At 46.8% G+C, this 236446-nt stretch overlaps 5 protein-coding genes across 15 annotated transcripts; 3 read left to right on the top strand and 2 right to left on the bottom strand.

Moving 5' to 3' along the window:
- The first annotated feature begins 44008 nt into the window (after positions 1-44008).
- ARID3B (AT-rich interaction domain 3B) lies at positions 44009-98397 on the top strand. Of its 5 annotated transcripts, XM_084782272.1 has the most exons (10): positions 44009-44236; positions 48323-48403; positions 52158-52784; positions 73758-73829; positions 74021-74093; positions 86399-86582; positions 87838-88157; positions 88263-88517; positions 89654-89752; positions 92018-94362. In XM_084782272.1, the coding sequence occupies exons 3-10, from the start codon at positions 52248-52250 to the stop codon at positions 92182-92184; spliced, it is 1707 nt and encodes a 568-aa protein (XP_084638398.1). In that variant the 5' UTR covers positions 44009-44236; positions 48323-48403; positions 52158-52247; the 3' UTR covers positions 92185-94362. The 5 variants fall into 5 exon arrangements, with proteins under 5 accessions (XP_084638398.1, XP_084638400.1, XP_084638396.1 ...); XM_084782274.1 differs by lacking the exons at positions 44009-44236; positions 48323-48403; positions 92018-94362 and adding exons at positions 49563-49688; positions 96702-98397; XM_084782270.1 differs by lacking the exons at positions 44009-44236; positions 48323-48403 and adding an exon at positions 49563-49688.
- A 19405-nt stretch (positions 98398-117802) lies between these two features.
- CLK3 (CDC like kinase 3) lies at positions 117803-134368 on the top strand. 3 transcript variants are annotated; one of them, XM_084782265.1, is made up of 13 exons: positions 117803-119302; positions 123498-123649; positions 124307-124523; positions 126716-126812; positions 127089-127155; positions 129717-129833; positions 130314-130480; positions 131596-131690; positions 131786-131915; positions 132264-132346; positions 132800-132879; positions 133153-133243; positions 133876-134368. In XM_084782265.1, the coding sequence occupies exons 2-13, from the start codon at positions 123498-123500 to the stop codon at positions 134050-134052; spliced, it is 1473 nt and encodes a 490-aa protein (XP_084638391.1). In that variant the 5' UTR covers positions 117803-119302; the 3' UTR covers positions 134053-134368. The 3 variants fall into 3 exon arrangements, with proteins under 3 accessions (XP_084638391.1, XP_084638389.1, XP_084638390.1); XM_084782263.1 differs by having other exon boundaries at positions 117804-119669; XM_084782264.1 differs by lacking the exon at positions 117803-119302 and adding an exon at positions 119611-119706.
- A 431-nt stretch (positions 134369-134799) lies between these two features.
- EDC3 (enhancer of mRNA decapping 3) lies at positions 134800-176250 on the bottom strand. Of its 4 annotated transcripts, none has more exons than XM_084782276.1 (7): positions 176187-176250; positions 171419-171600; positions 167284-167603; positions 157799-158134; positions 144835-144988; positions 140147-140364; positions 134800-136902 (listed from the first exon to the last, which is right to left on the bottom strand). In XM_084782276.1, exons 2-7 carry the CDS (start codon positions 171580-171582, stop codon positions 136568-136570), a joined length of 1527 nt encoding a protein of 508 aa, XP_084638402.1. In that variant the 5' UTR covers positions 171583-171600; positions 176187-176250; the 3' UTR covers positions 134800-136567. The 4 variants fall into 4 exon arrangements, with proteins under 4 accessions (XP_084638402.1, XP_084638401.1, XP_084638403.1 ...); XM_084782275.1 differs by having other exon boundaries at positions 176100-176245; XM_084782277.1 differs by lacking the exon at positions 176187-176250 and adding an exon at positions 175166-175870.
- Positions 176251-181362: 5112 nt separating this feature from the next.
- Positions 181363-188249, bottom strand: LOC311598109 (cytochrome P450 1A1). Of its 2 annotated transcripts, none has more exons than XM_084782982.1 (7): positions 188091-188249; positions 184355-185205; positions 183588-183714; positions 183411-183500; positions 183193-183316; positions 182961-183047; positions 181363-182818 (listed from the first exon to the last, which is right to left on the bottom strand). In XM_084782982.1, exons 2-7 carry the CDS (start codon positions 185189-185191, stop codon positions 182515-182517), a joined length of 1569 nt encoding a protein of 522 aa, XP_084639108.1. In that variant the 5' UTR covers positions 185192-185205; positions 188091-188249; the 3' UTR covers positions 181363-182514. The 2 variants fall into 2 exon arrangements, with proteins under 2 accessions (XP_084639108.1, XP_084639109.1); XM_084782983.1 differs by having other exon boundaries at positions 184355-185202; positions 188091-188230.
- A 16020-nt stretch (positions 188250-204269) lies between these two features.
- Positions 204270-210417, top strand: LOC311598606 (cytochrome P450 1A2). Its single transcript, XM_084783813.1, has 7 exons — positions 204270-204406; positions 205661-206491; positions 207033-207150; positions 207662-207751; positions 208025-208148; positions 208934-209020; positions 210056-210417. The coding sequence occupies exons 2-7, from the start codon at positions 205670-205672 to the stop codon at positions 210348-210350; spliced, it is 1536 nt and encodes a 511-aa protein (XP_084639939.1). The 5' UTR covers positions 204270-204406; positions 205661-205669; the 3' UTR covers positions 210351-210417.
- The last annotated feature ends 26029 nt before the right edge of the window (positions 210418-236446 follow it).

The raw sequence follows: 236446 nt of genomic DNA, 5'->3' as shown, positions 1-236446 counted from the left end.
GGGGGTGGGGGTGGAGAAAAGATGCATTTTTCTGCTTTTTTTTTAAAAACAGTCTGTTCTTTCTATGAATATTTTCATGTGTGACACTTCTTGAATGGTATGGATGTTGCTAGTGCTGTCCCAGTGGATTGTACTTGGTTTGTCAAGATCCATGGGACAATGTGTGGATATCCCTGGACAATCGTAGAAAGTTTGGCCTCAAACTCACGGGAAGTGAATGCTTGAGCTTTGCCAATCTAAGGGAAAAGCTCATCTCACACAGGGCCCTTCCCAGAGCCCTCTCCTCAAAGCCCAGCAGAGAGAATTGTTCTTGTTTTCTTGTAGTACATAATTATTTTTTAGAAACTGGCCTTCCAGTTTATTAAATATTAGCAGATATTTTAAGGGTTTCCACTTCATGCTCAGATGATCAGTTTCAACCTCTGAAAGGCTCCAGGGCCCCCAAGCCAAAAACTCCCAAGCAAGATGTCCAGAACCACAGACCTTTATGGGGAGATTCGCACCAGCGCTTAGCTTCGCTGATCTTTTCGGTTCCTCTATTTTTTTTTTATTTTATTTATTTATTTATTTATTTTTGGTTTTTTGGTTTTTTGAGACAGGCTTTCTCTGTGTAGCCTTGGCTGTCGTGGATTCCCTTTGTAGACCAGGCTGGCCTGGAACTCACAGCAATCCGCTTGCCTGTGCTTCCTGAGGGCTGGGATTAAAGGCGTGTGCCACCACACCACCTGGCTTTCAGTATCTCCTTTATCTTTGGCATCTGAGGATTTCTTGATTTTCCTGTAATTACAGCCATGTGACTTTCAATAAATCATTTGTGGCTTTTAAAGAATTTGTTATGTGTATTGGTGTTTCATCTGCCTTTATGTCTTTGCACACATGCATGCCTGGTGCCCTTGGAGGGCAGAAGACATAGATATCTTGGGATTGGAGTTATACAGGGGTTTAAGCCACCATGTGGGTGCTGGGAATTAAACCTGGGTCCACTGGAAGACCAGACAATGCTCTGAGCTACTGAGCCATCTCTCCAGCCCAAATCTCGGACTTCCTCCTCCTCCTCCTTCCTCTTTGAATTTATTTTCTTAAATTGTGTGTGTGTGTGTGTGTGTGTGTGTGTGTGTGTGTGTGTAAATGTCTGTGTACCACATGCATGCAGTGCTAGAGGAGGCCAAAAGAAGACATCTGATCCTCAGGGATTTGAGTTACAATTGCCTCTTTGGTGCTGGGAGTTGAACCTGAGTCCCGCAGACAAGTGTTCTTAATTACTCTCCAATCCCCAATCCCTGTACCTTTAAACTAGGTCTTGATATCTGGTAACATAAATTTTTGCCAACTTTCTTTTGTTCTAAGTTGGGAATGGCTATTTCTTACCAACAGATGACAACTGTTACTTTTTTTATGCTCCCAAAATATATGTGAACTATATTTTTGAACTAACCATGCATGAGCAATATATCCAGCTAAATATATGCAGTCAACAAAATTTATACTGCGCATTTGTTTAGCAATCTACATATTTCACTTAAGTTGAATATTTTCACACATGCTGAAACTGTCTTTTGAAAAAGTGATGCTTTCAGTATTTCCAAGTTATTTCAAGTTGATAGTAAAGTTAACAAAAATTATACAAAATGGGGTCTGCGGAGATGGCTCAGTGGTTAAGAGCATTTGCTGTTTCGGAAGAGGACTAGAGTTCAGTTCCTAGCAATGATATGATGCCTTATAACAATCCAAACTCCAATTCCAGAGGATCTGACTCTCTCCTGATCTCTGCAGGCACAGGTCTCACATGATACGAAGTACACAAGCAAACACTCATACACATAAAAAGAAAATCTTTTAAAAATTGAACAAAATAACTCATGCCTACCTTTCACCCACAGTCAATTGTTAACATTTTAAACATTTTACATTTGTCTGATCAGCCTCTCTTTATGTGTGTTAGGCAAGAGCTCTACCACTAAACTACATCCCTGGCCTCAGACAGCAGGGTCAGGTCTACTGTGCTGCCCAGGGGAGGTACAGAGCTTGCTCTCCCAAATGCTGCAGCTGGTAAGGGGCAGGGTCAGTTCTTCCTCTCTCATGATCTGAGGGCCAGCTCTCCCATCTGCCGCAGGTGGCAAGGGGCAGCCAGGGGAGGGCAATGATCCATAGCTTTTTTTATTTTTTATTTTTGGTTGTTCAAGACAGAGTATCTCTGTGTAACAGCTCTAGCTGTCCTGGAACTTGCTCTGTAGACCAGGATAGCCTCAAACTCACAGCGATCCGCCCGCCTCTGCTTCCAGAGTGCTGGGATTAAAGGCGTGCACCACCAAGCCTGGCCCGATCCATAACTTTTAACACTGTAGTTTATTCTGTTTATTCTTGAATGTATTCTAGTTGGATAGTATCATATACACATAGACTTTTGTGTCTGGCTTTCTCTTTTTATTATTTGGTTTGGTTTGGTTTGGTTTTTCAAGACAGGGTTTCTCTGTGTCGCCCCTGGCTGTCCTATACTAGCTTTTAGACCAGGCTGGCCTCGAACTCATAGAGATCCGCCTGCCTCTGCCTCCCAAGTGCTGGCCTTAAGGGCGTGTGCCACACCACCCAGCCAATATATTTTTTATTGTACTGCTAGAGATCAAATGTAGGGTCTTGCACATGCTAGCAAGCACTCTGTCACCACGCTGCCCTCATTCAACACAATGTCAGTGAGATGCTTCCAGATTGTTGTGAATGGCTACACTTTCTTTTTCACGCTTCACAGTATACAGTTTGGTATGTTTTGTGTAAAAATGTAATAAACATACTACTTCTCATGTTGGTATATTTCCTGCTTAAAGCTATTTATGAGTAATGAAACCTCTCATACATGTGTCTTGATTAGCATAGTCATGCATTACTCTTGTACACTACAGTAGTACTGTACTGTTTGGTTTTGTTAAAATGACACAAGCTAGAGTCATTTGGGAAGAGGAACCTGAATGACTGATCTGTAGGCAAGCCTATGGGGCATTGTTTTGAGTTAATGTTTAATGTGGAAGGGCCCCGCCCGTTGTTGCCAGTGCTCCCCCCCCCCCCCACTAGTTAGTCCCGGTTTGTTTAAGGCAGCTGAGCTAGCCATGGGCGAAGCAAGCCAGGAAGTAGTGTTCCTCCACAGCCTGTTTCCATTTTGCCTGGAGTTCTTGTCCTGACTTCCATCTGTGATGGCCTGTGACAGGAGTGTGTCGGCCAAATAAAACCTTCCTTCCCAAGTTGCTTTTGTTTATAGTCTTTACCCCAGTGGTTGAAACCAAACCAAGATAAGGACTTAGGGAATTAATTGCTCGGTTATTGAATAAAGGGCGTTGGTCATCCTTAGTACATACCGCTAAACCTACTTTCCAAGTTTTTTGTTTTGCTTTTTTGTTGTTGTTGTTGTTTGTTTTTGTTTTTGTCTGGTTTGGTTTGGTTTGGTTTGGTTTTTCAAAACAGGTTTTATCTGCATAGCCTTGGCTGTCCTGCACTCGCTTTGTAGACCGTTATGCCAATTTGTACTCCCAGCAGCATTACATGAGGTTCCCATTCCTCTAGAGCCCACCAACACTTGGCATTATTAAATTTTTTGATTTGGCTGTGGCTGGGGAGATGGCTCAGTGGTTAAGAGCACTGACTGCTCTTCCAGAGGACCTGAGTTTAATTCCCAGCAACCACATGGTGGCTCACAACCATCTATGATGTGATATGATGCCCTCTTCTGGACGCACATGCAGGCAGAGCATTGTATACATAATAATAAACAAATAAATAAATCTTTTTTAAAATATTTTTTTTTATTTGGCTTGGTTTTTTAACATGATCTTGCTATGTAGCCCAAATCTGGTCTGAAACTTGCTATGGAGCCTCAGCCGACATTAAAGTAGCAATAGTGCCTCAGCCCCTAAAGTGCTGGAATTTCAGGCATTTGCCACCAGGCCCAGCTGAACTTTAAAGTTTAATGATCCCAATAGATATGAAATGCCTGTTGTTTCATTTACATATTCGTTATGATTAATCAGCATAAATAAAGTTTCTTACAAACACTTGGCTGTCCCTTTTAGCAGATGAAACACCTGTTCATCTAAGATCAGAAGAGCAGCTAGGCAGATCATGAGGCAGACAGCAAGAGATGCTGAATCCAAAAAAAGAATATTGTGTCAGCTCTGACCCAGCCTTATCAGTACCAGGAGTGAACGCAGTGTGCAGTGCTCTTCTGGCGTAAGATTCTGAGGCATCAAACTAATGCCCAAGAATTAGGTGATGGGTTGTGTGCATGGCCATGTGTTTGCTCACAGATTCTCAGGTTGCTAGATACCACAAAAACACCAGAACTTCTGCCCTCCTCACACACGCAAGCTTAGAAAAGAGCCTTTACAGATGCAATGAGTCAAAAATTCCTGTAAACCCAAGAATGCTGATGGGTTAATTCACACTGTAAACCAGGGATGCTAAGCATTCCAGTGTCTGACTAAAACACTCTTCCCTACAAGAAAACAGCCCAGGAAAGCGATCCGATCAGTGGGTTTCAGAGAACTCCATTCAGAGCATCAGCACAGAAAAGAAGAGGAGCATGTGCCTACATATTTAACAATACAGATGGAGCAGTCACAGGATGCGAGCAAATATGACCTTGGACCAGGGCTTTCTCTCTCTCTCAGCAGTGCTCAGATGAGCATTGCCAATGTCACCTCATAGACAGTTCTATTTTCAGTGTTTCCAGGTCTGATTATAAGCGGCACTATCCATAGACTGAGTGGGGAAGGGGGGCTGCTTGGAATAGAAAGAGGAAATGGAGGAAGCCAAGCAGCACTGACATTCCCTCTTCTCTCTCTGATTGGCTCTTTAGCCATCCTGGAACCATTTGTTGGTTATCGTTTCCTCATCCTGCTCCCTATCTCACTACGGAGGTCCCTGGTTTCTTTTAAATAAACTATGTTTTCCTTGTGGGAATCAGATTGGCTCCTGGGATGGCTTGTGTGGCACTCACCATACAGGTGTGTCTGGACCACATGAGACCCTGTCTTAAGGACAACAACCAAAAGAAAGATAAGATACCTATATGATTCGATGCAGCATTGAGCTACTATACAGGGGTTAATTGAACACAAGCAATGGGGTAACAGGACAGTTTACCTGACAGTTAAGATGGCTACTAAGTGACTGTTGGGTTGGTAGCATACCGCATGAGTGTTCTGGTTAAAAGATGATCCAAATGCAGGGCAGGAAGGAACAGGACAATGCCAGATCTCCTCTCTCTTTACGAACTGCTTATTGTTGAAATTTTCCATCTAATGTTTGTGACCAAAGATGACTGTGGGAAACAAACTGTGGAGAACAACACATGGCAAGGGTTACTTTAAAATGCCCATAGTTTAGTCTTTAGGCTGAGGATCAGAACCAGAGCCTTGCTCGTGGCAAGCTGTGCTCTTCCACTGAATCTCTAGTCCCCACATGACTTAAAATAACAAGGGGCTTTTTTCCTTTACTCTCTGGAATAGTTTAAGCAGTTTAGAAGATTTTCTTGTGAATCTATGTGGCCTTGGGATTTTTTTTAAGAGATAGTTATTTTAGTCTTTTATGTTTATTGTGGTCAACTTTGGCAAACAGTGCTTTCCTAGGAAGTTATTTATGTTTTTCTGATATGCTTCTCTAGACTTAATAAAAGAAGCAGACTAATCTTTATTTCTTTCACAAGTTCATACATAAATAATGCATTTGATTATATTACCTTCACTGTTCTCTCTTAGCAGCCAACCTCTCCAAGTCTCCTTCCTAGTTCCCTGTCAGTGTGTGGCACCCTGGTGCATTTAATTAGGGTTGCTTGCATAAGCATGGGTAGGAGTTTATTTACTTTATCAAGGGCAACTTGCCATTAGGACACTACTGAGAAATACAACTCCCTTCTTCTGAGCCTCTGTCCTCAGGGAGGGAAGGGGCTTCATGAATTTCTCCCTGCTATCCTTAATTTTTAAATTTTTTTTTCCTGCCAGGCATGGTGGTGCACGCCTTTAATCTCAGTACCCTGGAGGCAGAGGTAGGTAGATCTCTGTGAGTTCGAGGCCAACCTGGTCTACAAAGAGAGTCCAGACCAACCAAGGCTACACAGAGAAACCCTGTACCAGAAAAAAAAAATTTTTTTCTGTTTCAGTGATTTTTTAAAAAAGATATATTTATTTATTATGTACACAGTGCTCTGCCTGTGTGTACACCTGCACGCCAGAAGAGGGCACCAGATCTCATTATAGGTGGTTGTGAGCCACCATGTGGTTGCTGGGAATTGAACTCAGAACCATTTGGAAGAGCAGCCAGTGCTCTTAACCTCTGAGCCATCTCTCCAGCCCCCTGTTTCAGTGATTGTGCCCTTACTCTTTCTTCCTTTCTCTTTCTTTCTTTTTAAAATTTGCTAGGTAGTGAGTTTGAAGCCAGCCTGGGCTACATGCAATTAAAAAAAAAAAAAGACACTATGGCTGCAGAAATGTATCTAAGACTTGTAGATTCTAAACACAGAATCTTCTATCTAAAGCCCTTGCCCCTCCTCTCTGAGCAGAGTTTCTCTGTGTAGCCCTGGCTGTCCTGTAACTCTCTCTGTAACTAGGCAGGCCCAAACTCAGAACTATCTGACTGCCTCTGCCTCCCAAGTGTATAATTAAAGGTGTGTACCACCCTGCCCATTATTTATTTTATTTTCTGAGACAGGGTTTCTCTGTGTAGCCTTGGCTGTCCTAGACTTACTTTGTAGACCAGGCTGGTCTCAAACTCACGGAAATCTACCTGCCTCTACCTCTCTGAGTGCCGGGATTACAGGCATGTACCACCATGCCTAGCTTGTGAATATTTCTTTCTTTCTTTTCTTTTCTTTTTATTTTATTTTTTGGTTTTTCGAGACAGGGTTTCTCTGTGTAGCCGTGGCTGTCCCTAGACTTGCTTTGTAGACCAGCCTGGCCTCAAACTCACAGCACTCTGCCTGCCTCTGCCTCTGGAGTGCTGGGATTAAAGGCGTGCGCCACCACACCTGGCTTGTGAACATTTCTTTCTTTCTTTTTTTTTTTTTTATTTAGTTATTATTATGCATACAGTGCTCTGCCAGAAGAGGGCATCAGATCTCATTATAGATGGTTTGAGCCACCGTGTGGTTGCTGGGAATGGAACTCATGACCTCTAGAAGAACAGTCGGTGCTCTTAACTGCTGAGCCATCTCTCCAGGCCCTTGTGAACATTTCTTAAAGGAAAGAAAATAAAGCCATTTCATTTACTTTTTTTATTCCTTCCTATCTTCCTCTTCATTTTTGTATATGTGCGTTATATGTGTATATGTGCAGTATATTTGTGTATGTACAGTATATGTGTGTATGTTCAAGTACATGCCCCATGTGTGCATATATGAAGGTCATAGTTCAATATCTTTCATGGTCCACCTTTTTGAAGCAGGCTCTCTCACTGAACTGAAGGTTCACTGACTGGCTAGTGAGGCCTTAGGATCTTCCCAACTTCTCCAAGCAGGAGATTGCAGTGCTCAAGCAGTCTCGCTGCAGCCTCTCAGTAGCTGGGACACAGGTTAAGTTATGCCACCCTTTTCTTTCTTTCTTTCTTGTTTGTTTTTTTGAGACAGGGTCTCTCTCTGTAGTTCTGGCCTCACTTTGTAGACCAGGCTGGCCTCGAACTCACAGCGATCCAGCTGCCTCTGCCTCCTTAGTGCTGGGATTAAAGGTGTGTACCACCATGCCCAGCTCTACACCATCAATTTCATGTCTTTTATTTAGGACAACTTTCCTGTACTTGTTGACCCCACCTCCCACCCCATGAATATACTAACTTTATTTTTAAAAATAAATGAGGGGCAGCAAGATGGTTCAGTTGGTAATAAGAAAACCTTGCCGTGCCAACCTGACAGCCTGAGTTCAGTCTCTAAAATCTGTGGTAACAGGAGAAAATCAGCTCCACCAGCACAAGCACACACCACTGCGGGCATAGTTATTGTGTACTTCAAACGCTGATTTCTGTAACCCTCATATCTGGTTGCAGTCCTTGTTCTGAGAATCTCCTGTATCAATGTTGTATAAACTCTGCTCCCCAGTTGTCCCCTTGTATGCCAATAAAGCAGCTGACCCCCAATCACTGAGCAGAGGAGAGAATAGGGCTGGACTTCCTGCCCCCCAGGGGAGGAGGAGTTAGAGGAGGAAGTAGGGGGATTCAGAAGGGGACTCAGCCACAAACAGGGGTGCAGGAGAGATGAAGAAGATTCAGCTGGAGCAAAGAAAGAACTAAAAAGCAAGTAATTTGGGAATTTCAGCAAAGATGGAGTCAGGATAGCATAGAGGGTTAAGAACAGACTTACATTGCTCAAGCTTGGGTTGTAAAGCCTCATTAAAAAACATAAAAAAGTCTCAATTGTTTGTGTGATAGTTGGGTTAAGAAATAAACTAAGGCTGGGCGTGGTAGCAATATAATAAAAGTATGATTATACAATCAACAGCAAAAGACCCTTCTACCTAGAAATTTCAAAAAATTCTGTTAAGCGAATCTTAAATCAGAAGTGAATAGAAAGCAGAACTTCATGAAATAGCAGTAAGGAAAACACAGCTTATTGGCACCTATGAGCTTCTGTAGAAGCAGTTGTCAAAAGGAATATGAGGCTAAAGAAATAGCTCAGTGGTTAAGGATGCTTGCCTGGGGACTCTGCCTCTCAGGACAGACCCTTCCTAGCTCTCCCCACAACCCTCACGGCACTGTCTTCCATCCAATCTCCATTCTTTTGTCCCACCGTTTCTCAGAAATACTTTCTGCTAGGGACCCCCAAAGACTACACTGTTGGGGATTGGTCTGGTGCTGTGTATTCTAATGCTAATTACTACACCCCCCCCCCCAAGATCTGGTTGACGCCCAGAAGAGGACATTTTCACTTACACCTGTCCTTGTGCAAACTTTGCTCTACCTAATTTAAAGTTGATTGGTTAAAGAAAAAATGCTGAAGCCTGGGACTCGGCAGAAGAGAGGGAGGTGGAGCTGAGGTTCCTGGACTTGGGGTCGAGAGACAGACAGCAGGGGGAAGATGTGGCAGGAAGAGTGGAAGATGGAGAAAGAGGACGTGGCCTGACAGAGCAGATCCAGTCCAGAAAGGATGGCTTAACGGCAAGCAACTTGAGCTGTGTAGCCAAGAGCTAGCTAAATAGCTTAGAGGGCTGATATCTGCCCAGCTCCGGTGCTTTAAGCTTGTAAAATAGATCATAGTTTCTCTGTTTCCATTATTTTGGAAGCTAGCGGGGGCTAAAGAGAACTGATGCTGTATTAGTTAGTGTTCTGTGCCACCCTGCGCTGGGGCTCAGGTAGGCAGTTTTCATTATCCTTCCTGCCCTGGTTATGAGCCTCTCAGACTTACTATTAGTGCTGTAGTAGGAGCCCCTTTTCCCAGCCTACCTCCAGTTCCTGGGACTCCTGCCCTGACCCCCTGGCTCTTTCCCCTCTCAGCCTTTTTTTCCTCCTAGCCTATCTTCATTCCTTTCTGTCACTGAAGGACCTGCTGAAGCTGCTCCAGCGGGGACCCCACAGTCATCCCACCCAAGAAATGGAACACCTACCTAACAAAGACAAGGCCAGATGTCAATACCAACAAACACCTCAAACATGACTCCAGATGCCTAGATCCCAGTGCAAAAACGACAGCACAAACAGCCAAGACAGTATGCCTCTCTCAGCAGTGTGTAACCCTACTGCAGTGAGGCCTGAAAAATGCAATATAGCAGAAGCATAAGACAAAGACCTCCAAACAGCAATTATGAATATGCTCAAGTACCTTGAGCAAGATATAAATAAATCCCTTGATGTCTGTGAAAACACAATTGAATGAAGTAATGAAAACAAATCAAGACATAAAAGTAGGATTTAACAAAGAAATCAAATTGCCAAAGAAAACCTAAACTGAAATAAAACAGGAAATGAAAAATTCAGGATGTCAAATAAAAACTGCAGAGATAAGCTTCACCAACAAATTACAAGACTTGGATGAGAGAATCTCAGGTGCTGAATACAAAGTAGAAAAAATGGCTACTAGATTAAAGAAAAATGTAAATCTAAATGTGTGGTGTGTCAGTGATGCTGGTGGTACATACCCTGTAATCCCAGGACTCATCAGTCAGAGGCAAGTGGATCTCTGTGAGTTCAAGGCCAGCTTGGTCTACATTGAGAGTTCCTGACCAGACAGAGGAGGAGTTATAGGAGACATGAAAGGCCACTCTAGAAAGAATTGGGAGCAGAGAATGGTGGTGCATGCTTTTAATGGAAACACTTAGTAGATGGAAGTAGGAGTTCAAGGCTAGCCTGGGCTATTAAGAGAATTGGAGAACAACCTGAGCTATCTGGTGAGTTCGAGGCCAACCTGGGCTATATGAAGGCCTGTCTGAAAAGCAAAACAGACAGAAAGGAAGGAAGGACAAGAAAGAAATATTAATTTAGAATTTAGGCCTAAAGGAAGTGAAAGCCCTAGTTATGCTGTCTTGAGGAAGAACATTTTAAGCAAAACAAAAACAAAATAAAACAACCGCCCCCCCCCCAAAAAAAAAGCAGGAGAAAGAATTCCTAAAGAACTTTGTAGTGTGTTTAAACAACTGGAACCCTGCCCAGGGGGATCCCATAAAAGGATTCGAGTATTATGATCGAATAAAAAGCCGCTGAGCTAATGAGGAAACCATACAGAACCTTGTTTTTCATAGTAAATGTTTTGGCTTTTCTCATCTTTTTTTCTGTACCCAGTGCTAGCTACAGAACCCAGGAACCATGCCTAAGAGTCTAGTGCTATACAAGCTATATATCCTGTCCCTAAGAATTTGGTTTTTCTTTCATTCTTTCTTTTTTTTCGTTGTTGTTGTTATCTGATTGGTTTTTGATATCGAGTCTCAGCACATAGCTCTGGCAGGCCCGGAGTTCACAAAGTAGACCAGGCTACCTCAAATTCGCAGAAACCCACCTGCCTCTGCCTCTCAAGTCCTGGGATTAAAGGCGTGTGCCGCCATGGAGGCACATGTGTAATTTTAAATTCAAAGTTATATATCTGGCTCACGTTATTGTTTCTTTGAAGTGCTGCTGTGACGTGTTTGGAGTGGTTTCAACTTTTTTTCCTTTCAGCTCTGTGAGCTGAAAAGGCTGCCTTCCCCTAGGGAAGAATGGCAGGTAAGAGGTCCCGGTCGTGTTCCGGAAACCTGCTTTCTCAGACTACACAGCACAGCTAGTGCATCGAAGCATAAAGAAGGAAAGATCAGTGGAGAGCCGCAAAGGAAGGCAATGACACAGGATGGTTACTGATTGATTCTTTGAGGCTGGCCCAGCAGGGTCCCACAGTATCTAAGGACAAGCCGGGAGAGAGGACTCTTTATTCTGTAGGTAGGAATCAAACCTGTCCCTGGGAGGGAAGAGCCTGCCACTACTGCTCAGCCCAAATAGGACATATGCAGCACCCTCTGGTGGACTATGAGCCAGGCTAATTATTACTATTTGTGTGTGCTCGTGGTGTGGGGTGTGTCTCCATCTTGTTTGCTTGAGACAGGCTCTCTCATTGAGCCTGGCAGTAAGTTGGTGGCCAGGAAGCTCCAACAACCATCCTGTCTCTGTCCACCTCCCCACCCCACCTCCATACAGGTGCTGCCATTTGTGGTCACCAGCTCTATCTATCTATCTATCTATCTATCTATCTATCTATCTATCTATCTTTATGTGTGTGAGCTAAAGGTTTTAATTCAGATCCACAAGTTTGTGCAGCAAGTACTCTTACCTGCTGAGCCATCTCTCCAGCTCTCTTCTGTCTGCTCCTCCACCTCCTCCACATGCCCCCCCCCCCACTCCCGCCTTGGTCTATTGCTCTGATTAGGCTAGACTGGCTGGCCCAGGGATCTACCTGTGTGTCTGTACCTTCCCAGCACTGGGATCATGCAAGCGAGCACCATCACACCACCTAACCCTACACTGGCTCTGGGAGTTGAACTCATGCCTGTGCAGTAAGCATCTTGCCAACTGAGCCAGATCCCCAGCTCCATAGGCCCCCTCCCTCTGTTACTCCAGCTGCACCTGGCTGCTTCCCCTTCCTCTGCCATTTCCGCACACTGAGCCTCTGTATTTGGCATTTCTCACCTGGAATGCGTGGATTACCTCTTTATTCCCTTCACAGCTGTGCTCAGATGTAACCACATCACTTTATCACCATGTTAAACAACTACCCTGTATCCAGCACACGACATCCCCATCAGCCAGATTCATTGTGTACTCTGTTATTTGACGTCTAACATTATCTGTATTTATCTACTTGGTACAGACAGTCATCCCTCAGCGCCCAAAGGTGATTGGCTTCCAGACTCTTCCCCGGAATAGCCTCTGTACATTGATATAATATTTGTAAATATTTTATAAACATCTTCTTCTGAAGTTACTTAAAATACCTGACACACACAAAGGCTGTGTGAGTAGTTCTTATGCTGTGTCATCTAGGAAGTAATGAGGAATTCAGGACAATGAACTTTTTTTTCTGAGTGTTTGTGATCTGTGGTTGCTTGAATCTTCAGATATGGAACTTGTGTGTATGTATGTATGTGTATGTGTGTGTGTATTATATGCATAAATATTTGCATGTGTCATTGCTTATTACCTGTTTCTCTAAGAGGAAAATCTTTAACATATATAGCATGTATTTTATGGTTTTTTTTAACCTTTTTAGTGTGTGTGTGTGTGTGTGTGTGTGTGTGTGTGTGTGTGTGTGCGTGCACATGCACGCATGGGGTGTGTGTGCATGGGCTGTATTACAGGCATGTGTGTGCATGGTGTGTTGTGCATGGTATGTGTGTGCATGGTATGTGTGCAGGCATGTGTGTACCTGATGTGTGTGCATGGTATATGTGTGCATGGCAGGTGTGTGCATGGTGTGTGTGTGTGTGTGTAGGAATGTATGTGCATGGTGTGTGTATGTGTGTGTGTGTGCAGGAATGTGTGTGCATGGTGTGTGTGTGCAGGCATGCACAAACCATGGTGTGTATGAGAAGGTCAGAGGGCAAGTCTGTGGAGTTCTCCTTTCCCTGGGTTCTAGGGCTTGAACTCACCTCAGATTTGTATAACAGATGCTTGTACCCACTGAGGCATCTAACCAGCCCCTATTTTACAGAGTTAGTCATAACTCGTCTCCCCTAAACTAGAATGTGGACAGAAGAAGAAGAAGAAGAAGAAGAAGAAGAAGAAGAAGAAGAAGAAGAAGAAGAAGAAGAAGAAGAAGCAGCAGCTTTATATGTTTCATTCACCGCTGTAGCCCCTGCATCTAGACTAGTGCCCGATGTGCAGTAAGTAGGTGTCCAAATGATAGCGGGAGCTGGAGTCACAGGCAATGTGAGTAGTCTGCTGGGAATGCTGGGAACAAAACTCCAGCCATCCGCAACAGCAGGGCTCAGTCTATCTCCCCAGTCCTGATTGAAATGCTAGTCCTAATCCCAACAGAATTTTTTTGTTATTTTGAGACATGGTCTCATGTAGCCCAGACTAGTCTCAAATTCAATATGTAGCCAAAGATAGCCTTGAACTTGTGTGTGTGTGTGTGTGTGTGTGTGTGTGTGTGTGTGTGTGTGTGTGTGTGTGTGTAATTCACTTAGGCTGTTCTGGAACCCAATATGTGACTATGTAGCCCAGGTTGACCTTGAATTCATGGCAATCCTCCTGCCTTAGCCTCCCAAATGCTGGCATTACAGATGTGTGCCACAATTTTCTATTTCAGATTTCTTTACCATTAGATAAAATTATCTTGAATTTTTGTTTTGTGTTGTATTTTGCTTTTCAAGACAGGGTTTCTCTGTGTAGTCTTGGCTGTCCTGGACTCACTTTGTAGACCAGGCTGGCCTTGAACTCACAGTGATATGCCTGCCTCTGCCTCCCTGAGTGCTGAGATTACAGGTGTGTGCAACCACACTTGGCTGTCTTGAATTTTTTTTTTTTTAATTTCACTTCTAAGAGACTGATAAATATAAGAAGTATATTATTAACTAGATATAAAAGGCATTATAAAGCTACCATAATGGCATCAATATTATAATGGTGTAGGAGCAGACGAATCAGCCAGTAGAACAGAAGACAACATATGAGGACTGTTGGCGTGGCTCAGTTGGTAGTGCTTGCCCTAGGCTCAGTCCTCCCGACCCTGGCATAGTGGCACCATGGCAGCTTCAGCTTCATAGTGAGGTCGAGGCAGCTTAGGCTAAATAAGGCTCTGTTGCAAAAAAAAGGGGGGAGGCAATGAAAATTTTAATTCAGTGAGATTATATAATAAATGATACTGGTATAATTTATCAAGGAAAATGCTTCTATTTTGTAACCATGTACAAACATAACTTTTGCATAGATTAAATGATGGAAGAGCTGGTACTTTTAGAATGCTACCATAAGCCGAGAATATCATTAATTTGTTCCCCACACCTATCAAAATGACCAAAGACCAATTTCATTATGGTTGTAACTTGTAGTGCACAGTCTTAATCCTGAGACTTTCAAATGCCCATTTCACAGCTGGGCTCAGAACATCAAACTCAGTCTGGAGAGGAGAGGGGGGAGGGAGAGAGAGGGAGGGAGGGAGGGAGAGGGAGGGAGGGAGGGAGGGAGAGAGAGAGAGAGAGAGAGAGAGAGAGAGAGAGAGAGAGAGAGAGAGAGAGAGAGAGAGAGACTTGTAGTAGTCAAGACTGAGGTATTGGATCCTCAGTACAAGGAGGGCTTTCACAGGAAGGTGGGGATGGCAGCAGTAGCCGCCCCACTACAAATGCCAGAACCCTAAAAGGAGAGTGGAGAAGGCTTTGGAGGACCAGACGCAGAATTTGATCAAAGAAGTAAGTTTATTGATAGCAGTGGGAGCCAAGATTTTATTAGAAATGAAGGGACAAATGCAGTAATGGCAAAACGAGAATGAACCCTGTGACATTAGATTGAAATGGGAGATATCACAGACGGAGTCACTGTGCTGGGTAGTTTTATGTCAACTTGACACAAACTATACTCATCTGAGAGGAGGAAATATCAATTGAGAAAATGACTCCATAAGCTAGGGCTGTGGGGCTTTTGTTTTGTTTTGATTTGGTTTTGGTTTTGGTTTTTGGTTTTTGGAGACAGGGTTTCTCTGTGTCGCCTTGGCTGTCCTGGACTCACATTGTAGACCAGGCTGGCCTCGAACTCACAGGTATCCACCTGCCTCTGTCTCCTGAGTGCTGGGATTAAAGGCGTGAACTACCACTGCCCAGCAGTTGTTTTGCGTTTTGAGACAGGGCTTTCTCAGTGTAGCCATGGCTATCCTGGAATTCACTCTGTAGACCAGGCTGGCCCCAAACTCAGAGATCCACCTGCCTCTACCTTCCAAGTGCTTGGATAAAAGGCATGTGCCGTCACCACCCAGCTCATTTTTTTACATTAGTGATGGATGGGGAGCAAGCCAGTAAGCAGCACTCCTTCATGGCCTCTGCATCAGCTTCTGCCTCCAGCCAGGTTCCTGTCCTGCTTGACCTCCTTCAGTGATGAACAGTGATGTGGAAGTGTAAGCCAAACAAACCCTTTCCTTTCCGACTGTTTCATCAGCAATAGTCACCTTGACTAAGACATAATGAGAAAAAAAAACATGTGTGTATATGTTATTACAGGATATGTATCTCCTGGATAGGCCCTAAAGAGACCATGAACAGTAAAATCCTAAAGTCTGGAGCCCACTTAGCATCCACATATTTCAATCTGACTTCTAAGAAACCTGGGCGATAACATCTTCAATGCGCCAACTAATCAAAGGCAGCACCTATAACGCAGATGCTGACATTGTGCGCTGTCAGAAAGGGTGCAATAAAGCAAAGGGAATCAGTCCTGTGGATATTTCTGTCAAAGATGCATAACTTGATCTGGGCAGGACGCTACATCAGACAAACGCACATCAAGGGATGGTGTATGAAATAACAGGGCTGCCATCTTCAAAAGTGGTCATCGAGGTCAAGAAAAGACTGAGAAAGTGTCCCAGACCAAAGAAGACTAAAGAGGGATGAAAACCAAAAGCAGTGAGTGATCCTGGGCTAGATACTTTTTCGAGGACATTCTCGTAACAATTATCACAAGGTCTGTGAGTTAGGCTGAAGTAAAGTGTCATTGTCAGTGACCTATTTTTGATGCTTATATTGATGTGTGAGAATGTTGTTTGTAGGAAATACAATAGTTTATCCTCATATGTGACAGAACATGTTGCTGGTCATGCATTCTTAAATAACTCAGGGCAAAACTATTTTGCACTGGTATTGCAAGTATGGAATTGTTTCATAATAAAAACAAAAATGGAAAAAAAAATCTGTCTTCACCATCAATCTAGTGGAGGGAAAAAGGAATCTAAAGTAAACTTGTATGGCTACGGGTATCTGTGTGCATACTTCAACACACACAAAAAAAAATCAATTTTCAGAAGTTTTTTGATATACTGCTAGGGAAAAAAGTGAACTCATCTGTTTTTCACCCATATTAATAGTTCATATTACCCACCAATACTCTGTATTATCCATCCTAGTATAACTCCACACACTTGTGGCAAAGAGGTCCATAAGTGAAGACCTCAGCCCACACAGGTGTACCTGCGTACCACTATGCTCTACATATTCTGTATCTGTGGAGGGCATATGTTTACACAGTGGTACCATGAGACGGAAGTAGCCTGGATCCTTAAGTCACCAGGTAGAGAACAGCTGCCCTGAAGACTTGCCCATCTTGCTTGATCTCATGCATTGACAAGAAATACACATCTTTGTGTGCTCAGGAACTGAGATGCTAAGCTCCATATGTTAGCAGAAGATAGTTCAGCCCATCCTAATGCAATCTTTCCAGAAATGGGCTTTACAGATTCCAACGTATCAAAGCACATGTTTACTATCTATAAATAGGCACATTGTGGAATATTCTGGAACCCCCCTTTGTTACATAACAAAGTATTTTTGAGATCTTCTACATCAATATATAGCTCACTCTTTTTTACAATTTACAAAGTAAGGCATGAATGCACCTCAATATAGTTAGGAGACAATTTTGTTAATCTTTTTCAATAGATATTATATGCATATGGTATAAAATTAAAAGACATCTAAAGACTATATGTGAGGGGGAAAAACTTCCTCCCACTGCTGTTCTGCGCCAACAATTCTCTTCCAAAGGTAACCAAAATTTTCTGTTCCCTGTATATTTTCAGAGATATGCACAGGATGTTTAAATAAACTCCCCTTGCTGGAAAGCTCAAAATGATAAGATCACATTTCAAAGTTAAGCACGGGTCCACCAACACAACATTTGCAAAGGAGATTGCAGGAAGCCAGTTTTCACTCTTAGATCACCACCCACCCACAGCCTACAAAAGATGAAGGAAATACCGGCAGTTCAACATTTTTAGAGAACTGAGTCATTGCCACCAAGCCTAGCCTCACCCTTAGGGTGTATGTCACTTACCTCATGCAAATATAAAGAATTTTACTGGGATAACCTAGTAAAACATGTGTTTCTTCCAAAACAATAAACATAGTGAGCTAACATCTGAGTTGTGCCTAGGAGATTCAGAGGGGAAAACAAAACTCTAATGCAGATGACCTAAGTATAGAGATGACGATCGTTTAGGATACAGTAGGACTCATAACAAATGGTCAATGAACATTTTTTTTTCTCTAGGCAAAAGGAGTGAAAAACCATGCCAGGCTGGTTGGGGACGCACTCGGTTGGTAGACTGCTTTCTTGGGATACACAAAGCCCAAGACTTACCCCCCACCACTATATATAGTGGGTGTGATGGTGCCTGCCTGTGATCTCAGCACTCAGAAGGTAGAGGCAGGAGGCTCATAAGTTCAAGGTCGTCCTTAGACATGTTGTAAATTGTGCCACTGTATACCCGTTAAGCTGGAATTTAGAAATTAAGAAAAGAAAATTTAGAAATTAAAGTCAGCTCAGGCTACACTGCAAGTACCATGTGAGGCACAGCTACACGCCAGGATCCTGTTTAAAAACAAACACCGACACACAAAGGGAGCTGCAGAAACGGCTTGAAGAGCTGCTGGGTTTGGTTTCCAGCACTCACACGAAGTGGCACACAACCAGTCACAATTCCAATGCCAGGGGAAATCCCATGCTCTCTTCTGGCTTCTAATGGTACTACATTCATACCGTACACATACAGACAAGGAGGCACACATAAATAAATATGAATATACATACACATAGGTAAATTTTTGTTTTGTTTTGCTTTTTGAGACAGGGTTTCTCTGTGTAGCCTTGGCTGTCCTGGACTCTCTCTGTAGGCCAGGCTGGCCTCGAACTCACAGCAATCCACCTGCCTCTGCCTCCCGAGTGCTGGGATTAAAGACGTGCACCACCACCACCCAGCAATAAAAAAAAAAAATAGGGGGAGGGAGGGAAGAATGGGAGGATACAAGGGATGGGATAACCATTGAGATGTAACAAGAATAAATTAATAAATAAATTTTAAAAAAAAGAAAAAAACTTTTTTAACATGCAAAGTTTCTTGAAAAGTTGTTTTGGGTCCTGTTCAAGAAAGTTGCCTACAGAAGTGAGATGCCTAGAGAGGCGGCCTCACCAGAAGCCTAGAGTCTCAAGAAAGAATGGGAAGGCACTGCACTCAGCTATAAAAATGATGCTGTGGACATGAGACCTCTCCCTAATAACACCAGGAGGGATCTCCAGGGCAACAGAATAACTTAGAAATGGAGATGCTTTCTGATTCTACCCCATAGTGGAGAAGCCTAATGGACATTCCCTCCTTTAAACACAATGGCTTGCTCCTCACCACCCTTTGCAGCTGATCCAACCTTCTGACTAACTTCACTACCACCTGGGGGTGGATTCAGCTTAACACGATGGGTGCCTAGCCTATCAGCACCCTGTGAAACTCTCTGTCCTTCTTTTCTTTATTGTCACCTTGATGCAAATGGTGGAAAGAATTAAAACAGTGACAGAGAGAAGGAACCTGAATCCAAGAGGGGAAAGCTACCCCACCAAGTCACATGCCTGTCCAATACTACCCTGTGGGCAGGAATTGCATTGCACCCCCGTGATGCGGAGCCATTGTATTGTAGATTTCTCCCTATTAAAGAGGTCAAATTGTAAAATCTTGTTGCAGGGGAGAAATGCAGAAACACAGAAGCTCTATAAACAACATAAAGGATAGTGTCAGGGGCACACTTCTGATTAGTCTGAGTTTCTGACTGGGAAGAATAAAATCATAAGATAATACAACCACACACTGCAGACAATATTACTGTCAACAACAGACCACAGTGACCCCATAAAGTTATATAATGTTGCCGAGGCATCAGGCATGGTGGCACTCACCTATAATCCCAGCACTCAAGAGGTAGAGGCAAGAGGATGGCAATTTTAAGGCCGGTTTGAGCTGCATAAAAAGACTTCCTTTCCAAAACCAAGGGCTAGAATGTGGTTCAGTGGTAAATATTTGCCTACATGCATAAGACCTTGAATTCAGTCTTCTTTGTGTGTGTGTGTGTGTGTGTGTGTGTGTGTGTGTGTGTGTGTAGCCTTGGCTGTCTAGGACTCACTTTGTAGACCAGGCTGGCCTCAAACTCACAGCAATCCACCTGCCTCTGCCTCCCGAGTCCTGGAGTGCTGGGATTAAAGGCTTGCGCCACCACACCCAGCTGTAAAATTCAGTTATGTTATATGAATATATTTTTGTCTTAATCCCAGGTGTGGGATATGCGGCTGCTTCAGTTTGCCCACAGCTGTTAGCTACGATTGCCTCATGCTCTAGCAGGGGTGTGATTTGTGCCGGCTGCAGATAGTTTAGTTCTGAGAACTCGTGAGAGGGTGTAAATGCCAGAACTCTGAGAGGGCCTGTGGCAGCTGCTACTCTCCCTGCTGCTGCCCACTGCTGCTGCCGCGTCATCCTGCTGCTGTCTTTGCTATTACTGGACTGCTGGATATCCTGGCTTTGAAGATTGGACTTGCCCCAAGGAGCTACGTCCCTAAACAGCAGCAAGTAGTCTAAAGAGACATATCTTCCCCTTTCCCCTCTAACCCTCCTTCTCTCCTACCTAATGTTAGGGGGTTGGAAGGGATGTAGAGGTATAAGACCTCCAATAAAACAGATTTAAAAACACACACCTACATATAATATTCAAATGATGGAAAACCTAAATATACATTTCTCAGAGCAATACCAAATGTTAAGTGATGTGTGGGAAGTCACGTGTGTCTCGTAATTTGGCTCATTTAATTTTTTTGTTTTGTATTTTTCAAGCCAGGGTTTCTCTGTGTAGCCTGTTTTTCTCTGGAACTCATTCTGTAGACCAGGCTGGCCACAAACTTCTCGGGATCCACCTGCCTCTGCCTCTGTCTCCCGAGTGCTGTGAGTAAAGGCGCGCACCACCACTGCTTGACCAGCTCATTTGATTTTTAAATATCCTTTTTGGTTTTGATTTTCATTTTTTTTCTGATGGCTGAAAGGGATAAAAATGGAAACAGCTAAGGCTATATTGTATATATTTCAAAAGTTATTATCCTATTAAAATGTGTTTCTCTATCATTAGACAACTATACTGTAACAACTTCTGTGGGAACATGAAATCCAGCACTGTGAGGGCCGTGATTATTTGACCATCACTTCAATTCATTGAGAAAAGAAATACACTATCATACTATTCCCAGTGCCTATCTGTATTATTCAGGGCTTGCTAGAGGAATAGAACTGAGTGTGTATGTGTGTGTGTGTGTGTGTGTGTGTGTGTGAGAGAGAGAGAGAGAGAGAGAGAGAGAGAGAGAGAGAGAGAGAGAGAGAGATTTATTAGAATGGCTTACCGGGTGTGGCCCAACTAGCCCAACAATGGCTATCTCCCAACAAGAGTCCAAGAATCCAACAGTTGTTCAATCCCTGAGACTGGATGTCTGAGCTGGCCTTCAGTATAGGTTGGCATCCACAAGTGGCTCTGACGTCGTTGAAGGAATGCCCCAGCAGCGGGGTACATAAACTTGCCAGTGAGGATGAGCACAAGAAGGCAAAGAAGCAAACCCTTCCTTTTTCCACGTCGTTTACAGGCTTCTGTAAGGTGTGGTCAGGATTTACGGTGGATCTTCCAACTTCAAACAACCCAAACAAGAAAAATCCCTTTCAGATGTGTCCAGCTGCTTGGGATTTTAGTTAACTCCAGATGGTCAACATGACACCCAAGAACAGCCATCACAATATCTACTACTCACACAGGGAAGTCACCGCATGAAGTCCCTCGGAGGTGTCCCAAGGGTCTCTTAAGATAAGGTCCAGTCTATGCTTCATTCTTTTTTTTTTTAATTAATTTATTCTTATTACATCTCAATGGCTATCCCATCCCTTGTATCCTCCCATTCCTCCTCCCTCCCTTTTTCCCCTTACTCCCCTCCCCTATGACTGTGACTAAGGGGGACTTCCTGCCCCTTTATATGCTTATAGGGTATCAAGTCTCTTCTTGGTAACCTGCTATCCTTCCTCTGAGTGCCACCAGGTCTCCCCATTCAGGGACATGGTCAAATATGAGGCACCAGAGTATGTGTGAAAGTCAGTCCCCACTCTCCACTCAACTGTGAAGAATGTCCTGTCCATTGGCTAGATCTGGTAGGGGTTTGAAGTTTACAGCCTGTATTGTCCTTGGCTGGTGCCATAGTTTGAGCGGGACCCCTGGGCCCAAATCTGCCTATCATAATGTTCTTCTTGTAGGTTTCTAGGACCCTCTGGATCCTTCTACTTTGCTATTCTCCCATGTTTCTCTCATCTAGAGTCCCAATAAGATGTCCACCCCTCTGTCCCAGTTTCCTGGTAAGTTCTATGCTTCATTCTTAGAAGCACAGTTTCTGGTGGCACTTTGTTCACAGATGAGCATGGAGTAGCCAATCATCTGCTTAGAGAAGGTTTTCACCAGTTCCACCAGTTCATGTGGAGAACCACAGTAGGCCCCATTTAAAGCTGGATGAGCGAGGCTCACCTCTCCCTAGAGCATTGGGGCAGCAGGAGTTAAGCACTTTTAAGCACTGTTAATTACCATCAATGAATGTGAGCTATTAGAAGTGTTAGTTCTGTGTTGAGCTTTTGTTAAGTCTTTACTGTAAACGCCCCTTTAATGCTTTCTGTGAATGGTTAAAACTGTCAAGAGCAAGCGTTTGACAGGCCCTTCCTTTATGCTTGGTACCCTTGAATGGGGAGCTGTCAGCCATGCTACCCCTTTATTGGCAGCCTGGTGAGTCTGGACACTTTACAATTTCTCTAAGGTTATTTTGCCAGCTGCAGAGGATTGTTATAATGACAACTGAAAGCCTCCGCTCGGAACCGCTCCAGACAGCCTTGGAGAGCAGAACTCCAAGCTAGGCAAGGCTTGGTGAATCCTAAGCAACCATGCAGCCATTCCCCACCCCCACCCCACCCCCAGCCAGAAGAGAAGCACTTCCTCTGAACTGAAGCTGATGCTGAAGGACCGTGCCAGGCTTGATACAAATGTCACCCTTCATTTGGTACATGGGTCTTCTGTGATGGGTGCCAACACCCTTGCCACACTCCACTTGTGACTTTTTTGTGTTTTTTTTTTTGTTTGTTTCTTTGTTTTGTTTTTTCGAAAAAGAGTTTCTCTGTGTAACAGAGCCCTGGCTGTCCTGGACTGTCTTTGTAGACCAGGCTGGCCTCGAACACACAGAGATGCGCCTGCCTCTGCCTCCCAAATGCTGGGATTAAAGGTGTTCGCCACCACTGCCTGGCCACTTGTGACTTTATATGCAGGCTGTGTGGCTCCTTTAGTCCTTCAGTTGGGAAACACTCTCCTGTGCTGCCCTCTGCTGTTACAGCACCAGAATAGTCTCTCCTTGCCAACGGGCTGATAGCAGTAGCGCAAGCAGCAGTGGTGGTGGCAGCAGCAAGGGCAGCAGGAACAACAAGCGCTCAGGGATCAGACACGGTGGAGGCAGAAAGAAGGCCAAGAAGAGATGGAGAGCAAACAAGAAACATAGACAGGAATATTATATGAAAAACCAAAGAAGAGGAACCATAGGTCCTGGTCGCAGGAGGAGGTCTAGGGAGCTACTGTGCACTCAGGGTGAAAAGACACCCTAGAACTGAGAGATTTAGCACTAGTCACTGTCTGGGATTAAGAGTCTTGACACTCTAGCTCCAAGACCTTTAATGCTAGCCACCCAATGTTGGATTCCATGTCACTGTAAGGCAGCACTGTGGGTTGTGACCACTTTGGGGCTCAAATAACACTTTCACAGTGGTAGCCCAAGACCATTAAAACACACACACACACACACACACACAGAGAGAGAGAAAGAGAGATTTGCATTATGACTCATAATAGTAGCAAATTTGTAGCTATGAAATAAAATAATTTTGTGGTTGGTGGGTCACCACAGCATGAGAACTCTATTAAAAGGTCACAGTGTTAGGCAGGCTGAGAACCACTACTCTAGGGCAAAGTCCCACCCTGCTCAAGGCTGTCAGGCCAGCAGCTATCACCTGCAGCTGCTGGGTGCAGACTGCTGCTGCTGCTCACCTCTCCAGGAAGCCAAGGTTCACAGTAGCAATCAAATGCTGGGGCTTTCCGGGGGGTCCCATCTTTAGTGCCTAGAACTACCAATCTACCTCCAAAACCCTGAAACAGTAGGCCTCTGGCTCTGAGGCTTATAAGAGCCTGTCTGGTTCTGCCCATCCACACCCCTCACCCTTGGGCAAACACGGGCCTGGGAGCTCCAGCACCAGAAGGGCTCCTAGCCACAATTCCTATCTAAGTGGAGCAGAGGTACTCTAGCCCTCACTGCCTGGAGGCTATCTGCCAGCATCTTACCTGACTTATTCATATGTGATGGAATTCTTGAGCCTCCTCATGACTCATCATTCAGTTTTTAAAAGAAGCCAGTGTTTCAAAGGCTTCAGGCAAAACATAAGTATAATAATAACATAATAATAATATAATAAGTACATAATATAATATAATAATATAATAAGTACATAAGTATAATAATAAGTACGATCTGGTAAAGCATTTATTTATTTATTTATTTATTTTTCTTTCATTTTCAGTGTGGGCCTCTTAGTGACTATGGCTCCTAAGGTATCAAGAGACTTACTCATTTGGTGAGCAGGTGGCTTAGTGAGTAAAAGCACTTGCCTCAAAAGTCCACCTATCTAAATTCAATCCCCAGACCCTGCCTTGCAAAGGTGGAAGGAGAAAACCAAGTCCTCCAAGTCATTCCCTGACCTTCACATGCCCACCGTTTGTTTGCCTTCGGGGACTGGAGAGATGGCTCAGTGGTTAAGAGCACTTGACTGGTCCTCCAGAGGTCCTGAGTTCAACTCCCAGCAACTACATGGTGGCTCACAACCATCTGTAATCTGATGCCCTCTTCTGGTGTGCATGAAGACAAAGAACTCACATACATAAAATATGTGAATTAAAAAAAAAAAAAAGAAAGAAACCCTTGGGGGGGGGGGAAATGCCTTCACAAGCACCTTGTGCACATGCTGACACGCATGTGTGCACACACAAATAGACTTAAAGAATTTAAAAGAAACTCACTACTTTGGTGTCTAACCATAGCAACACAGCATTGTTTTCCCCCGTAGAGCTCTGGGGTTGTAGCTCATGTGTCAGAATGTGAGTTGTACTGATTACTGTCTGTGCTATGTTTAACAAGAGACTTGAGGCAAGTTCCCAAGTGAAATGAGCCAGAGTAAACAGAGTCCAGAGATGGGAGGGGAGGGGGCTGCGGGGATGGAACAGTTACGAAACACCAACAGCAAACTGAAAAGGGTTTGAGAGGCAAAGGTCTGCTAAGATACAGCAACTAATCGGAGGAAGTTTGCATTATTGCAAAGCACAGCTGAAGTTCAGTTGTCCTAAACCTGATGTTCTCGGTACAGTTTCACAATAAGTGTCGTGAATATAAGAGAGAGTCTTGGAGCAGAGAGAGACAAGTAAACACTGTATTTGTAGCTTTAAAATGACAACTTAGCCGGGCATGGTGGCGCACGCCTTTAATCCCAGCACTCGGGAGGCAGAGGCAGGCGGATCGCTGTGAGTTCGAGGCCAGCCTGGTCTACAAAATGAGTCTAGGACAGCCAAGACTACACAGACAAAACTTGTCTCGGAAAACCAAAATAATAATAATAATAATAATAATAATAATAATAATAATAATAATAATAATAATAATATGACTACTTAGCCAGGCGTGGTGGTGTACACTTTTAATACCAGCACTTGGGAGGCAGAAGCAGGAAGATCTTTGTGAGTTAGAGGCCAGCCTGGCCTACAAAGCTAGTCTAGGACAGCCAGGGCTACACAGAGAAACCCTGTCTTGAAAAACCAAAACAAACAAAAGCAAAAACCCAAGACAACTTTAGGAATCATTTCTAGCCCAAGAAAAATATTGAAACAATTAGGTACAAAAGTTTCTGAGGGAATTAGGTAAAAATAACCATAAGTACACCTGAATGCACAGGTAAAGCCGTAAAACAGCAGTTAGCTATACAGATTCCACCCTCAGGAAGCATGCAGCCAAAGCCACCTTCTCCTTGAGAAGAGCAGCGGGTGGGGATGGGGGCAGAATCGGAGATAACAATGACAAGAGAATTTTCCTGAAAGAACAAAACCTAACCTAGGAGCTTCCTCCACGGCCAGCAACAGCATCTTGGTAACCTGTGTCTAGTAGTAGCTCACATGCAGTTTGGGAACCATGGCTGTGGCTGTCCCTTGTTTATCCTTCTCTAGAGAGGTATTTTTATTGCTATTTTCCTGGCCTTGTTGTATCACTTAGATGAGTGGGTTTACTGGAGGTGGTGGTGGTAAGAAAATGGCTGCAATCTGGTGCTGAAGAGATGGCTCAGCAGTTAAGAGCACCATCTGCTCTTCCAGAGGTCCTGAGTTCAATTCCCAGCAACCACTTGGTGGCTCACAACCATCTATAATGTGATCTGATGCCTTCTTCTGGCCTGCAGGCTTATATACAGGCAGAACACTGTGTATGTAATAAATAAATAAATCTTAAAAAAAAAAAAAAAAGAAAAAGAAAAGAAAAGAAAATGGCTGCAATCTGGCCCTTAGTAAATAAGGAAACTCATTCAGATCAATTAGGGCAAATCAGGGTTTTGTTGTTGTTTGTTTTGTTTGAGGGGGATTTTGTGTTGAACTTAAGGCCTCACACATGTATGGCAAGAATTTTACCAGTAAGCTCCTTTTCTGGCTCTGCTTTCCAGGTTTTGATCCAAATGCTATAATTGAATGGAATTTTCTGCATTTCCTTTAAAGAAGCGTGAGTCTATTTGGTGGACAGGCTGACTAGCAGAGACTCCTTGCCATCTATCAAAGCCACTGTCGTCTTCAGGCACACAGAATGCTACCCTTCCATCTGAGGTCTCAGTGCAGCCAGCCTCCAGTGTAATGAAGCTATGCATGCGCCTTCTGGAGACGAGTGGAGTGGAACCTGGAACTGTGGTGGCTAATTTGTTTGTCTGTTTTTTGTCTTTCCAACATGTTGTTGTTTTCTGAGACAGGGTTTTCTCTGTGTAGCCCTGGCTGTCCTGGAGCTATCTCTGTAGATCATGCTGGCCTCGAACTCACAGAGATCCACCCTCAACACCCCCCCCCACCTCTCCCTCCCACCCCGTCCTGCTGGGATTAAAGGCTTGTGTGCTACCACCCACCTTTAAAGGTTTTTAAATTAGCAAACATTAGTGTGCTTTCCTCCCTGTCCCTCCTGCTGCTGCTACCCCTGACTCTCCCTTGTATCCTCCCTCCCCCCCCAAAGTCTCTTCTGAGCTTTCACGTGTCTCCCCAAGTGTCTTTAGCCCTCCACCCCCCCAACCCCCATCCCATGATAGTCAATCTTGACTGTCAACTTGATGAGATCTGGAATCACCTAAGAGACACAGCTCTGGGCATGCCTGTGAGGGTGTCTTCAGAGAGGATTAGCTGAGTGGTGAAGCCCCTCTGCGTGAGCAGCATCTCCCAGTGGTGACCTACATAGAAAGAGGTTGCCACCTGCCTTCCTTCCTGGCTAAGCAAGTGTGACTATCCCTCCTCCTGCTAATGCTGTCAGTACTGCTGCCGCCATCAGACTCTACCTTTGGCCTCCCAACATGAACTGAGGCTCTTGTAGCATCCAGCCCCACTGACTGAAGTTCCTAGCCTCTCCAGTATGCAGATGGCCACTGTTGGACAGCCCAGCTTCTAGCGTGGAAACCAATCTAATAAATTATCCCTTACTATAACACACACCTTCTATTGGTTCTGTTTCTCTAGAGGACCCTGCCTAATGTTGGCTCCAAATGGAAGCTATGGACAAGAGACTTGGTACCTGCCCAAAATGACTACCTTAAAAAGAACCTAAGTAGCTTGGATCTGGAGAGATTTTTTTTTTAAAAAGAAATTACTTTGTTGAGTCATGTTTTGAAGACATTTGTTGCAGCTTAGAAAATGTTAACTGGGGGGCTGTGACTGAAAAGATGACTGGATTGGGATGGAGAAAGAGGTTAAGAGCACTAGCTACTCTACCAGAGGTCCTGATTTCAATTCCTAGCAACCATATGGTGGCTGATAACCATCTATAACAGCATCCAGTTCTCCCTTCTGATGTGCGTGAGGACAGAATGCTCATATACATAAAAAAATACACAAATAAAAATTAAAAGAAAAAGAAAACATACCCTGAGTCATACTTCTTCAACATAATTATAGACATATGTATGCTTACAAGTAATTATTATTGATAATTATTAATACTAAATTTTTCTTTCAGTTGTTGTTTTGTGGGGTTGAATCTCAAGGTAGCCTAGACTGGCCTTGAACTTACTATGCAGCCAATGACGGCGACTACCTTCTGACCTACCTGTCTGTGCTGCTGTCTCTATTCCTCAGTATTTGGCTTACAGGGATGTGCCACCAAACCAGAGTTTTTGTTTTGCTTTCAGAGGGAGTATTTTTGTTACTTTTTATGAGATAAGCTGGCCTCACACTCACAGTGATCCATCTGTCTCTGCCTTCTAAGTCCTAAGATCATATGTGTGTCCCAAGAATGGTGGCACACATCAGGAACATACCTGACATTTGTAAAGTGTTATAGAGAATCAAACCGGGGCCTTGTGCATCCTGGATAAGCATCCTACCAATTGGGCTGCACTTGTTTTCTTGCTTTTGGAGCTGGAGAACGAATCTAGAGCCTGTCATGAAGTTTTGGTTTCTTTGTAAACTCAGTTATGTTATGTAAATATGTTTATGTTTTCATCCCAAGTGTGAGATTTTAGTTTGGGCTTTAGTTCGTCCACAGCTGATGATTGTCTCATGTCTTTGCCAGCTGGTAACGGCCTGCCTCCAGTGGCACAGAGAGGGCCGTGGTCTAGGACTCTGAGGAAGATAAACAAGAGAGCATGGAGAGAGAAGGTGGCATGCGGCCTGTACCAGTTTGGAGAGCCCAGAGCCCAGTGTGGCAGATGGAGAGAAACACTTCCCTCAGCAGTTCAGAGGAGACTGCTTGCTGCGCTTGCTGTTCACGGAGGTTGGTATCGCCCCAAAAGAACCCAATCTACCCTAAGCAGCCAGGAGAAGTAAAGGGGTCTGCACCCCCTCTCCCCACTAACATTCTTTCTCATACCCAGCATTAAGGGGTTGGTGGAAAGGAGGTAGAGGTGTCAATATCCCAAATAAAATAGAGTTTAAAAAATAAGCGTCAACACGGGCCTTACTTATGCTAAGCACATACCCATTGAGCTACACCTCTGGTCTCTGTATTTACTTTATTTACCAGTTTCCTATGGATAGACACTTAGGTTGGCACTAATTTCTTGTTACTGTCCTGTGTTCAAGTTCTTTCTACTGGGATTCTGCAAATTCAAAGGCCTGGCCAGCTTCATGCCCAGTACTATGCAGTTCCACCCACTAGCTTACACTTTCTTTTAGTTTTTAGCTAATGTGCTCCTATTATTGTTCATCGTCCATGCAAAGTGTTTATTGGAGAAGATAACTGAGTGATTTCAAGGCAGATTTCCACACTGGCAGGCAGGCTGTAGAACGGTGGCCTCATAGCATGAACCCAGCGAAATGCCCCTGGTACAAACCCCGGCGTATGAGCGTACAACACGAAACTTCCCTGGGTACAAACCCCAGCATAGGCGTACAACCCAGAACCTCTCTCTGAGTCTCAAGGAACTCACTGAACTTTCCAGCATTAGCTTTCTTGAGGAGCCAAGTTGCTGTGAGAAGTAAATGATAACGAAGTGCTCAGTACATGACAATTTTCAGTTAATAAGTGTACTGGAGGTTTTTCGTAAACATATCATTTCCTCAGTCACCAAAGAAAGTGATATTTTACCTTTATTTTAAAAATAGAGCCTGTGCCATAACTGTCTTTATTAAGATAGAAAATTGTTTTTCAAAAGACTGAACCAGCATGAAACATTTTTCCCTTTTCAAATGATTTATTTTACATACTTATATGTATATATTATTTGTTACATCTTATTATTTCTTGAACTAAAAAAGTATTATTATTTGTGTCTGAGTGTGTGGGTTCATGCTGTTAAAAACAGTGATATCCTGCAATTTGCAGGTAAATGAATGGAACTAGAAAACAATCATTGTGAGTGAGGTAACCTAGAGCCAGAAAGACAAACATGAGTGGTGCCTAGGCCATTTGTCATCGGAGAGGCTTCCTCCAGCAGCTGATGGAAACAGATGCAGACACCCACAGCCAAACATTAGGCAGAGCTCAGGGAATCCTATAGAAGAGGGGTAGGTAGGACTATAAGAGCCAGAGGGGCCAAGGACACCACAAGAAAACCTACAGAATCAACTAACCTGGACTCATAGGGGCTCACAGAATTCTGAACCAACAACTAGGGCCCCTGCATGGGTCTAACCTAGGCCTTCTGAATATAGCTTGGTCTTCTTGTGGATCTCCTAACAGTGGGAGCAAGAGCTGTCTCTGATTTTTTTTTTAAAAAGATTTTATTTATTTATTTTGTATACAATGTTTTGTCTGCATGTACATCTGCAAACCAGAAGAGGGCACAAGATGTCATTATAGATGGTTGTGAGCCACCATGCAGTTGCTGGGAATTGAACTCAGGGCCTTTGGAACACCAGGCAGTGCTCTTAATCTCTGAGCCATCTCTCCAGCCCCCATGTCTCTGATTTTTTTTTTTTTTGCCAGCTTTTAAGGATCCTTTTCCTCCTACTGGGTTACCTTATCCAGCTTTAATATGAGCAGAGGTGTCTAGTCTTACTGTAACATGCTATGCCATGCTTGGTTGATAGCTATAGGAGGCCCGCTCTTTTCTGAAGAGAGCAGAGGAGGAGTGGATCAAGGATAGACTAGGAGGGGAAACTACTCTTGGGTTGTAATATATGATATACAGACACACACACCATTTAGTGTTGGTTCTTGAAAATAAATACTTCTCTTTGCTTTAAAGTGTGTGTGTGTGTGTGTGTGTGTGTGTGTGTGTGTGTGTGTGCGTGCGCGCGCGCACATGAGTGCAGGTGCCCATGGCTCTGGCGTTGGATCCCCTGGAGGTGAATTTACAGACAGTTGTGAGACACTATGTAGGTGCTGAGAATTGAATTTCTGGTCCTCTGGGAGATCAGCAAGTCCTCTTAATGTAGGTTTTGATCTTTTTTAAACCTACATTATTTGGGGTTCTTTAATGTCTCTACCTCCCTTCCAATCCACCTACCACAGCGACAGTGGGTGTAGATTATTTTAGACTCAGTTCCTTAGGGCTATACCACTCTTCATTGTCAGGATTTCAACAGCAAACACAGCAGCAGAAACAAGCATCAGTGGGAGCAACAGCAGGGACCAAAAGCAGCCTCTTTGAAGTTTTCTCCAGAGCATTTCTCTCTAGGAGTGTCTCTCTCTAGGAGCTTCTCAAGAGTGAAGCAATGAGCAGCCAAGCGAAGAAAAGTGATGCAAAGTATGCAAACCGATGTCTCTCTGCTTCTTGGGCTCCTATTTATCTCCTCTCAGAGTCTGTTTCAGGATGTTTTCCATCTGACAAAGATCATATGTCCATATGAGTCAGTTCCCAGCTGACAAAAATCATGTGCCCTCTCATGAGTCTGTTTCCAGCAAATAAACAACGTCCTCACATAAGGCACTTTCACATCCCACATTTGAGATAAAAAAAAAAGTTTACATCTACTACATGTCCCCTTACTTTTTTTTTGTTTGGTTGGTTTGGTTTTTCGATACAGAGTTCTCTGTATAGTCTTCTTGGCTGTCCTAGACTCACTTTGTAGACCAGGCTGGCCTCAAACTCACAGAGCTCCACCTGCCTCTGCCTCTCGAGTGCTGGGATTAAAGGCGTGCGCCACTCTTTCTGTTAAAAAAGCATTTTTTCTAACATTAATTAACTATATACAATAAGAATAGTTATGAGAATTATCAGGTAAAAAACTAAAATTACAATGTCCAGTTCATTTGTATTTGATATTCTTGGAAAAAGTATTCCACTATCTATCCTATGTTAGTGCCCAAAGTTCTCCCAAATCACTTTCCTATCATAACTTACATTTATCAACATAAAAAATATGTTTTTGGATCCTAGGCAACTTAAGCTTAATTGTCATAAGACTATGACTACTCCTCAACCGCATCAGAGAATTGAGAAGGAAATATTACCTAATATGTAGGAAGTGCAGGCAAGAAGCTCCAAAAAGTATAAAAATGACAGAGACATTTGACTGCCTGGACAGTCACCAAAGGTTTCTCTTTGTTGTAGGGGCATCTAAACTTCAGCATACTGGTCCAGAATATCTGACAGAGTTTTCTATGAATCAGGAATTTTGAAGGACTGGCCTATTTTGCCTCTGTAAAATTGGGCAGTCAGTTTCCCGGTGTCATGCTTGTTCCCAGTTTGGACAGTCAGCCTGCTATCAGCAGTCAAGATAAAAACAGTTTGTTTGTTTTTTTTGTCCTGTGGCTGTTTTGTCACATTTGTTTCTTTGATGCCATCATCTTCATTGAAGTAGAACGGAAGTGCTGCCAGGAGCAGATGTCAGAAAATCTCTTTATTATTAAAACATCTTTAAATGCCACATCCTGTAGATCTCCAAAGTATTTGAAGACTGTCTATTTAACATTATACAGCACATAACTATATCTATCTGTCTGTCTATCTATCTATCTATCTATCTATCTATGTATATCTAAATAGACAAACATTGCTTGTTTCTAGCTATGTACTATCTGCTGAACCTTGAAAACATATACAAGAGACTAAATAAAGCTTATTTCTGTAATGATCTAAAATAGTATTTAACAAGACTACAGTTAAGATTATTTATTGGGTGACTAACTACTAACTTGCATCTCCAATCACCCTGAAGAGTTTGCAACGACTAGAACTTTACATCACATTTTCAAATGAGTTTCATATGTATAATACATTAAGCAAAAGTTGAACAAGATCTTAAGTTTCTACCAATATACAATACTAATGTAAAATATTTGAGGCTAATATGTTCAATAACCTACCTTTTGTCCTATACTCCTATATTCCCCTTTTTCTTTTTATCATTCTCCTTTTCTCTGCTTTCCCCTAACACTAGATAGGATAGAAAAATAAGAGGGGAAAAAAAAAGATAAAGGGGAGAGAGAAGAGATTCTTGAATCTAACCTTTACTAATTTATAAACAACCCCCCTAGACAATAGCAGACATCCATAACCCACCAAAAGCAACCACTCCACCTATTGGATATGGGGATGGTCAGTCCTTAGTATTACTTTTTGCTGTCTGAGAGTAAAAACGTTTTTGGGTATCCTTCAAAATTTAAGACATTGGCCATTCACTGGAAGAGCAAGATGTGTCCTTTTCTGTCCAGTCTCTGTGGTATCAATCATTTGGGCTAGCCCTTTTGAAGTTAATCTGCACGCAAGTTCTTGAGGCAACAGTAGTTGAGGCAGTCTGTGAGGCTGAATCACCTGGGCTGCTTGCTTTGTCTTCATTGTTTTTTGTTTCGGTTTGTTTTTTTTTGTTTTTCGAGACAGGGTTTCTCTGTGTAGTCTTGGCTGTCCTGGACTCACATTGTAGACCAGGCTGGCCTCAAATTCAAAGCGATTCACCAGCCTCTGCCTCCCAAGTGCTGGGATTAAAGGCGTGCGCCACCAGGCCTGGCTGTCTTCATTGTTATCTAATCTTTTGCTCTGAAAATAAACAAACTTTTAAAAGTATTAGTATATATGTTTATTATGCAAAGTGCACAAATCAGCTAAAGATACTTCTCTGCTCTGTGTTTGAGCAGGTGAAAGGCATCTATCAACTATATAAACCTGTTTAAGTGTAATCTAAATCTCTATCCATGCTATGTGAAAGAATGTAGCCAATAAGATTCAGTTGCCATCTGAAGACACTCGTGTCTCAGATAGTAGGAGGTCTTCCCTGGTCACATCTAATCTTTGTAAGTTTTGTTGGTAATTATAAATTTTTTCATTCCCTGTAGATACATAACCACATTCCCATCTCAAAACTATTGCAGGTTCTCATTCTAATACCAACACATCTTTATATTGGTTGACCTTGTTCTTCAGTTTTTTTCTATAACCCAGTGTCTCTCTGATGTTATTGTTCCTTTTTCACTAAGATTAAGAAAATTTAGAGTTAACAAAGCATTATTCAGTCTGTCTGTGGGGGGTGTTCCTTTTTGTTTAATAAGCATCTCTTTAAAGGTACAATTAGCTCTTTCTACAACTGCTTCTCCTGTAGGATTTTGTGGTATACCACTAATGTGCTTCATATTATAATATGCAAATAATTGCTTCATCTTACTGGATACATATGTGGAAACATTGTCAGTTTTAATTTGTGCAGGTATCCCCTTAATTGCCATCATTTCCAATAAATGTGTAATTACACAATCAGTCTTTTCAGACCTTAAAACAGTTGCCCATTGAAACCTGAATATGTATCAATGGTACAGTATACATACCTTTGTTTTCCAAATTCTGCAAAATGAAACATATCCATCTACCAGATTTCATTTTGGGGGGGTACCCCTAGAATTACTTCCTCCAGGTAATGATATTTGGTTATACGGAAAACATGTAGGACATTGTTTTATTATTTGGCTTGTTTCCAAGTAATAGAGAATGTTTTCTTTAAACCTTACTGTTAATATGGTGTTTTTCATAAAATGTAGAGACTTCTAACACATTTTCTATTAGTAATTGGTCGTTTTCCTCATTTCCTTGTGTCAATGGACCTAGCAACCCTGTATGCTGCCGAATATGAGTAATGTAAAATGGATAGTTTCTATTTATGGTGGCCTGTTGCAATTGCATAAATAACAAAGTAAATTCTGAGTTATCAAGAGTAAATTCAGGGGCTGGCGAGGTTAAGAGCACTGACTGTTCTTCCAGAGGTTCTGAGTTCAATTCCCAGCAACCACAACCATCTAAATTGTGATCTGGTGACCTGGCATGCAGGTCTACATGCAGGCAGAGCATTGTATACATAATAATAAATAAATAATAATAAATAACTAAATCTTTTTTTAAAGAGTAAATTCAGCCATTTCTATATGCAAAACAACTCTTCTGTATATTGAGAGTCAGCAATTATACTAAGAGATTCAGGAATATCTAATAATATCATAAGGAATGCACACAATTCTGATTTTTGAATTTTTGATGACCTTGCTTATTTTGTCTGACTTATAAACTGCCATTCCCATCTTGTTTGCATCAGAATGGAAGGTTGGTGCCTCTGGAATTGGTGTTCTCTTTACAATACATGGAAGAATCCAGTTAGTTCTTTTTATAAACTGTATACAATTTCTTTTTAGATATTTATTATTAATTTCTCCCAAGAAGTTACTACAAGTTCTTTTGCCAGTCTTCATTGATTACCCACAATGATATAATCTTAGCATTAGTAAGGGGCACTACGATTTCAGCCAGGTTTGTTCCTGAGAATTGGTGCAATTTTATTCTATCTTTTATAATTAATTCAGAAATCTTTTCTATGTATGTCTTCAATTTTTTACTTTGTTTATGCACTAAGAAAATCCACTCCATAAAACTATCTTTACTTTGCCCAGTAGGAGAATGAGTTGAAGACAAAATAACCAAAATATAATCAAGTTTAAGGTCCATTCAATCCGCATATGCATCTTGTAGTCTTTGTTCTACAAGAGTTAACTCTTTCTCTGCTTCAGCTGTTAGACATCTTAGAATGTTTAAATCTGAATCTCCTTGTAATGTTTGAAACAAGTTACTTAACTCATAAGTAGCTAATCCAATTGTAGGCCTCAGCCACTTAATATCTCCCATTAAGTTTTGAAAATCATTACAAGTTTGCAACTGGGTCTCTACAGATCTGCACCTTTTCTGGTCAAATTTTTTGTTGACTTGTTTTATAGCCCAAATAGCTAATTGAATCTCCACTTTGAATTTTTTTTTCTGAAGCAATCTTTAACCCCCAGCATGGCAGAATTCTTTGTGTTTCCTTAAACATTTTCTCTGTGGCATCTGTGTCAGAATCAGCCAACAAGATATCATCCATGTAATGGTAAATGATAGATTGAGGAAATCGCCTCGGAATTATTTTTAATGGTGGCCACACAAAATATTGACATAAAGTTGGACTATTTAACATTCCCTGTGGAAATACTTCCCACTGGTATCTGTTTATTGGACCACTGTTGTTCTTTACCTTTTCCTAGCCTGCTCATGAAAGGGAATTGCGAAAAAACAATCTTTTAAGTCAACTATTTTTAATAAGCTGTAACCTAGGTAATAAGGTAAAGAAGGAACAGAATTCCAGGGTTTAAAGGATCCATTGTTTGAATTTGAATTATTCTATTCATCGTTCTTAAATAAGTTACCATCCTCCATTTCCCTGATTTCTTTTTTAGAACAAACACAGGAGAATTCTATGGGCTGGTAGACTCTTCTGTATGTTGAGCCTCTAGCTGTGCTTGCACCAGTGGCTCAAGTGCTTGCATTTTTTCCTTTGTTATGGGCCACTGTTCCTGCCACAGAGGTCTGTTTGATATCCATTTTAGTGGTTGGTATTTCAGCCATTACTCCTCTTATCAATTTGGAAACTCAATCCCAAGACAATGAGCACAGCTTGTGATTATTCTGTTTGTTTGTTTGTTTGTTTGTTTGTTGAGACAGAGTTTCTCTGTGTAATATCCCTGGCTGTCCTGGACTCCTTGTAGACCAGGATGGCCTCAAACTCAAAGACATCCGCCTGCCTCTGCCTCCTGAGTGCTGGGCTCAAAGGCGTATTCCACCATGCTGGGCCATGATTGTTCTTGATTACATGTATCAATACTTTCCCGAGGAGCGTCTATCATTTCGCCCCGAATTTCATCATTGGCTGGCTCTGGGATTGCAGGAATATTAATTTGATTGCCCCATTGTTATAAAAGTTCCCTTCCCCATACATTTTTGGGTATGTCAGCTACATAGTGTCTCAACTTCCCTGTTTGCCCTTCTGGTCCCACGCATTTAATCCATCGTACACTTTTACCAATTCCTATAAGCTGTGTATAAGCCTTCTAAAGTTGCCAATTTCAAGACTTTTGGGAAAGTATAGTGACATTGGCTCTTGTATCTACCAAACCTGCTGTTCCAACACCATTCATTTGTACCAGTAATTTGGATCTATAATTGTTAACCATTGTTTTCTGGAACACACGTTTTTCAGTATTATGAAATGCACCTGTCCTTTCTACTCTGGAGCAGCTTTGCCCTTGATGTAAGAAAACAGTAAACCGCTGAGCAATTCTATCCCCTGCATTAATTTGCATCTCCTTTTTTTTTTATATATGCCATAATTTTAATTTCTTCCTTACAACCCCATCTATGATACCTGGGTGCACAATAATCCCTGAGAAGTTAGTCCGCTTCTTCCCAAGATTATTCCTACCGTTTTTGAAGGTAAAGGACCATAAACACCAGTGGTTATCTTGTGACGTTTAGCTTTTAGTGATAGTAATAAGAGATCCATCTGTAAGCCAGATCCAAAGCTGCACGGCCTTCAGTAGCATGCATAGTATCAGTAATACCTAGTTTTGGTCTTCCTGCCTGTTTTTTGTTTGTTTGTTTGTTTTGAGACAGGGTTTCTCTGTGTAGCCTTGGCTGTCCTGGACTCACTTTGTAGACCAGGCTGGCCTTGAACTCACATCGATCCACCTGCCTCTGCCTCCTGAGTGCTGGGATTAAAGGCGTGTGCCACCACCACCCGGCATCTTTGATTTTTAAAAAAAATCTACTTTATTCGTGGTTCTTTAATGCCTCTACCTCCCTTCCAAGCCACTTACTGTAGATAGCAGAGAGAGAAGGTTAGTAGCAACAGTGGGTGTAGTAGACTATTTTAGACTCAGTTCCTTGGGGCTATGCCACTCTTCATTGTCAGGACACTGACAACAGCAAACACAGCAGCAGGGACAAACATCAGTGGGAGCAACAGCAGGGACCAAAAGCAGCCTCTTTGAAGTTTTCTCCAGAGCATTTCTCTCTAGGAGTGTCTCTCTCTCTAGGAGCTTCTCAAAGCGAAGCAATGAGCAGCCAAGCAATGTGAAGCGAAGCAAAGTATGTGAACTGACGTTTCTCTGTTTCTTGGGTTCCTATTTATCTCCTCTCAGAGTCTGTACCAGGACGTTTTCCAACTGGCAAAGACCATGACGCCGCAAGAGGCAGTTCCCAACTGACAGAGGTCATGTTCTTCTCATGAGTCTTGTTTCCAGCCAACAAACATCACACACCCTCATACAAGGTGGTTTCACATCCCACACTTGGGATCAAAACAAAAAAACATGGTTACATCCACTACACTTAATCTCTGAGACCTCTTTCTGGCCCTGAAAATAAAAGTTGAGGTGAATGGAAAGCTTAAGCCCGTGTAGGTATTTGTGGACACATTTATACAAATTGGTTAAACCTGCGCTTCTCCCAGCCAGCCTCACAGACAGGCTCGCCTCAGCTCGAGCACCTTTTCCTCTTAGACTCACCAACACTTCAACGGCCTCTGTTTATCAGGGCTCTGTTGGATTGGGGCAGAGTTATGAGACCAGTTATTTTGTTCTAGGACAGATGGCTTGAGCTGCTTTCTAGCTCCTTTTGGCTCTGTCAGTCTGTGGGACCACCATGCTCCAGGCATGGAAATCTAGATGAATGTTGCAAAAACAGCTTTCAATTAAAGATCAAGGATAGCGAAGCAACACAAAGTTGTTGGTGTAAAGTTTTTACTACATTTTATTTACTTATTTGCAAGTGAAGCTGTTGGGATAATCTTTTTGTGAACTGTGTAAAGGTTGTTTTTTTTATTATTCAAATGTCGATTTCTGTACCAGAGGCGAGCTGAGTACTATCTGCAAATCAGTGTTGTTATTATTTTTATGAAGCGTTGCCTGTCTTGGGTTTTGTAAACACACTTCCCTAACCCTCTGATTGTTTAATAAAGAGCTGGTGCTCTATAGGTGAGGCAGAAGAGAAAAGGTAAGATATCTGGGCCGAGATAGGAATTCTCAGAAAAAATCAGGTGCAGGAGTTTGCCCATCCTGACACAGAGGAAGTCAGACTTACCGGGACTGAGGAAAGGAAATAGTCCACTAGCAAACGTGGCTACAATAAATGGGTTAATTAAATTATAATAATTAAGCTATAATAAATTATAATAGTCTGTGTCATTACTGGGAACTGGCAGGTTGAGACAGTCCAGTGATGTGAAGCTGTATTCCACTTTTCACTTGTGGAGTTCAGGAGACAACTTGTAGGAGTTGGTTCTCTTCTAAAATATGGGTTCCAGAGATCAAACTCAGGCCACTGGGCTTGGCAGCAAAAGCCCTTAAGGCTGAGCCATCTCTCCAGCCCCGACACACTACAATGGCTCACAGGAAGATTGTGCAATATCACGGTCCGGGGCTTTGTTTTTGACCATTAACTATTCTTCTCCCTGAGGTCTGCTTGCTGTCTTTTATGAGCAGACACTCACGTACCCCAAATACTGCTGTGTAATCTTGCCTCCCTGATTGGCTGAATCAGGGAGGCACCTGGGCAAGGCAGAAGTGAGGGGCAGAGCTAAGGTTAGCAAGATCATGAGAGGAGACAGGGAGGAGGAAGAAGGAAGAATGCTGCCATAGGTTAACACAGAGAGAGGCGCATGGCTGGATTGGTGTGAGTGGGGGAAAGCAGCCCAGATGGAAAGCATAAGCAAGTATTTATGAAATTATGGACAGGACGTAGCCCAGATAGAAATTATTAGAGCAATTGGCATGGGTTATGGGGTCTGGGAGGTAAGGGCAGTTTAGGAGGGTTAATGTCTGTCCAGCCTCAGGTAAAATAAGGCTTATCTAAAATCTATCAGGTATCTGTGTCTTTTATTGATATGAATGCAGGTTAATAATAACCACTATAATAATTATAGGCATTTAATAATAAAATTAATAGCCTATGACTTTATGTAACAAGATTGATTCCTGTTAGGATTTGTCTTTGCTTGTCATACAGGTCTGACTTCTTCTATTCCCAGATAGAAGATAATAAGGTTGAGTTACTTTATCAGAACGTTGGCAAGCCTCAGAGGAAAGCTTGGAAAGGACTTTGGCAGGAAAGAGTGTGCATAAAGGGAAAAAAAAAAAGCAGGGGAATGTTGGTTTGCTCATGGTCAGGGCTCATCACTGACCAGTACCACCACTAACACACACACACACACACACACACACACACACACACACACACACACACACACTTTTTTTTAAAGATTTTATTTATTTTAGGTATATGAGTGCTCTGTCTTCATTCGCACATCTGAAGGATTCAGATTCCATTAGAAATGGTTGTGAGCCACCTTGTGGCTGCTGGGAATTGAACTTGGGACCTCTGGAAGAGCAGCCAGTGCTCTTAACCACTGAGCCATCTCTCCAGTGCCCTCCCCCTGCCCCCCCCCACCGCCGCCCTTTTGAAATGAGGTCTCATTCTGTACCCCAGCCAAGCTGGCCTGGAGTTTACTATGTAGCACATGCTAGCCTCACACTCACACTCACAGCAATCCCTTTGCCTTAGCCTCCCTCTAGTACTGCAATTACAGGCATAGGCTCCTAAGCCTGACAGGAGTTGTCACTTGGAAAAGGTTTTCAAAGGCTAGCTTTGGCTCTCAGTGAGTAGGCACTGGTATTTTCCCCAAATTGAGTGGCTGGTGCCTGCTTTATCACACAGGCAGGTCACCAAACACCAAATATCAAATGTCTAATGTAAAATCTAAACAGTTCTTTGAAGGAGACGACTGCAGAGGCCGGATGGGACATCCCCTTCCTGTAGGATGGCATTTAGAAGCCCAATCAAGTGCAGATAATATTATTGAGAATCCACCCCACACACATGGGGCCCAGGCTGAATGTGTTAACTAGATACAATACCTTTTAGAAACCCCTTCTAGCACATTCTTTCTCCACACTGGCTACTATTAATACTACTTTCTCAGCAGAGGCTTAACACACACCATCAAAGGCTCCTGGGGGCATCCCTTGATCTCATAACCAGAAGAAACCTTTATCCTAGCCGGATGTGGTGGCGCATGCCTTTAATCCCAGCACTTGGGAGGCAGAGGCAGGTGGATTGCTGTGAGTTCGAGGTCAGACTGGTCTACAAAGCGAGTCCAGGACAGCCAAAGCTACACAGAGAAACCCTGTCTTGAAAAACAAAACAAAAAAAAAACAACCTTTATCCTTTATTTACATTTTAAATTTCCGTGATGGTTAGAGGTACAGTAACTTCACAACAGTCTTTTCCAGTCTCATCAGGGCAATTAATACCAGAAATATCCCTTGAGGACCAAGTCAAGCTGAAGATGCAGTAACTATTAATTGCAAAGGCAATGCATTGTATATGTCTTCTGGGTCCTCAAACTGACACCAACTCATATTGTACTTTTGTCTTTCAGTTAAAGCACTTTATGCTCATTGACCTATCCAATCCACTATCATTGTTATTCTTGTGCTTTGGAGCTATTACTAAGTTATTGTATTTTTGTCTTTCGGTTAAAGGAAGTACTTTAAGGGCTGGAGAGATGATGGCTCAGAGGTTAAGAGCACCGTCTGCTCTTCCAAAGGTCCTAAGTTCAACTCCCAGCAACCATATGATGGCTCACAAACATCTGTAATGAGATCTGGTGCCTTCTTGTGCCAGACAGGAACACATGCAGGCAAAACACTGTATAAATAATAAATAAGTCTAAAAAAACATTAAAATAAATAAATACATAAATCTTTTAAAAAGGAAGTACTTGGGCCTGGGGAGATGGCTCAGGGGATAAGAGCACTGTTTGCCCTTCCAGAGGTCCTGAGTTCAATTCCCAGTAACCACATGGTGGCTCACAACCATCTATACTGTGATCTGGTGCCCTCTTCTGGCCTGCAGGTGTATGTGCAGGCAGAACACTGTATAATAATAAATTTTAAAATCTTTAAAAAAAAAAAAAAAAGGAAGTACTTTATTCTCATCGGCATATGCAAACCACCATCATCACTATTCTTATGCTTTGGAACAATTACAAAGTAAAATTATGGTTCTTTGAACACAACACTATGACCCTATGACGGTAAATCTGGGATAGCTACTGGGTAGTACATGCAGCATGGATGCACTTGACAAAAAGGATGAGTCATATACTAGACGGAGAGGGGCAAGATCCTGTAAGATTTCATCATGCTATTCAAAAGAGGAATGAAAAACTCTCCTGTGATGTTTATTTCTAAAATTTCCCCTTTATAATGTTGGGTCCAGACTAATCATTAACAACTAAAGCACGAATATGAAAGTCGCAGATAAAGAGGACAGCTGTGATAAAATCAAGAGTTATTCAAGTGATATGTGAGATATATGATGTGTCAGATTATTCTTCGTATGTAGTCCCTATGCAATTTTTGCTGTTGTTGCAAGTAGACAGAAAGGTAAGAAATTTGATTGGACGGTATCAGACCACAGTCCAACAACAGAGTTGTGTGAGAGGAGTTCTGAGTTCTTGTGAGAAAACTCCAAGAAAATAAGACAAGAGTCTTGTGACCTCAATGTCTTCAAAAACATGAAATTGTTCTTGAGATGTGTTTTAGTGACCCTCCCAGATGTCGCTGATAAGAGCGAGTCTACTTCAGATTATTCATTAAAATTAAATATTGTTATTTGTTGATACGCCTCTATGAAAAACATGGTCTTGCCTTGTGCAGCCTGTCCTTGTGATTATATACTCAGGTGAGTTTCTTTATCTTCAGGGTATAAATTGTCTGATGTGCTGAATAAAGTTGAGTTTTGCATGATACTTTAATCTGCCTTGTTTTTTAGACTCCATTCTCCTCCTTGAGAGTACTAAACAGGAGGAGAAAAAAAATAATGGGAGAACTTAATGTAACTGGGCCAAATACATGAGGATAAGGGGACGCCTGCTGCTCTGTTCCTCCAGTGCTTAGCAGTTCCAAGAAGAGGATCAACCAAATCCATCCTGACCGATGCAAAAAAATACTTCCTTTATCATTTTGTTGTTGCTGCTGCTGCTGAATAACCCATCTAAAAATTTCCTGGGTTAACCATGAGACAATAAATGATTTTTATTTTTTCATTAGTCTGGGAGATCGGTGGGGAATTCTGGTCTCAGTTCAATTGGTCCTGGATGGTCTAGAATGACGTGATTCTCGTGCCTAGTGGTCCACAAGCTATTGGCTCTAAGGAACCACACTTGAATGTGGAGCAATTGACTAACATCAGACGGAGTGACGTCCTTGTACTGTTGGCCATCAGGTCAGTTGGGAGTTATTTATGTGACAGTGGAGGAGTGCCCAGTAACAAGAGAAGGGTGTCCACCTTTATCATGGTTCATGCATCTCTTCACATCACATTTGCCAAGACCTCATTTCTAGGATGGGGAAAAGAGCAGTTTTCTGTCTCAGCTACTGACACCATCAGGGTTGCTGTCCTGGGCTCACTACTATGACCTGAAGAGGAGCTAAAACCAAAGAGCTTGGCAAGAAGTTCTGTCTTCCTAGGGCCCTGCAGGCTGTGTGACAGAATCTAGGCCTTGATCTCAAGGGCAATGGGAAGCCATAAAAAGGGGGGGGGAAAAGATCAATTGCTTAGGTTTTGAAGAGAACAGCAGTACTTTAAGTTGGTTGTTGTTTTAACTTTTAATTGGTGTGTGTGTGTGTGTGTGTGTGTGTGTGTGTGTGTGTGTGTGTGTTTCACATCATGGACCCCAGTCCTGCTCATCTTCCTGTTCCCTCATATTCACCCTTCATTCACCTTTGCAACACTCCCCCAATAAAAAACACAGAAACACCCCCCCAAAAAACCCCAAAAATCATAGAAAAGATCCCATTGTGGAAGCTGTAGTCTGTCACAATATGGCCCACAGTATATCCCTCTGTCCACACATCTTCAGTTGCAAAGGTTCATAGAGATCTCTGGCTTCTGTGACACCATCAATATTGGATCCTCACCAGGCCTCCTCCTGGTTATCCTCTTGTTTCTCTACATCATGGAGATGTTGCAGTTTTGGATCAGCAGGACTGGCCCTATCACGCCTCCCAGTCATTTGCAGAGGCCTGGGTCTGGGCCAGGATGGTAGCTGAGCTGACCACCAGGTTGAGCTCTCCAGTACGGCTCCAGCTAGGCCACCCAGTGCAGTCACCAGGCAGGAGGCAGGGTCAGCTCTCTTGCTCTGATGCCCTCGGGGTGGGGCTGGTTCACTCGTGGCTTTGCCACCAGGACTAGCTCCACTGTGTTGCCTAGGTGAGGTATAGGATCCAATCTTCTGAGTGCTACAGCCAGTGAGGGGGGAGGCAGAGCTATTTCTCTTGCTCCCGTGCTCTCTGGAGTCAGCTCTCTGGACTACCAAAGGTATTGGGGGAAGAGGGCATCACTCCAACACCCACGCCACCTCACAATGGACGAGTGACAGAGTCAACTCTCTCATTCTTGCCATCAGGGCTGACTCACCTGCATCCCCTCAACCAGGGCAGCACTGCTGTGCTGCGGCCAGCAAAGGACAAGGCCAGATCACCCACTCTCATGACCCCAGGGCCAGCTCTCCCGATTGTCTCAGGTGGTGAGGGGAGACAGGGTGGAGGACATCACCCCCTCATCCACTCCACCTCATGGCAGATGAGTGGCGGGGCCAGCTTTCCTATACTCTCGCCCTCTGGACTGGTTCACCTGCACCCCTACCACCAGGGTCAGCTCTGTTGTGCTGTCCAGGTGATGTGCAGGGCTGGCTCTCCCGACTGCTGCAGCTGATGAGGGGAAGGACCACTCTCTCCCACTCATGACCCTGTGGGCAGGTTTCCCAACTGCCAGAGGTAAAGAGGGGCAGGAGTGGGGGAGCACCTCCACATCCATGCCACCCCACTGCAGACATGTGATGGGGTTAGCGCTCCCATACTCTGCCCTAGCACCAGCTCACCCACACCCAGGGCCAGCTCCACTGCTTCCTGCTCAGGGCCTGCTCAGGAGTACTGCTACCAGCTGTTGAGAGGTGGGACCATGTCTCCAAAGCACTGAAGCCAGTGAGGGGCAGGCCAGTTCCGCACATCTCCTGGACATCCATGTGATCTGGTGGCTGTCCCTACAAGGGATGTTGTTGGGGATAGTCTGATGTATTTTGATGCTAATTAATAAAAAGCCATCTCACCTGGGCAGGGCAAAGAAAAGATAGGTGTGGCTAAGGTTCCCGGGTTTAGAAGAAGAAGACACCCAAGGACATGGTCCCAAGAAAGAAAGAGGCAGGCCTCGCCATCATGGGCTAGATGGAAGAGAAACACATAGCTGGCGTGGCTGGAGATTTGGCCCAGATGAAGAACGTTAGAAAATACTTGGGATTATGGATGGGAGATAGCTTGATAGAAGTTATTAGAGCAGATGGCATGGGACTAGGACAGGTATGGGATGCCTGCCCCACTGTGGGAAGTAGTTTAGAGAATTAACATCTGCCCTGCCCCAGGTTAACTAAGGCCATTTTAAACTATAACAAGTGTCTGTGTCTTAATTGACTGCTAGCCAGGCATACTGAAAATACTAATAAAACAGATAATTTAAAAAGAACAGGATGTCTTTATGTTCTCTAGCGGCAATATGAGCCATGGACACTGACACTGACCCCTGCAGCTGCATAGCCATGGACTCAGACATGGTCCTCAATGACAACTCCGGCTAGGACTTCATCATGGCCCTAGGTGGCAGGGCTGGCCTCTCCACCCTTGAGTCTCCAGTTGCAACTCTCTTTATAATGCTCAAGCTGTTTCATTTCTCTTTCTCTCCCATCTGAGAACCACTGACTCTCACATTGTGGTGGCTCCTGCAGCAAACTGGCCGTGAGGCTGGTGGGCCCCTGGGTGACATCCTCCGTCTGGCAGCAATGTGTGGCATGGTGGCAAATGGGTGTCTAGGGTCCACCTGTGTCTAAGGCTGCATGGTGGTAGGTGGGGCTCTGGGTACCTATGGCTGCCTGTGCTGTGGGGCAGAGGGCAGGTCTGTGAGTGTATTTCCCTGCCTGCACCACATGGAAAGGCAGACCGCAGGTCTCTCTATCTTCCTGCGTTGAGTGGATTTGATTTTATTTTTATGAGTGCTAGGCATAAAATAGCTTTGGCCACCAAGCTAGAATGAACAAAGGACTGCTGTTTGCTTTGCCCCTGATATAAGAAGACTACCACCAACAAGGTGTCTCTTTGCCTATTGCCAGGGTGGAATAATTCTAAGTTTTGACAGGAAGAATAATGAAATATAATGCTTTAGTCAGAATGTTGGGTTAAGGGAAAGGTGGGGGGGGGGCAGGGCGGGGGAGGCTGGATAGATGGCTCAGAGGTTAAGAGCACTGTCTGTTCTTCCAAAGGTCCCGAGTTCCATTCCCAGAACTATATGGTGGCTCACAACCATCTACCCTGAGATCTGGTGCCCTCTTCTGGCATACAGGCAGAATACTGTATAAATAATTAGTAAATACATCTTAAAAGGAAAAAGAAAAAAAAAATGGGTATATGGGGTAACGAGGGCTCTGCCTTCTTGAGCAGATCAATGTTATTGCGTGGAGAGGATAGGTAGGTTCCTATAGAACCAAGTTCATCCTTTCTTCCTCTCTTGCTCTTCTTTCTTCCATGGGATGAGGAAGCATGAGGGCCCCAGATAGGGCCTGTCAATCTTAGACTTCTTCACATGTGTGTACACACGAATATGTGTAGCGGTCAAAGGACAACCTCAGTTATCTTTTTTTTCCCTAGGCCCTATCCATCTTGTTTTTTGGATCTAGGGTCTCTCACTGGCCTGGGACCAGCTAGGATTAAGCTAGGCTGGCTGCCCCACAGCCACCAGGATATACCTATCTCTGCCTCTCCACCACTGTGCCTTGGTGTTTTTGTTTTGTTTTATGTTTTAACATGGTTTCTGGATTAGAACCGAGACTCTCATGCTTGTGGACCAAGCACTTTAAAGACTTAGCTACTTTTCCCAGCCCCCTGGGTATTTTGTTTGTTGTTGGTTGTGGGGTTTTTGTGGGGGAGCATTCAAGACAGAGTTTCTCTGTAGCCCTGGCTGTCCTGGAACTCACTCTGTAGACCAGGCTGCTCTCAAACTCACAGAGATCCTGTTTCTTCTTCCCAAGTGCTGGCATTAAAGGCATGCACCACGACTAACTGGTAGGTTGTTGTTGTTGTTGTTGTTGTTGTTGTTGTTGTTGTTGTTGTTTTAAATGAAGTACCTAACCTCTGGTATTCTGTTGCAGTAATCAAAACAGAGTAAGGTGTTAGAAATATAGTTTAGTAAGCAAAGTGTGTGCTTAGCAAGTTTGAGGTCTTAGGTTCAATCCCAAGACAAAACAAAACAAAACAGTACACTAAAAGAGTAGGTGAAATTTGAATTTGCTTGAATACTGAAAGATTCAATAAGGCAAGATGCTAAAGGGAGATTTCTGGGAACTAAAAAGGAGAACTTAAGAATATATATACAAAGGAGGAAGAGGGAGAGGAGGAGGGGAAGGAAGAGGGGGAGGAGAAGGAGGAGGAGGAGAAGAAGACTTCAGAGTGGGGAGACGGCACAATGGGATGTGCAAGCATAAGGACCAGTGTTCAGTCCATAAACCTCAGTGTTATGGTGGGGCAGAGGCAGGAGGATCTCTGGAGATTCAGTGGAAGACCCTGTCTCAAGGCATTAAGGTAGAGAAGGATGAAACAGGACACCCAAGGTCCTCTTTCAGACCTCCATGGATATATACCCACACACACACATACAAATTAAAACAAGACAAAACAAAACAAAACAAAAAAAACCCAACAACTAAAAAGCTTTGCTTTTTGCTACCCTTTTGTATTCACCCCTCCATATTTTTCTAGTTTTAAGAGTGTCATTTTGTGATTGCCTTGTTTTACTTAACAAAATGTCTTTCTTATGTTCTAATATCTAATGCCAAGTTGTTATGTACATCAATTCTGCATTCTTCTTTCTTTCCAATCATATATGCCAGGTACATGGTACTGCTATATGACTAGTTAGTTAGTTGGGCTCCAAACCTGATACCAGAAAAATCTTGGCAGTTTACTTTCAAAATAGACCTTGAGTCTGACCACTTCTCACCACCTCTAATGACGTCATCTACTTCAGGACACCATCATTTTCTTCATAGTCTATGCCATAACTAAGATGGTTCTTTTTAAAATATATTTTATTTAATCTTTAATGTATGTGCATTGCTGTGAGGATGTCAGATCTTAGAGTTACAGACAGTTGTGAGCTGCCATGTGGGTGCTGGGAATTGAACCCAGGTCCTTTGGAAGAGCAGGCATTGCTCTTAACCACTGAGCCATCTCTCTAACCCCCACTAAGATGGTTCTTTTACAGCTTTAAATGTGTTCAAGACACCTTTCGGCTCAAATTTTCAATTGGCTCTAGTAGCGACTGGCAACATTGTTTTTTTATAGTCTACAGTGTTCTGCATGGTTGAGCACCTGGCTACTTCCTGTGGAGTCTCTACCACTTGCCTCTCAGCCATGAACGTCTGCCGCAAGTTTTGTTTCCTTGGTATTGTTGGTATCCCTCTTCCTATTGGCCTGTCAAACATGTTCTTACTTCAAAACATTTAAATATGTTGTCTCCTCTGCTCAAACGTCTGCCTTTAGAAATATACCAGATACAGCATGCCCCTATCAAGTCAGCCTCGTTTCAGTGTAAGAACTCCTTATCAATGAGTTCTTCTCCAGAGTCTAAAAATAGAAGTTGCCAGACACCACTGTTTAATCTTTACCTTGCTTTGTTCTGTATAGCACTTATCTATGTGTTTTTGCTTGCTTCTTCCAGAACCAGTAAAGAACACTGAAAGCAGGAAATGAGTTTTGTCTACTACTCAATAAACACTTGAGAGCCTGTACAAGGAATTTGGTACGTTTGGTTGCATAATTTATAAAAGGGAAAGAGAGGATGGGAACACGTGCAAGTAGATGTCTAGATTTCAGGGCATTCTACATTTTCTGTTACTTATATGGGAAGGTAATCAGGAGGAACAGAGTCAGAGAGTCACAGAGTTAATGAGGATCAAGTGGAGTAGAAGAATAAAATGAACTTCGAAGCCACTGTCCAGAATTCATTTTAAATTAATGGATGATTCAGTGATTTCAGTCTGTTTAAGCAGATCGTTTTCTATGACAAGATACGGGTATGATAATTATATAAGACTACACTGAATCTAGGAGAAGGAAGGAAGTGGAGGAGGTTAATGTGTAAGAGACAAAGTAGAGGCTTTCAGCAGATTGGAGTTGTTGATAAAGTTGAAGAAGAGTTCTGTTACAATTCTTGAGCAATGACAAAAGTCAAATAAGAGTTATGTTACAATTCTTGAGCAAGACAGGAGAAAATGGCACAGTGCTCTCACACACATACTAAAAAAAATTTAATTTTTTTGGGGGGGGGTTGTTTTCGAGACAGGGTTTCTCTGTGTAGCATTGCCTGTTCTGGACTCGCTTTGTAGACCAGGCTGGCCTCGAACTCACAGTGATCCACTTGCCTCTGCCTCCTTCGTGCTGGGATTAAAGGCGTGCGCCACAACGCCCGGCCCAAAAATTTTAAAAAGTCTTCATCAGGAACTGAGGAAATGGATTAGTTAGTTAAGTGCTTGGCACCAAAGAATAGGAGCCTAAAGTTGGATCCCCAACACCCAAGTTAAAAGCCTGGCGTGGTGCACTCTTGCAGTCCTAGCGCAGGGGAGGAAGAGACAGGATTCCTGGAACTTGCTGGTCAACTCCTCTTGCTAAATAGATACTTAGCCCTGTGTTTTCCAACTGCCCGCGAAAGCTATCCCACCGGAACTCCTCTGTGTTTTCGTTTTTTCCATTGGCTGAAGCTCCGCCCGCCTTAAGTATCTTCCGCCCACGGTTCTAACCGGAGGGCGGGCTCTAGGAGTCATTTCCGCTTTGTCCCACCCATCCTCCCCCACCTCGTTCCCTTTTTAGCTGCTTCCGGCCTCCGGCCCCGCCCCCATAAACAGGCCACGCCCCAGCATGCCCCTCCCCCCGCCCCGGGCTGACGGCCGGGCCCCGCGGCACGGCTTCCGGTGCGGGCCCCGCCCCGGCTGTGGCCCCCAGCCGCGGAGGAGTCCGAGGCTCAGCTGCTGCGCCAGGGCCTGAGCGGCCGCCTCTTCCTACCCGCGAGCCACGAACGCTGCGCTTAGGTGAGCGGCGCGGGTCTGGGTTCTTTCAGACGCGGCGGGAGCGGGGCTGTGGCAGGTGGAGGGGACCGAAATGGGAGCCGAGGCAGGTGTGTAGGGGAGACGCGGGGCCAGCGAAGAGGTGGGGACCGCTGAGAAAAAGTGAGAGAGCCCCGGGAGGAGCCCTGTCCTCCCGGTGCCCAGAGGAGTGGCTTGAGATAAAGAGATGGGAAAGGTAAGGGACCCCCGGGGAACCGCAGGGCCAGCTTAGGTGGGCTTGGGCTGATTGGAGAAGAGCCTGGAGACAGGCAGAGAAGACTTGGTGGAAGTAAAAGTGATAGGGCTCCTTTGGATGGGATGGAAAGAGTGGAAAGAATGGCTCGAAGGGAGTCGGGGAAACGAAGGTAAGGGAAATAAATGGTCAGCAAGGTCGGGCTCAAGCGGCAGGCAGTCCGTTGCGCCCTATTTGGAGGTCCGGGAAGTTTAGAGGACATGAGCGAGGGATGAAGTGGTTTAGGTTTCTGCGATGTAAATTCTCTAAATGTTGGTAGTATTGTTTGGATCATTGGCTGCCTAGGGATTGGGGTGAGATGGGCTCTGTGCGGGGCAATATGCCAACTGAGTTGTAGAACGGAGTCTTCTCTGTCTCACTAAATAAAGAGGCTATCGGACAGCCCCCCACCCCACCCCACCCCACCCCACCCGGCTCTTGCTGAGGACAGCCTACCGAGAAGATGGTGCCAACCCAGACAAGAAACAATCGTACAGTGACGGGCAGGAGTTGGTTGACTTTAATGACTATACGAATATTTTTAAATGACCAGTAAATTACTTGTTACTGTTTTGTGTGCGTTTTTATATTTTTGTCCCAAAAGTTTTTTTTTTTTTAATGAACACTCTTGCCAACTGGGTGTAAATCCTCTCAGACTTCGTTACATTATAAGAACTAAAGCAGAGTGAAGGAAAGTATTGCTGCAGGCATAACTTATACTTTTCAAACTGCTAACAGGCAGAAAGAGGCGAATTGGAATTTGAGTCTTTTAACAGCTTCTGAAAGCTACAACCAAAGGAAAAAAATGAGAATTGTCTAGATGGCTCTTGTTGTCTTAGTGTGTGTGTGTGTGTGTGTGTGTGTGTGTGTGTGTGTGTGTTTTAAACAAACCTTTTTTGCCTAGCTTTAAAATGTACCCCCTGTAAGCATGTAAAAATCTCCAAGTCAAAGCCATTTTTCTTGTTAGAGAATGCTTCCCCCATGAATTTTTGAAGGTGGGAAAGATTTCGCTTTCTTATCTTTCAGCTCAATCCTAAAATACTGGGACAGTATCAAGTCCCAACCTGCACCGTTTCCCCTTTCATGTGGCAACAAAATTGCACACTCTGTTGCTAGTCCTCTTCACCCTAAAATTTGCTCTGGCAAGGTAATCCGTTCACTGAGGAAGACTTGTGAGAAAATACAACTTAGGTGAGGTTTGCTGAAGGAGGGAGCCTGGGAAGGGTTAGAGGCGGGTGGGTGTGAAAGGGGTTGTGTTTGCAGTCAGACTGGTAAGAATGCAGATAAACCTGCCCCCAGAATACTTTGGGCCTGGAAGCTTTTTCTTACTGTATTCATAGAATAAATATAGTAGAAGTGAATCAGAAAGAAAGAGGATGTGAGGAGATTTATTTGCAGTTTATAAAAAAAGAAACATTAACTTGTTTAGACAATATTGGTACCTGTTTCAAATTAATTAACTTTAAAATCTCCAGAGGAATTCCCCCCCCCCCCGTTTGTTTTTGAGGGGAGCTTGCAATTTGAGACCCTTGCCTCCTTGCATGTTTCTTTCTTTCATGTTGTTGAAACCGGATTCTTTCAGAGGCTATAATGTCCACTTAGCCTGGTTCAGTCCACTCATCAAGCTAGCTGGCAATTTGATCTGGGAAATTTGTGAAGTTTAAACCAAGAGCACTTTGCTTGGTCTTGCTTTTTCCATCAGAAAAGTCATTCTGTCTGCCCGCTATAACTCTGTCTACCTTGAATAGTAATCTTCTCCAGAGGGCCTAGGAATATTAGCCATATTCTTTCTTTTGTAGTCAGGCCTTTGTTAACTCTAATTTTTATAATTATTACAGATTTCATAGTTCAAACTCCAGTATGGTGCAAGCCAAGTAGATAAGTGATTGATAATGTAGAGAGTAAAAGATGAGAACTCAGTTATTAGCAGACCTAAATATATTCTGAATTTTCTTTTTAAAAAAAAAAAAAAAGGCTTAACTCTGCGGATACTAAGATTTGCCCCCTCCCCCATGCCCCCTCCTCCATCCCTCCTCCCACCCCCACCCCCATTTCCCTCTTTAGATCCTGTTCTCTTCTTTATAACTTTCCCTCCCCACCCTCCAAACTTACTCATCTTGAAAGTCGGGGTTAGGAACATTTAGTGTTCAGAATATTACTGGAGAAAAGAAGATCTTTTATACCTGTTTTACATAGTTCCCCCCCCCCCCTTGTGGTTTTAGTTACTCACTTAAAATACAGACGCAGAGTGCCTGCTGGGCTGTGCCCAGGTCGAGAGCCATGCCAGTCTGTGGGTGAAGCCTGGGACAGCGATGGAGCCTCTGCAGCAGCAGCAGCAGCAAAAGCAGCCACACCAGGGTCCTCTACAGATGGATGCCAGAGAGAAGCAGGGACCACAGACGAGAGAAGCACAGTTCCTTTATGCCTCCAAACTAGCCACCCAGCCTAGTGTCCTTTCCCTGACACCCGGGAGACCTTCTGGTAGCCCCGTTCTGGGTCCCTTAGCCAGAGTTCCACCAGCCACACCAGTGACTAGAGTATTTGAGCAGAGCAACGTGAACTCCGAGCCTGAAGAGGAGGAAGGAGGTCTGGAAGACGAAGATGGAGATGAGGATGTTGCAGAGGTGGCTGAAAAAGAGGCCCAGGCTGCTTCCAAATATTTCCATGTGCAAAAAGCAACTCACCAAGACCCCAGAACAGCACCCATGTCCAGCCTGCTTCCAGCACCTGGACTCCCGCCACAGGGACAACAAAGTAAAGAAGACCATACCAAAGATGCTTCCAAAGCCCCGCCTTCTGTCCCCACAGCTGGGCAGCCGAGCTGGACCCTGGATGAGCAGCTGAAGCAGGTCAGTCTTTCTGCCGCAGGAGGCCATTTGTTCTGTCTCCAGGCCAGCTACAGAGGGTGCTGGGTGGGCGGGAGCTGGGACTATGCCTCCTCACTCCACCACCACTGACTTAGACATGAATAAACTGAAGATTTTCTCAGCACTGGTTTGCTTGAATGGAGGTTGTTGCTCTTTGATAGTGTAAGGCCCTAGATTCAAGCTCCAGGACCAGAAAAAAATTAAGGGATGGTTCTTTTTTTTTAAATTAAAAGTACTAGAGTGTTTAAGTTACTCTTAATGTGGTTTGTTCCAAGTTTCTGTTAAAGACGCTCTCCTTTATTATTTATTTATTTTGGTTTGTTGTTTTTTTTCCGAGACAGGGTTTCTCTGTGTAGCCCTGGCTCCCTGGACTAGCCTTGTAGAGCAGCCTTGAACTCACAGAGATCCGCCTGCCTCTGCCTCCCTGAGTGCTGGGATTACAGGCATGCACTACCGTACCCAGCTTCTCCTTTTTTTTTTTTTAAAAGGATGAATGAGGTAACAGCTATGTTTCATTAGAACTGTCTAAAATTTCGGCACTCAGGAGGTGGAGGTAGAAGGGGCTTCACCATGAGTTCTAGAGTGAACCCTGTCTCAAAAACCACAAGATAACAACAACAACAATAATAGAATAAAAAAATAAGAGTTGGGTGTGGTGGTATACACTTTTAATCTCAGTACTCAGTAAGCAGAGGCAAACAGTTCTTGGTGAGTTGGAGGCCAGCCTGGTCTGCATACTACATTCCAGGTCAGCTAGGACTACATAGTCAGACTTCGTCTAAAAGAACTTAAAACAGTGAAATTCAAGGCTCTAATTAGTTTTCCTACTAGGAATATAGACCCATTTCCTGTAAGAGTTTCTTAGCTCCAAGCAAACCCAAAATGGTGTTCTTGCATTGTTTTGAAGTTGCGCATAGCTGCTAAAAAGCACTTCCGTGTATTTCTCAACTGAGAGCCTAATAGACGTGATTGTTTTGTCTTTACATTATCTGGTTATGAAGAGGGAAGGGAGACCTCAGACTTCCCTTTTTACCCAAAGAAAGTTGAAATTAGCTCCAAACATGATTCCATATCAGAGTCAACTGTGGGAATGGGTCTAGAGATTGGTGGTGCCAGGGACCTGGGCCTCCAGCATGCTCGGACTGTGGAGTCCTAATAATGAATTATTTTGGAGGGTGGCGCCTAGGAGATCTCGTCTCAACTAAGTCTTTGTCTTCATAATTTCTTCGTAACCTACACTGCAGTTTTTCATTATTTAAAGTGTGAGAGTAATGGTAAGTTGTTCCCAGGTGGCTTGTTGGCACTATAAACAGGGCATTCATGATAAGACTATTAATACCTAGATATTCTGAGATTACACATACACTGTGTAGTTCAGTGGTGCTACTTAGATGTCATTTGTGAAGAGTTATGGCTTACAAAAGGGCGCCTGGGAACAAAAAAGGTCCTCTGGAAGCTAAAACAGGCATCCTTGACTCAAGGAGCCCTGTGCAGTTTCCCTGAGTTTTATAACAGCAGCATCAACAATAGGTTCTAATCTCAGCCCTTCCATGTCTATCCAGTGATCTTTTGGTAGCATTCTTTCTAAATTGTTCTGAGCCTGTCTTTTCTCAACTGAAGATTGAAAATAATGAAGCTAAGTATGGCTTGTACTCATAACCTCCAAATTTGTAAGGGAGACAGAGTTATCATGAGTTTGAGGCTATCCTGGGGTACAAAGTAAAAATCAGTACTAGTACTAAAACTAGTTGTACTAAGAGGGTGTTTCGCAAGGGTGTTGTAAAGAGAGCAACTGAGCCGTGTGAGCAGAATGCCTCTCCGGTGTCAGGCACATGCAGATGTACTGCTAGAGTTGTCATGTAACTCTTTGCGTCTTCCTTATCCTCATCGTTATGGGCATAAACTCTGAGGTAGACACGGTCCTGGGAGACACATCACTCAAAGAGGTAGCAGCACAGCAGAGCTAGGACAAGAGTCAGCATCCCAGCTTCCACGACAGCAGCACCCTGGCCACCAGCCCAGATCTGCCTCCTGGCTGATTTCTTTGGTTTAGTAAAACATCTGTGAGCTGCCGGCAGCCCCTGCGCTGCTGTGTGGTTGGCACAGTTCCATGCTGGCCGCTGAGTCAGCTCATAGCGGGAACCGCCCTGACAGCGCTGGGAAAGTTCAGGCCCGAGGCGGCGGCTGCCCCCGCCTTGGCAGCTGGCCAGCCTCTGTGTGTGTGCGGTCATTCCTAGAAAGTGCAGCCGTGTGTGAGGAACAAGTGGAGCTCCAGAGCTTGTCTGTCTTCAGGAAGTGCAGCAGGTGTTGAGGTCAAGCCATTAGAGCTTTGAAAAAAGAGACTCTTCAGGACCGGCGTGTGTGTGCACACGTGTATGCTGTGGCAGGGCGCCCGGCTCTGTGTTCTGTATGGCAGCTGCCCTGTGGCTCCACAACTCAGTGCTCTGGAGGCTGGCTGTTGGCAACTCAAATGCTTTGAGTTCATTTAAGTTTCTGAGGCACACATACTAAATATAGACTGTTAGGCAGAACACTTGCCAAAAATGTTTTCGTAAGTGCCAGAGTAGCTTCATTCTAAAGTTACCTTCCTTCTAAACGCAGAGAAGAACTCTGTCAGGGAGATGGTGGGTAATGTCTTACAACCTGTGGTGGCCATTTCTTGTTCCTTTCATAGACTAAGTTTTTCAGTTTGGTCTGTGGGTTTCTCCTTTGCTTTTTTGTTGTTGTTCTTTTGTGTGAGTGTTAAGTTTTTACTACATTTTATTTATTTGTGTACATATACATGTCATAAGTATATGGCAGTCAGAGGACAACTTGTAAGAGTCAGTCTTCCTTAAACCATGTGGGAGTCAGGGATAGAATCCAGGCTGACTTAGTGGCAAGTGCCTTTACCAGATGAGCCATCCCCCCCCATCCTCCTCCTTTGTTTTAACTTTGCTTTAATTAATTAACTTTAAAGTGTGTGTGTATGTGCACATGCGTGCTCATGTAGAGGTGAGAGAACAGAGGAGTTGGTTCTCTCCATCTGCCATGTGGATCCTAAGGATCAAGCTCAGGTGGGCAGGCTTGGTGGCAGGTGCCTTTATCTGCTGAGCCATCTCACCAGCCCTTAAATATGTTTTTAAAGGACTAAGTAATGTGCTTGAAGATTTTTTTAAAGAGATGTTTTTAGTTATGCTTTGGTCAGAAGACTTAAAAAAAAATAGCTTTGAGAGAGAGCCTTTAAAAGCCTTCAGACCATGAGACTGGCTGGTTTTGTTCTTCAGTCTTTTGTCCTGTAAGTAATTAACATTTGGAGGTGGGAAGTTAAGTAGCACTTGCTCCAGCTATGATTCAAAGGCCTTTTACAGTTGACACAGATCTTAACTGTTAATGAGTTATAGTATCCTTTATTCTAAACAATATATCTGGGCAGGGTCTTTGTGCCAGGGCTGTTTGCTCCAGGCATGTCTCTCCCTCAGGGAGCCAGCTGTCTAGCAGTGAGGCTGCAGCAACCTCAAGGAAGGGAAGCGGGAAGCAGCAACTTAACTCTTAACTCCGCCCTAAGTCAGCTGAAACCTTGCCCACTCTACTCTGTGATGCAAGTCTCTAAAACAATTACTTTTCAAACATTCATATACATACTAAAGTAGAAGAAGTCACACACACACCCCACCCCCACCTCACCCCGTACAGTGAAATGTAGAATTCTCAGAAGGTGTTTTACAGGAGTTGGTGAGGGGCTGGGCAGGCATTTGCAAACTGAAAAGCTTAAGAGCAGCATAGTTATCTATTGTTTGATAATCCTTTCCTTACAGCACACAGAGTCAAAATTACCTCATGGATTGATTCTCTGCTCAAAAAAAAGCCTTGCAAAATATTTACTTCTTAAGGCCTGGCTCATTCTCTGACACCAGGGTGATGAGGCGATGGGTAACACCGTGGAGCCCAGCATTCTAAAACCCTCAGATTTCTATGGGCAGAGTAAATAATTGTAAAACAAGACAACAAAGAACCGAGTGTCCCCTTTCTCAAAGGAGATCAGACAGTCAACTTGGGGGGCGGGGAGCAGGGGTTTGCTGGCCCTTTAGGGGTGGTCTTCTACTGCCTGGATAGTGGGTGTTTCAGCAATACAGGCTTTGTCTTGAGCCCATTAGTGAAGCTAGGCTTCCCACCACAGAACAGGAAGATGGGTAGCTTGGCAGGCATGTGGGGCCTGGAGTGTATGTCTGGTTTTCTGCATACTTTGCCAGGCCCTTTGGTTACTGTGTGTGGCTTTGCATTGCTGGCTCAGTGCAAAGACTGAAATTTACTAGGGTTCGTTGCTCAGTAAGGATTGGCTCTCCTCAGTCCCTTGTGTTGTGCAAGGCTTTGTTCAGAATTGCCTTCTAGACTGGGAGAGCCTTATTTCAGAAAACTTGCAACTGAAGAACTCGTAACCCTTCTTAACACTTGCTGATCACTGAGAACAGGGGATTGCCAGTTCTGAATACCTGGGAGCTGTTTGCTGCACTTTCTGCCTGTAAGGGCACCTCTGCAGGATAGATGCAAGGACGCTCCAAGGCAGATGCGAAGGACTGTTTAGTTTTGTGTGCACTGGCAGACAGAAAGGAGCATGACTTGAGAAGCACAACTTGGTTTAGAGTTTGTTTTGTTTTTATAAATCATTGCATTTGCGGGCAGTTAATAAAGTGCCTATTAATGGCATATGGAAATGAAAATTGGGCTTGAGTGTGATCCAGTTGGCAGAGTGCTCACCAGCACACACAGACCTTGAGCTTGGACCCCAGCACTCCATAAATGATGTGACACACTTCTGCAGTCCAGCATTTGGGAAGTAAGGGCAGGAAGATCAGCAGTTCAAAAGAATCCTCAGCTGCACATTTGAGCTTGAGAACAGGCTGTGCTACACGAGACGGTCTCAAAAATAAGTAAATAAATGGAAAAACAAAAATCAAAATTAAGCTTGTTTTACTCTGAGAGATTAATTCCTGCTGGGTCACTAGCGTGCAGTAAGACATCTGCCTTTTTCTTCTGATACTCTGACAAACTGGTCTCCAGGATCTGCCCCTCTGGCGTAAGCCTACTTCTACTGATACACACTTGGCAAGTACTTCCTGCCAAACATTTGAGAGGTTTTGCAAAACTTTAAACTGTTGCCTGGAACAGTAGGCTCCTTCCTCTGTGGTGAGTCTTCATGCCAGAGTCTGGAATCACGTTCTGTCCACCAGTGACTCTCAGTTGGAGCCAGCCCTTCTCTACTGTTCCACAGCACACTTAGCCGTGTCCAGGAATGTGTGGTACCTGTGGGGAAGCAGGTGTGCTCCTAGTAGCATCTAAAGAGAAGAGGCACGAATGCTGCTAGACATCCCAAGAGCATGGGACAAGCCATGCTCACTCCCAACAAACAGTTGTCTAGCTAAGTGCTGAGGTTGAGAAACTTGCTGTGGATCATTTCATGAGGCAGAACATAGACCGTGCTTACAAGGACTGTCACTTGTGCCTCCGACTTAGTAACTGAGGAGTTGGACAGCCTTGAGTTTTCTGTGCTTCTTTCTACTATTGTTTGCTTATTTAGTTACTTATCTATTTATTTATTTTTGCTTTGTTTGATTTTTGAAACAAAGTCTTTCTGTGCATTACTTCTCATTTACTTGTTTCAAGACAGTTTCTCTGTGTAGTCCTGGCTATCTTGGAAGTCTCTCTCTGTAGACCAGGTTGGCCTTAAACTCAGGGATCGGCCTGCTTCTGTCACCATGCCCAGCTTCCTTCCTTCTTTTTTTTTTTTTTCTTTCTTTCTTTTTTTTTTTTTTTTTTTAATATTTTTATTTAATTTTAATTTATGTGCATTGGTATGAGGGTGTCAGATCTTGGAGTTACAGACAGTTGTGAGCTGCCATGTGGGTGCTGGGAATTGAACCCGGGACCTTTGGAAGAGCAGACAGTGCTCTTAACCACTGAGCCAACTCTCCAGCCCCTCTTTCTTTCTTTCTAATTGTATTTGTTTATCTATTTGGAGACAGGGTTTCAATGTGTGGCTCCCATTGGCCTGGAATGTGCTGTATAGACAATGCTGGCCTCCAACTATAGAGCCCACCTGCCTCTGCCTCCTGAGTACTAGGGTTAAAGCGTGCACTGCCACCCCTGGTATTATTCTAGTTCTAATGTCTATTTTGAGCTTTTGGCCTTTGTAGCCATCACAGTGAATACACTATGCCTGGGAGCGGATTGGGATCTAGAACCTGAGGTCTCTTGGCTCTTCAGCCCAGCCCTGTGTACTGCCATGATATTTATGACAGTTTAGTCAGAGCTTGGTTGCCCTTCCAGACATGAACCCACAAAGACTAAGGCAGATACTTTACAGCGGTTACTAGCAGATTTGAATAGCAGATCGGTCTTTGTTTGAGAGGCAGGAGGTGTGGCTCTAGATTGAGTGTTTGTGATAGTACTTTGAACAAGCACTTTAACCAGCTGCACTCAGCCCATGCACACATCTGTTCCAGAGGGTTGGCATTGCTCTCCCACCATCCTTGGGGTTGTTTTATAGATGCTACAAAGGTAGAAGAAAGATAGAAATGTGAGCAGTCTTTGTAAAATGTGTGTAATACCCAAAGTTAGGTTGATTGTCGTTAATACTTCTTAAGGCTCTAGTTTTCAGTCTTTCCTGCCTTGGTAGGTAAGATGCTCAGTAAATCCCAGACACCACCTAAGGAGGCTTCCTTTAGGTTTCCTTGAGCTGTGGCCAAGCACAGGTATTCTAGAGTCCCTGAAACCTTTCAGCTTGTGGATGGATCATGAGCCATGGTACTTTGCTGTGCCTTTCATATTAGCATAGGGACACGCAAGTGATCGAGGCCTAGTTTGGTCCTTATCCCTCAAGACCAATCCCTCTACTTGTGTTCTAGGTTTCACTCTCTCCAAGAGGTACAGGGACTTGCTCCATCAGCAAAGCCCTCTATCTCCTGAGTCTTTGTTTTGTTTTTTAAGATGGTTTCTCTATGTTATCTTGGCTGTCCTGGACTCTGTAGACCAGGCTGGCCTCGAACTCATAGTGATCCACCTGCCTCTAGTTCCTCATGTTGTGGTAACCCCCAGCCGTAAAATTATTTTGCTGCTACCTCATAACTGTAGTTTTGGTGCTGTTATGAATCATAATATAAATACCTGATCTACCCCTGGGAAAGGGTCACTTGACCCCAACAAAGGGGTCACGACCCACAGGTTGAGAACCACTGACTAGATGGTCAGCTCTAAGAGCCCAGGAACACATTTCTTTTGTATCCCAGCAGACAATATAGTAATGACAATAGGCACTGGATATTTTGCTGCTTTTTCTTTCTTTTAATTTACTCTGCTTTTTATGTCACTAGTTCCATTTTATGTGTGGTGAAGGGTGGTGATGTTAGGTATCTACCTCATTTGCACTGAACCTTCTTAAAAACTATTATTACATTATTTTCTGTATTGGGGGAGGGGGAATGTGGGGAGATCATTGGACAACCTGTGGGAATTGGTTCTCACCTTCCATCATGTGTGTTTCAAATATCAAACTCAGGTCATCAAGCTCAGAGGCAATCCTGCCAATGCATATTTTTTAAATAGAGTATTCAGAAGAGTTTTTATAGCAAAACCAAGCAGAAGATACAGTGATAATCCCTCCTCCCTGTCCTTCATCACTGTCTTTCACCAGAAAGCACTTACTTTAATCAAGGAAACGACATTGATACATTATTATCACTGAGCCTGAGTTTACATTAGGGTGAATTCTTTTTAAAGAAATTATTACAATTGATTTCATGACATAATTTTTTTGTGCATGGGGGAGCGGGGCCCTGAGCGTGCACATCTGTGGTGACTGTGTGGAGGTCAGAGGGGATAGCTTGCTGGAGCCCTCTCACTGTATGAGTCCCAGTGATGTCATTAGGCTTGGTGGTGATCACCTTTACTCTGAGCCATCTTACTGGCCTTTGGGATGTATTCTTATTGTACATCCTGTGGGTCTAACAAATGTACAATGACATGTGTCCACAATGATACAGAGTAACTTTGCTGCCCTAGAAATCCTGTTTACTGCCGTTCATCCTGCCTTCTCTGCTGGCCCCTGACAACCACTGGCCAGCCCTTTTCTTGAGGTTGATATGACCTACTGATCTTACTTAGATTTGTTTTCTTTTAAGCCATTGTAATTGGCTTTTGCTATATTCTACAAATTTTTATTTTGTGGCACGGAGGATTGATCCCGGACCATTGATTATCTCAGCCCTCACTAGAAATTATTACATATTATAATTTCAGTTGTAATTGCTTCTTTAACCGATATTATATAAAGTGTTTTTTTATTTTCATATCTGAGGATTTTATCTTTTTGGAATGTTAATTATAGCTTACATTGAGGTTGTTGAACTGCAGTGGTTGGGTGGGTGGTTGTTAGGTAGTGACAGCATCTCATGAATCACAGGCTAGCCTGCAAGTTGCCTGCAACTAAGGGTGACTTTGAACTTTTGATCTTTCTGCCTTAGCCTTGTATGTGGTTAGTTTCTATAAATGTCCTTGAAAATCATGTGTGTTCTCTACTTGATAGCTACTGTGTTATCTGTGTCTATTGGGATGAATTTGTTCATTTGAGTTACTTACCTATTGCGTATAGTCCAAGTTTTTCCTATGATCAGGTTCGGAGAGAGCTTAATTAAGATATTCTAATACAAAATTAGCTTCTTCTCATAAAATCCGGGGTGTTAGGGCTGGAGAGATAGCTTAGAGGTTAAGAACACTGACTGCTCTTCCAGAGGTCCTGAGTTCAATTCCCAGCAATCACATGGTGGCTCACAACTATCTATAATGTGATCTAATGTGCACTGTGTACATAATAAATAAATAAATCTAAAAAAAAAAAAAAAGTCCTCTATCTTTAAAAAAAAATCCAGGGTATTGTGCGTGCCCCGCAAGTGCTGTACCTATGGACTACATCCCAAGTCTCACATGCGGATCTGTCTCCATCCTCTTGTTTTGATTTTGATTTATGCATGCTCCTCTTTTGTTTTTTTCCAGTCCTGTCTTTATTTATTTAATTGCTGTCTTTATTCATTGTTTATCTCTTACATGGTTTTAGAACATATACTTTCTATTTCTGTTCTTTTGTTGGTTACCTTTTACTCTTTGAGACGTGGGCCTCTCTCTGTTGCCTGGATTGGTCTCCAATTCCTAGACTTGAGTCATGTTCCTGCCTTAGCCACCTGAGAGACCCCCCTGCCTCTACCTCCCAGAGTGCTGGGATTATAGGTATATGCCTAGCCTACCACTATTTTTTCCCCTTGGTCATTTTTCTAAAGTATTTGTGTTCACATGCATGCTCAGGTGTGTGTGTCATCCACAGGAACATTGGCCAGTGAATTCCAGGAATTCTCCTATCTTTCCCTCCCCAGTGCTGGGAACACATGGCATTTATATGTGGTTTCTGGGGATCAAACTCAGGTCCCCATGCTTTCATCATAAGTGCTTGAAAAAGTGTATAGACTTGTCTATTTGTTTTCTAAGACAGGATCTCTCTACATAGCTTTGGCTGTGTAGAACTCAGGTTTATAGGCCAGGCTGGCTTCGAACTCACAGATGTCTGCCTGCCTCTGCCTCCTGAGTACTGGGATTAAAGGTCTGTGCCACTAAGCCTGGCTCTTGGTCAAAATGTTAAGAGGTGTATTTGTACCTTATTCAGTCTTCTAGTATCTTTTACAGCCTTTATGTTTCTGCATTCAGTTTTCTAATTTTAAATTCTCTCTTCAGCCCTTTTTATTCCACTTTTTAAAAAATTGTCTACTTTAGGGGTAGAGAGTTGGCACCATGGTTAAGAGCACTGTCTGCTCTTCCAAAGGTCCTGAGTTCAATTCCCAGCACCCACATGGCAGCTCACAACTGTCTGTAACTCCAAGATCTGACACCCTCACACCAATGCACATAAATTTAAAATTTAAATAAAAATATTTTTTAAAAATTGTCTACTTTAATCATTGTATTTATAATTTTTTGGCATTTAGAAATTTGCTTTTTTAAACTATTATTTGTATTCTTCCTTTTACATCTTAAGATACCTTTAATTTGGGGGCTGGAGAGATGGTTCAGCGACTAAGAGCTCTCCCCGAGGACTCAGGTTTAATTCCCAGCACGCACATGGCAGCTTATAACTGCCTATAACTCCAGTTCCAGGATATTTTATACCCTCATAGAGACACACGTGTAGGCAATACACCTACAAAAAACATCAATGCATATAAAATAAAATAAAAATAAATGTAAGTATTTGCTGGGTGGTAGTGGCATACACCTTTAATCCTAGCACTCAGGAGACAGAGGCAGCAAGATCTCTGTGAGTTCAAGGCCAGCCTCATCTATATAGTTAGTACCAGGACAGCCAGGGCTACACAGAGAAACTCTATCTTGGGGGAAAAAAAAAAAAGGCAGGGCGGGGTGCTGGAGAGATAGATGGTCGGTGGTTAAGAGCACTTACTGTTCTTCCAGAGTACCAAGTTCAGTTCCCAGCAACCACATCAGACAGTTCACAAACACCTGTAGCTCCGAGAATCACCTGTATACATGTGACACGCACCCAAATAAAAATAAATTAATTGAAAACAAATACATGAGACACCTTTAATATTTAAAACGATGATCATAGAGTTTGAGAAAACTTTTTGTTATGGAAGCTTTGAACACACAAAAGAAGCAGAAAGCCTTTCCTCGGCTTCCTTCCTGGTATCTGTAGTTGGCCATTCTTTTGATGCATGCTTTCAAATCCAGGTGTGTGTTTTTCCTTTGTCCTGTCCTCTCCTGTATAATGGTTCTTTTCCTATTGTGGTGATTTGCTCTGTTTTCTTTTGTAAGCTCATTTTGTATGGATTTCTTTCTTTCTAAAAGACTGTCTACTTAAGAGTGTTTGGTTTTTGCCTCTGCTGGGCTGGTTTGGGTGTTGTGGATTTGAAGTGTACGTTGGTGCCTAGTAAGAGCCTGACTTGCAGTGGGCACTCTGTGGTGCTAGCAGAGTCCTGTGCTGCCGCTGACCTGGTGAGCAGTTTTATGTAGTTATTTCAGTTCTGGTTCTTGACATACCTGAGACCTGCAACCTGAATTCTAGGGGTGGGGGAAATGACTAAATCCTCAGTCCTCACCCCTGTTAAGAACTGTAGCTGGAGGCCCCAGGCATGGTAGCACATACCTTTAATTTCAACACTCAAAAGGCAGAGGCAGGCAGATGTCTGAGTTCAAGGCTAGTCTCTTCTACATAGTGAGTTCCAAGCCAACCGAGGCTACCTGGTGAGATACTGTCTCAAAAAACAAAAATAAAAAAATATATAGCTTGGGAATGGGGAAATGCTCAACAGGTAAAGGTGCTAGTTGCCTGGTAATAACCTAAGTTCGCCCCTAGGACCCACAGAGTAGAAGGGAGACATGAGTCAGAGTTCACATGCCCCCCATAGATACATAAAATGTAGTAAATAATTGAAATAAATTTTAAAAAACTAGTTGAGTAACATTAGAAATAGGAGCAAATATCAAAGATAGAGGCTAAAATGAGAAGTAAAAATGACAAATAGTTTAAAATGTGTGAAATAAAAGTCAGCAAGACTTTAAGGGAAACACTTGGTAAGTGTTTAACTTTTCAGATTTTTTTTTTTAAATCACATTTTGTTTATATTTTTGACAAAAACAGGAAGCCTATGTATTGTACTTCAACTTGCTTTTTTCTTGTTTCTTTTGTAGTACTGGAAATTAAACTTAGGTTCTAAAAAAAGTACATGTTAGGCAAGGTTTTTAACCACAAAGCTACATTTTACCCCTTACTTGTATTTTTTTATGGTCACTTACCTCAGAATGAAGAAAAGCACAAAAATGCTTATGAGTAGGCACTTACGAAAAACAACTGTAGAAAAATTCAGGGTACAAACTCTGAGTTTAAAAAATGAAACTGAAGCTGGGCGTGGTGCAATCCCAGCACTTGGGAGACAGAGGCAGGCAGGTTGCTATGAGTTCAAGGCCAGCCTGATCTACAAAGTTAGTCCAGGACACTGGACAGCCAAAACTACACAGAGGAACCCTGTCTCAAAAAAACCAAAAAAAAAAATAAATAAAAAAGGAGGGGGGCTAGAGAGATGGCTCAATGGTTAGGAGCACTTTCTGCTCTTGAAGGGGCTATGCACCATGTTGGGTGGTTCACAGGCCCCTTAACTCCAGCTTCTAGATCTCACCCTTTCTGTGGGTGCCCACATATGCCACACATATCTACAAAGACACATACACATAAATAAATAGTAAAGTAAAACATTAACCCAGGCCTGGTAGCTCACATCTGCCCTCCCAGCATTTGGGAGGATGAAACAGGAAGGTCAACAGTTCCAGCCCATTTCGCTATACAAGAATCCTGGGCCCGGCATGGTGGTACATGCCTTTAATCCCAGCACTCGGGAGGCAGAGGCGGGTGGATCGCTGTGAGTTCAAGGCCAGCCTGGTCAATAGAGAGAGTCCAGACCAACCAAGGCTACACAGAGAAAGAAACCCTGTCTGGGCATGGGAGGTAGGGTAATTCTGACCAAATAAGTAAATGAATACACGAAAGAGAGTAGTTTTTTTTTAATGTTTATAAACTGACACATGATAGGTTTTTTTCTTAAATGATTGCTTTGCATACATTTAAATTGTTTTACGAGACTTGCAGAGCAGTGACTGGCCAGTCGTTTCCCCTGTTAACCATAGTAGTTCTCACAGGCTCTGCCACGGTGGCTGCAGCTCTCAGTCAGCTCTGGTGGCCATGTCAGCAGTCTTGTTGGAAGCACAAGGAGCAGCTCAGAGCTTGAAAAGGGCCGCAGTGCTGGGTTCCACAGAGAGGAGGAGCTGAGCCTTCCTTCTACCAGACCTGCCTTGCTTTTCACTCCTTGGCATCAGGTCCTCTCACCAACAGCTTTGTATTTTCCCGTTCTCCCTCATTTCATAGGAACACCTCAACTCTGGCCAGCCTTCTTGATTGCCTGATGTGATTTTGTGCCTAGATGAAAATGTAGGATCGTGTCTTCTTCTTTCCTCACCCTGCCCCCTTTCTGCTGCTTAATCAGAAAAAGTGTCACTTGGCTCTTTTTCCAAGCCACTGAGTTTGAATGCTCTCTGTTGCTAGGGGGTGGGCGAGCTCTTTCTGGTTCCTGCTAAAGTTACCTGACAGCGGAAGGTAAGCATCTGATAATTACAATTCCAGTGCTTCCAAGGCTGAAGTGATTTAGTTAAGAGCACTAATCCCTGATCTTATCAGGAGGGTTTTGTAGTCCAACAGTGTAGCTTCTAACAGTATCTGTTTTACTTCCTGGGGCTCCTCTCGCCCCTTAGGATTCTCCTGTAACCCCGTCCCTTACCTTCTGTGTGCATCTCCTTGCCTCCTGCATCCAGTTAAAACTGGGACAAGAGCGGCAGTGGTTTTCTTCTCTCCATACTAAGATCTAGGAAATAGAGCCAGGTCATCAGGAAAGCTCTCACATACATGGCACATACAATACTGGGTCGTGAATCTGGACAAAGATAGGTAGTTATGTGTTGCTTATTATGGAAAAGGGGGAAAAAAGCCATATTCAGCCTCAATACTTTAGATAGAGAATATATTTCAGAACTATTAATGACATCCAGGAACTTGAGATCTGTGCCTTGGAAGCCTGCAGGTTTTGCTGATGACTACTTTGAGCCTCAGTCCCAGGAGTTTACCTAGAATCTTGTCCTTGGGGCTCATATCTGTTAGATTTTAGAGAGTAGACAGGGAATATAATAGCATTTTGATGTTTTAGAGAATGCTGAAGAATCTCTGTGAGAATAACCAGTTTGCACAGGGTGTTAAGGAAAGAAGTTTTTCTTCCTACTTTTTTCTTTCTTAAAGGACAATTTCTTACAGGTGTCAGAATTCGGAGACCTCAAGTGAAGGAAGGTTGACCTAGGGAAAGGGTTAATTTTTGCCTTGAGGAGAAGTGAGGAATGGGAACTAAAATTGCTTTGGACATCTGAGCTGTGCGTTAATAAGATATTCCAGGTGGTCAAGGAGTAATCCTAAAATAGCCTAGATACTTAATTGCTTTTAAAGTCAGGCCCCTGTCTCTGGGGAGGTAGGGCTCTGAGGAATGCAGCACTGGCTCCTGAGGTCTTAGAGGTGTGGTCTGGTGGGGTTATTCCTGCCACCCCAATCTAAATGAAAACAAAAACCGAGCCTTCTTGAGTCTGGAGGCATTTGCTAATATTTCACCTTTTTTCCACGCTTGGCAATAATAAGCCTTTGGCTTCTGCTTCTGTCCCCCTGCTCTTCCTAGCTGTGGGATTGACACTGTCATGGCATCCCCTAGACCGTGGTCTGTTTTCATTAGTGCTCAAAGGCTTCCTACTTGATCCCCTGCCTGGCTTCTCTCTGTTTGCACAGGAGCATACTTCTCTCCTTAAGACTGCAGTCATCCTCCCTCCCGGCCCAGTGTGGCTGCACCCTGGGGGAGCCTTTTCCCATGGTTCTCCTGCTCAGGACAGCCCAGGCTCTCAGAGCTGGCAAAGCCACCCACCCATCATGATTATGCAAACAGTATTTGGGTGTTAAAAATCACCACTGGGGTGTTATAAGGATATTTCATAAGTGAAGAGTCAGACTGTTCTTTTGCCTGAAAGACTAGCTGCAGTGGAAGAGTTCCTTCCGTGATAGGTTCCTCTGTCCTTTGAGTGCTAAGTACTTCTCTTCATTTCTGGGTTAAGGGACAGGGAGCACACAGTAGCTCTTGATACACAAGCCAGCAGTTAATGTAGGGGCCAAAGAGATGGCTCAGTGGTTAAAAGCACTGGCTGCTCTTGCAGAGGACCTTGGTTTAGTTCCCAGCACCCACATAATACACATATAAGCACTCGTACACACATACATATAAAATAAAATAAATATTTTTTTAAAGTTAATGTAGTGCTAGGCATGGTGGTGCATGCCTTTAATCCCAGCCCTTGGGAGGCAGAGACAGACAGATCCTTATGAGTTCGAGGCCAGACTGGTCTATAGCAAATTCCAGGCTAATCTGTAACTGTTGAGATCATAAAAAAAAAAAAAAAAAAAAAATTGAAGAAGTCATAGACAAGAGGCTGGAGCAATGACTGGGCAGTTAATAACACTGGCTGCTCTTCCATAGATGAGGGTTTGGTTCCCAGCACCCACGTGGTGGCTAACATCTGTAACTCCAGTTCCATGGGAAATGACACTCTTTTCTGGCCTGCAGAGATACCAGGCAGGCATGTTGTACACAGACAGACATATAGGCAAAATACCAGTACACATAAAGTAAAAAAAAAATTTTTTTAAAGCTCATAGACATACAGCACTTGGGAGGCAGAAGCAGGTGGATCTCTGTGAGTTTGAGGCCAGCCTGGTCTACAAAGTGAGTCCAAGACAGCCAAGGCTACACAGAGAAACCCTGTCTCGAAAAACAAAACAAAAAAAACAAAACCAAAAAAAAGGCTCAGACATAAATAGGATTTGTTTTGTTTTGTTTGCCCTACAGTGTTGGGAATTGAACCCAGGAACTAGCATGAGCTACTACCACTAAGTTACATCCTCAGCACTGATGTTTTAAATTGTCCATCTCTACGTAAGACTCTAAGCTCCACTAATACGGAGGCTTTAATCTGCTTTTTGGTTTTTGTCTCAGAACCTCTTAGAAATTCTAGTATATCTAGGAGATCAGAAGTTTGCATATGAATGAATAGAAGGGGGAGTGAAAACCCACAACCCCAACTCCATTAGGTGGCTGTACATGCATATGTGAAGATTATATTTTCCCAATAAAAAAATAGATTGTTAAAACTGTTGAGAATATTGATTTTACTTCTTCTTCTTTTTTTTTTTTTTTTAGTTCAGAAATTGTCTACTGCCTCCCCACTGCTCACAGTTCAGAGTTTAAGTTCCCTCCTGGCATTCAAGTTATTCTGCGGCCTGTTTCCACTTTACCGGTTAGACTTGATGGTCTTAGATCCTCCTGCCAAAGCACGCTTGTTTATCCCCGACCCCTCGCTCCTTTGAACTATAATCTCCCCTCAGCCCACACTCCTCAAAGCCGGTCTAACTTCCAGTTCCGAGCCTCAGCCATCTATTTTGCGTTTTTGGTATTTTCAGCCTTACCATATGTATGTTCAACTTGTGTATTGGAAAGCAGGGAAGGCATTCCCTCAGTGGCTTGCTCTACCTGGGTGGGTTCTCAGGGAAATCCGAACTGATTGAATTTATCATCACATTTTTGCTTCACAAAAGAGAAAGAGCAAAGGCCACATGGTGCAGCCCCACCTGGTGTGGATTCCAAGCCCTGACATTCCAGATAGAGAGTTGTCAGGGCCAAGCAGCTGCTCACATCCTAGCACAGCTTTCTCCATGGCCACACCTGCAGTCCCAGCACTCGGGAGGCAGAGGCAGGTGGAGCTCCGAGTCCCAGGCCAGCCTGGTCTACAAAGTAAGTCAGGGCTATGCAGAAAAATCCTGTCTCAAAAAACAAAACAAAACAAAAAGGCCTTCACCTGGAGGCCGGGGTCTCGCTGGCCTGGTCTGCCAGCCCCTCTAGTTTTGCTCTGGTTCTGCCAGCTGGGACTGAGAACCTGGCTCCTCCAGATATGGCTAAGAGGGAGGAGAGGTCTTTTTTTTTTTTTTTTTTTTTTTTTTTAAAAGAGCCTGGCTCCTCTACCACAGGCAGCTTTTTAGATTTTCAAAAAATGAATCTGTTCACATTCCTCTGCTTTGTTGATCTTCTAGGACTGAGAAATTTAGAGGTCCAGTGTTTTAATTCTGAATAGCAGTCAGGTAGTTTAAGACTGACTTATTTTATTTTGAAACCGTTATGTGTTCATGGCACAATGCCAGGTGCCACATTCCTTTGGTCCCTCAAGAAGTGTAATTTCCTCTCTTTCCCGCCACTTCCCTTCCTCCTGATCTCCTGTCTCCCTTGGGAGAAGAGGGTCATCCTAGAATAGGTGGTCTGTTTTGGCAGTAGAGGTAAAGGTTTCCTCTTTGGTGTCCCCAGGGCAAGTGAAGGCAAGTTTTGTTCTGCTAAAATACCCAGATGAGGCCAGTGAGAGGAGTAAAAGCTTCTCCCATTAGTGAGCCACTCAGGCCGTGAGTTAGCCGTTTCTCTGTGCTGCTTTCTCACCTTTCCGTTCTTTGTTTCCCTGCGCAGAACACACTATGTTGTTCTTTGCAACCCAGGAGGTAGCATGATGTCACCAAGCAAGCCGGGCAACCCCAGCGCTGGTGCTGCCAGTTATGAGCTGGGAGACCTTGGGCAAGTGGCTTTTCGGTTTCTTTATGTAGGATTAAGTGAGGAAAGCCATCTGCAGTGCTGAGTACACTGTAGCAACACAAATGCTAGCTAGCTTCCTGTCCCCTTTCTTTATTCTCAATCTTCTTTCATTACCTTTTTGAAAGAATTTAAAGGCAAAAAGTCTGGTTTCCCTGGGGGCAATGAGTTGAATGTGGGTATGGCAGCTAAAACAGGTCTTAGGTGGGTATTTGGAGACAAACTGCCAGTTTCCTGTGAGCTCCTGGTGAGATCAAAGATGTTAAAAGGGATTTCTGAAGTAAGAGGAGGCCGAGGAGGCTGTAAATGGCAATAAGTAACCACTGGCTACTGTTGACATCCACCCTGATTTCCCCTTCACCCCAGTTCTGGCTGTTTAATACTGCTGCCTGTGCCTGTGGGTTCCTGGAAGGGTAGACCTACCTGCAGTGACTCTTGAGTTTACAGACCCCTCTTGATCAAAGAGGGTGAGCTGTCTCTTGGCATGTGTTTTACCCATTCTTCCTCTGTCTCTAACTTTCCCCTATGTTTTCCCACTACTGCAGTCTGTCAGCCACACTTGATATCTAAGAAAAATTATTTGGGGGCTGATAACTTTTTAGTTAGTCATGTCCACATCCTGGTAATGGAACAAGAAAACTTGAACTGCATAAGTAAGCCATATACAACATTTGATCGGCGTTGTAAACAGCAGAGAAAAGAACTGTAATCACCCCTTCTATTGCAGGCAAGAGGGTGGCAGGGGTCAGTGCTGTCTCTGTGCTGGGGGTTAGGGACATCCTCAAGATGCTTTAGATTAGAGATGAAGGGGTCCAGGGCTCCAGAGCGTGAGGTGACAGCCCAGAGGGGAAACCAGCAGGCTTTATGAAGAAACTGGCATCCCAGCTGTGATAGGCAGGCAGGCTGCAGGATCAGTCTCATCGTAACCAGAAAAACCTGCAAAGCTGAGTAAAGTTTAACTGCCTCAAGATGAAATAATATGAGAAACTTCTGCCTAAGCCCCTACCAAATACTGGGCAGTTGTAGTACACTGTGGTACACTTCTTTAATCCTAGCACAGAACAGCCAGGGCTACACAGAGAAATCCTGTGTCCAAAAAACACAAAAAGAAAAAAAAGAACGAAATTGAGTATCCTTGGCTTGGAACAGGAGAAGGAAGACTCACACATTCAGACAACTTTCTTTCATTTGAAAATAAGTAAAGTTCAGTGTCTTATTTCTGTCCTGTGGCCAGTGTCCTTCTCTGTGGTCACTGAGTTAGAGATGTTTCTGGCTCAGATCCTGTCCCTGTAGCCTCCGTTGACATCCACTTTATGATGTAGTCCTTAATTCTTTGTCCTCCTCCCTCCACACCACCCTTTATAGCTGACTCCTCTCTGGACTGAGCACATTTTAAGCTATTTCCTGCTTCGTGGCTATAGCTAGTGTTTAGAATCCCTTACAGCTGGGGTAGAGCTGGGAAAAGTAGAGGAGACCTAGTGGGTACCAAGCTCTTCCCCCACCGCGCCCCACCCCCAGCATTCTTCTCTTTCAGTCTGCAGAGCTGTGCTGGCACTTGGGTGTTTATTTTCACACATAGCCCTAAGGTGGTCACACTGGCATGCTTGTTCTCACACCCCTCCCCCACTGCTGAAAGCCCCACTCAGTCAAGGTTGTGGATTAGATCTTCTCCCTCCAACTGAGTGTGACACAGTTCCTGAGCCTTTGGAATGCCTGCAAGTTACTGTAATTAGCAAAAAATCTAGTGTTTTCATCTTGGGGACTGGTAAGAATCCTCCTGTGAGCATCAGCCTCCGATCTCTAGCTGCAGAGTTGGAAATTGAGCTGCCACAGTAAACAGCTGACATAACAGAAGCACAGTGATCCCCCATTAAATGTCTTTCAGCCAATGGGAGCTCCCAGGATAATTGACTTTCCAGCAGGAATTACTGGCTCAAACAAAATCATTGGGCATTAGGGCAACCTACTGCACCCTTTGAAAGGGGTTCAAATGTAACTGTCTGGTTTTGCTGACCTGACAGGTATAATTCATCTTGATTATTCATTGTGCTAGTTGCCACCAGATGATACTAGATTTCTGGTAACTATAATAATTACAGTGCGGGGTTGAATTTAACACAGAAAAGAAGAAACCTGCAATGCTCCTCCTGTTTGGTCACTGGTTCCAAAGAACACTAGTAACAGTGTCTGCCTCCAGCCCCAGTGTGTGCATGGCCCAGTCCCTGACCAAACACTTCCTTACACAATCTTTGACTAGATAAGTAGGAAAACAATTTGGTGTAGCCTGTTTCATTTCAGCTGACAAGGTGTCGCTTTTCTGTCAGATTTAACTCACTCTGTGCTGTTGCTGCTGTGAGGAAGAAGTGCATCTGTATCTCAGAATCGGCCTTGAGTACAGAAAGCAAAGTGTGGCCTCAAAATAGAGGCGAATAGTGCCTCTCGCTTCCAGGCACAGAGGGGTGTGCGGTGTGCATGTGTGTACAGAGTAGGATTCGCCCAGGCTGTCATGGTTTCAGAACAAGAGTCCTGTGCAGTCGAAAGGATGTTCTCCCAAGAGGTCCCTGCTTCTAAGCCCTCATGCCTTCCTCAAGCACTTACCCACTCCTGCTAGCAGGGTGGTGTGCCTGCATGTGCCTGTGCTCCAGGAGAGAACAAAGGAAGGATGTCATAGGCTCAAGGTATAGTTAAGTCCACCAGGACAGGGTGAATGGAGATTTCATACTTGCCACTGGCAGAAGTGGCTGGGCCATCTCTAGGGTATATGTATTTGTGTATTTGTTGAAGAGATTGTTAGTTCAAATAGTAAATTGATTATGTAGCAGGCAGTGTGATATTGTGCTGGGATACAAAGAAGTAGGATTGATTTTCTATCAAGGAACATTCCTTCTGATGGAGATGACATAATTTCAAAAGACTGAAAATCTGAACTGCCAGCAGAGAAAGACTGCTATTGGGGGTCTTGATGCAGCTGGGGTGAAGGGTGGGTCTCTACAGAAGAGGTAAATTGGTGTCTGTCTAGGGAGTGAGTCATCCAGCTGAATAAAGAACATTAACAAAGGCGTACTTCCCTTTTCCCCTACTCAGCCGAATCATTGCTTTGATCTAACCAAAGCTTGGTTGTTTGTTTGCTTTGTTTTTTAATTTCCTAATGAAAATTAGCTTTTGCCTTGAGCATAGTGCCAGGCTGTGGCGGCCTGCAGTCCCTCGGGCATTCTCATTGCTAGGCTTCAGGTTTCTGATGGGAGGTAGGCAACTTGTGGATCTTTGCCCCGTTCACTTGCCCTTTGACCACTCAGTGCGGTGTTGGGAAGCAAGCTGAGCATCTTTGCACCCACTGCTCAGTGAATGTGTCTCAGAATGGTAGTTTCTAGAAAGTCAGCTGGGATGGGGGTTCTCGGGACTGTGGGCTTTTGTGTCCTTCTCAGCATTGTCAAGCATGAGCAGCATCCATCTTTGCCAACAAAGATGATTTGTTTGAAACCCAGCCACAAACCATAGTTTGAAATCATCATCAAAAGCAAAACAGGAGGTCCTAAAAAAGTTAGTAGAGGGTCCTGAATAGAGCAAACTTGCTGAGGGTGGTCATCTTTCCCTCATGGAGATCTTGCTCCCTCTCTTATGACTCCCACTCCCTCTCAATGTTATGCTTTGTCCCCTTCAGAATGGTGCTTTAGCCTGGAGTGATGATGCTGATGGAGGCCGGGGAAGAGAGATCTCTCGAGATTTTGCCAAGGTCTGTAGTATCTTGTGATAAAGACAAGCAGCTCTGCAGTGGGCTGTATGTCACCCCTATACATTCAGATGTGAGTGGCTGGCAAGTCACACTTGTAAGTTACTCAGATACCAGTAGTAGCTCTGGGATGACAACACCTGCAGCGAGATGGGATGTTTCATTTTTGTTTTCTCTTGGGGTCTGGCCTGCAGCTGTATGAACTGGATGGTGATCCTGAAAGGAAAGAATTTTTGGATGACCTCTTCATCTTCATGCAGAAGAGGGGTAAGTGTGTTGCCTCCTCATTGCTTATTGAGTGACTACTGTGTTACTGTTACCCATCCTCCTCCAAGCCTCCTTGTGCAAGTGCTATTTAAGTAATTGGCAACCAGATTGAAGGGAGCAGAGAGGACCTTAGCAAAAGATGGATTTGCCCTGCCTTATTTTTGTCTCTCTTCTAATTAAATGGTCTCTGGAGACAATTTATATCCAAATACGTTTTTATTGTGGCCTTATAGCTGCCTCGGGTTTCATTTAAATCAGCATGTGGCATGCACTGTTGGTGTGGTTAGTCCTGAGTAGACTGAGAAAAATAAGTGAAAACATAGGGACCCCTGGGGTTGTTCTGGAAAATATGAAATGTTCCACGAAAAGGAAGGGTCGTCGTTACCTACTGGATCTCTTTCACATAGTTGGGATGTCCCTGCAGGTTAACTGCCCAGTAGTAGGCATCCAGGTATACTCCACCTCTCAGCTCTTTGTCCTCCTCTCCCTGTACCCTACCCCCTATAGCTGGCTCCACTCTAGACCCTGTCCTGACTGAGTTTTGAGCCCAGTGACTCAACTTCCGGGCTTTGTATCCAGTCATAGCAATGGGTTCACCAGCTTAGGTCAGGCCTCAGGAAGCGTGTCCAGGACTTCAGCCCCTCTATGAGAAGACCCTTAACAATTTTTGTAGCTCCACGTTTATCACCCTCAGGATGTAGCCCTGAAGAGGACTGCTCCCACCAGCCCCTTCCCTAGGACACTGCCATTACCTGATCACATATCCTTTGCAGGCTGTCTGAGAATGGTTTTTTAGGTTTTGTTCTAGGCTGAGCTATAATGGCAGATACATATTCTAGAAACACAGCTCCTGTTCTCTCCCTCTGCTTTCTTTACTCCCTCTACACCTCCTCTCTCTCTCTCTCTCTCTCTCTCTCTCTCTGCCTCTCCACCCTATCTCCCTTTTTCCTCTTCTTTTTCCCCCAAAGCCCATGCCCTCACGGTAGTGAGCTATCAGTGCTGGATCACTTTAAAAGGCAATAGGAAGATTGGAGGCTTTGTTCGTAGGTCTCGAAGCCTATCAGAGCAGTGTAAGAGCCCTAATTAGTTTACTCTTCCAACAGTTATCTGGAGCTGGTGTGTGTGTGAGTGAAAAACAAAAATACAGTCCTCAAAGATAATGTGACTGGCAGCAGGGAAACTCTTTATACCCTAAGAGAGAGAAATCCACTTAATACTTAGGTCTCGCCTTCCAATTACCTTTTAATTATTTACAAGCTCCACAAGCCCAGCTGGTGCAAAGCCAGGCGCTGATCCTGTCTCAGAGGGGCTGCCACAGCAGTATAGATTTTAATCAGCGGTGGAATGCCCCTGCTTTATTTTTCTACTTTATTGTTTTTCTCTCTGCCCAGAAGGATTTTTTTTTTAAGTAAGCTAGATCAGCCTAGTCACGAGTGGAGCCTGGTAATGTTTACTCCTTCCTGTTTCCTGGAGGACAGTTGCTTTGTCATGCCTCCATCGCTGGAGCCAGCCAGGTTGGTGCTCAGGGTGTTTGCCTACTGAGCACCTGGTTGGTTTTCCTGACTCAGCTCGCCATGCAGGCGGCTAAGCTGCCTCGAGCCTGGCCTAGATCTGCTTCATTTCCACAGCAGTTCTGTAGTTTAGGTCAGTGGTAGAGAGCAGTCTTCATGGCCCTGCCATCCTGGGGCTGGCAGCTGTTGGTGATGTTGGTCTATAGCTCTTTGGGCCTGTCTTCAGGACTTTTGCCAAATATTTCACCATTTTCTAGCATCACCAAGAGAGTAAAAATAACTAAATCTCTTGCCTGTTAGTTACTCTGATGCAGATTTTCCTGGCATTAGCAGCTGTTGACTTTAGGGACTGCGTTACCCCTTTGTGGAGGCAGACTTGTGCACTATAGAGTAGGAGCAGTGGGATGGCCTCTCCCACCCAGTAAGGGGCAATAGCAATGCTCAGTCATGATAACCAAAAATGTCTGTAGAAGCCAGGTGTGGGGCATATTCCTATAATCTTTCCACGTGGGAGGTAGGAGCAGGAGGATCAGAGTTCAAGGCCTCAACAAGGTGTGTTGGAAGCCAGCCTTTACTACAGGAATCCTGTCTCAAAGACATGCCTCCAGCAGTCTGGTGTGGTGGCGCATGCCTGTAATCCCAGCACTCAGGGAGGTAGAGGCAGGTGGATCTCTGTGAATTCCAGGCCAGCCTGACCTACGAAGCATATCCAGGACAGCCAAGGCTACACAGAGAAACCCTGTCTCAAAAAAACCAAAAAGAGCCGGGCATGGTGGCACACGCCTTTAATCCCAGGACTCGGGAGGCAGAGGCAGGTAGATTGCTGTGAGTTTGAGGCCAGCCTGGTCTCCAAAGAGAGTCCAGGACGGCCAGGATAACATAGAGAAACCCTGTCTTGAAAAACCAAAAAAAAAAAAAAAAAGAAAGAAAAAAAAAAAGAAAGAAAGAAAGAAAGGGTTCTAGAATTTGTAAATGGCCTTTGGGAACAAATTGCTGTCTAGAAAGAGCCAATGTCACATCATGGGAAAAAGTTAAGTAGAAAGCTTTTGAAACAGGAAAAAACAAAACAAACAAATAAAAAGCAACCTCCATGGAAATCATTTTATCATATTTTAAGGTTGGCTTTTGTCAGATAGTGTCTCAAGCTCCCCACCCACCTCCTGCTTTAGAGAGTGGAGCCCACCCTGCCCTGGAACACAGTGGCAGCCGAGGGGCCTCTCCTAGGTCACTGTTAGCTACTAGTCTAGGTTAGCGCGGTTCCCGTGAGCTAGCAAGCAGGTTATGCTTTTAATTGTGTGAAGCATGCAGTGTTTGCTGCTCTTCAGAGTGGAGTATGTAGGGCATTCGAGGCGTAGGTCTCCTTAGTTGGGATCTCTGTAGCAAGTCAGGCACTGCTCATTCAAAGGTTAAGCGGTTCCAAAGGGTCTTTTTAACTATACAAACCTGACTTTAAAAGTCCTAGTGATGCCCACCTGCGCTGGGAGCTGGGCTCAGTGGCTTCCATATAGCAGGCACCTCAGAGGAAGTGGACAGGGCTCTGAGGGAGGCAGCACACAGCAGGCTGCCCCAAACAACTGCAGCTGCAGGTGATAAAAACAGCATCATGTGGGAACGGGCACAGGCTGTAACTGCTGCTTTGTGCTGGCTCCCGCCTGTTAACACATTTGGGTGAATTGACTGCAACAGATGGGCCTTTCAGCCTTTGGCCTTTAGTTTCTAGGCCCAGCTCAGTTGCTTGCACTCTGGTGGCCCCTCCCCTCCCTATAGGTCAGTCTGTCAGTAGAGCCTAAGACCACAGTGGGCTGAGCTCCTGCTGGCCTGAGGAAATGAGGCCCTCGGAGGCGGAAAAGGCTGCGGATTGTGCAAAGCCAGGCAAACATCCACCCTTCTCTAGATCGATGGGCTCCTTGGCCACACCTTCCTTAAGATGTTGAAGGTTCACTTAGTCAGTGTGGAAGCTTCTGCGATCTACTTCCATGACTGCTCTAAGCTCCCTACAGATGATGCTACCTACCCATGTGGAGAAACAACAAGAGGAAAAGCCCTGTTAGCAGTTTTCTATCAAAATAATTCTATGAAAATGCCCCGAGGTTCTCTAAGACCAAATGTTTCTTCTCTTTTCTTGCTATATAACACAGTCGTCTTTTTCCAACTGAAGCCAAGCTGAATCACACACATTGTGTTGTACTGAGGTCTCTTTTCCTGGGAGAACATTGTTCTCAGAAAGATACTTAGATTTCAGAGCTCTGATAGCCTTTTTTGCTGCACATATATGCAGGGGTATATGTGTATGTGTGTTGCCAAAAGTAAAGCCAGATAAACATTGTAAATGAAATTGTCCACCAGTTTAACTCACTGTGGGTTGTTTCTGAGCTTTCGTTCCCTTATACAATTAGTTTTCCAATGCTCAAGGGGAGGGGCTAATTTGTAAGTCTGATAAGCAAAGGCCATGTATATAGTTGCATTTTCACATAATCAGTAAGAAAGAAGAGCTTTTCCCCTGAGAGGAAAAGCAGAAGTGTGAGCTCATTAAAAACGATGATCTGATGGTGGTGGTAGTGGTGGTGCACTTTTATAGTCAAAATGTAACTGTGAATCAGGCCCAAGGTGAGGAGACTACCTAAAGCTGGAGAGCAGAGTTAGCATTTGGTCTCTCCTAAGTCCTAGGCAGGGCTCCCTCCTTCTTTTTGCACAGCCCTTGAGAGACTCGTCCCTAACACCAACAACCTCATGGATTCCTTTTAGAGGTGCAGGCATGCCTGCTCCTGTAGCATAGGGTACCCACCACTCCACTGGCCACTGTCTAGCAGAGGATTTGCAGAACACAGTGTAGAACTTTGCGTACAAGGGGAAGGAACCCTCATCTCTGGGACTCTTGGAAGGACAAAAGTGACAGCTCAGCAATAGGAAGAAGGCTGCTATTTGCTGAGGCAAGATGAGGCAGGGGAGAAACCCAGGAGCACCCTCTATCCAGTCACCCTTTCTCTATGCCCCACCCCCACCCTTCAATACAGGCTGGGGTAAGCAACTGCATAGTCACAGGGAAGACAGATTTTTTTTTTTTTTTTTTTTTTTTTGTCAAGACCTTGTTCAAAGATTTGCCTTCCCACCAGTTCTGTCAGGGCCACAAACTGCCCCTGCTTCTCCCCAGTGGATAGTTAGATCGTTTCTGATGTGCATATACAAAGAATTTACTGTGGGAAAAGGGCTGGGTTTGCTTCAAAGTGCAGTTTGAGTGTTTTTCCTTCTGTTGTGTGCTTATCTATCCATCTCAGGCAAGGAAGTGTTTCTGACATATATTGCTTTGCCTTTTGGTGGAGGTAGTTTCTCCTGTGCTCTGTGCCCAGGACACCCTTTCTAATACACGAAGTCGTCGTTTGTCAGATGGCATGGGTTTAGGAACTTTATCCACAAGTGAGAGCTTGAAGTGCAAATTTGCCCCTGAGGGTGAGTCTTTGTCTGAGTCTTACTTTTCTCTCCCCCAGGTGACCCAGCTGCCCCTACCAAGTACACTGTCTTTCTTCTTTCCATCTCTGTCATTTAATGCCCTGTGACTACTCAGCTATCCACAATAATGAGAAAGGGAGTCTGGGCTTTAAATGTACAATTATTTTGAATTCCCCACTCTTATTAAATTCACCCTCTTTCTGCTCCAAAATCTTGTATAGGTGAGCTCGGGTATTATAAAATTAATTTATTTGTAGTATTCTGTCCCCTCTGTTGCAGTGTGAGTCAGCATTTTAACGGCTGGCCTAAGAAAAGACGGAGCTGAGGTTTTTGGCCCACTCACACATGGTGAGGATCTAGGAGGTTGTTGCCACAGATAGCAGAAGAAGCAGAAAGCCACGAGTGTCCGGCCTGGCTGCTATCCCTCTTCTCTGAACTTTCCCAAGATGTGACCCACTAACAAGTAAACAGAAGGAGGACCACAGCCTACCTCCTTCAAACTCTGTTAACCTTTGAACTCAGGGATTGCACATGCTGAGCTGGCACTCTGCTGTAAAGGAAGAGATGGTATAATTAGAGCCCTGACTCTGTTATTAGCCACAGCAGAATGTAACCTCACCTACAGCAAATCCTAGTTGGAGTATGAGAAAAGGCTCATTTTAAATCAGCTTCCTGGTTGTAGAGCACCCAGAATGTTACTCATTGCTGATGGAAGAGTAAATGGGAGTGATAAATCTTGTCTCAATCAGATACTGTGATACCACACAACCATGAGAATGAAGTGTGCTGCTGGCACACTCAGGACAATTCTAATATACCTTGTGTGGAGCAAAAGCCAGACACAAAAGATGACACTGCGTATGACTCCATTTATACAAAGTCCAAGAAAGCATAGTCAAAACGGTAGACACCTCCAGCACTGTTTAGGTTGGGAGGACGCGTTTACCGGGATGGAAAGGCTTTGAGGGACTTTCCTGACACTGGAAATGTTTCATATTCTAACATAAGGGTTAATTCTACTAGTACTTGTAGAAAAGTCTTCCCAGATTAGTTAGTGTAAGGTACAGCAGATCTGGGCTATGGACTCACATATACTTGGTATGTCCTTGCTTTTGCCTTGCTTTGTGGAACGTCATGGCATAAACTGCTGCTGTCTGCTGGACACTGCTAGCCAGGCTCCCACTAGAAGGGAGATATGTTCTACATAAACAAGTCAGGGGAAGAAATCCCCAGCTATTTCCCTTCTTTATCCTGAGGAGCAGGCCAGGGATTAATACAGAGGAATGGCGAGGATGGCAGCCTGCCTGCCTGCCTGCCTGCCTGCCTGCCTGCCTGTGCACATTCCCAGCCTAACATGACTTTAATTCCTCTAGACTCCATGGTTGGTTGTCTCAGTCAGGCTGTGGGTGTGATTAATGACCTTTTCAAAGCCAGGAAAAAAAGCAGCAAGGGTCCCTGGCAGGGCCCCGCCCTAGGTCCTAGGCCTTTACCCCTGACCAGTAGACAGGAAAGCACCCTTGGAGTCTTTTGCCCAGATTGCTGCTGATCTTCATGGCACAGACCATTCTCTGTGATGGACAGGTGGGGCTTCCCCTCACCGTTCTCATAGGCCCCCATCTTTGTGTCCAGAGTCAGGGCAACTGTCTCTTTTGCTTCTTCTACTCTAACTACATCTGTATCACCTGAGTGATGTAGAAGCCACTAGGCCAGGGAGCAGCTTCTGCCCAGCCATATCTGCCCTAGAAGCTCCTGGGTGACCCTCTAGCCTGTTAGTCTAGTAACATTCCCACCACCAAGGGTTAAAGCCCCAGGAGTCTCAAAGGCTTTGCTTGGGTCCCCAGCCCTCATAAAAAAGCCTTCTTACATCCGTCCCTGGGGCTGCCTCAGGCTCCCTGGCTGAAATCTGATAAGGGCCCTCTTTGTTGCAACTGTCAGTCTCCTTTATTGAGGAGGGAACTAGAGACCAGTGGCATTTCTTGGGGTACAGATAAGGCCCTGGATTCCTGTCAGAGTTAGCATGATTAATTACCCTCAATCCTAGCTCTTGCTTTGATAGCAGTGACTGACAGTCTGCAGGCTTCCCTGTCAGGTGCCCCCCACCCACCCACCAGACACTCTCTTCCCTGTTGGAGCAGAGATGCTCTCCTGCAGGGCCTGCACAGCCACCCAGAGTTCTTTCCCATAGGTGTTGGCCTCCTTGCTGCTGCTCTTTGGTCGCTGTCACATACCCCTCTCAAGCAAAGAGCCTGTTCGAATAGAGGAGGATCCAACAAAGCCTAGAGAGCAGCCAGAGACCTTTCCCCTCCTCCAGAGTGTGGCGAAGTAGCCATTGCTGTGACCTTGAACTTCACACCGCATCTTAAGTCTCATTAGTCCTTTAAAAGAAGAAATTCTCAATTATCAATTTCAAGATCATTTGGCAACTTTAGTTCCTGATTCAGAAAGGGTACTAAAGCCAAGCCCCTCGCCCCTTTTGTGATAATTTGCTATTTCTCATATGTACATACACACTGATATTGTCACAGGCCCCTAACAGACTTCCCTCTGTCTTCATAGTAACATCTCCTTTGGACCTCCAGGTCCACTCAGTGCAAAGCAAACTGCCAAGAGACCTGCCTGAGGATTCCAGTTGGTTCTTCTATTTGTCAGGAAAATCAAAGGCAAGGCAGGTTTTCGTGTCTGGTTTATCTAGATAATGCTAGAAAAATACAGTGTGTTTCTGACTATGCTCAGGGGCCAGCAGGCTCTGGGAACCGTGTTAATCCTCTACCAGGGCCAACCTCAAACCAAACAGACAGTACCAGTCCTCCTGTGGTACCAGAAGCCTCCTCTGGCGCCCAGGGTGCCTGAGCAGTGGGAGGCCGTGGAGCGAAGGGAAGCCGAATGCCTGCTTTTCCAGGCACAGAGCTGCAGGCTCTGGTGTGAGAAGACATTGTCAGGGGCTTCTGTTCTGTAGGGGGCTGGTAAAGTTCCCGGGAAGGTATAGCCTTGACTTCAAACATTGCTCTGGCCTTTCTTACCGTCTCAGGTCTGATTTTCTTCCCTAAGTAGTTCCCAAACCTGAGCGTTCCCTGACTATAGAGTCTAACTTTGATCACGGTTGCTACATCCGCATCGTGTTTCCCTTTATAGACCTCCAGTGGCCACAGCCTAGCCTAGTGACTACTTCAGGGGAGAATGGAAATCCTTGCGGAGGCATTCATGGACCACAATACAGTCGGCCGTGGCTGTGTCCACACGTTTTCAGTCAGAAAGTAGCATAAGCTGGGCGGTGGTGGCTCACGCCTTTAATCCCAGCACTCAGGAGGCAGGAGCAGGCAGAGCTTTAAGTCTGGGAGAACAGTCAGAGCTAAACCGAGAAACCCTGTCTCGAAAAACTAACATCAACAATGAAAGAAAGAAAACAGGATAAAGCCAGACATGGTGGCTCACGCCTTTAGTCCCAGCACTCGGGAGGCAGAGGCAGTCAGATCACTGTGAGTTCGATGCCAGCCTGGTCTACAAAGCGAGTCCAGGGCAGCCAAGGCTACACAGAGAGACCCTGTCTCAAAAAACAAACAAAATAAAACAAAACAAAAACCAAAAAACAGGATAAACAGTCTGGTCCCTTCATCTTGCACACCTTGCTTGTCTCCAGATGATTTATGACCATTTCAAAAAGTAGAATACATTATTCTTTGGAATTTGTATTGCTGTTGAAGTAATCCAGAAGAAAATAGTGCTGTTTTGACATGGTGGTCTGACACCGTGGTTCTCCACAGACCTTCCTAGGAACAGTGCGCCTCTGGCTGGTAAGCCCTGCTGTGCTGATTAAATGCTCGGCTCCAGATGACCCATGTGTTCCACACCCACCTACCTTCTCTCTGACTGCACTTTGCTTCCCAGTCCCCCCACTGATGGAGTGATGGAGTAACTGTTGCTTTGCCTTACAAAGACCCTACCTCTGCATCCATTCTTCTCCCGCTAGCCTTGTAATGGGAGCCAGAGCTTTGCTCATTCTAAGCTTCTACTCCCCAAGTTCTTTGCTAGTGGCTATGAGCTGAATGGTCCATGACAGGACCTGAGAGAGGACCGTCACCATTAGACAGTGAGCGCCAGTGATGGCTCTAATTGAGTGGTTCTCATGTTGCCCCAGGCTGGCTATGTTGTAGATAATGAACTCCAGATCCTCCTGCTTCCACCTCCCAAGTGCTGGGATTACAGCAATTTAGCCACAATAATATTAGAGCATAAAGGAAAATAGTCCCTGCTTTTACTCAACTAACAGTTCTGGGAAACCATTTGGACAGATGTCAAGCAATGAGAGTAGTTTGCTGACTTTGGGAGGCTATCACAGAAATCCTGCGAGGGAAGCAATCTGTGCGCACTGTTAGAAAGTTCTCCCTGTGACCAGTGGATACTGAAGAACTTGAATGTGGAGGCTTGAATGGAGACAAATATTTCAGACCTGAGGAGCAAAAATGAGCTTGGCTTGAGGGTGACGTTGAGGAGGCTCAGCTGACTAGCATGAGAGCAGTTGCTGGGACCTACTGGAAATAGGCCAGTTTTCATGGAACATTAGTGCATGTGGGTCACATGACCTAGTCATGTGCAGGGGAGTAAGCAATGAGGCTTTGTAGGCTTTTGAATAAGCAAGTGAAATACCTAGTAAAAGCAGGAGATGATCTGGTTGTAGTGTGCAGATCAGAGGCATGAATCCAGGCTGCTACAGGTAAGTCAGGGCCTGACCCAGGTTAGTGGCCCAGGCCAAAAAGGAAAGAGGTCTGTGAGAGGCACCTCAGGGAAAGAGGCAGTGCAACCGCCTAACATCCTGAATGTGGGTGATGAGAACAGCCAGGCTTGATCCGGAAGTTCCTGCCTAACCTGTAAGAACTGTGGTATTCCTGGGAGAAGAAAGGAAGAGAGGGGACAAGGATGGGGTTAAGGAGATGAAGGGGAGCTTGACGTGCACATTTCTGACTTGGAAGTGGACAAGTCACCCATGTGAAGTTGCCTTGGAAGCTTCTGGAGAAGATGGTACTAGCCCTGACCACAGTGCTACCATCTTGGACATGTCATGGTAGGAATGGGTTCACCATTCGGAGCCGCACAGAAAAACAATGGTCAGCCTAGAGCAGTGAGTCTTTTTTTTTTTTTTTTAAGATTTATTTATTATGTACACAATATTCTGCCTGCATGTACACCTGCAGGCCAGAAGAGGGCACCAAATCTCATTATAGATGGTTGTGAGCCACCTTGTGGTTGGTTGTTGGGAATTGAACTCAGGACCTCTGGATGAGCAGTCACTGCTCTTAACCTCTGAGCCATCTCTCTCCAGCCTGAGCAGTAAGTCTTAGGGTAGGTCAGATTAGTAGCAATCTGGTATGTTCTATATTAACTTGAGTTTCCTTTATCTTTTTATTTATATATTTAGAGACAGTGATCAGTGGTCTATGCAACAGAAATTAGCCTTGAATTTGAACTTGAGATTCTCTTGTCACAGGTTTCTCAGTACCTGAAGTTAGAAACATATATCATTGTCCTTGGGTTCCCTATGCATTTTAAACCTAATGCCATGACCCTTTGCCAAAGGGGTCAGGTAACGGATGGTCAAGACAGAGGTCTTGAAGCTCAGTAGCCTCCTCCCATTCACGTGAAAGAGCTCTGGTCCTACCAGGTGAATCCACAGTAGCTGTGTTCACACTGCTTTCTCTTCAGAGATGGGGGCCTGGTAGAGGCTGCCGGGGATGACATACAAGATTGTCCTCTGGCCTCCACATGCACTTACACAAAAACTTGACATACACAAATACAGATTTTTCAGCCAGAGCTGTTACACAGAGAAACCCTTTCTCCAAACAAAAACAAAAACAAATAGTTGTGTTGTTTGTTTTTTTTTTCCGAGACAGGGTCTTACCATGTAACCCTGAGTGGACTGGAACTCTCTGTGTAGACTGTTCTGGTCTTGAACTCACAGATCATAGAGGTCTTACCTGCTTCTCCCGCCCAGGTGCTAGGATTACAGGCATGTGCAACCATGCCCATGGATTTTATTATTTTATGAGTGCTGTGTGCATGTAGTTCTCACAGAAGCCAAAAAGGGCATCAGATCCTCTGGGACTAGAGTTAGAGCTGGCTGTGACCCTCTGTGTGGTGCTGGGAATCAAACCCAGCCCCTCTGGAAGAACAATCAATGCTCTTAACTGCTGAGCCACCTTTTCAGTCCCTGCATTAGATTTTTTTTCTAAAGGGAGGGAGCCCTTCACTCCATTCTTCTGCTTGGATTATCCTGTGAAACAGCTGAGGAGCTGGCTGTGTGGCAGGAGGGTTGTGGGTTGGCGCCAGCCTGGTCAACCTCGTTAGATCCTGCCTCCAAAAAAATGTTTAGATGAGGCTGACTTTCAGCTGAGGGATAATGGAGTAACACTGGAAAGAAACAGCCTCTGGTCAGGCTGGCTTGCCATTATGAGGCAACTCAGTAAGATGGGGGCAGGGAACGGGCGGGGCAGGAGCAGCAGCCTACGTACAGTAAGGAGTTTGCCATCAAAGGCAACAAGTCTCATTCGCTGCCCCGGATGCTGACCCTTCCCTGTGGAATTCTCCCCTCTGACCTACAGATCATTAATCCCGAGCTGCCAAATGACAGTCATCCATCACGCCTCCTGACGAGCATCCCAGCCTCCTGAAAGGACCTGGGCCCCTCCCTCACTCCCGTCCCTCGGTGCTCATTAGTAGCCCTTCCTGCCTAGTGCCAGGTTTCCTAATCAAGTCCCTGGCTCCTCTCACTTCCCCTCTGGGCCAGTGGGCGGAAGCTGCTCTGACCCTCCCTCTTTCAGAGGCCAGGGAGGGGGTGGAGTGATTAGTGAGTGGAGGAGGAATTGCTGAGTGGCTTTTTATTCCCTGGGAGACCTTTGTGTCCAGTAGCTACTTTGACTTGGCTAGTTGTAAGAGAAAAGGAAAACATGCCTCTCCGCCTGGAGAGAAGGCAGGCAGGCAGAGGAACGTGTTCAACTGCTCACAGCACCAGCAGGGACCACGCAGACATTGCTGCCAAGCTATTAGAAATTACCTGAGCTTATATCTATGACAACAGACAAAACTCCCTCTCAGTTCATCTGGATCAGAAAGGCTAAGGGGATTGCTTCAGGCCACAGACACCACCCCACACCCCACACCCGAGTTGGGCCTGTCCTGCTTATTCCAGAGAGAGCTGACACTAAGTCTAATTGCTGTCTAATTGTAGCGTTTGAGTCAGACCACACTTCTGAGTCTCACAAGCACTGTGTGCAGCCGCTCATGGTGGGTGTGCACACATTTGCTGTCTTCCTGCTCGGCGTGACTGACCCCTCTCCTGTTGGACGATCACAGGCACCCCTATCAACCGGATTCCCATCATGGCCAAGCAGACCCTGGACCTGTACATGCTGTATAAGCTGGTCACAGAGAAGGGGGGCTTGGTGGAGATCATCAACAAGAAAATCTGGAGGGAGATCACCAAAGGCCTGAACCTGCCCACGTCCATCACCAGTGCTGCCTTCACCCTCAGGACCCAGTGAGTGGCCAGGGCCAAGAAGGAAGCCAAGCACATGAGCACACATCAGGGTCAAATTCCTGCAACAGTGAGGTCCTGAAAGGCTGCCCTCACCATGGCTGCTGAATGCCAGTATTTTACTATTCTGTGTGATTTAAATGTCACACTCTGTCCTGGCAAGTTGATACCTTCCATTTTGCAGATTATAAAACTAAGCCCTGGGCTAATTAATGTAGTCATGCCATACTGAGCCAGAATTGGGCTTCCTACCTGTGTCCTACGTTCTTTCCAGACTACCCAGGTGCCCCCCATCCCTTACCCTATAGTCAGCCTCATTGATGGCTGACCTGTTCTGCCATTAACTGACTAGTTATAAGGGTTGATGGAAACAGTATATCAGAGAATAGCCATGTAGAACAAACCTGGCTAGTATTCTGGAATGTTCTAGTTGCTCTGTGAATAAATAGTTGGCCTATCTATCAGGTAGCATACCCATGGGGTCAAAAAGATGGCTCGGTGGGTACATGCTTACCACCAAGCCTGACTACCTGTGTTCAATCCCTAGGACTTCATGGGCATGGTAGAGGACTCCTGACCTCCATACCAGCACCATGGCATGCATGTGTTTATTCGAATAACACATACACACAAAATAAGTAAATGTAAAAAGAAAGAAAGGTCTTATCCGTTAGGGATATTCTAGTAGAAATAGAGATAGCTATAACCAGAACGTCAGTGGAAAGAATGGCTCCTTGGGACAGATGGCACACAAAGAGCTGCCCTCAGTCGGGCGTGGTGGCGCATGCCTTTAATCTCAGCACTTGGGAGGCAGAGGCAGGTGGATTGCTGTGCCTTCGATGACAGCCTGGTCTACAAAGTGAGTCCAGGACAGTCAAGGCTACACAGAGAAACCCTATCTCTGGGGGAGGGGGGAGAAGCCTTACCCTTCTGGGGCCAAGACAGTGGGGAGAGTTGCTGCTGTTTGACCAGCTTGACGGAATCAGGAGCAGCAAAGGTGGCACTATGAAACAGGCTTCCTTTCCCTAAGGGCATTCCAAGGGTCTGAGAGCAGACAGAAGGTAGCTAAGGCCCCAAGGCATGTGTACATGCCTGAGAAGCGTGGAGGAATGTGTCCAATGAGCCCAGACTCTTTACTTTTGCTGTATGTACCATACCCTGGCTCTTGCCTGACCAAGGCTGCTTCCAAAGACATGTGAACTTAAACTGGACAGGCTCTGGTACTGAGTTTAGGTTATTCTTCCCTTCTTCCCTGCAGGTACATGAAGTATCTGTATGCCTATGAGTGTGAGAAGAAAGCCTTGAGCTCCCCAGCTGAACTACAGGCGGCCATTGATGGCAACCGTAGGGAAGGTCGGAGGCCCAGCTACAGTTCCTCCCTCTTTGGCTATTCTCCTGCCACTGCTGCCGCTGCTGCTGCCGCTGCTGCCGCCGCCGCCGCTGCTAGTGCTGCTTCTGCTGGGACCCCTGCCCTTCTCTCACCTCCCAAGATCCGCTTCTCCATCCTTGGGCTTGGCTCCAGCAGTGGCACCAATGCCAGCAGTCCTCGGATACCCCCAGCATCTACTCTCAGGAAAGGTGAGCAGGGCCTTTGGAGGAGGGAAGCCCAGGTCCTCTTGCCCAGGATGCGCACTGTGGAGAAGGTGTAAATCATGCATTCATCTAGCTCTGGTTCCTTCACAGGTGATGGAGTCCCAGTGACGACAGTGCCCGTGCCAAATCGCCTGGCTGTGCCTGGGACTTTGGCAGGCCAGCAGACTGGCAGCCGGACTGGCACACTAGAGCAGCTACGGGAGCGTCTGGAATCAGGGGAACCCCCTGAGAAGAAGGCATCAAGATTGTCAGAGGAGGAGCAGCGCCTGGTGCAGCAAGCCTTCCAGCGCAACCTCTTGAGCATGGCGCGGCAGCTCCCCATGAAGATCAGAATCAACGGCAGGGGTAAGCATCAGTGTCTGACTCCTCTTCCCCTCATAATACCTGTCACACCCGGGCTCCACTCAGGCCCTGAGGTTGGGTAGCCCTAGGTCCATCCTGACCTCCTGGCCCGGAAACACCCTTCCTGTTGCCTCCAGTGCCCTACCAGAGCGGAGAGCCAGAGGAGAGCCACTGCAGGTGTCTGCTGGCTGAGAGCTCACCATCTCACTGTTCTCTAGGTCAGAAGCTGCTTTGGGCAGTGAAGTCCTTGTTCTATAACAAGAAGGAAAGTAGTTTTTCAAGGAGGAGACGGATGCTGTGCTGCCCTAACCCTGCCTAGCCTTTGATCTATCTAAATTACAGGGTTTGCAGCCACTCCAGTACCTTACCAGATGTGGCCAGGTCTGTCATTCCTGAGAAATAGTGGAGCCACCAGCGGCCTCAGGAATAAGAAGTAGGCGATACGAGTTTAGCAGCGCATTTGACATTTTTTCACATTCCCTGTCCTCATTTTTCTAGTTTCCCACCTTCTCTTCTCAAAACATGCATTCCACTTCCCTCGCCCTTCTCCCTGCACGCCCCTTCAAGCCCCTTTTCTGTGCCGTTGTCGCTGTGTCAAGCAAACGTGGGCAGTTGTGTCCTGGGAAGGGAGGCAGTGTGAGAGGAGCTCCTCAGCCCCCCAGGCAGCCCTCCCTTGCATGATGGGCAGAAGGAACCATTTAGTGGCCAGTAGAAAGGGCAGCTCACGTGGAAAAATGTGTGGCTCTGTGGCGGGAGAGGGCGGGAGTCAGTGAGCCCAGCAGAAGCCCCATGTGCCAGCCTTCCCATGGGGCATGGAGGGCGAGGTCCCAGAAGCAGAAGATCTTCTCCTGGAGATCCCTACAGTTCAGCTGTTCCAGGGCAGTTTGAGACTAGGGCTGATTGACTGGGGTGGTGTATCATGGAGACTCAGGTAGGACTGGTCTGCTGTCCCTTCACTCTGAGAGTCAGGGAAATGAATTGGCAGGAAGTTGGTTAGCCTGGCTCTACTGCCAGACCTGACCAGAGGTAGTAGAGACTGAGATGGCAGAGACACCATTAGACCACAGGTCAGCTTGACTCAGCAGCACCAGACAATAGCAGGAGGCTTGAGCAGGCCTGCTTTCTCTCTGATTCCACAGAAGACAGAGCAGAGACTTCAGCTGCAGCACTGAACCTGACCACAAGCAACATTGGCAGCATCAATATGTCTGTGGATATTGATGGCACCACCTATACAGGTAGGCCCCCGGAGCTGTGGGAGGCCTGTGCTGGCTGCCAGCCCACTGTGCAGCTTCCTAGCTGGCTCTGCCTGACTCCCTCAGATACTATGGGGTGGGATGGTGGAGATGGGGTGGGGTGTCCTTTTGCATTGACTCAGCACTCCTAAGGTAAAGAGGCCCTGGACTATAGTTGCACAGATTGACAGAATGACCAGTCTTCTTCAGAGACAGGAAGGAACCCTTCCCTTCAGTGCTGGTTAGCTGAAGATGTCTCTAGTATGAAGATGTTTGCCTTACACACACATTTCAGCATACATTATGAGCTAGGTCATCATCTACCATGCACAGTCCTCCAGAGAACAAGACTCCTTTTCCTGACTGCAAAAGACTCATTAAATGGTTTGTTATTCCATGTCTTTTGGGGAGGGAGGTGGTGTTCAAGACAGGATCTCTCTGGTTAGCCCTGGCTATCCTAAAACTCACCCTGTAGACCAGGCTGGCCTCAAATTCAGACCCACTTACCTCTGCCTCCTGAGTGCTGGGATTAAAGGCGTGCGCCACCACTGCCAGGCTCTAAAAAGTATTTTATTATTTGTGTGCATGAGTATTTTATCTGTGTGTTTATCTGTGCACTGTGTGGGTGCTGAGAACCCAACCGAAGTCCTTTGAGAGAGTAGCCACTGCTTTTATCTGCTGATCCATCCCTCCAACCCCATCCTCTGTCTTTTTTTTTAAATGAACCAAGAATATGACACCAGTATAGCTAGGTGTAGTAGCACATATCTGCAGTTCCAGCACCGAAGAGGCTAAGGCAATCATGTCATGGGTTCAAGGCCAGACTGTACTACAGAGTGAGACCCTGTCAAAATTAAACAAAATACACCAGCAATGAATCTGAGTGCTGCAAAGCGGCCTTGACCCCCGAGGGCATTGCAATTTTTCAGTTGGATCTCCCTAATGTAACTGCCTGCAGTATTTTGGTGGGTAGTTGGGTTTGCATCTGTAATGAAGAGATCTTTAAAAGGAGATCAACATAGAGTTTACAGAGGCAACAGACCCCAACCCTGAAGCCCTGGCTATTCCATGTGTTTAGGGGCAGGCTTGGGTACAAGTTCAGGCTGGTAACATCTGCCTGTTTTACCAAGGCGTAAGTTAAGTCAGCTGCCTAGTGAGCATCCACATGCAGGCTGGTAAAACCTTGCATTTAGACCAGAGTATTTCCCTAGGGGTAGCTCCTGGTCCCCTGCAGGGACACCGGCCACCAACATCACAGTTCAGCCAGGGGAGGAATGGGTTTCTAGAAGCAGCTATGGCAGTGTGGCTTGCAAGTCTCTTGTGTCCTCCTGCTGCCACTCATGATGTGGCTTGGAATATTTGAGGCTGAGTTAAGTCCTGAAGAGCACAGGAGCTAGGAGTCATGGCTAGATCTTGGCAGTTTCTTGTCCTCTTCCTAGGAGGAAGAAGTGGGTAACTTTTTCCTTTGCTCTCAGTATAGGGCAGGTCAGGAGTTGAGGCTCCCAGCACTCCGAAAATGGGCCACTCACTTCTCATGCCCTTGTCTGCCCCAGGCTTTCTCTGTTGGGCTTTGGTGCCCAGGAACCTAAGTAGTTCTGAGATTCGAGGCCACCATCCTTCTCTAGCTCCCTTCTGCCTGCTGCTTCCCACACCCGTGCTTGCTGCCATGGCTAGGCCTGCCTCCTCTGCAGGCCTCCTGGGACTTGAGCATCCTCATCCTCTGACCTCCCAGAGATTTCCAATGTCTTAGTGTCCTCCTGCTCAAAACTTTCAGGACCTCCAAATGGGTTCCTATAGCTATACAAGGCCCCACCCGCCTCCTCAGCCCCTCTACTATTCCCTAAACCATTTACACCTCCACCATCCCCAGTAGGCTAGGCCCATTTTGCTGCTGTCTCAGGTTCCCTGGGCACCATCTCTTCAGTTTGCTGCTTTTCCTCTTTTGAGCAATCTAGACACACACTTTCCACCCAAGCCTTTCCTGGGCTACCCTTCTGCTCCTCTCTCCAGAAGCTGAGGATGGTCCCAGCAGTAGAGCTACACACGTCCCAGAACAGTTATGTTATTCTGGCGAAGATGCTGGTTGCATGCATGTCCTTCAGTAGCTTGTGAGCCTTTGATGGCAGAACAGTTGTCTGGGCTTCCCCTGACATCTGGCATCATAGAAGAGTGAAGCACACAAGGTTAAGCCAGCAGTTACGCCTTGTTTAATTGAACTGAGCTACAGTCTCTCCCCCTCAGCCCATACTGCTTCTCCTCCCACCCCAGGTGTGCTGTTTGCCCAGAAACCAGTGGTCCATCTCATTGCAGGCTCTGCTCCCCAGAGCATTGCCAGCAGCACCAGCAGCAGCAGCAGCAGCTCTCACTGCTCACCAAGTCCTACCTCATCCCGGGGCACTCCCAGCGCAGAGCCTTCCACCAGCTGGTCCCTCTGATGAGCACCCACTCCCTACTCTCCTGCTGAGAGTAAAGGAGATCGATGCACAGAACTTACCTCATCTCATGGAGCCCACATCAGACACCATCTGGCCAGATGTTGACTTTGGATATACCCATCTGTCCAGGCTCCATTCAAATTCTGCTGTACTCTGGGGGAGAGCCTGGGGGGAGGGAGGGAAGGACAGGACAGAGTAGCGTTGTCCAATCAGGGATCGTCCTGGAGAACTGGGTGGGACACCTGGGCATCCGGCTTCCCCAGGGTTCCCCAACCACCTCCCATCCCGGAGCAGTATATCGACAATCTGTAAGGCGCCATGGGGCTGGAGGCTTCCCACTTCCCTTCCCCCTTAATTTATTTCCCTTCTGCTGCCTTCTGCCTTCACCCCAGGATCACCAGACTCTTAGACTGCCCAGTCCCCCAGTGTTTCGATCCCACTTCGGGCTCTAGGAGTCAGGAACTTGTCTTCCTTGCTCTTGTCTGTTGAGCATGGGATGGGGATGGGCCTTCCCAGGCCTCCTTGCTTTACTGCTTAATTCTCTGGGCATTCCCAAGTCCACGTCTTGAATTCAGTCCTCAGGGCCCTGGAATACCCCTTTTGTTGTTCCTAAGAAAAAAGGCATGTTATTAGGGCAGGCTTGAGGTTCAGGACCCCTCTGCACATGAAAAGGAGGAAGAACTCATGGTGCCTGGGCCCTGGTACCTACCTGACAAGACTCCGTTCTGATCCCCAAACCTCAGCTTCCTGCCTGCCCATGTTGGCCAGCTTTCCCAAGATACTACTTGTCCCTGGACCCTACCATCATCTCCTGGGGCCATTTCGGCCCCCCTCCCCCCCAGCCCAAGACGTGCTAATGTCCGGCTCACTGAAATACCTCAGATTTGTAATTGTTAATATTTTGATTCTTCAGGAAGTATTTTCATTCTCTGTACTCTTTTTTTGTATGTGTTTTGCTGACTTTAATTTTTTTTATTTTTATTGTTGCTGTTGTAGCACCAAAGAAAGGAAAGCAGATCACCCCAGTCAGGTGCAGTTTGCAGCCAGCCTCCCTCCAACCTGCCCATGCCTTGGCCAAGGAGGTGTAGCAGGTGGGGTGACTCAGGGATCAACACAGCAGGAGGATGGGCTGGAGGGGCCCATGCTTGCTGCTGGATCCTGAAACCACACTGGTTCTTTGTGCCCCTACCCTAGCTGACAGAGTAGGGCACAGTATCTTTCTGCCCTTAGAATCCTCACCTTGGGACACAGGCAAGTGGCTGTGGGCCCTGCCTGAGGCTGAGCCCCAGGGACAAGAGGATGCGAAAAGAGCCCTGTCTCTTCTCGGCATGCTGCTGCGACAGGCCACTGTGGTTGAGAAAGGGTGCTCCTAACACAAGGCTCCATTCTCCCAGTATGCCCTACTCTGTTACATAAAGCATCACCCATACCCACTGGGACCGCTTGGGTTGTGGCAGTGAAGACCACAGCATGGCCCAGTAGTCCTGTCTAGGACGAGAAAGGGAAATCAAAAGCTCATGCACAAACATACCTCAGCCTAGTAAACACAACCCTGCTGACTTTTCTTCTCCCTGCGCCAGAACACACACACACACACACACACACACACCTCTCACATACTGGGGTCTGACCTTTTCCTGGCCTCAGAAGCCTTATTCACCAGGCACATGCAGGGTTGAGCAAAGGACATCTAGGGTCTGGTGCTGTGAGAATCCCATTTGGCCATTGTGTCTCAGGATTTCGTCATGATGGATAGACCCTTCCTACCCAGGGGAGACAAGGAAGGTACAGATCTTTCAGGTCATCGGATCCTCTTTCTCCAGGCAGCTTGTCCACCTGTTCCTCTCAATACCCCTCACTGCCCTCAAGCCAGCAGCAGGCTCCTAGCCAGAAAATGCAAAAGCTGGGTGCCCAGCATTAGGGCTCTGGCCCAGCTGGCACCTCCCCTGCAGGTGTCGTCCTGAAGGTCATGTGACAGGCAGTTGGCCAGGACAGCATCCTCCCCTTCCATGTCTTGTATTCTAACCAGAAAAAAAAATGTGATAGCACATGGTAGCCTAGGCCGTGAATAAATACCTCAGACGTCCTCTCGCAGCAAGTGTCTGTATATGTCGTGGTTATTTGTCTTACATGTTCGCGAATGTTTATATTTCAATAAAGCTCTACCTCTTCACATGAGCAGGTGTGGGGTTCTTTCACTGACTTGAACTTGACAACGTCCTTCAGAGTGAAAAGGGACTCCATGGACTGTGCCTCAGGTCCCCAGCTCCTCCTGAACCTTCTCTGCTTTACTGTCTGCTTCTGCAAAGGGCTAGACCTCCATTTCTCAGCTGTAGTGTCAGAGTCTCCTAACACAACCACTGACCAAAACTGAGAGCAGTGCTGTGCTAGTAGCTGACAGGCAGGGCCACCTCTGTGAGTTACAGACCCTTGCTGAGTTCTCACCGGGTCTGGGTCTGATTCTGAAGAGATGTGTGTGCCCTGGAAGGGCCTCGGGCTTGTGTCACCCTTTGTGTCTCAGAGAATGAGTTCTAACAGGGCGTGGACTTAGAAGATGACCTAGAACCAGACGCCAGGCTAGGTATAGGTCTTCCCTTCAGGCTGCTCACTTAGAGCACAGTGGGAGGGATGCGCAGGGCAAGGCCTGCCTGGGCAGATAATGCCGTCTCCACCTAGGATGACAAACAGCTCGCCTGTCTGCGGGTGCCCCTTCACACCACTCAGAGGTGCTGGGACTTCAGGAACAGACTGCATTTCTCTCTAGCCAGTGTGCTACACCCTTGTACTATGCTGCAAAGGGTTTCAAGCCTCATGAAATACATAGCCAGGTCCTGTCCTCCCAAAAGGAAAAAAGTACCAGCAAGATGGCTCAGCAGATAAAGCTGCTTGCTGCCCAGCTTGATCTCTGGGGAAAACTGACTCCCGCTTCTTGTCCTCTGACCTCCACACAAAATAAAATGACTTAAGAGGATTAAGGGAGCCTGATGTAGTGGTACACACCTGCACACCTGTACTACCAGCGCCTGGTAGGTAGAAGCAAGATGGCACAGCAGGTCCCACGAGCTGACACCCAGAGGAGTTCTCTAGCCTTCATACATGTGCTGTGGTGCATACACAAACACATCGTATAAAAACATTTCCCCCCAGACAGAGTTTCTCTGTGTAACCCTTGCTGTGTGGCTCTTCTAGACCAGCCTGGGTATAGGTCTTCCCTTCAGGCTGCTCACTTACAGCACAATGGGAGGGATGTGCAAGGCAAGGCCTGCCTGGGCAGATAACTCAGGTCCACCTGCCTCTGCCTCCCTGAGTGCTGGGATTAAAGGCATACTGCACCACTGCCCAACCAATTTTTTTTTAAGATTTATTTTATTTTATTTATTGCATATGAGTGCTTTATCTGCAGAAGAGGGTATCAGATTACATTATAGATGGTTGTGAGCCACCATGTGGTTGCTGGGAATTGAACTCAGGACCTCTGGAAGAGCAGGCGGCTCTCTTAACCACTGATCCATCTCTCCAGCCCACCAATTTTGTAACTTTTTTTTTTTTTTAAGATGAATCAGTCTGGCCAGAGTGGCACACTTTTAATCCCAGTACTCAGGAAACAGAGGCCTAGCTGGGCGGTGGTGGCTCACACCTTTATCCCAGTATTTGGGAGGCAGAGACAGGTGAATCTCCATGAGTTCGAGGCCAGCCTAGACTACAGAGCGAGTTCCAGGACAGCCAGAGCTGTTACACAGAGAAACCCTGTCTTGTAAAACCAAAATAAGTAAATAAAAGCAGAGGCCTGGCTGGTCCAGAGATAGTAAGTTGTAGACTTGCTAGGGCTATAATGGTGAGGTCATATCTGAGAACAGCAACAGTAACGAAAAGGACAACATGAGGGCTCAGAGGTTAAGAGCACTGTCTGTTCTTCCAAAGATCATGAGTTCAGTTCCCAGTAACCACATGGTGGCTCACACCATCTATATTCTTCTGGCCTGCAGGTGTACATGCAGGCAGAACACTGTATAATAATAAGTAAACATCTTTTTTCAAAAAAGGATGGATCGCCGGGCGTGGTGGCGCATGCCTTTAATCCCAGCACTCGGGAGGCAGAGGCGGGTGGATCGCTGTGAGTTTGAGGCCAGCCTGGTCTACAAAGTGAGTCCAAGACAGCCAAGGCTACACAGAGAAACTCTGACTTGAAAAACAAAACAAAACAAAAAGGATGGATCAAAGTCACCCTTTGCTACTGTATTAGTGTGATGATGGCTCTTCTTGGCTGTCAGCTGGACTCTATCTGGAATAAATTACAATCCAGAAATGGAGGGCACACCTGTGAGAGGTTCTGCTTGCCTTGAGGTGGGTGAAATCGCTTCTAGTCCAGACCTTTGAGGGAGGGGAACACACGTGATCTGGATCAGTTTTGTTTGGTTGGTTCAGCTTTTTGTTGTTTGGTTTTGTTTTTTGGTATTTTTTGTTTTGAGACATGGTTTCTCGGTGTTAGCCTTGACTGTCCTGGACTCGCTTTGTAGACCAGGCTGGCCTCGAACCCACAGCGATCCTCCTGCCTCTGACTCCCGAGTGCTGAGATTAAAGGCATGCACCACCATACCTGGCCTGATCTGGATCTTGAGGCAGCAAGCTACACCTTCAATCTGGGCCACACCTTCTGCTGGGAACCTGTGTCAGGACTTGGAAGAAGGAAGGTGCTGTTCCTTGCCGGCTTGCCCTCACCTTGCTAGCACATCCATTCCCTCCTGGCGCTGGAGCCTGCTTCTTCCGGATTCCAGCATCTACGGAAGAGCAGCTGAGACACAGCCTTGTGGGACTGAGCAACTACTAGACTCTTGGCCTTTCCATTCACAGCTGGCCATCGTTGGATTAGCTGGACTGCAGCCTGTAAGTCATCCCAATAAATCCCCTTTATATACAGAGAAAGAGATCCATTCCATAAGTTCTGTGACTGTACAGAGAACCCTGACTAATACAATTAGGTTCTCTAAAGGAACAAAACTGATAGAATGCGTGTGTGTACGTATATATGTATATATAGCTCTCAACCTGTGGGTTGCAACCCCTTTTGGGGGATCAAACAACCCTTTCACAGGGGCCACATAGCAGATGTCCTGCATATCGGATATTTACGATTCATAACTAGCGAAGTTACAGTTATGAAGTAGCAACCATAAAATAATTTCATGGTTGGGGGTCACCACAGTGTGAACTGTATTAATAGGGTCCCCGCATTGGGAAGGTTGAGGACCACTGGAGTAGTCCAGCAGTGGCCAAGTATTTAGTAGTTCAGTCCACACCACCAGGCCCAGGGAAGTCATAAAAGAGCTACCAGTTTTCAGTCTATGTTGTCAATCCCCCCTCCCCTGCAAAAAAAATAGGTTCTAGCACCTGGGACAGGGTGGCTCAGAAACAGGACCCATGAACTTGCCAGTGAGAGTGATGGCAAAAGCTTCCTTCTTCCTGTCCTATCTGTGCTGCCACCAGAAAGTGTGGCCCTGATTCAGGGTGACTCTCCCACCTCAAACAGTCCAACAAGAAAAATCCTTCGTAGGTTGTACCCAGCTGCTTGGGCTTTAGTTCTGATGGAGTCGAGTTGGCACCAAGCTCAACCATCACAGCTGCCTAGGGAGCTCCAGGCCTACCTGGGCAACATGAGAGCCTATTGAAAAAGAAAAAAAAAGACCAGCACTTTAGCACTGGTCACTGGTCATGTGTGTGTCATACCTAGAGCTTTCTGTGGCACATGAAAAATGAGCCAGCCTCTGGCTAGGAGCTGAGAGGCAGAGTGACACTGGGTCAGGGGTGTTGGAGAGCATCTTATTTACAGTTCTGTTGCTGCGAAGAGACACCATAACCAAGACAATTTATAAGAGAAAGCAAATGGGCTTGCTTACAGCTGCAGAGGGTTAGTTATGGTGGGAAGCTGACTGATGTGGAACACAGCTGAGATCCTTGCATCCTGATCCACAGGCAGCAGGAAGAGAAAGACTGGCTCTGCTGTGGGTTTTTTTTTTTTTAATTTGTTAATGTATTATTTATACAGTGTTCTGCCTGCATGTACACCTGCATACCAGAAGAGGGCACCAGATCACAGTATAGATGGTTGGGAGCCACCATGTGGTTGAATGGAATTGAACTCAGGACCTCTGGAAGAGCAGTCAGTAACCTCTGAGCCATCTCTCCAGCCCCTGCTCTGGGCTTTTGATTTTTTTTTTTTTTTTTTTTTTTTTTTTTGGTTTTTCGAGACAGGGTCTCTCTGTGTAGCCTTGGCTGTCCTGGACTCACTTTGTAGACCAGGCTGGCCTCAAACTCACAGCGATCCGCCTGCCTCTGCCTCCCGAGTGCTGGGATTAAAGGTGTGTGCCACCACGCCCGGCTCGCTGTGGGCTTTTGAAACCACCGAGCCCTCCCCCAGTGGTACACCTCCTCCAACAAGGCCACACCTACTCTAAGACTACACCTCCCAATCCTTCCCAAATAGTTCACCAACTGAGGAGTAGGCATGCACATATATAATAATAAGCCTGTGGGGCCCATTTTACTCAGACCACCACAGAGATGGAGATAGGCGCGTGGAGAGCCAGGAGAGGCTTCTTTTCATTTAGGGTGTAGAGTCCTAAGGGCCATGTCAGGCCACTGCAGCTCCTTCTGTTTCAGGACACCAGAGAAAACAAGATGAAATAGAAACTTTTTTTTAAAAATGCAGAAAATTTCAAACAACACACCACCAATTGTGACATACCAACAGTTCATCACACCATGAAATCAAAAGACAACAAAAGGTCAGGAGAGACAGTTTACCTATCAGGAGCACTTTCTGTTCTGAGGACCCTGGGTTTGATTCCTAACCCCTGCATAGTAACTCCCACCATCTGTAATTCCAGTTGTAGGGAATCTGGAGCCCTCTTCTGGCCCCCAAGAGCACGTGGCACACATGTATTTATGCAAGCAAAATACTCATACACAGAAAATAAGTATAAAGCCAGACATGGAGCCACTTTCAATCCTAGTACTCAGAAAGCCACATATATCTATGAAAATAGAGTCGAGCCTGGTCTACGTAGCAAGTTCCAGGCAAGCCAAGGCTACATAATGTGACCCTGTTTCCAAAAAAACAAAAAAGCACAAACTGGGGCCAGGTGTGGTGGTGCATGCCTGTCATCTCAGCACACTGGGAACAAGAGGCAGGCAGATGGCTGTCAGTTCGAGGCCACCATGGTCTACAAAGTGAGTCCAGGCCAGCCAGGGCTATACAGAGAAACCCTGTCTCCAAAAAAACAACAACAACAAAAAACCCTCCACCACCACCGACCTGGGAAAAGCACTTGAAAGAGTAGTAGTGAGGTGGACTGTTGAATGCTTATTCATTACTAAGACGAAAGACAACAGCGAGGCAGGAGAGCTGGGTGTAGAGACTCAGTTTCCCCAGCACTTGAGAGGCAGAAGCAAGACTAGTAGAAGTTAAAGGTCAGCGTTGGCTACATAAGGAGTTGGCGGCTCTCTGGGCTACATGGGACCCAGTTCAAGAAAAAGGAGGCAGGAGCCACCGACAACTGTATGTCAGAAGATGAAGATGATAGAGCTGGGAATGCAATTCAGTGGTGCAGCTTGTGCCTGGCACTGGAGTAGCTCAGAAGACAAAATACAGCCAACCCCACTAAGAATCAGAGTGAATGTACACGGGCGTAGCTCTGAGGTTGCACGGCGATGCCGGGACCTGGAAAAAGTATGAGTGACAGGGGCTCCCTGCTGTGGGGAACATGGTCTGACAGATTGAGAAGCCAGTTTCTGAGTAAATGGAATATGTGAAAATTCACCCCCAGATGTTTCCCATGGAGGTGAGCACCAGTGGCTGTAGTGGGCAGCCATTGAGCCTGGTTGGGCCAGGGTCTCTTTGGGCTTTTTCGTGGGTTGACTCCTTTCATTTTTGCAGGGGTTTGAATGAGGATGGCCACCGTTAGCCCATGTATTTGAACACTCGGTCTCCAGTTGGGAGTGTTTGGGGAGGATGCGGGGTCTAGCTTTGTTAGAGGAGGTGTGACCCTGGGGAAGGGCTTTAGGTTTCAAAAAGCCCACACGGTTCCCAGTTAGCTCGCTTTTCTCTGGCTCCTCTTTGTGCATCAGGGTGAGCTCTCAGCTTCTGCTCCAGCGGCATGCCTGCTGCCTGCAGCCTGCCGCAAGCTCCCAGCCCTCTGGAACCCTGAGCCCCAATAAACATTTCCTTTTGTAAGTTGCCTTTGCCATGGAGTTTCTACCCAGCAATAGAAAAGTAAGTAATACAGTCCTATCCCGTTTTTATCAAGTAGGACTGATCATATTTTACCCACTTTACAGATGGGGAGCGAGGCAGAGAGGTTGAACAACTAGGCCACAGTGTGAGCAGGGTGTGGCTTACCCATAAGCACCACGCCAAGCGCTCTATGCACATTGCTCAGGTTGGCTGTGCAGTCCATCCGGCACTCGCTGCTCATTGTACACATGGAAATACTGGGTGGAAACGTGCCCGAGGAGCCAAAGGGCTAGCATGTGCCTCCAAAATGGTTGCCCCTTTGAGAAGGAAAGAAGGGAGACAAAGGACTAGGGGGTGTTTGTCTGCAGGTCTTGGCTATACCCTGATGTGCCCATCCTGGGGCCACCTAGAGGCCCTAGCACCCTGAGGGAAAGCCTGTGCTGCTGTCCGGGTGTCTTAGGGTTTCTATTGCTGCAGTGAAAAACCATGGCCACAAAGTAAGTTGGGGAAGACAAGGGTTGCTTTGGCCTACGCTTCCATGTTGTTCATTACTGAAGGGAGGAGTCAGGACAGGAACTCAAACAGCCCGGATCCTCAAGGCAGGAGCTAATGCAGAGGGGGGGGGGGGCGGCGCTGCTTACTGGCTGGCTTCCCATGGCTTGCTCTGCCTGCTTTCTTACCACTAGTTGAGAAAATGCCCTACAGCTGGATCTCATGGAGGCCGTTCCTCAGCTGAGGCTCCTCCCTCTCTGATGACTCTAGCTTGTGTCAAATCGACACAAAAGCAGCCAGTACACTGTGGCTGGCCTCCTCTCCTCTCCTGGACTTCCCCAGAGCCTGTGGAAACAAAGCATGGATGGGTGCCTAACCACCCTGCACAGAGACCCAACGCAACTGTATCCCTCCTCCAGAGGAGGCCCACAGCACTGCGAAGGAATGGCGCTCACCTTTAGAAGGGAAGAGGAGCTGGAGGCCGAGGGGCTTGGCAGAGGTTTGGAATCACGCCAGGAGAGGAGGAATTGGTAAAGAATGACATGCAGTTCTACCCGGATCCAGCCAATGGGCAGCGCGTTCTCCACAGCTGTGTGCAGAGCGGGGACTGACTCCGACATGAACTCTGGTGCCCCATATCTGACCACTTCCCCTCGGTGGGGAGGCCTGGTGGCACTCAGAGAAAGGATAAGCAGGCTACCAGGATGAGACTTGATAGGCTGTGACCATATGGTGGGTGAAGAGGGCCCCTTCTGTCACAGACCTAAGGGAGGGGAATAAGGTGAGAGAGGGAGGGAGGAATGGGAAGATACAAGTGAGGGGATAACAGTTGAGATGTAATCTGAATCAATTTATTTTTAAAAAGTGACATGCAGGTGAAACACCAATGCACATAAAATAAAATTTAAATTAACTAGGCATGGTGGCACATGCCTTTAATCCCAGCACTTGGGAGGCAGAGGCAAGCAGATCGCTGTGAGTTCAAGGCCAGCCTGGTCTACAGAGCGAGTCCAGGACAGCCAAGGCTACACAGAGAAACCCTGTCTCAAAAAACCAAAAATAAATAAATAAATAAATAAATGGGGGTGGGGAGTCTGGAGGGGGAGATCACATGGCAGCATAGGGAAGGGTGTTCAGGAAAGGAATGGCCAGTGCCTTAGAGTTTCTACTGCTGTGATGAAACGCCATGACCGAAGCTAATTGAAGAGGAAAGGGTTTATTTGACTTACACTTCCACATCACTGTTCATCATCAAAGGAAGTCAGAGCAGGAACTCACACAGGGCAGGAAGGAGGCAGGAGCTCATGTAGATGCCAGTGCTCATTGGCTTACTCTTCATGGCTTGCTCAGCTTGCTTGCTTATAGAACCCAGGACCACCAAACCAGGGACTTACAGGCCAAGCATGGTGGCACACGTCTTTAATCCCAGCACTCAGGAGGCAGAGGCAGGCGGATCGCTGTGAGTTCGAGGCCAGCCTAGTCTACAAAGCGAGTCTAGGACAACCAAGGCTACACAGAGAAACCCTGTCTCAAAGAAGGAGGAAGAGGAAGAGGAGGAAGAGGAGGAGAAGGAGAAGAAGAAAATACTTACAGCTTGTCTACAGCCTGATTTTATGAAGGCATCTTCAACCAGGGCTCCCTCCTTCCTGGTGACTATACTCTGTGTCAAGGTGACATAAAGCTAGCTGACCCCTTGTCATCTTGACACACAAACACATCATTGTTAAGCCACAACTTTTCCTTTCCTGTTCATCCCCAAGAGCACACATTAACATGAACATCCTGATATAAAATATTCCAAGTCTTGGCCGGACGGTGGTGGCACACAACTTTAATCCCAGCACTCAGGAGGCAGAGGCAGGCAGATTGCTGTGAGTTCGAGGCCAGCTTGGTCTACAAAGTGAGTCCAAGACAGCCAAGGTCACACAGAAAATCCCTGCCTCAAAAAACAAAACAAAACAAAAAAACAAAAAACAAAACAAAAATTCCAAGTCTTAAAAGTCCTCACAAATTGGGCTGGAGAGCTGGCTCAGCAGTTGAGAGCACTGACTGCTCTTCCAGAGGACCCGGGTTCAGTTTGCAGTACTCACATGGCAGCTTACAACTGTCTGTAACTCCAAGATCTGGCACCCTCACACAGGCATACATGCAGGCAAAACACCAATGCATATGTTTTCTTTCTTTCTTTTTTTTTTTAAGTCTTCATAAACTCAAACATTTTAAAATTCACTCTATTTAAAGATCCAAAGTCTCTTTTGAAAAATCCAAAATCACAGCCGGGCATGTGGTGCACACCTGTAATCCCAGCACTCAGGGAGGCAGAGGCAGGTGGATCTCTGAGTTTGAGACCAGTCTGTTCTACAAAGTGAGTCCAGGACAGCCAAGGCTACACAGAAACCCTGTCTCCAAAAGCAAAAATGAAAACAAGAAAAAAAAAATCTAAGATTGCTTTCAAAATTCAGTCTCTCTTAGGGCTGGAGAGATAGCTCAGAGGTTATGAGCACTGGCTGTTCTTTCAGAAGGCCTGGGTTCAGTTCCCAGCACCCATGTGGCAGCTTACAACTGTTTGTAACTCCAGTCCCAGGGGATCTGACACCCCCACATATGCCATACATACAGGCAAAACACCAATACATATAAAATAAAAATAAATAAATCACTAAAAAGGTCCGTCTCACCAGACACAGTTGTGCATGCCTTTAATCCCAGCACTTGGGAGGCAGAGGCAGCCAGATCCATGAGCCAGATCCATGAGCCAGATCCAAACCGGCTGGCCTAGTTTACAGCCAGGCTTTTTACACAGAGAAACACCGTCTCAATAAACAAAACACAAAAATCAGTCTTGGAGCTGGAGAGATGGCTCAGAGGTTAAGAGCACTGTCTATTTTTCCAAAGATCATGAGTTCAATTCTTAGGAACCACATGGTAGCTCACAATCATCTATAATGAGGGCAGGTGCCCTCTTCTGGCCTGCAGGCATACATGGGGCAGAGGCAGGCAGATCACTGTGAGTTTGAGGCCAGCCTGGTCTACAAAGCAAGTCTAGGGCAGCCAAGGCTACACAGAGAAACCCTGTCTCGAAAACCAACCAACCACACAAACAAACAAACAAACAAAAAACCCTCAATCTCTCAGGGCTGAAGAGATGGCTCAGTGGTTAAAGAGCACTGTCTGTGCTTCCAGAGGTCCTGAGTTCAATTCCCAGCAACCACATGGTGACTCACAACCATCTATAATGTGATCTGGTGCCCCCTTCTGGCATGCAGGTGTACATGCAGACACAGCATTCATATACATTAAACAAATTAATTAAAAATTCAGTCTCTCAACTGTGGGCTCCTATAAAATAAAAAATAAATATTTTCTTACTTTGAGAGGGAAGAACCAGAGCACAGTCACAATCAGAGCAAAGCAAAACTGAGCTCCAACTGTTTAAATGACTCCGTGTCTAATGTCTGGGAGCCACTCTCGATCTTCTGGACTTTCCAAAGGGCTTGGGGGCACTTCTCTGGCTCCACCCTCTACAGCACACATGGCTGGTCCTCTAGGCTTCTGTTGGCTCCACTCCCTGCTGCTGCTGTCCTTGGTGGTCACCCCATGGTATGGTACTGGCTTCTCCAGAAAGCTGAGGTGTGCTGCAACTGGGCTGCGCTTCCACACATAGCCTCTCCTGGGCTCTCTTCATGGTGCCAAGCCTCAACTTCTCTACATGACTCCTCAACTGCTACTGAGGCTTCACCCTCACCAGTGGCCTCTCCTGGTGACTCTTCCATCACGAGGTGCAGCCTTGGCAACCTGGGAGCGCAGCTTCTGAGTGCTGGCTCTCAGGAAGCACTTCCCAGAAGGCTTCTCATCAGTCCCAGTTAATTTCTCTACTCCAGTTGACCTGCATCAATTGTCTCAGTAAAGCAACGGTTTCATTTCAGTGATGCTGCTCTCTTGTTAATCAGTCTCAGCCCCAGCCGACAGGACACCACAGACTCGTCACACAGTGGCCGAGTGGAGTCTTTGCTTCCCCCAGAAACCTCACAAGCCAGGCCTCTATCGTCTGTAATGCTCAGCATTCTTTTTTGTTTTGTTTTGTTTTGTTTTGTTTTGTTTTGTTTTGAGACAGAGTCTCGGTTGTAGCCTTGGTTGTCCTGGACTACTTTGTAGACCAGGTTGGCCTCGAACTCACAGCAATCCACCTGCCTCTGCCTCCCGAGTGCTGGGATTAAAGGTGTACACCACTACGCCCAGTAGCATTCTTTTTTTTATCTTTTAAAAGTATTTTTTCTTTTAAAAAAAACAACAACAAAAAAAACAAAAAGAGGTATTACATATGCAGTATTCTGCCTGCATGTACACCTGCCCACCAGAAGAGGGCACCAGATCTCATTATAGAATGGTTGTAAGCCATCATGTGGTTGCTGGGAAATTAATTCAGGACCTTTGGAAGAACAACAAGTGCTCTTAACCTCTAAGCCATCTCTCCAGCCCCCGCCCCCTTTTGAGACAGGGTTTCTCCATGTATCCCTGGCTGGCCTGGGCTCTCTTTGTAGACCAGGCTGGCCTGGAACTCAAAGCAATCCCCCTGCCTCTGCCTCCTGGGTGCTGGGATGACAGGTGTGCACCACCACGCCCTGCTAATGCTCAACATACTTATCTTCCAAGGTCTTAAAGAACATCCCACTGAGCACTCAATGGCTTTCCTAGCTCAAACATTCCAAGGTCCTTCCACAGTTCTCCCAAAACTTACTGAGGTCTGTGGCAGCCATTTCCACGATCCTGGTACAGTCATAGCCGGGTTACTGTTGTTGATGAAACACCACAACCAAAAACAACTTGGAAGGAAAAGGTTTATTTGGCCTACACTTTCACACTGAAAGAAGTAACGACAGGGCAGGAACCTGGAGACAGGAGCCAAGGCAGAGGCCGTGGAGGAGTGCTGCTCACTGGCTTGTTCGTCACGGCTTGTGCAGCCTGCCTTCTTACAGAGCCTACGACCAGCAGCCCAGGGTTGGCACTGCCCACAATGGACATCCCACTGTCCCATCAGTCACGATTTAAGAAACCATCCTACACACTTGCCTGCAGCCCAATCTTAGGGAGACGTTTTCTCATTTGAGCTCCCTTCCTTTCTGACGACTATACATTGTGTCATGTTGACGTAACTCTACCCAGCACAGCCAGATAGGCTGAGAGAGATACAAATTGCAAACTGGCCTTGCCTGTGGCTGTTGGGGATGCTCGGCTGAGAGCAAACAGTTTTCTGAGATAGGTTAGGAGACCCAGGGCTTAGCTGCTGCTGGGTCTCGGATTGTTCTTCCTTCCTGTAAAGGGGGATTTGCAGCGGTATGAGGCATCTGTAAATAGTAACTCACTGAGTTTCGAAAGCTGGTACTCAAGGGCTTCCCGAGCAGGACACACAGGGTCACTGGTAGCATTCTTATGGCAGTAGGCACATGAAACCCTGTGAGAATCTTGGCACCCCCCCCCCCCAAATCAGTCAGCCTATTCCTAGCTCTCCTAGCCATAAGACCCACCAGGAGAGCGTCATGCACATAGCCTCATCCACCAAGAGGCAGGGACCTTAGCAGTTACGTCAATGTAGGCATTCTAGACCCCGTAGCAGACAGGGGACAAGGAGAGGGTTTTACCAGGGAAGCTTCTGACTGTAGCTCCTACCACACCATGGCCATAGAGCTTGTTCCCCTAAGGAGTCCTTGCTTCTCTGTCGGCTCTGTTACTTAACAATTAAACTTTATTATACAACCCAACTAGCTTACACAAGAGGGAAAAAAAAGGTTAAAGGGAAAAAAGAGTGAACCTTCTGGTATCCGTTCCACGGGACGGGTCCCTTGGTGTCTCTGGTATGCGCGCTGGTCCAGCCTGTTCGCTGACCCTCTTCCAGACCCACGTGCGCTCAAGCCTGGTCTGAACCTGCCACTCCTTTCTCCTCTCTACCTGCCTGTCTCTCACGTGCAAAGGGCGGTCTCCACCTCCCATTGAGGGTCGATTAGAAACACAATAGTCCAGGTGGAGTCCCTTGGTCCCCTTCCTGAATTCCAGGCCCGGGATGGCTCCACCCAGTCTATCTCAAGGTTAATCTCAGGGAGTATCTGTGGTGTGTCCAAGGGTAAAGCCCGCCAAGATTGCTTTCACCTGTGACAAAGCTTACACTCCTTCCCACACATCTGTCAGTCTAGCTCCCTGTGTCAGGTCCACCCACCCCCTAAAAGTGAACAGGGCTAACCTGGGCCCCTGGAGCTGCAAGAGCACAGCTGTGACAGTCGCCAGTGCTCAGGGCCAGTTTCATGGTGCCTGGGCCTGCCGCCTGGCTCTCAGTTGTCTTCAGGTGCTCTCCTGGCCTCCTGAGAATAGATCGGCAGAGGCCAACACCAAGAGACTAAGAAACAGTCACCTAGGCAGGAGGCACGTCCCTGTCCTTGGCTGTGAGCTCAGGCTACACTGACCACGGGACCAATTCTCAGTCTTAACAGCTGACACTAGGTTCTGGCACCAGCAGCAACCAAATCCTGGTCCTGCCCTCACACGCCTACTCACCATGCATGTGCCCATGCCTGGAGTCCACTCATGGGATAGAATAGCTACTGCAGCCCCCGAAGTCCTATACACCTCTGGCTCTGGGTGCCCAGGAACTACAAGTGCCCGGACATGGAGTTTGGGACTCCATTATACAGAAAGAGGAGCTGAGGCCCCATGAGGAGAGGGGTGCTAGTGACTGGCAGCGCCTCTACCTCCCACAGTTTTGCAAGAGCTCTGAGGTCCTCTGGAAGGGTTTGTTGAGGGTCTTGATCTCATGTGGGGCCATCCATCTGCTGCTTGAAGCTCCTCTAAGGCTCAGGACCCATCAGATTGTTTTCTCCCTCAGATCCTGTGTCCAAACCTGTTGCCCGCCAGGGAAGACCTGGGAGGGGCAAGCTGCATCCTCATCCCTGGGACACATAGCCCGCTTGGGGTTAGGCAGGGCCCCACTGCAAACAGCTCAACTCTGTAGCCTAGCCTTGCCTGCCCTCATGGCTCAGCCTGTGGAGGACATGGGCACCCCACACAGAGCCCACAACTGACCGACCGTCCTCCTCTGAATACTGGGGCATCTTGCAGCTGTGATCCTCCTGGGGTCATATAAGGAGACAAATGAAACTGCTTCTTGAGATCCTAAGTCATACCCACCCACCCAACAAGAAAGTAGCAGGAAGCAAGGTGGGGGTGTTGTGTGAGCTATGTCCCCTAAAAAAAGAATTTTTGCAGTCTCCTGCACCTCAAAATATGACCATATTTGGAGATGAGAACCAGGTTAAACCAGGCTGAACTAGGTCCTATTTCCACGTGACTGTGATCTGTACAGAAGGGGAAAGGTAAGCAGATGCAGGGATGGTCTGAGAGCACATGGATGTGACGGCGGGGACCCAGATGACAGGAATGGCAAAGCCTGTAGGAGCCCACAGCAGCGACCCTGCACCAGAGTCTACCACTGAAATTCCAGCCTGACAAACTGTTTTAGCCTGAGGCTGCGGTCCTCAGCTGTGGCCATCTAGCAAACTTGAACAGAGGGAGCAAGTATCGGACCCTCATGTGGCAGCTCTCAGGACCCCAGATAATCCTGACTTTAAAGGGAACTTTCTCTTCTTGTGTGGCCAGTCTTACGGCCCCAGGAAGCATCTAATAATTAGCTACACATGTAAACGTGTGATGAGGAGGAGGATGGTTGTGCTAATTTTTAATATGTGAGGCCCAGAGAAGTAGGTACCAGGGACTCAGCCAAGGTCACACAGATTATATGGAGCTGAGATTTCAGATCAGCATTTACCTTCTTCATCTCTACCTTAAACACAGTAAGGACCTAGGATTAAAGACAGCCTGAGGTAGAGACCAGAGAGGGCTTGGGTAGAAGGAGCTTGAAGCCAGGAATAGAGTTAGAAGGCAGAACTTGTTGGAGGATTTGGGGCCCTAAGTGTTGCTGCCAAGCAGATGGTATAGCGTAGGCAGCAGCCAGCCCCTGTCCAACTGTTGTTCTACCTGGCCAATCCTCTGCCTGGAAAGCTTGGTCTATGCTCCATGGACCGCATGCCACAGGCCTCTGTGAACTTGGGGCCGCATTCCGTGGCACTCTCTTGACACCCTCAGAGCCGGGATAGGCCCCTGTTCAGAGGTGAGTCCCTAGTCAGCCGCCTCCTAATCCCTTCCAGCCACATCAACAGGTCAGCCTAAGCAGAGGCCGCTCTGTGTGGCCCCACCCCTGCCCTTCAGTGTTGTGTCACCGGGGCTTCCTTGTGATATCTGTGTCTTGCTGTGTGTGCACACTGCCGGGAGAATGCTCACAGGCGATGTGTCTGCGGGAGCATGCGCACACCTGAATTTGCCCCAAGAGACCAAAGGGGAAAGGCTGCCAGGAGGAGGCAGCTACTGAGCCAGGACTGGAGTCCAGGGGATGCCAGGGCCTTAGGCATCTGGTCCTTGCCCCGCCTTCCACAGTAAGCCCCTCACCAACTCCATTTCTCCTTAGGGACAAGTATTGTCATTTTGAATTTGTGTGCGCATGTGCACACATGGAGGCCACAGGACAACTTCACGAAGTCCATTCTCCTCCCACCTTTCAGTTGGTTCCAGGGATGGAACTCAGGTCACCAGGCTCATTCAAATGCTGCTCCCTCCTGAGCCATCTCTCCAGTTGTGCAGCGGTTTCCCTGGAGATAAGACAATCCATTTTGGAGAGACCTTTATTAAGACCCGGGAAGTTCTAAAGGGTTTTTGTTTGTTTGTTTGTTGGTTTTATGAATTTTTGTCTTGTTTTTGTTTGTTTGCTTGTTTGTTTTTGGTTGTTCAAGACAGGGTTTCTCTGTGTATCCTTGGCTGTCCTGGAACTCACTTTGTAGACCAGGCTGGCCTTGAACTCACAGCGATCTGCCTGCCTCTGTTTCCTGAGTGCTAGGATTACAGGGATGTGCCACCACGCCTGGTCTCTGTTTTTTTGTTGTTGTTGGTGGTGGTGGTGGTGGTTTTGTTTTTTTTTCAAGACTCAGAAAGCAAACAACTCAAAAAGCCTCAGAAGCCAAAAAAAAAAAAAAAAAAAAAAAAAAAAAGCCTCAAGTCCCTGAAACAGATGTGCTTATATAAGCTTACAGAAGCAGTAAGGACTGTTGCATCACCCTCAGATGGGCAACACTGCTTGAAGGAGACATTCTCCAAACTGTCAGTTGAGCTGCCTGTTGAGCTCCAGGTTTCCAGCTTTCGAGAGCTGTCATCAGGGCTGGGATAGGCATCCATCGACACAGATGCCCTTGAGTCTTTCCTGCTCCTGAGACGCACCCTTCATTCATATACCTATAAGAAATCCCAGTAAACTCAATGCCTTCACCAGATTGGACTTGATGGTATCCTCACTTTGTCCTCAACTCCCTAGGTTGAGCGATCAGATATTTGTTCATGCCCCTGGCCTAGGTCAGGGATCAGGGATCAGGGATCAGGATCATTTACAAACTTCCACTCAACCTCGCCCCCTTTTCTGGGCTTTTGTAGGTGTTGCTCATTCTTCCTGAAGTGCCCTGTCTTTCAGTTTTCCCCTGGGAAATGCCTGCTCAACTTTCAGGGAGGGGTCAGAGGCTCAGAACCTCCTTCTCTGGAGAGTCCCCCTTTTATTTTATTTTATCTTATTTTATTTTGGTTTTTCCAGACAGGGTTTCTTTCTCTGTGCAGCTAGCCTTGGCTGTCCTAGACTCGCTTTGTAGACCAGGCTGGCCTCGAACTCACAGCGATCCACCTGCCTCTGCCTCCCGAGTGCTGGGATTAAAGGCGTGCGCCACCACGCCTGGCTGAGAGTCCCTTTCTATCAGCCCCTGGTTGAACTCACTGAATTGTAATCACTTGTTTCTTGACCTCTTTGCCTTCAAGACTTATGCTTTGGGGGACAATAGAGCAGGCTGCACTGGCATGGTTCCTGCATCCTGCACAGTGGGAGGGGCCAGGCACGTAGTAGCCACTCACCAAATGCATGCTGAAATGGATGGGTAAAGGGCAGGCAAAGAGAGGGCAGGAGGCATAGGATAAAGCTGGCAGGAAGAGCCTTGCAGAGCAGAGAGAGGTGGAGAGGGCACCCATGTGGGAAGGCCAGAGCCCACTCTGCCTCTGGAGTCTCTATAATAAAGTTAGAGCCATTTATGTATCACAGCAACTGCCACCTGGTGCCAGCGTGCCTGCCAGCGCTGAGCATCATGAGGACATGACGCACCCTGGGAGGTGACTCCTGCTTCTCTAGCCCCCTCCTGAGGGAAACTGAGGTGTGCTGATAAAGGAGACGCTCTGGACCCTGTGTGGGCCTTTACTGTTGCAAAGATAGATGTAGTCACTGTCTTGTTAGCTTGACAGTAAAGCCTCCTCCCTGTCTTCCTGCACACCCAGAAGCCCTCTGTCCTGGGGCTTTAGTTCGCACACACCTTGAGTTGAGCAGCCGTCTTCATATTACCCAGCCCTCCCCCCCAAGTCCCTCCCCCCTCCCCTCCCCACCTCTAGGTGTGGCCATGAGTAGTGGAGACAGAACCCCGGGACTCCTCAGTTCTTTGATAGAAGGCCTCCTGTAGTCCGGGCTGGCCTCAAACTCATGGTTTAGTTCAGGATAACCTTGAATTCCTGACCCTTCTGCCTCCACTTTCTAAGTGCTAGGATTTCAGGAGTATACCAACATGCCAAACAGAGCTAAGGCTTCTTAAAGCTAAAAACTTCCCCAAGTGCCCCATAAAAAAGCCAGGATGTGACCAACAGGAACACAGATACACAGGAAAGGGAGCTGGACCCTGGCCATGTGACTCAGGGTTGGATTTCTGACTATACTAACTAACCAGTGACAGAGCTGTGATAGAAGCTGGCCAAGCTCTTGCCAGTGAGGTATCTCACCCTGTGAAAACAGGGAACCCATCCCAGCCTAGCTCGCATGCTCTAGTGGTGTTCTAAGCAGCCGTCTACTAGGCTTCCTGGCCAAAGACCATCCCGAGAGCGGCCAGCAGCACGGACTTCTCCCCAAGCATTTGGGTACAGTCTACCTCCAGGGCCTGAGCATGGTGCTCTACCATGGTCAGCTCTCCCTGCAGCTGCTGCAGCTGCTCCAAAAAGGCCCGTCTTGGCTTGTGGTTCTGTCCCAGCTCTTCTGAATCCCTTGTTTACCTAGGAAGAAGGCAGCACACCCAGAATGTGCTCAGTCGCTGCTGGGGTTGTGGGGTCCAGGCTAGCCCTAAAGGGCTTACCGATGCAGTCCACTCCTCCCTGAGCCCTTTAGCTATTCTTTCTTGGAAACCTAACTATCTTAGTCACTGTGCTATTGCTGAAAGAGACACCATGACCAAGGTAACTCTTTTTTTTTTTTTTTTTTTTTTTTTGGACCAAGGTAACTCTTAAGAAAGCAAGCATTTAATTGGGGCTGGCTTACAGTTACAGAGGCTTATTTAGTCCATTGTCATCATGGCAAGAGCATCAGGCAGGCAAGATGCTGGAAAAGTAGCCTGGAGCTACAACCTGATCTGTAAGGAGAGAGAGGGGAGAGAGATGGGGGCTGGGAGATGCTTAGGCGAGCCATGAGCTTTGGAAACCTCAAAGCCCACCCACAGTGACACACTTCCTTTAAGAAGGCCACACCTCCTAACCCTTCTAATCTTTTCAAACCATGCCATTCTATGGTGACTAAGCATTCAAATACATGAGTTTTTGGGGGCCGTTATTTTGAGACAGGGTTTCTCTGTGTAGCCTTGGCTGTCCTAGACTCGCTTTGTAGACCAGGCTGGCCTCGAACTCACAGTGATTCACCTGCCTCTGCCTCCCGAGTGCTGGGATTAAAGGCGTGCGCCACCGCTGCCTGGCTTTGGGGGCCATTGTTATTCACACCACCACACCAACCCTTCCAGGTAGCGTGTTCCCACCACTCCAGCTGTAGAGACATTTCCGTGGACCATCCTCCACTCTAGACCTGCACTGGACTACCAACCAGGAGAGTGGACCAGCTATGCATCTCCTCACGTCACACTGTGTGAAGACCTGTTTCAATTGGTCTCTCCTGGTCACTCTTTTTCCTACCTATTCTTTTATTTTTTCCCCCGAGACAGGATTTTTCTGTGTTTTCTTGGGTGTCCTGGACTCACTCTGTAGACCAGGCTGACCTTGAACTCAGAGATCCACCTGCCTCTGTCTCCCGAGTGCTGGGATTACAGGTGTGCACTACCGCACCCAGCTCCCGCCTATTCTTAGTAGCTCTTGCCCAGCCTCAGAAGCCCCAGGAATAGGGCGAGGCCCTCTTCTCTCTGCCCCCAGGCATATATGTACTAGGGCCCACTGTGTACCTAGATTTCTCTTGCACACTCTAGTGGTGTTGCAAGCATCTGGTTAACCCACCAGATGATGCTTCTGCACAGAGGCCATTCCAGAGTCAGGGCAGAGATCTCAGAATCCCCCAGGGAGTCCCTGCCTGGTCCCCGAGGCATCTGGGCCCATCATATTGTCATCATTACAGCTCTGTTCCTGGATTTGCTGGCCAGGCCTCATTATTTGTTATGAATATACAGTGCAGGATCCTGGGGCCTTCTCCCATACAAGGGACATGTCATGGCGGGGTCCTCCCCACAACTTGAATTGTGCACCTGTGTAATTGCTTCCCTACAATCAATCTGGTCTGTTTCTCCATCTGACCTGGGGCAACTGAACTGAATGGTGAAAGGCTGAGAAGGGGTTCCTCTATCTGGGTAAAAGTCTGCTTATTGTATTACTGCTTTGGGTCCTGCTTCAGGAAGGAGGACCAGCTGGGCAGTGGTTGGCGCATGCCTTTAATCCCAGCACTCAGGAGGCAGAGGCAGGCGGAACGCTGTGAGTTCAAGGCCAGCCTGGTCTACAAAGCAAGTCCAGGACAGCCAAGGCTACACGGAGAAACCCTGTTGTCTTGAAAAAACAAAACAAAAAACAACCAAACAACACAGTATAGGGCAAGATTGAAGCCGTAACAGATCTGGGGGGCAGAGCTTTGCCATAAATCCACCTGGAAGGAGGGCTCTGGTGTCATCCCTACTCTAGGGATCTCTAGGCTAGGTTCTTGGCCAAGGGGCTGTCAACACATCTGGTCCAAATGCTGCTGGGCCTTTCCCACCACTGTCTGCAGGAGAAAGTCAAAAGTGGGCTGTCTGCCTGTCTTCTACCACTCCTGTCTCCTCAGTCTCCACCCTCACTTGTTTTCTGGCCTGATCTCTTCCACTCCTGTTGTCCCCAGGGAGTCCCCACAGCAGGTGCCTGTACTATTCCCAGTGAGCAAGGTAACATTCCACCTGTTGGGAATAACGCTGAAGGCAGCAGAGCAGATGCTGGCTCAGATGGAGTCCGCAGCATCAGATAAAGCAGATCCTAGCCGGGGGCTCAGCTGATGGCCACACAGGAGTCTTGAGTCATGGCTTGTACACCAGGGAGTGTAGCTCATATCTCAGGGAGGCGGGAGGAGAAAGGTGCTGTTATCTCTTACTCCAGAGCTCCAGATGTGCACGCTCCACCAGCTGCTCGGAGACACATCACCTCTCCCTTGTAGCTGCAGATGGCCCCAGAGTTCAGGACAGCAGTACTGGGGACTCCGTTGTGGAATGCTAGAGAGCAGGAAGGCTAGGGAGATGGGTTGTCAATTGCATCCTGAGGGATTACCCAGCCCAGGTTGGACCCATGAGGGATGTCAATGGGCTGAGACACTGAGTCATTAAATGCTCAGACATCTTGGCAATCAAAGTGGCTCTACCCAGCCAGGCATGGTGGCGCACACCTTTAATCTCGGCACCGAGGAGGAGAGGCAGGTGGATCACTGTGAGTTTGAGGCCAGTCTGGTCTACAAAGCGAGTCCAGGACAGCCAAGACAACATAGAGAAACCTTATCTCAAAAAACAAACAAATAAATAACAACAAAATAGTGGCTCTTCCCTTGCAAAGAGCAGGGATGGTGGTGCCTTACTAGGAAGCCTCAGCCTACACAGTCATCTCCCTATCTCTGGGAGGGATTAGCCACTTTATCTGGAAACTCTAGCCTGGCCCTTCCTCTGTCTCCAGCCAGTGAGCGTCCCTAGTCTCCCTCAGCACATGCCTCCCAAATATAAGCGCAGCTCCATGGACGACCATGAGAGAGGGCTGTTCAACAGGGCCTCCCTGCTGGGTGTTCCATTCCTCTTTGTCCTTCAGACTCCCCAACTCTTAGAACATAAATCCAGGGGCTGGAGAGATGGCTCAGAGGTTAAGAGCACCTCTTCCAACGGTCCTGAGTTCAATTCCCAGCAACCACATGGTGGCTCACAACTATCTATAATGAGATATGGTACCCTCTTCAGGTGTACAGGAGTACATGCAAAAACACTTATACATAATAAATCTTTAAAAACAAAACAAACAAACGAAAACATGAATCCAGATGTGGGCAGGAGCTCTGAGCACCCTGGAGCTTTCATCCTTGTCAGTTTAGAAGACTTCCTTGGGGCTGCAGGTGGGCAAAAAGGAGCTCGGGGAGAGGATGGAAGACTCATTTTCTCTTTGAGTGTTGGCTCACAGCAAGCCCTGCTTCACCCCGGCTTGTGCTCACGCTTCTGCAGAACTTGGACTTGCTATAACAGGGCCTCTGGCACCACTCACGGGTGGCTGGCCAGTTTGATCTACTGCCACCTCTTCTCTGCCAGCCTGACCCAAAGCTCCTTTGACTGCTTCCTGTCCCATTGTGGGACTCTGAGAAGGGAGGAGCCATGCTGTGAGCTGGATTCCAGGAGGCTGTTGTACTTGAGTCCCTCACTTACCTTAGTTGTTTAGTGGGTGGACACAGACCAGTGGCCACAGGTGGCAGGAGTGCCAGGGACAGCTGACAGGACTGGGTGTGTGTCCATAGACACTGTGCAATAAGCCCTGCAGTTTTTAGATATGGGCCTGTCCCTGTTCCTAATATGGAGAGATGGAGAACTGGGGCCCATCCCACCCTTCATCCCTGGTCCAGGGTCCCTCAATGATTTGGTCCAGACTTCACATAGACATCAACTTCAACCCATCTAGTGCTCAGCTTCTAGGCTGCCCTGAGCTATGCCTGCTGACTGCTGACTGCAGGCAACCTTCCCCAATCAACAAGACCTTGTCTGGTCTCACAAGAGCTAGTTTGGGATGGGAACTGAAGCCGAAAACAGGACGATAGTTTCTCAGGTCATGCTGGCTGTTTCAGAAAGACTGGAATTTGTACCCAGTGTTGTCTGGCTCAAGGGCCCACTTTTCCCAACCCTGGCAACTGCCCCGTGATCTTCCTCCACAGTACAGAATCTGAAAACTGCAGGGCTCAGGTGGACATTTGCAAGCTACCGCCTTATGACCTGGGTAGCCAGAAGCCCTCCTCTCTGCTCTGGTACTCCTTTGGTTTCAGCCCCCGCTCTTCATGCCCACCATCTTGGTGAGGGGACTCATGGGCTAGCAGTTCAGCTGGGACCAACTTTTCTCACCACTGGCCTCCTCACCTACAAGGGCTGGATCAAGTCCTCCTAGGATTTTATCCCCACACAGGCTGTGAGAGGACTCTATGGCTTTTCCATTCCTAGACTCCAGGTCTCCTGTTTCAGGAAGAGCCTAGAAGATGCCTCCATTTGAGCCCATCTGTTACCCCACCCTTCAGGGCTCCGGCACATCTTACATTTCCCAGAAGTGTGTCCATTTTAGGTTGGCACCACCTTCCAGCAAGCCCCCTCCCACTCTCTGCAGGTTGACTCCCTCCACTCCAGGCCCATTCTCGAAGCCCCTCCTGGTTCTCTTCCTACATTGGTACCACCCAAGGTCACTCTAAAACAGACCCACGAGGGCTGATCCCACACCGTGGCACAGCACCCACAACTCCACCCTAACTGGGCCCAAATAGAAGTGAGGCTTCTACAGTTAGACTGCCTTTTGTTCTCTGAGAAGCAGAGCTGTGCTGAACTTGTTCTAAGAGGTTTGCAGGAGAAAGCTGGGTATGGCAGAGGAGACTGCCAAGGGCAGCCAGATGAGAGAGCACTAGGGCCCAGGAATCTGGGAGGTTAAAAAAAAAAAAAACCAAATAAAAAAGCCAGGCGGAGCCAGATGGTGGTGGCGCATGCCTTTAATCCCAGCACTCGGGAGGCAGAGACAGGTGGATCGCTGTGAGTTCGAGGCCAGCCTGGTCTACAAAGCGAGTCCAGGACAGCCAAAGCTACACAGAGAAACCTTGTCTCGAGAGAAAAAAAAAAAAAAAAAAAAGGAAAAAAAGCCAGGCGGTGGTGGCACACACCTTTAATCCCAGCACTCAGGAGGCAGAGGCAGGTGGATCGCTGTGAGTTCGAGGCCAGCCTGATCTACAAAGCAGGTCCAGGACAGCCAAGGCTACACAGAGAAACCCTGTCTCAGGAAAAAAAAAAAAAAAAAAGAGGAAAAAAAACCAGGCGGTGGTGGCTCACGCCTTTAATCCCAGCACTCGGGAGGCAGAGGCAGGCGGATCACTGTAAGTTCGAGGCTAGCCTGGTCTACAAAATTAGTCCAGGACAGCCAAGGCTGCACAGAGAAACCTTGTCTTGAAAAACCAAAAATAAATAAATAAATAAATAAATAAATAAATAAAATAAAAAAGTAGGGAGAAATAGGAGGAGCTGTGAGGCTTGAGGAAAAGCAGAACCACAACATCTCAACATCTCCTTGGTGGCCTGGAGTCATGCTGCAGACCAGTCACACAGAAAAGGCCTGATGGGCACAGGGCACCAGCAGAGAAAAGTGTGGAACAACGAGTGAGCCCCAAACCTCCTCTTGGGGGCCAGGGGTTGGGGGTCGGGGAGCCGAGTTGCCTCTCAGCAGAGTAATGGAGAGATGAGGTGTGTAAGGAGAAGTGAGTCAACTCAACTTTACTTCAGGACCAATTCTTTCTTTCTGGTAGGTTTGAGTTCTTTTATGAAGAGAGACACAAGAGCAAAGCTCTAAAGGGAGACCCTAAAGAAGGAAGGCCAAGCTGCAGGTCTGAAGAGAACTTGCTAGAAGATAGCTCCTGCTTATATCAACGTCAGTGTCAGCGAGAGGTGCTTTCTGGAGAGGCGGTGAGGGTGGGGTCTGCGCGTACATCACGTGGAATTTTCCATGTTAGAGGGCAAGCAGGAAGACTGCCTAAATTACCCAATTCTTGACGCTTAGGGTGGGGCAGGAGACATGAGTTTTTGGGGGGATATCAGCCTTAAACTGGAGAATACTGTTTTCCCGCAGCCATGGAAACACGGGTGGGCAACATTGGCGGGAGGTGAGGACACCACGGAAACCTATGGATGAATGCAATTCTGTCATTGTGGGCATGGACCTCAGGTGGGAGCTGCACTTCCCGACGCCGGGATTTTTCCATCTTTGGCTTCCAGGCTGGAAATAAATGAGGCGGAATCAAGGGCAGAAGAAGCCGAAGCGGCTGTTGAACGCCTGCGTGCTTGGAAGGCGGCCAGTTTGAGGTTGCGTTAGCAAACGTAATCACCCAGCTTTTTAACTCAGCCACTGTTGTTTACTTGGGTGGTGATGAAGATGCCGAGCTACTACCGCAGAGCGAAAGGCAGAGGTCTCTAGAGACAGTGTCAGCACTGGTGGGGGCTCCGGAGCCGCAACACCTGATGGAGGCGCGCATCCTGCCTCGGAAGGGGGCACCTGGGAAACCCTGGTTATCCCGCTGAGTCAGCAAGATCCTAAAGGGATGCCCCGCCCCGGCCCGCCGCTCCAGCCTCGCGTGGCGTGGGGCAATTAGGCGCCGCACCCGGCCGCTTGGCTGCGCGACGCGCGGGGGCGGGGACGCCGTCAAAGCGAGGCCTTCCCAAAGCATCGCGACTTGTTTTCCCTTCTGGAAAAATAGGACTTAATGATCCTGCCACCACCGAGCGTGGGGACAGTAAGTGGGAGGGGTCTAGTCCGGGTGGCCTCATGCCCGAAAGCCGCGGCAAAAAGGCTCGCCGAGTGACTCGTGTGGCAGAGTGGGAGCGCGGCACGGCGGGGGCTTTTTTGTGCTGCGCGGGTTTCTTTAGCCCAGCAACCGTGCTGATTGACAGCAAGACGCTCTGAGGTGTTCAAGGAAAGGGGGCGTCCTCTCCGTCAGACCCCTCCGCCAAGGCCTCGCGGGAATCTTTCCCCGGAGACAGCTCGGCAAGCTCGGGCGAGCTGGGGCGTGGCGCCAAGACTTTCAAAAAACCCGCACAAGCCGAGAGCAGAATGTGTCGTTTGCTTCTTGCGCGCAAGCGGAGTCGCGCCCGCTTTCATCTGCCCGGGCGCACCGACCGCTTTCGTCTCTAGCGCCCTCCCGGGCCCCGGGAGAACAATGCCGGTCCTCTCCGCGCGTAGGAAGAGGCTGGCGAGCACAGCCGGGCCGCGGCGGCGGAGCGGACCCAGCCTGGCACCAGTCCGGTGGGTTCCTCCTTTCGGCCCGGAGCCGGCCTCAGACCGCGGTCGCGGCCGAGCACCGATGCGGCCTCGGGGGCCTACGTGCAGCACAGCACGGAGAGGGCTGGGCCGCGGGCCGAGGCTGCTCCCGGGACCTCCCGGAAGAGACTTCCACCGCTGCGGCCCCGACCCTGGCCGGGTAGGCAGGTCCCCCAGAGCCTGCGAGTTGGGGGCTAGAGCGGCCAGGCCTCTGGGTCGGGTCGAGCCCGGGCCGCCGCCGGCTGCGTCACGCGAGGGGGCGGTGCTGCCGCGGGCGGAGGCCGGAGCCGGAAGCGGAAGAGGCGCTCGGAGTGGGGAGTGGGGCCTAGCCGCAGCCGGAGCCTGGGAGACGGTGAGTGTGGGCCCGAGCCCGCGGCCGGGCAGCTGGGGTGAGTCGGTGGGGATGGGCAAGCTGGCACAAGGCGCTTGCTTGCCGGTCGGGTCTCGGCGTGTACCTATTTCCCTCTTCGGCCCACGTCTGGCTGCGGTCCCGACCTCTCACCCCTGACCCGCCGCCTCTCTCCCGGAGGGCGGTCACTGCAGACCCCTTTTCTGGTTCCCGCGGTGTTGGAGGCGGAGCCCCAGCGGCCTCGGAGTCGGCTGCGAGGATCCACTTCGGGCTCCGCGCCGGCTTCCAGGCTGGGGTCCTGTCCGACCTAGGCTCTCCTGGAAAGGCTTTCCCTGCCCCGGGCTCGAGGCTTAGCCCGCAGACCTCCTCCACGCGCCGCCTGGAGTTTGATTCTGGCTCAGGCTGGCCCGTCCTTCCAGTCACCGGGTCTTCCCTTGGCGGTTACGGGGAACGGGGCTCTAAGATCACTGGGATCCGGGCGGAAGGAAGGGACTCGAGTGCGGGCCGCCGGCCCCCTCGGTGTTTTGTTATAATGGAACCGCTCCATCCCGGAGAATGGGTCAGACCAAGCCGGGAGTACAAATGTCCAGGCTGCTCCTCGGTCCGGTCGGGAGCCTCTATGCTTTAGTTCCGGGTGCGGGTGCCCTGATGCTTGGGTGGGAACTGCCCGAGTCTGGCCCCCGTCAAGGCGGAGTTGGCAGCCTTCCAGCTTCCCTCCTCCGTGCCCTTGAAAAGGAGGACCGTTTTGCCCGGTGGCAGCCGCAGCTTGCGAGGTGGCAGGTTTGAGGTTGCAGTGGTGGGGCACTGCCAGCCAAAAATAACCATGGGTCGCTTGGGTGGCAGGAATCCGGGAGGGCAGCCGCTGACCTGGCTGGCTGCTCTTCTTGTCAGCCCGGTTCTCTAGCCAGGAACAGCAAATGAGAAGCCAGGCAGGCCTGTGCTTAGAGAAAAGCTGGCATCCTTAGCTTGGTTTCATTGGTCACATTGCCGTTTTTTCCTTCATTGTGTAAAGCAGAGCCTCCCAAAGCATAATTGTGGCCCTTAAGTTTCAGGGAATCGGAGGGAATTTGTGAAAAATAGGCTCAAAAGCCCTGGCTGGGAGGATGACCCAGACACCTGGTATTTACCATTTTTTACCTGCCTGGGATGTGTTGCAAGGGAAGATAGTCTCCATTACCGCCTATACGTGGTACTTGATGGTCATCATCATACTTGGCCATCTTTGTCAGTCTCGGAGGTGTTATCTTCATTTTCCAGGCATGGCAAGTGAGGTCTAGAGTGACTTGTGTAAGGCCACAGGGCCAGTAAGTGGCAGCACTGGGATTCAGTTCAAGATTTTCTGCCAAAACTTCCTACCCAGTCCCTTAGAAGGAATTATTTTGCTTTTGTTTTTTAAGACAGGGTTTCTCTGTAGCTCTGGCTGTCCTGGAACTCTCTTGGTAAACCAGGCTGGCCTCAAACTCATATCAATCCACCTGCCTCTGCCTCCAGAATGCTGGGATTAAAGGCGTGTGCCACCACGCCCCGGCTCCTTGGAAGAATTATAAATTAAGGCATTCAGTATAGTCCTGAGTATTACCCGGAACTTTCTCAGTGCTTATGAAAGGCTGTCTTTAGTACTTATTTGTCCTAGGCTTTTGACTTTATAGGGTAGACATATTTCATTCTTACAGATCCTGTAAGAGGTTACTGTTCCCTTGTTTCAAGAGGAGTCTGAAGCTCAGAGTGGTTCAGTAACTTGCCCAAAGACAAACAGTGAGGTGCCAGTGCCATAGATCAGGTTGGCATTTGACTCTGAAGCTGTGACTTTCCACTCAAGTAGACATAAGTGGTCATAGAAATCTTGTAGGTCTCAGGAAGGAAATGTTGGCCCTCTGTGGATTAGACCACATCACCACTTCCTCCAGATAGGAAGCTTAGGATGCTCTGTCTGCCTTCTGGGGATGGGCAGGACCACACTTGCATTATAGGAAGATGTGTGCCCTGGCCAGTAGGATGTCTTTTGAGTCAGTTGGGGAGACATGAGATACTGTTTTCTGGCCATAGCTTGAGCATCTGCCATAAGATAATGGTGGTGGGGAAACAGATGATTGTGAAAACAACAAATTACTGATTTTATGTAGTATGTATTGCGAAGGATTTCTGGGTGCCCATGCTTTTCAGATGGAGGGTTGCTAGTGGGAAGATAGATGGCAATGCCTTTCTTGGGGCCCCTGGGGGTTTAGATGAATTGGCCTTCTCATTCTGCTCACACACAAGTAGCTATTTCATTTTTGGACTGTGCTGGTGAGATGGGGCAGCCTTGATGGATTGTTTAAAAGTGCTTGGCCAGGCAAGCCCAGGACTGTGCTAGACCTGAGGATGGGTGTGAGCAATTGAAGGCTTGTTTTCTTGCCTGGCCATCTGGTGGAGAATATGTAAAGGAGTTGGATGAGTGAAAATAGGGTGCCAGCCTCATGGTGCCATCTTTCTCAACTGGTTGCTAGTCCAGCTTTGGAGTCTCCTGTGTTGCATTGAAGTCCTCAATGGCTAAGGAATACATGTCCTACATCCCAGTGTAAACTTGCAGCCACCTCTTGGCTCCTCCAGAGTTAGGGCATAGGGGAGAGTGCTGGAGCAGGGGAGCTAGAAGGTTGGCAGTGATGCTTTTGGTGGAAGGTGAAACACCTGGTACAGGACTGTAGTTGGTCTGGGGCCACTAAAATGTGCCTCAGGTAAGAAGCTTAGATTCTCTGAGGATTGCGGCACCTTCCTAGGCTGAGACTGTGGATGGGTCACTAAGGGCTAGGCCAGGCCTTCTGGGCCCATGCCCACTTGGCTGGAACCTGGTAGAGGTAGGGAATATTGGTAAGACATTACATCTCACTTTGCTCAAAGTATCAGTGGTTTCATTTTGGGACGGTGGGTATTGTTTTGTTTTTGTTTTTTCCTTTTTGTTTCTTGTTGTTATTGTGAGACAGGGTTTCTCTGTGTATCTCTGGCTGTCCTGGACTCACTTTGTAGACCAGACAGAGCTCCCTCTGCCTCTGCCTGCCTGAGTGCTGGGATTATAGGCATGTGCCACCTCACCCAACTCAGGGTTCTCATTTCTACTGTGGCTCCTCACTGACTTGGGAGTTTTGTGGGGTTTTTTGTTTGTTTGTTTGTTTTTTTGGTTTTTTTGTTTTGCCTTTTTTCGAGACAGGGTCTCTCTGTGTTAACCTTGGCTGTCCTGGACTTGCTTTGTAGACCAGGCTGGCCTCAAACTCACATCTATCCACCTGCATCTGCCTCCCGAGTGCTGGGATTAAAGGCGTGCATCACCACACCTGGCTGTGACTTGGGAGTTTTGAACTTCTCTGAGTTGAGTCCAATTCATTGCTGTAGCCAAGCAAGTTTCAGTTTAGTACATTGGCTCTGTGCCATCAGTTCATTAGCTTTGGGCTTCTAGAACATTTAGGCTATGGGATCCCATAGGCAGGAAGAAATTGAGCAAAAAAGCTCTCCTTTCCTCCTGCCCTCCGCATCTCTGTGGAAATGCTCAGCATCCCCCTGTATCTACTTCTGTATCCAGATCCTGACTTACACTGTTCAAGTGTTTAGGGCCCTAGGCCATACTAGAGAGGCACCTGTTTGTTTATTCACACTGGCAAAGAAGGGAGTCACCCATTGTCCGCTGTTCTGTCACTGTGACCTCAGAGTTCTGTTTTACTTCATAAAGCCCTGGGAGGGGCTGCCCCCAAACAGAACAATGGGCCTCTTCTTCAGAAGCACCTGGCTGTACCAGGCAGCCCTGTGGCTGGAAGCAGTGAGCTGTGTGTTGAGCAGGGCTTTCTCTTTCTTCTGGCCTAGATGCATCATTGTAAGCGATACCGTTCCCCAGAGCCAGACCCATACCTGAGCTACCGCTGGAAGAGGAGGCGGTCTTATAGTCGGGAGCATGAAGGTCGGCTACGATACCCCTCCCGAAGGGAGCCTCCCCCACGGAGATCACGGTCTAGAAGGTGAGTGGGATCCAGGTTAAAAGGAAACACTTCTTTCCTCAGCTAGATGAGCAAAATGGCCCAGAGGCTCAGGTGGGGTGTCAGGTTCCTTTAGATGACTGCTTCTGCCCAGCTGCCCAGAGATTCTTGCCCTGACCTCTTTGGGATCCTTACTTATCCTTACTTCCATTTCCCAGTCTCAGCGAAACTACCTTCTTTGTCACCTTCCTTTCTTGTCACAGAGTGATCCTTCTCCCTTTGTATTTTCTAGGCCAGTACCCTCCCCCTGAGCCTTCCCCAGTGGGAAGTAGGAACATCAGCCTTGCCTTGGAAAGACTGGTCCCAAGTCCTATCTGAGTCCCCCCAGACCAGAGTTACAGTTGTACCAGGCTGGTCAGCTCTGGCACTGTTGGAGGCCTTGCCCTGTGCTCACTTGCCTCTTCTCCCTCCCTGTTTGTGGCCCTGGAGGTACACTGCCATTACCCAAGGCTCTGGGGAGTAAGCTTGGTCCCTTTGCCCCTTCTCCTCTACTGTTCATTTCTCCTCAGCCTGGATGCTTCAGCTCTAACAGGCTTCCCTTGAGAGCCTTTGCAGGGGCCCTGCCAAAGGTCTCTGCCTGCTGACAGGAACCTGGCTGGTAGGGCCCTTCTTGACTCATGTCTCTACCCCTCTTGGCAGCCATGATCGCATACCCTACCAGCGGAGATACCGGGAGCACCGAGACAGCGACACATATCGGTGTGAAGAGCGGAGCCCATCCTTTGGAGAGGACTGCTATGGATCTTCACGGTCTCGACATCGGAGACGGTCACGAGAGAGGGGGCCATACCGTACCCGCAAGCATGCCCACCATTGTCACAAACGCAGAACCAGGTCTTGTAGCAGCGCCTCCTCGGTGAGTGGTGGCCAGAGTGTGCTAACAGGGGCCTAAAGGCCTCATCTCTTTCTCGTCTTCTCTCAGGCTGGCTGGTCTGGGTGAGTACTGGTAGCCCTGTGCACATACACCATTGTGCGTGCACAGCGTGTGTGCATGTGTGTGCATGGGCTCGTGTGTGTGTGTGTGTGTGTGTGTGTGTGTGTGTGTGTGTGTACACGTGTGTGTGTGTGTGTACACGTGTGTGCGCACATGAGCGCACATATGTATCCTCTGGTACAGGACTAAGCAAGAATGTTACGCCCTCTATCTTCTGGCTCCTTGCCATTGGCAACTACAGGGGCTCTGGCTCCGGCGTTGGCTGGTTTCCAGCCTGTCTGTGTCTACACACTGTTCTAGATACAGGCTACATGGTACACATGACTGGGACACGCTTCTCAGGGATCATATTAAGATTGTTGGTTTGTGGTTTGGGGCTATATGACCTGGTCTTTTTCATATCAGGTCTTGTCCCCTTCATCCCCAACACATAGCTAAGTGCGTTGATAAATGTGAACTTGACTACCTCTGCAGCCTCATTCCATATCCCTCCGCTCCCAGACGACCAGAGTCTGCACTACCCAATAAAAAAGAGACACTTCACCAGTCAGTTTTGTTTTTCTTTTTTAAACGCTGGGAGTCCAACCCAGGACTCATGCATACTAGGCAAGTGCTCTACTACTGAACTGGATCACACCCCAGTCCCCACGCCTCCTCTTTGTTTTTGAGAGTCTTGTTATGTATTCCAGGCTGGCCTAAAACTCATGATCCTTTTGCCTCTGCTTCCTCAGTGCTGGGCACCACGGCCTGGCTTCCTAGCCCTTTCTTTTTTTGATATGGGTCTTGAATTTCTGTGTTCAGCCTTCCAAGTTGCTGGTCTGTAGGAGCACATCACTTTGCCCTGTCAGCTCAGATTGGGAGCTTCCAATCTGACCTTTAGCCAGGCTCTCTTCTACTTTGTTTCTTTATAGGTGGGGTGCTTGTGGTGAGGAGAGGCAGCTATCTGTGTGATGGGGCCCCAGGCCTCACCTTGTTGCAGGCCACTTAAAGAACAGAGGTTGGCCAGCATTCTAGAGTGGTGTATTGAACAGACCAAGAGCCCACACTACCCAGTCCCATGGAAAGAGAAAGTCACTTGTGTGTTTCTGAAGTTATGTGCTGTCTTCTCTTCTCCCCATTGGTTCTCCCCATGTTGTCCTCCTGCTGGCCAAGAGGCCTCTGAGTAGTAGTGGAGGTATCTTCTCTGCCCAGTGCTCTGTGACTTGAGTGGTGTGGGTTGAAGGTTGGCTCTTGCAGGTGAATCCAGCATGGCCTGTGGCCTCACACAGTGCCACATGCTGCCACTGGGTGGCAGTGCAAGTCTGGTGCTCTGCTTATTTTTTTGTGCCCTCTGTGGTTGTGGGACAGGTCTGGTTATGAGTGGCACAAGTCTTACGGCCAGGTCAGGAGCTGGCTTGGGGCCTGAAGGTCGGCTAGCCCAAAGAATCTCAGCCAGGCTCATTGCCTTCTGGAGTCTGCTGGCAGAAGGCTGTTTCTGGTAGTTGGTTAAGTCTGGCCAAGGATGTCATGTGGGGGCAGGTAGTAGCTTGGTTCTATGTGGCAGCTGTTGAATATGTTGTAAGGCTGTGTGGGCAAGCAGCGGCAGGCAAGGACAGGCTGAGCATACTGTTGCTACTGAAGCCAGGATAGCCCTCCGCCCAGTCCAGAAGGTTGGACCCAGGCTGGGCCAGTGGCCTTTTCTGTGCCGGTCACTCTAGAGTGTCTTCAGCTCTAGCCAAAGTTATGGGCGGGTCAGGGTGGGGGAGACCCAACAGGAGGGAGTCAGGGATGTGGCTGTACTTGGGGCCTGGCCCCTCTGTGTCAGAGGCAGGACATCTTTCTGAGCATTTGTGGCACTCTTCTTAGAGATAATGTCCGAGTTTTCTTACATACCTGTAGCTGTTTTTGCTTTTCTGTTTTGAAGTCAGTTTGTGTCTTGACGTGTCCCTTGCAATATCCCTATCGTTATATATGCTGTGTGCCTTATGAAATGCTGGGATCTGGAAAATCCAACCAACCAACCCACCGGCTCCTCACCGTCTCCACCTCTGCCTTTGACTGACACCTCAATCTGTCAATCGGAACCGCCTACCATGCGATTGGTCGGATGGCGTTTCGGGGGGCGGTGCATGCAGAGAAGCCAACAGAGCAGTAAGCGCAGCAGCCGGAGTGTGGAAGATGACAAGGAGGGCCACCTGGTGTGCCGGATCGGCGATTGGCTCCAAGAGCGATGTACAGCCACCTTTCGTAAAACTTTACCTCTCTACTTTCTACCCCCCTTGTTAGATGAGACCTCTCTTGCGTGGAGGGGCCTCTAGTGCGCGTGGCGCCTTAGTGGGGCCACCAGTAATTGCCTGAATGACACAGACACTAGCAACTTCTGTTTTAAAGAGTGTAGCAGTGAGCAAGAACCTTTGTTGTTTTTGAGGATTTGAATGCTGTGAACTTGCAGGAGCTGCCAGCCTCCCACCCTCCAGACTCTCATGCCCAGCTTCTTCTCTCTCGCAGATGAAATCGTGGGGAACCTGGGTGAAGGCACCTTTGGCAAGGTGGTGGAGTGCTTGGACCATGCCAGGTGAGCATGCTGGGGCAGCACAGCCCGCTCTGCATGGGAGCATCCTTGGAAGAGCTACTGTAGCTTTTTTTGGAGGGTAGTACCAATGCTGGATGTAGGTGTTGGGTTTTGCTGATCTCATGAAATAAGGGAAACGTTCTTGGGATTTGACAGGCATGTGACATCCCTGCCCAAGAACTACTTCTGGTTAGTGTGTGCCTCTGCCCTAGTTCCCTACCTCTGCGCTATGGCATTGGATATTAGGGTAGGGCCAAAGGCCTGGCTTCTCTGTGGCCTGGAGCCGTACCCTATGAGCTTTTGGAGATTTTTGGCCAGGCCTCATTCATTTTTCTGGTTACTTGGGCAGAGAAAAAGACAGATAAAAGGTCCTGGGAACCTTTAAGGATTTTTAAAGAGAGTCCATGCAGGGCCAGTGGGGTGGAATTCAGCTTCCCTAGCAGCCCTAACAGGGCTTCTTTTAGAATAAGTTACACCTGTGTTAAAGACACGATCAGGCCAGGCGTGGTATCGCACTCCTTTAATCCCAGTACTCGGGAGGCAGAGGCAGGCGTATCGCTGTGAGTTCGAGGCCAGCCTGAACTACAAAACAAGTCTAGGACAGCCAAGGCTACACAGAGAAACCCTGTCTCCTTCCCCTCCCCCCCCAAAAAAAGATAAGACTAATAGTGGTGCACTCAGGAGATAGATTTCTGTGAGTTCAAGGCCAGCCTGGTCTACAAAGAGAGTTCTAGGACAGCCAAGGCATTACAGGGAGAAACAAAAGAAAACAAACAAAAGATAAGACTGCTGTGGGGAGGGACTTTGTATCAGAAGTCTGAAGAAGTGGCCTCTCCTCTTGGCCAGAAGATTGAGAATGCTTTTGACCTGGCCTGATACTGCCTTTCCCCCTCCCCTATCTGCCTAAGAGATCCCAGCTGAGGGAAATGAGACTCTGGCCTTTCTTACCCAGCAGCTACTGCCTATCCCAGTGTGGTAGATGTAGATGTCCTACCCCAGAGTAGCCTATGCTGAGTGTCTCCAGACTGGGGAAGGCAGTACCTGTATATGCCATTCTGCTGGGGCCCAGTCACTCTTTTCAACACACCCTTATCACCTGCCAGATTAGAGTCCTTGCTTCCTTCTGTAGCTGTGTGTTAAGAGGCAATCCTCGGGGGGAGGGGGGGGCCCACTTGTGTTCCTGCCTTAATAACTTATAATTGCTCTAGTGCATTAGCTACAGAGTGCTGATGTTCTCATTTAAGCCATGCCAGTCACTGCTTCAGAGATGAAAAATGGACATTTTCTGGTGTTGCCCAAGTCACACCTCAGCTATTGATGATAGAGCTGGGCCTGCTGTTAGTGAGCTGCTCAGAAAGAGCCAAAGTCAGCCATGAGATGAAGTGCTAGTGTGACTGAGAGACTTCCTCCTGCTCCCATTTTCCAGCCAAATACCCCTTCTTCCATCATGACCCTAGAATGAATATCAGGGCACATATACACTGTCCAGTGACCAGATGTAGACAGGACAGATCCAAGAATTCTGCCACAGGAAGAAAGCTAGTGTGTGGGCAGTCCCTCTTTGAGTAGCTAGGGGTGTGAAATGAGCCTCTGAAGTCATAAGGTCTTGGGAACCTTTAAAGAATTCAAAAGGAGTCAGTGGAGGTAGACATAAGCTTTGCTAGCAGCCCTACTTTTGAAATGAGTTATACTTGTCTTAAAGACCAGATTGCTTAGGAAATCGGGGGTGGGGGTAGGAGGGAGGGAGGAGATGAGGGCATTCCGAAGAAGTTGTCTTTGCCCATGGGTGGGCCTATGAGCTTGTTCACAGCATCAAGGCCAACCCTTGAGGTGTACCAGAGGATACATCCTGGTGGGCCAGGACCACTTCATTTCAGGCCTCTACTGGCACCTCAATACTAACCTTTCCATGTCTTGGCAACCTGGCCTGCCATGTTTACTTGTCTGCTCACGTCCTGCAAATGGCCTACTAAAGTGGGAGTAGTGTCTGAAGGGCAGAGCAGAAACTGTGCGAACACTCATGGGACACTGAGGATATGTTCTTGGCCCTCTGTAGCTGGTGGCAAAGGCTAAGGCAGTTAGCTAGTTGGGGAAAGGGACCTGGATTAGGGTACAGTATAGGGAATGACCCAAGCCTCCAGCAAAGATTCCACTGCTGGCACCCTAACTGCTTGCTAAGCCTCATTACTCTCTAGGTCAAGAAAGTGTGTGGTTGAGCTCTGGGTACAGAGTAGGTTGTCAGATAAGCTTCCAGGGACTAGGGTTAGTCAGGATGGGCCTCAACTCCTCTGCCTGGATTCTCCCTGGGGAGCTGGAAGGTTCTGAGATCCTAAGGCACATGACAGCATGAAAGCCAAGACCATTCATACAGATGCCAGGGGAGTGTTATGGTAAGCAGAGGTGTGGTGTTGCTTTCAACAGGCTGGATCTCAAGTATGAACACTGTTTCAAGACCTGTGGCTTATATAGTGGGGTTTGTTTTGAGTTGCTGGGAGGATTTCAGGGAAGGGGAGAGAGCTAGGCACTTGGCTGATGAGAGCCTTTGCTTCTTTCCTGGTCTACAGAGGGAAGTCACAGGTGGCTCTGAAGATCATCCGTAATGTGGGCAAATACCGGGAGGCTGCCCGTCTAGAAATTAATGTTCTCAAGAAAATCAAGGAAAAAGACAAAGAGAATAAGTTGTGAGTATCTGCAAGGAGTGGGAGGGCGTCACTCAATGGGGTAGCATCCTCTAATCCATCTGCCTGGACTCCTTGGGACTTCTGTCCTTCACACATTTGGTACTACTTTCTCACAATCCTCAGTTTGACAGGTGTTTCTTCTGTAAAGAGCCCTTGTACTAAGGCTCTAACCTACTTGGCTTTGTGTTCTACATTCAGCAGAGGGGGGATGTGCCGGCCCAGGTCCTTAAGAAGCTCAGCAGTTCCTGGAGTCCTGTGTTGTGTGGTGCAATTCTATCTGCCCCTCAGTGACTGTGTGGCAGGGTTGCTCACCATCCCAGCCATGTATGAGCTAGATCAAAATGTAGCCCCTCCACACAGCAGGAGCACAGTTCTTGTTCAGAGGCCATCTGTGTGATAATTGCTTGGTGTGCAAAACAGTGGCCTTATCTGGGATCAGGTGAGGCAGAGTTTGAACCCCCATCTGTCCTTTTCCTCTAGCTTGTGCGTCCTGATGTCTGACTGGTTCAACTTCCATGGTCATATGTGCATCGCCTTTGAGCTCCTGGGCAAGAACACCTTTGAGTTCCTGAAGGAGAACAACTTCCAGCCTTACCCCCTACCACATGTCCGGCACATGGCCTACCAGCTCTGCCATGCCCTTAGATGTAAGTGTCCACTGGAGCATGGGGTACGTTACCCTCAAAACAAAGTCACCTGGTGGTCTTGCTGTCCTCTCGTACACTGTTGATCACTCTGCAAGGTTTCATAGGCTTATAGTGCCTGAGAGGTCCTTTTGTCTTCCAATAAGAAATCTCAGTACAAGGATGGGAAAAGTTGAGTCCCCTGGAGGGACTTCATGGGCCAGGCTCTTCCCTAGGTGCTTAGGAAGAAAACAGCAAAGTACTCTAGCAGTGGCCCTAGCTACTGACCCTGCCTTCACCTTTATGGAAAAGAGGAAAAAGGTGAACCTGGCAGATTTCTCAGGTTCTGCTACCCAGAGACCTCTGCCACTCATCTCTCCACCAATCTTGAACAGCTCTGATGAAGTAGAAAGGGAACTTGGAAAGTGACAAGTGGAAGGCACAGAACTAAGATGTGCAGGGCCTGAGTAGGGGACAGGAAAAGGGGCACAGCTCTGTAAAGGTCCAGAATGTGTTGACTCCTCCAGTGGAGAGGAACGTGCTGGAGAGTGTTCTGGCTCAGGTAGAGCCCTGGAGTTGTGAGGATATTATAGGGCCAAATGGGACCTTGAAGTTGAAAAAGATGGAGTGGTACAATGTGCCAGTGAGACACACTGGAGGCAGGGAGTTTCCTTGCTCAGAGACCGCTTTATAGGTCAGCTGTGGTGCAGCAAGGCCTGTTAGTTATATAGCTAGTCCTGGGGGTGAAGGGTTTACCAACGCTGCAGCTTCCGGAGATGGCGAGGCTCTGTCTCTGAAGAGAGTGGTGGAACAGTTTTCTGATGAAAGCATCCCTTCGGTGCCTTCTAAAGGCTTATGAGCCAGCCTCACAGAGCTCTTAAGAAGAAAGCTGGGGGCTGGAGAGATGGCTCAGTGGTTAAGAACACAGTCTGCTCTTTCAGAGGAGCAGAGCTCAATTCCCAGCACCCATGTGGCAGCTCACAACTGTCTGTAACTCTAATTCCAAGGGATCTGACGCTCTCACACCAATGCACATAAAATAAAATTATTAAAAAAGAATAAGAAAGCTGGGAAGTGCTACTAGGGCCTAGAACTGGTGGGCAATCGAGGACCTCAATATGTGCTTCTCCTTTCCCTAGTTCTACATGAGAACCAGCTGACCCACACAGACTTGAAGCCAGAGAACATCTTGTTTGTGAATTCGGAGTTTGAAACCCTCTACAATGAGCATAAGGTAGAGCACTGACTGGGTAGACAAGAGTGTGGCCCTGCTCCAAGGTAGGCCACCCACCTGGGCACACTGACCTAGCTGGCATGCCTTCCCTTCAGAGCTGCGAGGAAAAGTCAGTGAAGAACACCAGCATCCGAGTGGCAGACTTCGGCAGTGCCACATTTGACCATGAACATCATACCACCATTGTGGCTACCCGTCACTATCGCCCACCTGAGGTGATCCTTGGTGAGTAGCGGCCTCATAGCCTCCAATATTTACATTGGGTGGTTATCAAAATGCATAGCTGGATGTAGTGGTGCAGACCTGTAATTAAGTCCTTAGAAGGTAGAGGCAGAAAAGATCAAGGCCAGTCTTGGACTAACTATACAAGACCCTGTCTCAGTGAGGCCAGTGGTGGTAAGCAGTACCTGTCAGTCTGCCACCCACGATTGGACATTCCCAAGATGCTGAGGTAGTCTTGGTCTTAGAAACAGCCTTGTTAGTGGGGCTTGGGCAAGAGTTCTGCCAGATAGAGTGGCAGCTTCCTGGGAATTTGGGGTGCTGGGCTTCATCTCTTACCATCTTTGCTTACAGAGCTGGGCTGGGCACAGCCATGTGATGTCTGGAGTATTGGCTGCATTCTCTTCGAGTACTACCGTGGCTTTACACTCTTCCAGGTAAAGTACTGAGTTGGTGGGTTGCAGGGCACATGAGCAGGAAGCTCTGCATGGTTGAGGAGTTGAGTTCTTCCGTCCTTGTCCCTACAGTGTGAATCTAGATTCTTAAGGGCTATAGTTGCTCAAGGGAAGGAATCAGATGGAGAGTCTAAAGCACATAGGGAGGATTTCACCAAGGACAAGACTGGGTACAAATTCTGTCTGGACAAGGGTCTATCATTGGCATCCTATGGCATGAAGAACCAACTTGATGTGCAGTTAACCAACCAGGTCTGACTGAGGCTGAAGAGCATGAGCCTGGTCCTGGTTCTAGGCCTATGGCCTGCCACTAGCTTGGGTTTTCCTCTCCTGGAACAACAGAGCTCTTGGCCTGTCTTTCCTCACCCTCTATTCTCTCAAAGTAGGAAGAGATTGGGCCTAATTCCTACTTGCTCTGTCCCTGGTCTTCTGCAGACCCATGAAAACAGAGAACACTTGGTTATGATGGAGAAGATCCTGGGGCCCATCCCATCACACATGATCCACCGCACCAGGTAAGAAGTCTCCAAGGCTCTGGGTCAGCAGGGTATAGCCTTTGCTAAGTACTCTGTGGTTCTGCCAGCTCTTAAGAGGCCTTTACTATATGGCCCTTGAACCAACCGGGTAAAAGCTATTGCCCCCACTTGCTGGTCAGGCCCATACCTCTTCTCTGGCCCTGTTGCTACCTGAAGACTGTCAGGAGCCACCTTTTCCAACTTCCCACAGAAGCCCAGACCCTAAGGGCTTCTACTCCTTGACTCCCTTTCCCTTCCCCATTAACTTTCTAGGAAGCAGAAATATTTCTACAAAGGGGGCCTGGTTTGGGATGAGAACAGCTCTGATGGGCGCTATGTGAAGGAGAACTGCAAACCTCTGAAGGTCAGTTTCTGGCTCCCCCAGCTCAGCTCATGCCAAGGAGACCCCAGGCATTGGGCAAACAAGCAGCAGAGACAGGATGAGCAGCCAGCAGCTGCCTGATCATCCCAGTTCTGTGTGAGGCAGCACCCAAGACTACTGGGTACTGGCAGTGAGGCTTTCTGAAGCTGCCCTTACTGGGCCCTTAGCCCTGTCCCTGTTCACAGGGTGAATGAGAATGTAATGGGGAAATACCCAGAAGAGCCAGCTGTCAGACTGCTGCTGCTTCCTGTCCCCCTCTCTTCTCTGAATTTTGGGAAGAACTAGGCAGGACTGAGGCAAGGGGGAGGGAAGACCTAGGTGTGGCCAGAAAGGTCTGTCAACTGTAATTCGGTACCTGGACAAGTGCTTTTTGCAGAGGTGATTTCTACCCACCCATCAGAACTTTGCATGTGGGGTAGAGGCACCAACCCTTCAAGATCTCACCCGGTAGCCTAAATTCTGAGCATGAAAGGAAAGGAGCGGCTCTTCTGTCCTGGAGGGCAGAAGTAGTCCTCCTCCTCAACCCATCCCAGCAAGGCACCCAGAGGCAAGGGGACTGCGGTGGCTTCCCACAACCCTGCCATCAAACTGAGGCACCTTGTGTCCTTGAGCAGAGTTACATGCTCCAGGATTCCCTGGAGCATGTGCAGCTGTTTGACCTGATGAGGAGGATGTTAGAGTTCGACCCTGCTCAGCGCATCACATTGGCAGAAGCCTTGCTGCACCCCTTCTTTGCTGGCCTGACCCCTGAGGAGCGGTCCTTCCACAGCAGCCGTAACCCCAGCAGATGACAGGTGCAGGCCAGCACAGCAAGAGTTGGAGAGCTGGACTGGGCTGCTGGCCCCTTTCTCCAGCCTCTCCTAGTGGCCTTAGCCAGAGCCACCAATGAACAGTGCAATGTGAAGGAAGGCAGGAACCTGCAAGGGATGGGGGATGTGGTGCCCAGCTGCCAGAAAGCACAGATTGGACCCAAGCTATTTATATGTTGTAAAGTTATAATAAAGTGTTTCTTACTGTTTGTACTCCCCTGGTACCAGTGTGTCCATCTCCAGGCTTCTTGCCTTCTCCCTTCTCTGACTGACTTGTTTAATAAAGTCTTTCTCAGCAGCCCAGCTTGTGGAAAGCTAAGTGTGGAATTGGGCCAGATGTAAGCCAGAAGCTGAAACATCACTCTAGGACAGTGGTTCTCAATCTGGGATATAACCCCTTTGGGGTTGAATCACTTTTCACAGGGGTGGTCATCTAAGACCATCAGAAAGCAGGTATTTGCAATATAGTAGTAGTAAACTGTTGTGACGTAGCAATGAAAACAATCTTCAGGTCACAGCATTTGGAAAGGCTGAGAACCACTGCTCTAGGGTTATGTAGAGCTTTAGCCCCAGGATAGGGATGAGGCAGAAGACTTGCCAGACCTACAAGGCTCTTAGACTTTTTTTTATAGCACACTGTAGTTAACCAAGCAGACTCTGGTTTTGCCTTGGCCATTGTGTCACTATGCACATACCCAACAGGCAGGCTCCTAGGGATTAGGGAAGCAGTTCAGATAGCAAAGAACTGTCACTTTATTGTGGTGCTGGCTTTGGGTTCCCCAAGAGCTGCATGCATTAGTGACAGATGTGACCACTTGACTGAAACCAGCCACGGGCCGGAACTTGCAAAAAGAGCTGCAGGTAGGAGTAATAATACACTTTCAGTAACGCTGGGGAAGTCCAGCCAAGGGCAGGGAGGGGTGAGGCTTCTTCAAAGTCTATCACCTCCAGGGTCACCAGAACTTCCAAATGTTAGCCATCTTCAGGACCAGTGGTCTCCCTCAGTGTCTAGTAACCTGTAGTAGCTGCCTGCTGTCCCAGTTGAACCTTGCCTTTAGAAAAGAGACCTAGCTTGAAAGCAACAAAGTCCCTTCAAAGAACTGGTCTCTTTCCTGCAGCTGGAGATAACTTTAGAGAAAAGATGGAAAGAAAGGAAAGGCTATCAACATCTGTTCCTGGCCTCCCTCCTACAAGAAACTAGCCTGAAAGCCATGGTCCCAGGGTTTACCCTTGTACCCAAACATCTTAGTGAGCCCCATCTGCCTGTCCACCTTGTACCCCTCAACCAGAGATAGGCACAACAGAAAGCCTGTGTAGAAGAGCTTCAAAGTACAAGTCCTTTGCAAAGGTCCCTGTTAAGGCTCCAGGCATGGTCCTATTCTACTAATCTGTAGGACCCACGCCCAGGAAGATCCTGAGGATAATGCTAGGATCTGAGCAGTGTGATGCTCCTGTGGCTAAACCCCACCAGTAAGGTCATCCAGAACTGGGCTTATTTTTAGACAGGCCACCAGTCCCAAGTCTACACACCTGGGGAAGGCAACTATAAAGGATTAAAACCCAGACATCAGGACTGGAGTGAAGCCATGGCAGGAGGGGGGACATAAACTTGTCCTGGGATAGCTGTAGAGGACCATTTCCAGAGACAGCAGATGGGGCAGACAAGGAATATTATGGGTAAGGAGGTAGGAAGTGATGGCCTAGGACAGAAGCACCAGGGAGCCTCCTCTGGCTCAGCACCAAGCTCCCTTAGGGTCTCCCCAATACTGAAAAGCTGTATCCTGAGTCTAGCTCCCAACTGGGAGGTGAGCACTGTAGCTTTACAGGGACAAAACTGCTAAAGGTGACAGCAGTCAGTCCAAAATCTCACCACAGTCATCACCCCATACACTCCAGGAAAAGTCCCAACATAAAGTTGAAACATCTCAGGAGGGTCCAAAGCTTCCAAACAAACTTAGTGGCCCTGGGTTTCGGAAAGCACAGACTCAGCTCTCAGGATCTAAGGAGAACACAGGTCTGTCTCCTGGATAGCTGCCATGCAGCCTGATCTACATGATTAGAGAAGAGCAGGCTGGCTAGCTGCAGGGCCAGAGGAAGCATGGGAGACCTAAAGCCTTCTGAAATAAGAGTAGGTGGAGGTCCCAATGAGCCTGGCCCACCCAACAAGGTACCAGCCCATGCCCAGTAGCTGTAAACCTGAAACAATCTTAGAGCTGCCTATGTCTGTAAACAAAGCCCCACTTGAATGGAGGCAGCGTAGGATAGAAAGATGCCTGGAGCCACTGGTCTAGCTCTTGACAGGCATGCCAGTGAGAAAGCCTTCCCTGGTTAAGGGATGGTGGCAGGCGAGTTTTAAGTATGTCTTGTTCTCTCACAGAAAAAACAAACCCAAAAGATACTCCACAAAGTCCACAAAGCTTCACATCCTTAAGGCGTCCGTGGTCAGGTTTGGTGGCAGGAGTGCAGGGGAATGCAGGGTCCAGCTGCAGGAGCCCCTCTAAGCAGAGTGCAGGGGAATGACAAACTTGCAGCCGAAGGGTGAGTGGTAGTTGATGCCAACCTCTTGGAAGACCTGCTGGGGAATGCCAATGTCACACAAATAGACCCGGCCTGCATGCTCCCCCAGTGGCAGAGGCAGGCCCAGGGCCAGGGACCATTTGGCATCAATGCCCTGTTCAACTTCATGCACAGGAGGATCTATGCTGAGCACTGGTGCCCGGTTCTGGTTGGCCCAGGCCACAGCTGCCTTGTACCAGGGCTGATCCCGCAGGAAGGCGTTCTCAGGACAATCCAGGCAGTTGATGACCAGGTCCACAGGGCTAGTAGGGAGATCTGCAGATGGAAAGAATGCATCTGAAAATTCCTAGAGCAAACAGCAGGCCAGACTAGGGGTGGGTGGGTGGGTGTGTGGGTGTGGGTGTGTGGGTGTGGTGTGTTTTCAAGACAGGGTTTCTCTGTGTAACCTTGGCTGTCCTCGGGTGGGTGGTGTGTGTGTGTGTGTTTTCGAGACAGGGTTTCTCTGTGTAACCTTGGCTGTCCTGAACTCTTTGTAGACCAAGCTGGCCTCAAACTCACAGAGATCCACATGCCTCTGACTCCCAAGCGCATGCGCCACTGCGCCCAGCTGGTTTTCTAGATAGTACCACTCTAATGCCTCTCCACAGACCAGTCATCTCAAGGGCACAAAGCCCTTACCTCTTCTGCCTTGCAGATAGAGCTTTCTTGACTAACCCTGATGATGCCTTAGGGATGCTCTCAGGGTCCAGCAGAAACACCAGCTGGCGTTAGGCTTTTCCAGCCAGAGGCTGGCCTGTACATCCTACTCTAGCCACCCAGCTCTTCTCTAGGAATTCCTCATGCAAATAGGTCTTCCATTCAGCCCAACCTTAGGAACAGGGAAAAACAATTCCCGTTCTCCCAGAACTTAAAGGGCTTCTCAGACAGACAGTGAGATGGTTCAATGCTGCCAAGACAAGTGACCACATGGTGGAAGGAAAAAACTGACTTCTCCAAGTTAGCCTTTAGAGCTCCACACACATGCCATAACATGTGATTACCCATGCAAACTTAAGTAAAATGTAATAGCAGAAGTCTTTTTTTTTTTAAAGGAAACAAAACAAAACAAAACAAAACATTGCAAAGCTAGGATTAGGCCAGGGGTGGCAGCACATGCCTTTAGTCCCAGCAGAGGCAAAGGGATACTGTGAGTTCAAGGCCAGCCTGGTCTACAAAGTGAGTCCAGGACAGTTAGGCCTACACAGAGAAACCCTGTCTCAAAAACAAACAAACAAACAAACAAACAAACAAACAAACAAAAAAAGCTAGGATTAACCTGACAGGAACAACAATGAGACTGAACTGCAGGGTCATTATCCCCAGGCCAGCTTCCTGAAGCAGCTGCCATGGGGAGTTTTTTTAAATAGCTATAAGGAGGACTGGCTGGATCATGGCGCTGCATTGGAGACTGCAGTCCACTGCCATTCCCAGCATTCATCCTAGCTCTCAGCCTACCGTTACCGGCATTATTCCATTGGAGACTCACAGCTTCCCTACTGAACACCTGAGTATAAAGTTCCTCTGGGCCACAAATCGCTCAAGAGATTAAGAGTGGAATCCTTTGTGTGCATGCAGGTGCCTGTGGGACTGGCTGGTCTGGGATCCTCTTGACTTGCCATGCAGCCTCTGGCAAGGTCTTTCCCTCTTAGACCATCTTTGCCCTCTTACCCCATTCTAATTTAAATCCCACTACAGACAGATGGCTATTCCTGCACCAAAACTGTGCTTCCCAGGTATCCCAGGCCTCCACAGTGCTAATCTAATTCTCCGTCTTCCTGGGAATGAATTCGGGGCTTTCCTCCCCCTGCTTCCGCTGCACAGGCCACTGCACCTCCTCTTTCCCTGACCCACATTCCTTGACGTCAGAAACCAAAGAACTCAGTCCTCTGCCTTTCATTTTCCATGCTTCTGTACCCACTCAAAACACCTGAGACTCCAGCCTGGATCCTTCCTTTTACTCTAGAGTCATAAAATTTTCCTGTTTGAGCAGCACTGATCCCAATTCTTGAACACCCAACAAACATCTAATCTGAGGTGTTCTTTCTCTGCCAAGTCTTATTTCAGAGGCACCTACTCAGGCCAAAATTAGCTCCCCCCTTTCAGATCTATTTTTATTTTACGTATATATATGAATGTACACCACATGTGCAGAGGCCAGAAGACAGTGTCAGATACCCTGAACTAGAGATACATATAGTTTTAAGCTGCCATGAAGGTGCTAGGAATTGAGTCCAGGCTCTCAGCAAGTAGAGAACTTGTTTTAAACTATAGAGCTACCTCCCTAGCCCCTTGTTCTTTCAGTTTTATTGAGTTGCCCAGGCTGGCCTTTAAACTGAGAATCTCTCTGCCTAGGTCTCCTTAGCTGCTCACTGTGACCATTCCTATTTCTTTTCTTGCTTCTCTCCAGTAAGCTGACTCTAACCTCACAAATGGCTCATTTGAGCTACCATTTCCACCACCTCCTCTAGATAGCTACTGTCTCAGCTATCTGCTACCCCTAAGTCTCATAAAAGCATCTCAGAACCGTTCTGTACCCCAACCACCCACTCAAAGCTCAGAGTGCTTGTCTAAAAGCTGACCTAGGTCAGAAGCAGGTTTGAGTTTATGAATTAGTGGTTAGCCTGGTCTACAGAGTGAGGTCCAGGCCAACCATGGATACACAGTGAGATGCTGTCTACAAACAAGAAACATCTCTCTGCTGGTGCCACCACCTGACTCCATGCCACCAGGAGTCAAAGCTCAAACCTCTGGTTCCCTCCAACTCAGGAAGCCTCTCCCCCATCTCTCTCAGCACACTGTCCTGCTGCTGCATTTTACTCTGGAACATTTAATACTCTCTGACCTAATGTTATTTACTTGTATGTGCATCGCTTCTAACCACAGTGTGACTCAGATCATGGGAAAATGATTTTATTTCTTTGAGACAGGGTCTCATTATGTAGCCCTGGAACTTCATATGTAGACCAGGATAGCCTTGAGCTCACAGAGATCAGCCTGTCCCTGTCTCCGAAGTACTGTGATAAAAGCCATACACCACCACAACTAGCTTGGGAAAATAGATTTAAAAAAAAAAATCACTGCCATGTTTATTCCTAGAACTGTGAACAGTACCTGTGCCGTAAACAGTTATGAAGTGAGGTGGTGGGTATCTGGTACTCTCTGAGTGGCAGAAAAGGGGTGGGGCCTTAGAGATCACATGGAAGCAGAACACTGTGTGTGCACACATACATACACATGTATTTCCCCACATGGATTCTCACTGTGTAGTCCCAGCTGGCCTCAAACTCAAGAACCTCCAGTCCCCATCTCCTAAGCGCTGAGATTTTAGGTTTGGGTCACCACTCTATTTCTGCTAATGCAGAAAACTCTACCCATTTGATGCATTCCCACTTGACACCACCAGGTGGCACCACCAGACTGTCCTGAGCAGGACCCATACTGAGAGGCACTTTTTTTGTGAACCTCAGTCCTTACACATAAAGTAAGAACCTTGGGGTTACACTCGGGTGCTGGTGCTCACCTCTTAGGCTAGACACCTGCTGACCTTGAGTCTTGCTGAAGAGAGACAGTTCATTGGTGATAGACTCCAGCATCTTGACAAAGTTGGGCAGGAAGAGGATGACTTGCACATCATGGTTGGCTAGGTGCCTCCCACAACTGATACCCTGAGCACCCTTCACATGGGGCCCACACAGCAGGGCTACTGTAGGCCTCTGGTGAACATTCTTAGGGTTCAACCTAGAACACAAAAGGGAAGAAGCAATTACTGGACAGACCGGGCCAATCCCTTGAGTCCCCATCACAGAAAGAGGTGCCTATTATCATAGGTACCTTGTTCTCCAATGGTGACCAAGTCTGCCAGGCTTGTAGTGTGGCCTCACTGCTTCTTCTTCCCACTAGTTCACCCACAACAAGTAACATACAACCCTGACTGTCAAAACTGTGTTGTGGCCAGAGAACATCTTCATGTGAAGTTAGTGGTGGGACAGCTCCACTTCTGACCCCCAGCCCCCTAAGGCTGCTTGGCTCCAGCAAGGTCAGGCTCCTCATTCTCTCCTGCAGTTTTAAGGCTCTACCTACCCACACTCTATGTCTTCTGACCAAACAGCCCTTTACCCCCCTTTTTTTTCAATATTTTTATTACTTTGGAATTTCACATCATGCATTCCTACCACACTCACTTCCCAGTCCTCCAAGGTCTGTTCCCCACCACTGTCACCTCCTCATCCTACCCTCACCCCACCCCCTGAAAAAAAAAAAAAAGAGAGAAAAAGAAACCTACAAATCCAATAGTCCACTTTGTGTTGCCCATATACTCACTGAGGCATGGTCAAATTCCCAGTAGCCAGCCCCTTAAAGAAAACTGAGTCCTCCCCACCCCACCCCATGCCCCTGCCCTGCATTCAGCAGTGGAGAGCTACACTTCAGTATCCATGTCACAATGTTTGAGAGTTCTCTTTGATGGTTTCCTGTCTAGGCTGTTATTTTTGGGGGGAGTGGGGTGGGAGTGGGGATAGGAGTTGACACTGAAGCCTTCCATGTCCCTCTTTCTCAACCATGAGTGTGCAGTCATCAGTGCCACTGTACTAGTAGCTTCCTTGCCCTTTACAGTCAGTGAGAACGTGGATCATGGACTTGCACATGGTTTCTGGCAACAGCACGGACATGGACCTCTGGTGGTCTCTGGTGGCAGCAGAGACCACAGACTTGATCAACATGCCCCTTTGCAGCAGCACAGGCCATGAACATCACATGGCCTTTGGTGGTAACACACAGCCTTCTCACATACCTGTTATGCTGCTGAGTCTCTAACTCAGCCCCTCTCCATCCCCCATCTTTCCTACCTCTCCATTTCCTGTTCATTTGTCATAGTAGCACTGGAAACTGCAGTGTGTCACATAGTATTATTGTTTTTGCCCAAATAGGTTTACATGCAAATATTCATTGCAATGAGCCATTGGTTTGGTACAAGGTCTCTTGTCTCTAATGTACAATAAATGCTGAATTCTAGAATGTCCTGCTGCTGCTCAGAGTCAGTGTAATCCTGCAGCTAGGCAGGAGGCCTAGGGGTAGGCTCTGTGTGACGTGTAGGCTACTGCACACTTCTCTGTCCTCCATGTTAGCTGCCCAGAGACTTACCAGGTCCTCCCTTCACTCTCATATCCCTCAGGCAGCACCCATGCCCCCACCTCCTGTCTAAGAGCAGGGCAAGCAGTGGCTCCAAGCTAGGGGCCAGCTGGCAGACTCAGGACAATTCCACTTGGCAACGACACCTGGGTCTGCAGGACTGGCTCCTCCACATGCCCCAGCAGCCCACAGACAGTAGAGGCCGGGTAGACCGACCCAAAGTGCTGCATCTGGGCCCGGACAGCAGCAGAGCTGGTCAGCCCCACGGGGCTTCCCATGCAAGCCCTTTACTTTTCAAACTCTGAGCTACCTTTTCTTTGAGCTCCAGATAAAGGCTCTTACCTCTGACTCATGCTAATTTTTCTCCTTTTCTCAACTCCCATTGTCCTTGAGTATTTGCCAATCCAAGTCTGTTCCTGAGGTACCAAAAATCTGATGAGAGCAATGCTGTAGATGACTCCTAGTTACTTCTGAAGGGACTTGTGTAAACAAATGAATGAGAATTTTAGTTATCAGGGCAGGGCCTACCTTGGAGAAAAGTCACTTGTCAGCCAAAGCTGACCAGCCTAAGTTTTATGAGAACCAATGTTACGGAGGTTTAGATCAGCCCTGGAGGAGGCCCACAACACAGGCAGCAAGGTAGAGAAGAGGTGGATTCCAAGACTTAGAGCGGAACAGTATCCGCCAATCACCATCACCCACAGGTGGGAGATTAAAAGTATCATCAAGACAAAGAGGAATTCCAAGACTTCACTGCTCAAAGTTACTTGGTAGAACTTAGCACCATTCTCCACACAGACACCACACTAGTCACTACACCATTATCCCTGCCTCTAGAACAGCAGTTCTCAACCTGTAGGTCATGACCCCTTTGGGGGAGGGGGGTCAAACAACCCTTTAATAGGGGTCACATATCAGATGCTTACATTATGATTCATAACAAAATTACAGTTATGAAGTAGCAATGAAAATAATTTTATGAGCCAGGCATGGTGGTGCACACCTTTAATCCTAGCACTCAGGAGGCAGAGGCAGGTGGATCTCTGTGAGTATGAGGCCAGCCTGGTCTACAAGAGGAGTCCAGGACAGCCAGGGATACACAGAGAAACCCTGTCTCAAAAAACGAAACAAAAATTTATGGGCGGGGGTCACCACAACACGAGGGACTGTATTAAAGGGCTTCAGGATTAGGAAGGTTGAGAACCACTGAGCTAGAGGAAACATAATACTTCTCACTTCAGACACATGCTACAGAGTGCTGGAATCTGACTCATGGGCCCAGTCCTAATGGGCCCTTCCTAACCCCATCACAAGCCCTCACTAGCACGAAAGCAGATTGGGTAGCACACACAGCACCTCTGCAGCATGGAGATCTAGCTCCACTACACCAAGTGTTTTTCCTTCAAGCTCTAAGCCATAGTTTGTTCCTTTGAAATCATGGAGCTGTAATATTTCCCTTCAATGTGAAGCTCTGAAGAACACATAAAATTCTGTTGTGAAAAATGGCACTTGAAACCAAGTGTGGTGGCACACATCTGTAATCCCAGCACTGGGGAGGCAGAGGCAGGCAAATCTATGTGAGTTCAAGGCCAGCCTGGTCTACAAAGTGAGTACAGAACAGCGGCTACACAGAGAAACTGTGTCTCAAAAAACTGAAAGAAAAATGACACTACACACACACACACTGAACAGGGACAGAAAACTGTTTTTGGCTCTCTAAATACTATTACCTGCTACAAAGGACAGAGATGGGTCTTCTTAGCTCAAATTAAGAAAAATAGGAAAGGCTGGGTAGTGGTGGCGCACGCCTTTAGTCCCAGCACTCAGGAGGCAGAGACAGGTGGATCTCTGTGAGTTCAAAGCCAGCCTGGTCTATAAAGCATGTTTAGGACAGCCAAGGCTACACAGAGAAACCCTGTCTGTTACAACAACAACAACAACAACAACAACACACACACACACTCCAAACACAAAAGACTGTTTTAGAACTACTGTCTAGCCAAACACAGTCAGAGCGTTCCTAGAACTTTTCACTATGGAGACTCACTGTGTTTTCTGAAGACTTCCCCCAGATTACTGGAGGGCATGAGCGGTGTGGCTTGTTATCACTGGTATGCTCAGTGTCAAGCAGAAGGCCTAGGACCAAGCTCTGCCACTAACACTGGCCCTCGGGCAGGCAGAAGCACCTCGTCCACTAGGCTGCCAGGTGTCTCTAAAAGTTCTGAGCTATAGTGCTCAAGGCTGATCAGCAGCTACTATGTATTCAAATGTTAACTGCTTGCTCCTCAAGTTCCTGAGGAGGGAATCCTCAGGTATCCAAAATGATGGATGTAAACTTTGCCTCCCAAACTGTCTCTGATTGGCAAATAAAGTGCCTATACCTGGGCTGAGCAGGCAAGAGGTAGGCAGAGCCTAGGTTCACAGGCCTTTGGGGGTTGCAGAAAGGACCATGAAAGGGAGCAAGGAGGAAGGAGCAGGTTGTCATGGGTTAGCATGAACCAGGAGCAAATGGCCAAAAGCAGTTTACTCTGAGGACTGGCCTGATGGAGCAGAACAGCCCCAGTGGAACATGTGCAAGTATTTTATGAGATTTCTGGATGGGAAATAGACAAGAGAGCTTAGAGGGTTAATATCTGGCCAGCCCCAGGTGTATTAAAGCCTATTAGAAATCTAACTGGTTTCTGAGTCCACTTATTTCTAAAATAGCAAGGCTAAGGGATAACTGCCACCTTAGTAATTATATGAATCTATATTAAATATTAGTAATTTCACAATAAAGACTGATGCACTTGCTACTGAAAGGCTGAGTGTCAAAGGCTAAGTGTCAAAGGCTGGACCTCTGCAAGGCTCTTCAAACTCAGGCCTGACAAGCATCAGGGATCTCAAAGGACCAGACACTACTGCCAGCAAAGAAGGAGAATAAGGACTTACACGGCAAACAAAGAAACCTGCAGCAAAAGAGGCTCGGATGGGACATGGTGACTGACTGGCAGCAGCTCCTATGTGCATGTGAGGTGTGTGGGCTGACCAGGCAGGGCATTGCCACCACACATGCAGCACTGCCAGTCTAGGGCCACTCACCTGTTAGGTCCTCCGAGGAGAGTCAGTGCCATCTGACTGGCGCACACACCAGTCATCTCAAGTCTCCGCTCTAAGGTCAGACCATGCTTCTCAGCCACAGACAGGAGCTTTTTATGTAGCTCATAGGAAACACTTGGGACCACCAGGCCAGAGTCTGTGGTAAAAGAAAGGCGAGGAGCAAGAAAAATTAGTATAAGAAATCAGGTAAAGCCAGGCGGTGGTGGTGCATGCCTTTAATTCCAGCACTCGGGAGGCAGAGGCAGGAGGATCTCTGTGAGTTCGAGGCCAGCCTGGTCTACAAAGTGAGTCCGGGACAACCAAGGCTACACAGAGAAACCCTGTCTCGAAAAACAAAAACAAAAATAAACAAACAAACAAACAAAAAGAAATCAGGTAAAAAATTATATATATATGGGCATTCTATACAGATTCTGCAAATGCCAACTTTTTTTTTTTTTTTAAAGACAAGGTCTCTCAGCTGAGCATGGTGGCACACGCCTTTAATCCCAGCACTCGGGAGGCAAAGGCAGGTGGATCTCTGTGAGTTCTAGGCCAGCTTGGTCTACAAAGAGAGTTCTAGGACAGCCAGGGCTTCACAGAGAAACCCTGTCTTGAAACCACCCGTACCCTAAAAAAAAGACAGGGTCTCTCATTTAGCCCAGGCTTAAAGTTCTTATGTAGTCAAGGATGACCTTGAACTCAAATCCTCCTGTTTCCACCTCTTCAGTGGGATTACAAGTAAGCACAGCCACACCTAGTTTACTCAGTAGTGAGAATTGAACCCAGAACTTTGTGCAAGTTAGGAAAAAAACTAACAAATGAGCTTTATTCTAGGCCAAATGCCAACTTTTAAAAATCAAACTTTGCCAGTCATATTGGAGTATGCGTTGAATCTCAGCATTCTGAAGACAGAGGGAGTCCAAGCTCTGTGAGTTTGAGGAAAGCCTGGTCTACATGGTAAGTTCCAGGACAGCCAGGGCCGGGTAGAGAACAGGGCCTAACCTGCTCAGGCCTCCTCTGAGGCTAAGGCATACTTGAGGAGTAAATGACAACCTATATAACTTGTTCTAGAGCAGCACAGAAGAGGGAGAAACTTGCCCTCCCTCCTTAGCAATTCAGCTTTAGGCCATTGGGCAAAGATGCCATAGCATCCCGTCACAATACAACAATGCACTTTCCCAAAGTGGGAAGAGACCCCTGGCCTGTGGAGATTTCCTCACGAACAGGCTGCGCTTCTTTCCCAAGGACTGAAACAGATACTAACTAGCCCTCTGATCTCTCTAAGCACTGCTATTCTCATCAATTTCTTGGCACGAAGTTCTTCCCATCTGCTCTCCGCTTCCTCTTACTTCTTTCTTCCACTTAGCTCTTCCTCTTGGCTTAAGAAATTCAGCCAGCAAGTCTGGAGAGACGGCTCAGCAATTAAAAGTCTTCAAAAGACCCGGGTTCAATTCCCAGCACTGACATGGCAGCTCACAACTGTCTGTAACCCCAAGATCAGACACCCTCTCACATGTATGCAGCCAAAACATCAATGCACCCCAAAAAAAATTTTTTTTAATTTTAAAAATTCAACCAGCAACTTCTTTTCTCAAATAATTTGTCATTGTCTCCCTATTTGCATACTACTCAATCTTCTGGCCATCAGGAAGGAATACATTGAAACACTGTCAAGGTACTTAAAAGAACATTTTTTCATTCACCAGAAACAAAATTCTAAGAATTCTGTTCAGCACCTAGTACACTTCGGTAAGTTTATGTGGTGTACCCCACATATCAGCATCCTGTTAGAAAAACCTGCTTGCCCCAGTGGTCATTTCTAAAGAAATGTATTTTATTTCTCTCAGGTATCCAGTCCTGGCTATGTAGATTACCCAAATCAGACCCACGGAGGCCAAGAAACCAAGCAGAAAGCCCAATTCTATGGTATTCAGGCCTGTCTCTTCTCAGAGCAGAACAATACAGATTAATGTAAGGAAGACAATGAAAAATATCGAATATTCATCAAAATAAATGTCAGCTGAGTGCTTCTGTCTACCCAACTCTCATTTCTGTTATGGGCAGAGGAGACAAACAGTGCCACTAAAACCAGAGTTGCCCCCCTTTTCAAAAACTAAGTCACTGGTGTCCCAGAAATCAAGGCTGAAGGTGCAGCCTGACTTTACATGTTAAGAGCTGATTAGAACAGCCACTTTTTATTTTACAGCCTACTATATACAGACGCATATTATCAGAACTAATTTAGGAAGCCCTGATAGCAGTGAAAAGGCTGGCTGAATTTCTCCTAAGCTATCTTGTCTGAGACTGGTCACATACCTATCTACCTCAAAAATACCTCTTTACCTACAAAATCATGCAGAGGAGAGCGTTCACTCAGTCTGTACTCCTTTACTTCTCTACCTGAGCCAGTAGTGTTGGGTTTAAAGTGGGATGGCCTACTACACTATAAATCAAGCTTTTCAAGCCTAGCTCTTGTGCTGTACACAGACAGGAAGCTCTCTGTGCATAAGGAGATTCATTTTCAGCTAGTTGTCCCCTCACAATCCTGAAAAAAATGAATGAAACTCCAGGTTTCCTGCCATCTCCCCCTGGTCTGTGCTGAGGAGAAGCGGTACCCACTGATGGGCTGGCATATTTCTATAACCTAGTAAGACAGGCTAGACTCTTCTGCCTGCAGTCACATGCTGAGAGCCTTACTGGAGCTGCTCTGTTTGCTTCTCCAAAAGGAACACACAAGAATCACAAAATGTTCCTTTTAAACACAAATAAAGTTCAAGAAGCTGGGCTGGCTTATCAGAAACAGGCAGGAGAAATAAAATAAGTCCCAAAGGAAAGGAAGCAAGAACACAGCGTGTATACTGCAAACAACAACTCTGGCAGTCTGAACACAGGCCAAGCCTAGTATGTTTGGGTAGAAGGTGATCTTTATTGTTTGAGAATCCAGGCAGTCAAATCAGTTGCCGGGTTTCTCTGAAACATTAGTATGTATTTTACAGCTGTGCTGAAGAAAGAAAGGGAGCTATATCAGCATCCAGTTCGTGACAAGCGAGCGTTAATAAGGCACCCATTAACTTCTAGGTATCAAGGAAAACAACTCAAGCACACATTGCATGGGCCAGGAAAGGCGACTCCTCCCTGCATTGCTCATTTCCACAGCGTGGGGCGGGGCTGTGTCTTGGGTCATAGGGCCCAGCAGCCTAGCATTGCATATGTCTGCCACTTCCCATGCCATTCCAGTCTACAGCACTTTTGGCCTTTCTCTCCTTATAGACATGTATGTTCTGATCTTCTCCATACCCCAATCTGGCAGCACCACACCAAGCTTTCTCAGGTCTAGCCTTTCTCCTGCCTAACTAGACTCTTATAATAACAAAGTCTCTCTCAAGCAATGCAATCTTCACACAAATGTGGCTCTTTAGTAGGAAAGGTTCTGTGCCCTCTATCTCAGGAAGAAGGAACCCGGCTCCGCTGATTCATCTGGACCAGTGAAGATTCAAAACCACCTATAAATTACACCTTGAGACTAGCAATGTATAGGCAGGCCCTACACATATATATTAAAGCCACCACAAAACGAACATAGCATTATCCGGGCACACAAAGCCGTCTTTTCTGGCTGCATCTAGCTCACAAGCTTTACCTTACATACCACTTCTATCAGGCCCCAGATACGTCGGCTACTTCTAGGCTCTGTTCCAACAGTTCCTAAATAGTTTAGACTCTTGGCTTCCCTCTCCTAGCATGAGTTTCTTCTCAATTTTTACTTTAAAATATTTTATTTATTTACTTATTTGTGCACATATGCCATAGTATATAAAGTCGGAAGAAAACTTGTGGGAGTCAGTTCTTTCTTACCATTATGTGGGTTCTGGTCAGACCAGTAAGTGTTAGTTTCTGTGACAGGATTTCCCTGGCTGTCCAGTAGCATACTTTGTAGACCAGACTGGCATCAAACTCACAGAAATCTATCTGCCTCTGACTCTCAAGGCTTGTGATTAAGGTGGGTACCACAGCTGCCAAGCTCAGACCAGTAGATTTTACTTTTAACTAATACACTAAACATTAAAAGTTGTACATCCTAAGGTAGTACCATGTAATGTTCAACAACCATGAAGGGTGTGTAATGTTTAAATCAAGTCAAACCCGGTGTTGGACCCAGAATACTACAATTACCATCTTGTTAGGCAAGATGTACCCACTAATTTAATAGTCACATGGAGGTGATGAGGTAACCTTTCTGATGGGATGTGAGGCCTGCTCCACAAGAGGAAAATCATGCCTAGTAATATAAACCCGGTTTAAAGTCCAGGGTTCTAGAGGCCCTAAGCCCTAGCGGGAACCTACTACTGATAATTTACTAAATGGACATGTTGTTAAATTGCCTTCTATATATTTATGTTTATTCCCATATATTAGTTCTGCTCTCTACCATGGCCAGAGAACCTCCCTGCCCTACAGTGAGCAGTGGTTAATGCAGAGACTCATAACTGGTCAAAGTGCTAAGAATAAGTGACTGTTGTGTGCTGAGTCCTAAATGAGACACCTGCATCAAACTCACAAAGCTCAGGGAAGAAAAGGCACAGAGACCATAAGAGGCAGAGGATGGGCCGGGCGTGGTGGCGCACACCTTTAATCTCAGCACTCGGGAGGCAGAGGCAGGCGGATCGCTGTGAGTTTGAGGCCAGCCTGGTCCACAAAGCAAGTCTAGGACAGCCAAGGCTACACAGAGAGACCATGTCTCAAAAACAAACAAACAAACAAACAAACAAACCACACACCAAAAACCAAACAAACAAAAAGAGCCAGAGGATGGGGAAGGGTGCTATGAAATGCTCTCTTCTATATATGACATGGATTTTGCACGTATAAAGAAAGCCACAACCATCAGACCCTATTTCCAGAGTTTTAGAATTCGAATGGGAAAAACTAGATACATATACAGAAATAAAAGAGAACACATAATGTCCTAAACTTTCATCTGAGCCCAGTGCCAGGTATGGATTTCAAACTAGGAGATACACAGAAGGTGTCCATTACTCAATGTCAACTATGCCTTAGGAGGCAGGCAGGACTGTAGTCTCAAGAGAGAAGGCCTCCAAACGGAGAGGAGTCAGACAGAACTCCAGAGACCAGAACGAGCAATACACATGTAGTTAAGGCATCCCTGTCTCTGACAACACCTGCCTTACTGTACAGGCCAAGAAACTCTGAAGGTTCCCAGGTTTAGTAGCTTTTTGTGCCCTGGTAATGAAGGATCTGCTAGAGCCTGAGCTCCCCAAGTCAATCAACTGGCCGCCAAGGCAGTCTGCTTGCAGAGGCATGACCCAGAGACTAGGCTCATTGCACAGGGTGCAATAGCACAGGGTGACCAGGTCACATGTTCTAGTCAAAACACACTGAATTCAACTCCCGTTGTCTCCTGGAAGAGTGTCCCTTGGAATGAGTTCTCTAAAGCACCTGTTCTAGCTTGTGATGGGAAGGTGATTGAGGCTCATGGGGAGACTAGGGTAAAAATTCACCTAGAGGGTTGTTGGGTCCATGGTCTAAGGGGTCATGAGATGTGCACTGTGCCCACCGCAACAGACATTCAATTCTAAGAGAGAAGCAGTTTCCTCAAGAGCACAACAGCTGTGGAGGGAGTCCTCGCAGTTGTAAGGGTAAAAATATTCAGCAGCCTCTTCAAAAATACAAATTTCTTCTGGAAGAAGAACTCAAGAATTCAAGCTTAACAGATTTCCTCGCTACTTGGTTTGTTTGAGACAAGGCTTCCCTCTGTAGCTCAGGCTCTCCTGGAATCCACTGTGAGCTGAAGCTGGCCTGGAGCTTAAGGCAGCTTCCTTTAAGAGATAAATACACTGTTAGTCTCAGAAATGCTAGAGGTTCTTGAAAGGCTCTTGGTGACAAGAAACAGAGGAAAGTGGTCAGAGCTCAGAGTAGAATGGAATGCCACCTATGGAAGACAACTGAGGAACCAAACCTGTCCCAAGTTTACCAGAGTCGAAAGAAACACAAGACAGCAGAACCAACCAACTCTGGCCAGGGGTCAAAGTAGAGCCTTGAGGTCAGGAGAAATGCGTCTGAGGGGATAGAACAGGAGCTAAAACCAGAGAGCCTGGCTCAAACTTGGGACTGGATCCTTTGCAAAACAAACATTTCAGTGTGGTTTCTGCTGCTTCCTTAATCTCAGCAGACACAGAGGAGAGAATAATTCTTCAGTAAAGCTGACAGGATAGTTGCAAAGACTCAAAAGGCCCATCCTTTTAGAAGACGGTTATATAGCAGGAAAATAAATGGTGGAGGTTAGTAAAGTCTCACCGAAATGGAGAGATGGCTTAGCACTGATCTTAACAGTGGACTAGAGCTCAGTTTCCAGCAACCATGTCAGACGGCTCACAACTGTCTGCAACTAACTCCAGGGGATCCAATTCACTCTTCTGAGGACATCTGCACTCACTCACATACAGATACACACATACACACACACACACAAATACACACACACACAGAGAGAGAGAGAGAGAGAGAGAGAGAGAGAGAGAGAGAGAGAGAGAGAGAGAGAGAGAGAACTTGGAGTACGTTGAATGGTATTTGGATATACTTAGGACCTAGTGTCTGGCACTTGGTAAATGTTGGTGCTTTGAAATAATCTTACCAAGGCAGCCTTTGCAACTACATTTAAACTCAAGTATTTACTGAGTATCCAACAGGAACTCAGAATTGTACACTCTACTTTATTTGACAACAACCACCCCACTGTACAGAGATGGACATGGGCTTAGCAGCTTCCTACTGGCCTTAGAACTCAAGATCTTTCTCACTGAAACTCACAACTGCCCTCTCACCTCTCTGTCCTTCAGAGTGACACCTCTACCTTCTTTCTCTGGGCTCAACCACAAGGCACTGAAGAAGAAAAGAGGTGTTTGGGAATCAAATCACAAAAACCAAACACAGCTCTATGTGAAGTCGGGTAACCTAACCACAGCAAGACCCCTATGCTCTTCTTCCCACACTACACATCCAATGCCTCTTGATTCCCTGCCTTGTTCAACACTTTCCCTGTCTTCCATCAGCACACCATATCAAATTCTCCTGTCATGTCTTTTTCGTCTTTGTATTTACACTTGATGATCCAAATCCTGGTACATTAGTTTCATTATGAGTGTCGAACTGATCCTCTTCAGTATCCTCTGACCCTCTCATTCTGTGCTAAATGTTACCATAAGACCAGGACGAGAGACAGGGGTCATATGCTCTGATCTAAAATCTTTGAGTTATGCTGGTGAGATGGCATAAAGGGTAAAGGCATTTGCTCCCAAGACTGACATATCAGGGACCTATGCAGTGGAAAAGAACTGCCATCTCCAAGTTCTCCTCTGACCCCACACGTGCACTGCAGCATGCATGCAACACAACACACATCTGTGCACACATATGCATAACACCATAACAAAAAAATTGTTTTAATTAAAATGAAACCCTTCAGTTGTTCCCCAGGTATAGAATAAGATATACAGGCTAGCAAAAATATTCAAGGCCCTCTGTGCTCTGGTCCAAAGCTATTTTTGCTGCCTTCTAGTTACCACTACAAATTGTGCACTCAATGAGATCAGCTAGTGAACCACCTCCCAAACCTTTTACTCACACTAGTCATCAATACCTGCCCAGTTTACCAATAAATATCTTCTCTTCAACCTAGAAATCCTGCCCAAGAGCTTCTGTTCTGCTCCTTACTATAAAGCTCATCCTCATGCTAAGCTTGCCGCCTTAGCGGCCAACACTCTGACTGTACCCTGGGCATACAGGGCATCTGTCTGTTTCCTGTTACTCCCCACTCATACCCCACGCTGAAGACTGAGCCCAGGGCTTTAAGCATGCAAGTCAAGCCCCCAACAGCTAAGCTATACTCCCAGCTCTTCCTATGAAATCTCTTTTGTTGTTTGTTTTTTCAAGACAAGGTTTCTCTATGTAGCCCTGGCTGTCCTAGAACTCGCTCTGTAGACCAGGCTGGACTCAAATTCAGGGATACGCCTGCCTCTGTCTCCTGAGTGCTAGGATTAAAAGTGTGGGCCACCATGCCCAGCTCCTAGTACATTTGTAAGAACAGGTTAAACAATACGCACAGCAGCAGTTTCTTCTGGTGCCGGTGTGCTTTTGGGGGTGCATATCAAGGCCAGATATGCCTTGTCATCTATGGTATCACCCTCATTCACTATCTTACTTTTTTTTTTTTTGGTTGGGGGGGGGGAGGTTCAAGATAGGTTTATGTGTATAGTCTTGGTTGTCCTGGAACTTGCTCTGTAGACCAGACTGGCCTTGAACTCAGAGATGTGTTTGCCTCTCAAGTGCTAGGATTAAAGGCATTCACCACTGCCACCACCACCACATTACTTTTTAAGACCAGGTCTAAAATAGAGCCCAATACACTGGCTGGCCAGAAAGCTCTAGGAATCAGTCCTCCTGTCTTCACTCCCCAGAACTGGGATTACAGGCACGGAGTTTTTTTTAGGTGGGTACGGAATAACTAAACTCAGATTAGATTCCCATGTTTGCACAGTAAGCCCTCTGTTGATGAGCAATCTTTCCAGCCCAAGCACAGAGTTTGGCCAGACCCAACTGGTCCTAAGTATGCATTTCAGAATATTATAAACATTTAGCACAAACTCTCCTCTGGCACCTACCACTTCTCTGGGGACCTCTTCACTGTATGTTGTATACTCACATGTACATATACAAACAATTTATTTCCACAGATTTTCAACTTGTAAGTCTGGATCCAGAAATATCCTAAGCCATTTGGAAGTAGCTTCTGAACATTATTATCTTACAGGGCAGGCCTGAGTTGACTGCCTTACAACCTGTCATGGTAGAAACAGCAGCCATGCCAAAGCACCAAAAAGGGCTTTCTAGAAATAAGCATGTGTACTTGGATATGCACACTTGGGTATGCTCACACTTGCTCTCTAGGCTGGCAAAGAATATTGTTAAGGGGAGTATGTCAAATTACCAAACACCTGCTTATATGCTGTTGACACCATTTAGCATGAATATGCAGGAGAGCAGTAGCAAGCTATGAGAATTCTAAAACTAAGCTACCATGAAACAGGTCACGAACATGCTGCTCTTGTTTCTCCACTCTAGGTATTAGCAAAAAAGAAAGCATCTAGTATTCAAAACATGACTGCCACAAGTGTTATATATAAAAATTAAAGATTAAGACGGATGATAGAGGGGGCTGGAGAGATGGCTCAGTGGTTAAGAGCACTGCCTGCTCTTCCAAAGGACCCGGGTTCAATTCCCAGCAACCACATGGCAGCTCACAACTGTCTGTAACTCCAAGATCTGACACCCTCACACCAGCACACATAAATTAAATAAAATAGTTAAAAAAAAAAAAAAGACGGATGATAGAATATAAAGTACCAGGCAGATATTATGTTATGTTATACAGAGTTTATTAGATGAGCATGGGGGAGAAGGAAAGGGGAGAAGGTACCCCAGAGAGAGAGGAGAGAGGAGAGGTAGAGAGGAGAGGGAAGTAGAGAGGTAGAAAGAGAGCAGAGAGCGTGCCACACGGAGGGTGTCTTTTGTATGGCCCAGGGCAGGGCCACATCACAGGCAGGCAGACTGAAGCAGAATCCTAACAACAAGGCCTCACCGGAGAGCTCTCCAGGCCACTTCTGTAAATTACTGACTAGACTGGTCCATTTCAGAGACAGCACTTTTTAGAGACTGCAGTCTGTTTGCCATTAATCAGATTTCTCTTCTTATACTAGACTCTTCCTTTAACTTGTCTACATTCACAAGAAAAAAAGTTTTATCAAGTAGATTGTTTCTCTAAGTATCCTGGACAAATTGCTTTACTCTGATGCTAACATTTGGAACTAAAGAGTGTCCAAATACTATTTGAATACTACTCAGTAAAAATTGGAAGACTGTGCTTTGAAGCTGGAGCAGGAATGAAAATCACCTGTAGAAGTCGCTCCATGAGACAACTGCTGCTCTCTTTCTAGCATGACAAAGGGGACTTTTTTTTTTTCCCTACTAACCACTGCCAGGGCAAACAAGAAAAACCAGGTGGCAAGAGGCTGCTGGGCTTCTTGTCCCCCTCCCACCCCACCCCACCCCCGCCATGTACTAGTAGAATGCCACTTACCACCACACAGCTCAAGCTGCTGGCCTCGGCTTCAAGAAGAGCACGTGTGGCGTGTGGTATGTTTGCTGATGGAAAGTAACTTCATGAGGACAGAACTTTCTATTCCTGTCTAATGAGACATTTCTCTTCAGGAAATGTTTTCCTCATTCCCACTGTGGACTCTCTTACCTTTGTAGTCACGTAACTACAAGGCAGACCATAACCTTCCCCAGCTCAGGAATCCCTGTGGTCTAAATAATTCCAGGAAACCACCCACTTCATAATCCAACCACCTCTGCAGAGAGGCACAGCAGAAGCCACAGCTGATAGATCAGGGACTATGCCTAATGAGTAACAGCCTTTGAAAGGCCTGAAATCAGGCCGGGCGTCAGTGGCGCACACCTTTAATCCCAGCACTGGAAGGCAGAGGCAGGGGATCTCTGAGCTGGAAGCCAGCCTGGTCTACAGAGTGAGTTCCAGGACAGCCAGTGCTACACAGAGAAACCCTGACTCTAAAACCAAACTAAACCAAACAAACAAAAAAACAAAAAGAAAAGAAAGAAAAGCCTGAAATCTGATCAAGGCAACCTGTCCTTACACGAGTAGTTTAGAAACCCAAGGGATCCAGCAGTCACACTATGACTTAAGGGAGTGTGCTCAGTAATAAGGCATGCCAACCAGGTCTACCAGAGAGAAACTGAACGGACGGCCGTCTTGGCCTGGTAGTCTGCCTAGTCTTCATAGGTGCACAAGATATGATCAAAAAGCCATGTCAGCGATCCCCCTAAGTGCAATTCAGCTGTCTACACATTTCTTCCTCTAAGTAAAGTTTCCACACTCTTCAAACCAAGACGGAAACATTATGCTCAATTCCTTTTGTATTTAGGAAAAAAGTTGTGATTTCCCCTTTGGTTCTTAGGATCACTCAACTGCAATGACTTGTACACTGTATTAAGAAGTCTGGTTACTAGGTGGTTTGGGGGACAAGGAAGGGCACTGATGAGACAGATTACATCTCCTACAGCTACTTGCATCTGTGCTTCAAGGCCATAGATTTGAAGACAAGTTTGTGGTGATCTGAATAAGAATGGTCCCCACAGGCTCCTGTATTGGAAAGTTAGAAAGATTAGCAATTGCAGCCTTGATGGAGCGGGTGTGCCTTTGAGATTTCAGGAGCCCATACCAGGCCCAGGTGCTCAGTTCTCTCTCTCCTCCCTTCCCACCCCCTCCTGCTTGTGGATCAGGCTGTAGCTCTGAGCTACTTCTCCAGCACCATGCATGTCAGCCACCATGCCCTCTGCCACAATGACAATGGATCAAGCCTCTGAAATGATAAACAAAGCCCCAATTAAATGCTTTCTTTCATAGTGTTGCCTTGGTCATGGTGTCTCTTCATAATAAAAGAGTGACTAAAACAAAGTTTCTGACTTAAAAAAAAGTCAGAAACTGGAAAAATGGCTTCCCAGTTAAGAGCACTGCTGCTTTTCAGAGGTCCTGAGTTCAATTCCCAGCACTCACATGATATCTATAACTGAGGTCTCATGTGATCAGATAAACTCTTCTGGTGTGCAGATAGATGTACATGCAAATAAAATATCCATCTACATAAAATAAATCTTTTAAAATTAAAATAAAAAAGAAGTCATCCAAATGTGGTACATACCCCTTCAGTCTCAGTGCTTGGGAGGCAGAGGCAGGTGGATCTTTGGGAGTTCCAGGCCAGTCAGGGCTATAGAGTAAGACCCTGTCTAAAACAAAACAAACCCTTAAAACTAACTCAGGTAGAGGCTGCTCTTCAAGAAGACGGGGGTTGTATTCCCAGCACCTACACGGCTGCTCAAAGCTGACTATAACCGCAAGTCCAGGGGAATACAACGCCCTCTTATGGGCTCCAAGGGCATGTATAGACATGCAAGCCAAACACGCATACACATAAAATTAAACCACATTAAAAAATAAAACCAGCTGGGCGTGGTGGCGCACGCCTTTAATCCCAGTACTCGGGAGGCAGAGGCAGGCGGATCACTGTGAGTTCGAGGCCAGCCTGGACTACAAAGCGAGTCTATGACAGCCAAGACTACACAGAGAAACCCTGTCTCGGAAACAAACAAACAAACAAACAAAAAGAAAACCACTAAGGCAAAAGCACTACACTATAATACAGTGACTTTTGTAACTACAAAGGGACTATTTTGTTAGGTGAGACTCTTAACCAGCCAAACTCTCAATAACCAAGGAAATAAAGGCAGTAGGATAAAAAAACTGTAATTAATTTCTTCTCCCTCTTTCTTCTCTCTTTTGGTTTTGGTTTTCGAGACAGGGTTTTTCCGTGTAGCCCTGGCTGTCCTGGACTCACTTTGTAGACCAGGCTGGCCTCGAACTCACAGCGATCCACCTGCCTCTGCCTCCTGAGTGCTGGGATTAAAGGCGTGCACCACCATACTCATACCAATGTAATTTCTTGAAACTCCAATTTTAGCACATGGATTTTATCCATCTTCAATTCTTTCTTGTATCAGCCAATAGCTAGAAAACAGAGATATATTTCTGATAAAATATACAGACAGTTATCAGGGAGACCAGAATGAAGAAAAGGTCAAATTAACACTCTTAAGTGCCAGACACAGGACATAAATGGACCAGTATTTAAATTACCCCTCCATCATAGCTCAGTGCTAAGTTAGCCACAGTTCCCAACAGACAACAACACTGCACCAACCACTTAGTCACTAATTTCTGATGCAAGATGCTGACTTTCAAACAACTTGGTTTTTCTGTTTTAAGCAAATTCAACAGTAAGAGCAGTCCATGGTGGGACTCAATGAAACTCACCAGTGCAGAATTCCTTGCTCACACTGTGTGGTACTGTGATCCTACGGTAGACAATAGGCTCCGATTCCAGGATGTTTTCATCATGGCGGTACCTAGTGGGACGTTCATTTGGGACACCACGAGAACGGGTCCCACTTCTCCTCTCATAGGTATCAATCTCCTCAAACACAGCTGCTTTGTCAAAGAGGGCCAGGTTCCCCTCAAAGTCAAAATCTGTGTCTGGGATCTCCTCAATATCATCTCCAAAGCACTCATCGTCTTTATTCTTCATTTGGCCATTTTTTAAACCACTTTTCTTTGGGGTTGCCTGGTTTGGGTGCCTGCTACTAGATGACCCTGGGGAGGAAAATACAGGACAAAGTCAGTGTGCCCGTGAGTAGTGCAAATGGGAACCAGTCATCTGAGAATGTCAGGAATCAAAGGGAAAGGCAGAGTATTTCTAAATCACATTAAGTAGCAAGAAAGGACCTTTGGGAGAACAGACAGTGCTTTTAACCTCTGAGCCATCTCTCCAGCCCAAGTTAGAAGATCTTTAATCTGGTTTTGTCATCAAAATGTCACATAATCAGGGCTGGATTCGGTGGCGCATGCCTGTAATCCCAGCACTCAGGGAGACAGAGGCAGGTGGATCTCTGTGAGTTCTAGGCCAGCCTGGTATTTTGTGTAAAGCAAGTCCAGGACAGCCAAGGCTACACAGAGAAACCTTGGTTGGGGGGAGGATGTCAAATTATGTAATCTAGGGGCTGAGAAAACAGCAATCATTAAGGTATGTGCTAAGCAAACATGAGACGCTGAGTTTGGATCCCTAGTATGGCTATAAAAGCTGGGTGTTTAAGAGGGGACGCTTCTGTAACTGGAGGACCCTGAGAGCTTATTCGCCAGCCAGCCTAACCAAATCAGTGAGTCTCAGGTTCAGTGAGAGATATTCTGTCTTAAAAACTAAGGTGGAACTGGGGTGGTGACGTTCACCTTTAATCCCAGCACTTGGGAGGCAGAGGCAGGTGGATCTCTGTGAGTTCAGGGCCCCATAGAGAAACTCTGTCTCAGAAAAAAACAAAAAACAAAAAACAAAAAAACAACAACCCAAAAACCTAAGGTGGAAAGGGATGAAACGCACACATGCACAACGCACATACACAGAGCTGTCTAGTCTGGCGATGGGGTTGACGTCCAGTTGGCAGAGGACTTGCCATGCACGCGCTAACTCCCGGGTTCAATCCCTAGCAGCACAGAGACTGGGATGGCAGGCACATCTATAATCCCAGCACTTGAGACTCGAGGCAGGACGGGAACTCAAGGTCATCCACTGGCCTAGGCTACAAGGGCTCTTGGTTTACATACAAAATCCAAAAGCAAGGGTTATAATCTTCTAACTCCACCAAGCCAAATGTTCACAGCACCGTTTCTAGGCAGTCAATAAACATCTGACAAACCAATCCACATTAGCGAGGCTATTTTAACATTCTGAAGAGTATATATATTATGCAAGTATAACTCATGTTTTCCTATATCCTCAACGGAAAAGTTGTGGGAGTGGGGTGGGGAATATGACTTTGGTCTCTGAAAAAAGAAAACATGATGAAAATGATGAAGGGCAAAGAGTAGCAGAGACACCATTACCAGTTCATATTATAACCACTAAGAATGAGAATGGTTTAGACTAAATTCCATTTTTAACTGTTTGTCAAAACTTCACTGAGAGCACGCTGAGTGGCATAACTAGTTCCCACTGCATAGCTGGCAACACGTTATATATAATCAATACCGACTATGGAGAAATAAAGTATACAACCAATGAAAATATGGTGGATTCAGGTCTTAAAAGATTTTTTTGGTGTATGTGTGTCCACAAGAGGTTGTCAAGTGTTCTGTTCTATCACTCTCTACCTTATTCCCTTGAGACAGGATCTCTCACTGACCTTGGAGGTAGGCTGGCAAGCCTGAGAGGTGTTCCTGTCTCTGACCCACACAGGCACAGGCAGAGGTGCTCAGATTTTACTTGTGTGCTGGAGATTTGAACTCAGGTCCTCATGGTTTCACAGAAAGTGCTCTTACCCACTGAGCCATTTCCCCAGCCCAGAAATGTATAAAGTACCATAGAACTATGGATGAAAACATAAAGATGGGTTAAGAATGGGACAACAGGGCTGGAGAGACGTTTCAGTGGTTAAGAGCACAGGCTGCTCTTTCAGAGGTCCTGAGTTCAAATCCCAGGAACCACATGTCAGCTCACAATCATCTGTAATGGAATCTGATTCCCTCAACTGGTGTGCATGAAAACAGAGCATTCATATAGGTAAAATAAATTAATAATTCTTTTTTAAAAAGAAAGGGGTATGAAAATACAAAGTTAAGTTAAAATAATTCACCATCAGCAATATTTATAGTTAAAGGAAGAACAGGACAAAAGTTCAGTTCTCAAATGATCAATGCATTAACTCAATATTAAATCAACTATCTATTAGGAAATAGGCACGCAACCCAATTGCCTCTCTAGTGGATGTGCTCATCCCAGGTCTAAACAGGATAATCCACTGGGATGCAGAAAATAATACAAAACATTCACTTTTAACTAAAAACAGAAGGAAATTACACTTCATGAATTTAAAATACTATATAAACTGGTAACCCTATGAGGTTTCATGTCAGTGAATCACTATCATTTCTGAGTTATCTAGAAAAAATGCAATGTTTTTGCCTAAAAAAAATCTGTCCATGTAAGTAGACTTACATAATTTTTTAAAAGACAAAGTCTTGCCCTGGAAAAACTGCTATGTAACCCAGCAACAACCCTCCTCGAAAGCTAGGACTGGACTGCATGTATGTGCCACCCACTTGACTATATCAATATTTAAATTATAACACACAAGTCCTTTACTGATGAGGGCATATTCTAAGAACAGTGCCATTCCATAGTTTGGTTGTTATGCAACATTATGGAAGGCTGTTACACACAAGGCTGCTGCATCACCAGGTAATAAATCTTGCATACACAGCCAGCAGTTGATGACTAAAACATCATTCTGGGACACATGGCTTTTTATGTAGAGTTTAGCATTTTTTACCCCTCACCACTTTGTTACTCTTGCTGCTTTGTGTGTGCTGGTCCTGAGGATTGAACTAAAGACCTTGCACATTTTAAGCAAGTGCTCCATCACTGAGTTGTACCCCTAGACTCTTCTTCAGTTTACTTTAGTGGAGACAGAGCTTTGTTCTGTATCCTAGCCTGCCTCCCAACTAGTTATCCTCCTGTCTCAGCCTCCAAAATGCTGAGATTGTAGATCTGTGCCACCATGCCCACACTGTCTTAACTATTCTTGGTGGTAGTGGGTATCAAGCTCAGGCACTGTGCTATTGGGCATGTGTTTTATTTATCTCCTCTAAACATTTTCAAATATACAGTTTTGCCATTAAGTACAGCCATTATGTCAATTTTAACTACAATACAGAAAAATGATTACCTGGCTTTAAAAGATTCCACTTTTGCTGGGCACGCCTTTAATCCCAGCAGAGAGGCAGAGGCAGGTACATCACTATGAGTTCAAAGCCAGCCTTGTCTACAAAGTGAGTCTAGGACAGCCAAGGCTACACAGAGAAACTTTGTCTCGAAAAAACAAAAAACAAAACCCACTTTGTTTTGTTTTTAAAGTGCATTTAAGGATACCAAGTGAACAAGAAAATAGCAAAAAAGTATTTTCCTCATTTTTTTTTTTACAGGCATTCTTTGAACAATATGAGGTCTTTAAAAAATTAATGTGATCAGTAACTTGCTGACAGAGCATTTACCAAGTATACATGAAGAATTGGTTTAATCCTCAGCACTGGTGTGGGTAGGGGAAATCAACTCTATGAGGAGGACCTCCCAATTAAAAAATATTGAGCTTTTCTATATATAAATCCACGCTGATTATCACTAATTAACTTCATCCTAAATATAATCACATACTGAGAGTCTACCATAGCCTAAAGGTCAAATCCAACCCAGGTGTTTCTGTAAGTAAGGTTTTACTAGAAACACAGTAATATTCATTTGTCTAGAAATGGTCTAAGGCAGGTTTTTCTGTTGGCTTGTTGTTGTTGTTACAAAAGCAAAATTAAGTATTCAAAACCAAGACTGCTGTGTGTAAAGCCTAAGATCTTTGCCATCTAGTTTTATTTAACTGGATTTGGGATGATCTTCAAAGGCTCATGTGTTGGAGGTTTGATCTCAAAGCATCAACTTTCAGATATAGGGCTTTAGGAAAGTCATCATTTACTGAGGTGCCAAGCCTCCTGCGTCAGTTTATAATCTGATGGACTACCTGACATGATAGAAAACTGAGGAAGCTAGACCTAATGAAGGCAGTAGGTGCTTAGGACAAGTCCTTGTCCCAGTGTCTCGTCTATGTTATTACTCTGTATGCCACATGGTCTAGTCTAACTCTTTGTTTTGGTTTTTCAGACAGGGTCTATGTAGCCCTGGCTTTTCTAGAACTCAATGTAGACCAGGTTGGCCTTGAACTCACAGATACTGAACTGCTCCTACATCATGAGTGCTGGGATTAAAGGTGCATACCACTATTCCTGGCTTCTAGTCTAATTCTTTTTAATTTGTTTTGTTGTCACTGTTGAGACAGGATCTATGTAGCCAAGGCTAGCTTAGAACTCAGGGTCCTCCTGTCTTCAACCCGCCCAGAACACAGGCATCCACCACTACTTGTATCAGCTTATTTGTATTTCATGTCTCATATCTAACGTATATAATATGCAGGTATGGTAAACGTTGATAAATTGCTGAGCCAATCAAGAGCTCTTATGACTACCATAGAAATGTATGAAACTAGCCGGGGGTGGTGGCACACATCTTTAATCCCAGCACTAGGGAGGCAGAGGCAGGCACATCTTTATGAGTTTGAGGCCAGCCTGGTCTATACAGTGAGTGCAGGACAGTCAAGTCTACATAGAGAAACTCTGACTCAAAAAACAAAACAAACAAACAAAGAAATATATAAATCTGAATACATGAAACTTAATAAAATAGAATCAGTCGGCAACAACAAAGTTATTAATAAATAGTGTGTACTCAATTAATGTTATTCTAGATGATGAAGAGCTATTGAAATGCCAAGCACAAAGTCAAAGAGTGTGGTGTAAGGCTCCTTCTCAGCGTGTGACAGAATACCCCACTACAAAGGCAGCAAGGCTTTTTGGAAATGCTGTGTGCCCTAAAGACTCTGGGCACTGGAAACTATTTCTGGCCTCGCTGTAGAGTTCTACCATTTTAATCTGCAACCAGAGCTGTTCGTTTAGGTTTCAGGTGCTTGTGATTCTCTCCCCACGTCATAGTCGCTGGAGCCATGCTCTGAACTAAGGACTATCTATTTTCCCAATGCTATCTCTTCAGTATTTTATCAAGAAAATATTGATATCCTAGGTCAGGAAAAAATGATTAGAAAAATAAAAAAAACTTAAAAGAAAAGAAAAGCAGGTAAGACAGGTAGCCTGTTGTCTTAGTCTCCTCCTTCCTCATACTTTAGTACAAATACTCTGAAGTCCCCGGTGACCAAGCCTGCTCCATGTGTCTGGCTGTGCACTAAGCAGGCTGGCCTCTGGCCACTGGAAGAACAAGGAACTTCCCTTGGAAAAGATAAACAGTCCTTCGCAGGCTTGTATACCTTCAAACAAGGGCCAAGCATGCAAGGCTGGAAGCTGGCTTCCTGTGCCATTTTTCTGCCAGCCTTTGATACACAGGCCCTTTGGCCAGGACATTTTGTAACAAATCCAGTTGTGTAACCCTCAGTGTTACTTACTAATTGGCTTTTGTCATGCATATATTATAAAAGGGAACTTTGTCCTACACTTACATTCTAAAGGGTACCTGATAGTCAAACTGAAAATATCTTAGTTCCAGACTCAGAATTTATGACAGAAAGCCTGACAATATTGGAGACACTGGTTATTTACCAAATCAATAGCCCTGCTATTTGGGCAAACAGATGAAGCATATTCAAAGAGACGCAAAGTCAAAAGGACTTCTAGTAGAACTAAGCTCAGATGACTACCAAACCTAACAGTCCATTAAACCCCAAACATGCTACAACAAGTTAACATCCAACGTCCTTCTATTTAAAAGGTTTAATTGTACTTCTAATGTCCTCTCTTCAATAAAGGAAGGGAGAACCTGTTACCAAGTAAACACAATGTTGCACCTATGATTTAATTTTACTTCTAACTTTGTGTATATCTGTGTCTGGGATGGGGGTGAGGGTGTGTTTAAGAGGCCAGCGGAAAGCATTAGATCCTCCGGAGCTGGAATTACAGGCACTACGAGCCCTCAAAATGTCTTATCTGTAAGTCAGCCTCCGCTTATATAAACATGAGCTCAAGGCCAGCTATCTACTTTCATGTTCTACGAGCAAAAGAGCCTTAACCATTCAATAGTATGTAGCCAATGAATGCCACATTCACAATTATATTGTGATTTCAGAGGAGTGTCTTTTTCTGTCCCTAAGAGTCACTATTTTCAGTTGACTAAATCACAGGATTTAAAAAGTACAATTTTTTTTTTTTGGGTGGGTGAAGTGGTGCATGCCTGTAATCCCAGCACTCGGGAGGCAGAAGCAGGTAGATCTCTGTGAGTTCAAGGCCAGCCTGGTCGACAAAGGAGTCCAGGACAGCCAAGGCTATACAGAGAAACCTTGTTTCGAAAAACAAAACAAAACAAAGCAAAAAACTAATCAATGAGGGGCTGGAGAGATGGCTCAGAGGATAAGAGCACTGACTGTTCTTCCAGAGGTCCTGAGTTCAATTCCCAGCAACCACATAGTAGCTCACAACCATCTATAATGTGATCTGATGCCCTCTTCTGGCCTGCAGGTGTACATGCAGGCAGAGCACTGTATACATAATAATAAATAAATAAATCTTTTTAAAAAATTCCTAGAAATGCTTTTTTTATAGGTTTTTTTTTTTTTTACTTGAAGTAGGCATTTCTTTTTCTTGTTTTTGTTTGTTCTTTTTGTTTTAAATGACTTATTTTTACTTTATGTGCTTTGGTGTTTTGTTTACATGTATGTCTCTGTAAGGGTATTGATTCCATGCAACTAGAGTTACAGATTCTTGTGCGCTGCCATGTGCTTGCTGAGAATCGCACTCAGGTCCTCTGGAAAAGCAGCCAACGCTCTAAATTGCTGATCCATTTCTCTAGCCCAAAGTAGGCATTTTTAAAACTTAAAATGTTAGCCCTGACATAAATGTCACATCACAAGCTAGAACTGAAGCAGCACATTGAAACCTTACTACAAGGCCACTGGACCAATATGAGGACCTAAAAGGATAGAAAATGGCACTAGAACTTTCTGTATCAAGTCTCCCGTCAGTGGACTCTAGAAAGCAGCTCATTCTAAAGTCTGCCATGACTCTAGTTTATGATTTTATGTGAGTTAGTGAAACACATAAAATTGCCACATAAATTTTGCCACCACTTCTAGGTATAAAATGCAACTAAAAGTAAGAACAGTGTGCTGGATGGTCACCTGATACAGGCTGGAGTCATCTGAGAGAAGGGAAGCTCAACTGGAAAATACCTCCATGGGAGCAGACTGCAGGCAAGTCTATAGGGCACTTTCTTAAGTTAGTGATTGATGGAGAGAGGGAAATCATCAGCCCATTGTGGGTGGTGCCATCCCTGGGCTGGTGGTCCTGGGTTCTACAAAGTGGCAGTCTGAGCTAGGCACCAGGAGCAAGCCGGTGAGCAGCACTCCTTTGTGGCCTGTGCATCAGCTCCTGGTTCCTGCCCTGCTTGAGCTCCCATCCTGACTTCCTAATGCGGAAGTGTATGCTGAATAAACCCTTTGCTCCCCAAGTTGCTTTGGGCATGGTGATTCATTGCAATAATAGTAACCCTAACTAAGTCAAATATAGTTTATCATTTAGAAGTAATTTTTTAAATAATCATTTTTATTTACATGCATGTGTCTGTGTGTCTATGTGCATATCTATAGATACCCAAAGAAGCCAGATGAGGCTCGTGGGAGCTCGAGTTAAAGGCAGTTACGAGCCACCTTGACTCGGGTGCTGAAAACTGAACTCAGACCCTCTGTAAAAACAGAAAAAGTGCTCTTAGCTACTGAGCTACCTCTCTAATCCTAGATGTAAATTTTAAAATTATGTCTATTTATTACTTTATATGTATGAGTGTTTTGCCTACATGTATGTATGTGCTCCACATGTTTGCCTGGTACCTCTAGAAATCAGAAAAGGGTATCGAACTCTCCTGGGACTAGAGTTACAGAAAATTATAAAGCGCGATTTGAATGCTGGGAATTGAAATGCAGTCTTCTCTATTAAGAACAAGTGCTCTTAACCAACAGGCTGACTACCCAGCCTCCCTGGAAGTCATTTTTAAAAGAACATTCATATGTATTTAAGGAACATAACAGATGTGAACAAATCTGTTATATCTCAAAATTACATTACTCTAGTACATGTTTAAAAACATTACAGGCTCTAGTGACCCATATATGGTTCTATAATCAGCACCAATCGTGTTACTAGCAAGCCAAAACAGAGAGCAATATATACCAGTACATGCTCTCCTTAATGTTCCAGTGGAGACAGGAAACACAAGAAAATGTCTGGGGGCTGGTGAGATTGTTCAGGAAGTAAGATGCTTGCCACCAATTCTGACAACCTGAGTTCAATCCCCAGGACCCACATGATGGAAGGAGAGAGCCAACTCCCACAGTGTGTGATCTGACATCCACATGCACATACCTACACACATAAACATAAATAAAAATGCTTTAAAAAATAAAAGTAAGGGACTGAAGAGATGGCTCAGAGGTTAAGAGCACTGGCTGCTCTTCCAAAGGGCTTGAGTTCAATTCCCAGAAACCACATGGTGGCTCACAACCATCTATAATGAGATCTGGCGCCCTCTTCTGGTGTGCAGGCACAGATTCAGGCAGAACACTGTATACATAATAAATAAATAAATCCTTTAAAAAAGTAAATAAAAGTAAAATAGTCAGTTTGGGATGGGGTGGAGCTTGGTGGAAGAATGCTTGCCAGGTATATGCACAAAGCTCTGCGTTCAACCCATAGCACCCCAACAAGTTTGTCAAAAATGAAGGTAACAGTGGTGCCTGCACTACTTCCCTCCTCTCTAAGAACAAAAGTCTTACTCAAGAATTACCTGCAACAGCCGAAGTAGTCAATTCAGACATCACCAGTTATCAGATTTAAAACATGGAACTGGTGCAGATCCCCGACTTTTCCTGAATGAAGACAAGTGACAAAGTGGGCAAGAAGCTTGGGTGTACCTCTAATAGCTCATTTCCTTTTCCTTGGTCCTTAAGGAACTATCCCTAGAATGCCAAAAGCATAGTATGTTTCTGTGAAACTGCCGGTACCCCCTTCTCTGAGTAATAAAGGGTTCACTTAAAGAGCAACAGTAGGTAAGAGCTTACAGTCCTGAAACACTAGGTTAACTTGACTGTACTTACAAGAGTTGTGCCGCCGCCGGAAGCTTTTGGACTGACTCAAGGATTCCATGTGCCTGTCCACGTAACTCTTTGAGCACTGCTGCTGCTGAGGAGAAATGGCAACATCCTGGCTCTTCACATCTGTCCTCTTAGGGATGTTCTGAGGGGCACTACTGGAAGAGGCTGGCTTCTTGACCATCTTGCCTGTACCATTCTGACTGATACCCATTTGGTACCCGACACCAGAAGGGCCTAATTCTGTCTGATGAAGGTCTCCAAATTGCTGGTTGTCTCCAGGACCTGGTATCTCCAGAATTTTTAATTCTGTAATATCACCTGCCCTGAAATACACAAAAGTCCGAGTCTGAAAATCATATTAGCAATAGGAAAGTGGTGAGGATGAAACTGGGATGAACAGAAATCAGCTACTCTGCAGAACTGCGTAACTGGGAGTTCTCAGAAGTAAAAGCTAGGAAAGGAAATAGAACCTTTAAAGACGGTGCTCAGCCAACTTTCAACTCACACTACTTTAGAGACAGCTGTTAGTAACAAATCTGTAGCCATCTTAGATTTTCAGAATTAAAAAAAATTCTTTCACTCACTTGCTCAGTCAACAGGCATGTATGTCCTTACTATGTGGTAAGCCCTGGCTAGGAGCAGGGTATACAGAGACACAGTACTTACTTATAAGCAACTCAGTCTGAGCATGGAAAGGACACATGTAAATAATCAAGTACTATGACAGATATATGCACAGGGCACTAGAGAGTCAAGGAAAAAAAAAATCCTTAAGTATATTGACTTTTTTTATTTGTTCGTTTGTTTGTTTTTTGAGACAAGGTTTCTCTGTGTTGCCTTGGCTGTTGTGGACTTGCTTTGTAGACTTGCTCTGTCTCCGGAGTGCTGGGATTAAGGCATGCTCCACCTCATCCAGCTATGTCTAGGGTGTAGCAGGAGGAGGTCAAAGCAAATCACGTAAAGAAGAGTAGGGAGAAAGGCATCTCAACCAAAGGTTCAGAGACTAAGAAAATGATGCTGGCCACAGGAAGAACTGCAAACGTCTCTATGGTGTTACAGAGGACACAGTGCTTGTAGAAGGCCACCAGGAAGATAGTGATAACCAGGGGCCAGATCATGAGCACAGTGGGCTCTTTCCATGGCAATAGGGACGGGGGAGAAACCAGCAGGGATTGTGGCTCCTGCCTAGAACCCTACACTTAGGAGGCAGAGGCAGGATCATGGCAATTTTGAGGCCAGCTTGGTTTATATAGCGTTACAAGACAGCCAGGACTACCCAGACATTGTCTTAAAAGACAGTCGAAGCAATCTGTATTCTTCTAAAGCCCTCTCCTGCGTACGGCTATCTGCTGCCAGGTGGAGGATTTCCATGTCAGCCATTCAAATGCACAGCTCTTCCCCTTCTCTCTTCCATTTTCCTATACTGGGCAGCTCCTGATGGGGATTTTCTTTAAACTCTAATAAAAGTGTCCTTTCAAGCTCATACTTGGGAAAAAGGTTTATTAAGATTCTTAAATATTCTTTTTATGATTTTTCTTCCTTTGGAGTCTAAGCATGGTGGTACATGATAAGTGACCTCTGTGAGGCTAGCCTGGTCTACATGGTGAGTTGCGGAACAGCCATTTTTGAGACCCTGTCTCAAAACAAAAAACAAAAAACTTTCCCTTGGGCTGGAGAGATGATGGTTCAGAGGTAAAGAAGACTGGCTGCTGCTCTAGAGGACTCATAACTCTTTGTAACTCCAGTTTCCTGTGACCCAGCACCCTCTTCTGGTCTACCTAGGTACCAGACACACATGTGGTACACAGTATGTAATGCAGACAGATACTCATATGAATGAACTTTAAATATTTAAAATATTCTTTGGTGGTGGAGGATGGAGGGGACAGGGTGTCACCATGTGCACGTGGAAGTCAAAGGACAGCACACTGGAGCTGTTTCTCCTTCTATCACTTGAGTTCCGGGGACTGAATTCAGGCACCAGGCTTGTTAGCAAGCACTTTTACTTGCTGAACTGTCTCACCAGCCCAATTCATACACCTCTAATTTTGGAGAAAGGTATCAACAATAAGACTAGATTTCTGAAAGGAAAAACCTGCAAATAACGTTGTTTGGCTATAAGTCTTCAGTTTACAATCTTATAGAATAGTTATCTGGGAAGGACCAGGAGACAAAGTATCTACAATTCAGGCAATGAGTTTCAAAGGACGAAGATCTGAGTTCTTACTAAACTACATAAAAAAGTACCTACATTTTTTTTTTTAAACCTAGGTAATCTAGTATAAGATTACCTAGAACCCAGCTTAAACTGTGGGCTGAGGCACCATACAGTCACACAAGTGAACCTGGGAATTTTAAAACCCTGGTAAGAGTAAAAGACTTCTGAACATGTAATGACCAAAAATGAATTCAAAATCAAAGGTAATAAATCCAATGTGCTTCTGCACACGTGCTGCTGTGCCATCCAACCCACTATCACTGCCTCAAACATCTCCGCTCAAATTTAAGACAACTGTACATTATAAACTGCAGGGTTTCTACTCTCTATACAGAGATTTATTATGTTCTTGTAAAAACATAGTTTTACTATGAAAACAAAACTTCCAATATTTTCCTGCTGTCATTTCTCAGCATGTAAATAGCAAATTAGCTAATCTCCAAATTGTAAAGTATTTAAAGATTGACTCTAAAAGCTGCTATTTGAGTATATATATTATGCAAGTATAACTCATGTTTTCCTAAATCTTCAATGGAAAAGTTGTGGGAGCAGGGTGGAGAATATGACACAACCAGATCTCTGTGATTTTGAGGCCATCCGGGTCTGGTCTACGGAGTGAGCTCCAGGACAACCAAGTCTGCACAGAGAAACCCTGTCTCAAACACCTCCACCCAAAATATTATATATATATAGTTGGGCTGCAGATATGGCTCAGTAGTTAATAGCACCTATGGCTCTTGCAGAGGACCTGGGTTCCATTCCCAGCATCTACATGGCAGCTCATATCTGTCTGTCACTCCAATTCCAGGGGATCCAATGTCTTTTCTGACCTTCTACATGTACACAGTACACACATATATATTATAATAAATAAATAAATATTTAAAGAATGTTAAAATGAATTTTGGCTTAGGGTTAAGACAGAATTTTCAACAATTTCTAAAATGGCCCTAAATACACTTCCACCATTTCATGCTACATGTGAAGCAGCAATCCTAGAACTGACAATTATGAAATCAAAGTACCACGAAGATACTCTGTATACTACAGTATGAAGTATTCAACACAACTTCAATTTTGGGGAGTTTTATTTTTTTAAGACAAGGTTTCTCTGTGTAGCCTTGGCTGTCCTGGAACTTGCTCTGTAGTCCAGGCTGTCCTTGAACTCATAGAGATCCTCCGGCCTCTACCTCCCAAGTTCTGGTATTATGACTGGGTCTGGCTCAAGCTTAAATTCTTTATGTAAAAATAAGGAAACACAGCCACCTCACTTAGTATCCAAATACAACTCACTTTTAATAAGTGGTAAAATTATATGTATAGCAAAGTATTATTTTAAAATAAATTTATGGTTGAACAGCAGTAGATGTTTTATTTGTATATCTACTTTCTATACCTATATACCATAGTTACTTTAAAATATCTAAGAACCAGAGATGGTGGCCCATTCCTTTAATCCCAGTGCTGGGGAGGCGTAGGCGAGCAGAACTCTCTGAGTTCCAGGCTGGCCTGGGCTGTATACGGAGATCCTGTCTCAAGAGTCTGAGAGGGGAGAAAAAAGGTATTTAAATAGAAAAAGCTTAGAAGCCATGATCTAAAGATTAATAAAACAAACAAAGACAGACCCAGAATAAACCAATCTCTGAACCTGAAAAAACAAAATAAAACAAAACCCTTAGAGGCAAACTGAAGAAATCAAAAGAAGGGGAGTAGTCCTGAATTTGGCAACTAAGTCATCTGTAAGGCTGGCAAGAGATACTCTAGGCAAGCCGAACTCTGAGACCTGTAAGACTATGAGCTCTCCTCCTAGGGACAAGCCTCAACTCAAAACAAAGCCCAAGAAGATACTGTCAACCGACCTCGACTCCAGCACTCAGACCCTCAGGCTGGATTCTGAGGAATGACAGTCAGGACACTTACCGAAAGGTGACTTCTGGCACAAGACACTTCACTCCATTGTGGAAGGGCCGAGTGAGAGAGATGGTCTGGCTGACCTGATCCACTGCTGACACTCTTCCCTGATAGACACCCAGGCTATCTCCACAGTTGATGGACACAATACTACCCAGCCAATCCATAGCCATGTTTCAGATGTGACGTCACTGTGAAGAGAAGGGACCATTCAACCTATCTTGAAGAAAAACATTTAAACTCATCAAGTATGTTAGGCCCTGTACTTAGTACTGTTTGATAATGCTCCGCCACTGAGTTAATAAAGCATTTAAAAAACAAAACAAAACAACCCCCTGGTAAAGAAGTGAAGTATAACAGCACAGCACACGGTTCTTCTTTCTTTCTCTCTTTCTCTATTGAGGCAGGGCCTCACCACGTAACTGGCTGGTCTGGAACTCACTATGTAGACCTCAAACTCACAGAAATCTGTCTGTCTCTGTCTCCTAGTGCTGGAGTTAAAATGCCTTTAGTTCCAGTGTTTGGGGGACTGGGGGAAAAGCAGAGTCAAGCGGATCTAAGTTTAAGCCAGCCTGGTCTACACAGAAAGTTCTAGGTCAGCTAGGACTACACAGTGAGAATTTGTCTCAAGAACCAAAAACAAAAACTTTTTCAGTAGGGGCATGCATAATAATAAGCAATATTGATATATGTATACAAAAACTATGTAGACAGCAGGCAGTGGTTGTACATGCCTTTAACCTAAGCACTTGGAAGCAGAGGCAGGAGGATCTGAGTTCAAGGCCAGCCTTGTCTACAGAGCGAGTTCCAGGACAACCAGGGCTACAGAGAGAAACCCTGTCTCAAAAAAAAAAACAAAAAACAAAAAAACCAGTAACAACAACAAAAAAACAAATACCACATAGTTGTCTTAAAGAAAGCTGGGTATGACTCAGCAATGCAGGAGTGTTCACCTAGCAAGCACAAAGTTCTGGGTTTAATTTTTAGCACCATCAAAACTTTTAAAAAATTAAAATTAAAATTAAAAAGCGCTGGGCATAGTGGCACACGCCTTTAATCCCAGCACTCAGGAGAAAAAGGCAGGTAGATCACTGTGAGTTCGAGGCCAGCCTGGTCTACAAAGTAAGTACAAGACAGCCAAGGCTACACAGAGAAACCCTGTCTCAAAAAAGACCAAAAATAAATAAATAAATAAATAAATAAATAAATAGCTGAACAAAAAGGCTGGAGAGATGGTTCAGCAGTTAAAAACATTGGTTGCTCTTCCAGAGGATCCCGGTTCAGCTCTCAGCACATACATGGTGACTCAGAACTGTCAGTAACTCTAGTTTCCCGAGTCCCCTCCTTAGGTACTGCACACATATGATGCATGGGAAATACATGCAGGTAAACACTCATAAACATAAAAAATAAAATAAAATTTTGTTTTGTTTTTGAGATAGGGTTTCTCTGTGCAGACTTTGGCTGTCCTAGCGTCACTTTGGAGACTAGGCTGGTCCGGAACTCACAGAGATTGCCCTGGCTCTGCCTCCCTAGGGCAAGCATCATCATGCTTGGCTAGAATTTTAATTAAATAAATTATAGTATATAAAAGATACCTACTGGCTGGAAGGTAGTGGGTCTCTGAGTTTGAGGCCAGCCTGATCTACAGAGTTCCAGGACAGCCAGTGCAAAAACACACACACACACACACACACACACACACACACACACACACACACACACACACACACACACACACCCCTTTTGTAGCTCTATCTCCTGTCCCAGCTGTAGCTCCTTTTTTCAATTACAGTAAACGCGTCTCGGATAAACCTCATTGGCTACAATACTGCCACTGCGCAAAGCTGTAGCTCCTTTTTGATATGAATGCCTTAGACTTGTAACGAATGAAGCACATTTCCTTGGAGTAGTCATCAAATGAGGAGTCCAGTGGGTTGCAAGGTTTGATTTATAATATCTCTGTACAGGAAGAAGTTTTGTTTTTTTGTTTTGGTAGTATTGGGGAGTAGATCCAGAATTTTGTGAACTCATTCTCAGAAAGCATTCTACCACTAAGTCGCATTCCCAGTGCTAGGAAATTTTTGGTTTGTTTACTTTGTTTCTTCTGAGACCTGGTTTCTCTTTGTAGTCCTGGATGGCCTCTCTGGGCCAGCCTGCACTCAGACTTACTGCAACCCTTCTGCTTCTGCCTTTCAGGAGCTAGGACTACTGGTGTGCACCTGGTTTTTTCCAGACAGGTTTCTCTGTGTAACAGCTGTGGTTGTCTTGAAACTCTTTGTAGACCAGGCTAGCTCTGCCTCTGCCTCCGGAGTGCTGGGATTAAAGGTGCTCACCACCATCCCCGGCTTAGTAGGAAGTTTCTTTATAGGAAAAACCTGTTTGATGTGTTTTCAATAAAATATCAATGTATTTTACAGAGGAATTTCCAATAAAAATCAACAGTTACACATTAATATAGAACCAAAATTTTTAAAACTGCATTTATCAACTGAAAGCCACATTTTAAAAGTGTGAACATTTTGATCTGCCTGCTTCTGCCTCCCAAGCACTGGGATTAACATCACTACACCTTGATGGAGCTAATTTTTTTTTTTAACTTTCATTTGTGCATGCACGTGTGTGGGTGTGTTGCTATAGCTCCAGCAGAGTGTGCGTACGCATGCGCTGGAGATCTCGCACCATCTGAGTTACATCCCTAGCACAGGCTAATCTTGAGGCCCTTTTTCTACTTCTCCATCAAGTTATAATCTACACAAGTGTAGCACGCCACACTTCAAAACCAAACAAAACACCTACGACAGGGATTCACCGCGTAGCCCCGACAGGCTCAAACTCAAGATCTCTGTCTCAGCCCCGAGGACTGTGATTACATACAGGTGTGCACATCATGACAGCTGGTGCTCCAAAATTTCTCACAGTAATCCCCCATGGAGCTACGACCTAAAACACCCCAAGGGGCTCCACTGTGTTTCCATAAAGGTGCTGTTGTTCTTATGTCATAAAAGGTCAGTTTATGCTGTTTTCAAGAGGAATCATGCAGGGGCATGTGTCTAGCTTCCTTTCATCTGTGAAATTCAACTGTTGCCATGTAGCAAAAGTTAATGAACAAGTCTGTACTGTATTAGCTAAGCACACCTCAATGAATTTACCCAGTTTACTAATAGAAATAGTTGAATTACTCCAGTTGAGTTCCATTTAAAAACAAACAAACAACTAGCAATTTTACACGTGTTCATGCTCATACTACACAGAAAAATCAGAGTCGAAATTGTATTTGACTTTACTAGAAAGTAATTGCCAAGCAGAGGCAGGCATGGTGGTGTAGCTCTAATCTCAGCACTCCAGAGGCCACAGCGGCGGTATTACTATGAATAATACTGGCCCCAAGTGGAAGATTGTCTCGGTAACTCTGAGAACTGTCTCAATAATCCTTGGTAGTCAAAAAAGCCAAGCCCTGTAGTGGCGCACGCCTTTAATCCCAGCACTGGGGAGGCAGAGGCAGGAGGATCCCTGTGAATTACAGGCCAATTTGGTCTACAAAGAGAGTCCTAAACCAGCCAGAGTTACAAAGTGAGACCCTGTCTCCAAAAAAAACGTCCTTCTCTGCAACCATTTCCAAGAAACCAACCACAGGAAATTTGTGTGCCCCCCTCAAAAAAAAAAAAAAAAAAAAAAACTGGGTTCCACGTGAGTGCTCCAGGTGAGGAGCTCGGGAACAGTTATTTGTATTGTGGAAAGAAAGGCTCCTCTTACCTCTGCTATTGGGAGACTGAAAATGAGCGATCAACCACAGATCAAGCAAATTACTAATCAATGCAGTCACATCACAGGAACGGCTATTACAGCAGTGCGCCCAGGGCAGTTAACCGTGGGCACTGGCACGACATCAGTAGCTCTATTCCACATCCCAGTCTGTCACAAGTTATCATCCGGGCACTGCCACTCCTCCTGACTAATTAACCTCATTGGTCAAAAGGAAATGGAGGCAAAGCGCCGTGGATGAGAAAGAGCGAGTCGCAATGGCAACCAAAGCTGGCCTGAGAGGCCGGGCGTGGTGGCGCACGCCTTTAATCCCAGCACTCGGGAGGCAGAGGCAGGCGGATCGCTGTGAGTTCGAGGCCAGCCTGGTCTACAAAGAGAGTCCAGGACAGCCAAGGCTACACAGAGAGACCCTGTCTCGCAAAACCAAAAAAACAAAACAAAACAAAACAAAAAAACCAAAAAAAGCTGGCCTGAGAGACAGCCAAGCCTCTCTCGCCTCCTAGCTCTCTACCTCCCCACTCTCGCCTCAAACCCAAATCCTTGGGCTAACACACCTAACCCAGTGAGTAGCTCCTACGCGCACACGCACACCCCCCCCCACAAGTTCTGGCCCACTACACACACCTACACACACACACACACACCCTGCCTGCCAGCAAATATAAAGGCCTATAAGTTCCGGCCCACTACACACACACACACTTCCGGCCCACTACACACACCTACACACACTTCCGGCCCACCACACACACACACACACACACACACACACACACACACATATGCACGCACACACAGTTCCTGCCCGCGAATATAAAGGTCTACAAGGCCTGGAAGCCAGCAGCCTAAAAAGCAACCCGAGCTGGCCACCCCGAAAGCGCCAGGCAACGCGCACCCGCGAACACTGGGCCTCCCTCGTGCTCACCTCCCCGCTGTCGGCCGCCGCCTGCACCGCACACCACCCCAAGCCGATCCCACACGCCAAAACACCACCGAGGAGCTTCACGCCCACCTCCACAGACAGAGAGCAGCCCCCACCACAGCCGGAAACGCCCCCGCGCCTCGCCACCCTGGAGTGACGTCACTTCCGTTGGCATGCGTATTAGGCTGGAGGGAGGGGCCTCGAGGCGGGGCTCCCCGGGAAATTTGAGAGGGTCGGTGTTGAAGGGAGATGGGGAGTGGCGAGGGAAGGTTGGCACGTAAAGCGAGGCGATTTCCGAGCGTGAAGTCTGAGTGGAGTACGAAAGAGAGAGAGGAAGAAAGGAAGGAAATGTGCTGGCTAGTTTGTCAACTTGATGCAAGCGAGAGTTACCTGAAAGGAGAGACTCTCAATTGAGAAAATGCCTTTATAAGATCTGGCTGTAAGCAAGCTCTTAATTAGTGACTGATGAGGGAGGGCTCAGGCTATTGTGGATGGGGCCATCCCTGGCCTGGTGGTCCTGGGTTCCATAAGAAAGTAGGCTGAGCTAGCTTGGGGAGCAAGCCAGTAACCAGCGCTCAGTATCGGCTCCTGTCTCCAAGTTCCTACCCTGTTTGAGTTTCATTCCCTACTTCCTTTGATGATGAACAGTGATGTGGAAGTGTAAGATTTAAAAAAACAAACAAACAAAACAACCCTTTCCTCTCCAAGTTGTTTTTTGGTCGTGGTGTTTCATTGCAGGAATAGAAATCCAAACTAAGACAAATTAGTAACAGGAGTGGGGTATTACTGTGACAGACCTGATCATGTTTTGGGAGGATTATGCAAGGACTCTGGAACTTTGGGCTAGAAAAACCAGGGAGTGTTGAGAGCTCAGTGAGCTGTTCTGTAGGAGGCCGGAAGATAGGACTATTGAGAGGAGCTGGGCACCTTGGGGCACACCTTAATTCTAGCCCTCAGGGACGCAGATGCAGGTGGATTAATGTGAGTTCCAGACCGGCCTGGTCTACAAAGAGAGTCCAGGACAACTATCTACACAGAGAAACCCTGTCTCGGAAAAAAATGTGAAAAGAACAGCATTGTTGAGGCAAAATCTTTTTGTTTGTTTTTCTTTTCTCTCTCTCTCTCTTTTTTTTTGTTTTTCAAGACAGGTTTCTTCTATGTCTGTCCTACACTCGCTTTGTAGAGCAGGCTGGCCTCGAACTCACAGCAATCCGCCTGCCTCTGTCTCCCAAGTGCTGGGATTAAAGGCCCAGCCTTTGTTTTTGTTTTTGTTTTTCGAGACAGGGTTTCTCTATATAACCTTGGAACTTTCTCTGTAAACTAGCCTGGCTTCAAATTCAGAATTAAAGATGTGCACTACCAATGCCCAGCGTGGTGAAAAAAATTTTTTAATTTAAAGATTATACAGTATTTTGCCCCACATGTGTGCCTACATGCCAGAAGAGGGCACCAGATCTCATTGTAGATGGTTGTGAGCCACCATGTGGTTGCTGGCAATTGAACTCAGGACCTTTGGAAGAACAGAAGGTGCTCTTAACCACTGAGCCATCTCTCCAGCCCGTGTGGTGAAATCTTATGGGAAGTGTTTCCTGAGAGCTAGTATACCAAAAAAGAGGGGTAGGGAGTAGGAAAGGGAATGAGAGAGACAGGAGGAAGGAGGAACAAAGAAAGGAAAGAAGAAAGAAGCAAAGAAAAAGGGAAAGAAAGAAAGGGAAAACAAAAGAAAACAATTTTGGCGCTGGATAGATGGCTCAGAAGCTACAGGTGCTTGTTGCTCTTCCACAACTATCCATAAATTCACTTCCAAGAATCTAACATCTTCTTTTGACCTCTGAGAGGACCAGACATGCTCAGGGTACACATACATGACTTCAGGCAAATCATCCAATACACATAAAATAAATCTAAAAGAATTAGAAATTTTTATGAGCATATGGCTTTAAACACGCTTGAAGGAATTTAATTTATGGGAAAACTTTTTGAGTTCGTTTCTTACTATGTAGCCATAGCTAGATTCAAACTCAAAGCAATCCTCCTGCCTGGGTTCTGAGATTAAAAGCATGTGCCACAATCCCAAGTAAAAATTATTATCCGTAGTTAAACTGTCCTATATTCAGGAGTTAAAACCTGTTCAAGACTTGCCAGAGTGACTTAATCCATTGCTGGAGTCTCTGTAGCATCTTTGCCATCTGGCATGACTGAGTGTTGCAGGCTTGTCTTTTATTAATACATCCTCTATCCCAGATTTGTGGGCAGTTGTTTTCCTAAGAAGCCCCGGTTCTCAATCTGGCCATTAGAAAGTTAGAATGCTCATTTCTGTGAGTTGGCCCTTGTCTCTTGAGATTTAGGATCTTAGCCAGGCATGATGGCAGCTGCAAATCCCAGAACACAGGAGGCTGAGACTTGAGGACCAAGAGTTGGAGGCTAGTCTGGACCACAGATTGAGACCTTAGCTCCAAAAACCAACACACTGATCTAGGAACTTGATAGTCAGGTAGACAGAAATGCATCATATTGGTTAAACTTCTCTGCTTCTACGTTACAACAGTCTCTTCTTTTTTCCATACGCTAAACTCCTGTCTTCCCAAGATAAAGGGGACGATGAATTTAAACACCATTATTACTCATTTGTTTAATCCTCATCATACTATAATCTCAAGAGAGCAAAAGTAATGTCACCATCACTAAGGCAATGTCTAAGAACAATTGCATAAATTATTTTAAATTTTAAATTATTATAAATTATGTTTGTGTGTGCATGTTCTTTGTTTGGGGTTTTTTGTTTTGTGTTGTGTTTTGTTTTGAAACAGGTTTTCACTGTATAATGCTAGCTATCCTGGAACTCATTCTGTAGACCAGGTTGGCTTCAAACTCAGGCATCCACCTGCCTCAGCCTCCTAAGTGCTGGGTTTAAAGGTGTGCACTACCACTGCCTGGCTCATAAATTGTTTTAGATACGCTGTCCATATTCCTTAGTTTTTGTTTTGTTTAATTATTTTATGTGCATTGGTGTTTTGTCTGCATGGATGTCTGTGTGAGGGTGTCAGATCTTAGAGTTAGAGACAGTTGTGAGCTGCCATATGGGTGCTGGGAATTGAACCTGGGTCCTCTGGAAAAGCAGTCACTGCTCTTAACCACTGAGCAATCTCTCCAGCCCCTTAGTTTTGTATTTGTTTTTGTTTTTTGTTTGTTTGTTTGTTTTAAGTTTTTTGAGACAGGATTTCTCTGTTTAACAGCCCTGACTGTCCTGGACTTGCTTTGTAGACCAGGCTGGCCTCGAACTCACAGCAGTCGCCTGCCTCTGCCTCCTGAGTGCTGGGATTAAAGGCATGTGCCACCGCACCATATTCCTTACTTTAAAATCATATTTTTCCCTACCATTTTAACCTGTATGATTCATTGAAGGGTTTTTATGAAGATTTACTTTTTGTGGGTATTTGTAGTATATAATACAAATTTGTTTGTTGTTTCCAAGACAGGATCTTTCATATTCCAGATTGGGTACAAACTTTCTATAGCTAAGAGTAGCTTTTAACCCCTAACTATCCTGTCTTTATCCCCTGCTAGCTAGAATTGGAGGTGTGTGCTGCCACAGGAACTCAAAACTCTGGGCATGTTAGACAACTATCATCGGAACTACATTTCTAGCCCCAACGGTTTTTGTTTTATTTTTAACAAAAAACCATGAGAATGGTAACTGGGCACCATTGCTCCCTCTGACTTTGGTTTTCTCCTTATAGTGGCCTAAAACTCTTGGTGAATGGAAGCTATCTACTCCAGTCAGAAAGCATGAATGTGGTAACTACTGTCCACTATGAGATGTTCAAGAAGGAGGCGCAGTGGGGTGACACTAGGAAGGGTCGCAGCCCAGGACGCATATCCTCTTAGCATGGTAGAGGTGCTTCTGGCTGGGTGGGTCTGGCCTTCACCCCCACCTGACACTGCCACTCTGGCAATTGCTGAGGGGCTGAGGCTTTCTACATTGAAATGTGAGCCACTCAAGGGAATGCTTCTCTGGGAGAGCTGTCCCTGCCCTTCATTGGCTGCAGCATTTGGAAGAGTGGGTACAGCACGTTGCCTAGGCAGCACCGTAGAGCTGGCCCTGGTGGCAGAGCACAGGTGAAAAGGCCCCAAGGGAGTGAACACAGGAAAGCTGGCCCCACCATTTGTCTGCCCTATGGCGCATCAGGCAGAAGAGCTGGCCCCACCCCTCACTGGCTGTAGTACTTGGGAGAGAAAGCCCTGTACCTTGCCTGGGCAGCACAGTAGAGCTGGCCTTGGTAGCGAAGGCGAGGGTGAGCTGGCACCACAGACATAGGAGTGGGAGAGCTGCCCCTGCCCCCTTGCCAGCTGTGGCATTGGGTGAGCTGGCTGCGGCAGTGCTGGAGAGCTCACCCTAGAGGGGTGGGTGTGGGAGAGCTGGCAGCTCTACCCAGGCTGAGAGCCAAGACTTCAAGTTGGCCCACCCTAACATCTAGCTACCCCATTTATGAACTTCTGGAGCACAGGAAGGGTCCGGTCCTGCAGATCCAAAACTGCAGGATCTCCATGACACACAGCAACAACAGGACACCTGAGAAAACTCCCAGTGAGGATCCAGTGTGCATAGTGCAGCAGAAGCCAGAGGCCTGAAACCAGACCAATGGACTCAGTGCAATGAGCATTTGCAAGTAAAGATGAGTAGGCAAAAGGATGTATGTGTAACACACAGCAGCTTCCATGACAAGATTTTTTGTTTGTTTGTTTGTTTTTCTTTTGTGGGTACGGTTGTGAGGGATGGGGAGATGGGCAGGACTGGGGTGCATGATATGAGTTTCATACAAAGAAAAAGTTAAAACAACTTTCATCCTTCAAGGAAGGCTCTGCTCAGATGCCCCCCCAAAGACCTAAGGACTTCTCCCAGCATCCCTATCCACCCACCTAGCCCCACCCCACCCCCAGCTCCAGAGGCCATGTTCGTCTATGCAGGGCTGGTAAAGGCCTGGTTACCATGAGTTAGATGGTATGCTTATGGATCAAACCCTTCCACTGGCTCTGGGAGCTCCTGAACGCAGTCTTTCCTTTGTTTAGCATTCCAGAGAATGCTCTCTGTCAAAGCGTGGGATGAGTTAGAAAGGGAGGCACCAGCAACAGCCTGCCTAGGAGCAGTCTCACTCCACCTCTCCACTGCCGCTCCTCTCTTCCCCACGGGACAACACAGGACAAGGGCAAGCTCAAGGTGTGAGTGTGGCTTAACTGCAGGTTCAAACCTCTCTACGCATAGCACTTCCAGGCAGCATTTTTATTCAGCTCAGGTAGGTTTTTCCTATATATTTCTGGATATTGACTTAGAGTTTTCTCTGTTGCATTAAACACATTGATCTAAAGCTCTTAAGATATGACTAATACAAAAAAATACTAATATAAATGCATAAGCAAAACACAGGGCAGAATAAAATGGTCGTATATACAAACTTTTTTTTTTTTTTTTGGTTTTTCAAGACAGGGTTTCTCTGTCTCTTTTATACAGTAGAGAGACCAAGAGCTGGAATAGTGGTCCGTAATTATATCCTAGCACTTGATAGGTTGGTAAGAGCAGAAAAAATTAAGGAGTTCAAAGGCATCCTTTGCTACATAGCAAGTTCGGAGACAGCCTGGATTACAAAAGACCATGTCTCAAATCAGGCGTGGTGGCTCATGCCTGTAATCCCAACACTTGGAAGGCAGAGGCAAATGGGTCGCTGTGAGTTCGAGGCCAGCCTGATCTACAGAAGTGAGCCCAGGACAGCTAAGGCTATCCAGAGAAACCCCGTCTCGAAAAACCCTGTCTCAAACGTCATCACTTTATTCTAGACCTGGTCCTACCGCCCAGAGAGTCGGTCCTTCTGTTCTTGGGTCTTTCTAGACACAAGTCCCAGCTCTTCTTGAATAGGGACGGAGGCTTTGCAAGAACAGGGCACCCTGTTTACTCCTATGTAGGGTGAACAAAGGCGATCCCCATGTGCAGGGACATAAACCCACATGGACAGGCTGCTTATTCTTAGCCAATGGCAAGAGCACCTCTGTGCCAGTGTTTTGAGTTGTCTTCTTCCTCCATTCCTGGCAACTCCCAGGTGTCAAAGAAACCAGACAGATCCTGGCATGACCTGTTTTAAGTATTCCTCAAACCGGCCAGCCACTGGAGCATCCAGAAAGCCCCTCAGGGGTCTTCTGAGGCCCACATACCTCCTAATCCTTTCAGGCCTCCTAGCTGTTGCTGAACTTGGGAAGATTATGAGGTTCCTATGGGCCTCTGCTGTGCCCAATGTCTGCGCTCAGCATATAGAGAAGCAAGTCCAAGGTAGGAGGCAGGCACAGTTCCCTAGACTTTGTGTTTCTGGCTGAAGTGAAACCCTGGAAACAGCCCCCTGGTCTGGTGACCATGGAGGGCAGTCTAAGCCTAGAGATGCTGAGGCCCAGAAGACCTCATCCTCACTTGGAAATGTTCACAGCGGGCATGCTTTAAAGTCAGCCCATAGATAGGAGTCATATCCACCTCCTCGCCTGGTGACACGTTGAATTCTATTTGCTGCAACAAGATGGCGAGGAAGAGAAAGACCTCCCAACGGCCAATGGTCTCCCCAATGCACTTCCGCTTGCCCAAACCAAACAGCATGACCTTCTCGCTCAGGACCTTGTCTAGAGTGCCGCTGGAGGTGAGAAACCTTTCGGGCCGGAACTTGTTTGGGTCACCCCACAGTTCCCTGTAAGCAGACAGAGAGACAGCTGATGTAGATGTTGAGGGATTTAGAAGCATCCCTTGTTCCCAAGGGACAAGAGGGTCCTAGGCCCAGGAGAGGATGGGCCCAGCCTACCCAGGAGTTTCCACTGCCCTTGTCAACTTACTGGTCATGGTTAACCTGCCACTGGCTCACAAAGACACAACGCTCCTTGGGAATATAGAAGCCGCACAGACTTGTATCTCTTGTGGTGCTGGGGAAAGAGGCAGCTCAGTCAGGACCAGGGCCACAGGGAAATCCACACACACCTCCCACGTCAGTCCTTCCCATGAATCCTAATAGGCTGTGTATACTAAACTAAGGCCTAGTATCAAATATCAGTGGCTCTGTGGCCTGACCTGTGGGGGATGGTGAAGGGGACGAAGGATGAATGTCGGAAGGTCTCGAGGATGAAGGCCTCCAAATAGGGCAGCTGAGGTCTGTCAGAGAGCCGGGGCCGCCGATCCCTGCCAACCACTGTGTCTACAGAAAACAAGGGTTCAAAAGGAATAAGATGTTGCCCAGAATTTATCAGGGTTCTCCGCTTAAGAGTCCTTGGAGAGAAGGCACCACCTACCGAGCTCCTCCTGGATCTTTCTCTGTACCCTAGGGTTTGTCACCAGGTACATGAGGCTCCAAGAGATAGCAGTTGTGACCGTGTCAAACCCTGAAGAGGATGGAACAGAGGGAGACTTTAGCGATGCGGCAGCTAGGGGCGCCTGAGCACAGAAGTGATACCCTGAAGTGCACATACCAGCTCCAAAAAGGTCAAGCACAATCGTAATGACCTTCTCATCCGACAGCTGGACATTGGCGTTCTCGTCCAGCTTCTTGTCCTGACAGTGCTCAATGAGGCTGTCTGTGATGTCCCGGATGTGGCCCTGGGAGACAAAGGAGCACAAGGTGAGAAATATCCCAAGGCCAGACCTACCTCTCCATCCAAGCCTGGCTAGGCCTCACTGCCATTAACACCTTTGTTCAAGAGGTGACATTTCTGAGGCTGCCGTTCCAGTTTTCCTTCACCTCTCCAAGTCTCTTTCCTTAGGGAACTGATGGCCCAACATGAGAGGCCCTGGAGCCACAGAGACTGACACTATTAGTTAATTAGACCCTTCTTTAACTTTTTTCTATTGTGAGGCCAGAGCACAGGTTTGTTCGTTCGTTCGTTTGTTTCTGAGACAGGGTTTCTCTGTATAACCTTGGCTTTCCTGGACCCACTTTGTAGACCAGCCTGGCCTTGAACTCACAGCAATCCACCTGCCTCTGCCTCCCAAGTGCTGGGATTAAAGGCACGGGCCACTAGATTTTTTAACTCTTCCTGGTCCAGCAAGAACTGGCCCAGGGTTCCTCCTCTTCGGTAGCTCTTGTGTTATGGGTGCACAGAAGGACCAGCCAAGAAAAGTTCTATTGACCTGCTGAGGACAGAGGACACTCTGCTACCAGCTTCAAGCTTGCCTGTGGTGTTCTCACCCTGGACCCTGCCTACTTCCCACCAACACTTGCTTCTCCCCAGCTCTCTACCTTCTCAAATGTCCTGTAGTGCTCCTTGACCAACTTCTTCATGAAGTTGTAGACCTTCTTATTCAAGTCCTTGAAGACATCCAGGGAGGAGTTAGGCAGGTAGCGGAGGACAGGGATGAAGTCAGCAGGGTATCCAGAGCCAGTGACCTCCCCAAACTCATTGTTCAGATTGATGATGCTCAGCAGCTCTTGGTTATCATGGTCATAACGTTGGCCAAAGCACATGGCACAGATGACATTGGCCACTGACACGACCAAATACCTGTAAGGGTCAAAGTGGCCAACCTCTGCCATCAGAGTCTGGAACTTGCTGATTAGATATTCAGCCTCCTTGCTCACGTGCTCCTCCAGGTAGCAGGAGGATGCTGATGTCGGGTCTGAGGCTATGGAGAAACTCTTCAGGGCATTCTGGGCCAGGCGCCGGCGGGCAGCCCACACCGGTCCAGAGTCTGGGTTAAAAGTCATGCTCTGGCCGTTACTGATGAAATTAAAACTGTAGAGGTCTGGCCGGCCCTTGAAGTCATCCCCCTGCCTCACCAGGGCCTGCCGGATGGTGTCCAGGCCACTCAGCACCACCACAGGTGTGGAGCCAATGCGAATCTGCAGTACATCCCCATACTGTTTGCTCAGCTTTGTCAGCGACAGGTGTGGGTTCTTCCCGAGGGTCAATATGTGCCCAATGAAGGGCCAGCCCCAGGGTCCGGGTGGAGTCTTCATGCCTTTAGGGACCTGGGTCCTTGAAGCTCTGACCACCCAGAATACAAGGCAGAATATGGTGGTGGCCAGGAGCAGCTCTGTGGCTGACGTGAAGGCTGGGAGTCCATACATAGAAGGCATGATCCAGGTGGCTGCTGAGAGGTAAGGCAAGAAGAAAGAAGAGGCAAACCATCAGACTGAGGGTGAGGGGATGAATAAAGTGTCACCATGCTGGTTGAGGAAAGAAGAAGCCTTCCACCCAGAACTCTTCACTGGGTACAGAGAGGGACAGAGATTATTAAGCTGCCGCTGTGTGCCAAAATTTCCACAGTTCTTTTTCCCCCAACACATAGAACGGCTGAGGTCAGGTAGACTGGCCCCTCTTATGGAGAAGCCTCAGTACCCTGGAAGCTCAATGTGGCTTGGCATTGTTTTTCATACACTATATTTTGATCACACACACATACACACACACACACAGAGTCATTTTTATTCAATTTTAGCCATAAGCCTATGAGGAAGGCTCCAGTAAGATTCAGAGAGAGTAAGTAACAGTCTCAAAGTTACACAGCTAGGACATGTTGGGTATAATTCCAACCCAAGTAGCCTACTACTGTGTGATTTCTTTCTTTCTTTCTTTCTTTCTTTCTTTCTTTCTTTTTTTTTGTTTTTTGTTTTTTGAGACAGGGTTTCTCTGTGTAGCCTTGGCTATCCTGAATCCCTTCGTAGACCAGGCTGGCCTTGAACTCAGGTCCAATGCACCTGCCTCCCGAGTGCTGGGATTAAAGGTGTGCACCACCATGCCCGGCCCCTACTGTGTGATTTCAAACAGCAGCTCCAATCTTTGTGGTTTCCATTAGTCCCAATGCTATAATTTACTTTTCATTTCCTAAAATCAGGTTGTTTATTTATTTATTTATTTATTTATTATGTATACAGTGTTCTGCCTACATGTACACCTGTACGCCAGGAAGAAAGCACCAAATATCTCATTATAGGTGGTTGTGAGCCACCATGTGGTTGCTGGGAATTGAACTCTGGACCTTTGGAAGAACAGCTGGTGCTCTTAACCTCTGAGCCATCTCTCCAGCCTCCTTAAAAATCAGTTTTACATCCACCAGGTAGCATCATCCTAAACAATGTCTGTGTCTAAACACAGCTTTGATTTTTCCACCTAATGCATTTCTGTAAGTGCACAATTAGCACATATCACCCCAAAAGTTCTTATTGGGTCCTACCCACCACCTTTGGGAAAGCCATCCTATGCGGAAATTAGAGACCATTTGCTCCTCTGGCCTCATTTCATGCAGGGAAAACAACCTCCAAATGAAGCAATGATTTACCCATCATCACTCAGCGATAGTGACAGAGCCAAGACATGGAGCTCTTAGGAAAAGCTCCATAGACGCTGCCATCACAGGTGCCTCCCTTTGAAAACTGAAGAATTTGAATTCTCAGTGTTTCACAGTTCATCTCAGGATCTAAAGAATCCCACAGAACCCCAGGAGAGGACAAGAATGGGAAAGGGTCCAGGGAAACCAATCCCCAAGCCACGTTGCTCTCAGCCCTAACTCTCTGAGTTCAACTGAGCCACACTTTAAAAGCAGAGGGAGACCAGCTGGAGCTCTGAGTAACAGTAATCCAGGTCAGGCTTTTTGTTGTGCTCAGTTCTCATGAATGAATAGTCTGGCTTCCACCTCTTTTGCTGGTCATAAGAAAGCAAAAATTAAAAGGAAGATCCCCTTCAGGCTAGGGCTATAAGAAAACCACTGACTGGAATGAGAAAAAAACAAAAAACAAAAAACAAAAAAACAAAACAAAACAAAACAACAACAACAAAAAACCCAACAGGAATAGATTTGAACTTAACCAAGAAGACACTCTCTGTTTAGGCTTGTTCTAGAAAAGGGATGCAAATTTACAGACTGTTCTAAGGCTCTACCCAGTCAAGAGAGTATAGTCCAGATAGTCTTGGACCAGTCATTTTAACTTTGAGGGTTCAATTACAAAACCAGGAGAGAAGGTAAAACAAGATTGCCCAATTTGGCTGATGGCACACACCTTTAATCCCAGTACAAGGGAGGCAGAGGCAGATGGATCTATGAGTTTGAAGGCAGCCTGGTGTACAGAGTGAGTTCCAGGACAGCCAGGGCTACACAGAAAAACTCTGTTTTGAAAAACAAAAGCAAGCAAGCAAACAAACAAAAAAAGATTGCCTAATTCAGACAAGAAGACGTACAATTCCTACCCTCAAATACTACAGCTGACTTGAGATGAGAGAGGCTTCCTGGAGGAGCCGAGTCACAGCACAGTAGAGATTGAGTTTCTTTGAGTGGAGATACTGCCACCCCATGTGTGCCATGGTTTCTCCTTCAACATAACTGGTGTCCCTAAGGACCTCTAGCCTTTGTAAGATGGAAATGCCAAGGGAAATGTAACTGGTGTTTCTAGTTCCCTGCAGCTGGCCATCTGTCAAGCTGACATGTCCCATCAAGGGTGGAAGAGGCACTCAGTGGGCTAGGGAACTCCTGAGTGGTAGGTAGAGACAAGGCTCCTACCAAGGTCAGCATCTCTTGCCCAGGCCAGAAACCGTCAGCTCTGACATGCTACCTTTTGGGAGGGTAGAGCCTATTACGGGTAGTTTTTCAATAAGACAGAGTACAGCTAGAAAATCTTAGTGTGCCTCCTCTATCCACCCTAACCAACCAGAGAAGCGATTTCTCCCCAGTTGGCAGACCCTAGGAAGGGGCTAAAAGGCAGGAATGGGGAAGCCCCAAGTGGTCAGTGAGGCAGTGAGAGTTGACCTGAAAATGAGAAGGTATCTCATTTCTACTTAAAGATCTGATACTAGCTACTGGACTACTATAATCCTCTTGTTCCTCTGGCCTCAGTTTCCCCCTTAAGGAATTTACTTAGCTTTAAACAAACAAACAAAAAAAGTGTTCTTAGTCTCCTATTTTGCAGGAGCTACCCAGTATCTCCTCACCAAAATTTTCCTTTTCTTGGGAAGGAGCAAGCCAGGAGCCCCCCCAGCACTCACCTTTGGCTGTAAGGAGGTGCTGAATTGAAGCAGTGTGTTCTCTGGGGACCCCCAGGATCAGGAAAGGCTCCAAGGAACAACCACCTCCAGGGTCAGGGTGGAGGAACCACCACCTTTATAGGACTCTGCGTCTGTGGCCACACCCTCTTCCCTGAGCCCAGTGGTGGGACAGAGGGAGGGACAGCCTTAGGGAGTGCTCTAAGCAGACAGGAGATGAGATAGGCAGAAAGCCATGTGGACACCTGATGTAGGTGCAGGCACACAAAAAAAGGGAAGGCTGGGGTCACCCCAACTTTCAAGGTGCTCCTTGGACAGCATAGAATCCCACTGAGAGAGAGGTTTGAGGGAAAATTCTGGGCAGCCTAAAAAGCAAGTATTGGGGGCTCTATCCCTGGCCATAGGGCTTCTCTCCACTATTTTTGTGCCCCCAAAACATTGGGTGTGTAAGATTTTTCTCGAGAACTACAAGCCAAAGGGTGCCAGGAAAGGCTGGTAGAGGGAGGGCAGCTGGGTGGTGACTTTCCTTCCCTGGGTTACGGAGTCCAAGCTCGCGTGAGAAGAAGCGCAGCGACCCCAGCCCCGAGGTCACGTACAGGAAGGCCAGTGGCGCCATTGGACTGACTCTGTTTCCCACAGATTGGGTACCGGCTGAAGTTCGCGCTGCTTCATCTAGGGGTGGGGATGGATGGCCGCCTTGCAGTCAGCACCTCTAGGGTTACCCTGGGCAAGCTAAAAGCTTAGCTGACCCCTGTTGCAGCTCCCTCTAGGCTCCCGGGGCTTGTTAGTGTTTTTTTGTTTTGTTTTGTTTTGCATACTAAACAAGCAACATAGAGAAATCAGGCGGCGGGTAGCAGCAGATGGTGGAGGAAAGGACGGAGAGAGGATCCACGAGAGACAGCAGGAAGGAGTCCAGGGCCACAAAGGAAGATGCTTGGCACGCACTCAGGCTTCTGGGGCTAGCGTGCGTGAGCCTGCTCCATCCTTTGGGGCCAGAGGTCACTCTGCCTGTCCCCGCCCCACCTGGCTGGGGGCGAGGTGCCCAGGAGTTGCGTGAGAAGGGCCTGGAGGCCTGCGCAGCCAACTAGCTACCCAACTCACACCCGGGCGCGGGTCCCAGTGCTGTCACGCTAGCGGGAGGGAGGCATGGGGGCATGGGTGAGACTCTTAAAGGGCCAGTCTCTCTGGGGCGTCGGGGTGGGGCTTGAGAGTAGTGTAAGCTTTGCAAGGGCGCGACTAGACCTCGCCTGCGGTGCAAAGGGCCAGGTTTGCGTGCGATGCTCAGCTTCTGCCTGAGCGCAAAGGCTTGACAGCGTGTGTACACATTTTTAGTGGCAGGACACGCAGCGCCACCCGGCCCGCCTAGCTGGCTGTTTTTCAGGCGCTCTCTGGCCCCGAAGAGTGCTCCCAAAACACGATTAATTGAAGGAGAACAGCTAAAATTTGCATGTCTAACTCAACTCGACCTGTCCCTACCATCTTCACCTGCCCTTCCCTGTGAGCTCCTGAGCCCAGAAATAACACTGCCATCTGCTCTGTGACCAAGGCCAGGAAAAAAAAAAAAAGCCTCATCTACCCCCTTGCTTCCCACTCTAGTCGCATGCCACCCTCATGCATTGCCCAAATATTTGCCAAGTGCCCACAATGCGATGGATGCTGGTACCTGGAGATAGAATCCAAAGCCTCTTGCAGGAGCTACCAGGCCTGCCCATGTAGGCTTCTAGTAGTCCTGGTTTTGAGTCTTAAGTAAAACACAGCTCCCCGCCCCCCGACGCCCCGGCCCCCATCCCCTTCCTGGTCCTACTCACAGCAAGTTAGATTTCACCTGCTGTTGGTCCCAGCACCTCCTCACAGCCATTCTCAGGACATCTGACCCCGTGGCTGTGACCATCATCCCATCTGCCTCTTCTTCCTCTGCACCCCCAATGCCGAAAACCTGCTGTGGAAAATTAATCGGATGTACAAGCTATTTCTATGGCTGCCAAAACTGTATTACAGGTGGGGTACGTGGCAACAACGTCAGGGAGCCCCAACTATGTAATGATTAAAAACTAGGCGACGAGTGCTAGGTGTGGTGGTCTATACCTATAATTCTAATACTTGGGAAGCTGAGGCAAGAGGATTTTCATGAGTTCAAGCTCAGCCTGGGCTACATAGTAACAGTAGACCAGCCAGGATACACAGCAGATATAGCAAGAACCGGAAACAACAAAAGGTGGGGGGAGGGGGAGAGGGAGAGGGAGATAGAGAAAGGCAACAGAACAAGCAGGACACACAGGAGAGGAGGTGGGCGTGCTTGGCATCTCTACCGCCATCATCCTACTCGCTGCATCTCTGACCCAGCCTAAGAAACTTCATGGCACTTACTTTGGAGCAAGAACCAGAGAATTGAAAGAGCTTGTGTAGAAATAAATCCTGACCAGGAAGTGGGAGCAAGACACTTGTAGATCCCTCAGCCTGCTCCATGGTCACTCTCTTCTACTGGACTCCAAAAACATTTCTTGTTTGTGTTTCTTGGTTTGTTTGGTTGGCTTTTTGTTTGTTTGTGTGTTTTGTTTGGCTTGGTTTGGTTGGTTTGGTTTGGTTTTTTAGAGACAGGGTTTTTTTTGTGTGTGTAGCCTTGGCTGTCCTGGACTCACTTTGTAGACCAGGCTGGCCTCGAACTCACAGTGATCCACCTGCCTTTGCCTCCCGAGTGCTGGGATTAAAGGTGTGCACCACCACTGCCCCGCTTGTTTCTTGTTTTTCAAGACAGGGTTTCTCTGTGTAGCCTTGGCTGTCCTGGACTCACTCTTTAGACCAGGCTGGCCTCGAACTCACAGAGATGCACCCGCCTCAGAGGTACACCACCAAGCCCTGCTCAACTCAAAAAACTTTATTAGTTGATAAAGCCAGTTCCTCTCTTCTCAGCTGGAGAGACTGCCAGAAAGAAAAGGCCCAGTGACCTGCAGCAGATGAAATCAGAACCTAAGATCCTGGCATCTTGTTTCCAGGTCATGGCTCTTCCTGCTAAGGGAAGCCCCAGAGCAACCAGCTGGGGTCCCAGGGGCCTTACACTCACTATCAAAGACTCCTCTAATCCTTCACTAATTGACAGGCGGAAGGTCTGGAGACCTTGGCACAGGTCTAAACACCCAATCCGAGGTCAAAGTTTATATGCCTTTGCGTGAGAAGCTCTTTGGCTTCCCGGAGTGAGTGATTGATACCAGGAGCACACTGGAGGGAGGCAGACTGCTTGCCAGGCAACCTGGCAGAGTCAACAGCTGGGAGCTGAAGGCTAGGCAGCAGAAGCCAGGAAACGAACAAGACCCTACAAAAATCCCTTTCCCCAAAGGTACGACAGGAGCCACACACACCAAAAAAAAAAAAAAAAAAGCCTAAACAGTGCCCAGAGAGGCCAGGGATGTTATAGACACCTGAGGAGCCTGAGGCAGATAGCATAGGGACTCTGGGGAGCTTAGACTAAAGTCGAGGGATTTAGGAATTGCTGACATGGGCGGGAGACACAGAATGAACAAAACATGGTAGTGGAAGGCGGGAGGGAGGAGCATGGCAGATGTAGAAAAGGGGGACTTGTCTTTCTTTCTTTCTTTTAAGATTTATTGATTTATTATGTATACTGTGTTTCACCTGCATGTCAGAAGAGGGCATCAAATCTCATTATAGATGGTTGTGAACCACCATGTGGTTGCAGGGAGTTGAATTCAGGACCTCTGGAAGAGCAGCCAGTGCTCTTAACCTCTGAGCCATCTCTCCAGCCCCGGGACTTGTCTTTCAATATGTCCTCATCCCACTGGCTACACTAGTTGTCCTTTAGTGTAGCCAAGGTATGAATCCTGAGTATCTTCCCCTAGCTTTGCCCAGAGAGCCAGCAAGATTCAACTGGTAGGGACCAGGGCTCAGGTGGCACAGCTCCCCACTCCTTGCCTTTTGTCTGCTGCAGTTAAAGTAATGTTACTCTCCTAAGGACAGTCTTGATTGTCAGCTTGACCAAATGCAGAGTCACCATGGGAACGTGCCTCTGAGTGTTTCTATAAAAGTATTTCCAAAGGGGTTTAACTTTTTGAGACAGGGTTTCTCTGTGTAGCCTTGGCTGTCCTAGATTTGCTTTGCAGACCAGGCTGGCCTCGAACTCACGACAATCCACCTGCCTCCACCTCCCGAGTGCTGGGATTAAAGGCATGCACCACCATGCCCGGCTCTCTCTTTTATTCTTAAGAGATTCTAAACTGGTTGGAGCAGGGGCTGCCCGAGTTGCATGGTCTTGTGAGGGTTGTGTAGTTCAGTCTTTAGTTTCCTTTCTGCATCAACTGCCCTTTGAGGACTGGCAGATCCCCACTCTCAACTGTTAACTTTGGAGAGGCTCACCCTACCCCAGGCTAGGCCAATCCTGTGGGACTAATAGGAGGGAAAAAAAAGATGTTCTCTCTCTTCAGGGGCTGTTATACTGGTTATCCAAGGCTGTTTCCTAAGGAAAGCGACGGAGGAGGAGGGTGTGGTACCCTGTGCCTATAAATTCCAGCACTTTAAAAATGGAAACAGGTCAGGCTCAGCCACATAGAGAAGGTTCCAGGCTAGCTCTGTCTACAGAAAACTCCATCTCGAAAACAAATTAACAGGGCTGGCCAGATGGCTCATACACATACAAGATATACGAATGTCAAAAAAAAAGGGGGGGGGGAGGAAGGGAAATGGGGGGGGGGATGACAAAAATCAAGCAAACAAACCAACCACAGAGAGGAGGGAGGAAGAAAGGGTGGTAAACCTAGAATCAATTTTTCCTTAAGCCAGCGAAGGTCACACACAAAACATCCCTATTTGCGTTTGCGGGTTTTGTTATGTGTGCACCGCGTTGTGTGTGTGTGTACACATATGTGTTGCTTATGTGCACACACTGGGTGTCTTATTCTATTACTTTTCATTGTGCTCCCTTGAAACAGGGTCTCTCACTGAACCCAGAGTTAGGCGCTCTGGTCCCTGCCGCCCCACCCCCACCCAGCACTGGGGTTACAGGCACAGCATCATATGGGTGCTGGGGGTATGAACTCAAGCCCTCATGTTTGCACAGCAAGTGCTCTTACCATGAGCCATCCTTTCAGCCCCCGTTTTGTTGTTTTGTGAGAGTTTTGTTGATGTTTTTGCAATGCTAGGGCCTGAACTCAGTGCCTTGGTAAACTAGGGGAGCACTCTATCATTGACTGGTCCCCATCCTACATCTCCATCACTGAATCAAATCAGCACCACTGAGGCCTTCTCCACCCCAATCCTCCTCCTAGGCAAGAATTATAACCCAGGCTTGCCAGCCAGGGAGCCGAGCCTCACTCAGCAGCACTATGAATGTCATCATGTCCTGCCTTTAATCCCAGCATTCAGAAGGCAGAAGTAGTTTGGTCTCTGTATAGCCAGAGTTACATTTTGAGGTTCTGGTTTTTTTTGGGGGGGGTTGTTTGTTTGTTTGGTTTTTTTGGGGGGTGTTGTTGTTGTTGTTTGGTTTTTCGAGACAGCTTCTCTGTGTATCCTTGGCTGTCCTGGATTGGCATTGTAGACCAGGCTGGCCTCGAACTCACTGGGATCCACCTGCCTCTGCCTCCCGAGTGCTGGGATTAAAGGCGTGCACCACCACTGCCAGGCATTGTGAGGTTCTGACTCAACCACTCCCACCAGCAAAACCCACACGCAGCACACCTCAAGGCTGGACAGAATCCTCAGAAGTTGCCCCATCTCTCAGCTTTACAACACTCTCCCCAGCAACAGGACAGCGCTTGTTGGCTAGCCATATTTCCAGAAGCCCTTGATGCTGTTGGGTTGTTCTCTGGTGAGTGTCTGTGAGAGGGCACTTGCTCACAGGAGAACTGACCAGCAGTCTGCCCAAGACTTTGCTGTGTGGATCTTTCTGTTCTTCCGGAAGTCACCACCATGATAACCGGATGCTCATAAACGCCTCAGGAAGCAGGCAGCGGTAGTCAAGTTCCTGTTGTTTTGTTGGTTCTTTGCCTCAACTCTTCAGTTCCTGGTTGCAGGGATAATGCCAGTCTTCCCAGGATGGAGAAATTTGAAGTTTGTCAGGATGTTTAAAAGGAGGTTCTGGGAGAAATCCATGCAATTGCCTGGGAGGAGCTTCTGGGGGGTTGGGGGGTGGGAGTGGGGGGCATTCCTTCTCTGCCCCACCCTCATTTCATTTTCTCCCTCCCCCGCCCCAACTCCCTCCACTCCGGAACTCAGATCCTCAGAGGAGAGCAGCCTGATAGACGTCTTCACAAAAGGAATCTGAGGGAGGAAAAACCCCAGCTTAGCTGTCCTCCTTCCCTCCCATCTATGCCAGAGCCTTCTAAGGGTTGAACACATAATGAAGGCAGAGTGGGAGGTGCTGGCAGTCTGCAGGGTCAGGTCGCAGTGCACACAGGGAGAAGAACACGGAATGGTTAACAGCCTGGGCCAATTGAGCTGTTTGCTTGCTCTCTTGTTTTTCTATTTTCTTTCCTCCCCCGCCCCCTCACCCAATTTGGACAGTATTTTGTTACCTACTAACCTTGAACTTGCTATATAGCCTGGACTGGCCTGGAACGCCAGGTCTTCCTGCCTGAGTCTTCCAAGTGCTGGGACTACAGGTGTTCACTATCACTCCCAGCTTCTTTGTTTGATTTTTATTATTTTATTTATTTGCTTTGTTTTGTTTTGTTTTGTTTTGTTTTCTCAAGACAGGGTTTCTCCATGTAACCTTAGGTGTTCTAGACTCACTTTGTAGACCAGGTTGGTCTCGAACTCACAGAGATCCACCTGCCTCTGCCTCCTGAGTACTGGGATTACAGACATGTGCCACCACACCGGCTTATTTACTTTTTTTTTAAAAAATGACTTATTTATTTTTATTTTATGTGCATTTATTTTATATGCCTGTGTGAGGGTGTCAAGTCACTTGGAAATAGATTACAGACAGTTGTGAGCTATCATATGGTTGCTGGGAATTGAACTCAGGACCTCTGGAAGAACAGTCAGTGCTCTTAACCACTGAGCCATCTCTCCAGATCCTTACTTACTTTTGTTTTGTTTTGTTGAAACAGGGTTTCTCTGTGTAACCTTGGCTGTCCTGGACTCACTTTGTAGACCAGGCTGGCCTCGAACTCACAGAGATCCGCCTGCCTCTGCCTCCTGAGTGCTGGGACTGAATAAAAAATTTTAAGTGACCCACCCAGCACTATCTTCCTCTCACCATAGCCTCAACCTGACCCAGACCCTCCTCTTTGGAGAGTGAACTCCCCCGTTCTTCACTCACAGGCTGATTTTGCCCTCTCCTCTGCTGGTGCCCACTGTTGCCCTTCCCTGCATCTGCCTCAGGGTCAGTCACTTACCATCTCCAGGCCTCTATTGAGTCAAGTGAGAAATGAGGCTACAATGTATCTCCCTGGTAGTGCTGGCAGCTGAAGCAGAGATGGCCTGTGTTAACTGGTAGGCGAGCCTGGGCTGAATAGATAGATGCTCAGGGAACACTGAGAATTCCTACCTGTAGACTTAATTTTCTTAACCAGAATATTTTATTAACAACTTAGTGACCGAGCCTACGTCAATTATAACCCGATTAACCAAAACAGTAGGAAATGAGTATTAATGAACACAATAACAAGACCTTAAGGATATCAGTTCCGAGGAACGATTCTCCGGTCGGGAGCCGCAGGATTTCTTCCACTGAAACCTGGGGTAACCAGACCCCAGAGCCTCAGCAGGAGCCGGAGCTTTGAAGTCTTCTCTCGAGGAGCGGTTTTCTCTAGGAGCATCTTGAAGGGCAGCGGTGAACAGTCAAATCTATCCCAAGTCTCCAATCAGCCCCGCCGCCAGTTCTGGGCTCATTTATATATCTCCTCCCAGAGTCTGTTCACGGGATCTTTTTCATCTGGCAGAAATTAAGCTCCTGCACGAGGTGATTGCTCTTCTAGTGAATTAACATCACCTGTTCTCTCACAAGATCGTTCTGATCCCACACTTGGAATCCTAAAGAACAGTTTTCTTTCCTTCACCTACCATCTATAAGACCAAGGCAGGACATTCCCTACAAAGAAGCTGTCACCAAGCCCTTGTTTGGGCTCATGTCCCTGCTTGTGAATACTTTTCTTTTTTCCCTCAAGACAAGGTTTCTCTGTGTAGCCTTGGCTGTCCTGGACTTACTTTGTAGACCAGGCTGGCCTCCAACTCACAGAGATCCACCTACCTCTGCCTTCCCGGAGTGCTGGGATTACAGGCATGCACCCCTGCACTTGGCTGAATACTAATTAATTTATCAAACCTTTTCTTGAGTGTGTGCTGTGTGCTGGTCCCAGTGCTAGAGGCTATAGGTATGGAAAAAATGTTGAGGCTGCATCAACCTCTGCGGTAGCCGACTTTCCATTCCTACAAACAAATACTTGAATTTATCAGCTTGGAGAGGGAAAGAATTTACTGGCTCACAGTTTTAGAGGTTTTAAGTTCATAATCAGAAGAACCTATTGTTTTGCACCTGTGGCGGGAAGAGTATGGCAAAGAAAAATTGCTCACCCTAAAGCTAGGAGGTAAAAAGAAAAAGAGAGAGGAAATCTATGGTCTCACAATCCTCTTTAAAGGTAGCCCTTTGGTGACCCAAACCCCCATCAAGGCCACACTTCAAAGTTTTCACCCTTTCCTCATAGTTTTGATCTAGGAACCAAACCTCGAACATACGGGCCTTTGGAGAACACTCAAATATCTCAAATCGCAGAGAACTCCAAGTTGCTCATCGTCCTGGAAGAAGGCAGGTGATGGAAGGGGCTGTAGGAATTCCAAGGGTCCCGGCTATTTGGGGATAACTGAGCAGGGTATAAAATAATGAGTAGGAGTTGGGTCAGAAAAGCAGGGTGGAGTTTTCAATGTACAGAGGAAGGCTGTGGAAGTGTTCCCTGTCGCTTGCCAGGTGGAGCTCAGCATTGTCTTGCATGCAGCCCCTTGGTGCTGAATCAGATCCCTTGAAAAGAACCCAGGTGTGGACCTGGGATACGGATCAGTGGGGAAAATGCTTGCCACACAAGCATGAAGGCCTAAGTTCACTTCCCAGAAACCCACGTGAAGTTAGACTCGGCAGGTGTCTAGTTCTCCTGCAATCCTACTGCAAGACGGGAGCTGGAGTCAGAAAAAGTCCCTGGAAGCTCCAGGGTCAGAAGTCCTGCCGTGAGTCGCCGCGATGAATAAACGACAGACCCTGTCTCATAAAAGGTGTGGAGGCTGACAACTGAAACCTGAGGCTGGACTCTGCCCTCTGGTAAATGCATGCCCACATTCATACACACACGCGAATACTCACACAGCATACATACAAAAACACTTCTAAATAAAATTCTAAAACAAATTTCGAAAGCTGGGAATGGTAGCTTACACTGGAAACCCAAGCACTGAGGGTGAGGAGACAGAGGAACCCTTGAATCTCACTTGCCATCCAGGCTAGCCAAACCACTGAGCATCAGGTTCACTGAGAGACTCCCCCCAAGGAACACAGATGGAGACGCTTCAGTCCCAGCACTTAGAAGCCAGATCTCTATGACTTCGGCGACAGCCAGGACTGCATCGTGAGACCCTTTCTCAAGAAACAACAACAAACAGCTATTCCTTGGCTGGAAGAGTCAGGTTTGATTCCCAACATGAAGATAGCAGCTCACAACCACCAGGGAATCTGATGGCCTCTTTGGGCCTCCATGGGCACCAGGCACATATGTGGTGCCCAAACATACATACAGGCAAAACATTCATACACATAAAATAAAATTTAAAGGGCTGAGAGATTGATCAGTAGTTAAAAGCACTGGTTATTCTTCCAGAGGACCCAGGTTCAAGTCCCAGTCCCTACATGAAGGCTCTGAATCTACAATAATTCCAGCCCCAGGGCATATGACACCCTTTCTGGTCTCCAGATATATATATATATATATATATAGGCAAAACATTCATATACATAAAATAAAAATTTTTAAATATTTGAAATAAAATAAGATTTTAAAAAATAATAAAGGTGGCTGGTCATGATGGCTCACACCTTTAATCTCAGCACTTGAGAGATATGGGCAGTTGTATCTCTGTGAGCTTGAGGCCTGGTCTATGTAGTGAGTTCCAGGCCAGCCAGAACTATGTAGAGAGACTTTGTCTCAACAAAACCAATAAAATAAAACTGAAAAATGAAAGTGGAACCAGGCATCACGGCATAAACCTTAAATTCCAGCACTTGGGAGAAAGAGGAAGACAGATCTGTTTGCTTAGGCTAGCCTGAACTACATGGCAACTTCCAGGCCAGCCAGGGATATGTAGTGAGATTCTGTCTCAAAAGCAAAATAAAATTAACAAGTAAAAGTTGGGGCTAGGGCTGGAGCGATGGCTCAGTGGTTAACAGCACTGACTGTTCTTCCAGAGGACATGGGTTCAATTCCCAGCACCCACATGGCAGCTCACAACTGTCTATAACTCCTGTTCCAGGGGATCTGACCCTCTTACACATACATGCAGTCAAAATACCAACATACATAAAAATTTAAAGGTGTTGAGGCTAGAGAGATGTCTCAGCAGTTAAAGACTATTTCCTGCTCTTGCAGAGGACCCAAGTTCAGTTCCCAGGCCTAGAATGAATCCCACAGGGATCTGCAGCTCCAGGTGCAGAGGATACAGCCTCCAAGAACTCCTGAATGTGATGTGGCGCGCGCACACACACACACACACACACACACACACACACACACACACACACACACTCATGGCAAGCAAATGCATATAACAAAAATAAAATAAATAGCCAGGCGGTGGAGGTGCACGCCTTTAATCCCAGCATTTGGGAGGCAGAGGCAGGTGGATCTCTGTGAGTTCGAGGCCAGCCTGATCTACAGAGAGAGAGTTCCAGGACAGCCAGAGCTCAGAGAAACCCTGTCTTGAAAGCAATAAAATAAAAAATAAATAATAAATAAAATAAATAATAAAGGAATCTCTTTCTCAAAAAAAACCACACTAAATTAAACCATACACTTAGAAGGCATACTTGAGAGGGGCACATGCAGGGGCCCCTGGGGTCCATCTTGTGACCTGGAGTCATTTGCACTGCTTTGGCAGGTTTATAAAGACAGGCTGGAGTCATGGAGTCAAGCATTAGAGCTACGTGCCTATGATTCCAGTACTCATCGGCCCCAGGCAGGAGGCTCTTGAATTCTAGACCAGTCTAGATGATCTTGTAGAGAGCAAAGAAAGCCCCGAGTGAGTGAAGTCCTGAGGGGCTGTGTGCTATTGACATGGCACAGTCAGGCCAAGGACCCCAGAGCCTCGGACCCATGGAGAAAATGGCAAAGCCTTCTCCCCTGAGGTGAGGCTCAGAGGCAAAGCCTTTCTTCTGCTCTGTGTATAGATGTGGATGGTGTGTGCAGAAAAATGTCCACCACACCTTTCTCCTTCTGGATGCTTACAGAACGAAGACCCCTCCCCTAAAGAGACTGATCCCGCTGAGCTTAGCTAAAGCTGTCTCCTTGATCCAGCTGGATACCGTAAACCCCGCCTTCTTATTTATCTGTATGTGATAATCCCACCTCCTTGTTCAGCTATGGGCAATAACCCCACCCCTCCATTCAACGCTGTATAATAAACACACTGAACTTCTAAGGTACTACATTTTCTCTATTTGAGAGCCCAGAGCCTGATCCCAGCTCTCCAGTGCTCGCTTGCTCTCATATGGTGTGTGTGTGTGTGTGTGTGTGTGTGTCTGTCTGTCTGTCTGTCTGTCTGTCTGTCTGTCTTCAATCCCTTGCCACCCCAGTCATGTTTATGTTCCTGGAGCTGTGCGTGGACACTGCATTATATATTAAGACTTTCTCAACAAGAAGCAAAACAACAACAACAAAAATCTATTGAGCTAGGTATGATTTGTGCACTTCCCTTTATTGTAGGGTTTTGCTTTGTTTTGTTTTTTGGATTGTTTTGTTTTTGAGACACACTCTCATGTAGTCCAAGCTGGCCTCAAGCTCCCTAAGTATCCAGCGATCACCTGGAATTTCTGACCTTCCTGGCTGCACCTCCCAAGTACTGGGCTTATAGGCGTGTATCTTCAACACTCTGTTGACAAAATGCTAAGGATCAAACTAGGTCCCAATGCATGCATGGTAGGCAAGTCTTCCGCCAACTGAACCATGCCCTTGGCTCTCTTCTTTGTTTAATTTTTTATCTCTCATAGATAACTGCTCAAATGTTTATGTAGCTACTCCTCACTCCTCAGGTATAGGCTGTGCACCAAAGGGTGCAGAATAGAAAGTGAGGGAAAAAATGACTTAAAGTGGATGAAGTCACTATTCAGCCAAACTGATCAAAGTCACAAACACAGTGGTTGGACTTGTTAGTGTCATTTTACCTCTGAGATCCTTCCACCAACAACCCTCAACCTCAGGCTTGTTGGAAGAAATGAAAAAACGCAGGCCAATTCTAACAGAGAGATGAACTACAAACACTTGACCCAGGCTCCTGAGAATTATCAAAGTCATCAAACCCAAGACTTCCCTGAGAACTCTGACACAGCCAAGAGTTTTAATGTCTAAATATCAGCTGGTATCCCAAAGGGGATCCTGAAACAAATAAAGAACATTAAGTAAAAATTAATGACAGCTAGGAGCCGGAGAGATGGCTCAGTGGTTAAGAGCATTGGCTGCTCTTCTAGAGGACCCTGGCTCCTCCCAGCCATCATCATCTATAACTCCAGTCCCAGGGGACTTTGATGCCCTCTTCTGGCTCCCACGTGATCCACAAACATAGAGAAAGGCAAAACATACACACATGCCTATAATAAAATTAAAATAGGCAGGCACAGTAGCACATGCCTGTAATTCCAGCACTCAGAGAGGCAGAGGCAGGCGGATCTCTGTGAATTCCAGGCCAACCTGGTCTACAAATCGCGTCCAGGATAGCCAGGGCTACACAGAGAAACCCTGTCTTGAAAACCCAAATAAATAAATAAATAAATAAATAAATAAATAAATATAGTCTTTGTTTGCTTTCTTTAAAAGCACATCTGTTACCGGGCATAGTGACACACACCTTTAATCCCAGCACTCAGGAGGTAGAGACAGCAGATCTCTTCAGACTTGAAGGCCAGCCTGGTCTAGACAGTCAGTTCAGAGCAGCCAAGGGTACATAGATCCTGTCTTTAAAAAAAAAAAATGGAGGGAGGGAGACATCTAAATAAAATAAGCTGTGGACTTTTGTCAATGAGAAGACAAATGGATAAAACTTAACCTAATTTCTAGATTGACCCTTTTAATTGAGTGAGCTGAACCCAGTGAAGACTCAGGAACTACTGTTCCTTCCTTCCCAGCTGTCTTCAAACTAGCTTTGTGACTCTGAGTCCCCATCCTTGACACTTGTACAAGTTGATCCTGAAATTGTGTGTGTGTGTGTGTGTGTGTGTGTGTGTGTGTGTGTGTGTGTGTGTGTGTACAGAGTTTCTCTGTGTTGCCCTGGCTGTCCTGGAACTTGCTCTGTAAACTAGGTTGGCCTTGAACTCTCAGAGACCCAGAGTGCTGCAATTAAAGGCATGCACCACCCAATCTACCCAGCTTATCTAGTGTGTGTGTATACACACACATGCGTGCCCTCCACCACCTCCACCCCCACTCCTAGACATTTGCCATGATGTGAGTGTGCCAAGGCACACAAATGGAGGTCAGAGAACAACTCTTCCCATCACATGGGGTTCGGGGATCCAGCTCAGGTCATCAGGCTTGGTGGCAAGCACCTTTACCCACCGAGCCATTTTGGTTTTGTTTTGTTGGGTTTTGTATTGTTTTGTTTTTAACAGAACCATTCGAAAGGATGTTGCAGAAATCATGAGCCTTCACCCCTATAGCACTCAGCATGGCTCCCATAGCTCATGCATTTGAATGTTTGATCTCCATTCAGTGGAGCTGCTCAGAAGAATTAGGTGTGGCCTTGTTGGAGGAGGTGTGTCACTGGGGGTGGGCTCCGAGGTTTTGAAACCCACACCAGGCCCAGGCTTGATCTCTCTCTCTCTCTCTCTCTCTCTCTCTCTCTCTCTCTCTCTCTCTCTGCTTGGGGCCTTCAGATCAGGATATAAAGCTCTCAGGGCCACTCCTGTCTACTTCCTGCCCTTATGGTCATGAACTAACCCTCTAAAACTGTAAGCAAGACCACAGTAAAATGTTTTATAAGACTTGCTTTGGTCATGGTGTCTCTTCACAGGACTAGAACAGTAACTAAGATATCGTGTTACCATGATCGTATGTCACATCTGAGAAAATTAGTATTCATTTGAGAATGTCATTTAATCACCAGGCCATGTCCAGGAGTCCTCAATTATCTCTTCAAAAAAGTCTTCCATAGTTTTAGATTTTGCTTTTTATTGAAAATAGGATCCAGTCAGGTTCATATATTACATTTTATTTTTATTTTTATTTTTGTTTTTGGTTTTTCAAGACAGGGTTTCTCTGTGTAGACTTGGCTGTCCTGGCCTCGCTTTGTAGAGCAGGCTGGCCTCAAACTCACAGCGATCCACCTGCCTCTGCCTCCCGAGTGCTGGGATTAAAGGTGTGTGCCACCACCGCCCTGGGCACATTTAATTATTTTAAGGGTTTTACTGTTTAACTCTGGCTCTCCTGGAACTTACTATATAGACCAGGCTTGCCTTGAACTCATAGAAATCCATCTACCTTAGCCCCCCAAGTCCTGGGATTATAGTGTGTGTCACCAAACCCAGCCCTGCATTTGCTTTAATTCTTTATTTCTTGGCTCTGGAACTTATCTGGTTTATTGTTTCTTTTTCCCCTTCCAATAATGTTGACTTGAGAGAATACAAGCCAGTTGCCATAACAAGCAATCCATTCTATGAATTTTCCTTACTAGCCGGGCGTGGTGGCACATGCCTTTAATCCCAGCACTAGGGAGGCAGAGGCAGGCATATCACTGTGAGTTGGAGGCCAAGCTGGTCCACAAAATGAGTCCAGGGCAGTCAAGGTTACACAGAGAGATCCTGTCTTAAAAAAACAGAAAAAAATAAAAAGAGAGAGAGAGAATTCTTCTTACTGGCTTGTTTGTTTGTTTGGTTTGGTTTTGTGAGACAGGGTTTCTCTGTGTAGCCTTGGCTATCCTAGACTCGCTTTGTAGACCAGGCTGGCCTGGAACTCACAGTGATCCACCTGCCTCTGCCTCCTGAGTGCTGGGATTACAGATGGGCACCACCATGCCTAGCCCCCTTACTGGCTTTTCATTCCAGCCATCTTCCATAGGAGGAAGGGTGAGAAGAGAGCCTCCCTTTCAAACAAAACATTCTAAAGGAAACAAGAGTTGGGAGAGGAGTTGAGATGTAGTTCAGTGGCAGAGTCCTCACGGAGTATGTTTGTGGAGGTAGGTTCAATTACACACACACACACACACACACACACACACACACACACACACACACGTGGGGCATGTTAAGGTAGCTAGAACATACAATGGGTAATCTCCACTGTCATCCTGATGGGATTTACAGTGACCTAGAAGGTGTCCCTCAGGGCATACCTTTCCTGAAAGGTTGGCTGAGGAGGAAAAACCCAAAACCAAGAGTCTAGCACCAGCACTCCTCTCTCCCTCTCTCTCTCTCTCTCTCTCTCTCTCTCTCTCTCTCCTTCCCAACTGCAGATGTAGCGTGCCCAGCGCCTCACGTTCCTGCTGTTGTAACTCCCCTGCCAGGATGGACCATACTCCAAATTGTGAGCCAAAATAACCTTTTCTTCCTTCCTTCCCTCCCTTATTCCCTCCCTCCCTCCCTCCCTCCTTCCTTCCCTAACTTACTTTTGTCAAGTCATTTCTTACATCAAGAAAAGTCACTGGTATAATGCACCTCCATATCTGCCTTTGCAGCGAGCATGAGCTGCCCCTGGTTGGCCCAGACTAGGGCCTAGGCATGTCCCTTTCTCATGGGTACAGTGGAAAAGAGGCTACAGATGTCCATCGGCCTAATTTGTATACCCCAAACTCTGCCCTGTCTTTGAAAAAAAATGTATTCTTTCAAAGAAGTAGACCCCCCAACCCCTAAAATGTCATGGGCATTTATCCCCAGGGACCCAGAACCACTTCTGACCCTGTTGCTGTTCCTGAGCCCTGAATAGAAGGTGGAGCCGAGGGATCACAGCCTGAAGCCAAGCATTGATCCTTCCAACTTTGTGCAGTATCCAGCTTTGATATCAAGTGACCTGGACAGCTGGGCCAGTCTTGAGCGGGTGGGATTATAAAAGGCCCTCCTCCATCAGAACCCACAAGTCCTGGAGTGACTCGCACAAGCCAGCCAGTATCCAGCCCCTGCCCTTCAGGTAGAACTGCATCTATATCCTAATCGCTGTTAGAGACGGATAAGTGGGGGGGGGGGGTCCTGTGGGAATTGAGGGAGGTGTGAGGTTTTCCTTCTTGCTTTTCAGCCCTGAACATGTGTGTGTGTGTGTGTGTGTGTGTGTGTGTGTGTGTGTCTGTCTGTCTGTCTGTCTGTCTGTCATAACACCACAGCTTGTCTGTGATCAGAGGACAATTTTCAGGAGTCAATTCTCTCACTCCACTATGTAGAGTCCAGAAATCAAACTCAGATTGTCATGCTTGCCAGAAAGTGCTTTTTTCCACTGAGCCTTCTCACTGGCCCTCTATCTTTAATTAAGTAGCTTTAACCAGGTTATTTCTTTTCTTTCTTTTTTTTTTTGTTGTTGTTGTTGCTGTTGTTTTGGTTTTTTGGGGGGTTTTTTTTGTTGTTGTTGTTTTTGTTTTGTTTTTTTGAGACAGGGTTTCTCTGTGTAGCCTTGGCTGTCCTGGACTCGCTTTGTAGACCAGGCTGGCCTCGAACTCACAGCGATCCACCTGCCTCTGCCTCCCGAGTGCTGGGACTAAAGGCCTGTGCCACCATGCCCGGCTCAACCAGGCTATTTATAAGGACAGTTGTCTGGAGCGAAGAGATTAGGGGGAAATTACCCACGTGGCATTGCATAGCCCTGGACCTGGCTCTCACCTCCTTTAGCCCCCAAGCCCAGAGGTAAATGAAGACTCATTTTTGGAGGAGGTACCTCTGTTTGATATTGACAGTCACTGGGAGAGGGGAAATATCACAGGCCACTGATATCATCCCAGGGACACTGGCCTTCTGTTGCCTGGGCAAAGGGGCATCTTCTGTTCTTTGGAGGCATAGAGGGTACCAACAGGGAGCCCACAATATGTTGTACCCTTTGGCAGAAAGCCCAGCAAACACTCTGTGATTTTAGCGTCACCGTTTTAGAGTGGTCGCTTGCACCCACTCCAGTCTCAGAACTGGAAATGAGAGAGGTAGACAGGGAGCCTGGGATGGAAATTCAGACACTAAAGGTGGTGAGTGCGAGGCTCTTTTCCAGCCTTTGGATTTTGTGATGGGGTAAGGGCAAATCCCTAAGGGAACAGGACACATGACAGGTATATCTTCATTTTTCTGACATGTAGCTGAAAGCCAAGCATAGAATGTCTGTCAGCTCCTACTGAATGAGTGAAGGAAAGGATAAATGGAAGGTCCAGAAACCATCCTCAACCACCCTGTCTTCCCATTTCCCCTGCAGCTGGTATAGATGGCATTGTACATCCCCTCATCCACGGACCTGCTCCTGGCCACAGCCGTCTTCTGCATAGTATTCTGGGTGGTCAGAGCTTCCAGAACCCGGGTCCCCAAAGGCCTGAAGACTCCACCGGGACCCTGGGGCTGGCCCTTCATTGGGCACATATTGACCCTGGGGAAGAACCCACACCTGTCGCTGACAAAGCTGAGCAAACAGTATGGGGATGTACTGCAGATTCGCATTGGCTCCACACCTGTGGTGGTGCTGAGTGGCCTGGACACCATCCGGCAGGCCCTGGTGAGGCAGGGGGATGACTTCAAGGGCCGGCCAGACCTCTACAGCTTCACACTTATCACTAACGGCCAGAGCATGACTTTTAACCCAGACTCTGGACCGGTGTGGGCTGCCCGCCGGCGCCTGGCCATGGATGCCCTGAAGAGTTTCTCCATAGCCTCAGACCCGACATCAGCATCCTCCTGCTACTTGGAGGAGCATGTGAGCAAGGAGGCTAACCATCTACTCAGCAAGTTCCAGACTGTGATGGCAGAGGTTGGCCATTTTGATCCCATCAACCAGGTGGTAGAATCAGTGGCTAACGTCATTGGAGCCATGTGCTTTGGGAAGAATTTCCCCCAGAAGAGCGAGGAGATGCTGAACATCGTGAAGAACAGCAGTGACTTTGTGGAGAACGTCACCTCAGGGAATGCTGTGGACTTCTTCCCCATCCTGCGCTACCTGCCCAACCCGGGCCTCAAGAAGTTTAAGAACTTCAATGATAACTTTGTGCTGTTTCTGCAGAAAACAGTCCAGGAGCACTATAAAGACTTCAACAAGGTGAGGATGGGAGGCATGGCTGTAAACCTAACCACCATCACAGGCCCAGAGAATGCCCCTCGAATCCTTCTCCGAGGTACTTGGACTGCCATGTGCTGCCAAGGCCTAGGAAAGCTCCAGGCCACTCAGCAGCTGTGTGACCTGATGCCATCTCTTCTTCCTTACCTTATAGCTTCCCTCTAGGGCCCCAGAAAGCACAGGTGTGTGCATGGAGCCCTGGCACAGCTTTGCAATGTGGGGTGTCACTAATTGAAAGGCTTTTTATTGTTCTGCATGAAAATGAACCTCAACAAAGGCTAAGCCCCAGCTTTGGGTCACATTTCTTCCCTGTGTTCACACCTACCTCTTCCTCCTCTGAAACCCGACCCCTGAGGCTATGGGAAAGAAATGTCAGGGACACTTGCTCTACTTAGGGCTGATACCAGTTTTAAAATCTGAGCCCCAGCTCAAGGCGGCTCCCAGGCCTTGGGGACATGTCAAATGGGTATGGGCAACCCTTGGCATTGCCCTAACTTTTTCCCCTAAACTTGTATCTTCCTAGGACAGTATCCAGGACATCACAGGTGCCTTGTTCAAGCACAGTGAGAATTCCAAGGACCGTGGTGGCCTCATCCCTCAGGAGAAGATTGTCAACATTGTCAATGACATCTTTGGAGCTGGTAGGGCACGGGGACACACACACACACACACACACACACACACACACACACACACACACACGCTACATCCATCAAGTTTCTCCTAGGAGAAACTCAACCAAGTCCTCTCCTTTTGGGATCTGGGTTTCCCTACCTGGCAAGGAAAAGAACTCTACAACCTTGAAGTTCACGCACATCACTCCAGCTGCTGACTATGAAACCAGTGTCTATTGGGTTTTGTGTGTTTGACCGGTTTGGTTTTGGATTTGGCTGGCTTTGACTTGTTCTGTTTGAGGCAAGGTGTCACCTCTGTATCCCAGGCTGGCCTCAAACTTACGGCAATTCTCCTGCTGCAGACTCCCTAGTGGTGTTGGGATTCTAGGTAGAAGCCACCACGCTCAGCTTCCAAGATTCTGTTGAGCACTCGGACCTTTCCTCAAGATACACAGGGGTGGCAGGCAGAGAGAGATAAAGCTCGCTCTGTTTATGGCTTCTCCCTGTTTTCTTCTGCACCCTATGCCCTGCTGCCCAGGATTTGACACAGTCACAACAGCCATCACCTGGAGCCTTCTGCTGCTTGTGACACACCCCAAGGTGCAGAGGAAGATCCATAAGGAACTGGGTATGTGTTGCTCCCAAGCCTAAAGTCAGAGAAGCCTCGAGGCTCCGGGTCACTTATCAACAAATGCATGTTTCTGTGTCTGCTATGTGTAAGTCCTGGGCATATGGCTCGCTCCACTTGTCCAGATAAGGTGTTGGGGTGGGGGAGTGTATTGTGGGATCTCAGAAACATGAGTAAACACAATCCAGAATAGACAGAGTCATACTTGTACAACAGGGACACGCGTGCATGGAGCAGACAGAACGTCCCATGAGCTCTGCCTGTGTTTTGCAGACACGGTGATTGGCAGGGATCGGCAACCGCGGCTTTCTGACAGACCCCAGCTGCCCTATATGGAGGCCTTCATGCTGGAGATCTACAGATACACATCCTTTGTCCCCTTCACCATCCCCCACAGGTAATGCCCCTGTCCTTCGCCCACCCCCACCCCACCCCCAAGTTTTCATACTGTTCCTCCACACAGCCTCTCAGCTCCGGCCCCAACTTGGGATCTACCTCATCTGTGAAGCGTCTTCAGCTCCTGACCTCAGCCCTGGGTCTAGCCCACTCATTCCCATGTGGCATCAGCGGTCACTCACTTCCATTCGTATTTACTCCTTATGGGCATCTTCTTCAGCCAGGCCCTCCAAGCGAGCCCCCTGCCAACTCAGCTTAAGCTGAACCTTCTGCCTGGAAAGACTTCTATCCATATATCTGGTTCCCAAATTCTACTCTTGCCCAATGTCAACCCTGACATGTGTGTGCCCTTCCATCTAAAGGCTCCTTTTGGCTCCTCCAGGAAGTAGATCTTCATCCTCCAATGATTTGCGAACCGCCCAGCCCATGCCCCTTGATTGTAAGAGCTAACATTGGCTTCCACTCTCGCTTTAGCCCAGTAGTTCCTTATACCAAAGGCTGCAGGCTCCCCAGCACGAGCCCCAACCACTGATTTCTTGGCTCCAGAGACTGTCCCGGTGCACCTCTGAGCAAAAAGAGAGTCTAGTAAGCAAGTGTAGAAGTGGAAGAACTGGATCCCAGAAAAGGGAAACATAGTTGCCCGGGGTTGCCTACCCCTCACATGACCTCCCAGTACCAAGTGTGGAGACTGTGGTAGGCAGACACTGGGATGGAGAGGAAAAAGGAGTAAGCCATGTCTCAGCTTTTCCAAGCCCCGAGCTGGACAGAGCTCTCTTCTTTCCTCAGCACAACGAGGGACACCTCCCTGAATGGCTTCCACATTCCCAAGGAGCGCTGTATCTTCATAAACCAGTGGCAGGTCAACCATGATGAGTGAGTACAGGTTCCTCATGGGGAAAGGTGCATGCTCAGCAATCGGGAAGGCTGTCTGTCCCCCCAGGCAACACACACACACATAAGGAACAGCTCAGTGTTAGGTAGCCCGTGCTAAGTGGCACTATTTAGACCCTGCCTCTCAAACTTCAGTGTACGGAGAACTTACTAGATATCGGTGTGGATGGCAAATGCCAGTAAGCCAGCCTACTTGCGAGGCTGGAGCAGGAGGATTACAATGAGTTCAAAGCCAGTCTGGGACTCTTGGTAAGTTTTAGGCTAGCCTAGGCTCCATACCTATTGAAAGAAAGAATGAAGGGAAGGAAAGAAGGAAGGAAGGAAGGAAGGAAGGGTAAATTGAGTAGGAAGTTTCCCAATTCCCGAAAGTTCCAGGCTGCTGTGTAATGAAGATTCCTCAAATGACTTGTGAGAATGGTCTAATGATTTCCTTGGAAAAGTCCACTCTAATGTGTAGGTAGGAGATCCATCCAAACCAGGACATACTGCAGACAAGAACACCATTCACATTTGTATTATCAGCTTTTTAGCCCAGAGTAGTATGCGTAAGCTGAGCAAGGCAGGGATCTCCCTTGCAACTGGCCTGTTGGGAATAGGAAGGAGAGGAACGTGTTTCCCTTCTTTCAGTTTCCATTCGAGAGAGTATTACGTCTTTGAAGTTTGAATTTACAAATCAGAACTGGAGCTATGTAGCTCACTGGCGGTATATGTGAGGTTCAATTCCCAGAACCACATCAAAAAAAAAAAAAAAAAAAAAAAAGGAAATAAAACAAATGTTAGTTAAAACCACTATCTTGGACCATGGAAAAGGGTCAGAAGTTCAAACAAGGTGACCCTGGATTTACAGATGGTGTTTAAGGCCAACTTTAGATGCAGGAGACCCAGGCTCAAGACCAACACAAAAAGAACAGTAACAAAAGAAAGTAAACACCAAGTTTGGTACCTTCTCCCCAAGGCTTCTGTTCCCCTTCCCTCCCAGAGCCCACGCAGCTGAGGCCCCATCTCTTCCTCTTGCAGGAAGCAGTGGGAAGACCCCTTTGAGTTCCGCCCGGAGCGCTTTCTTACTGATAACGAGGAGGCCATCAACAAGACCCTGAGCGAGAAGGTGATGCTCTTTGGCTTGGGAAAGCGCCGCTGCATTGGGGAGATCCCAGCCAAGTGGGAAGTCTTCCTCTTCTTAGCCATCCTGCTGCAGCAGCTGGAGTTCAGCGTGCCACCAGGAGTGAAGGTGGACCTGACACCGTGCTATGGGCTGACCATGAAGCCTGTGAACCGAGTACACTTGCAGGCATGGCCACGCTTTTCCAAGTGAAGATGGCCGAGGCAGGGAGGGAGGCGCCCGTGGGGCCAGCACCTTTGTTTCTTTTTCTTTCTTTTTATTTTTTTTATTTATTTATTTATTTTTTTTTTTTTTTTTTTTTTTTGGTTTTTCGAGACAGGGTTTCTCTGTGTAGCCTTGGCTGTCCTGGACTCACTTTGTAGACCAGGCTGGCCTCGAACTCACAGCGATCCGCCTGCCTCTGCCTCCCGAGTGCTGGGATTAAAGGCGTGCGCCACCACCGCCCGGCTTTCTTTCTTTTTAAATAAAAGCTTCTTTGAAGTACAGTTCTTTCACCATATTAGTCATCTCCAGTCAATTTTAGGATATTGTCCATCATGCCCACCCCAACCCATACTCTTTAAGATTTATGACTGAGCCGGGCGTGGTGGCACACGCCTTTAATCCCAGCACTCGGGAGGCAGAGGTAGGCGGATCGCTGTGAGTTCGAGGCCAGCCTGGTCTACAAAGTGAGTCCAGGACGGCCAAGGCTACACAGAGAAACCCTGTCTCGGGGAAAAAAAAAACAAAAAAACAAAACAAAGATTTATGACTGTTCCCCTTAACTTGTCTTACTTGCCCCACCACAGGCTAATCCAGTTTTTGACTCAATAGATTTACCTACTCTAGCCCTTTCATATAAATCCAATGACTTCAGGTCTGTGACTGGCTTTTTTCATTTAACGCAGTTCTTTCCAACTTCATTCACGTCGTCACGTAGGTTAATAGGTCTTGCTTTCTTGAGTCCTGGGACTCAAAACAGGCCTCATTCTATTTCCTCATAGTCAATTGTGGGCATTTGTTCATCTGCTTTCTCATGTTCTTCTTCTAGAACTTGAGTCTCTGAACACTTGAAAGGGACAGAGAGGAAGGAATCCAGCCTGTGATGAATAGGTAGCTCCTATGTCCTGTCCTCGAAAAAATAGAAGGTATGATTTCTCATGGTCAGGGGAGAATAACAAACCGCAGATGTATTTGGATTGACTGGAGAGTGAAAATAGGGACCTGGGGAGATGATTCTGTGGGTAAAAGCGATTGCTGGACAAGCATGAGGACCTATGTTTGAATCCCAAGCACTCACATAGAACAGGGAGACACAGCCATACTTGCTTGTAACCCCAAAGCTATGGTCAGAGACAAGGAGATCCTGGAAGCTTACTGGCCAGCCTAGCCAGAAAGCCAGCTCCTGACTCAGTGAGAAACCCTGTCTCAGAAGAACAAGGCAGAGAGAGATGGAGTTAATCACACAGAGAAACCCTATCTCAAAAATAAATAAATGGGGGCCTAGAGAGATGGCTCAGAGGTTAAGAGCACTGACTGCTATTCCAGAGGTCCTGAGTTCAATTCCTAGTAACCACATGGTGGCTTACAGCCATCTATAGCATGATCTGATGCCCTTTTCTGGCCTGCAGGTGTACATGCAGACAGAGCACTGTATACATAATAATAAATAAATCTTTAAAAATGAATGAATGAATGAATGTAAGGAAGGAAGGAAAGAAGAAAGAAAGAAAATAATGATAATCTTCAGTAGGCCCAACCTATCCATGATAAACTTTGGAGGAAGGGAGTCCCTTTCTGGAGCTTTGCCTGTCTATGGCATCCCTAGCTCAGAAAGGCTCATCTCTGCCTTGGCCACCTCAGTCTAGAGAGACTGCAATGCCCCAAGATGTTAAGACTGAGCAGGCCATAGAGCAGTTCTGGGCATCTAACACTGGAAGAGGGAGACAGGGCTGAACACTGAGGAGGAAATGCCACAGCACATTAAAGGAGAAAGATGGAGGTCAGCCCTTGGAGTGCTGGGAGCAGTGGCCTTGTTCGAGGACTCCAGTGTAAGGGGGCATGGCTGCAGTGTGAGGGGGCATGGACCTCCCTCCAGAGCCCAGTGGAAGGCTCCCTGGGCATGATAGCTAATTTTTTTATAATATATATTAGTTATACATGATAACAGGTTTTAAATATGTATTTGAGTATATGCATATCCATTACCCTCCCTTGTCACTCTCCACTCCCGCTGACTCACCTTCCTCCTCCTGATTCCATGGCTGTGTGTGTGTGTGTGTGTGTGTGTGTGTGTGTGTGTGTGTGTGTGTGTGTGCTGTGTGTGTGTGCTGTGTGTGTGTATGTGTAGGTATGTGGTATGGTGTGTGTATGTGTGTCTATGTATGGGTATGTGTGTGTGGTGTGTATGTGTGTGTTTGTGATGTGTGTGTGGTGTGTGTGTGTGGTGTGTGTGTATGGTGTGTGTATGTGTGTCTATGCGTGTGTGGGGGGGGAGTGTGCACATGCGTGCCCCAATAAGTTTAACTAGGGTTTCTTACAGGAGCATGGGAAAGGGGTTATTTACAGCAGTATGGGAAACTTACAGTGGTTACACCACTGAAGAAAATGTCTATGCCTTCTCCAGGAACCATTAACTGTCAATACTGGAAAAAAATGGGGCCTTATGATCCCCTCCCCCATTTATGACTGAACATTGACTGGCCCAGTCTTTCAGTTAATCACAGCTGCTGTGAGTTCACAGGTGCAACAGCCACGTCATGCCTGGAAAACAGCATTTCACAGCACCTATCACTTCCTCAGCTCTCCCTGTCTTCCTGCCTCCTCTTCCCTAAGCCTTCAAAGGGTTGTCACAGATGTCCCCTTTAGGGCTGAGTGTTTAACAGTCACTTATTCTCAGCACCCGTGACCAGTTGTGAGTCTCTGCATTGACTGTTACCCACTGTAAAAGAAGCTTCTCTTATCAAAACCGAGAGTAGCACTAATATGTAGACATAAACAAAAAATTAAGAAGGCACACCTGGGGGCTGGAGAGATGGCTCAGAGATTAAGAGCACTGTCTGCTCTTCCAGAGGTCCTGAGTTCAATTCCCACCAACCACTTGGTGCCTCATCTATAGTGAGATCTAGTGGAATACTGTATCCAGAATAAATAAATTTAAAAAAAAAAAAAAGGAGGCACACACATTTGATAACACACCCATTCGGCAAAACCACAGTAATAGCTATTCCATTAAGGCCTATGAGCTCCCCAGCTATGAACTATTGACAACAGGCCCCAAAATCAGTCAGAAATTGGTCCTAACCACCATGCCACTATTGCACAAGTGGGCAGATAGATGGTTCATCTGGACTGTTAACTTGATTGATTCTGGAATCAACTAAGAAACACATTCTGGATGGACCTGTGAGGGCCTTTGCAGGAAAGGTTAATTGAGGAGAGATGACTGACCCCCAGAGTGGGCAGGCAGCACTCTCTATCGGCAGCCCAGAGGGGGCTGGAGAGATGACTCAGGGGTTAAGAACACTGACTGCTTTTCCAGAGGACCCAGGCTTGCTTCCCAGCAACCACATCCAACAACTATCTATAACTCCAGCTCCAAAAGATCCTCTGGCTTCTTCAAGCCCTAGGCAAACATACGGTGCACAGACAGGGAAAACATCTACCACAAAATAAAAATAAATCTATTTTTAAAAAAGGAAAGATTGAGAATGAAGAGAAAGACACATCAGGTAAAAGAAGCTGCTACTTTTCCTGCTCAGCTTCACTTCTTTGGTTTGTCTTTGGTTTTAGGGGATTTGTTTGTTTGCTTGTTTTGAGGCATGGTCTCACTATGTACACAAGGCTGGCCTTGAACTCACAGAGATCCTCCTGCCTCTAGCTCCCAAGGGCTGGGATTAAAAGCCACCACCACCTTGGCTTCTTTTTTTGTTTTTGTTTTGCTTTGTTTTTTTAAAGATTTATTTATTATTTATACAGTATTCTGCCCACACGTGTTCCTGCCCACCACAAGAAGCACCAGATCTCACTACAGATGGTTGTGAGCCACCATGTGGTTGCTGGGAATTGAACTCAGGACCTTCAGAAGATTAGACAGTGCTCTTAACCTCTGAGCCATCTCTCCAGGCCCTGTTTTGTTTTTTTCAAAACAGGGTTTCTCTATGTAGCCCTGGATGTTCTTGTACTCACTATATAGATGAGGCTGGCCTCGAACTGACAGACACCTGGCTGCCTCTGCCTCCTGAGGGCTGGGATTAAAGGCGTGTGCCACCACCGCCCAGCTTCACCTTTGCTTCTTGTTGGTGAGTATCTACTTAGCCCTTATTGTAGAAGTGTGTCATAGCACACACTTATTCCAGCACTGCTGTTCCTCTGGCGACCACTGGCTGATATACCTGGGGGACCCCGGTGGCACATATAAACCCTTAAGAGGCAACAGGCAGACATCTTCTTCAATCCAAGTTCAACAAGGTTCATCTTCCTGGGAAGTTTTTAGGACAGGTCTGTTTGATTGTCATCTAATGGTCACTGCCCAGTCTGAGCACATGTGGACTGGAGTTGGCCTGAACTTCTCACGCACACCTGGCCAATCTTTAACCAGGCTCCACTGGCCTCAGGCTCCACTCTGACCAGAGCCAACGTAGGAAGAATTGGACATAGAGACTTTGCTCCTTCACTCACCACTCCTGTCCCTGACATCAGGTAAGAGGCAGGAAGGAGCCAGTTCTGCTCTGCTCTGTCCTGGGCAGGCCCTGGACATGCATCATCTCAGGCAGTTCTCCCCGCAAGAGGTGGGGAGACACTGGGAGGGCACATCAGGGATGGACAACTTGGGCAGAGATGAGAATGTAGACAAAGCCCTAAGGTGGGCTCCTGCCTCGGTCTCCCAGTGGGAGTTGTGGGACTCCATTGGACCCCAGCTTCTGTGCAACTGAGGTCCCCAGCTCTTTCTCTTAGGCATCTCCCACCAATCAGGTCTTTCCTTTACATTGCCTCTACCCAGACCCCAGTGCTGGGGATTGCATACAATTCAGTAGTTAAGCAAGGTGGGGGGTGGGCTGGGGAGGGGGTGCTAATCACAATATCCAGACTAGCTTGGGAAGTGAAGCTGATACAACAGGCCCACGGAAAATAATGCCACAGAAGATAGCAGAGACACACAAAGGTTGCCAGCTGTCACCTTTCTGATCCTTCTACTAACAGGGAAAACCAAGCTTACTGTGATTCTCAGCAAGGATTTTCCAGTTGGCAAAGGAATCTATGGGCAAGGCCAAGTGTCCGGAACTGGGTGCTAGCAACGCATCGTCTATACTAGGGAACAGAGATGCTGCTTCTCCTTGACCAGGGTGTATAGAGTTCAGAGTCAGCCCCTCAATCTGCTCTCCACCTTATTAAGAGTCCCCCAACTCTGTGACCCACTTAGTTCCCTAAGGTCCTGCTTTCTGATTATCTCTCTACCAAGACACAGTGCTCACAAGATGCTTCTGGTCTGACAGCTCTTGGGTTATGTATTAGGGACACCTGGTGTGCCTCACCTCACTACTGATGAGGAAGGCAGCTTCTGGTCTTGGTTGAGGTCACCTGTGCTCTCCCACCTGCCTACTGATGGCTTTAGAGGGACATTTGTTTGCTTTTTCATGCCCCTCCCTCCCTTCATCTCCATCTGCACTTCTGTGTGGGGGTGGGGGGGGGGTGGGCAGCAGTTAAAAGAGGTGTTTCACCTCAGCCAGGATCCAGAAGTGGAGTGATAAGGCGGTTGGCTCAACTTCACTAGCCAATTGCATAATCTCAGTCCGGATTTGCTCATCTTGCAAACGATGATAAAAAAAAAAGTCTACCTCACAGGGCTGGTAAGAGGCTTAGTGAGATAGTATGTATAAAGTGTCAGGCCTCAGGTGAGTGTACACACACAACAGAAATGCTGGAAAAGGCGTTCTCAGAGCAGAGGCAAGCCCACAAGCTTACCACGAGCAGCTGTGCATACCTCAGGCACACGTGTGAGCCAGCATCCCCAGGACGTGCACCCTCTCTTCACTAGGGTCTTGCCAGGGCCCAGGCTCAACTCACTTCCTCCCACTCCTACCCACCCCAAAGCTTGGGAGGTGATAGCGTGCCAGGGAACAATAGGCCTACAACCCCTTCCGGCCCATTGCGTGAGAAGGAGCTTCGGGAAGGAAACTCATCTCCCAGAGGGAGAGGCTACCGCCCCCTTGTCGCCAACCCTGTGGGAGTTTCGGGGGACCCTCTCTGTTCCAGGCCTCGCCTCCTTGGCATCTGTAGTCTACAACACCTGAACTGGCTTCCCATGTCTTCTTCAGAGAAGAGTGTCGCAGCTTGTCAGCCCTGTCTGCAGCTGGCCTGGATGCCTCCCAGAAGGAGTCCAGAGCCCCCGCTCTGCTTTTGTGTCATTTGTGTGGCCTGGCCCAGAACAGCCTCTGTGAGTGCTGAGCACTGACCACAAGTCTGGAGACCTTTGGGGCCCAGAAGCTGAGCCAGAAGAGATGAGGGAAGGATCAAGCATGAAAAAGCCAAAGTTCCTGCCTTTTACCCAGAGGTGAAGTAACAGGCCCCAAAATGTCTCCAGAGAGTATAGGAAGTGAGGACACTCAAATGTTTCCGACACCCAGCTCGCCATTTCACCATTTCACACATGGATTAGCACTAGCCCTTTCACCTGCACTCCCAACTCTCCAAGCACGTCTCCTGTGAGTCTGGGAGCCCTTTTAGACAGCGCCACAGAGGGAGGACAGCTCTCCCCCACCCTGCCTCCCTACATCGGGCCTCCAAGCAGGCCACACTGATCAAGGTCTGTGCAATTCCATTTCTACACCTAAAAGACACAACATGGCAGGGGCTAGGGACTGGCTGAAACTAGCCCTGTCCTGGGTCCTCCTGACCTGGCCATATGAACCTCAGAGTCTGTAGGCAGATTTGGAAGTCTTACTAGCTCTTGCCCATGTGTACATTTTCTCACTGTCACCCCACCCTCCACCCCACCCCCCAAAAAAAAAACTCCGGGCAGGAACTCTACTCCTCAGTGCATGGATTTGGTGTCACCAGTTCCAAGTCTCCTCAGCTTCAAGTATGACCATTGCCAGGGCACAGAAACAGCAAAAAATGCTTCCCAAGGCTTCCCAGGTCCGGGCTAGTTGCCTGCCACGGCCACCCTCCACTGAGATCTCACCAACTAGAGGATCCTGGGGCCTGAGGAAGCAAGCACACCCACAAAAACAAGCCCAGCCTCATAGACACACCTGTCTGGCATGCTGACCCACTTGAATGCACACCTGGTGCACGCACGAACAGGCACACACCTGGCCGCGCTTGCCCACATGCCCACAGAGAGCAGACCCAGTACAACTCAAGCCTTATGCACGCACACCCCGAGCTATACCAGCGTGGGACACGCATGGCCCCTTCTCACTGGGCCGTGCTAGAACCTGTCACGTGGCCCCAGGAACTAGAAGCCTCTTTTTTTTTTTTCCCCCTCCTGGGGATTAGACCTGTGGCCTCACCCAAGCTAGGCAGTGTTTCTACCAGCCAGATTTTTTATAAAACTTTATTATGATCACGTGTGTATGATGGGCAAGAGGGTGTGGCATGGCATCCTTGTGGAAGTCAGAGAACAACTCCCCAGTTTTCGCCTACTACGCTGATCCCAGGAGTAGAACTCAGGTCTTCAGGCTTTGCAGCCAGCATCTCTACCAACTAAGCCATCTCCAAGGCTTAGTTATATTTTTGCTTGTTTTGTAGTCATGTGGTCCAGGCTGGCCAGGAACTTATTACTGGCTAACTTTGAACTCCTGATCTCCCTGCCTCTGTCTTCCAAGTGCTAGGATTAGAGGAGAAGGTCACCTCCTCCTCTTCCCTCTCTGTCTCTGCCTCTCTCTCTCTCTTTTTTTTTTTTTTTTTTTTTTTTTTTTTTGGTTTTTCAAGACAAGGTTTCTCTGTGTAGCCTTGGCTGTCCTGGACTCACTTTGTAGACCAGGCTGGCCTCGAACTCATAGCGATCCGCCCGCCTCTGCCTCCCGAGTGCTGGGATTAAAGGCGTGCGCCACCACGCCCGGCTTCTGCCTCTCTCTTGACATTGTCTTTCTATGTAGCCCTGGCAATCCTAGACTATACAGACCAGGCTGGCCTCCAACTCATAGTAATCCTCCTGTCTCAGCCTCCCCAGTGCTAGAATTACAGGAATACACTACACAGCTAGCTTTAAAAAAAAAAAAAAAAAAAAAAAAGTAAGGGGCTGGAGAGTTGGCTCAGAGGGTAAGAGCACTGACTGCTCTTCCAAAGGTCATGAGTTCAATTCCCAGCAACCACATGTTGGCTCACAACCATCTATAACAAAATCTGTATACATAATAAATAAAAAAGTCTTTTTTAAAAAAGTAAATAAACTATATATTTTTAAAAAATTATTTGGGAGTGGCTGTTGAGGCAGGGTAGCCCAGGTTTTTATGGAACTCATAACCCTCCCGCCTCAAGCTCTTGAGAGCCTATGACAGTATGTGTCAAATAGGTCATTTTATTGGTAAGATCAATAAAAGATTGGTTTGGAAAGATCAAATCTAGTGTCTCATGCATGAACATTTTCAAAGTTCATTCACTTTAATCCAACAATTCTACTACTAGGAATCCCTCCTTCATTTAAACTTACACAAAGGACAATAACTCAAGGATTTTTTGTTTTGTTTTGGTTTGGTTTTGGTTTTCTGAGACAGGGTTTCTCTGTGTTATCTTGGCTGTCCTGAACTCTCTTTATACACCAGGCTGGTGTCAAACTCACAATGATCCGCCTGCCTCTGCCTCCCTGAGTGCTGGGATTAAAGGTGTGCGCCACCACACCCGGCCTAGGATTTTTTTTAAAAAATAAAGGTTTCATTACTCAGGCTGGCTTTGAACCCATTCTGTAGCCCAGGCAGGTCTTTCTGCTCTGGCCTACCTATTGTTAAGATGGCAGGTGAGTGTCACTGCACTTTGTTTAAGGAATTTTGTTAGAGTTGTCCAAATCAAAGTGGAGGGTTGCGGGTGTGTGTGGCTCATTTGTGAGTGCTTACCCAGCATGCTCAGGGGCCCTGGGTTTTATTCCCAGTGTCGGCATAATCTTGCTGTGGTGGTATTCATCTATCACCCCAGCAGTTAGGAGGGAAAGACAGGAGGATTCAAAGTCCAAGACCAGCCTAGGTTATGTGAGATTCCACCTCTCAAAAAATAATAAATAAATAAAAATAAAGAATGAATAGAAGTGGAATTGCTCTTGTCAACTTACAAGATAATAAAGTTGGGGGCTGGAGAGATGGATCAGTGCTTAAGAGCACCAGGAATGCTCTTCTAGAAGACCTGGTTTCAATTCCCAGCCCTCACAGGGCAGCTCACAACTGTCCGTAACTCCAAGATCTGACACCCCCAGACAGACAGGCATGCACGACATCAATGCACATAAAATTAACTAATTAATTAATTAACTTATAAAAGATAATAAAGTAAAATCTAGAAAGAAATTTCACAAATAACTAAGAGGAAAAACTACTGAGAAAAGACTGTCATAGCCGCCACCTCACACAGACAAGAGCTGCCTCCCACACAGAGAGCACTCTGGGAGGACACCTGTCCCACCGTTGTCTGCTCCACCTTGGACAGATGCCACCCTTGTTATTGATCCTGTGGCCAAGGATCGTTGCATCAGCACAACTTACGAAAGCCTCCTCATTTTACCTTTACCACGAGCTCCTGGCCTCAACCTCTTTGCAGACACGCAATTTACTATGACACAGGTATTCATGTGGCAATACTACACCAATAAACACACTGAAAGGTCAACTTGTGGGTGCAAATCTGCTGTCCCAGGACTTGGGAAACGGAGGTGGAAAAATCATGAGTCTAAGGCCTGCCTATGAGAGACTGTCTGAAAAGAAAAATACTGCACCGGGCATGGCGGTGGTGGTGGCGGCGGCGATGCACACACCTTTGATCACAGCACTTGGGAGGCAGAGGCAGGTAGATCGCTGTGAGTTTGAGGCTAACCTGGTCTAGAAGGCAAGTTCCAGGCCAAGCCAGGGCTACACAGTGAGACACTGTCTCAAAAGAAACCAAACATACGAAGGACTCCAGAGATGGTTCAAAGGTCAAGAACTCTAGCTGTTCTCCCAGAGGATCAGAGCTTGATTCCCAGAACTCACAGGGCAGCCCAGAACCATCTGTAACTCCTGTTCTGGGGGATCCAATGTCTTCTTTCTGACCTCTGCAGGCACTGCATACATAGACAACATACCCATACACGCAAAATAAAAATTAATAAGTCATCTTCTACAAACCCTAAAACTAAACAATAGTAACAGCAACAACAATTTATGTTTGGAAATTCTGTGTTATTGTTCAGTGCTCCACTAAAGCTAGTAATAGCCAAAATGACCACTATAAAATAATGAAGAACCTATATAAAATAATGCGAAAATGTTTCCAGACCAACCCATATAGCCTTGATACCCTTTGTGGTTTTCTTTTTTGTTGGTTTGTTTTGTTTAATTTTGTGTGTGTGGGTGTTTGACCTCCATGTATGTCTGCACTCCACATGTGCTCAGTGCCTTTGGAGACCTGAAGAGGGTGCTGGGTCCCCTAGACCTGGAGTTACAGATGGTTATGAGTCACCATGTGGGTGCTGGGAATCCAATCCAGGTCTCCAGCAAGAGCAACAACAAGTGCTCTTAACCACTGAGCAAGCTCTCCAGCCTGTTTGTGTACTCCAGACTAACCTGGAGTTCTTTCCCTCTCTCGGTTATTTGGTTTTGTTTTTTCAATGCAGGGTTTCTCTGTGTAGCCTTGATTGTCCTTGACTCCCTCTGTAGACCAGGCTGGCTTCAAACTCACAGTGATCCGCCTGCCTCTGCCTCTCTAGTGCTGAGATTACAGGTGTGCTCCACCACCTGGCTAACCTGGATTTCTCAAACCTCCTGCCTCAGACTCCTAGGCTTGCAGGTGCTTGGCTTACAACAGGTGTTCAGCTGCTGTGCCCCATCCATTTATGATTTTTTTTCTGTACTTGTTTGGTTTTGAAATTTTGTTTTAAAGACTTATTATTCTTACAGCATTCTGCCTACATATGTATCTGCACAGCAGCAGAGGAGGGCACCCGATCTCATTATAGATGGTTGTGAGCCACCATGTGGTTGCTGGGGATTGAATTCATGACCTGTGGAAGAACAGACAGTGCTCTTAACCTCTGAGCCATGTCTCCAGCCCAGTTTTGAAATGTTTTATGTAAGATTTCATTGTATGTCCCAGACTGGCATGGAACCCATGATCCTCTTGCCTTGGCCTCCCCAGTGGTTTTGTTTTTATTTTTCACACTTATTTTATTCGTGTGTATGTATGTGGCGGTGCATCTGCGGAGGGCAGAGGACATCTTGCTGAAGTCTTTCTCTCCATCTACCACATGGGTTCCAGGGACCAAACTCATCAGGCTTGGCTGCAAGCACCTTTATCTACAGAGCCATCTCACAGGCCTGTTTGATGGGGTTGGTTGGTTGGTTGGTTGCTTTTTGGGCAGAGTCACGCATCACTTTGTTTGGCATCCCACTTATATTTTTCTTTTATTTCTATTTTGTTTGGTTTTGTTTTGTTTTAAGAAAGGTTCTCTCGGGTGCTGGAGAGATGGCTCAGAGGTTAAGAGCACTGGCTGCTCTTCCAAAGGTCCTGAGTTCAACTCCCAGCAACCACATGGTGGCTCACAACTATCTATAATGAGATCTGGCGCCCTCTTCTGGCATGCAGGCATATATTCGGGCAGAATACTGTATACATAATAAATAAATACATCTTTAAAAAAGAAAGAAAGGTTCTCTCAAAAGAGAGCCCTGAAACTCAACATTCAGCAGTCTTGGCTTCTTTGCTATCCCTGTGAGAAGACACCACAGCCAAAGCAAGTTATACAGGAAGAGTTTGCTTAGAACTTACTGTTTAGTCACTACCATGGCAGAAGCACGGCAGCAGGCTGGACACCAAAGCAGCAGCTGAGAACTTCCATCTTGATCCTTAAGCAGGAGGCAGAGAGGGCACACTCACTGGAAATGGTGTGAGTCTTTTGAAGCATCAAAGCTCACCCCTGGTGACATACCTCCTCCTACAAGGCCACACCACCCAATCCTCTCAAACAGTTTCCACCAAGTGGGGACCAAATGTACAAGCATATGAACCTACAGAGGTGGTTCTTATCCGAACCATTACAATAGCCTAGAATCGCCTTGAACTTCCACTCTTCCTGCCTGTACATTTGATTGCTACAAGTACAGGTAGGCACCACTACACCCAGTGTGTGTGTGTGGTGCTGAGGATTGAACCTACGGCTTTGTGCAAGCACCCTGCCACCTGAGCCATTTATTTGTTTAAAAACAAGTATATGCACCAGGCTGTAGTGACCCATGCCTTTAATCCCAGCACTTGGGAGGCAGAGGTAGGTGGATCGCTGTGAGTTCAAGGCCAGCCTGGTCTACAAAAGCAGAGTCCAGGAGGGCCATTACACAGAGAAACCCTGTCTTGAAAAACTTGAAATATATAAAAGAAGTGTATGCTAATGTATTCAGAGAAGTAAGGAAAAACAGTATTTCTTCTTCTCTAGAGAAGGTTATAGATGTCTAAGAGGTATACATTTTATTGGTTTTGTTTGTTTGTTTTGTTTTTCAGACTGGATTTCTCTGTGTAGCCTTGGCTGTCCTGAACTCACTTTGTAGACCAGGCTGGCCTCGAACTCACAGCGATCCGCCTGCCTCTGCCTCCCAAGTGTTGGGATTAAAGGTGTGCACCACTTGCCGGGCGGTGGTGGCGCACGCCTTTAATCCCAGCACTTGGGAGGCAGAGGCAGGCGGATCGCTGTGAGTTCGAGGCCAGCCTGGTCTACAAAGTGAGTTCAGGACAGCCAAAGCTACACAGAGAGACTCTGTCTCGAAAAACCAAAAAAAATAAAATAAAATAAAGGTGTGCACCACCATGCCTTGCAGGGGTGTAGTTGTTATTATTATTATTGTTGTTGTTGTTGTTATTTTAAAGACAGGGCCTCTGGATTCTATAGCTCTAGATGTCCTGGAACCTTCTATATAGATCAGTCTGGCCTCATAGTCACAGAGCTTGGCCTGCCTCTGCCTCCTGAGTATAGGAAGTACATTCTTTTTTTCAGTTCTAGGAATTGAATTGAGCCTCTCCCTGTAGGAACCAGGCCTGACTGGGCTGCCTGCCTGTCTTGCTGTTTCATGTCCTGTTTCTAGCAGCTTCCATGTCTGTGTTTATCTTGGTTAGCTAGTCATGTTTACTGCTCTGAGAACGCACCCCTCCCTTCCTCGAGACTTGTCCTCCTGTGTGTGATCACCGCTTGAGGGATTTCACCTGGGGGAAGGATTCCTGTTTGGCTGCCCATAAGAAGGCTCTTTGGAAGTCTGGAGGAAAGATGAAGAATAATAAACCAATACCACGGCTGCTGCTCTCTTAGCACGAAGGACCCGCTGTGTTACTGTGTGTTAGTGTGTGTGTGTTAGTGTGTGTGTGTGTGTGTGTGTGTGTGTGTGTGTGTGTGTGTATGAGTTAAATCCACAGTCCCTCGCCCTCGACTCGGTACCGTGGTAGTGCAAGTGCCACATCTCCTGTGGCAGGAAAACAATCTACCACTGAGCTAGGCTCCCTGCCTCCCAGTGGGTCCATCTCAAGCCCCTCACCCGACCCCCGCCCCAAAAGAAGGGCCACTTGCCTCTGTCAAGCTGGAACCGTAGTCTTTCCCCAACAGCGGGGACCCAATTTTCAAAGGGAATTGGCACACCCTCCCACCTTGTGTACACCTGAAATAAAAATCAAGCCATCGGGCCATGGCGGCACACACCTGTAATCCCCGCCTGCAGGAGGCTGAAATAAGAGCTGGGACGATAGCTCAGCGGTTAAGAGCTCTTCCCAGACCTCTCAGGTTCAATCCAGCACCCACAAGGCAGGTCACAGTCATCTGAAACTCCACTTCCGGAGGCTCCAACACCCTCTCCTGGCAGGCCACCTGAACATCAGGCACACACGTGGTAGACACGCAAGCAAAAGTCCCATGCACATGAAAAAGAAAAATTTAAAAAAAAATTGAGGCTAAAATGGAGTGGGCATATGGTGGGCAAGAGTCACTGAGAGCTCCAGGATAGCCGGGGCTACCCAGCAACACCTTGTCTCAAGAAACACCAATGCAAGAAAAACCAAGAATCGCCTGGCCATGGTGGCGTACACCTTTAGTTTCAGCACTAGGGAGGAAGAGCAGTCAGCCAGTCTGGTCTACATAGTGAATTCTAGGCCAGCCATGGCCTACAGAGTGAGACCCTGCCTATAAATAAACAAATGGAATCAGAGTTGTGATCTGTGGGGAGAAGAAAAGTCCTCTTTCCCCCTGAGCTGCCGGTTTTCGTTCTGTTTTTGGAGACAGGGTCTCATGTATGTAGCTCCAGCTGGCCTGGAATTAACTATATAGATCAAGCTGGCTTTGAACTCATAGAGATATGCCTGCCTCTGCCTCCCAATTGCTAGGATTAAAGACAGGTGCCAGGACTTGAAATCTCAGGCCAGGATCTGCTTCTACCTTCCATTGTGCAGGGTTGTAAGGCTGAGAGTGTGGTCTGTGCTGCCCCCTTGTGGTCATTTGAGAAAACTGTGTTTCCCATAGTAATTGATCTATGGGTAGCCACAGATCTATGGGTAGCCACAGATCCTCAGATCTAATGGAAAGAAGTTTGAGTTGCAAACGCAATCTCCAGTCATTTCTCGCCATAAATTCTGAAGGAGTTAGGAACAGTGTCTGGAACATGGCCCCACCCTTCGCTGCAGCATTTCTTGGCCTGATTTTTGTAGACCGACTTGAAACAGGAATTCTCTGTCCAGCTAGGTGTGATGACACACACCTGAAATCTTAACACTTTCAAGGCTGTGTCAGGAGGATTGTAAACACATGGTATACAGGCATACAAGCAAACAAAATACTCATACACATAAAATAAAAGAAATAAGTATTTTTAAAAAGTAAACAAAAAATAAGAATAAGGAGGAGGAGGGGGGGGAGGCTGGAGAGATAGCTCAGAGGTTAAGAGCACTGTCTGCTCTTCCAAAGGTCCTGAGTTCAATTCCCAGCAACCACATGGTGGCTCACAACATCTGGTGCCCTCTTCTGACATACAAGCAGAACACTGTATAAATAATAAATGAATAAATCTTTAAAAAAAAAAAAGAGGAGAGGAAGATGAAGTGGAGGGTTTTTGTTTTGTTTTGTTTTTTGAGACAATGGGGACAGGGTTTCTCTGTCCTGGACTTGCTTTGCAGACCAGGCTGATCTCGAACTCACAGAGTGCTGGGATTAGGGGCATGCACCATCACATCCAGCATGCAGTGTCTCTTCTTGTACCTCTAAGACTACCTTCAAGGTTGAGACACTGATTGTTTTGTGTGCATACAGTGCGTACATAGAGACCAGAGAACAGCCTTGAGCATCAGGCCTGGTTTTCCACCTTGTTTGAAACAGGATCCCTTTATTGTTTTCTCTGCATCACACAAGTCAGGCTAGTGGTCCATGAGCTTCCAAGGATGCTCTCGGCTCTACCTCCCATCTTGCAGCAGCAGTGCTGGGGTTAAGTGAGGTACTGAATGCCTGCTCAGCACTCACTTTTACCCACTGAGCCACCTTCCCAGCCCCCACCACCACCACACACACACTGTTTTGTTTGTTTAGTGGTTGCTTGGTTGCTTGCTTTCTTTGAGACAGGGTCTCTCCATGTAGTCTTGGTTGTCTTGGACTCAATATATAGACCAGGCTGGCCACAAACTCACAGAGATTTTCCTGCCTCTGTCTCCAGAGTGCTAGAATTAAAGGTGTGGGCCACCATGTCCCACTTGCTTGCCTTATTGAGACAAGGTCATATTATACATAGCACAGGCTGACCTCAAACTCATTTTGTAACTCAGGCTGACCTTGAACTATGACCCCTCTGCCTCAGCCTGTTGAGTGCTGGGACTATAAATGTGTACCACCACACCTGATCTATTATCTTTTGTGGCTGGGGCCAGGGCCACCGGAAACACTGACACACACACACCTGTGTGGCTTACTTACCTAGAGTGACAGGTGAGCAAATGAGGGTCATAGGTGTACAAAGGCACAGATGTAGGCATGGTCAGTCCTATAAGGACATCCCCCTGCCCCACACACATCCTTTCAGAGAGAGTGTACTCCGGAGGATTAAATTCCAAAATCTTAGAGTCACCTGAAGCCCAGCTGCCTCTTGATTCCGCTTGAATCAAGTTCCTCCTGCTGTCCGCTTGCACTGAATCCGTATATGCGTCGCTTTTGTTCACTGAGAAGGTTGGCACCGAGGTGCAGAGTGGGACGTCTTGTGCTACGATGACACGTCTGGTCATTTTCAGAGTTGGCACCGTGAACAAAGTCTTTAGAAAGAAGCGGATTGATTAGGGTTTTAGCATTTGGGAAGGCTGAAGTGTTGCAGGGCCACAGCAGAGCTACAGTTTCTCTCCGCTCTCTTGAGCCTTTCGTTTGAATAGCCAAGTATTGGCCACCTCCGTGTGTGACCTAACACAGCTATTAGGTAAGTCCTTTTGGATGTATAAGCAGACCCCCACCGTCCACCAACCCAAAAGCTAAGAGTGTCATCAGATAGCATCTGAGGCCGATAGCTGAGACGTCCCCAATTTCCTATAACCTGCCTACCTTATGCACTCACCTAGTATATGAAAGGAGTGTTTACTTATGACTTTCTTAGTTCTGTCACTGACCTAAAAACTTCAGAAAACTCACTGCCACATAGGAACATGGGATCTGGGGACGAGGGGAGGCTTAGTCTGTGTCCCCAGACCAGAGCAAATTATTTCTTTCCCCACTTGAAGTAACAGGTAGTAGGCTTCTTCAATTTTTTGAGATATTATTATTATTATTATTATTATTATTATTATTATTATTATTATTATTATTGTTTTTTTTTTTTTGAGACAGGATTTCTTTGTGTAATAGCCCTGGCTGTCCTGAACTTGCTTTGTAGACCAGGCAGGTCTTGAACTCATAGTAATCTGCCCCCGCTCTGCCTCCCAAGCGCTGGGATTAAAGGCGTGCACCACCATACCTGGCTTATTATTTCTAATCACGTGTATGTGAGTGTCCCTACAGGTAGGTATACATATCCAAGTGCACTTCTCACCGTGGAAGCCAGAAGTATAGGAGGTCCCGGAAACGGAGTTACAGACACATGTGAGGCCGCTGATGTGACTAGGAACTGCAGTGGGGTCCTCAGGCAATTCCTCTTCAGCATTGAGTCATCTCTCCAGCCCTGGTGGTTTGGTTGATTTGGTTGGTTGGTTGGCTTTTTCACTCTCACAGAGCTGATCTTGGACTTGCTGCTACCTCCTGCTGCTTCCTGGTGGAGAATTGCTTGACAGTACATGACACCAACACCCTAAGCTGCCTCTCAAAGGTCCTGTGTCGTGGTGGCGCACGCCTTTAATCCCAGCACTTGGGAGGCAGAGGCAGGTGGATCGCTGTGAGTTCCAGGCCAGGCTGGTCTACAAAGCAAGTTCAGGACAGCCAAGATAACACAGAGGAAGCCCTGTCCCCTCCCCCCCACCCCCCAAAAAAGGCTCTGTGTCAAGCTAGATCTTACAATGCAAGCTCAGAGTAGACTGGAAAGCCTGCCTTCCGTCCTACTCACTCTCCATACCCCTTTTCTGTTTTCCACACGAGGGCCCCGGGTTCAGCAGGTTGCCAGCACCAACGGCCACCATATAATCAACAGGGGCAGAGTGGGCAGGCAGTAGGCAACCCCACCCCCGCCCCCAGCTCATAGCCCTTCTCTACCAACCAAATCTAGTTCAAGGGGCTCTGGCTTCTCGAAGCCACCATCCGAGGCTGGTTGTGGGGCAGGAGGAAGCCCAGAGTTTGAGCAATTCTGTAAATCAGACTTATGATACTTAGACGATGTAGATGCTGTCTTTCTTGAAGAATCATAATCAAACGAGAGGTAAGAAAAACATCCAGCACACAGTAGGTGCCTACCAAAGTGCCCCCTCACCTGTCTTCATTCAGAAAAATCCTGGGATTATCAGCAATGCTGGTGCCAGGGGTCTGGTGGAGAAGCCTTAGGGTCAGAGAGCAGCAGCCGGAGAACCGGAACTCGAGGTGTCTTGCTACCCGTGTGCAGACATGTCTTTCCCCACCACATCACCCCCCGGAAACCCTCTTCCAAAAATGCCCTCCTACGGCCAGACAGAGCCCTTGGCAGTGGTTTATGGAAAGGCTTGTTTCCTCCGTTCTGTGAAAGGATTATTAGTACCGCCCGACTTTCTGGAAATGACTTTAGCTCCTTCCTGCTCCAGCGGCACCCCGACCCCATCCGTAAAGGCCAGCTGATGTTAGTCGAACCATCTACCACGTCTCCCCAGGTTCCTAACAGCCTGGCTTCCCAGGAAGGGTATGCAATGTCAGACAGACTGGCCCAGCGCTTGGTCTGGCACCCTAGGGCAGCGTCATGTGACGCCCTTGGGCCTCTTCTCTTGCTCTTCCCTTTGTGGGTGAGCTCTTTGGACACCAGAGGGCACTGTTGCCTCTCATATCTGACGAGACTCCTCTAGTGGCTAGCCCCGTCAAAGACCAAACCGGATTCTAACAGAAGCCAAGAGGAAAGTGAAGGCGCTGTGCAAAGATGTAAACAACCGCGTCTATCCACCACAGCTGTGGCTCTAACGTTTGCCCCTGAAGTACAAATCCATCAGTTAGAGAGGATCAGGCAGAAGGATTGCCGCAAGCTTGCTAGCCAGGGCAAACTTCTATGCTGTCCGGGACTACAAAATGAGTGTCTCAAAACAGTAATACTACTATCATTAGCTCTGCTGGTGTAATTATTTGTTTTGCTTTTAGTTTTGTTCATTTGTTGTTTGTGACAGATTCTTATGGATCCCAGGCCGGTCTCATACTTACTATACATAGTTGAGAATAACTTTGAATCCTTTTCTTCCTATTTCTTCCTCCCTAGTACTGGATTACAGGTACGGGTTTTGTTTTTGTTTTGTTTTGTTTATTTTTAATAATCTCTCATGAAAATGGGTGAGCTGGCACATACCTTTGATCCCAGCACTTGAGAGGTAGAGGCAGGCAGATGTCTGTGAGTTCAAGACCAGCCTGATCCATGTAGAGTCCCAGGACTGCTAGGGCTGCCTAGAGTGAACTCATCTCAGCACAGCAGGCAATCTAAGGGAAACCTAATTGTGTTGATCAGCACCTAATTACTCAGAAGCCTGAAGCAGAAGAATCGAGAGTTCAAGGCCTGCCTGAGCTACACGAGTTCAAAGCCAGCCTGGGAAGCTCAGTGAGATACTTTCAAAATGAAAATTCGGGGGCTGGAGAGATGGCCAAGCAGTTAAGGATATTGGCCACTCTTCCAGAGGACCTGGGTTCAAATCCCAACATGGTAGCTTACAACCATCTGTAACTCCAGTTCCCAGGGATATGATGTCATCTTTTGGCCTCCAAGGGCACTAGGCACGCAGGTGGCATACAGACATACATGCAGGGAAAACGCCTGTACACATACCATAAAATAAAAGTTCAAAAAAGGCTGTTGATGCAGAGCACTTCACTTGCTTGTTGTGTGTGAGGGCCTGGCCTGCAACCCTGGTGCCACGAACAGAAAGAGAGAGAGAATCTAGCACTTACCGGAGACTTTACCACCGCTTCGGCAGCTCCAGTCCATGGGAGTGAGCTACCCTGGGTTACCAGTCAGGATAAGTCACAACTACCAGAAAGAGACCTCTGCTGTCATCGGCAAGAATCAGACAAACGCACTGCTCCTGCTCATAAAGATAAAGGCGGCTGCAGCAGACAGAGCCACACTGGGGAGGCAGCAGGCAGCCAGGAAGACGAGGCCTCTGGTGTGGTTTGAACAGGATACGGAGGCCTCTCAACGTCAGCTGCCAGGGAGAATGATCCCAAGTCCTTGGTGCCTGCGGGCACAGCTCCCCCTTCTTTCTGCATCCTCATGCTGGCTACCTTGAAGCAAACACCTCGGGGAACCAACCAGCTCCTCCCAGGCCATGTTTCAGTCACTCAGCCATTCATCTTCCGTTCAGTCCTTCACAATGGCACAGACGAAGGAAGCCCCTGTCCCCTCAGCCCTGGGAGGGAGGGTGGGGAATGGGGACAAGACAGTCCCTGCTCCTTGATGGGCCTTCTCCTTGAGGGTGCCCCTCACTGCTAACTGGCCCCATGGCAGAGTGGAGCTGTGGAGTGAGAGAGAGAGCTCAGCCTTCAGGGCGGCTAAAGATTACAGGCTTGTGGGGGTCGGGGTGAGGGTGGTGTCAGGGTGGAAAGTCTCTGGGGGGCTGAGAGGCAGGCTTCTCCAACCACCACTGGCCTAGGCTGAAGGGAGGATTGAGTGGGGACCCAAAAACACACCATGTTATCTGGATGACAGGAGGAAACTCCTGCAAGGCAAGAGGTTAGTTAGGGTTAATGGAAGGCAGGCATGGAGCTCCTCCTTGGCCCAGGACCCTGAGACCTGTGGTAGGGAAGACAGCCAGAGACCTCAAGAAGAGTTTGGTCACTGTTTTCCATATTCCACAGGCGTGTGCTGCTAGAGGCTTTGTGTCACCTGCCCTATGGGGGCAGAAAGAAAGGGACCAGTCCCTGTCCTCGCTGGTCCTCCGCGACTGGAAGGGATCCCTAAAAGGCTTAAGGACAGAGGGCAAAAGGCTTTTCCCTCCAGGCCTCAGCTCCCACTCCCAGGAAACATCCATAACCCTGCACGAGTGGTGGTTTCCTCTCTTTATACTTCCACTCCACTGTTGGCCAGACAGGGCCAGTGGTGTTGTCGCGAGGGGTTTAGCAGGTACACTTCTTGGCAAGAAGGATTTGCATGTGATTTGCAAAATGCCGGGCTTGAAGCAAACTCCTCCTCCTCCCCTCACTGACCCTGCCCACCGCAGCCTCACGTTGTCACCCTTTCCCTTGGTGGAGCACCCCAGGGCCTCTGCTCACCTACCCCCTACCCAAGTCTTGTGAGCAAGCTGGAGCAGCTGGCTAAGAAGCAGCCAATCAGCAGGCAGAGCCTGGGGATTTCTGGGTGGGGTGAGTCCATCATAAAAAGGACACCCAGCCACTGGGGCCTCTGGACAGCATGGAGAGGTGAGTAGCAACCTACAAATGGCTTCCCTGTCGCCATTGGGGGGGAGGGGGGCTTGGAGAGTAGTAACTGCCTGGGTATTTGGAGAGTGGATGAATGAGGTTTTTTTTTTTTTCAATTCCTCAGCTATTGTGGCACTGTGAGCTCAACAACAAAAGCCCTGGCCCCACCCTGCAGAGGCCAGCAGATCCCTGAGTGGACTGCAGGGGCAGCCAGACTACAGAGCTGCCCCAGAAAGGGGGGGGGGGGGGAGGGGGAATTCATCTAACTGCCAGTGAGTGCCAAAGCACTGGGTTAAGCCAAACTCCACGAGAGCAGTCGCCCAAGCCCTCTCAGAGTTGATGTTCTTCACTGTGTCCCTTTAGAGAGAGGACTCTGAGGCTGAGAAGGGCTCAGTATTGGGCTCGGAGGACAAAGGTGCTTGCTGCCAAGCCTTCTATCCCACAGGGCAGAAAGAGAGAGCCAAGTCTCAAAAGTTAGTCACTCAAATGCCCCTAAAAAAATAAATGAATATATATATATATATATATATATATATATATATATATATATTTTTTTTTTTTTTTTTTTTTTTTTTTAAGGCTCAGTGTAAGCCTAGGGGTATGGCTCGGAAGTAGCATGTGACTAACTTGCAAAAGAGCCTGGGTTCCATCCCCTACATTGCAGGAACTTAAATTGAAAGGTCACATAGCCAGGCAGGGGAAAGTTAGCAGTCTAACCAGGAAGCTGTTGAAATAGAACTTCAAGACGTCATCCGGGGTCCTTCCTCCCTACCAGAGATCTGACGACTAACTGAGTTCATCTCTCTTCAGTTTCCTTTCCTGCAAAATGGGGCTAGTAATAATACCGTATCGGGAGACTCACTGGTGAAAACAAAAGTGCTGGGCTGGGAAGGTGGCTCAGTCAGCAGGGTGCTTGCCTAGCATGCAGGAAGCCCTGGGTCTGATCAGCAAACAGGGGTAGGAGGATCAGAAGTTCAAGGCCATCCCCGTAACATAGAGAGAGTTCAAGTCCAATCTGATCCCGTCTCAAAAAAATACATCAATAAATGGCAGCCATCACCAGCACCACCACTGGTAAGGTGTCTGAGAGAGATAGTGACGCAGAATAAATAAAATGAGAGGTTCCTCGTGTCTCCAGGGGACAGACACTGCAGGCAACCTGCAAGCTCCACCTGGGAATGAGGAGACATAACTGCCGAGCACCAAATCTAATCCTTAGACATGCAGGTGGGGAAACTGAGGCCCCGAGTAGAAAGACTAATTCAAAGTCAAAAGCAAGGTCCATTCCGAGCCACTGGGTCTCCTGGGCCATTTGACCCTCATGACTCATCCTATGTCAAGAGGGAGGTTTACAGCAGGAGAGCTCTGGATTCAGGTGTGGGCCCCCACCCCCACCCCCCAGTGTCAGTATTGGGAGGTAGGAGCTGAGGGGCTCTGCAGCAAGGATGGGGAGGGTTACTCAGAGAGCAGAAGCCTCTGCATGAGCAGTGCACCCCCTTACTTGGGAGTTCCCAGGAAACTGCACCCCAGCCCTCTAGGTCCTGCCTCCTTTGGCAGCTGTGAACAATCAGCCAAAGAGACCCAAACATTGACGTGACAGAAGCCACTGTGGCCACTTGCTTTCTCCTACAGACTTGGAGCCTGGACCACTGGTCTGGGTGGCCACCTTGCCCTCCGCCTGTATCCCACCACTCCTGCCCTTTAGTCTCTAGCTTAATGAGACACCACAGCAGAGAGGTGGGGTTCACATCAGGCCTAAGTCACCCTGGAGCCCACGTCCTTCCTTCTCAGTCCCTTTACCTCCCAGGAGCTCTACTGTTGTGTCCTGTCTTCATTAGCCCGGCCCGTGAGGCTTATGGCCATAGCCCCTGCTGATGGAGATGACCAAGGTCAAGGCCATGGAACAAAGCAGGAGAGGTAGCCAGAGCCAAGGCAGGTACCTGCCGCTGACGTTCCCACCACAGGGGAAGTCGGCCCAGTCCCTCTGCTCTGCACTCTGCTTAGAGCTCAGCTGCTGTGCACTGTGCAGGGGGCACCTGCCCCGCAGGAAGTAGGAGACTTTGCTGGAAATCTGTCTTTAATCTTGACTTCCTGTTTTCCGCCCTAGGGGGACGCCCAGAGTGGCAGACTCTCAAGCTCCTTCACACTAGCTTCTCTAAACTATCATCTCAGAGCATAAAAGCTGGGGGGAGGGGAGGTGGGGGAGGGGGAAGAGGCGGAGAGAAGGAGCAGAGGCCCCTCCCTGCCAGGCAACCATGGGAACACACTCCAATCAAAAGTGCTAAAGCTCTGGACCTCCAACCCCCACCCCTGCTCTGCATGAGGCTGGACCATCTGGTCCCTTCACCCAAACACTGCCAGAAGCCTTCAGCTCCAACACTCCTCCCTTCCCCTCATCCAGCCCTTCATCATCTAGCCTTCCTCTTTTCTCCACTCTCCTGGAGCTAGCTCATCACCCAAGAATGAGTGGCCAGCCTGGGCATAAGAATCTTAAATGCAGTCAGGCGGTGGTGGCACACGCCTTTCATCCCAGCACTTGAGAGGCAGAAGCAGGTGGTTCCCTGTGAGTTCGAGGCCAGCCTGGACTACAGAGCGAGTTCCAGGATAGCCAGAGTGGTCACACAGAGAAACCTTGTCTCAGGAAACCAAAAAAACAAAAACAAAAAAACAAAACTTAAATGCTGACTTGATATATCCATCCATATATCATAGACAACTCAGACCTGGTTTAACCAGAGCTGTATTCTGGAGTGTTTTCTCATCCCTGTCTGCCCCACACACCCACTTGCTGAGCTCTCTCTCAGGACCCTCTCCCCCCCCCCCCTCCCAGGAGCTGGGCTACACCAGAGGATCCTGAGGCCTCACTGTTCACAAAGTCCCCTCAGAGACAGCTGACCCTAGATACTCCTTGTCCCCCTCTCCTTCAGGTCTGTTGCTTCTGCCAGGACCCATGGCTTCCTCACCATGTGGACCCCACAACACCTCTTTGCTGGGCTTTGGGTTTTGTTTTGTTTTGAGATAGGGACTCATGGAGCCCAAATGGGGCACAAGCTTCCTACGTAGTCAACAATAAGCTTGCCTTTCTTCTCCTTCTGCCGAGCAAGCACTCTAGCAACCGAGCTATATCTTAACCCTTAATGATGCACCCCCCCTTTACTGGACTTTTAGAAGGGGTGTATGTGTGTGTGTGTGTGTGTGTGTGTGTGATGTAGAGGTTCACCTACACTATGATATGTGTGTGATGTAGGGGTTCACCTAGGCTATGGTATGTGTGTGATGGGGTTCACCTAGGCCATGGTGTGTGTGTGTGTGTGTGTGTGTGTGTGATATAGGGGTTCACCTATGCCATGGTGTGTGTGTGTGTGTGAGTGTGTGTGTGTGTGTGTGTGTGTGTGTGAGTGATATAGGGGTTCACCTATGCCATGGTGTGTGTGTGTGTGAGTGTGTGTGTGATGTAAGGGCTCATCTACACCATGGTGTGTGCCCGTGTGCGTGCGTGCATGCTGTAGGCGTTCATCTATGCCATGATGTGCCTGTGGAGGTTAAAGGAGTCTATTCTCTCTGTCATGGTGTCCAGGAATCAGACTCATGTTTTCAGGCTTTGGAAGTAAGTGTTTTATTCTGTTTTTGTTTTTAACCTGCTGAGTCATCTCACTGAGATGCTTTTTACTCTGCTTAAAAAGCACTCAGTGGCTCGGGGTTACTCGTGTAACACAACCCAAAACCAGAGCGCATCGCTGGCCCCCTCCTCACTGTTTCCTAGTTTCATCATCTTGGCCTTCTGACGACGACGATTCCTGAGCCACTGAGCACTTCCATGTGCCAGAGTCTTTGACCATCCTGCCCTTCCACTCCTATTACTCTCCCCTTCCTCCAACCTCCGGGGGCCCTAGCCCCACTGTGACCCAAGGACAAGCCCAGCCTGGGAGTGTAAGTCTCACATGCTGTCCTGACAAATTCATATACTGTAGTCGACTCAAGATTCGCTTAGCCAAAGCTTCATTTGTCCTCCCGCCCTCCCCACCCCCCCAGAGTTTCTCTGTCAAAGCTGCAGTCTGGAGTGGCCCTCTCCTGAGTCCAGAGGCTGACTTTTTGGTTCTGACCATTGGGTGCTCACGCACAGTTTTCATACACTGTGGCTGATGGGACTGGGTTTTCTCTTTTTGTTTGGACAAGAAGCATGGTGTTCTCCTGCCCCCTCGGCTCATCTCCAGCACACAGCTCATAGCTGGCAGGTGTTCCATGGCTCTTCAGAGGGAATGAGGTCATGAATGATGATCGGGAATGTCAGCTGGTCTTTGCACTATCCGGTTCAGGTTTTATCCCAATGCCTGGGTTCGAAAGGTTAATCCAGCTGGTCTACACAGCGAGTCCAGGCCAGCCAAGGCTACACAGAGAAACCTTGTCTGGGGGTGGGGGTGGGGGAAAAGAAAGGTCAATTTTTATTTCCCTTACTCTGCTGAGAAGAGGTGGAGCCAGGATTCAAATACAGGTTTATTTGGTTTCAAAGGTCATACTTTGGCTGGGCCCCAACACACTTAGGGGAACAGTGTTTATGGATAAAGGAAAATGTATTGGTGGTGAAACTAGAGCAAGGATTTAGATACCCAGGTATTTCTCCCATATCCCCACAGCCTCCCCACCACCAACCCCCTCTTTTATCAGACAGCATTGAGGAAGAGATGTCAATCTCTCAATCTCTCCTTTTCAGAAGGCTTTGCAGGCTGCTAAAACCCTTTGCTTTAAACTGAGCAGCACCCCCTCTCCCCCAAATTGGGGCCATTTTATCACTCCATCTTGACCTCAAAGGAAAGAAAGCAAAGCCTGATACACACACATACACACACACACACACACACACACACACACACACACACACACCACTGCAGGCCTGTTATCTTGCTGAATCTGCACTCTCTCACGAGAGAGGCAGGCTCTCAGCCTGATCTCACAAAAAAGGAAACAGCTCAGAGACCTTAAGTAACTAGTTCAAAGCCACACAGCTCTTGAGATTTAACCCTGAGATTTGATCCCCAAATCCCTGGGTTGGTTTTGTTTTTTGTTTCCCCTCCCCCTGCCCTCCCCCCCCCACCACCACCACTGTGTCACACCGAGCTCTGAGATCTAC

This window comes from Acomys minous (assembly GCF_964271855.1).
Source record: "Acomys minous genome assembly, chromosome: 5".
NCBI classification, from domain to species: Eukaryota; Metazoa; Chordata; class Mammalia; order Rodentia; family Muridae; genus Acomys; species Acomys minous.
This window is presented reverse-complemented; position numbering and strand designations above follow the sequence as displayed.

Coding starts and splice junctions, on each gene's coding strand:
- EDC3 (XM_084782276.1), bottom strand. CDS start 171,582: ATGGCTATGGATTGGCTGGGTAGTATTGTGTCCATCAACTGTGGAGAT. Junction 167,604..171,418: donor GTGCCAGAAGTCACCTTTCG/GTAAGTGTCCTG, acceptor TGTGTATTTCAG/GGCAGGTGATATTACAGAAT. Junction 136,903..140,146: donor GCAGGTGTCTAGCCTAAGAG/GTGAGCACCAGC, acceptor TTCCATCTGCAG/ATCTCCCTACTAGCCCTGTG.
- CLK3 (XM_084782263.1), top strand. CDS start 119,217: ATGCCGGTCCTCTCCGCGCGTAGGAAGAGGCTGGCGAGCACAGCCGGG. Junction 130,481..131,595: donor GCTCTGCCATGCCCTTAGAT/GTAAGTGTCCAC, acceptor TCCTTTCCCTAG/TTCTACATGAGAACCAGCTG. Junction 132,347..132,799: donor GTGGCTTTACACTCTTCCAG/GTAAAGTACTGA, acceptor GGTCTTCTGCAG/ACCCATGAAAACAGAGAACA.
- ARID3B (XM_084782272.1), top strand. CDS start 52,248: ATGGAGCCTCTGCAGCAGCAGCAGCAGCAAAAGCAGCCACACCAGGGT. Junction 88,518..89,653: donor GATCAGAATCAACGGCAGGG/GTAAGCATCAGT, acceptor CTGATTCCACAG/AAGACAGAGCAGAGACTTCA. Junction 89,753..92,017: donor TGATGGCACCACCTATACAG/GTAGGCCCCCGG, acceptor CTCCCACCCCAG/GTGTGCTGTTTGCCCAGAAA.
- LOC311598109 (XM_084782982.1), bottom strand. CDS start 185,191: ATGCCTTCTATGTATGGACTCCCAGCCTTCACGTCAGCCACAGAGCTG. Junction 183,317..183,410: donor AAAGATCCAGGAGGAGCTCG/GTAGGTGGTGCC, acceptor TGTTTTCTGTAG/ACACAGTGGTTGGCAGGGAT. Junction 183,048..183,192: donor CCCTTCACCATCCCCCACAG/GTCAGGCCACAG, acceptor CTCTTTCCCCAG/CACCACAAGAGATACAAGTC.
- LOC311598606 (XM_084783813.1), top strand. CDS start 205,670: ATGGCATTGTACATCCCCTCATCCACGGACCTGCTCCTGGCCACAGCC. Junction 206,492..207,032: donor ACTATAAAGACTTCAACAAG/GTGAGGATGGGA, acceptor GTATCTTCCTAG/GACAGTATCCAGGACATCAC. Junction 207,151..207,661: donor CAATGACATCTTTGGAGCTG/GTAGGGCACGGG, acceptor CCTGCTGCCCAG/GATTTGACACAGTCACAACA.